Below are 245,000 nucleotides of genomic sequence, written 5' to 3'. Positions count from 1 at the left end.
TGAGTTTGCCCAACCAATCTACATGTATTTTGTGGACTTGGAGAAGGCATTTGATTGTGGTGGTCCGCTCCCTGTATGGTCCGTGTCAGCTTGGTCCGTATTGCTAGCAGTAAGTCAAAACCTGTTTCAAGTGAGGGTTGTACTGTGTCATGGCTGCTCTCTGTCACCAATTCTGTTCAGAAAATCTATGGATAGAATTTCTCGTCAGGGGGTTGAGCGTAGACGGTTTGGCGGCTGCAGTCTTAGGTCTCTGCTTTTTGCAGGTGATGTGATCCTTATTGCTTCATCTAACCAGAATCTTCAGCTCTCACTGGATCGGTTCGCAACCGAGTGTGAAGCGACTGGAATGAGAATCCGCACTTCCAAGTCCCGAGTCCATGGTTTTCGCCCTGAAAAGGGTGGAGTGCCATCTCTGGGTTAGGGAGGAGATCTTTATTTAAGTGGAGGAGTTCAAGTACCTCGGAGTCTTGTTCATGAGTGACGGAAGAGTGGATTGTGAGATCGACGAGTGGATCGGTGCGGCGTCTTCAGTGACCCTGTATCAGTCCATCGTGGTCTCAATTTACCGGTCGATCTACGTTCCCATCCTAAGCTATGTATGAGTTTTGGGTTATCACGGGTACATTTGGATGAAATGAGTTTCCTCTGTGGGTGGCGGTGCTCTCCCTTAGGGTGAGAGGCTCTGTCATTCAGGAGGAGCTCAAAGTAAAGCCGCTGCTCTTCCACATTGAGAGGAGTCCGATGAGGGGGTTTGGGCATTTGGTCAGAATGCCCCCTGGAAGCCTCCCTCGGGAGGTGTTTAGGGCACGTCTGACCGGTAGGAGGCCATGGGGAAGAGCCTGGGAACGCCTCAGGATCCCCGAGGAGGAGCTTTGACAAAGTGGTTGGGGAGAGGGAAGTCTGGGCTTCTCTTCTTTGGATGTTGCCCCCGTGACCTGACATCTGCTAAGCGAAATATGGATGGATTGATAGTAATGTGCCTCCCCGCTACTAGTTGGCGTAGCGAATGTCACAGTTAAACTCAAAAGATCCGACCAAACGTCTGGTCTTACCCGCTACTATTGGCTTATAGCTAGAGATGGACATAACTTAGTTTTTCTAACCATTAGAAGGAAGAAACTAAATTCGGAGGACAGTGCTGAGAAGAACTGGATGATATTCATTGAATTAAAAAAAAGAATCTTCAAAAACATGACACAGCGTGGTGCCAGCTAACTTGGTAAAGCAGGTGAAAGTTAGCACTGCTAGACTGCACCATACTGAAGCAGAAGAGTTGATAACGCCGGCTAAGGAAGTAGAAAACGTCTAAACGGCGGAATTGCAGCCATAAAAATTAAACATGAAATAACACCCTTCCTTTGGTACACAGGTGTCAAACTCAAGGCCCGGGGGCCAGCTCTGGCCCGCTTTATCATTCTATGTGGCCCACGAAAGCCTGGAAAAAATACTTATTTAATTTTTTTTTTACTAAATGCATTTGTTATTTCAATTTTGACAGAAAAAAATGCATATTTTAACGTTTAATATTATCTGATCATGCCAATTATGTTATTATTTGGTGTATTGCAAGACTATTTTAGTGAGATAAAAACAAATAGTTAAATATCTGCTTGTCACCTTTATTTATGATGTAAAGCAAGTAATACATAAAAAAAAAATCAAATAATCAAATGCATATGTATTTTGATTAATCATGATTCCTAGTGTGTCGCGTCCTTTGTGTCTTACTGTCTACCAGCAGCTCTTCGGACATGAGGCTGTCCTGGCGGTTCCCCAGCACAAAGGCCAGGAAGGAGAGGATGAGGGCGTCCATGATGCCCATGATAGCCAGGATGTAGGCCCAGCGCACCGAACAAGCGCCCAGCGTGTATTTGTCTGTCTGCTCCCCGCACATACGCTTCACCTCGTCGCTGTCCCAGCCGTCGGGGTATATCATGCAGCCCAGGATGAGACACGTTCCTGCAGCGGGAAGGAAAGATGGAAAACAATAAGTCCAGCTAGGTATGTTCAATAGGTTTTAATTTTAATATATATATATATATATATATATATATATATATATATATATATATATATATATATATATATATATATATATATATATATGTATATGTGTCTTGATTGGATTATCCAGAGAATAGTGCTCGATACCGTGGTAGAGCGCAATATGTAGGTGTGGGAAAAAATCACAAGACTACTTCATCTCTACAGAACTGTTTCATGAGGGGTTCCCTCAATCATCAGGAGATTTTAATGGAAGCATTCACATACAATGGTTTATATAGGGCACAGAGTGGGTGGGTACAAGCAGGCGTAGGGTGTGGTGATTGGCTCATGTGTTACCTAGGAGGTGTTTCCGTCTGTGGCGGCATGTTGAAATGATTTCACTGCGCTTGTTGAGGGATGATAGATCTGGATGATATATAATAAACAGTTTCTCTTTTAAGCATAGGTTGCATCTTTTATTACCACTGTTGTAAGGTGTGCTGGATGCAAGAATTTGCCATGTTATTGAATATTCAACATTATTGTCTTTGAGGTTCCAAATGTGTTTGCTGAGTTCTGTAGAATTCCGCAAAGTCTGGTTTCTAAAGGAGGCGTTGTGATTATTCCATCTTGTTTTGAACGCTCCTTCGGTTAATCCTACGTACGTGTCGGATGTGTTAATGTCCTTGCGTGTTACCTTTGCTTGGTAAACGACTGATGTCTGTAAGCACCTTCCGTTGAGAGGGCATATATATATATATGTGTGTGTGTGCTGTGTGTTAGCGGGCCTGGCTCGCAGGGTGTAGTGATGCGTCTAGTGCAGCATGCTAGAGAGACGTTGCATGTAGGGATGCATGTGACGCAAAGCTCCTGCCGCTGACCAACCCAGCTGGGTAAAGGAAGCCGAGTGCGTAAGCCTTCCGAGGTCAGTACAAAGCCTCTCCTTCACCAAGACCCCTCACCTTGCCTCCCCGTGGCAACACACGGTAACTGGAGTCTTGCGACTTCAGGCTAAAAGGTAGGGGATCGATCCGCTGCCTTGCGGGTAAGTCCAGGAAGACAAAGGCTAGGGGAGCACACCCTGAGAGAAAAGCACCGTGATGGAGGCACACGTAGGCGGGCCACGACAGACTGATGGTGCCGGCGGCCTCCTGCAGCTGTGAAGAGGTGCTGGTTGTCCTGGGTTTCCCCCTTGCCACTAGGCTCCATCTCTTTGTGGCGAAGATAGTGCGGCTGGGAACTGTGCACTCCCAGAGGCACTTAAAAAGTATCACCGCACAGGTCTCTGCTTCTGAACTTGTTGGATCCAGAACTGCAATTGGATTCTAAAGCAAAAAGTCTGACGGCGTCAGGATGTCTGATAACGGGGGCAGGTTAGAATGAACTGGGAGCCTCTAGTTAGATCCCTGCACGTCAGCGATTCAGGGCTATAATGGTCGCTATCAGCTGGGAATTGAGTGGCAGCTGATTTCGGCAGACCCCTGTATGACTGAGCAGCCCTATTTAGGAGCCACACTGCTCACCCCAAAGTTGGGGAAAGGCCTAGAAAAGGTGGCCTAAACATTGCCCACTCTTCACACCCTGGGTAGGATACCGCACCTACCGGGACATTCCACTACCGTGGTCGAAAAACAAAAAGTAAACAAGTTCCCCTGAAATTGGCTACATGGAACATTAGAACCCTCCTGGACAACAATCCGGACCGGCCGCAAAGAAGACTGCGCTTGTTGCTGCTGAGCTCAGACGTTATGGAATTGACATCGCCGCTTTGAGTGAGACCAGACTTCTGGATGAGGGATCCCTAAAAGAAGAAGGCCAGGGTTATACCTTTTTCTGGAAGGGTTACCCTACAGAAGGACCGCATCACCATGGTGTTGGTTTGGCAATAAAAAACAGCCTGCTACCCAGTTTCACTGAAACACCTACCGGCATAAGTGAAAGACTCATGTCTGTCCGTATCCCCCTGGCAAAACACCGCTACGCAACTCTTCTCAGTGCCTATGCGCCAACTCTACCATCCGAGAATGAGGCAAAGGACCGTTTCTACCAGGAACTAGATGAGGCTCTACAGCGCATCCCTAGCAGTGACAAAATCGTCCTGCTTGGTGATTTTAATGCCAGGGTGGGGAAAAACCACTATGGAAAGGATGATTGGGAAGCATGGTATCGGGAAGGTCAACAGCAATGGCATGAGGCTACTCAGTCTCTGTGCTGAGCCTGACCTGACAATCACCAACACAATCTTCCAACAGAAAAATAAACACAAGGCTTCCTGGATGCACCCACAATCCTAGCAATGGCATCTGCTGGATTACATCATCGTGAGACGCAAGGACACCAAGGACGTACATATCACCCGCGCAATGCGAGGTGCTGATTGCTGGACTGACCACCGCATGATTATCTCCAAGTTGCGAGCGTCAGTACGTCTCCCTGTTCGTCTCTGAAAAACTGGCAAGAAGCGATTGGTCTGTGCCAGACTTGAAGCAGACGAGGCCCGGAACAGCCTTCGATCCTCCATTGCAGGAAAGCTGCAGGAACTCGACCCCTTCCTGAGCCCTGAAGGCAATGTTGATGGCAATTGGACCAAGCTTAGCTCAAAGCTCTACGAGACTGCAGCCGAGACTATTGGCTACCGCCGTAGGAGGCATCAGGACTGGTTTGACGAAAACTCAGAATCCATCAGAACCATACTGAACACCATGCACAAGGCCCATAACTTAGCCCTGAACAACCCTACATCTGTCAGGCTAAAGCAGCACTGGAGAACATCAAGGAAGGAGGTACAGCATGTCCTACAAAAACTGAAAAATGACTGGTGGACTGACAAGGCTCAAGAAATCGAACATTTTGCAGTGAAGAACGACATGCGCAACTTCTATAATGCTGTGAAAACCATCCACGGCCCCAGGAACTCCTCTCACTCACCTGTGAAGTCGGCTGATGGTTTAACCCTCATAAAGGACCAGAAAGAAGTTGTGGACAGATGGGCGGAACACTTCCAGACACTTTTAAACCAACCTGCCACCTCTGATCTGGCAGTGCTGGATGAGCTGCCCCGCTACCCAACTATTGAAGAACTGGATCTTCTGCCAACCTTCTCTGAAGTCTGGGCTGCAATTAGGTCACTAAAGAACAACAAGACCCCTGGCCCGGATGGCATCCCTGCAGAGATCCTTAAACAGGGAGGCTATCTCTGTACCAGAGCAATTTTCCATTACATTGCTGATATATGGAACCGCGGAGCAGTCCCCCAACAATGGCGGGATGCAAATGTCGTAACCATATATAAAGGGAAGGGTGAGAAGTCTGTCTGTGGAAATAGTAGAGGAATATTCCTCCTATCTGCTGCTGGCAAGGTTCTTGCCAAAGTGATGCTGTCAAGACTCATACGAAGCATAACAGAACACCTGTTGCCTGAGTCTCAATGTGGCTTCAGGAAAAATCGCAGCACTGTGGACATGATTTTCAATACACGCCAGCTACAAGAGAAGTGTCAGGAGCATCATCAAGATCTGTACATGGCGTTTGTGGACCTATCAAAGGCCTTTGATACGGTCAACAGAGACTTGCTCTGGGCGGTCCTTCTCAGGGTTGGTTGCCCGCGGAAGTTTGTAAACATCCTGCAAAGTTTCCACGAGGGAATGATGGCTCAGGTAACAACAGGAGGACTGCAGTCTAGGCCTTTCATGGTATCCACAGGTGTCAGACAGGGTTGTGTACTTGCACCTGTGCTATTCAACATCTTCCTTATGAGTGTCACCTGGCTACTGCACAAAGAAGTTGAGGGAAGCAGTGGGGTGTTGGTGGATTACAGGTTGGATGGAAGCTTATTTAACATCAGAAGACTGCAGGCGGCTACCAAGGTTAAAACTGTGAACATTGTGGAGTTATAGTATGCTGATGATTGTGCCTTCGTGGCACATACATCAGAGGCTCTGCAGGCGACGCTAGCAGCTGCTGTGAAGGCCTATAGTAGACAGGGTCTCACTGTGAACACTGTAAAGACGGAAGTACTCTGCCAGTGGAACTCCCCTCCGCCAACTCGACCACCATCACCTGTCTTTAACATCGATGACAAGCCCCTAGCAATAGTCCCTGACTTCAAATGTCTTGGGAGCATCCTCTCCGAAAACTGCAGCATGGACAATGATGTTCAAAACCGAATAAGGTCTGCCTCAGCCTCTTTTGGTAGAAAGCGTAAGAGGGTGTATGTGAACAAAGACCTCAGCATACGTACCAAGGTGGCAGTCTACCAAGCCATCTGTGTCTCCACACTATTATATGGCTGTGAAGCTTGGACCCTGTATCGCCGCCACATCCAACAGCTGGAGAACTTTCACATCAAGTGTCTCCAGCGGATCCTTGGGCTGACATGGCGTGATCGTGTGCCACACACGGAAGTCCTTGGCAAAACTGGTGCCAGGAGCATGGAGGCCACTTTACTCAAGTACTAATTGCGGTGGCCTGTTGATAGACTTCCGCGACAACTACTGTATGGTCAACTTCATCATGGCCAGAGATCTGCTGGAGGCCAAAAGCGGAGATATAAGGACCAACTGAAAATAACTCTCAAGAGGTGTGGAATACAACACTCACAGCTGGAAAGCTCTGCCTCAGATCGCCCTATCTGGAGGCAACTTTGTCATGAAGGACTTCAACATTTTGAAGAGGAGAGAAGAGCAGCAATGGAAGGGAAACGCCAGAGGAGGAAGATGGGCCTTGCAGCCAAGACCACAACAAACACTATCTTCATATGCCCCCATTGCAATAGACCATGTGGCTCTCATATTGGACTTTTTAGTCACCTCAAAACCCACCAATAAAAGAAGTGGAAGTCATCATCGGATACGATGGACTACCATAAGTAAGCAAGTGTGTGTGCTCCAGCACCCCGAACGGGACAAGTGGTAGAAAATGGATGGATGGTGTGTGTGTGTGTGTGTGTATATATATACACTATATATATATATATATATATATACAAACCCTGTTTCCATGAGTTTGTTAATTGTGTTAGATGTAAATATAAACAGAATACAATGATTTGCAAATATTTTTCAACCTATATTCAATTGAATGCACTACAAAGACAAGATATTTGATGTTCAAACTCATAAATTAGATTTTTTTTAATTTTGCAAATAATAATTAACTTGGAATTTCATGGCTGCAACACGTTCCAAAGTAGTTGGGAATGGGCATGTTCACCACTGTGTTACATCACTTTGTCTTTTTACAACACTCAATAAACTTTTGGGAACTGAAGAAACTACAGTAATTGTTGAAGCTTTGAAAGTGGAATTCTTTCCCATTCTTGTTTTATGTAGAGCTTCAGTCATTCAACAGTCCGGGGTCTCATAATGCGCCACACATTTTCGATGGGACACAGGTCTGGACTGCAGGCGGGCAAGGAAAGTACCTGCACTCTTTATTTACGAAGCCACGCTGTTGTAACACGTGCTGAATGTGGTTTGGCATTGTCTTGCTGAAATAAGCAGGGGCGTCCATGAAAAAGACGGCGCTTGGATGGCGGCATGTGTTGTTCCAAAACCTGTATGTACCTTTCAGCATTAATGGTGCCTTTGCGGATGTGTAAGTTACCCATGCCTTGGGCACTAATGCACCCCCATACCATCCCAGATGCTGGCTTCTGAACTTTGCGTCGATAACAGTCTGGATGGTTCGCTTCCCCTTTGGTCCGGATGACACAATGTCGAATATTTCCAAAAACAATTTGAAATGTGAACTCATCAGACCACAGAACACTTTTCCACTTTGCACCAGTCCATCTTAGATGATTCCGGGCCCAGAGAAGCCGGCAGCGTTTCTGGATGTTGTTGATAAATGGCTTTCGCTTTGCATAGTAGAGCTTTAACTTGCACTTACAGATGTAGCGACGAACTGTATTTAGTGACAGTGGTTTTCTGAAGTGTTCCTGAGCCCATGTGGTGATATCCTTTAGAGACTGATGTCGGTTTTTGATACAGTGTCGTCTGAGGGATTGAAGGTCACGGTCATTCAATGTTGGTTTCCGGCCATGCCGCTGATGTGGAGTGATTTCTCCAGATTGTCTGAACCTTTTGATGATATTATGGACCGTAGATGTTGAAATCCCGAAATTTCTTGCAATTGCACTTTGAGAAACGTTGTTCTTAAACTGTTTGAATATTTGCTTAAGCAGTTGTGGACAAAGGGGTGTACCTCGCCCCATCCTTTCTTGTGAAAGACAGAGCATTTTTTAGGAAGCTTTTTTTATACCCAATCATGGCACCCACCTGTTCCCAATTAGCCTGCACACCTGTGGGATGTTCCAAATAAGTGTTTGATGAGCATTCCTCAACTTTATCAGTATTTATTGCCACCTTTCCCAACTTCTTTGTCACGTGTTGCTGGCATCAAATTCTAAAGTTAATGATTATTTGCACAAAAAAAAATGTTTATCAGTTTGAACGTCAAATATGTTGTCTTTGTAACATATTCAACTGAATATGGGTTGAAAATGATTTGCAAATCATTGTATTCTGTTTATATTTACATCTTAACACAATTTCCCAACTCATGGAAATGGGGTTTGTATATATATATACATATATACAGTCTGGCAAAAAAGTATTTAGTCAGCCACCGATTGTGCAAGTTCTCCCACTTAAAATGATGACAGAGGTCTGTAATTTTCATCATAGGTACACTTCAACTGTGAGAGACAGAATGTGAAAAAAATACATCCAGGAATTCACATTGTAGGAATTTTAAATAATTTATTTGTAAATTATGGTGGAAAATAAGTATTTGGTCAACCATTCAAAGCTCTCACTGATGGAAGGAGGTTTTGGCTCAAAATCTCACGATACATGGCCCCATTCATTCTTTCCTTAACACGGATCAATCGTCCTGTCCCCTTAGCAGAAAAACAGCCCCAAAGCATGATGTTTCCACCCGCATGCTTCACAGTAGGTGTGGTGTTCTTGGGATGCAACTCAGTATTCTTCTTCCTCCAAACACGAGGAGTTGAGTTTATACCAAAATGGATACATGGATGATACAGCAGAGGATTGGGAGAATGTCATGTGGTCAGATGAAACCAAAATAGAACTTTTTGGTACAAACTCAACCCGTCGTGTTTGGAGGAAGAAGAATACTGAGTTGCATCCCAAGAACACCACACCTACTGTGAAGCATGGGGGTGGAAACATCATGCTTTGGGGCTGTTTTTCTGCTAAGGGGACAGGACGATTGATCCGTGTTAAGGAAAGAATGAATGGGGCCATGTATCGTGAGATTTTGAGCCAAAACCTCCTTCCATCAGTGAGAGCTTTGAATGGTTGACCAAATACTTATTTTCCACCATAATTTACAAATAAATTCTTTAAAATTCCTACAATGTGAATTCCTTGATTTTTTTTCACATTCTGTCTCTCACAGTTGAAGTGTACCTATGATGAAAATTACAGACCTCTGTCATCATTTTAAGTGGGAGAACTTGCACAATCGCTGGCTGACTAAATACTTTTTTGTCCCACTGTATATATTTATATACATATTATATATATATTCAACTGCCACTATATACAATTTTAAGAGTATAATTTTCAATTACACATTTAAAACAATTTATAGTTATTGACCAAATGTCATTTATTATTTTGATTTAATTTAAATATGTAAGTGAATTATTACATTTATATTTTTTGTTTTAAATTTAGATACAATTTAAATAAATAATTCCCCAAAACACTTATCTAAATCCTTAATTTTTGTTTAAAAAACTATACCGTTCCAAGCTATGTTTCATTCATCCATCCATCCATTTTCTACCGTTTGTTCCCTTTTGGGGTCGCGGGGGGGCGCTGGCGCCTATCTCAGCTACAATCGGGCGGAAGGCGGGGTACACCCTGGACAAGTCGCCACCTCATTGCAGGGCCAACACAGATAGACAGACAACATTCACACTCACATTCACACACTAGGGCCAATTTAGTGTTGCCAATCAACCTATCCCCAGGTGCATGTCTTTGGAGGTGGGAGGGGCCTATCCCCAGGTGCATGTCTTTGGAGGTGGGAGGGGCTTATCCCCAGGTGCATGTCTTTGAAGGTGGGAGGAAGCCGGAGTACCCGGAGGGAACCCACGCATTCACGGGGAGAACATGCAAACTCCACACAGAAAGATCCCGAGCCTGGATTTGAACCCAGGACTGCAGGACCTTCGTATTGTGAGGCAGACGCACTAACCCCTCTCCCACCGTGAAGCCATGTTTCATTCAATTTATAGGATTTATTATGCTTGCTGACGTGGCGTCAAGGTAGTTTTTTTGGATGGATGCTTCAAGTAGGAGGAGTGCGCCATCAATCTGATTGATGCGGGAGTGAAATTTACGATGTAATCGCATCTAAAAGGAAGTTGTGTCTGCGTGGACTTACATTGATATTGTAAGTGCTGCATTCATCATTTAGAAAGAGACATGTTTTGATCAAACTCCAAGGTTAAACTTTTGTTAAAGAATTAAATATGTTTGAAATGATTGTCAAAATGTGAAATTTTATTTGTATATATGTTGTCTGTCTATCTGTGTTGGCCCTGCGATGAGGTGGCGACTTGTCCAGGGTGTAAACCGCCTTCCGCCCGATTGTAGCTGAGATAGGCACCACCGCCCCCCGCGACCCCAAAAGGGAATAAGCGGTAGAAATTGGATGGATACTTAAAATATAAATATGTACTACTACTGATGATGTAGAATTCAATGTAGAGCCCCATCACTTTAGTCTTATGCTGCCACCTAGTGGTGTGGATGATATTACAGTTTCTTACAGGAAGTTATTCATCAGTTTATTTTGGTTTTGTTCAACTCCCAAATTTCCCTTTTTCCAGTGTTCACTTGCATAATGTTTGTTTTGTTTTTTCTGCTTCCTTGCAAGCACACAGGAGAGGCGATTTTTAGCTCTTTTTTTGTTTGTTACAAGATTGATGCAGCCCTAAAAGTCTAATAAGTCATTAAACATCAACCTTTTTTTTAAAAAAAAACTGTTATTAATTGTACAGCTTGAATCGTAGTGAAAAACAGACCAAATAATAAGCATTTTTATGTTGTAGGAGGAGGTCTTCGCTCTTGTGATGGATGATGCCTCCTTCATCCTAACATTCTTAAAGGAAGCCTTCCTCACATGTGGGAGTGTGAAGATGGTGGGTAGGAGGAGGCGGTTGCCATGGCAACGGAGACAGATACTCTCTTATGTATGGCAATACATGCTTGAATGCAGCAGACATACAGAGGAAAAGGGAGAGCACGCTTGTCACATAGAGGATCTTTGACTAGCAGTAGGTGCATGAAAACAGCACAAGTAGTAGGTACTCAAAAACAGCAGCGTGCTCCTGATATTTAAAGGATCTTTGACGAGCAGTGGGGGCTTAAAAACCGCAGACATATGGAGGATATTTGACTACTCGTAGGTCTTATCTTACTGATAGGATGCAGTGTGTCTCCCATAACAATGTGACCTCGGACTACGTTAAGGTAACGTGTGGAGTTCCCCAGGGTTCGGTCCTTGGCCCTGCACTCTTCAGCATCTACATGCTGCCGCTAGGTGACATCATACGCAAATACGGTGTTAGCTTTCACTGTTATGCTGATGACACCCAACTCTACATGCCCCTAAAGCTGACCAACACGCCGGATTGTAGTCAGCTGGAGGCGTGTCTTAATGAAATTAAACAATGGATGTCCGCTAACGTTTTGCAACTCAACGCCAAAAAAACGGAAATGCTGATTATCGGTCCTGCTAGACACCGAACTCTATTTAATAATACAACTCTAACATTTGACAACCAAACAATTAAACAAGGCGACACGGTAAAGAATCTGGGTATTATCTTTGAGCCAACTCTCTCCTTTGAGGCACACATTAAAAGCGTTACTAAAACGGCCTTCTTTCATCTCCGCAATATCGCTAAAATTCGCTCCATTCTGTCCACTAAAGACGCTGAGATCATTATCCATGCGTTTGTTACGTCTCACCTCGACTACTGTAACGTATTATTTTCGGGTCTCCCCATGTCTAGCATTAAAAGATTACAGTTGGTACAAAATGCGGCTGCTAGACTTTTGACAAGAACAAGAAAGTTTGATCACATTACGCCTGTACTGTATATACCTTTATATACATATATACATACATATATACCTATACTGTATATACCTTTATATACATATATACATACATATATACCTATACTGTATATACCTTTATATACATATATACATACATATACACCTGTACTGGCTCACCTGCACTGGCTTCCTGTGCACTTAAGATGTGACTTTAAGGTTTTACTACTTACGTATATAATACTACACGGTCTAGCTCCATCCTATCTTGCCGATTGTATTGTACCATATGTCCCGGCAAGAAATCTGCGTTCAAAGGACTCCGGCTTATTAGTGATACCCAAAGCCCAAAAAAAGTCTGCGGGCTGTAGAGCTTTTTCATTTCGGGCTCCAGTACTCTGGAATGCCCTCCCGGTAACAGTTCGAGATGCCACCTCAGTAGAAGCATTTAAGTCTCACCTTAAAACTCATTTGTATGCTCTAGCCTTTAAATAGACTCCCTTTTTAGACCAGTTGATCTGCCGTTTCTTTTCTTTTTCTTCTATGTCCCACTCTCCCTTGTGGAGGGGGTCCGGTCCGACCCGGTGGCCATGTACTGCTCGCCTGTGTATCGGCTGGGGACATCTCTGCGCTGCTGATCAGCCTCCGCTTGGGATGGTTTCCTGCTGGCTCCGCTGTGAACGGGACTCTCGCTGCTGTGTTGGATCCGCTTTGGACTGGACTCTCGCGACTGTGTTGGATCCATTGTGGATTGAACTTTCACAGTATCATGTTAGACCCGCTCGACATCCATTGCTTTCCTCCTCTCCAAGGTTCTCATAGTCATTATTGTCACCGATGTCCCACTGGGTGTGAGTTTTCCTTGCCCTTATGTGGGCCTACCGAGGATGTCGTAGTGGTTTGTGCAGCCCTTTGAGACACTAGTGATTTAGGGCTATATAAGTAAACATTGATTTGTTGATTGATACTAAGCAACAGCAGACAAATATTATCTTTTGACTGTATAGGTATACTTAAAAACAGCAGAGTGCTCATGTTATATAAAGGATCTTTGACTAGCAGTGGGTGCTTAAAAACTGCAGACAAATGGAGGATATTTGACTACTCGTAGGTACTAAACATCAGCAAACACAAATGGTCTTTGACTGTATTGGTACAGTATACTTAAAAACAGCAGAGTGCTCCTGTTATATAAAGAATCTTTGACTAGCAGTAGGTACTGAGAAACCACGGCCTCAAAGGATCTTTGACTATATAGGTACGTATAAACAGCAATGCGTTCCTGTCATATAGATTACCTATGACTCGCAGTAAGTACCTAAAAACAGCGGACAGAGTGGATCATTGACTAGTAGGTTGTACTGCGAAACAACATAGTGCTCCTGTTGTATAGAGGATCTTTTACCAGTAGTAGAAACTTAAAACAGCATATATATGGAGAGGATCTTTGACTTTTGTAGTAGGTACTTAAAACAACAGTGTTCCTGTTATATATATTTATCTTTGACAAGCAGGAGGGGTTTGAAAAGAGGCTCTTTAACCAGTATTAGGTGCCTAAACAGCATTGTGTTCCTGTAATGTAGATGATCTTTGACTAGCAATACAATCTGCAAAACAGCACGAATATAGAGGATTTTTCACCCGTGGTTGCTACTTCAAAACGGTGGTGGTTCTGTTACGTAGAGGATTTTTGCCCAGCAGTACATGCTTAAAAACCACAGACATATAGAGCAGTGTTTTTCAACCACTGTGCCGCGGCACACTAGTGTGCCCTGAGATTGTCTAATTTCACCTATTTGGGTTAAAAATATTTTTTGCAAACCAGTAATTATAGTCTGCAAATGATGTGTTGTTGTTGAGTGTCGGTGCTATCCAGAGCTCTTCCATATCAGTAGGTGGCAGCCGGTAGCTAACTGCTTTGTAGATGTCGGAAACAGTGGGAGGCAGCATGCAGGTAAAAAGGCTTCTAATGCTTAAACCAAAAATAAACAAAAGTGGGTGCTCCTAAGAAAAGGCATTGAAGCTTAGGGAAGGCTATGCAGAACCCAACTAAAACTGAACAGGCTACACAAGTAAACAAATCGAGAATGCTGGACGACAGCAAAGACTTACTGTGGAGTAAATACGGCGTCCACAATGTACATCCGAACATGACATGACAATCAACAATGGATGAAAACAACTGAAATATTCTTGATTGCTAAAACAAAGTAGATGCGGGAAATATCGCTTAAAGGAAGACATGAAACTGCTACAGTGAAATACCAGCAAAAAAAAGAGAAAAAGTCACCAAAATAAGAGTGCAAGACAAGAAGTAAAACACTACACACAGGAAAACAGCAAAAAAGTGAAAATAAGTCATGATGTGATGTGACAGGTGGTGACAGTACACCAGGGACGTGCACATGATTATAGAGGGGCAGGGGCTCAAAGTCAGAAAAGGGCAGGACATTTTTTTTGGGGTCCTTTACACAATATGGAAATTAATTTAAAATTAAATTTGCTAATAGGAAGCTAACTACTTAGCTGTGTGTGATTGCCATTTCTTTTGTGTCAACAATAATTCACATTATCATAGGCTTGGAAGACATGAAAAGCAACAAAACACTGGTTTATTATTAGGCTATTTATTGTTAAAGATAAGCACTTTAATATTGAACATTGAACAGTGCAACATGAACTTTGAAAAAAATAATACTAATAAATACCCAAATTGAAAAAGCTTAAATGTGAAAATCTGTCCTTCTACCCTTAACTTGATGAAAACACCATCAAGTTGTAACTTATGGTCTTTCTCACTTAATGCTCAGACTAAACAACTGAAACGCAATACAACTTTATATCTAAACCTCTACTGTGAGAGAAATGTGATCCGCCGTAAACACAGTGCATTTCATTTTGAAAATTGACCCGATGTTTTATTTTGTATTTTGTACACTACTTCCTGTCCCGCACGATCCGCTCTGCTCTGTGCGGAATTGATGTGCCGTGCTCAATTGATGCGCCGTGCTCCGACGTCCGGCAAAAACAGAAGCTGACACATTGAATAATACAATAATACAGCGTTTTTCTGAAATGTTACTCATATTAGATGCTGAATAAGTGGACGGCGACTAGACCATAACTCACAGGTTCAAGTTGCTCCACTGTCACGTCTCCTCAGGCCGCAGTTGGCTCTCTCTCTCTCACTGACTCGCCCTCTCTGTCTCTCTCTGGCAGAAGCGCAGGCTCAAACAACCCAGCATTACAAGAAAACGTGGAGTTTTTGTAGCGCTGTTTTTTTGTTTTGTTTTGTTTTTTACATAACTAACAGGAATTTATTAATGTTGTTTAAAGACAACAATAAATAAAACACACACAGGCAGAGGGCACTTTTTAAGACGAGGCAAAAAAGGGCAGGGGCTCAAGCACCCATTGATTGATTGATTGATTGATTGATACTTTTATTAGTAGATTGCACAGTTCAGTACATATTCCGTACAATTGACCACTTAATTGGTAACACCCGAATAAGTTTTTCAACTTGTTTAAGTCGGGGTCCACGTTAATCAATTCATGTATTATTTTCGGGTCTCCCCATGTCTAGCATTAAAAGATTACAGTTGGTACAAAATGCGGCTGCTAGACTTTTGACAAGAACAAGAAAGTTTGATCATATTACGCCTGTACTGTATATACCTTTATATACATATATACATACATATATACCTGTACTGTATATACCTTTATATACATATATACATACATATATACCTGTACTGGCTCACCTGCACTGGCTTCCTGTGCACTTAAGATGTGACTTTAAGGTTTTACTATTTACGTATAAAATACTACACGGTCTAGCTCCATCCTATCTTGCCGATTGTATTGTACCATATGTCCCGGCAAGAAATCTGCGTTCAAAAGACTCCGGCTTATTAGTGATTCCTAGAGCTCAAAAAAAGTCTGCGGGCCATAGAGCGTTTTCCGTTCGGGCTCCAGTACTCTGGAATGCCCTCCCGGTAACAGTTCGAGATGCTACCTCAGTAGAAGCATTTAAGTCTCACCTTAAAACTCATCTGTATACTCTAGCCTTTAAATAGACCTCCTTTTTAGACCAGTTGATCCGCCGCTTCTTTTCTTTCTCCTATGTCCCCCCCTCCCTTGTGGAGGGGGTCCGGTCCGATGACCATGGATGAAGTACTGGCTGTCCAGAGTCGAGACCCAGGATGGACCGCTCGTCGGGACCCAGGATGGACCGCTCGCCTGTATCGGTTGGGGACATCTCTACGCTGCTGATCCGCTTGACATGGTTTCCTGTGGACGGGACTCTCGCTGCTGTCTTGGAGCCACTATGGATTGAACTTTCACAGTATCATGTTAGACCCGCTCGACATCCATTGCTTTCGGTCCCCTAGAGGGGGGGGGTTGCCCACATCTGAGGTCCTCTCCAAGGTTTCTCATAGTCAGCATTGTCACTGGCGTCCCACTGGATGTGAATTCTCCCTGCCCACTGGGTGTGAGTTTTCCTTGCCCTTTTGTGGGTTCTTCCGAGGATGTTGTAGTCGTAATGATTTGTGCAGTCCTTTGAGACATTTGTGATTTGGGGCTTTATAAATAAACATTGATTGATTGATTGATGTGTGCACGTGCCAGCAGTACACCTACTTTGAGACAAGAGCTATAGTCATGCATGCTTTCTTATGCTTTAAAGTCATATCCAACAACTGCGACAACCACATCTTACTGTTAAGTGAGTTTCAATTTTAAAAAATGTCTGCTTGTGGTGTGCCTCTGAATTTTTTCAACGCAAAAAATGTGCCTCGGCTCAAAAAAGGTTGAAAAACACTGATATAGAGGATCTTTAACTCGCGTTTTTGCTGAAAAACAGCAGAGCGCTCTTGTCATATAGAGGATCTTTGACTAGTGTTTTGCTGTAGGTTTTGTCACCCCCCCGCCCCCAATTCGAAGGAGAAAGTTTCCACATATACCTTACTTCATACTTGTTAGTGCTCAGTTGTGTGTCAAAAGCGAGGAAAAGAAGGTATGAAAAGAGGACACGTTAGAAGTTAGCGATGTGAAGTGCAGCAAACCCCCTCCCCCCCCGCCCCAAAATAAATAAATAAAAAAACTTGAAAGGGTGACGGTGAAGGAAACAAGGACACGCGTTGAAACATTCACAAGAATCCGCCATAGGGAGTCATTAAGGCCGACATTAAGCAACATGCTTTTTGCCTCGACAACTGTAACGTATTATTTTCGGGTCTCCCCATGTCTAGCATTAAAAGATTACAGTTGGTACAAAATGCGGCTGCTAGACTTTTGACAAGAACAAGAAAGTTTGATCACATTACGCCTGTACTGTATATACCTTTATATACATATATACATACATATATACCTGTACTGTATATACCTTTATATACATATATACATACATATATACCTATACTGTATATACCTTTATATACATATATACATACATATATACCTATACTGTATATACCTTTATATACATATATACATACATATATACCTATACTGTATATACCTTTATATACATATATACATACATGTATACCTATACTGTATATACCTTTATATACATATATACATACATATATACCTATACTGTATATACCTTTATATACATATATACATACATATATACCTATACTGTATATACCTTTATATACATATATACATACATATATACCTATACTGTATATACCTTTATATACATATATACATACATATATACCTGTACTGGCTCACCTGCACTGGCTTCCTGTGCACTTAAGATGTGACTTTAAGGTTTTACTACTTACGTATAAAATACTACACGGTCTAGCTCCATCTTATCTTGCCGATTGTATTGTACCATATGTCCCGGCAAGAAATCTGCGTTCAAAGGACTCCGGCTTATTAGTGATTCCCAAAGCCCAAAAAAAGTCTGCGGGCTATAGAGCATTTTCCGTTCGGGCTCCAGTACTCTGGAATGCCCTCCCGGTAACAGTTCGAGATGCCACCTCAGTAGAAGCATTTAAGTCTCACCTTAAAACTCATTTGTATACTCTAGCCTTTAAATAGACTCCCTTTTTAGACCAGTTGATCTGCCGTTTCTTTTCTTTTTCTTCTATGTCCAACTCTCCCTTGTGGAGGGGGTCCGGTCCGATCCGGTGGCCATGTACTGCTTGCCTGTGTATCGGCTGGGGACATCTCTGCGCTGCTGGTCCGCCTACGCTTGGGATGGTTTCCTGCTGGCTCCGCTGTGAACGGGACTCTCGCTGCTGTGTTGGATCCTCTTTGGACTGGACTCTCGCGACTGTGTTTGATCCATTGTGGATTGAACTTTCACAGTATCGTGTTAGACCCGCTCGACATCCATTGCTTTCCTCCTCTCTAAGGTTCTCATAGTCATCATTGTCACCGACGTCCCACTGGGTCATTATTGTCACCAATGTCCCACTGGGTGTGAGTTTTCCTACCGAGGATGTCGTGGTGGTTTGTACAGCCCTTTGAGACACTAGTGATTTAGGGCTATATAAGTAAACATTGATTGATTGATTGATACCCTTGTGAAAGAGATCTTGATCTCAATGGGTTTTTTATCTGGTTAAATAAAGGTTCTATTTATTTGCAGGGCTGCAGAAGTATTTTGGTGTCTTCAGCCAACAGAGGACGAGGACATTGGGTGAGAAAAATAATTGACATGGACAATAGTTTTCTTTGAAACTTATTATGAATGAATGAATGAAATAAGTTTATTTCGGTCATATAATCAATCAAATCAAATCAATCAACCATTGTGTGTGATCAGTTTTACCGTACTTGTTATATGTATACAATAATGCACATTTACACATAAAAGAAAAGAAAAAGAATGACCAAAAAAGGAATAGGCTGAAGCCAAAGCTTATATTTGCCTATCCTATACCTTCACAGAAAATTAGATTGCCTGGAACATCAACATAAAAAAATAAATAAATCAAAAATCAATGGGATGAAAGTAATTGTGACTATATTTTATAATTTTCAATTATTTCACCTTTCAATGTTTTCTTAAACCTTACCAAATAATTGCATGTCTTCAGCTCATCACTGAGCTTGTTCCACCATTTAACTCCTAAAACTGTAATACATTTATTATGCTTCAAATGCAGAATTTTGACACGTCACAGGTCCCTTGTGTGGAGGACAGAGCAGGCCGCCTGTTTAGTGACGGTCCCTTAGGATCTTAACCAACCAGCTGCTCTGCTTCTGCTGATTAGGGGCCTCATTAAGTTGCAGAGACCCCCAGAAAGACCTCGTTATTTCCCCGTCAAGACCCTGCTGTCAGGCAAGTGGACACACCATCATCATCATCATCATTTAATTTAAAGGGCACCTCAGTGGTACAACCATTAGACCTTATCCAAGTTTAAGTCTAAAAAATAAATACATAGAAAAAGATATAGGGGTCTACATATACTTATTTTTATTTCAAATGTTCAAATTACAGATGGATCAATCTTCACCACACCCTAAAGCAGTGGTTCTCAAATGGAGGTAAGCATTCCCCTGGGGGTACTTGAAGGTATGCCAAGGGGTATGTGAGATTTTTTTTAAATATTCTAAAAATAGCAACAATTCAAAAATCCTTTATAAATATATTTATTGAATAATACTTCAACAAAATATGAATGTAAGTTCATAAACTGTGAAGAAAAAAAATACAACAATGCAATATTCAGTGTCGACAGCTAGATTTTTTTGTGGACATGTTCCATAAATATTGATTTTAAAGATTTCTTTTTTGGGAAGAAATGTTTGGAATTAAGTTGATGAATCCAGATGGATCTCTATTACAATCCCCAAAGAGGGCACTTTAAGTTGATGATTACTTCTATGTGTAGAAATCTTTATTTATAATTGAATCACTTGTTTATTTTTCAACAAGTTTTTAGTTATTTTTATATGTTTTTTTTCCCAAATAGTTCAAGAAAGACCACTACAAATTAGCAATATTTTGCACTATTATACAATTTAATGAATCAGAAACTGATGACATAGTGCTGTATTTTATTTCTTTATCTCTTTTTTTCAACCAAAAATGCTTTACTCTGATTAGGGGGTACTTGAATTAAAAATGGAGGTAAGCGTACCCCTGGGGGTACTTGAAGGTATGCCAAGGGGTATGTGAGATTTTTTTTAAATATTCTAAAAATAGCAACAATTCAAAAATCCTTTATAAATATATTTATTGAATAATACTTCAACAAAATATGAATGTAAGTTCATAAACTGTGAAGAAAAAAAAAATACAACAATGCAATATTCAGTGTCGACAGCTAGATTTTTTTGTGCAAATGTTCCATAAATATTGATGTTAAAGATGTATTTTTTGTGAAGAAATGTTTGGAATTAAGTTGATGAATCCAGATGGATCTCTATTACAATCCCCAAAGAGGGCACTTTAAGTTGATGATTACTTCTATGTGTAGAAATGTTTATTTATAATTGAATCACTTGTTTATTTTTCAACAAGTTTTTAGTTATTTTTATGTTTTTTTTCCCAAATAGTTCAAGAAAGACCACTACAAATGAGCAATATTTTGCACTATTATACAATTTAATTAATCAGAAACTGATGACTTAGTGCTGTATTTTATTTCGTTATCTCTTTTTTTCAACCAAAAATGCTTTGCTCTGATTAGGGGGTACTTGAATTAAAAATGGAGGTAAGCGTACCCCTGGGGGTACTTGAAGGTATGCCAAGGGGTATGTGAGATTTTTTTTAAATATTCTAAAAATAGCAACAATTCAAAAATCCTTTATAAATATATTTATTGAATAATACTTCAACAAAATATGAATGTAAGTTCATAAACTGTGAAGAAAAAAAAATACAACAATGCAATATTCAGTGTCGACGGCTAGATTTTTTTGTGCAAATGTTCCATAAATATTGATGTCAAAGATGTATTTTTTTTGTGAAGAAATGTTTGGAATTAAGTTCATGAATCAAGATGGATCTCTATTACAATCCCCAAAGAGGGCACTTTAAGTTGATGATTACTTCTATGTGTAGAAATGTTTATTTATAATTAAATCACTTGTTTATTTTTCAACAAGTTTTTAGTTATTTTTACATGTTTTTTTTCCCCAAATAGTTCAAGAAAGACCACTACAAATGAGCAATATTTTGCACTGTTATACAATTTAATTAATCAGAAACTGATGACTTAGAGCTGTATTTTACTTCTTTATCTCTTTTTTTCAACCAAAAATGCTTTACTCTGATTAGGGGGTACTTGAATTAAAAATGGAGGTAAGCGTACCCCTGGGGGTACTTGAAGGTATGCCAAGGGGTATGTGAGATTTTTTTTAAATATTCTAAAAATAGCAACAATTCAAAAATCCTTTATAAATATATTTATTGAATAATACTTCAACAAAATATGAATGTAAGTTCATAAACTGTGAAGAAAAAAAAAATACAACAATGCAATATTCAGTGTCGACAGCTAGATTTTTTTGTGCAAATGTTCCATAAATATTGATGTTAAAGATGTATTTTTTGTGAAGAAATGTTTGGAATTAAGTTGATGAATCCAGATGGATCTCTATTACAATCCCCAAAGAGGGCACTTTAAGTTGATGATTACTTCTATGTGTAGAAATGTTTATTTATAATTGAATCACTTATTTTTCAACAAGTTTTTAGTTATTTTTACATGTTTTTTTTCCCCAAATAGTTCAAGAAAGACCACTACAAATGAGCAATATTTTGCACTGTTATACAATTTAATTAATCAGAAACTGATGACTTAGAGCTGTATTTTACTTCTTTATCTCTTTTTTTCAACCAAAAATGCTTTGCTCTGATTAGGGGGTACTTGAATTAAAAAGATGTTCACAGGGGGTACATCACTGAAAAAAGGTTGAGAACCACTGCCCTAAAAGATGAATTATGATCAATTCAAGTGAAATAATAATGTATTTTTATTGAAAATAATATTCTAACACAAGATAACAGCTGTAGTACAACTAATTATAATAACACATTTAATCAATATAAGATTCAGTTTTTTTCCATTGCTTAAAACGATTTTTAATATTAGTCATGGTAAAGTTTAGGGAAACATACTTCAAAAATGCATTAATCATTTTGTATATTTTATGTATTTATGTAGTTTGTCTGTATTAGAATACAGCTCCTTAATTAATTCATCAGGTATTTTTATTCATTTTTTTATTTATTCATTTTTGAAAAATGGGCAAAAGAGGTTTGACACTTAAGAATGTTATGATAGTTTATATTTGGCGTTATCTTAAATATGTCTTGGCAAAAATGAGTTGGTACGTTGAAAATTATTGACAATATGTTTTTAATGTGTATTTAATTAAAATGTTCCCAATGAAATGGAGATGGTATTTAAATGTTTTTGTAATTATTTCAAAAATATTTATATATTATTTTAAATATATTTGACTTTAAAATGTTACAAATGTCATAGTTTTGCTTTAATTAAAATGTTTATTTGCATCTAATTGTCGAATGTATCAAGTAATTTCAAAAATCATTTATTATCCATCCATCCATCCATCATCTTCCGCTTATCCGAGGTCGGGTCGCGGGGGCAACAGCCTAAGCAGGGAAACCCAGACTTCCCTCTCCCCAGCCACTTATTATAGTTTTTGTTATTTTATGTACTTCCAAAGACATGCACCTGGGGATAGGTTGATTGGCAACACTAAATTGGCCCTAGTGTGTGAATGTGAGTGTGAATGTTGTCTGTCTATCTGTGTTGGCCCTGCGATGAGGTGGCGACTTGTCCAGGGTATACCCCGCCTTCCGCCCGATTGTAGCTGAGATAGGCGCCAGCGCCCCCCGCGACCCCGAAAGGGAATAAGCGGTAGAAAATGGACGGATGGATGTTTATTTGGAAAAAATTGCGGTTTTGTTGTTCGAGGCTTCAACATTTTAAGATACATTAGTTTAGGACTTAACTATCAAAAATATTTCAGTGAGCCTCTCAATAAAAGGAAACGTTGAAATGAGAAGAAAAAACACTCTTGAATTTTTTTTTTCCCCAAAATTGGAAAATTTAAAATTTTGCACTTACATGATAGGCGACAGTCATATTAAGAGACAGAAGAAACGGCATAAACAGTAGTCAGTCCCAAATTGGGTTTATTTAAAGTCTCGGTTTGTGTCTCCACAGCCAAAGCGGTGTTTAAAAAAAACATCCATCCATCCATCAGTCATCTTCCGCTTATCCGAGGTCGGGTCGCGGGGGCAACAGCCTAAGCAGGGAAGCCTAGACTTCCCTCTCCCCAGCCACTTCGTCTAGCTCTTCCCGGGGGATCCCGAGGCGTTCCCAGGCCAGCCGGGAGACATAGTCTTCCCAACGTGTCCTGGGTCTTCCCCGTGGCCTCCTACCGGTTGGACGTGCCCTAAACACCTCCCTAGGGAGGCGTTCGGGTGGCATCCTGACCAGATGCCCAAACCACCTCATCTGGCTCCTCTCCATGTGGAGGAGCAGCGGCTTTACTTTGAGTTCCTCCCGGATGACAGAGCTTCTCACCCTATCTCTAAGGGAGGGACCTGGAAACTCATTTCGGCCGCTTGTACCCGTGATCTTATCCTTTCGGTCATGACCCAAAGCTCATGACCATAGGTGAGGATGGGAACGTAGATCGACCGGTAAATTGAGAGCTTTGCCTTCCGGCTCAGCTCCTTCTTCACCACAACGGATCGATACAACGTCCGCATTACTGAAGACGCCGCACCGATCCGCCTGTCGATCTCACCATCCACTCTTCCCCCACTCGTGAACAAGACTCCTAGGTACTTGAACTCCTCCACTTGGGGCAGGGTCTCCTCCCCAACCCGGAGATGGCATTCCACCCTTTTCCGGGCGAGAACCATGGACTCGGACTTGGAGGTGCTGATTCTCATTCCGGTCGCTTCACACTCGGCTGCGAACCGATCCAGTGAGAGCTGAAGATCCCGGCCAGATGAAGCCATCAGGACCACATCATCTGCAAAAAGCAGAGACCTAATCCCGTGGCCAGCAAACCGAATCCCCTCAACGCCTTGACTGCGCCTCGAAATTCTGTCCATCAAAGTTATGAACAGAATCGGTGACAAAAGACAGCCTTGGCGGAGTCCAACCCTCACTGGAAATGTGTTCGACTTACTGCCAGCAATGCGGACCAAGCTCTGACACTGATCATACAGGGAGTGGACCGCCACAATAAGACAGTCCGATACCCCATACTCTCTGAGCACTCCCCACAGGACTTCCCGAGGGACACGGTCGAATGCCTTCTCCAAGTCCACGAAGCACATGTAGACTGGTTGGGCAAACTCCCATGCACCCTCAAGAACCCTGCCGAGAGTATAGAGCTGGTCCACAGTTCCACGACCAGGACGAAAACCACACTGTTCCTCCTGAATCCGAGGTTCGACTATCCGGCGTAGCCTCCTCTCCAGTACACCTGAATAAACCTTACCGGGAATGCATTGTTCAAATAAACAATACAACAAAAACAAATTATGATTTCTCCATTCATCCATCCATTTTCTACCGCTTATTAGGGGGCGGCATGGCGTAGTGGGTACAGCGGCCGTGCCAGAAACCTGAGGGTTGCAGGTTCGCTTCCCACCTATTGACATCCAAATCGCTGCCGTTGTGTCCTTGGGCAGGACACTTCACCCTTGCCCCCGGTGCCGCTCACACCGGTGAATGAATGATGAATGAATGATTGGTGGTGGTCGGAGGGGCCGTAGGCGCAAACTGGCAGCCACGCTTCCGTCAGTCTACCCTAGGGCAGCTGTGGCTACAGATGTAGCTTACCACCACCAGGTGTGAATGAATGATGGGTTCCCACTTCTCTGTGAGCGCTTTGAGTATCTGACAATAGAAAAGCGCGATATAAATCTAATCCATTATTATTATTATTATTATTATTATTATTATTCCTTTTGGGGTGGCAGGGGGCGCTGATGCCTATCTCAGCTAAAATCGGGCGGAAGGCAGGTTACACCCTGGACAAGTCGCCACCTCATCGCAGGTATTATAATTTAGATTTCTTTAACGTAATAAATAGGGGGGAAAACTCAAAAAAGTGTTTGATTCTTGAGAATGTTATGATTTTGGTATATTTAACTTTATTTAAAATACTGTATCTTGTTGCATGGGGCTTCACGGTGGCAGAGGGGTTAGTGCGTCTGCCTCACAATACGAAGCTCCTGCAGTCCTGGGTTCAAATCCAGGCTCGGGATCTTCCTGTGTGGAGTTTGCATGTTCTCCCCGTGAATGCGTGGGTTCCCTCCAGGTACTCCGGCTTCCTCCCACTTCCAAAGACATGCACCTGGGGATAGGCCCCTCCCACCTCCAAAGACATGCACCTGGGGATAGGTTGATTGGCAACACTAAATGGGCCCTAGTGTGTGAATGTTGTCTGTCTATCTGTGTTGGCCCTGTGATGAGGTGGCGACTTGTCCAGGGTGTACCCCGCCTTCCGTCCGATTGTAGCTGAGATAGGCGCCAGAGCCCCCCGCGACCCCAAAAGGGAATAAGCGGTAGAAATGGATGGATGGATGGATCTTGTTGCATGCTCAATTTTAGCTGTTTTTTTTTATTTTTATAAATGGGTTTGTTTTTTTTAATCTACATTTATTGTGAAAGCTTACCTTTTGTCAGCTCTTTTTTTGTCAATACGCATTTGCTGTTGATAAACGCACCAACCTGCCACCTTTGCAACTAGCGCTCCCCACAGGACTGGAGTGGAACATCTCCCACATTTAGCACTGGCTTGTTTTTATTTTGAAGTAGTTTCCAGTTTAAACTCTCAGCAACAACGTTACTGCAATCTCAGCCCCAAATAAATTTGATAAAAATACATACTTTATCATTTCTGTGCATTTTAATTAACCAAAGCCATCATTTCTTTAGTGTGTCTTTGTTTACTGGCAGCATAGTTGTCGAACATCACCTCTGTATGTTATTTCCACTTCTGCCTCTGAGGTGTGAAAGTCGTCTGCGGCGCCGTTGTTAGATCCCCGCCCTGACGACGCCGCAATCCAAACCGCCGGTCCCGCGTGCAACCCTGAAAACATTCTAATGTGCTAACGGCTAAAGTGGCGCTTGTGCTGATGTTTAAAAATGGAATATAAAATCACGGCTCAGACAACTTGTGCAGTCCTAGAATCTAGGTTGTGTGTTCTATTTGCAGCATTTGTTCATTTTTATGTATATTTGGTTATTGACTAGTTTGGATGTCGGCTGCCATTCCGTGACCTCACTGTGAGCGTGCACGTTTCCTGTCAAATTGTTAGCGCACGTTAATGTCAACGACCTCCTCTGGCTAAACCTGATTTGCAGGCTGCTGGCGACCTCCATCTGCACCGTGTCGTCTTCCGCCCGCCCATAAAACATCCCCTTTGACGGACACCTCGTTTATTTGTCTCCTGGAAGCCATGTTTGTGTTGTTTATTGACTTGAGCTCAGCAACTTGTCAATGACAAAGCTAAGGAGAAGTCACAGATTGGTTACTGCGCCTTTAAATCCTCATTAGGGAAAGCAGGTGATCCACTTTAATCCTCAAAGTTGGTCTGTGGTCCTGATCCGAAGAGACCCGATGATTCCCTGCTGACTAAGCTGGATTTTAAATTGACTTCCGTCAACAATTTTCTCTTTTTTCTAAAGAATGAGTAGAATAGAATAAGCTTTTATTTTCATTGCACATTAGTTAAAGGCCTACTGAAACCCACTACTACCGACCATGCAGTCTGCTTCACAGTAGGTATGGTGTTCTTGGGATGCAACTCAGTATTCTTCTTCCTCCAAACACGACGAGTTGAGTTTATACCAAAATGGATACATGGATGATACAGCAGAGGATTGGGAGAATGTCATGTGGTCGGATGAAACCAAAATAGAACTTTTTGGTATAAACTCAACTCGTCGTGTTTGGAGGAAGAAGAATACTGAGTTGCATCCCAAGAACACCACACCTACTGTGAAGCATGGGGGTGGAAACATCATGCTTTGGGGCTGTTTTTCTGCTAAGGGGACAGGACGATTGATCCGTGTTAAGGAAAGAATGAATGGGGCCATGTATCGTGAGATTTTGAGCCAAAACCTCCTTCCATCCGTGAGAGCTTTGAATGGTTGACCAAATACTTATTTTCCACCATAATTTACAAATAAATTCTTTAAAATTCCTACAATGTGAATTCCTGGATTTTTTTTTCACATTCTGTCTCTCACAGTTGAAGTGTACCTATGATGAAAATTACAGACCTCTGTCATCATTTTAAGTGGGAGAACTTGCACAATCGGTGGCTGACTAAATACTTTTTTGCCCCACTGTATACATTCTATATAAATGTTTTTTCAAAGTATTTCCCTTAAATATATAACTTTATTCTCTTATTTAAATATTTTTTTAGCTTAAAAAAGAAAATCACTACACAGAAGTTTAAATTATGCAGTTTAAGTCTTGGGAAAAACATATTTTTTTCAGGTAAATATGTTTTTCACAATATGTAAATTGTAAAAAAAATGTTTTTTCTGAACTATTTCAGTGTGGCTTGAATACTCGATAGAAAATAACTACAACATGTCTCTAAAATCGATGCTGGAAAAGTGCTTGTTAATCACAACAATGACTTTCCGTTTAGGAGGACCAACGTGTAGCTTTATTTTATCCTTCTCCAAATTATTGCTGCTGACGTTCTCTTTTTTTCATGCATGTAAATAACACTGTCTTAATGGCTGTAATCTTGCAAATTCAGCAGTTATAGTCTCATATGCGAAGAAAATAGAGCTTTGAGAGCAAGTTTTTTTTTGTCTGAAGAAGTGGCAGACCGGGGTGGTGGTCCCTCTCTTTAAGAAGGGGGACCGGAGGGTGTGTTCCAACTATCGTGGGATCACACTCCTCAGCCTTCCCGGTAAGGTTTATTCAGGTGTACTGGAGAGGAGGCTACGTCGGATAATCGAAACACGGATTCAGGAGGAACAGTGTGGTTTTCGTCCTGGTCGTGGAACTGTGGACCAGCTCTATACTCTCGGCAGGGTTCTTGAGGGTGCATGGGAGTTTGCCCAACCAGTCTACATGTGCTTTGTGGACTTGGAGAAGGCATTCGACCGTGTCCCTCGGGAAGTCCTGTGGGGAGTGCTCAGAGAGTATGGGGTATCGGACTGTCTGATTGTGGCGGTCCACTTCCTGTATGATCAGTGCCAGAGCTTGGTCCGCATTGCCGGCAGTAAGTTGGTCACGTTTCCAGTGAGGGTTGGACTGCGCCAAGGCTGTCTTTTGTTACCGATTCTGTTCATAACTTTTATGGACAGAATTTCTAGGCGCAGTCAAGGCGTTGAGGGGATCCGGTTTGGTGGCCACGGGATTAGATCTCTGCTTTTTGCAGATGATGTGGTCCTGATGGCTTCATCTGGCTGGGATCTTCAGCTCTCACTGGATCGGTTCGCAGCCGAGTGTGAAGCGACCGGAATGAGAATCAGCACCTCCAAGTCCGAGTCCATGGTTCTCGCCTGGAAAAGGGTGGAGTGCCATCTCTGGGTTGGGGAGGAGACCCTGCCCCAAGTGGAGGAGTTCAAGTACCTAGGAGTCTTGTTCACGAGTGAGGGAAGAGTGGATCGTGAGATCGACAGGCGGATCGGTGCGGCGTCTTCAGTAATGCGGACGTTGTATCGATCCGTTGTGGTGAAGAAGGAGCTGAGCCGGAAGGCAAAGCTCTCAATTTACCGGTCGATCTACGTTCCCATCCTCACCTATGGTCATGAGCTTTGGGTCATGACCGAAAGGATAAGATCACGGGTACAAGCGTCCGAAATGAGTTTCCTCCGCCGTGTGGCGGGGCTCTCCCTTAGAGATAGGGTGAGAAGCTCTGCCATCCGGGAGGAGCTCAAAGTAAAGCCGCTGCTCCTCCACATCGAGAGGAGCCAGATGAGGTGGTTCGGGCATCTGGTCAGGATGCCACCCGAACGCCTCCCTAGGGAGGTGTTTAGGGCACGTCCAGCTGGTAGGAGGCCACGGGGAAGACCCAGGACACGTTGGGAAGACTATGTCTCCCGGCTGGCCTGGGAACGCCTCGGGATCCCCCGGGAAGAGCTAGACGAAGTGGCTGGGGAGAGGGAAGTCTGGGTTTCCCTGCTTAGGCTGCTGCCCCCGCGACCCGACCTCGGATAAGCGGAAGATGATGGATGGATGGATGGATGGAAGTGGTTCTCACAAGTTGTGTTCTCACACTTGATTCATGGAGATAAATAGATATATTTATTTATGTATATACTGTAGAGACTGGGTTCAAATCCAGGCTCGGGATCTTTCTGTGTGGAGTTTGCATGTTCTCCCCGTGAATGCGTGGGTTCACTCCGGGTACTCCGGCTTCCTCCCACTTCCAAAGACATGCACCTGGGGATAGGTTGATTGGCAACACTAAATTGGCCCTAGTGTGTGAATGTGAGTGTGAATGTTGTCTGTCTATCTGTGTTGGCCCTGCGATGAGGTGGCGACTTGTCCAGGGTGTACCCCGCCTTCCGCCCGATTGTAGCTGAGATAGGCGCCAGCGACCCCAAAAGGGAATAAGCGGTAGAAAATGGATGGATGGATGGATACTGTAGAGATTTATGGTGCTTGATAGAGGGAGTCCTCTACTGATTGAGCTATCAATCTGGTCCATTCTTCCACTATCTTTGATTAGAAAACAACAACAAATGCTATGATTTATTCTCTTTGTTTCTTTCTCTGATGGTTTCTTTTGTCAGGAAAATATTTATATAAAACAGATTGGATATCAAGACTTTTTTTTATCCAGTTCATAAAAAAAAATAATAATAATTAAGAGATTACACCAGCTTGAAGAAAACCTGTGAGAAAATGTGTTTTAGGTGGATATATAATAACTCGATGTTTTTACATAGTAAAAAGGCTCTTTTTAAGCGCATGGTACATAAATATTCTAACTGTATTACTCATCCATTTTTTGAAGAAAATGTGTTACAATCTGGATCAGATCTGGTTTGAAAATACTCAGGTTACATTTGACCAGATTTGATTACAAAAAAAAATATTTTTTAGGAAGGGATATTATGTGGCGTATCATTGCTTTTGGTGGGGTTTTTTTTTTAGATCGCAACTGGCAGAATGTTACTGTAAAACCAAAAATGCTACCTTTTTTCCATTTACCGTAATGCACTTCAAAACCAACCGTACAGTAAAAGCATTTGCAGTTCAGCAGCCAGAATCTTACTGTAAAAATATCAGGAGTATTGTTTTTGGATTTACAGTATTTTTGGTGTAAAAACGACTGTAAATTTTACGGTCTGTCAATTTAGTCGACATAAGTGTACCGTAAAAATAAAAGTGGGACTGGTTTTTCCTCTTGGCGGCTTAATTTACAGAATGGTCAAGCAGCTTGAGTGTATCATTAAGACGAGTGAGTGTAGAGTTTGAGCAGAAAATGCCGTATTGATGTACAGTTTTTAGGTGTTCCAGTCCTTCAAATACAGAGGTAGGAAATAGCTTTCATAGAATCATGAAAGAAGTGGTTATTAAAGATAATAAAGTCAGAGGAAAAAACGAAAGTATGCCAAAGGAAATTTCTCTTAAAAATCTCACTTTCATCATATTGTGGACTACAATCAGACCGCTTGTGTCTGCAGCGATCACTTTGTAAAATATTTGTTAGAACTTATGATTTGATTAAGAAACTTTGTGTGATGCAATCAAGTTTTTTCTGTACTATATTAGTAGGCTCGGGATCTTTCTGTGTGGAGTTTGCATGTTCTCCCCGTGAAAGCGTGGGTTCCCTCCGGGTACTCCGGCTTCCTCCCACCTCCAAAGACATGCACCTGGGGATAGGTTGATTGGCAACACTAAATTGGCCCTAGTGTGTGAATGTTGTCTGTCTATCTGTGTTGGTCCTGCGATGAGGTGGCGACTTGTCCAGGGTGTACCCCGCCTTCCGCCCGATTGTAGCTGAGATAGGCGCCAGCGCCCCCCGCGACCCCGAAAGGGAATAAGCGGTAGGAAATGGATGGATGGATGGATTAGTAGTGTTTGAGAGGAGAACTATACGTAAAGAAAAGACAACAAATCGCTTTAGTTTTTTTGTGTTATTTTGTGGTAGCTACACCTAAATATAGCTACAAAGAGTTGGTTGTGCAAAAAAACTAACGTCATGTTAAGTCCGAGTAATAAATATTTGCATTGATGGTCCAATCTAACGTGTATTTGTTGTTTTTTATAACAAAAACTAAAAGCTTAGTTGTTGTGCAGGAAAACCAAGTGCTTTAATCTACATGGATGACCACATTATAGCATCTTTGGTGATATTTGTTAGCATCAAAAAAATCTCAATAGTATTAATTAAAGGCCTACTAAAACCCACTACTAGCGACCACGCAGTCTGATAGTTTATATATCAATGATGAAATATTAACATTGCAACACATGTCAATACGGCCTTTTTAGTTTACTTAATTACAATTTTAAATTTCCCTCGGAGTTTCTTGTTGAAAACGTCGCGGAATGATGACGCGTGTTTGTGACGTTATTGGTTGGAGGGGACATATTAGCCCAGCACCACACACGGTTAAAAGTCGTCTCTTTTCATAGCATTATCACACAGTAATTTGGACATCTGTGTTGCTGAATCTTTTGCAATTTGTTCAATTAATAATGGAGACGTCAAAGAAGAATGCTGTTGGTGGAAAGCGGTGGATTGCAGCTGTCTTTAGCACCGAGACACAGCCGGTGTTTCTTTTTTTGTTGTGAAGCTTTAACACAGAGCGGTCAAGCGAACATGTTTCTTTACGTCAACCAGCATGTTTTTGGATGGGAAAATTGTGATATTAAGTCGGCTCTTACCGGAGACATCAGTGGATTACTGGACCTCCTCCTGCAGCAGCTGTCAAAAAAGGCAGCTTTGAGCTTGGCTCCTCCATGGCTTCCATCAAAGACACTGGCGTTAACGGCAGCCATCCGACTTTGAGGTATGACTTTACAATCTCACTAAAACACCATTAAAACAATAAGCAGATAAGCGATCTCCCAGAATTATCTTAATGAATGTGTCTAATTACATCTGAAACGCTCACACTGCTGCCGCCCGGAGCCGTCGCTTTTTCTTTTTTTTTTTTTTGGTGCTTCACTCTAACTTTCCTTATCCACAAATCTTTCATCCTCGCTCAAATTGTGATTTAAGGTCCAAGCTTACATCACACTCAATTTTTTACTGCATGCCTCTGGTAAGTGCCGGAGTGAGAAGAGGTTTTAAAATAATTAGCGCTTGCTTACTTTTACCGCATGCCTTTGGTAAGCGCAGGAGTGAGAAAAGGTTTTGAATTAGTTAGCGCCCCCGCGGCTATTCAAAGAAATACGGTAAGAGCTATTCAGTAGGATTTAAGGTCCAAGCTTATATCAAACTCATATTTTTACTGCATACCTTTGGTTAGTGCCGGAGTGAGAAGAGGTTTTAAAATAATTAGCGCATGCTTACTTTTACCGCATGCGTTTGGTAGGCGCAGTAGTGAGAAGAAGTTTTAAATTAGTTAGCGCCCCCGGAGCAATTCAAAGAAATACGGTAAGAGCTATTCAGTAGGATTTAAGGTCTGAGCTTACATCACACTCAAATTTTTACTGCATGCCTTTGGTAAGTGCCGGAGTGAGAAGAGGTTTTGAAATAATTAGCGCATGTTTACTTTTACCGCATGCCTTTCGTAAGCGCAGGAGTGAGAAGAGGTTTTAAATTAGTTAGCGCCCCGGCGGCAATTCAAGGAAATATGCTAAGAGCTATTCAGTAGGATTTAAGGTCCAAGCTTATATCAAACTCATATTTTTACTGCATACCTTTGGTAAGTGCCGGAGTGAGAAGAGGTTTTGAAATAATTAGCGCATGCTTACTTTTACCGCATGCCTTTGGTAAGGGCCGGAGTGAGAAGAGGTTTTAAAATAATTAGCGCGTGCTTACTTTTACCGCATGCGTTTGGTAAGCGCAGGAGTGAGAAGAAGTTTTAAATTAGTTAGCGCCCCCGCGGCAATTCAAAGAAATACGGTAAGAGCTATTCAGTAGGATTTAAGGTCCAAGCTTATATCAAACTCATATTTTTACTGCATGCCTTTGGTAAGTGCCGGAGTGAGAAGAGGTTTTAAAATAATTAGCGCATGCTTACTTTTACCGCATGCCTTTGGTAAGCGCAAGAGTGAGAAGAGATTTTAAATTAATTAGCGCCCCGGCGGCAATTCAAGGAAATACGGTAAGAGCTATTCAGTAGGATTTAAGGTCCAAGCTTATATCAATCTCATATTTTTACTGCATGCCTTTGGTAAGTGCCGGAGTGAGAAGAGGTTTTGAAATAATTAGCGCATGCTTACTTTTACCGCATGCCTTTGGTAAGCGCAGGAGTGAGAAGAGGTTTTAAATTAATTAGCGCCCCGGCGGCAATTCAAGGAAATACGGTAAGAGCTAATCAGTAGGATTTAAGGTCCGAGCTTACATCACACTCAAATTTTTAATGCATACCTTTGGTAAGTGCCGGAGTGAGAAGAGGTTTTAAAATAATTAGCGCATGCTTACTTTTACCGCATGCCTTTGGTAAGCGCAGGAGTGAGAAGAGGTTTTGAAATAATTAGCGCATGCTTACTTTTACCACATGCCTTTGGTAAGCGCAGGAGTGAGAAGAGGTTTTAAATTAATTTGCGCCCCGGCGGCAATTCAAGGAAATACGGTAAGAGCTATTCAGTAGGATTTAAGGTCCGAGCTTACATCACACTCAAATTTTTACTGCATACCTTTGGTAAGTGCCGGAGTGAGAAGAGGTTTTAAAATAATTAGCGCATGCTTACTTTTACCGCATGCCTTTGGTAAGCGCAGGAGTGAGAAGAGGTTTTAAATTAATTAGCGCCCCGGCGGCAATTCAAGGAAATACGGTAAGAGCTAATCAGTAGGATTTAAGGTCCGAGCTTACATCACACTCAAATTTTTAATGCATACCTTTGGTAAGTGCCGGAGTGAGAAGAGGTTTTGAAATAATTAGCGCATGCTTACTTTTACCGCATGCCTTTGGTAAGGGCAGGAGTGAGAAGAGGTTTTGAAATAATTAGCGCATGCTTACTTTTACCGCATGCCTTTGGTAAGCGCAGGAGTGAGAAGAGGTTTTATATTAATTAGCGCCCCGGCGGCAATTCAAGGAAATATGGTAAGAGCTATTCAGTAGGATTTAAGGTCCGAGCTTACATCACACTCAAATTTTTACTGCATGCCTTTGGTAAGTGCCGGAGTGAGAAGAGGTTTTGAAATAATTAGCGCATGCTTACTTTTACCGCATGCCTTTGGTAAGGGCCGGAGTGAGAAGAGGTTTTGAAATAATTAACGCATGCTTACTTTTACCGCATGCCTTTGGTAAGCGCAGGAGTGAGAAGAGGCTTTAAATTAATTAGCGCCCCGGCGGCCATTCAAGGAAATACGGTAACTGTTTCTTTGACAGTTAATTTACTGTGAAATACTAATAGAAAGCTATTCATTGCTGTGAAATGTTATATTTTGTACAATTTGATGTGTGCAAAAAATACTGTTATACAGTAAAAACCTGTTTGTTTTTTTTTACAGTGCATATATACAATCTGGATCGATTTGAAATTCTGATCACTAGATTAAATCTTTGTATTTTTTTTTTCTGAAGTGATCTATATCTGAGTGTGTGCCCGAAGTGGATCGTTGTGGGCTGAAGCCCCGCTCCATCCGCATCTTACCTGCAGCCAGCTGCATCCAGCCGCAGATCTTGTAGACGGTGCCGGTGCTGCAGAAGAAGAAGAGGGCGAAGCAGCCAATGCAGCTGAGCACCAGCGCCATGGACATGCCGATGAAGAAGGAGGCGGCCTTGAACGCACCGGACGGGATGCTGGAGAACTCTGCGAAGCTGCCCTGGCACGTCAGGTCCCGGGACAGGCCGCTGCCGATGCAGTAGTGGAAGAGGCCGAAGTAGCCGGCCTGCGGCGTGTCGGCGCCGTCTCCGATCCAGTAAGGCTGGATGAAGCACACCACGTTGACGATGGCGAAGAGGATGGTAAAGATGGCCCAAAGCACGCCGATGGCGCGGGAGTTGCGCACGTAGTTGGTCTGGTAGATCTTGGCTGCCTCCGAGGCGGGGAGCATGGTGCCAGTGCTCGGACCACCCGGGACCATCCTCCTCCTCCGGGCGGACTGAAGGTACTCGAACCCCGGGAGAGACGCTCGCATACACCGCCGCTGTTTTACACGCCTCCTTTTTTTTTTTTTTTTTTTTTTTTTTTTTTTAGTCCAGCATGACTTCCTTAGCTCTCCTCGCCGCCTGCGTGGACGCTGCGTCGTGCTTTCCTCTCATCTCTCGGCAGAGAAAAACTGTTTTGCAAAAATAAAACATATGCAAGCAACAGCGTGTGTTTGCAAGTAAAAAATAAAATTAAAAATGGCTCTCCAAGCAGAGTCCGGGGATGAGCACTGCCCACTGAAGACAGCCGTGGATAATTCAGGGCTAACCCACATCCCTTTTAATCCCCGTCTGACGTGGAGGATATTATACTGTGCGTGTGCGTGTGCGTGTGCGCGTGCGATACAGAAATAGATGTGAATATATTGCTCAAAATGCTCACATTTCACATAAACTAATACACAATGTCATTTATTGAAATGTATTAGATTTTACATGCTTTTTTCACACAGCAACGTCAGAATTGAATAATAACGCCTCGATTTTTCTAGGGATATTAAAGGAAATCCATCCATCCATCCATCCATCATCTTCCGCTTATCCGAGGTCGGGTCGCGGGGGCAGCAGCCTAAGCAGGGAAGCCCAGACTTCCCTATCTCCAGCCACTTCGTCTAGCTCTTCCCGGGGGATCCCGAGGCGTTCCCAGGCCAGCCGGGAGACATAGTCTTCCCAACGTGTCCTGGGTCTTCCCCGTGGCCTCCTACCAGCTGGACGTGCCCTAAACACCTCCCTAGGGAGGCGTTCGGGTGGCATCCTGACCAGATGCCCGAACCACTTCATCTGGCTCCTCTCGATGTGGAGGAGCAGCGGCTTTACGTTGAGCTCCTCCCGGATGGCAGAGCTTCTCACCCTATCTCTAAGGGAGAGACCCGCCACCCGGCGGAGGAAACTCATTTCGGCCGCTTGTACCCGTGATCTTATCCTTTCGGTCATGACCCAAAGCTCATGACCATAGGTGAGGATGGGAACGTAGATCGACCGGTAAATTGAGAGCTTTGCCTTCCGGCTCAGCTCCTTCTTCACCACAACGGATCGATACAACGTCCGCATTACTGAAGACGCCGCACCGATCCGCCTGTCGATCTCACGATCCACTCTTCCCCCACTCGTGAACAAGACTCCTAGGTACTTGAACTCCTCCACTTGGGGCAGGGTCTCCTCCCCAACCCGGAGATGGCACTCCACCCTTTTCCGGGCGAGAACCATGGACTCGGACTTGGAGGTGCTGATTCTCATTCCGGTCGCTTCACACTCGGCTGCGAACCGATCCAGTGAGAGCTGAAGATCCCGGCCAGATGAAGCCATCAGGACTACATCATCTGCAAAAAGCAGAGACCTAAGTATATTAGTTATTAAAGGAAATGAGATGTTCTTATTCAAACGGGGATAGCAGGTCCATTCTATGTGTCATACTTGATCATTTCGCGATATTGCCATATTTTTGCTGAAAGGATTTAGTAGAGAACATCCACGATAAAGTTCGCAACTTTCGGTGCTAAGAGAAATACCCTGCCTCTACCGGAAGTCGCAGACGATGACGTCCCATGTTTGATGGCTCCTCACATATTCGCATTGATTTTAATGGGAGCCTCCAACAAAAAGTGCTATTCGGAGCGAGAAATTGACAATTTCCCCATTAATTTGAGCGAGGATGAAAGATTCGTGTTTGAGGATATTGATAGCGACTTACTAGAAAAATAAAAAAAACGAGTTAAAAAAAAAAACGCGATCGCATTGGAACGGATTCCGATGTTTTCAAACACATTTACTTGGATAATTCTGGGAAATCCCTTATCTTTCTATTGTGTTGCTAGTGTTTTAGTGAATTTAATAGTACCTGATAGTCGGAGGGGTGTGACCACGAGTGTGTTGACGCCAATGTCTCAGGGGAGTCGACGGCAGCTTCATGGACGGCCCAAGCTCAGCTTTTCTCCAGTAAGAAGCGACTTTTTAACCACAAATTTCTCACCGAAACCTGCTGGTTGACATTTGGTCGGGATCCATGTTCTCTTGACCGCGCTCTGATCCATAGTAAATTTTCCCCTCTGTGAATTTTAAACAAGGAATCACCCTGTGTTTGTGTGGCTAAAGGCTAAAACTTCCCAACTCCATCTTTCTACTTTGACTTCTCCAATATTAATTTAACAAATTGCAAAAGATTCAACAACACAGATCTCCAAAATACTGTGTAATTATGCCGTTAAAGCAGACAACTTTTAGATGTGTGTGTGTGCGCAGCGCTCATACTTCCTAAAAACGCGTGACGTCTTGCGTACACGTCATCATTACACGACGTTTCCAAGACAAAACTCCGGGGAAATTTTAAATTGTAATTTAGCAAACTAAAAAAGCCGTATTGGCATGTGTTGCAATGTTAATATTTCATCATTGATATATAAACTATCAGACTGCGTGGTCGGTAGTAGTGGCTTTCAGTAGGCCTTTAAACAAGTGGTTCTCAACCTTTTTTCAGTGATGTACCCCCTGTGAAAATTTTTTTAATTCAAGTACCCCTTAATCCGAGCAAAGCATTTTTGGTTGAAAAAAAGACATAAAGAAGTAAAATACAGCACGATGTCATCAGTTTGTAATTTGTTAAATTGTACAACAGTGCAAAATATTGCTAATTTTTAGTGGTCTTTCTTGAAATATTTGGAAAAAAAGATATTAAAATAACTAAAAACTTCAAAATAAACAAGTGATTCAAGTATAAACAAATATTTCTACACATAGAAGTAATCATCAACTTAAAGGGCCCTCTTTGGGGATTGTAATAGAGATCCACCTGGATTCATGAACTTAATTCTAAAAATTTCTTCACAAAAAAGAATTTTTTAACATCGTCCAGGTTCAAACACTGATGACATCTATTAATCAGACTAGAAGCAATTAAGGAACCATGCAGAGATATAGTTGAATTTTGCTCATGAGGAAAACGCATGGCGCCGCACACTTAGTCACAGTCTCACCCTACGCTCTGAGGTTCTGCTCCCGCGTCCCTCTTTTTATTCAGAGTTACATAGAACTCTGAATAAAACAAAGATAACATCTGTGGCTGAGGCCACCCCTCAGACAAGAAGTTTTGTCCTTGCATAGATTAGAATTTTGATTGATTGATTGATTGATTGATTTATTGATACTTTTATTAGTAGATTGCACAGTACAGTACATATTCCGTACAATTGCCCACTAAATGCTAACACCCGAATAAGTTTTTCAACTTGTTTAAGTCGGGTTCCACGTTAATCAATTCATGGTACAAAAAGTCTAACTTCAGCACAATAGCTAATAACTAAAGCAACATATTTTAAGCATACTAAAGTTAGTGTGATAATATGTATACATATTTATTCTAACACATCAATATTTATGGAACATGTCCACAAAAAATCTAGCTGTCAACACTGAACATTGCATTGTTACATTTATTTTCACAGTTTATGAACTTAGATTCATATTTTGTTGAAGTATTATTCAATAAATATACTTACAAACGATTTTTGAATCGTTGCTATTTTTTAGAATATATATTTTTTTAAATCTCACGTACCCCTTGGCATACCTTCAAGTACCCCCAGGGGTACGTGTACCCCCATTTGAGAACAACTGTATTAAACCAAGAAGAAAACTTCATTACCCAGAATCCTCTACGAACGATGCTTCAATGTGATTGGTGCGTGACGTAAAGTGAAGAACACGCGAAATTCTTCTTCTGTTAACTTTTTGGCTAGCTTAATATTGTCTCCGATATTTGTCACTTAAACTTTTTTTTCCCGTACTGACTTAAATTAGCGCGTTTGTTCCAAATTCTATGTTGTCAGTACCTGTTTGGTTCGCTTTTGTACTGAACTTCCGGTGACGTTTTGCGTCGCTGTTCAAGTAGTTTAAACCTACATATTTAAAGGCCTACTGAAAGCCACTACTAGCGACCACGCAGTCTGATAGTTTATATATCAATGATGAAATATTACCATTGCAACACATGCCAATATGGCCTTTTTAGTTTACTAAATTGCAATTTTAAATTTCGCGCAAAGTATCCTGTTGAAAATGTCAGTATGATGTGATGTCTCGGTCTGTAGCGGACATTTTTTTCCAGCCCGATCCCAGCTATAAGTAGTCTGCTTTAATTGCATAATCACACAGTATTCTGGACATCTGTGTTGCTGAATCTTTTTCAATTTGTATAATTAATAATGGAGACGTCAAAGAAGAAAGATGTAGGTGGTAAGCGGTGTATTGCAGCTGCCTTTAGCAACACAAACAAAGTCGGTGTTTCCTTGTTTACATTCCTGAAGGTGAAGCTTTAATATGGAACAGAGCGGTCAAGCGAACATGGTTCCCGACCACATGTCAACCGGCAGGTTTCGGTGAGAAAATTGTGGTAATAAGTCGGCTCTTACCGTAGACATGAGCGGAGCTTGCGCCGTTCCTCCTGCAGCTGTCTAATACAGAACATTCTTTATTTAAAAAAAATGATTTTACATTCATTTTTCACACAACAGTAACATCAGAATTGAATAATAACACCTCCATTTTTCCACGGATATTAAACAAGCAGGAAAACTTCATTACCCAGGATGCTCTACAAACGATGCGTCATTGTGTTTGGCCGTGCGTGACGTAATGTGGAGAACACGCAAAACTCTTCCTTTGTTAACTTTATGGCTAGTTTAGAACTATAGAAAGAGAGCTATAGCATGTTAAATATGTATGTTTTTTTTTTTGCAAATATATTTTATTAGATTTTACGGTTAAAATTACATTAAACAGTCATACTTTGCTCACGCCAACCCTTCATACAGGCACACATCCACTCATACACACTCACATACACATTTGAGGAGAGAGGTGCACTCGAACTTTAACAACTCAAGGTTTACAGTATAGAAATTATAAGAAAAGATACCCAAATAATGTGTATATATATATATATATATGTATATATATATATGTGTGTATATATATGTATGTATATATATATATATATATATATATATATGTATATATATATATATATATGTATATATATATGTATACATATATATATGTATATATATGTATGTATATATATATATATATATATATATATGTATATATATATATATATATATATATATATATATATATATATATACACAATATTTGATTTTACTAAATCTCCTGACGATTGAGGGAACCCCTCATGAAACAGTTCTGTAGAGATGAAGTAGTCTTGTGATTTTTCCCACACATACATATTGCGCTCTACCACGGTATCAAGCACTATTCTCTGGATAATCCAGTTAAGACATATATATATATCTATATATATGTATGTGTATATATATATATATATATATATGTATATATATATTTATATATATGTATGTGTATATATATATATATATGTATATATATATATATATATGTATATATATATATATATTTATATATGTAGGTGTGGGAAAAATCACAAGACTACTGCATCTCTACAGAACTGTTTCATGAGGGGTTCCCTCAATCATCAGGAGATTTATATATATATACATATATATATATATATATATATGTATATATATATATATACATATATATATACATATGTATACATATATATATACATACATATATATATACATATATATACACACACACATATATATATATATATATATATATATATATATATATATGTGTAGCCGAGCTAAATGTTATTTTATTTTTAATTTTTGGTAATTTATTCACATCATTTTCTGTTGTGAACTTCCCCAAAAGTGTCTGTCATTGTAAATAGGTTCCGCTTTATTGTTTTCTATTGCATACCTTTTTGTTTCCCGGGGGGGTGATTTGGCGTTGCACCTGTATGACCAGCTTCAGTGAGCACTGACTCCTGCAGCTGTGGAGAGAGATACTGTGGACTGTATGTGACGCCCTTTTCTTTTTGTCCCTATGAAAAAGCTGGTGAATAAATCCTCCTCAACTCGAATCCTGTGTGTTCATCACGAAAAAAAGACATAACGCAGAACAGTGACTGTTACATATATATATATATATATATATATATATATATATATGTATATCTCCATCCATCCTGCTGCGGCTCACGATCAGCAGGCTATCCAGACCACAGCAAAATGGGTGAATATTCCTCGGGATTTCAGGGGTATCACCGTCTCCAAAGTTACGATACTCCCGTACACTAAAGTATTGTCCGATCATTACCTTATAAGTGACTTTAAGGTTTTACTACTTACGTATAAAATACTACACGGTCTAGCTCCATCCTATCTTGCCGATTGTATTGTACCATATGTCCCGGCAAGAAATCTGCGTTCAAAGGACTCCGGCTTATTAGTGATTCCCAAAGCCCAAAAAAAGTCTGCGGGCTATAGAGCGTTTTCCGTTCGGGCTCCAGTACTCTGGAATGCCCTCCCGGTAACAGTTCGAGATGCCACCTCAGTAGAAGCATTTAAGTCTCACCTTAAAACTCATTTGTATACTCTAGCCTTTAAATAGACTCCCTTTTTAGACCAGTTGATCTGCCGTTTCTTTTCTTTTTCTTCTATGTCCCACTCTCCCTTGTGGAGGGGGTCCGGTCCGATCCGGTGGCCATGTACTGCTTGCCTGTGTATCGGCTGGGGACATTTCTGCGCTGCTGATCCGCCTCCGCTTGGGATGGTTTCCTGCTGGCTCCGCTGTGAACGGGACTCTCGCTGCTGTGTTGGATCCGCTTTGGACTGGACTCTCGCGACTGTGTTGGATCCATTGTGGATTGAACTTTCACAGTATCATGTTAGACCCGCTCGACATCCATTGCTTTCCTCCTCTCTAAGGTTCTCATAGTCATCATTGTCACCGACGTCCCACTGGGTCATTATTGTCACCGATGTCCCACTGGGTGTGAGTTTTCCTTGCCCTTATGTGGGCCTACCGAGGATGTTGTGGTGGTTTGTTCAGCCCTTTGAGACACTAGTGATTTAGGGCTATATAAGTAAAGATTGATTGATTGATTGATTGATCAAGGATCCTCAGGAAGTGATCACAAGATTAAATATATATATTTAAGCAGTAAACAAGGCTTGGTGGGATAGTTGGGAAGCGAGCGCTTTAATGCTGTTGTTGCTGCGGCAGCCGGGCTATGAAATGGTCACATTTCACATTAACTTATACAGAACATTATTTATTAAAAAAAAAAAAAAGATTTTACATTTATTTTTCACACAGTAACGTCAGAATTGAATAATAACACCTCCATTTTTCTACGGATATTAAACCATCCATCCATACTACCGCGTATTCCTTTTGGGGTCATGGGGGGTGCTGGTGCCCATCTCAGCTACAATCGGGCGGAAGGCGGGGCGCACCCTGGACCAGTAAAAAAACTTCATTACCCAGGATGCTCTACAAACGATGCTTCATTGTGATTGGCCGTGCGTGACGTCTTATGGAGAACGCGCGAAACTCTTCCTCTGTTAACTTTTTGGCTAGTTTAGAACTTTCTCCGTTTTTTGGTCATTTAAAGATGTTTTTCCGTGCCGACTAATCTCCGGTTCCAGTACTTGTAAGGTTCGCTTTTGTACTGAACTTACGGTGAAGTTTTGCGTCGCTGTTCAAGTAGTTTAACACATGACGGCGAGCGAAAGCAAGCTTGAATGTTAAATGTGTAGGTTGAAGTAGCAAACAAAGCTTGGTGAGATAGTTGGGAAGCGGGCGCCTTCATGTCGTCGTTGCTGCGGCAGCCGGGCTATGAGGAGGAGAGGCTGCTAAGAGTAGCCGAGCAGCTGCCTTGCAGAGAGCTTCAAGCCGGGCTGCTCCTGTCGTTGATGGGGGAGGTGAGACATCCCGCATGCTAGCCTGTTAGCCTATGTATTTTGTATATGTCTAACAGCCAGTGTACCAGCGACCACAAATCTCCACGGAATGTTAAGTAATACGTTCTGAAACGTTAGGGCTCTTTAAAGCATCTGGAAGTGAGGTCTACACAAGGTCCGTGAATTGATTAACGTGGACCCCGACATAAACAAGTTAAAAAACGTATTCGGGTGTCAACATTTAGTGGTCAATTGTATGGAATATGTGCTGTGCTTTTACGGACAGAATTTCTAGGCGCAGTCAAGGCGTTGAGGGGTTCTGGTTTGGTGACCGCAGGATTAGGTCTCTGCTTTTTGCAGATGATGTGGTCCTGATGGCTTCATCTGACCGGGATCTTCAGCTCTCACTGGATCGGTTCGCAGCCGAGTGTGAAGCGACCGGAATGAGAATCAGCACCTCCAAGTCCGAGTCCATGGTTCTCGCCCGGAAAAGGGTGGACTGCCATCTCCAGGTTGGGGAGGAGACCCTGCCCCAAGTGGAGGAGTTCAAGTACCTAGGAGTCTTGTTCACGAGTGAGGGAAGAGTGGTTGGTGCGGCGTCTTCAGTAATGCGGACGTTGTACCGATCTGTTGTGGTGAAGAAGGAGCTGAGCCGGAAGGCAAAGCTCTCAATTTACCGGTCAATCTACGTTCCCATCCTCACCTATGGTCATGAGCTTTGGGTCATGACCTAAAGGATAAGATCACGGGTACAAGCGGCCGAAATGAGTTTCCTCCGCCGGGTGGCGGGTCTCTCCCTTAGAGATAGGGTGAGAAGCTCTGCCATCCGGGAGGAGCTCAAAGTAAAGCTACTGCTCCTCCACATCGAGAGGAGCCAGATGAGGTGGTTCAGGCATCTGGTCAGGATGCCACCCGAACGCCTCCCTAGGGAGGTGTTTAGGGCACGTCCAACCGGTAGGAGGCCACGGGGAAGACCCAGGACACGTTGGGAAGACTATGTCTCCCGGCTGGCCTGGGAACGCCTCGGGATCCCCCGGGAAGAGCTAGACGAAGTGGCTGAGGAAAGGGAAGTCTGGGTTTCCCTGCTTAGGCTGTTGCCCCCGCGACCCGACCTCGGATAAGCGGAAGAAGATGGATGGATGGATGGGTGTGCTGTGCTGTGCAATCTACCGTATTTTTCGGACTATAAATCCAATTTTTTTGTTCATAGTTTGGCCGGGGGTGCAACTTATACTCAGGAGTGACTTATGTGTGAAATTATTAACACGTTACCGTAAAATATCCATCCATCCATTTCTACCGCTTTTTCCCTTTGGAGTGGCGGGGGGCGCTGGTACCTATCTCAGCTACAGTCGGGCAGAAGGCGGAGTACACTCTGGACAGGTCGCCACCTCATCACAGGGCCAACACAGATAGACAAACAACATTCACACTCACATTCACACACAATGTTATTTAGCTCATTCACGTAAGAGACTAGACGTATAAATGTTCATGGGATTTAGCGATTAGGAGTGACAGATTGTTTGGTAAAGGTATAGCATGTTCTATATGTTATAGTTATTTGAATGACTCTTACCATAGTAAGTTTACGTTAACATACCAGGCACGTTCTCAGTTGGTTATTTATGCGTCGTATAACGTACACTTATTCAGCCTGTTGTCCACTATTCTTTATTTATTTTGAATTGCCTTTCAAATGTCTATTCTTGGTGTTGGGTTTTATCAAATACATTTCCCCAAAAAATGCGACTTATACTCCAGTGCGACTTATATATGTTTTTTTCCTTTTTTATTATGCATTTTCGGCAGGTGCGACTTATACTCCGAAAAATACGGTACTAATAAAAGTTTCAATCAATCAATCTTACTGCATGACCACATTAGCTGGCATTGTAACTGAGCTACTGCGTGGAACAATTTCCCTAGTGGATCATTAAAGTTTGTCTAAATGTAATCCGCTATATACACGCAGAAGGTGATTAACTATTAAAGATGCGCAACTGAGTTAATCTCCAGCAGGGATGTCCAAAGTGCAGCTATTTTTTAACATCCGACATTCTAAAAATACTATTTTAAAAATAAAAAAAACGATCAAAGACCAAACTGCTCGCTAGTTTGCTCGATTCAGTTTAAAGGCCTACTGAAATTAGATTTTCTTATTCAAACAGGGATAGCAGGTCGATTCTATGTGTCATACTTGATCATTTCGTGATATTGCCATATTTTTGCTGAAAGGATTTAGTAGAGAACATCGACGATAAAGTTAGCAACTTTTGGTCGCTTATAAAAAAAGCCTTGCCTTTACCGGAAGTAGCAGACGATGAGCGTGTGACGTCACGGGTTGTAGGGCTTCTCAAATTGTTTCTAATGTGAGCCTCCAGCAGCAAGAGCTATTTGGACCAAGAAAGCAACAATTTCCCCATTAATTTGAGCGAGGATGAAAGATTCGTGGATGAGGAAAGTTAGAGTGAAGCACAGAAAAAAAAGAAAAGGGGACGGCTCCAGGCGGCGGCAGTGGGACTGTTTCAGATATAATTAGACACATTTACTAGGATAATTCTGGAAGATCCCTTATCTGTTTATTGTTTTAACAGTGTTTTAGTGAGATTGTAAAGTCATACCTGAAAGTCGGATGGCTGCGGTAAACGCCTAATGTCTCTCAGAGAACCCAATGGAGGAGCCAAGATCACAGCTGCCTTTTTGAGCTGCAGGAGGAAGTCGCATAATCCACTGAAGTCTCCGGTAAGAGCCGACTTAATATCACAATTTTCCCATCCAAAAACTTGCTGGTTGACGTAGAGAAACGTGTTTGCTTGACCGCTCTGTGTTAAAGCTTCACAACAAACAAAGAAACACAGGCGGTGTTTTGGTGCTAAAGACAGCTGCAATCCACCGCTTTCCACCAACAGCATTATTCTTTATAGTCTCCATTATTAATTGAACAAATTGCAAAAGATTCAGCAACACAGATGTCCAAATTACTGTGTAATTATGCGATGAAAAGAGACGACTTTTAGCCGTGTGTGGTGCTGGGCTAATATGTCTGCTACAACCTGAGACGTCATCATACGCGTCAGCATTCCGCAACGTTTTCAACAAGAAATTCCGCGGGAAATTTAAAATTGTAATTTAATAAACTAAACCGGCCGTATTGTCATGTGTTGCAATGTTAAGATTTCATCATTGATATATAAACTATCAGACTGCGTGGTCGGTAGTAATGGGTTTCAGTTGGCCTTTAAGAGACTGTTCAAACTATAATACAAAAAATAACGGAAGAAATGAACAAATAAAAAAAAATGATTTTATAAATACAGACTATCTTTGAATCTCAGTAAAACTAAAATAATGCTATTTGGTAACAGTAGAAAAGAGCATCAGACACGAATACAAATAGACGGAGTAGATATTGAAAGGGTAAAAGAAACCAGATTTTTGGGAGTATTAATAGATGATAAAATGAACTGGAAATCTCATATACAAAACATACAACATATGTGGCAAAAAACATTTCAATAATGAATAAAGCAAATACTTCCTGGGCCAAAAATTACTTTATATTCTGTACTGCTCGCTAGTGTTACCATATCTGAGTTATTGTGCAGAAATATGGGGAAACAACTACAAATGTGCGCTACATTCGTTAACTGTGTTACAAAAAAGATCAAATAGAATAATACATAATGTTGGATATAGACAACATACAAACCCTTTATTTTTTGAGTCAAAAATATTAACGCTCGATGATTTGGTAAAATTGCAAACAGCTAAAATGATGTACAAAGCAAATTATAACCTGTTACCAAAGAATGTACAACAATTCTTCTCAACTAAAGAGGAGAAATATGACCTTAGAGGAAAATATAATTTAAAACATTTGTATGCACATACAAAACTTAAAACCTTTAGCATATCAGTATGTGGAATTAAATAATGGAATGGATTAAGTAAAGAAGTTAAACATTGTACTGACATGATCCAGTTTAAGAGGCTTTTCAAATTAATAGTGCTTACAAAGTACAAAGAAGAAGAATTACGAGAAACACTTTCAACCTTAATTGTAAATAAGATACTATTCATCTCAGTATGTTAATAATGACTTAATGACATATTACAAAACTTGTATTTCTCATTAACGGATGTCATTTTAATATAAAAGAGGTCAGTGGATGAATATATATAATTGTAGACGCTCTGACATGGGAAAGGGGTAGGATTAAATAAGCTTTGCTTCTTATTACTCCTTTTTGGACATGATGTGATGTAAAATGATGTGGGATTGTTTGATGTATTATGTTGTAAGTGTGTTCATGTTCGAAATAAAATAAGAAATAAAGAAAGAAACTACAAGTGTTCATAAAGTACACAGAACAAGAATTATGATAAACATCTTGATCCCTTTTTTCTCCGCCTTTTTTATTGAAACAAAGATCATTTATGTATTTAATATTTGTATATTTACTATGGTACTGAATCCATCCATCTTCTTGCGCTCATCCGAGGTCGGGTCACGGGGGCAGCAGCCTAAGCAGGGATGCCCAGACTTCCCTATTCCCAGCTACTTCGTCCAGCTATTTATTATTTATCTGTTCACTGTTCTTTTATAGTGAACAAGAACATTGGATAAAATTGTTATGGTATGAAAAGGGGTTGGATTAAATAAGCTCTGCTTCTTCCTACTCCTTTTTGGACGTGCTGTAATGAAACATCTGGAACTGTGTGATGCATGATATTGTATTGTATGCCTGTTCGAAATAAGATGAAACTGAACTGAACAAACAGGTAAAATGTAATGAGAAAAAGTTGCACTGTTGACTCTTAATAAGGCAAAGTTGACATCCAGGCTGACTTTTTTAAAGCTGTCATTGCTCATTAAATAATAATGAATCACAATCAATATTGTTTCTAATTCTTGACCAATTCAAAGCTTGAATTACTTCACATCAAATATTCCATATTAAATATATTTTGTGGACAATATTGCATAGTTTGTGAGTTTGTTGTTTAAAAAAACATGCATTTTCTTTGACAAAAAAGGAATACAAGAAAAAAGCATAAACAAATAATAAACATTTTTTGTAGATGATAGATTTGTAGTTAATCTAGAGCAGGAGTGGCGAACTCATTTTTGGTCAGGGGCCACATGGAGAAAGTATTTCCCCACATGGGCTAGACAAAATTATGGCATAATAATTTAAACATACAACTATGCCAACTACAGATTGTTTTCTTTGTTTTACCTCACCCCAAAATAGACCAAGTACATTCTGAAAATGTACAGATCACAAATAATCCTCTTGACAAAACACTTCAAGTTAGTTGAAAGTGGTGAGGAAAAAATAGGTGCAGTTTTAAGAACCCCATGAAGAACAAAATTAACTTAGACTTCATCTCAGTGTATCTACAATGCAAATAAATTTATAATGAAAGCCCATTTAAAATTGAGCAAAATAAAACCTATTCTATGTATCAACTACCTCATTTGTTATTTCCATTGTTCACTGCGTAGCTCAATTGGTAGAGCGGCCGTGCCAGCAACCTGAGGGTTCGATCCCCGCTTCTGCCATCCTAGTCACTGCTGTTGTCCTTGGGCAAGAAGACACTTCACCCACTTGCTCCCAATGCCACCCACACTGGTTTAAAAAAATGTAACTTAGATAATGGGTTTCACTATGTAAAGCGCTTTGAGTCACTAGAGAAAAAGCGTTATATAAATATAATTCACTTCACTTTCTTTAAATTTGCACAGAAGACAAACCTTTTCACAGAACTACATCAATGTGCAGTGTCTCATGAAGCGTTTCGAGTCAAGTTACCACTTGTTTATTTTTGTCCTGTTTGTTTTACGTTTGGTCAAGAAGGAAGAGTCACAGCCCCGGTTTACCGTGTACCTCTTGCGTTGTATACTTGCTCGCCACGGTATAAACTATTTGCTTTCCTGACAGAATTCCTATTGTGACATCCAGTGGACACATTTAGAACAGCAGTTTCATTGATTCAAAAATGCAGCTCAATTTTACACTTAGCAAACTCATCTTGTGGGCCTGATCCAGCCCGTGGGCTGCATGTTTGATGTACCAGATCTAAAGATTTAAGTGTTGAAAGTAAAAAAAAAAAAAGTGAATGACCTATTTTGAACACTTCAATGACCGGAGCCCTTTTGGATTCCCAGGAATTTTAGTGGAATTTTTTTTCTGTCATTGTTCAATAAATAATCCATCCATCCATTTTCTAATAATACATTTACAATATTGTTGGTGTGAATTAGTGGCCTATTTTAGGCTCCAATCACTTTATATCAAATATTACAGTTTGACAATTTCTGGGTGGAAAATGTTGTATATTTAGTTTTTTTGCCCTAACGAACAGGGTTTTCTTTGACAAAAGGGAATGTTTTTGTACTTAATATCAACATATAGACCTGAAGTTGATCTTGTGATTTAAGTGTTGAATAATATTATTAATAAAAATAATATGACCTATTTAAAAAAAAGAAATATATATATATATGACTGAGACCAAACTTGATGGTAGCCCTAAAGATAAAAAATGTATATCTATATATATTATATTGGTTTTAAACACAAAAATATCAAAATGTGCCCCATATGCTTTGACTTTTAATTATTTGGCCCTCAGTGGAAAAAGTTTGGACACCCTTGATTAACAGCACTGCATTTTCATTCATTATAAAACGTTTTCATGTACAATTGTTTAGTAGTAATATGGTTTAGTAGTTTTGTAATGTCTTCCAACAGCCACAGCAGTACAGCTTCCCTTCAATCTTCATCTACGGTCATCGAGCCTCAGGGAAGAGTCATGTTGTCAACGTTCTACTCAAGGAGCTCCAGGTAAAAGGGAATATCGAGTATGGGAATATGTAAACAGATGTAATCAAGCATCATTTTTTCACTCGTGCAGTTGCCTCACGCCACCATCAGCTGCGTTGAGTGCGTTTCCATCGCCCTGCTCTTCGAGCAAGTGCTGCTGACCTTTTTTGGGCGGGACGCTGCCGCCTCACTACCTCGTAGCCCATCGATGTCAGACTTTGTCCGTATCTACAAGCAGCATTGCTCCCTATCTGCCGCCACGCAGACGCATTACATAGTGAGTGCACATGTAGTGTCGGACAACAAGGTTAGTTGATGAGTCGCATTATTATGTTTGTGTGTTTTCAGGTGATAGAAAAAGCAGAGCTTCTGCGAGACATGGACGCTAATCTCCTCCCAGCTCTCCTGCGTCTTCAGGAACTGGTGAGCACAAGTTCAGGCCAAGGGACCATATTTGCTGACCCATGTGGAGTTATCTATAATGGGCGGGTCTGTCTATTTGCTTATTGCAATTCTCTCAAAATAAATGTTATGAATTATATTAAATCAAAATGTTTCAACTTAAAATCTGATAAAAACACCAAGGGCCTAATCACCTAGGGCACGTCCTATTAAATTGCGTGTTCTATTCGTGGAGGTGTTGCGGGTGATCTACGAAGACGATTGATAAGTGCAAAAGTGGTGCAGATCACCCTATTTAAATGTAGGGATGTCACTGTATTATGAATACTGCGATATTTTGGTTTAAAAGTCTTTACAATAATACCCCGACATATGAAACAAAAACTTGGTGAATTAAGTTTTCTTCTGGCGTTTTGGCATTGGCCGGAACAGTGCTGAAATAGCATTTTGGGGTGTTGAATGCTATAAGCAGGAAGTGAAGGGTGTTTGTACTCGCAGATAAAAGAGTTGGGGTTTTTTGGACATTAAATCCGTCCGTAACTTTTTGAGTTATGTTGCAAGCAAAACAGACAAACAAGCCAAGACCAAAAACATAACCTCTTTGGCGGAGGTAAGAAAGTCTGTTCTGCAAAGCGAAGTGCGCCACTTTCGTTTGAAGCGTTTCCAAGGCGACCCAGAGTCACCCCGTCGTGAAATTACCCCCAAAAAATTTTTCAGGGCGGGAAATAACAATAAACTAAAAAGCTACTTGATACATCCTCAGTCAGTTCATCTATTTTTTAACTGCTTGTCAGTCTATGTCGTGGGGGGCTGGAGTCTATTACAGCTATATTTGGACGGAAGACAGGGCTGGACAAATTGCCACCGCGTAAACCCCATCCATCCATCCATCCATCCATCCATCTTCAACCGCTTATTCCCTTCGGGGTCGCGCGGGGCGCTGGAACCTATCTCAGCGTAAACCATCACACTGAAAATATATTTGAAGCCAAATATCAGTTTGTTAGGTATTTACTGTACGTTACTAAAAGTTATATATTTCGGTAAGATTTCTGGCAAAATTTTCCAATGATATAAAAATTGTCCACTGTAGAGGACACTGCTTCTCATAATGTAAAAGTTGAAAGACACTAAACTGAACATTATTGTTTACACTTGGTTCACTGGATGTTTACATTGTTACTTTAAATACATCGACTGTGAGTTATTTTCTTAAATATTTGCTTGTAACAGTAATGTTCCTGCACAATTATTCGGACTTAAAAAGACTTTTTTCTAGTAAAAAATATGATTACAAAATTTTAACATTATATGTGTGTTCAATTACAGTAAGTGTGTTTATCCTAAACATTCCTGCCACTTTATTTTGCACACTAATGGCTTTTTCTTATGGCATATACCGCAATGACAACGTACTGTGGTCTTAATACTGTAATAATATCATACCGTGAGATTTTAAACTGTTTCACCCGATTGTAGCTGAGATAGGCTCCAGCGCCCCACCCGTGCCCCGAAGGGAATAAGCAGTAGAAAACGGATGTATAAACATCCTTATTCTAAAGAGGATTTTACACGTATACAGTATACCGGTTGTCATCATTGAGACAGTCATTTCCCCTCCACATGTTATGCTCCAACCTGGGGCATTATGTTAAGTTTTGAAACCTGAAACATACTTTTCTGGGCAATATAGAAGTGCTCCTGCAATGTGATCGACAACAGATCCCACTTTTTAGTGCACCGAAAGTCCACTCTGGATGACACTGGCACTATGCGCTAGAATGATGCAGGCGCACAAAAATGCATGTTGCAATTGTTTTCATATAGAAGATACATTCATTATTTTTGGTGTTTACTATCCCTAAATTCACATTTAAATCTGCATTCAAATATTCTGAATTAATGACGACATACACGCTAAAAAGTTTTTCGGCGCTATTTTGGTATTTTAAAAGACGCAATCCTCTGCGCATGTTTTGGAAATCAGTTTTCTATGCGCTGTCAAATATAATGTTTAGTAAACACAAACATTGAGTAGATGAAGCCCAAAATGTGTATCGGCCCATCTCAGGGGACAATTTCATATTAGCTCAAGGTTCTTAAAATGAAGACTATTCATTTGACTCGCAAGCTAAATTTAATTTATGCTAAAATCATGTTGACACTAACCCAACAACAGGGATTTGTAATGCTCATGTGTTAGGGTTACAAAACTGAGTGGGGGGAAAATACACAAATTAAGTCTATTTGGGATGTGAATAATATCACATTTGTGAATCACTTAAATGATTGATAGTCATTTCCAAGTCTAGGAAGCGAGGACATACTACAAAATACAACTTTTAGTGTTCAAAGTAGGGATGTTCGATATTTGCTTTCTTACCCATATGCCAATATTGCTCAACATTTCATATCTGATACTGATATCAACCAAATCTGATATTAACCAATACCGACATATGTAGCAGGTATTCCCTTTAAAACTAATATTAAAGTAATTTCGTGTAAAATGAACACAATATACTCTAATTATTATTCCACTATGACGGAATAAATAAAATACTATCTAATCTACTCTAATCTTTAACTGTGATACCAGTGCATGCATTTCACAAATAAACGCTGTTTGTGCAAAATAAGACAAATACTGCAATGTAATTTAAAAAAAAAAAAAAGTGCCATAATTATTTTCAACTTTTTATTTCAACAAATTATTCGTTCAAGACCAGAAATAATAATCAAATAAAATAACTAGTTCTACTATCAACTAGTAATAACTTACATTTTGTAATTTCTATAAGAACAAAGTAAAGTGCAATATATGAAACTAAGTACTAATATGATCATTGAAAATAAAAATTATATTACTTTTTTCGACACCTTCCTTTCTTTCTTTCACACATGAAGTGAACTAAATGTAAACATGTGAAAGTTTTAGTGTGAGTTAATGACTATTTTAGACATGGAAAACACATAGGACTAAAATAAGGTTTGTGTCTTCCTACTAGTTTTTAGACATGTTGAATTGAACAAGAAACTAATCATTTATACTATTTAATATAAACTGCTGTTAGAAATCCAACAATTTAGCATGTTTGTTTTTATGCTTCACTGATCAATTTATTCAGGCATGATTTGGTTCTGACATTGACACACGATAGATAGTTAACTGATAATGTGTGTCATACCTAGTTCAAGGTAGTTTTATTAAATTGAATTGTGTGTGTTAAATGTGCAATCGGATGGATTTGCAGGAAACTTTGCCATTAACAACATATTTTACTGTTACATTTATTGTGCATTAACACATTTTATTTCCTGGGGTTGCAAATGACACGGATTAGGAGAGAATGGCCCCAGATTCTAATTTAGAGGCAGTTCAGTTTTAGTCCCTCACGTGAGAATGTAGATGTTTTTCCCCTGCAGGTGGAGGACAACGTGAGCGTGGTCCTGCTCAGTGAGATCATGTGGGACACGTTCAGGCCGAGCACAGGCTGCTTCGAGCCTCTTCTGCTCCACTTCCCTGACTACAGCAAAAGTATTTTTACCCTCCTCCCAACACGTGTCACTTGCGAGATATTTTCTTTGTACCTGTGACATTGTTTTAACAAGTGGATTATGCAACCCAGCTGTTAATTTGTTCACATTGAAGGTGTGAATATCTGCTGTCTTTATTTTCTACTTGGGTATTTTTTTTTTTTAAGCTGAGCTGCACCAAATTTTGTCTCGTGACAAACACCCGTCCTATTCCGCTGACTTCTACTCTTCTTATGTCAACATCTTGCTGGGCGTCTTTTATGCTGTCTGTCGGGACCTCAGAGAGCTTCGCCACCTGGTAGGAGGAGCTTAAATGCCTCACAAACTTTTTCCTTAATGTCTGTCGCTTATTTTCTGTTTTCTTTTCAAACCAGGCTGCACTCAACTTTTCAAAGTTCTGCGAGCCTTTGGCCGAAGGCAACGGTAATTTATTTGTACTCAAACAGTCAAAAGATGTTCCGTGTGTGCGTGTGTCCTATTTGTGTTGCATTGTGTTGCCAGTGAAAGAGAGTGACACACACAAGCTTTGGCGAAACATTGAGCCTCACTTGAAAAAGGCAATGCAAACGGTCTACCTTCGTGAGGTGTCCAGGTGAGTGTAACCGTCACGCCCCTATCTTTGTCCTTCGTGTGTGTCCACTGTCATGTGTGTGTTTTTTAGCCTCCAGTGGGAAAACATGCAAGTGGAGACTGAAGCCGGGCCTGTGAGAGGTATGGCACACGCATTGTCATGTTTTGTATAAAAAGGCTGGAAGCTTTGGGCGATCACGTGACTTTTCCATCCCTGCTCTTCTCTCAGGCTTATCAGCGCACACACACGTCGAACTGCCTTTTTACTCCAAGTTCCTGCTGATCGCCGCCTACCTGGCGTCCTACAATCCCGCCCGCACCGACAAGCGTTTTTTCGTCAAGGTACGGAAGGTGGTGACAGCAAAAATTCTAAGCTGGTTAGGACGGGTTCTGATAGAACTGTCATCATTAGAGGTGCCAAAAATATATGAGTATAAATACTAAGATGCATGAGCTGAGCCAAAAATGTCAGAGGAAGAAATAAATGGAGGGCTATCACAGTATATCATATAGCAAGCCACAGCTACCATGCAAATAGCCACCTAGACATACCTGTCAACATTTGGATTTCACAATATGGGACATTTCCCTGGAAAATGGGTAAAAATAAGGGATTTTTATTACAAATAGCTGTTAAATCAGGAAAAAAAATATGAATAGAATACTTCATGTGTTACACTGCCCACAAGACCGTCAATTGTGACAGTCCGCTTCTCTCGTTATCTATTTTAATATAACCTTCTCAGTAGGGATGGGTCCCGTTCACATTTGAACCGATCCGGTACAAATTCCTAATACTCGGGAATCGATACAGGTACTCAACACTAACAATTTTCGGTACTTTAGTGTGTGTTAATATACTGTATATTTATTGTTTTTGATGATAACATTTCATTTTTTTATTAAAACATTTAAAAATGAGCTGAATAAGTGCTGTCCAGTTGTTAAATATTTATCATTTGCAAGTATGACGTAAGGTTGCAATTACAGTTGGAAATTCAAGACATTAGATGGTGCCGAAGTATGCAAACAAAGTACCTTAAAATGGCACCTTTAGATTTAATGTAAGTTGGTGGTATTTGGTCAGTGCCAAAAAAGTACTGGATTCAATACCCATCCCTACGTGTGAGGAACTCTGTAATATTGCATAAATGAAAATGAAAGCAATTCTGGGCTCCGTCACAGTGCTGGCTAATATAATTTCTCCCTCGATGTTACAGGAAGTGTGAGCTGCTGTTCTGTAGTTAAAGATGATGAAGTGTGCCATTCGTCAAGATATTTACACAAAGTTTGTTCATTTGATTGAATTACGTAAAATGCAACTCGCCGTGCAGAAGCCGCCCCCTCCGAGTGTTGCCGAGGCTTGTCGAGTAGACCCGATTCTCAACATCCAATTGCGGAATTTTTTTTTCTGGAGACCAGAATCCGAGGAAGCAGAAAAACGTGATTTCCGGGCAAAAATGGGAAGGTTGACAGGATTGCCCCCTAGAGCCTGGAAGCTGACTCACGATACTAAGCCTGCCCAAAAACTGAAATGGTCAAAGTTGAAAATTACCAGGAAATAAAATGACATTAGTTTGCTATTTGTAGATTGTGATGACACAGTAACTAATTTATTTGTTTATCTTTCAGCGTGCACAAAATTCTCACGGTATCGCCTTCTCCTTCCTGACAGCACCACGGCAAAATAAGAAAAACTAAAAACTTCCTGAAGAAGAATGAGAAGGTGATCATGCAGGCTCAGAAAAATCTCACTTCGCTGGTCACATGTGTGCATTGTTCTTGTCAGACAAACAAAACCTGATGTTGTTATCCATCTTAAGACCAGCAACCACCTGCTCGGACCCAAACCGTTTCCTCTGGACCGCCTGCTCGCCATTTTCTACAGCGTGGTGGACAGCAGGGTGGCGCCCACCGCTAGCATCTTCTCTCAGGTTGGCGGAGTCTTGACGTTTCAGCCCTGGCCGTAACCGCAGCAACCGTCTCATGTCATCATCTCATTTTTTTTCCTTTTAAGATCTCCTCTTTGGTGACGTTACAGCTGCTGACTCAAGTCAGTCATGACGACCAGCTGGACGCCCCCAAGTACAAATGTGCCGTGTCCTTGGATTTCATCTGCGCTATAGCCAGGTTTGTGTGTGTGCATGCAGAACCAAGGATACACAGGTGCCATAACTATGACAAATTCATGCAAACACTCACACAGAACACACTCTTCTTTCAGGACGGTGAACTTTGACATTGTCAAGTATCTCTATGACTTCATATGAGGCTCAATGATCCCTTCATGGACACTTGGTTTGGATTTAATAGTGACAAGTGTTTGTTGCTGCCACCTTGTGGTCATGGACTAATAAATCATTTAACGTGCTGAAAATATGAATTCATTGTTAAATTGGATTATGATCCAAAAGCCATTTTATATTGTCTGACTTAATGAAACTTGATAAAATGCACCTGTGGGACAAAGGATAAACATTTTCATGTCGCGACTTATCCTGCACCTGCCGTGCTTCGTGAGAATATAAGAATAATAAAAAAGTTAAGCTGCTTTAAAATGTAATTCTTGAGAGGATTTGACCTCTTTTTCTCCCCTCTCCCACCTTTCTCAAATACAGTCCATCTATTGTTTGACAGTTGCTGCGACGCATATTCAACATTTTATTATTCATCAACATTTTATTTTTCTATCTTTGAGCTTTTTAAACATTTTCAAACAATAACATTGTGAAATATCAATGCTACAGTAGTATTGGCCGCTGGATGAGACCAAGTTAATCAGAGTACACTTTTCAGTATCGTGTTCACTGATTGGCTAACCTTATGCAGCCTTATTACATTGGATTGAACAGAAAAATTGACTGTAAAGATGACACTGTGGGTGTTATTTCATGTCTAAAGGGCTCTCATAATTACCTGTTTATAAAATATATTTAGAAGGTCTTAAATAGTTATGCTATGCTCTAGTTATGACAATACTCCATTTGACTTATAATTATTACATCCTATTTTAGACATTCATTTAACAGTCAGGCTTGAAACCAATAAACAAGGATGAATGTAGGATTACTGTACGTTGTTTGATGGAGCTATCCACAGGAGATTGTGTTGCAGTTGTGAACGCAGCAGAAGATGGGAGAGTGGCCGTGCGCAACCTCAGGGTCCCTGGTTCAAACCCCACATAGTACCAACCTCGTCACGTCCGTTGTGTCCTTGAGCAAGACACTTCACCTTTGCTCCTGATGGGTGCTGGTTAGCGCTGTGCAAGGCAGCTCCCTCCATCAGTGTGTGAATGGGTGAATGTGGAAGTAGTGTCAAAGCGCTTTGAGTACCTTGAAGGTAGAAAAGCGCTATACAAGTACAACTCATTTATCTTTTGTTTATTTATATGTACAGATGAGTCTTCAAAGTGTGTTTCTTTTACTAAATTAGGGACTCTTGTCAAGGCTAGAACCAATAAGTCATGTTTACATTGTTTCTTATGGGGAACCGGGTATTTGTGCTGGTCTTCTAATCGTACAATCGTACTGGGTTGTCTGGAAGTTTTATAAATTGTTTTAATTATGTTAAATGTATTATATTTCAATAAATTATTGAACAGTTTCTTTCCCATTATTGTGTTGTAGTACAAAACAAGCATCAAGATAAATCTAAATTGGATTAATATTTAAAAAATCGCTTGTCTGTCTATGTTGGCCCTGACTTGTCCAGGGTGTACCTCGCCTCACGCCCGAATGCGATAGGCTCCAGCACCCCCGTGACCCCGAAAGGGACAAGCAGTATACCATGGATGGATGATGGTAAATGGGTTGTACTTGTATAGCGCTTTTCTACCCCTTTTTAAGGAGCCCAAAGCGCTTTGACAGTATTTACACATTCGCCCATTCACACACACATTCACACACTGATGGCGGGAGCTGCCATGCAAGGCGCTCACCAGGACCCATCAGGAGCAAGGGTGAAGTGTCTTGCCCAAGGACACAACGGACGTGACTAGGATGGTAGAAGGTGGGGATTGAACCAGTAACCCTCAAATTGCTGGCACAGCCACTCTACCAACTTTGCCACGCCGTCCCCCGATGGATGGATGGGTTTTCTAGTGCAGTGGTTCTCAACCTTTTTTCAGTGATGTACCCCCTGTGAAAATGTTTTTAATTCAAGTACCCCCTAATCAGAGCAAAGCATTTTTGGTTGAAAAAAAGAGATAAAGAAGTAAAATACAGCACTATGTCATCAGTTTTTGATTTATTGAATTGTATAACAGTGCAAAATATTGCTCATTTGCAGTGGTCTTTCTTGAACTATTTGGAAAAAAAGATATAAAATTAACTAAAAACTTATTGAAAAATAAACAAGTGATTCAATTATAAATAAAGATTTCTACACTTTGGAGTAATCATCAACTTAAAGTGCCCTCTTTGGGGATTGTAATAGAAATCCACGTGGATTCATGAACTAAATTCTAAACATTTCTTCACAAAAAAATAAATGTTTAACAGCAATATTTATGGAACATGTCCATAAAAAATCTAGCTGTCAACACTGAATATTGCATTGTATTTTTTTTCACAGTTTATGAAGTTACATTCATATTTTGTTGAAGTATTATTCAATAAATATATTTATAAAGGATTTTTTAATCCATTGCTTTCGGTCCCCTAGAGGGGGGGGTCCTCTCCAAGGTTCTCATAGTCATTATTGTCACCGACGTCCCACTGGGTGTGAGTTTTCCTTGCCCTTATGTGGGCCTACCGAGGATGTCGTAGTGGTTTGTGCAGCCCTTTGAGACACTAGTGATTTAGGGCTATATAAATGAACATTGATTGATTGATTGAATTGTTGCTATTTTTAGAATATTTAAAAAAAAACCTCACGTAACGCTTGGCATACCTTCAAGTACCCCCAAGGGTATGCGTACCCCCATTTGAGAACCACTGTTCTATCCATCCATCCATTTACTACCGCTTATTCCCTTTTGGGGTGGCGAGGGGCGCTGGCGCCTATCTCAGCTACAATCGGGCAGAAGGCGGGGTACACCCTGGACAAGTCGCCACCTCATCGCAGGGCCAACACAGATAGACAGCCAACATTCACACACTATTTTAGTGTTGCCAATCAACCTATCCCCAGGTGCATGTCTTTGGAGATGGGAGGAAGCCGGAGTACTGTTCTAGTGATCCGAATAACGGCTTTATATAATGGAGTTACTTTTTCTTGTAACAAGTGACCTAAAGACTTGTAAGTAGCTTACAATGCCATTAGCGAGACGTTTGATGTAACGTGGCAGCTACTCTTGATGTGGTTGACAAGACAGCGTCAGAAGCACAGCAAGTTCAATGCAGGAATATATTTTTACTATTGAAAGCAACAACCAGCACCACACTGAAATGAACTTGATATCAAATAGAAGGAGGCGACATTGCACGGCAAACGTGTAAGTACACACACATACTACTTCGAGGGAGTACTCAACATCTCAGTGACAAGCTTGCAATCCAACACTACCCATTTTGTGAAGGAGAATACAGCCATCAAAGCACATTCAATCTTATAAAGTCGCGCTGACACAATCCGATAGAAATATTTAAAACATGTCTCTGCCGCACATAGATAAGCTAATGCAGGGGTGGGCGTTACGTCGATCGCGATCGACTGGTCGATCTCGGAGGGTGTGTCAGTCGATCTCAAGCCAGGCATTAAAAAATAGACATAAAAATGAGCAATTATCAATCATACCAAGACTTCACTTTCGTCAGTTGTTTGACATTCTCGGCACCCGAGGATCTTGTGAGATGACGCTGGCTGCTGCGAGCTCATATTTAAGAAAAAAATCACTAACAGGGCGGACGCAGAGAAACACATTTTATTTCTAGAGACTCCGTACCTACTGTCAAAACTCTAAAGACCGACTGCACAGTTCCTGTCTTCACCATAAAAGACCTGTTTCATCCTGCCTGTGCTAACAAAATAAGAGTCTCAGAAAGCTAGCGTGCACAAGCTAGCAAGCTACGGAGTTTGATGCCAATGTATTTCTCCCCCGCCCTCAGCGACCGCTTTCTCACTTGCTTGCCCACCCGCACACTCACTGACGTCACTCACCTGCTGCCAGACATTAAAGGGCCACACACATATGCTACTCTCATAACAAAGTGTTTAAAAACGAGTATGCAAGTTGGACAAATGAGATGCCAAATCCAACCACTTTCATGTGGTATTGGACAGAAAGGAGGACTTTTTTTTTTTCCTCCATTTGAAAATGCGGACGTTATCAGCACCACTGTCTAATTCCAATCAATGCAAGTCATCAGAATCAAATACACCAACTTATATTCTTGTCTTCATGAAAGAAAGGAATCTATGTGTGTTAAACATGCTTGTATTATCATTAAACTCCATTAACTTGTTAACAAAAATGTCTCTTTCATAAATAAATAAATATAAATTATAAATAGGAATGAGGTAGATCTCCTCGACTTGGTCAATTGAAAAGTAGCTCACCTGCAGAAAAAGCGTGAGTGCCCCTGAGCTAATGCTACCATCTGGGCGCTATAGCGTCAACCGTCACTAAGCAACAGGCTCCTCCTTTAGAAGGCACATATTGGGCTCATGAACCATAGCAACTGCATTTATTAACTCGCGCTGACACGATCTGGTGGAAATATTTAACACCGATGCTCTCACTGCCCGCAGACTGCGAGTCTCAGCTAACAAACATAGATAAGCCAATGCCATTGTCACTTAGCAACAGGCTCCGCTTTTTAAAGGCACATACACACGGGGCTCATGAACCATAGCAACTGCATAAGCCTGGTATTTGAAGTTGGGTTTTTTTAGGTAACGCAATAACTACTTTCCATCCATCCATCCATTTTCTACCGCTCATTCCCTTTGGGGTCGCGGGGGTTGCTGATGCCTATCTCAGCTACAATCGGGCGGAAGGCGGGTGTATGATTGGACAAGTCGCCACCTCATCGCAGGGCCAACACAGATAGACAACATTCACACTCATATTCACACACTAGGGCCAATTTTTAGTGTTGCCAATCAATCTAATTAATTAGATTTATTTTAGAGCAATTCAGTTAGTAATTACTTTTTTGGCATAGCAAAGACTCACCAGTAACTATTACTACTGTTTAAGAGTATTTTCCAACCACTAATCGTTTCACATCAATAAAAAGGAATTGTGATAGGGGTTTGGGGGCCTGCAAATAAAATTATGCTTAGGACCCTGATTTGGCCAAGGCTGGCCCTGTCAATACTCTAGTTTATTGGGGGCCTAAATCTGAACCAATCAGAGCTGTTTAGTATCGTGGCCACAGATTGGCTTGGCATCAGGAAGCATTACTATTCAGATTCAGAATCGATTCTTTTTTTTTTTTTTTAAATCGATTTTTTTATTTATTTTTTTATCAATCCAACAAACCAATACACAGCAATGCCATAACAATGCAATCCAATTCCAAAACCAAAACCGAACCCGACCCAGCAACACTCAGAACTGCAATAAACAGAGCAATTGAGAGGAGACACAAACACGACACAAAACAAACCAAAAGTAGTGAAACAAAAATGAATATTATCAACAACAGTATCAATATTAGTTATAATTTCAGCATAGCAGTGATTAAAAATCCCTCATTGACATTATCATTAGACATTTATAAAAAAAAAAAAAGAACATTAGTGTCACAGTGGCTTACACTTGTATCACATCTCATAAGCTTGACAACACACTGTGTCCAATATTTTCACAAAGATAAAGTAAGTCATATTTTTGGTTCGTTTAATAGTTAAAACAAATTTACATTATTGCAATCAGTTGATAAAACATTGTCCTTTATAATTATAAAAGCTTTTTAAAAAAAAATCTACTACTCTGCTAGCATGTCAGCAGACTGGGGTAGATCCTGCTGAAATCCTATGTATCGAATGAATACAGAATCGTTTGAATCGAAAAAATATAGTTTTTGAATTGACAATCGCGTTGAATCGAAAAAAATCTATATATAATCGAATCGCGACCCCAAGAATCGATATTGAATCGAATCGTGGGACACCCAAAGATTCGCAGCCCTAATTACTATGTTACAAAGAAGTTTGTAAACGTTTTTTTTTTTTTTTTTTAATGCTCCAGCTTTTAAAAAATCCTAAATTTGTATTCAATCGTGAATTTCCCGCGGTCACGCCTGCGACCAATTCACCAGTAATGGTCAATGCTTTAAAAATGGGCTTTTTGATTGGCGCGTATGAGTGTGTCTCGGATCCTAAGCCCGACGACTAAAGTTACTCTATCATATTGTCATTTTCTTTTCACCTGAAAATGTACACACAACGAGTGATCATCTTTATTTTATTGTACAAACAAGCACTTCAAATCAAAAAAATGAAATCACGATGATTCTGTGTTGCATCCTCGCAACTTATTTAAACATGTTGGAAATTTACACATAAAAATATTTGTTTTAGATTTAGGTTATTCAAATATTAATTAACTTTTGATATGTATTATACAGTATGTGATAGTATAACTAATGGTGAAATTCCATCTCTAGTACCTTGGCAAGTTGATTTTAAAATGAAAACATTCACAATATTTACACGTACAATTCCAAGATTTAAGTATCAAAATGCTGTTGCAGACCCTCACTGCCATACATTGACCTTGTACATTACACAAATACATAAAACAGTTGATAAAATACATATTTCATAATAAAAACTTCAACTTTTTGAGAGGCTGTGCTCTAGGTTATTAAGCATTGTATATACAAGAAGTGAATCAGCATACTTTATTTTTCCTATTGAGTGGGCTATATTTCTCGAGTATTCTGCAATGATGCAACACAGTGGGCCATTTTTCAAATACTTGTAATGCTTTTTTTTTTAGATAACTTCCATCAATTTAAGTGTGGATTATTTGTCAGCGTTCATCTTGTGATACAGTAACCTAAATATGGCATAATCACTGAATAATACAAATAATTGTCCTAAACGCTGTGCCTTCTGTTGTGGATCATGGCCACGATGTGGGACAGGTCCAGACTTTTCATCATCACCTCCATGAAGTCGTTGTCTGTGCGAGCGCCTGCCACAAACTCCTCCAGGGAGAGTTCGCCTGTAGGATCGCAGGTGGCGGGCACACGTTAGTCCGCATTAAACCACATCTCAAAAGGCTAAAAATTATTAGCAATCACCATCGCCATTGATGTCGATCCTGTCAAACACGTTGTTTGTGAAGTCCTCTGCCGTCGTTTCCTGGTTTTCGTTGCCATTGATGGCGCGAATGGCCTAAGGCGACAAGATCATCATAATAATCATTAACAATATTCCTATTAAGTCCTAGGGGTATTTCCGGGAGAAGGTTCAACAACCTCTTGAGTCCAAACCTGAAGTCTGAGTTGATTTACCACAAGATGGGAAACTCAGAATAGCTGATCTTAGTTAATTTAAAGGCCTTCTGAAACCCACTACTACCGACTACGCAGTCTGATAGTTTATACATCAATGATGAAATATTAACATTGCAACACATGCCAATACGGCCTTTTTAGTTTACTAAATTGCAATTTTAAATTTCCCGCAAAGTGTCCTGTTGAAAACGTCGCGCTATGACGTCACGGGTTGTAGCTGACATGTTCTTCCAGCCCGATCCAAAGTATAAGTAGTCTGCTTTAATCGCACAATTACACAGTATTCTGGACATCTGTGTTGCTGAAAATTTTGCAATTTGTATAATTAATAATGAAGAAGTCAAAGTAGAAAGATGGAGGTGGGAAACGGTGTATTGCAGCTGCCTTTAGCAACACAAACACAGCCGGTGTTTCCTTGTTTAAAATTCCCGAAGGGGAAGCTTTACTATGGAACAGAGCGGTCAAGCGAACATGGTTCCTGATTACATGTCAACCGGCAGGTTTCGGTGAGAAAATTGTGGTAATAAGTCTGCTCTTACCGTAGTTATGAGCGGAGCTTGCGTCCTCCTGCAGCTGCGTGGCTTCCCTCAGAGACACTGGCGGTCAACACACCTGTGGCCACACCCCTCCGACTTTCAGGTACTATATAATCTCACTAAAACACTAGTAACACAATAAGCAGGGGATTTTCTAGAATTATCCTAGTAAATGTTTCTAATAACATCTGAATCGCTCCCACTGCCCTGTCTTTGTTTTCTTTCTAGTCCTTCACTCTCACTATCTTCATCCACGAATCTTTCTTCCTCGCTCAAATAAATGGGGGAATTGTCGCTTTCTAGGTCCGAATCGCTCTAGCTGCTGGTGGCTATGATTGTAAACAATGTGAGGAGCTCTACAACCAGTGACGTCACGCGCACATTGTCTGCTCGTTTTGGTTCAGGCAAGGCTTTTTTATTAGCAAACAAAAGTTGCAAACTTTATCGTCGATGTTCTCTACTACATCCTTTTAGCAAAAATATGGCAATATCGCGAAATGATCAAGTATGACACATAGAATGGACCTGCTATCCCCGTTTAAATAAGAAAATCTCATTTCAGGAGGCCTTTAAACAATCCTGTGTATGTTGACTCTGAGTTAAGATCACAACAATAAAAACATGATCAAAGAAGCGCAAATTCTATGGTTCACCATCTTTCCCTACCTTGCTGAAACTGAGTTAAGGTGGTTTTATGGTGAATATGACTATATTATTTTTTTTAGAAAGAAAAGTAAGACAGTAAAATAATATCAGACTGAAGTGAGAGATAATTACTGCCAAAGACAATGCATTAGTTTGAATATTTATATTTTGAATTATTGTTTTTATTTTGTTTAAATTAGGTGCATTTTAACAGAAGTAAGAGTAAGACATAATACGTCGAACACAAAACAAGAAACGAAGTTGTGCAAGAGAAAAAGGGAATTGTACGTTATTGAAAAGTACCTTAATGCAGTGGTTCTCAAATGGGGGTACGTGTACCCCTGGGGGTACTTGAAGGTATGCCAAGGGGTACGTCAGATATTTACAAAAATATTCTAAAAATAGCAACAATCCAAAAATCCTTTATAAATATATTTATTGAATAATACTTCAACAAAATATGAATGTAAGTTCATAAACTGTGAAAAGAAATGCAACAATGCAATATTCAGTGTTGACAGCTACATTTTTTGTGGACATGTTCCATAAAGATTTATTTTTTTGTGAAGAAATATTTAGAATTAAGTTCATGAATCCAGATGAAGTGTTGAATTGATGAATAGACACTTAATATTTATTTAATATCTCATCACATTTTCTTTTTAGTCAACAGGTAAAATGTGGAGGATTGATACAGAATAAAATAAAATTTTAATTTAGGTGGAAGCAGTTAAAAATAATATTTAATATCTAAATTGGCCCTAGTGTGTGAATGTGAGTGTGAATGTTGTCTGACTATCTGTGTTGGCCCTGCGATGAGGTGGTGACTTGTCCAGGGTGTACACCGCCTTCCGCCCGATTGTAGCTAAGATAGGCGCCAGCGCCCCTCGCGACCCCCCAAAAAAAGGGAATAAGCGGTAGGAAATGGATGAATGGATGGATGTTTTCAATTATATTTAATGAAAAATAAATATCCATCCATTTTCATCCATTCAAAAATGTCAGCTGTTGGCAGGCTACTTTGTTTATTGTGACTAATATAGCTCACATATCAATGATGAAATACCAAAAACAATCTATATATTTATTAAAACAAATATATGATTTAAACTGAATGTAATATACAGTACATCAAATCAAGTAATGGACAAAAACGGGTTTTTTCTTACAGGCTGTAACATATATTCTAGTTATATACGCAATAATAGGGACGGCGTGGCGCAGTGGAAGAGTGGCCGTGCGCAACCCGAGTGTCCCTGGTTCAAATCCCACCTAGTACCAACCTCGTCACGTCCGTTGTGTCCTGAGCAAGACACTTCACCCTTGCTCCTGATGGGTGCAGGTTGGCGCCTTGCATGGCAGCTCCCTCCATCAGTGTGTGAATGTGTGTGTGAATGGGTAAATGTGGAAGTAGTGTCAAAGCGCTTTGAGTACCTTGAAGGTAGAAAAGCGCTATACAAGTACAACCCATTAATAATGAATAACTAAATAATGTATATTTTTCTTTAGACCTTTTTTAATCCAGGAAAATACATTTAATATAAATATCTACAAATCACAGATTTTCTTAATTGACTAAAAATATATTATTTCCTTAGCAGTCAGTGTTTATTGATATCAATATATTAAATGATATGAAAAATAGGGCAGCACGGTGGCAGAGGAGTTAGTGCGTTTGCCTCACAATACGAAGGTCCTGAGTAGTCCTGGGTTCAATCCTGGGCTCGGAATCTTTCTGTGTGGAGTTTGCATGTTCTCCCCGTGACTGCGTGGGTTCCCTCCGGGTACTCCAGCTTCCTCCCACCTCCAAAGACATGCACCTGGGGATAGGTTGATTGGCAACACTAAACTGGCCCTAGTGTGTGAATGTGAGTGTGAATGTTGTCTGTTTATCTGTATTGGCCCTGTGATGAGGTGGCGACTTGTCCAGGGTGTACACCGCCTTCTGCCCAATTGTAGCTGAGATAGGCACCAGCGCCCCCCCGAAATAAGCGGCAGGAAATGGATGGATGGATATGAATAATATTGATATTATATTTTAACGTTTGCTGCTTACAAATGAACACACACGTTTATCGGAAAGGAAGAGACATGGAAAAAATCTCAGGTTCCTTCAAGATTTGGTTCACAGAGGAAGTTACCATGGTAACTGACTCAGAGTTTTACTTATCCCTCTATCTTGGAAGGGTAAATAAACCCTAAAATTCCCTCATGTCAGTCTTGACATACTCAAAGTTTTCAGTTAACCTGCTTTGTGGGAAAGTCAAACCTTTATGATGTTGAGCAGCTCATGGCGGTCTATGCAGCCGTTGCCGTCCACGTCGTAGAGCTTGAAGTACCAGCGCAGCTTGTGCTCCATCTTGCCGCGCATCACCAGGCTCAGCGCCGCCACGTACTCCATGAAGTCGATGTAGCCGTCCTATGGGGCACACAACTTTTGCATGGTCTCAGCCACTAGGGGTGTATTTTCACAGTACCTAGGATTGCTCGTGTAGGCCGTGATGCTTTATGTCCCCAACACCCCAACTCCTGCCTCCTTAGTTTTTTTACTACCACCTGATCACCCAGGCTGAAGGTGAAGCGTGTCAAGGAGAGCAAGGACTCTCCCTGCAAGCAACAGAGAGATAATCTGACATTTCAGATCATGCATTAAGATTACTGTCGTCCCGTTTCTAAATCGGGAACCTGCAGCCCCCGCCAGACAGACACATCCTGTGATGACCCTGTCTCTGACTAAGAGACGTCCTCCATAGAATTGAGCTGGAGGTCAGCGTTTCAGGAGATTATATTTACAGGCTCGGGGGTGTGGCGCCAAATTCTTGGCCTCAATCCTTAACCTAAACCCAACGTTGACCACGCATCATACAGTGGGGCAAAAAAGTATTTAGTCAGCCGCCGATTGTGCAAGTTCTTCCCACTTAAAATCATGACAGAGGTCTGTAATTTTCATCATAGGTACACTTCAACTGTGAGAGACAGAATGTGAAAAAAAAAATCCAGGAATTCACATTTTAGGAATTTTAAATATTTTTTTTGTTAATTATGGTGGAAAATAAGTATTCGGTCAGCCATTCAAAGCTCTCACTGATGGAAGGAGGTTTTGGCTCAAAATCTCACGATACATGGCCCCATTCATTCTTTCCTTAACATGGATCAATCGTCCTGTCCCCTTAGTAGAAAAACAGCCCCAAAGCATGATGTTTCCACCCCCATGCTTCACAGTAGGTATGGTGTTCTTGGGGTGCCTTGGCGTCACTATAGACAGCGATTTTAAACTAGACAAACAAGTCAATGGCGTTTTAAAATTGTGTTTTTATCACCCTCGTCTTTTAGTAAAGGTTAAACCGTTTTTTATCTTTTAACCTTTTTGAACAAGTCGTGCATGCTTTTATTTCAAGTGGCCTGGACTACTGCAATGCACTTTATGCTGGCATTAGCCAAAAAGCTCTCTCCCGGTTGCAGTTAGTCCAGAACGCGGCAGCACGACTTTTAACAGGGGCCAGGAAACGCCAGCATATAACCCCAATTCTTCAGAGTGTGCACTGGCTCCCTGTTCATTTTAGAATTGATTTTAAAACATTGCTGTTTGTTTTTAAATCTTTACATGGACTGGCACCTCAATATATCTCGGACCTTATCCAAATTTACATTTCTGCGCGCGCTCTGAGGTCCGAAAGCCAGCTCCAGCTCGTGGTGCCCAAGACCAGACTTAAGACCAGGGGAGACAGGGCCTTGTCTGTGGTCGGCCCTAAGCTCTGGAACTCTCTGCCCCTCCATGTTCAAACTGCTTCCACAGTGGAGTGTTTTAAGTCTCGTCTTAAGACCCACTTTTATTCTTTGGCTTTTAACACTACGTGAGTTGTGTGGTCCTCTGTGTGTTATACACTTTGATTTTTATTTTACTGTTTTAATTGATTTTACCCTTTAAAATAGTTTTAATCATATTTGTTTTTTTATTGTTTTTATTTATTTTTTTTTTTGTTTTATTCAGTCATTGGTGGAGCATAATATTGTTTTTAACATGGCTGTGCAGCAGTTTGGAAACGTTATTGTTGTTTGGATGTGCTATATAAATAAAGTGGATTGGATTGGATTCAACTCAGTATTCTTCTTCCTCCAAACACGACGAGTTGAGTTTATACCAAAATGGATACATGGATGATACAGCAGAGGATTGGGAGAATGTCATGTGGTCAGATGAAACCAAAATAGAACTTTTTGGTATAAACTCAACTCGCCGTGTTTGGAGAAAGAAGAATACTGAGTTGCATCCCAAGAACACCATACCTACTGTGAAGCATGGAGGTGGAAACATCATGCTTTGGGACTGTTTTTCTGCTAAGGGGACAGGACGATTGATCCGTGTTAAGGATCGTGAGATTTTGAGCCAAAACCTCCTTCCATCAGTGAGAGCTTTGAATGGTTGACCAAATACTTATTTTCCACCATAATTTACAAATAAATAAATTAAATACAACTTTTTTTTTCACATTCTGTCTCTCACAGTTGAAGTGTACCTATGATGAAAATTACAGACCTCTGTCATCATTTTAAGTGGGAGAACTTGCACAATCGGTGGCTGACTAAATACTTTTTTGCCCCACTGTATTTATTGCTTGCATGGAGTTAGTTGAAACCAGCTTTTTAAAACACATGTAAAAACTTTACTTAGGTTTGTGAATTTTTAAAGATGTAGTTATACCTCCTTACAAAAAAGCCAACAATTTTAATATAAAGTAGTCGTAATAACCCATTATTCACTTAAATATGTAAGGTTGAAATTAGCTAGTAAGACTCATAATTATGCATCGCTATTTTTATGATTACATTATTATTAGTGCAGTTCTGTGGGTCCAGTATCTCCCGGTCTTTAAAGTGACATCTCTATTTCTAACCGAATTCCAATTTCTTTGAACTTACCACAGTTATGTGCAATGAGATACAAACAGACATAACTTTCTCCTATGTTGCCACAAATACATTTATTATATTTATACTTTTCTTCTATCACCTCATCCGTGTTCTAAAATGCTGCTGATTACCGGTAACGTGAATGCCCAAAGGGGAGCTTTGATGACGTTATGACGTCTGCATCATGTAAAGCAGGGGTGCCCATTACGTCGATCGCGAGCTACCAGTCGACCGCGGGGGGTGTGTCAGTCGATCTCCAGCCAGGCTTTTAAAAAAAATAGACCTAAAAATGAGTGATCATCAATCTTCACCAAGACGTCACTTAAATGACATTCACGGTACCGGAGGGTCTTGTGAGATGACGCTGGCTGCTGCAAGATCATTATTATGAAAATATGACCGAGAGGAAGGCGAGAAACACTTTTTATTTCAACAGACTCTCGCGCCGTACCTTCCGTCAAAACTCTAAAGGCCGACTGCACATTTCCTATCTTCACAATAAAAGCCCTGCTTCATGCTGCCTGCGCTAACTAAATACAGAGTCTCGGAAAACTGGCGTGCACAAGCGATCCCTCAGAAAGCTGGCGTGCACATCACTTGTGCACGCCAGCTTTCCGAGACTCTTATTTTGTTAGCGCAGGCAGCATGAAGCAGGGCTTTTATTGTGAAGATAGGAAATGTGCAGTCGGCCTTTAGAGTTTTGACGGAAGGGACGGCGCGAAAGTCTGTTGAAATAAAGTGTTTCTCGCCTTCCTCTGTGTCATTTTTTCATAATAATGAACTGGCAGCAGCCAGCGTCCTCTCACAAGACCCTCGGGTGCCGTGAATGTCAATCAAGCAAGCTACGGAATTTGCCGCCAATGTTTTTCTTGTAAAGTGTATGGAAGCTGGATGAATTAGATGCCAAAAACCAACCACTTTCATGTGGTATTGTACAGAAAGGACAACTTTTTTTCTCCTCAATTTGAAAATGTGGGCGTTATCATCATTACTGTCTGATTCCAATCAATGCAAGTCATCAGAATCAGGTAATACACCAACTTATATTCTTGTCTTTGTGAAAGAAAGACATCTATATGTGTTACACATGCTTGTATTATCATTAAACACATTCAACTTGTTTACAAAAATGTCTCTTTCATAAATAAATAAATATAAATGATATATATAAATGAGGTAGATCCCCTCGAGTTGGTCAATTGAAAAGTAGCTCGCCTGCAGAAAAAGTGTGGGCACCCCTGATGTAAAGTGTTCAAATTTAGGTTTTCTGTTAGCCAGGTACAACAAACCATTTTGCATTTTTGATAGTTAGTCTTAGGGATTCCTCTTTGATTCGAGCAACCTTGTTATGGAACTGTCACTGATATATTTATTTTATAGAAACATTTATGATGTCCCTTTTTATTTATTTTTTTTGTGAATTACACATTTAAATAGCAGATTTTCAATCAATGCAATCAATCAATGTTTACTTATACAGACCTAAATCACGAGTGTCTCAAAGGGCTGCACAAGCCACAAAGACATCCCACATCAGGGCAAGAAAAAACTCAACCCAATGGGATAACAATTATCTTTTCAAACTTTACACAAGCCCAGGGGCTTGCATGTGCTTGGAGCCCCTGCAGTACGACATCCCTCCTAGCCACTTTTTGTCAATATGATGCAGGACAAACCTAATCATAAACATACAACTACTATCCGACGAAACAACGCCGTACTTCTGCACGGTTTATGTTTTCCTACTGTTAATATATTAGATGGAACTTTATTAATGTCCTGGGCATGAACAAATGAATGAATGACATTTTTTTGGCACATATTTAAGGTTTACAAGCACAATAAAACTGACTCTTGAATAGTTCAACTTGTCTAAAAGGAGTAGGAAGAAGCCAAATTTATTCGATCCAACCAACCCCCATCCCATAATAAGTAACTGAAAATGACACTATTAGCACCCTATATGTTGAGCACCATATGCTTATACTCTTTCTTAACATGGATTATATTAATCCAATGTTTAAATTCTGTAATTGATCCGTTCCATGATTTACTTCTACATACTAATATTCTAAATGCTTTCAGTGTTGTTTAATGCTTTGAAGTTGTGTTTCGCTACATTAGGGGTGTCAAACTCAAATACAGAGTGGGCCAAAATTTAGAACTGAACAAAGCCGCGGGCCAAGGTTGAACAAATTAACCTTTTAATAGGGACCCAAACAAGTTTTGCATTAAATATTGAACAAGCAAGGCTTATATAACTTTATAGTCACATACAAAATCGAGTTTCAAATTATAATAATAATGATTAAAAAATATCAATGGCATATCAGATAAAAATTTAAATAAAAATTGGGGGAGCGGGGTATGGTGATAGCGGGGATGTATATTGTAGCGTCCCGGAAGAGTTAGTGCTGCAATGGCTTCTGGGTATTTCTTCTGTTGAGTTTATGTTGTGCTACGGTGCGGATGTTCTCCCGAAATGTGTTTGTAATTCTTGTTTGGTGTGGCTTCACAGTGTGGCGCATATTTGTAAAAGTGTTAAAGTTGTTTATAAGGCCACCCTCAGTGTGACCCTTATTGGTGTTGATCAAGTATGGCTTGAATTCACTTGTGTGTGTTAAAGCCGCATATACTATGTGACAGGGCCGGCATGTTGTATGTATGGCGGAAAAGCGGACGTGACGACAGGCTGTAGAGGACGCTAAAGGCAGTGCCTTTAAGGCATGCCCCCGATATTGTTGTCCGGGTGGAAATCGGGAGAAATTCGGAAGAATGGTTGCCTCTGGAGATTTTCGGGAGGGGCACTGAACTTTGGGAGTCTCCCGAGAAAATCGTGAGGGTTGGCAAGTAAACGTATCAGCGGTGGATGCAGTGTTTCAGAGGCATCGCCGCTGTATAATACCGGCGGGCCAGCTCTAATCTTAATTTGATATTACCTCAAGGGCCAAATGAAATTACATGGCGGGCCAAATTTGGCCCGCGGGCCAGAGTTTGACACCCATGCGCTACATCATGCTTTAAAGTTTGCGGCATCACTCAAATTTTTAAAAGTATATTCCGTGTATTTTTGGCATAATTGAAGCTTTTTCAAACATAAAAATGGAAAAGAAATTACACTATTATCATACCAATACTAAACAGTAGCATCGTTATCCAAAATGTAAAAAACTAAGTTTACGGTAAAATTCTGGCAACTGAGCTGTCAGTTTTTAAACTTAAAATCTTTATTTTTTTTACAGTCCGTTATTGTAAACTGAAAGACAGTACCACTGTTAATTTTATGACAAAATTCTGGCGACTGAGTTTTTACTGTAAAACTCTACAGCCATTTTTACAGTGCATTACTGTAAATAGAAAAAAAATATTTTTACAGTAACATTTAGGGAAATTAGCTGCCAGTTTTGTTTTTTGCCCTTTAATCCTAAGGTTGTTTTAACAGTGCATTATAATCGATGATAAAAAGGTGCCACTGTCACGTTTACGGTTAAATCCTGGCAACTGTGCAGACTGTTTTTTAATCGTAAAATATGAGCTTTTTTTCTTTTTACAGTGCATTACTGTAAATAGAAAAATGGTTCTACTGTTATTTTCACAGGAAAATTCTGGTGACTTAGCTGTCAGTTTTTAAACTTAAAATTGTGTTTCTTACAGTACGTTATTGTAAACTGAAAAACAGTAAAACTTTGAAATTTTATGGCAAAATTCTGGCAACTGAGTTGCCAGTGATTGACCATAAAACTCTACAGCCATTTGTACAGTGTATTACTGTAAATAGAAAAAAGATATGTGTTTTTACACTAAAATTTTGGGAAACGAGCTGCCAGTTTGTTTGTTTTTGCCGTTTAATCATAAGGTTGTTTTTACAGTGCTTTTAGTGTCGATGATAAAAGTCACTGTCATTTTTACACTTAAATTCTGGCAACTGTGCAGCCAGTTTTTTAATCGTGAAATCTATGATCTTTTTACAGCGCATCATTGTAAATAGAAAGGTGCTTCTACTGTTATTTTCACAGTAAAATTCTATATCAGGGGTCACCAAACTTTTTGAAACCAAGAGCTACTTCTTGGGTACTGATTAATGCGAAGGGCTACCAGTTTGATACACACTTAAATAAATTGCCAGAAATAGCCAATTTGCTCAATTTACCTTCGATAAATAAATCTATATATATATTTAAAAAATGGGTATTTCTGTCTGTCATTCTGTTGTGCATTTTTTTTCCTTTCACGGAAGGTTTTTTGTAGAGAATAAATGATTAAAAAAACACTTAATTGAACGGTTTAAAAGAGGAGAAAACAGGAAAAAAATTAAAATTTAATTTTGAATCATAGTTTATGTTCAATTTCGACTCTTTAAAATTCAAAATTCAACCAAAAAAAAGAAGAGAAAAACTAGCTAATTCGAATCTTTTTTTTTTTTTAATTAAAAAAAGAATTTATGGAACATCATTAGTAATTTTTCCTGATTAAGATTAATTTTAGAATTTTTATGACATGTTTTAAATAGGTTAAAATCCAATCTGCACTTTGTTAGAATATAAAACAAATTGGACCAAGATATATTTCTAACAAAGACAAATCATTATTTCGTCTAGATTTTCCAGAACAAAAATTTTAAAAGAAATTCAAAAGACTTTGAAATAAGATTTAAATTTGATTCTACAGATGTTCTAGATTTGCCAGAATACTTTTTTTGAATTTTAATCATAATAAGTTTGAAGAAATAATTTGCAAATATTCTTTGTCGAAAAAACGGAAGCTAAAATGAAGAATTAAATTAAAATGTATTTATAATTCTTTACAATAAAAAAAAATACTTAAACATTGATTTAAATTGTCAGGAATGATGAGGAAGGAATTTAAAAGGTAAAAAGGTATATGTGTTTAAAAATCCTAAAATCATTTTTAAGGTCGTATTTTTTCTCTAAAATTGTCTTTCTGAAAATTATAAGAAGCGAAGTAAAACAATAAATTAATTTATTAAAACCAGTCAAAACCAAGTCTTTAAAATATTTTCTTGGATTTTCAAATTCTATTTGAGTTTTGTCTCTCTTAGAATTAAAAATGTCGATCAAAGCGAGACCAGCTTGCTCGTAAATAAATAAAATTTAAAAAATAGAGGCAGCTCACTGGTAAGTGCTGATATTTGAGCTATTTTTAGAACAGGCCAGCGGGCACCGCGTTGGTGACCCCTGTTCTAGAGACTGAGCCGCCATTTTTTCACCGTAAAAATCTACAACCATTTTTTACAGTGCATTGTCATGAGATGGCGACTTGTCCAGAGTGCACCCCGCCTACCGGCCGTGTGCAGCTGGGATAGGCTCCAGCACCTCACATGACCCCATAAGGGAAAAAGTGGCCGAAAATGGATGGATTACTGCAACTGGAAAAACTACCACTGTTATTTTTACATTGCTTTCGGTCCCCTAGAGAGGGGGGGTTGCCCACATCTGAGGTCCTCTCCAAGGTTTCTCATAGTTAGCATTGTCACTGGCGTCCCACTGGATGTGAATTCTCCCTGCCCACTGGGTGTGAGTTTTCCTTGCCCTTTTGTGGGTTCTTCCGAGGATGTTGTAGTCGTAATGGTTTGTGCAGTCCTTTGAGACATTTGTGATTTGGGGCTATATAAATAAACATTGATTGATTGATTGAGTGATACAGTAAAATCTGATTGTTCTATTTACAGTGCATTACTCTAAATGGAAAAACAGTGTACCAATGTCATTTGCATGGTAAAATTCTAGCTACTGAGCTATTTTTTTTTTTTGCCATTAGATCTGAGGTCGTTGTTTTTACAGTGGATTACAGTTAACAAAAAAAAAAAAAAAGAGTACCACTTTTATTTTTACAGTAACTTTTTGTCGACTGAGCTGCCAGTTTTTTGCAGCAAAATCAACTTTTTTTTTTAACAGTGTGAATAATCACTGCAAGGTTGCACTGCAGTCAAAACATGACTAAGCAAGCGTTAAAGTGCAAAAGAGTACCTTATTCATGTCGAAGGTACGGAACATCTGCTCGATGTAGGCGTTGGCCTCGGGGTCCAGCCCGCGCAGCCCAAAGAACTGCTTGAACTCATGCAGGGTGAGCTGACCCGACGGGCACTCAGTCATGAACTTCTTGTACCACAGGTGCATCTCCACCGCCTGCAGGTCGTCCACCGTGCTGCCTGTCGAGTTGCCCATGATGTCGCCGCCGACTCCCGTCTTGGTCTACTGCGAAGTGGTGCTTCACAGTCACACAACCGCGGGGCGTCACAGGGTGAAGAAGGGCAGGAACCGGCGGGGAGCTTTTGTAGTCCACCACGCCCACCACTGTGCCCTTCTTGGGTCTAATCCCTGGTTTTAATCCGGGCAGATGAGCGGTTTAATCATCCCATTACAAAGGATGCTCAAACTTCCTCTGCAGATATGCTGACTAACGGGACTCTCGCTGCTGTGTTGGATCCGCTTTGGACTGGACTCTCGCGACTGTGTTGGATCCATTGTGGATTGAACTTTCACAGTATCATGTTAGACCCGCTCGACATCCATTGCTTTCCTCCTCTCTAAGGTTCTCATAGTCATTATTGTCACCGATGTCCCACTGGGTGTGAGTTTTCCTTGCCCTTATGTGGGCCTACCGAGGATGTCGTGGTGGTTTGTGCAGCCCTTTGAGACACTAGTGATTTAGGGCTATATAAGTAAACATTGATTGATTGATTGATAACCACGACAGTGTGTTCATCCATCACGCGCAGCTTCAAAAACACAAACTTCTTCCGCAAAGATGACAACATTATTCGGCATGCGCTTTATTTAGAAACCACATAGTGAAATCAAGTCAATAATACACGGGCGGCTGGTGCGGATCAAGTGCAATATACAAGTCAGTCATGCATGCAAGGTATGTTCAAAAGAAAAAACAGTGCAGTTTTTGTCATCGCAAAACAGGATTGAACAAAAAAAAAGACACGCAAACAATCACGGTGAAAATAAAAACAGACTTATGTATGAAATATTGTGTAAAAAAAAAAATACAATGTCATGTATTACTAACAACTACAGTAGTAAGAAGTAATATAACACTAATGAACACTATTCACCTTGGAGAGTGGACTTCTAGCTATCTCCTTCAAACTGCGCTTCTGTCAAATACACCGTCAGCAGCTTCTCCACATTTTTATGGATAAATGGCCAGCCTTCAGATCAGTGGTTCTTAACCTGGGTTCGATCGAACCCTCGGGGTTCCGGTGAGTCGGCCTCAGGGGTTCGACGGACCCTCCGCCGCGGAGGTTGAGACACACCCGACTTATCGTGCAAATAAAAACTTCTCCATATCGGCGTATTATGGATACGGCCACAGCAGAAGTCACACTGATTTGCAGGTGTGTCATTTGTTGTGAGTTTATGCACTGTGTTGGTTTGGTTCTTTGAACAAGGTGATGTTTGCGCATGGCTCATTTTGTGCACCGGTGAAAAAAAAAACAACTTTGACTTGAATTAGAAAAAAATATATATATTTTTCACTAAAGAAGGGTTTGGTGAATGCACATATAAAACTGGTGGGGTTCGGTATCTCCAACAAAGTTAGGAACCACTGCTTTAGATATTATTTTAACATCCTTGGCAGGGGGTAAGACTACTCCTGTATGGTGCCGACTGGCAGCGCTATGCTCGAATTGCTTCGCCAAGTTGGCGACACAACCGGTTTTGGATGATTTATTTCTTTAATTCAATAAATATCATCCACCTCTTCTTCTCAGCACTGTCCTTCACACCCACTTCCTTCCTTCCATTACTTGGAAAAACAGAGGCATGCTTGTTTTTAGCTATAAGCTAATGGCAGGGATGCTTGTAACTCAAATGTTTGCATGTAACAATTAGCCGAGACACAGCTCTTGCTTCAAAACACTCATTAGGTGAGCAGGGGTGTCCAAAGTGCAGTCGGGGTGCCATTTGCGGCCCGTAGCTACATATTTAATGGCCCACAAAACAATCGTCAGCATTCTATTAGCATATTTTTTTTGTGTGCGCAAATTTTGCAGGTGTACATCTCAGCATTCAATGTTTTACTTGTCGAAGGACACCTACCTGTTCGAATGCTAATTTTAGTATGCAGGCTTTTTTTTTATTTTGTAGGTATACACCTCAGTCATACTTTGGTCTTTGATGCATGCTAATGCTAGCAGGCTAACATTTTAAATCTGTTTTAGGTACACATCTCAAGAGTAATATTTTTGTACTTGAAGCAGTCAGCATTTTAGCATGCTAACAATAGCATGTTAGATCAATCAATCAATCAATCTTTATTTATAGCTAATTTAGCAGTGTCAAATATTTTGACTTTTCAATAATGCTAACTGTAATCTCAAGAGTAATATTTTTGTACTTGAAGCAGTCAGCATTTTAGCATGCTAACAATAGCATGTTAGATCAATCAATCTTTATAGCTAATTTAGCAGTGTCAAATATTTAGACTTTTCAATAATGCTAACTGTAAACATAGTACTATTAGCATGTTAGCATAGTACTTTTAGCATGATAGCCTTTTTAGGTCATTTTGCTTATATATTTTTTTCTTACTTCACACTATCTGCCCGGTGAGCTAACTGTTAGCATTTCAGTTCGGCTTTGGCTATTTAGCGGTCTCACAAAATTTCTAGCAAAATTACCATTTTTTTAGTCCTTAAAAAAAAAAAAAAAGATATTGTACTGGTTTTGAAGCTGAAAACTTTCAAAATGACCCACGCATCCCTTCATTTGTCAGTGTGTGGCCCTCATTGTAAAACTTTTGGACCCCCCTGTGTTAAGAGTATAAAATGGCAAATGTTCAAAGTACAATATTTGAATGCCAATATATTATGAAGAAAAAAAATACATATATATTTATATACACAATATACATACACTTACACATATATATGAGACTTAAAATCCAAACCTTTAAATTGCAATTTGATTAGAAATTACACAGTTGTGTCTATATGAATGAACGCCTCCCTAGGGAGGTGTTTAGGGCACGTCCAACCGGTAGGAGGCCACGGGGAAGACCCAGGACACGTTGGGAAGACTACGTCTCCCAGCTGGCCTGGGAACGCCTCGGGATCCCCCGGGAAGATCTGGACGAAGTGGCTGGGGAGAGGAAAGTCTGGGCTTCCCTGCTTAGGCTGCTGCCCCCGTGACCTGACCTCGGATAAGCGGAAGAAGATGGATGTCTGAATGTGTTGGCCCTACGATGAGGTGGCGACTTGTCCATGGTGTACCACGCCATCCGCCCGTTTGTAGCTAAAAAGGCTGCAGTGACCCCGAACGGGACAAGTGGTAGAATATGGATGGATTACACATAAAAAAAACTACTCAGTGGCCTAGTGGTTAGAGTGTCCGCCCTGAGATCGATGGGAGTTCAAACCCCGGCCGAGTCATACCAAAGACTATGGAAAAAAAAAATGGGACCTGTTGCCTCCCTGCTTGGTACTCAGCATCAAGGGTTGGAATTGGGGGTTAAATCACCATAAATGATTCCCGGGCGCGACACCGCTTCTGCCCACTGCTCCCCTCACCTCCCAGGGGGTGATGAAGGGGATGGGTCAAATGCGGAGGATAAATTTCACCACACTTAGTGTGAGTGTGTGTGACAATCATTGGTACTTTAACTTAAATGTTTCGAAAACAATGCTGGTTAGTACATCACAGTATATTATAGCAGTTATACAGGAAGTGACGTCAGCACAATCTGATTGGCTGCTGAGTAAGAAGTAAAACAAACAAATGCTGTTGTTTTCGCAACAACGTAACAAAAGTTCAAAGGGTACATTTCAACACGAAATAAAGTCAGGCCTCGCTGGCTTACCCCAAACCTCCAAAACCAGCATTTCAAAGATTCAGTCCGGAGTCATCACGGCGGATGTCGGCCCACGCCCGTCCTCACGAAGCGGCGCAGGTGCCTGTGGAGGGCGTCAAAGGTGGACACCGTGCAGCGCGACAGCAGGGTCACCCACTTGACCGCGGTCGTCAAGCACTGCGCCATGTCACCCATGAAGGCCACACAGACCGTGACGTAACGGAAGAGCATTGCCAGGCTCCTCCCCAGCTGCCTGCAATGGTTGACAATCAAGTCGAGTCTCAGGTCGTGCATCGACATCCTTGAATTATTCTCCACCTGCGTGAGGGGGGGGGGATAGTACAATTTACCGTATTTCCTTGAATTGCCGCCGGGCATATAGTATGCGCCTGCCTTGAATTACTGCCAAGTCAAACTCGTTTCGCGCATGCTTAGTATTACCGCCGGGTCAAACTTGTGACGTCATGAGTGACACTTCCCCTGTCATCATTTTCAAAATAAAGGAGGCTGATTTCAATACTGGTAATTTGAAATCGCATAAAGGGAAGAAGATTAAGAGCGATTCAGTAGGATTTAAGGTAGAGCTATTGCTAAAAAGAACAGTAAGTAGCTATGTTATATTAATATACCGGTAACTGTGGAGAGGTGGAGCTGACAGTCCGACAGACAGGCAGGGCAAGCGGAGAGGAGGAGAGGAAGATCGACCTGGACTGAGGTTTTATTGAAAAATAAACAAAGTCAAACTGATAAAGCCATGTCCTTCCTTGGTACTCTGGGAGCTCCACAAACCACGTTAAACCCAGATTCCGATCTAACAAAGGTCTTAACTCATTCTCTTTCTATGCCACATCAATGTGGAATGCACTCCCAACAGGTGTAAAAGTAAGTTCATCTATATTCCTTCAAAACCGCTCTAAAACAACACCTCCAGGCAACTTCAACCCTTTACTAATACCCTCCTCCATTCACATCCCATCTCCCCGGATTATAAATAACCTAATGTAAATAATCAAATGTACTTCTAATGTATTTACTTGCTCTTATGCTATCTGAACTCACTATGTTCTCTGCTGGCTGTACATATCCTACTAAATAAGACCTACACTGTTTCAATGTCCACATTTCTCTGTTGATGCAATCTTTGATGACTGAAGTTCTGATAACAACCAAACCGCCTCATTCCACCCCCGGGTTGTAAATACCGTATTTCCTTGAATTGCCGCAGGGCATATAGTATGCGCCTGCCTTGAATTACTGCCGGGTCAGACTCGCTTCCCAAAATACTTAACGCATGCTTAGTATTACCGCCTGGTCAAACTCGTGATGTCACGAGTGACACTTCCCCTGTCATCATTTTCAAAATGGAGGAGGCAGATTTTAATACCGGTAATTTGAAATCGCATAAAGGGAAGAAGATTAAGAGCCATTCAGTAGGATTTAAGGTCCAAACTTACATCACACTCAAATTTTACTGCATACCTTTGGTAAGTGCCGGAGTGAGAAGAGGTTTTTTAAAAATTAGCGCATGCTTACTTTTACCGCATGCCTTTGATAAGCGCAGGAGTGAGAAGAGGTTTTAAATTAATTAGCGCCCCGGCGGCAATTCAAGGAAATACGGTAATGTAAATAATTCAATGTATGTACTATGATGATTAATCTGTGTGATGACTGTATTATGTTGATAGTATATATTTGTACCATGAATTGATTATCGTGGACCCCCACTTAAACAAGTTGAAAAACGTATTCGGGTGTTACCATTTAGTGGTCAATTGTACGGTTTTTGATTGATTGATTGATACTTTTATTAGTAGATTGCACAGTACAGTACATATTCCGTACAATTGACCACTAAATGGTAACACCCGAATAAGTTTTTCAACTTGTCCACGTTAATCAATTCATGGTACAAATATATACTATCAGCATAATACAGTCATCACACAAGTTAATCATCATAGTATATACATTGAATTATTTACATTATTTACAATCCGGGGGGTGGGATGAGGAGCTTTGGTTGATATCAGTACTTCAGTCATCAACAATTGCATCAACAGAGAAATGTGGACATTGAAACAGTGTAGGTCTTATTTAGTAGGATATGTACAGCCAGCAGAGAACATAGTGAGTTCACATAGCATAAGAACAAGTAAATACATTAGAAGTACATTTGAGTTGTTTATAATCCGGGGAGATGGGATGTGAATGGAGGAGGGTATTAGTAAAGTGTTGAAGTTGCCTGGAGGTGTTGTTTTAGAGCGGTTTTGAAGGAATATAGAGATGCACTTACTTTTACACCTGTTGGGAGTGCATTCCACATTGATGTGGCATAGAAAGAGAATGAGTTAAGACCTTTGTTAGATCGGAATCTGGGTTTAACGTGGTTTGTGGAGCTCCCCCTGGTGTTGTGGTTATGGCGGTCATTTACGTTAAGGAAGTAATTTGACATGTACTTCGGTATCAAGGAGGTGTAGTGGATTTTATAGACTAGGCTCAGTGCAAGTTGTTTTACTCTGTCCTCCACCCTGAGCCAGCCCACTTTGGAGAAGTGGGTTGGATTGAGGTGTGATCTGGGGTGGAGGTCTAAAAGTAACCGGATTATCTTATTCTGGGATGTTTGGAGTCTAGATTTGAGGGTTTTGGAGGTGCAAGCGTAATCGAAGAAGGGTTGAATGAGAGTTCCCGCTAGAATCCTCAAGGTGCTTTTGTTGACCAGAGAGGAGATTCTGTAGAGGAATCTCGTTCTTTGGTTGACCTTTTTGATCACCTTGGTTGCCATTTTATCACAGGAAAGATTAGCCTCTAGAATGGAACGGAATATGTACTGTACTGTGCAATCAATCAAAGAGGTTTTAAAATAATTAGCGCGTGCTTACTGTTACCGCATGCCTTTGGTAAGCGCAGGAGTGAGAAGAGGTTTTAAATTAATAAGCGCCCGGGCGGCAATTCAAGGAAATGCCGTATGTGTATTTTGTGTGACTCATCTTTGCGTTTTTTAACTGATGATCCCTTACGTGGAGCGAAGTCAAAGTGTGGGAGGTTGCAGACAGTCCCTTGCCGTTCTCGTCCAATCAGCTTAGTTTCCGGGAGCGTGTGGTGATGTGGCTCTGCTGCCTGGAATTCCATCCGAGGGAATATTAGCAGATAAAGAGAGCGCGAAGGTCCGGCGGGAAGCGCTCTTTCAGGTGAGTCGACGCCTCCCTTTCATAACACGTCGCCTCGCAGTGCACTGCACGAAGCAATAAAGGTCATTAAGAAGCCAAAGAAGGATTTCAAAGGCTCGCTCCCAACTGACGAGTGTTCGCTAGCTACTGAGCTAGTTAGTTAGCCTCCACACGGAAGCGACAGTAAACAAAAGATTCATAGTCCGCTCCATACTCGTCCCTCCGGCTCTTGGTGGTCCAACGTGTCCCCTGCCGACCCGGGGCGCTGGTGTCCAGCTGTTCGGAGGACTATGCGGTTTAATTTCGTAATAGACACCCAAGAATCGTCCCCGTTGATGACCGCGGTGACGCAGTCGCTGTGGACTTTTAACGACGGCGCTCGGGAAATGTCGGCAGTTTCCGTCGTGGTCCGGATTTTTTTTTTTTTTTTTTTTTTTTTTTTGCTTAGGGGTCGCAGTCAATGTCTTCCGAGAGGAAATGTGAAATTTAGGCAGACGGATTGATAGAAAAGTAAATGTATAGATAGATAGATAGATAGATAGTACTTTATTGATTCCTTCAGGAGAGTTCCTTCAGGAAAATTAAAATTCAAGCAGCAGTGTACAGAGTTGAGATCAATTAAAAAAAAAAAAAAAGTAAAAAGTAAATAATGGAGGTTTAAAAGGAAACAAAATAGAGAAATATTACAAAAAGAATAAAAACCATGGGAATAACAATATAACAGTAAAATAAGAATATAACAAGACAAAGTAGGCAGTAGTGACCATGTTATGAAAACGTATTGCACTGTTAATGTTTTGCATCCCATCCATCCATCCATTTTCTACCGCTTATTCCCTTTCGGGGTCACGGGGGGCGCTGGCGCCTATCCCAGCTACAATCGGGCGGAAGGCAGGGTACACCCTGGACAAGTCGCCACCTCATCGCAGGGCCAACACAGATAGACAGACAACATTCACACTCACATTCACATCCCCTGTCATCCTAATACCCCCGTCCCCCGTCCCAGAGAGGAGTTGTACAGTCTAATGGCGTGTGGGACAAAGGAGTTCTTGAGTCTATTAGTCCTGCACTTGGGATGAAGCAGTCTAGCACTGAACAGGCTCCTCTGGCTACTGATAACACTATGCAGAGGGTGACTGGCATCATCCAGGATGCTCACTAGTTTGTCAACAGTCCTCTTCTCTGCCACCGTCACCAGTGAGTCCAGTTTCATTCCGATTGTGGAACCGGCCCGCCTGATCAGTTTCTCAAGTCTGGAGCTGTCCTTCTTAGATGTACTGCCCCCCCAGCACACTACCATGTAGAACAGAACACTGGCAACCACAGACTGGTAGTACATCCACAGGAGTTTTCTACAAATGTTGAAGGAGTGCAGTCTCCTGAGGAAGTACAGCCTGCTCTGTCCTTTCTTGTACTGGTGGTCCGTGTTAACAGTCCAGTCCAGCTTATTGTCCACCCAAACCCCGAGGTACTTGAATGAGTCCACGGTCTGTACCTCAACTCCCTCGATCACAATTGGTTGTGACCGTGGACTCCACCTCCCAAAGTCAATGACCAGCTCCTTGGTCTTTGATGGATCGAGCTGCAAGACGTTCGTGTGGCACCAGACAACAAAGTCCCAAATGACCTTAGAATGGTGGTCACAACATTACATACACGTGCACGAATAGGACTCAATACATGTGTAGCTGATCAAAAGTTAGTGTATACTAAAAGCTTGTGTTTTTCTTCGTTTTATAACAATGTGAAGTGAATTTGTGAATTATATTTATTATTGGTGATAGGTTGATTGGCAATGCTAAATTGGCCCTAGTGTGTGATTGTTGACTGTTTGTCTGTGTTGGCCCTGCGATGAGGTGGAGACTTGTCCAGGGTGTACGCCGCCTTCTGCCCGATTGTAGCTGAGATAGGTGCCAGCGCTCCCCGCCACCCCAAAGGGGGAATAAGCGGTAGAAAATGGATGGATGGATAGTGCGTCTGCCTCACAATACGCTCCTATTTTGGTGGCTTTTTCTCTTTTTTTGGTATTTTCCTGTAGCAGTTCCATGTCTTCCTTTGAGTGATATTTCCTGCATCTACTTTGTTTTAGCAATCAAAAATATTTCAGTTGTTGCTATCCTTTGTGGAGGCATTGTTGAAATTGAAGTATTTTTATATATATATATATATATATATATATATATGTGTATATATATATATATATATATATATATATATATATATATATATATATATATATATATATATATATATGTATATGTAGGTGTGGGAAAAAATCACAAGACTACTTCATCTCTACAGATCTGTTTCATGAGGGGTTCCCTCAATCATCAGGAGATTTTAATGGAAGCATTCACATACAATGGTTTATATAGAGCACAGAGTGGGTGGGTACAAGCAGGCGTAGGGTGTGGTGATTGGCTCATGTGTTACCTAGGAGGTGTTTCCGTCTGTGGCGGCATGTTGAAATGATTTCACTGCGCTTGTTGAGGGATGATAGATCTGGATGATATATAATAAACAGTTTCTCTTTTAAGCATAAGTTGCATCTTTTATTACCACTGTTGTAAGGTGTGCTGGATGCAAGAATTTGCCATGTTATTGAATATTCAACATTATTGTCTTTGAGGTTCCAAATGTGTTTGCTGAGTTCGGTAGAATTCTTCAAAGTCTGGTTTCTGAAGGAGGCGTTGTGATTATTCCATCTTGTTTTGAACGCTCCTTCGGTTAATCCTACGTACGTGTCGGATGTGTTAATGTCCTTGCGTATTACCTTATATATATATATATATAGGGACGGCGTGGCGCAGTGGGAGAGTGGCCGTGCGCAACCCGAGGGGCCCTGGTTCAAATCCCACCTAATACCAACCTCGTTGTGTCCTGAGCAAGACACTTCACCATTGCTCCTGATGGGTGCTGGTTGGCGCCTTGCATGGCAACTCCCTCCATCAGTGTGTGAATGTGTGTGTGAATGGGTAAATGTGGAAGTAGTGTCAAAGCGCTTTGAGTACCTTGAAGGTAGAAAAGCGCTATACAAGTACAACCCATTTACCATTTTATATATATATATATGGGCTTCAAGGTGGCAGAGAGGTCAGTGCGTCTGTACTCCGGCTTCCTCCCACTTCCAAAGACATGCACCTGGGGATAGGTTGATTGGCAACACTAAATTGGCCCTAGTGTGTGAATGTGAGTGTGAATGTTGTCTTTATCTGTGTTGGCCCTGTGATGAGGTGTCGACTTGTCCAGGGTGTACTCCACATTCCGCCCGATTGTAGCTAAGATAGGCGCCAGCGCCTCCCGCAACCCCAAAAGGTAATAAGCGGTAGAAAATGGACGAATGGATTTATTAGGGCTGCGAATCTTTGGGATTCCCACGATTCGATTCAATGTCGATTCTTGGGGTCGCGATTCGATTATTTATCGATTTTCTTCGATTCAACGCGATTCTCGATTCAAAAGGATTCTCTATTCATTCAATACATAGGATTTCAGCAGGATCTACCCCAGTCTGCTGACATGCTAGTAGTATATTTTCTTAAAAAAGCTTTTATAATTATAAAGGACAGTGTTTTATCAACTGATTGCAATAACGTAAATTAGTTTTAACTATTAAACGAAACAAAAATACGACTTATTTTATCATTGTGAAAACATTGGACACAGTGTGTTGTCAAGTTTATGAGATGCGATGCAAGTGTAAGCCACTGTGACACTATTGTTTTATTTTTATTTTTATAAATGTCTAATGATAATGTCAATGAGGGATTTTTATTCACTGCTATGCTGAAATTATAACTAATATTGATACTGTTGTTGACAATTTTTGTTTCACTACTTTTGGTTTGTTCTGTGTCGTGTTTGTGTCTCCTCTCAATTGCTGTTTATTGCAGTTCTGAGTGTTGCTGGGTCAGGTTTGGTTTTGGAATTGGATTGCATTGTTATGGTATTGCTGTGTATTGGTCTGTTGGATTGATAAAAAAAAAATAAAAAGTCGAATTTTTAAAAAATGAGAATCGATTCTGAATCGCACAACGTGAGAGTCGCGATTCGTATTCGAATCGATTTTTTTCCCACAACCCTAATTAATAGCATGTATTTTTCTTCGTTTTATAACAATGTAAAGTGAATTTGTGAATTGTATTTATATAGCACTTTTTTCTGTAGTGACTCAAAGCGCTTTACATAGTGCAGGGTATCCGTGGATCCTTAAAAAGTCTTAAATTCATGTGTCTAAAATTAAGGGCTGAGCCGGAAGGCAAAGCTCTCAATTTACCGGTCGATCTACGTTCCCATCCTCACCTATGGTCATGAGCTTTGGGTCATGACCGAAAGGATAAGATCACGGGTACAAGCGGCCCAAATGAGTTTCCTCCGCCGGGTGGCGGGGCTCTCCCTTAGAGATAGGGTGAGAAGCTCTGCCATCCGGGAGGAACTCAAAGTAAAGCCGCTGCTCCTTCACATCGAGAGGAGCCAGATGAGGTGGTTCGGGCATCTGGTCAGGATGCCACCCGAACGCCTCCCTAGGGAGGTGTTTAGGGCACGTCCAGCTGGTAGGAGGCCACGGGGAAGACCCAGGACACGTTGGAAAGATTATGTCTCCCGGCTGGCCTGGGAACGCCTCGGGATCCCCCGGGAAGAGCTAGACGAAGTGGCTGGAGATAGGGAAGTCTGGGCTTCCCTGCTTAGGCTGCTGCCCCCGCGACCCGACCTCGGATAAGCGGAAGATGATGGATGGATGGATGGATGGATGGAAATTAAGGCCTTAAAAAGTATTACATTTATTAGAAATTCCTAAGATGGTCTTAAATTCTTTACTCAATGGTCTCAGATTGTCGGGCCATTTTTTTTTTCTTTTCGGGGCACGTCTTTGAGTAAAAGTTACGGCACGTCTTTGAGTAAAAAAGTGAGTGATTTCAGTGTCAGTCGCGCGTATAGTCAGGTCGCGCGCAGACTCCTTCCTTTCTTCCTCGCGTCCCGCCTTTCAGTCAGCATGGGGAAATGCAAGTTTTGCGAGTGTTGGCTGGAGGACAGCCGGTTTAAAAGCTGGCTCAAGCCTGTTGCCAATCCTGAGGAGACCAGGTGCATACTTTGTAAGAGGGATTTCAAACTTGGCACCATGGGAATTAGAGCGGTCGTATCGCACATGCAGTGCGGTAAGCATAAAATCGCGGCAGAGAGCCAAAAACAAACACCGGGCATCTCTCAGTTCTGAATGGGTCCAGCGCCAACGCACCCCCAGCTAGCAACAACTGCCGCTATTAGCACTGACCTGACACTAATCTTCGGCGGGACAGCAACATTAAAATCCGAGGTGATATGGATCTTGCACACTGTGGTGAAACATCAATCCTACACCTCAAATGACGGGATTGGCGATCTTTTTCGTGTGATGTTTCCTGATTCTCAGGTTGCTAATACATTTTCCTGCGGAAAGGATAAAACATCATATATTACGAGACACGGATTAGCACCTCACATCCAAAACCTGCTCTTCGACCAAGTCAACGGGTCTCGGTATGTGTTAATGAAATGTAATTTATTTTTGCCCTCACCTCGGTTATTATGTTTTTACTGGCGTTGGTGTTGGTTTGTTTGTTTTGGATGTCAACGTTTTTGGATCTCTCAAGATTTTTGATAAACTGTTTGGCAGAGTGGTGCTTATCAGTTTGTTTATTAATAAACATACAAAAAGTAACCGATTCTGTTCATAACTTTTATGGACAGAATTTCTAGGCGCAGTCAAGGCGTTGAGGGGTTCCGGTTTGGTAACCGCAGGATTAGGTCTCTGCTTTTTGCAGATGATGTGGTCCTGATGGCTTCATCTGACCGGGATCTTCAGCTCTCGCTGGATCGGTTCGCAGCCGAGTGTGAAACGACAGGAATGAGAATCAGCACCTCCAAGTCCGAGTCCATGGTTCTCGCCCAGAAAAGGGTGGAATGTCATCTCCGGGTTGGGGAGGAGACCCTGCCCCAAGTGGAGGAGTTCAAGTACCTAGGAGTCTTGTTCACAAGTGAGGGAAGAGTGGATCGTGAGATCGACAGGCGGATCGGTGCGGCGTCTTCAGTAATGCGGACGTTGTACCGATCCGTTGTGGTGAAGAAGGAGCTGAGCCGGAAGGCAAAGCTCTCAATTTACCGGTCGATCTACGTTCCCAACCTCACCTATGGTCATGAGCTTTGGGTCATGACCGAAAGGATAAGATCACGGGTACAAGCGGCCGAAATGAGTTTCCTCCACCGTGTGGCGGGGCTCTCCCTTAGAGATAGGGTGAGAAGCTCTGCCATCCGGGAGGAACTCAAAGTAAAGCCGCTGCTCCTTCACATCGAGAGGAGCCAGATGAGGTGGTTCGGGCATCTGGTCAGGATGCCACCCGAACGCCTCCCTAGGGAGGTGTTTAGGGCACGTCCAACCGGCAGGAGGCCACGGGGAAGACCCAGGACACGTTGGGAAGACTATGTCTCCCGGCTGGCCTGGGAACGCCTCGGGATCCCCCGGGAAGAGCTGGACGAAGTGGCTGGGGAGAGGGAAGTCTGGGTTTCCCTGCTTAGGCTGTTGCCCCCGCGACCCGACCTCGGATAAGCGGAAGATGATGGATGGATGGAAAGTAAACTTGACTGATTGTCATTGATGTTGTAGTACAGTGGGATCCCCAACCATCGCTTATATTTATAGATTTTTTCATTAATTTTTTCGGTCTTAAATTTAATTCAAGGTGGCATTAAAAAGGTCTTAAAAAGTCTTAAATTTGACTTGCTGAAACCTGCAGATACCTTGTAGTGACACCCAATATCTAATTTTTACATTTAAACCAGTGTGGCTGGCACTGGTCTTACAGTTAAAGTACCAATGATTGTCACACACACACTAGGTGTGGTGAAATGTGTCCTCTGCATTTGACCCATCCCCTTGATCACCCCCTGGGAAGCGAGGGGAGCAGTGGGCAGCAGCAGTGCCGCGCCCGGGAATCATTTATGGTGATTTAATCCCCAATTCCAACCCTTGATGCTGAGTGCCAAGCAGGGAGGCAATGGGTCCCATTTGTGTATAGTCTTCGGTATGACTCGGCCGGGGTTTGAACTCACGACCTACTGATCTCAGGGCGGACACCCTAACCACTATTGATTGATTGATTGATACTTTTATTAGTAGATTGCACAGTTCAGTACATATTCCGTACAATTGACCACTAAATGGTAACACCCCAATAAGTTTTTCAACTTGTTTAAGTCGGGGTCCACATTAATCAATTCACTAGGCCACTGAGTTGGTGTGAAGTGAATTATATTTATTAGGGCTGTGGGAAAAAATAGATTCGAATACGAATCGCGATTCAGAATCGATTCTCCTTTTTTTTTTTTTTTTAAATCGATTTTTATTATTTTTTATTTTTTTTATTTTTATCAATTCAACAAACCAACACACAGCAATACCATAACAATGCAATCCAATTCCAAAACATTTATTACATATGTCTTGCGTGTGTTTAGCTGTTGTGAAGCTGCTATCCCCTATTACCCTATATCCTACCATGTTTACATTTTGTAAAATACTTGACTAAATTAGAAGAAAGGACTAACCTTTTGTGCTTATTGGAGGACATTTACATGTCAACTGGCTGTCCAGCTTTGCACAAGTAAAAACATAGAGGACTGCTTGTATTGGAGATTTTACATGCTGTTGTTTTGTACCGATACCAGCCCGAGACACTCATAATTTAAAAGTAATGGTTGGACTAAATTATCAGTAATTTGATATGAAGTAGGGGTAGGATAAATAAGCTCTGCTTCTTCCTTGTCCTTTTCAGCGTAACCACGGGATGTTCCTTAATGTAACTTGTCAAGCATGTCAGAGACAAATGAACTCTACTATACCATCTATTGTAACCCTCAACTATCCTCTCCATTTTGTGCAGTGCCATCCTGATGTTCAGTCGCCTGGCCAATGTCCTCCAGGAGCTCTCTGGAGAAGAGGGCCAAGATGGAGACACACAGCAGGGCGAGTTCATGCCTCAGCCTCCCGCCGACGAGGGCCAAGCAGCACCTGCAGAGCCCGAGGCGCCCGAGGAGGCAATTGAGCGCCTGGCCCACCTTGAACAACTGGTGGTGCAGCTGAAGGAGCTCATCCGGGACAAGGACACCCAGCTGGTCCAGAAGGACACTGAGCTGGCTAGCAAAGATGTTCTGTTTAAGGTGTGCACAATATTCTGGGCAGCAAAACAGTCTATGGATAACTAAATGTTTCTTTTCTGGTTGTATGACAGAATGAAAGGGAGGCAAGTGATGCTCGCTTCAGTAAACTCAAACTTCAGGCCAAAGCTAAGATGGTTGCGCTCAATAAACAGATTGCTGATTTGAAGGGACAAGAAGGAGCAATAGTGAGTCTCAATCACAAGTCTAGGGGCCAAATGGAATTAATTATTCAGATTTTTCCAATTTTGTGTATGCCAGAGCCCCGACAGTTCTTTTTCCAGAGATGTGGCCGCAGACAGTGATGTACAAGAGCTCCAAAGCAAGCTTAGTGAGGAGGAGGCCAAAAGCAACAAGCTGCGAGAACAACTTCAGGATACAGAGAAGCTGTTGGCAGAGAAGGATGTCGCCCATGCCCAGCAGATGAAGCTCCTGCAGGGTGTGATATGCGAGAAGGACGTGCGTTTCCAGGAGCAGGTTCAGAAACATGAAGAAGAGCTGCTGGCAGCCTCGGTACAGTCACCTGATGGCGGCGAGCTCCAGCAGGTAAAAGATCAAACACATGCCTCGATGTTTTTTTTACACAAATCAAATAGTCCCCCAAGGAATTTGCGATGTTATTATTGCGCCAATTCATGACTATTCAACCAATCCCCGTGGATTATGCACGGCGTTGCAAATTTATCCAATGCCTGCAACTCAATGCACATTTTGGCTAATAGAATTTTTCTCTGAGCGGTACTCAAAACCCACACATCAATTGTCTAATTCAAACTGTTTGTTTGTGTTTTGACTCTAGTGTAGAAATACCAAACAACGTGTAAAAATACATCAAATATTGCTCAAACGGAACAATTGTAGTCCTCCCTTGTGCAAACCAAATCTGCATTTTTTATGCCTTCAGGTGACACAGATCAGATTTTAAACCTCTAAACGCTCCAAAGTGCTACCAATCTGATTTTTTTCGCATCAGATTCAGGCCACATCAGAAGGTAGTCCAAATCCAACTGGAACCTGATCTTTTCAAATTTGACTTCAGTCTAGGAAATGCGACCTATATGTGACCTTGCAATCATCTATAGGCAAGCTACGTCATTTGTGCGCGCAGAAAAGACGCGGCCCGCCAGCGGAAGTGGATACATCATCACAAAATCTGGTTTTGGAGAACACAATATTTTTTCCGCGCATCATTAGCACTGTAAAGTGATTGATTTTTAAAATCTGATTAATCACGGTTTATTATTTGCTGAACCAAATACCCCAATATTTGGGTACGAATGCAATTTGGTAGTCAGAATGTCATACAGGAACGTTTTTTAAAATGTTTTACTGAACTGAAAGCCATTGATTTGCTCAAATCATGGTGAAAATAAGTTTAGTAAAAATTAAGTGCACATTTTGAAAGTCTTTGCAGTTTGCAATATTCTTGTAAACAAGATACAGTTACTAATCGATATTGTAGTAAACAGACTCATAAACAACTTAACATAGTGTACCATTTACTCTTCCTTAGTTTAAACAGTTGTTGAAACCAACAAGTTTGTTTCTCTTTTTTCAGATGACAATGCTGATCTTTTTTTTTTTTGGTACAATGCGACCCCAGCTCGTTGTGATTACTTACAGATATCAATCAATCGAAGTTGACTTATATAGCCCTTAATAGCAAATGTCTCAAAAGGTTGCACAAGCCGCAACGATATCCTCAGCTCAGATGCCACATCAGGGCAAGAAAAATCTTAAACCAATGGGAAAAACGAGAAACGTGGGAAGGGACCGCAGATGTGGGGTTCCCCCTTGTATGATCGGTGTAATGGATGCCAAGTGGATATTGTTAATTAATGTGAGAGTCCAGTCCATAGTGGGGTCAGCAGGGGATCCTCTTGCATGCAGACATAGGGCACAGAGACGTCACCGACGATGCAAAAGGAGTGGGCACCCCTGGTCCCGACTTCGTGTGAAAGTCCAGTCCATTTAGAGGCCAGCAGTGGATCATCTTGCATGGAGACAAGTCAGCAGTGCAAAGATGTCACCAACTGATGCAGAGAGGAGTGGTGCATCCTGAGTCCTGACTTTGAACAGCTAGCGCAGCATCCGTGGAGGCTGATCCGTGGTCACCTTATAACGTCTCCACGCAGGAGTAGGGGTTAGAGCAGAAAAGAGAGACAGCAGATCAACTTGTCTAAAAATTAGTATATTTGAAGGCTAGAGTATACAAATGACTGTTAAGATGTCCAATGTTCTCCAGGAAGCAAAATAATTCACATTTAGTCTGTAGTTAAAGTTGATGCTCTTGTTTATGTAGTACAGTTGGTTTATCCTTGCTGTAATCGTGCCTCTTCAAGGTATTGTACGACAAATCAGCTGTGGTGATATGAATGGCATGTTTTTGCAGGACTTGGTCCTGTTATTGTCCTACAATGGGACATTTGACTTTTTATCATATTTTTTCCTCTTGATATATGTTACTTTACAGATCTTACTAGCGTGTCCGTCCATGAAGAAAAAAATTTTGACTGACTGTAAAGATGACTCGCTCTGTTGAGTTAATTCTACTGTTAAATAAATGCGCTCAGGTGCTGAGAGAAATATGGAGAGTCACTGTTTAAAGCGGGAGACTAAGAAAACAAACACACAAGGACATAGCAATTTATAGATGACGGAAAAATATTTAGACTTAATTTTCATTTATTGTTGGATTGATTGATTTACTGACTATCAGCTCAGGCCGAGTCAGCATTAAAAGTTTTTTTAAGGAGCAAGTGGCTGCCTCCACTACAGCGCACATAATATGCTGTTTCCTGTAAACACTTTTGACTGGCCAAGAGGAAAAGGTCGGCGATGCTCAACAATTCTGATTTACGAACATGTCTGTCACTCAAAAGTCGGTAACTGCAAAGAAAAAAAAAAACCTGACTCTTGCGGTTATTTATCGCACGAATTAAAACCTTGATGTCAATTCGATGTTGATTAATCATGCAGCCCTACTACTACTATATTTATATATATATATATATATATATATATATATATATACATATATATATATATATATATATATATATATATATATATAATACACACAATTGTTTTTATTTTCATGTAAAAGGCACTCATTTTTAGGTTTGGTGACTTTTATTTTGCAAAATAAAAGTAGTAGTGACTTCCTTGTCCATTCATCTACATAAGTTGGTCAACTTCTTTTGTTTTGACTTTATCAAACTGCGCATGCAATTCACGTCGAGGACCCACTGGGGCCTGTGCGCGCTTATACTGTAGTCTGATAAAGATCTTATTTTACTTGGGGGACGGTGTGGCCCAGTTGGTAAAGTTGCTGTGCCAGCAACCTGAGGGTTCCTGGTACGATCCCCACCTTCTACCATCCTAGTCATGTCCGTTGTGTCCTTGGGCAAGACACTTCACCCTTGCTCCTGATGGGTCCTGGTGAGCGCCTTGCATGGCAGCTCCCGCCATCAGTGTGTGTGTGAATGGTTGAATGTGGAAATACTGTCAAAGCACTTTGGGCTCCTTTAAAAAGGGGTAGAAAAGCGCTATACAAGTACAACCATTTACCTTTTTTTTTTTTTAGCTTCACCCTTGCTCCTGATGGGTCATGGTCTTGCATGGCAGCTCCTGCCATCAGTGTGTGAATGTGTGTGTGACCGGGTGAATGTGCAAATAGTGTCAAAGCGTTTTGAGTACCTTAAAGGTAGAAAAGTGCTATAAATGTACAACCCATTTATCATTTACCATTACTTATTATTTAAGCAGTCAGCTGGAAAAAAAATACATTTCTAGAAGTCTGATTTGGGCCATGTTGATTTGCAGTCTTACTTCCTGTTCCTGTTAACAGTGCTAAGCCTTCTGGTTAATGTAGCGTATAGATATTTAGCAACACACTGGCATCCTGACTTCCTAATTTACATGTGTTTGAATAACCTTTATTTATCCAGGCTAAGTCAATTAAGAACAGATTCACATTTGTAATGTTGACTGAGCAAAAAGGCAGCATTTACATGTTAGAGATGTTGAAGTTTGATGATAATCTCCTATCGTCTCATTTTCTAACAAAAATTAACGCTATAGATTGGTCTCAACAGTTCACTAATTAACTTAATGTGCGGGGGTAATTGTTTTGAAATATAAATTAATGTTGAAGACTTACATGAATGTTGAAGATGGACAAACGCTCAAGTGTAAAATATACACACAGAATGTCTGCAATTTTTGGATGACAGAGCAGACAGCAAAATAATAAGGAAGCATTTTGTGGTGTTTCTTTCTGTAATTATAATAAATGATTATGCCCAAAACTGGCCAAAATATGAACAAAGCCAAAAAAAGGTCAAAATTCCCCAGAGGAATGACTCAAAGGGGAGCCGGGCATCCCAAAACAATGTAGAAAAACAGGCCAAAATGTGAAAAAAGCCCCAAGTATGTGTTTTCCCTCCATCTAGTGTCTATGTTTAAGTTGTATGTGGTACAAAACGAGTAAGACATCAATACAGTATTTATTTCCAGATGTTGCTTTTTGAGGTTAAGATTACAATGAACACTTAAAATATTAAAAACAATTTCATAAAATCCCAAATTGATCCAATGTTCTAAAAAAAATGTTTGCATCAAAACATTTGGCCTGGACAATTAAAAAACATAAATCTGCAAAATCCGGGAGTGACTGATTAAACATGCTCTGAGACTGCTTTGCTTTTAACTGCTAATCATCTTCCCTGGTGCACTTCACAGGCTCTGCATGCAGCACAGCGCCGCTGTGAGGAGCTGGAAGAGTCCTTAAAATCCCGCTCGCAAGTGCTGGAAATGCTGCAGCAGGAAGTCAGCAGTGCAGATCAGCAAAAGCAGGTGCAGATTTGTCAAACTGCATTTTAATTATTTGAACTTATCCAGAAAGTGGCTTGAATAGAATTTGCTCATTTGCTCAGATTCTGACAGTTCAGTTCCGACAAATGGAGATGGAACTGGATGAGGCGGTCAAGTTGCGGGAGCAGCAGAAGCTGGAATGGACCCAACAGTCCAGCAAAGCCGATGCAGACCTCCACGAGGTGCTGAAGCAAGAGAAAGCTGAAGCTGCGGCAAGGCATGAGAGCGAGCTTGCCTCCCTCAGAGAGGCATATAACATGAGTCTGGAGAAGGAGAAGGCGGAGGTTGCTAGGTTGGAGGCGGAGATGGCTTTGATGAAAGAGGCTGTCCAAGCGTGCCAGGAAGCCTCAGAGAGAGAGACGGAAATAATTCGCCTTGAAAAAGAACTTACTTCCTCGAGAGAGGCTGAGTCTGATGTCATCCAGGCCAGTCAGAAAAGCCTGGAGGAGACAAAATTACAAGTAGACAAACTAGAGAGAGAGAGAGCTCTTCTTCAAGGGGAGCGGGAAAAGGATCAGAAGAAAATTGAGATTTTGGCAGAAGTTTGGAAACACCTGCAGCCTCTCATCCATGAAGAAGTACAACCGTTGGATGATGTTACAGACCTTTCTATGGTTGTGGACACTGTGCTGTCCATTGAGACACAAGTGAGCAGGTTGAAGGACGAACGGCGTGAGAGTGAGCAACGTTGTTCTGAGCTCACACATAGCCTGGTGGCTCTCCAGGGTGAGAGCTTCAATCCTATTAATAAACCATTCTTTACAAATGTCACTTTTTGTTTTATAAAAGTAATATTTTATTTCCAGAACAACTGGAACGAAGCGCCAGTGAGGAGAAGGAAGCTAGGATTCAGCAGCTGGAGCAGCCAAATGACCCGGTGAGTGCTCCTAAGTAGACAAAGCAGGTATTAGCTACAAAGTCAGACAAGACGTGAGAACAAGCTGGTCACAGGAAGAAGTGAGCTATCTAATCTCTTCTGTACTGAGCCACTCTCTAATCTGACATTCAGATCAATACACTGATGTTTACGTTGCCTCTAATTGGAAGACCTTCTAAAAATTGTTTATTTTTATTCTTTTTTTTTTTCCAGGCTCCTGAAATGGTTTCACAAGAGACTCAAGCAGAGGCTTCGTCTGAGGCTGAAAAAGGTACAGTGGTTTTTTTTATGTTTCAACTAAGTATGCCAAGTAAACATGTATTTAAACTTTGGATCATTGGTGTTTTTCACAGTGACCATCTTGTCACTAGAGCAACAGCTTTTAGAAAAAAACAACCAACTCATTGCCTTGCAAGAATCTCTCCGACTGGCCCAAGAATGCTCCACCAGCGATGTTCCAACAACTGAAAATATCATTGAGAGCAAAGATGACGTCGCTGAAAATAATGTTGCAACGCCTCATGACTCCCTGGAGGACACCCGAGAAGAAGAGACCACCTTGGTGGCTGAGGACACATCAATCCTCTCCGTTTCTGCTGACAACGAGAGCAGCCAGGAGTTTGTGGAACATCACGACTCCCCCGAGGAATCCAAAGGGACTCCCTCTGATGAGATGGTCACCAGCAACAGCAGCTGGACACTTTTAGAAGCTGTGAACCAGGATGGACGCCAAGAGTGGCCGTCTATTATGCAGGACTTTGGCCACATGCAATCTTGGGAGACCACAAGTATGGAGCAGGAAACTTCCACTACTTTAGTCACCTCTTCTTCCGTCATAATTCGAGAGACGGTTGAGGTTCACGAGACTCAGGAGGATGCTTCTACCACAGATGCTCCTTCAGGCCATGTCTTTGCTCAGGCGCTGACAGAGGAACTTCAGAAAAGGTACACTGAACTTTTAACTGAACTGAAAATCCTGAGGGAGCTGACTGCAGAGTCACAGGAGAAAATTAGGAGTCTGGAAGAAAAAACGCAAAAGCTTACCGCTGATAAGGAAGAAGTCCAGTCTCAGGCAAGTGTCTTTGCAGAGGAGCTCAAGTGTGCCAGAGAGGAAGTAATAAGTGTTTCCCAGCAAAGCAATGCTGAAATCGCCCTTCTAAAAGAACAAATTGACATTTTGAGTAATGACGGTAACGCCAAAGAGCAGATAATCCAGGCTCTACAGGCAGATGTGGAAGTGGCTCGCCAAGCCCTCTCTGAGCAGCAGAGTCAGGCCCACATGCTCGGGTCACAATTGGAGGAAAGAGAACTCCTATCCTCTGAGCTGGAAAGGAAACTTCAAGATATTGAGAGCAGCATGTTGAAACAATTGCAGAAATCAGCGCTTGATGACGACTCTTTGTCAAAAAAGGACTCTGAGATCTGTGAGCTGCAATTTCTCCTCAATCAGGAGCAGCAGCAGATGACAGAGCTTAATGACAGCATGTCTGCAAAACTTAACCAAGCAGATGAAGAGAAATTATTGGTCAACAGTGAAGTCAATAAACTGAGGGAGCAACTGGTGGAACTTCAGAAGTCAAGAGAAGAGACATCGTCTCAAGTGGATGAAGAACTATCGAGTTTACGTAAAGCCAAGGAGGACCTGGAAACTCAGTTGGTGAGTACCAGAAAGAAATTGCAGGTTGTGCTCGTGCAACGTAAAGATCTCATGAAGAAAGTCTCTGATATGGAGGTGGAGGTGAATAACTCAACTGAAAAAGAGGAAGTGTCTGAGACTGCTGCAAATATTCAAGACATTGAGAAGTTTTCAGCAAAGGACCTGGAGGCCAAACTGTTGGATCTAGAGCAAGCAGTGAAGTCCAAAGACCAAGTAATTGAGAGTCTGGAGTGCAAGATTAGCCAGCAGGCGCAGCTCCTTGCAGAAACATGTAACGAGCAAGCCGAAAGCCCAAATGAGTCTTGCACGTTGTCTGACAACAGCTTGTTACAATCCCAAGTGGCCTCTCTGGAAGCAGAGTGTGAAACACTGAAGAAAAAAGTCCTGGAGGCCCAAGAGTCTCGTAAAGAGAGCATCCGCAAAGCCAAGGAGAAAGACCGACACCATCGGGATCAGCTAAAGCAGCAGAATGAGGAATATGATGAACTCATAAAGCGTTTTGAGGAGCAGAGTGGTTACTGTGAGCTTCTTCTCAATAAACTAAGGGACCTACAAGATAAAAGTAATGCACAGAAAGAGGAGCAGCCAGAACAAGAGAGCAAGAATTTGGTTACAAGTTTAGAAAAAGGAGCAGCTAATGATTGGGTCCAAGAGGATTGGGTGGATTTTGCAGGATCTGAGACAGATTCAGCGCAACCGCTATCTGGTGATCAGCAACCATCTGAGCAGCCAAAGGTCATGTCTCCTCAATCAGAGGTGACCTTAAAAGCGTTACGAGAAGAGATCCAGATTGTGCGAATTGAAAACTCTGAGCTTGAGAATAAACTTCAAGAAGCACAGACTACTTTGTCTCAGAAGGAGGCGGATCTACAGGATGTTGGCAAGGAGCTGAGAGCCCTATGTGAAAAAGAAAGACAGATCGAAGTACTCTCTGAAGAAATAAATGCCCTCAGAGAGAAGTACCAGCAAGCGGAGTCCTGTGCTGAGGCCTTGAAAGCAGAAATGGAAACTGTTGCTACGGAAGCATCTTCACAATCTGCAAGCCAAATTACAGCACTTCAAGCCGAAGTGGAGGATTTTAAAAATTTCCTTAATGACAAGAACACAGAGCTTGCAGCACTTAGCCAGCAGATTCATGAGCAGAAGGCTCTCATACACTCAATGCAGGACACAGTGGACCACAAAGATCAACTAATAGCCTCCTTAGAGGGTGAGCTTAAGGCTGAACAGGAGAAGAGCAAAAAGGTAGAAGTTGAGGACGAGAAGGACAATGAAGCCAAGATCCAGCAATTTCAGCGGAAACTTCAGGCGGCGTTGATCTCTCGCAAGGAGGTGCTCAAAGAGAACAAAACCCAGAAAGAACAGCTTGCCTCAAGTGAAACCCTCATTGCTGACCTTCAACAGAAGATGCAGGTGGCAGAGGATGAGCTGGAGAAACTCCGAGCGGAACGCACAAAGCTGATTGACGAGGTTGACCGCATGTTGCTAGAAAATCAAAGCCTGGGCTCTTCTTGTGAGAGTCTCAAACTAACTATGGAAGCCATCGCGAGCGAGAAAGATGCATATGTAAGAGAAGGCGAGTTGGCCAAAGACGAGGCAGCCAAGATGTGCAGCGAATGGGAGGAGAAGGTCAGCAGCATGAAGGAAGAGTATGAAACCCTACTCCACTCCTACGAGAACGTGAGCGACGAGGCGGAGCGTGTGAGGCGAGTCCTGGAGGCCGCCAGACAGGAGAGAAAGGAACTGGCAGCGAAGGTCAGGTCCAACGAGGCCGCCAGGCAAGAAGCCGAAAGACAGGCAGAGGATGCGCAAAAGGAAGTGGAGTCAGTGAAAGACAAAATGAGGAAGTTTGTCAAAGCAAAGCAGCAGAAAATCCTGGAGCTGGAGGAGGAGACCGAAAGACTTCGAGAGGGGAAAGAAAAAACACAACTAGAGGGTGGAGATCAAACCAAAGAGTTTGAAAGACTTCAGGATGAGTTACATACTTTAAAAGCTGAGTTGGACGCTACAGTGACAGAACGAGACGACTTAGCACAAGAGGTTGAACAACTGAGGGAACGACTTGGCCAAATCGAGAGAAAAGACAGTGATCCTGTTTGTGCTGCCAAAGTTGTGGAACAGCTTCAGCATTCAGATCACATAGTAACACAGATGGAAATCATTGAGTCCAAAGAAACATGCACTAATGTGGATGGTCCAGATAATCGAATAAGTTCAAAATTAACACCAAATGCTGAACCTTTAGAGGAACAAAAAGTTATATTAGAGGGCAAAATTAGAGAGGTGGAGGCAACTTTTCAGTCAGAGAGGGAACTCTGGAAAAAACAAGAGGCGGAACTCAAAGTTGGACTAGCCTCTCTTGAGCAAGATCTCCAAGAGAGCAATGAGAAGGCCAGTCTGATGACGTCCCTGGAAAACTGCCTGCACGAGAGTAAAGAGAGAGAAAGTTGTCTGATTGAGGAAAGCTCAAAACGAGAGGCACAGTTCAAGGACCTCCTCAAGAACCTTGAAAGTGAAAAGGACAACTTGGAGGAGCGACTGATGAACCAGTTGGCTCAACTCAATGGGAGCATTGCAGGTTACCAACAGGAGGCAGCAGACAACCGGGAACTCCTTGCTGAACTTAGGCAGGAGGTGGAAAGGTTGGAGAGGGAACGGTGTGATCTTGAAGCTGAAGTCCGAACCCAGACGGACAGAGCGACTCGACTGGAGGAGGACATGAGGCAAGCCCAGAGGCAGAGAGCTGAAGCCGAAGCAGAAACGGGGAAACAAAGGGAGCTGGAGCAACAGCTGCGGTCCGCTCAGAGGATCAGAGAAGGCAGCCAGAGCCGAGCCCGTCAGCTGGAGGAACTCTTGAGGGAGAAGCAGCTGGAGGTGCGCCAGCTTCAGAAGGACTCCATCCAGTACCAAGAAAGGATCAGCGAGCTGGGAAGGGAAGTTAAGGGACTGCAACTAGGCCATAGTGAGCTCAGCAAAAACCTAGAACAGTCTCAAGAGGCGATCTCCAAAACTAAGGATGACCTAAAAAGATCTGAAGAAGAGTTGGCGAGCTGTAATTCAGACTTAAGCGAGGCCAAGGGACAGTTCAAACAGGTCATGCTTGAGAAAACGAGTTTGGAACAGAGTGTCCAACAGAAGGAAGCGCTGTTGAAAGCCGAGGCAGAGCAAACCCTAGACTCTGTGAGATTTAGGCTTGGTGCAGAGCTAAAGGAAATGGAGCTCAGACTGGAGGAGGCCTACAATGACAGAGAGAAGGAAGAAGAAGCCACGCTGGAGGCCAAAGAGGCAGCAGTGGCAGCTGACAGGCAAGCCCAGGAGAATCAAGCCCGTCTGGACGAATCACTCGCCCGGCTCGCTGCCTTCTCGCGCTGCATGTCGTCATTGCAGGACGACCGGGACAGAGTGCTGGATGAGGCCCGTCAGTGGGAGACTCGCTTTAACAATGCTCTGCATGGCAAGGAGGCTGAGGTACGGAATGCTGAAACCAGGGCCAAGGAGCTGGCGGACATTCTCCAGAAGGAATCTTCTCTAAAGGCAGAAATCCAGCTCTCGGTTGACAGGTAATCTTCCATTCATGATGTCAAGATCAGTGTATCCATTGATACTTAAAATTAATTGATTTTGCAGATTACAGAAAGCCAACGAAGAGTTGCAGCTGAAACTGGAAAAGACTGAAAAGAACCTAAATGAGAGCCGAGCGGAAGTGGAAAAGCAGCGTGCCGAGCTCTTGCAAACCACAGCTCAGTTGCAGTCTGCGGAAAGTCAAACCCAGCTGCTGAGGGAGGAGTTGGACAGCCACAACCAGAGAGCCAGTGCTTTGGAGGAGGCCGTGGCTAAACTGCAGGAGGAAGTTGGCCGTGCCAGGATAGAGCTGAGGGAGAGAGAGACGGACGAAAGGCGTCTATGTCTCACCTTAGAACAATTTGAGGCCGACCTGCATGCCTCAAAGGCCTTGACGGAGAGTCTGCAGGCTGAGTTGCGTGAGAAGGAGCAGAGGGAAATGGAGATGCTGGATGAAAAAGAGCAAGCTATTGTACAGGTAAGAAAATGAAGTATGTGCCTTCTGAGGGTTCTTGTGCACCTAATAACACTCTAACCCTGTAGGCTTCAGAGGAGGCACGAAAGGAGGGTGATGGCAGGGCGCGGGAGGCCGAGGAGGAGCTAGAGAAGAGACGGTGTGAACTACGAGATGTGGAGGAAAATTTGCGAAGGACCAAGGAGGAGGGAGACACTTGCAGAGCCAAACTGGAGTCCTTTACAAAGGCCATGGGCTCTTTGCAAGATGACAGAGACAGGGTCCTCAACATGTACAAGCAGCTGGAGGAGAAACACCTGCAGATCATGATGGACAAAGATGGTTTGATCCAGGAGGCAGCAAGTGAGAGCAACAGCCTCAAGGAGGAGCTGCGTTCTCTGCTGGTCCAGAGAGACGATCTTTACGCAGAGAAGGGCAAACTGTCTGCTCAGCTCCACGGGTATCGAGATGAACTCCAGCAAGTTCTCAGCATGAAGGACTCCCAGCACAAACAGCTTGCAGCGGCACAGCGACAGCGCATCTCATCCCTTGAAAAGGAGCGTGATAATTTGGAGAACACGCTGAGGAACATTGGCAAGGTGGAAGCTGCCAAAAAAGAGCAGGAGATGCCATTACAAGCGGTAAATGCCCCAGGAGCTGAAGTTGAGAAGCTGAAGGAGCAGTTGTTGGTTGCTAGAGAGCAAGCGCAAGCCCTGGAGGAGAAGCTTCTTGAGGAGAGGCAGGAACACAAGACAAATACTAAAGAACTGTCTGAGCTGCGTTGGGAGGGAGGTGTGATGCGTACCGAGTCCGAGAGCGCTCAGGAGAGGGTGGCCGAGCTGGCCAGCGACCTACTAGCCGTCGAGCAGAAGCTCCGAGAGGAGAAGGAGGCTGTGACCCAGTTGAGGGCAGAGAACCAATCATTTGGTAAGGCCATGGCATCGCTTCAGGACAGCAGGGATCAGGCGGAAAAAAAAGCCAGAGAGCTCAGTTTCAAGCTGGACGAGGTGAGAAAAGCTGGAAGCCCCGTCGGCTCTGCTGGAGAAGTGTGGAGCCTGAAGAACGCCCTGCAAGCTCTGCAGAATGACCGCGAGAGACTGGTGAGTCACTCTTCTGTGAAAGTCCTAGTGGCCGTTAAGGATATTTCAGCTGGACAACATTAAGTACACCTGCAGCGTTATATTTTAAATTCAAACGTACATACAGATAAAATATTGTACATTGTTTGACTTCTTTGCTCAATCCATTCCATGACTTAACTCCACATGCTGATATGCTAAAGGTGTTGTATGTGCATACAAATGGGTTAAGTTAAATTTACTCTAAGGTTATATTTCTCCTCTCATGCCGCAAAGAATAATTGTTGTACATTTTTGCCTTGTGCGTGATTTTAGCTGTTTGCAAATGCACCAAATGATTGAATTTAAATTTTTTCGGATTCCGTTAATACATTATGTATTATGCTAACTGACTTTTTTTGTTACACGGTTAGTGAATAAGGCCTACTTTTGTAGTTATATTTCTACGCAAATGTGGAAACTGTAGCAAGCAGTAGAGAATATTGAGTGATTTCTGGTATAAAACATATTTTGCTTTAATCAGAATCACCTTATTTTTTATATTTTTCTATAATAGTTCCAGTTCATTTTATCATCATCAAATTTTATTTATTTTGCCCTGTCAATGTTTACTCCATCTATTTGTATTTGTGTTCTTTCCTACTGCTGCCGAAAATAATTTATATTATTTAGATTCCATGGTAGTCTGTATTTGTCAAACCACCTCTTTAATTTATTCATTTCTTCTATTATTAGTTTTAACTCCAGAGTGAACAAAATGCTGTTGTATGGTGTGAAAATAGTATATACTATTTAAATGCCTTGTAACTTTACAATTGCGTTTTATTTGGAGATTGAACAATTTTGGTCTCAGTAATGATCCCTGAAGTACGGCCTAGCTTCATGGATTGCTTCCTAAGGTGGGGCAAAAAAGTATTTAGTCAGCCACCGATTGTGCAAGTTCTCCCACTTAAAATCTATTTTGGTTTCATCTGACCACATGACATTCTCCCAATCCTCTGCTGTATCATCCATGTATCCATTTTGGTATAAACTCAACTCGTTTGAAGGAAGAAGAATACTGAGTTGCATCCCAAGAACATCATACCTACTGTGAAGCATGCGGGTGGAAACATCATGCTTTGGGGCTGTTTTTCTGCTAAGGGGACAGGACGATCGATCCGTGTTAAGGAAAGAATGAATGGGGCCATGTATCGTGAGATTTTGAGCCAAAACCTCCTTCCATCAGTGAGAGCTTTGAATGGTTGACCAAATACTTATTTTCCACCATAATTTACAAATACATTTTTTTAAATTCCTACAGTGTGAACTCCTGGATTTTTTTTTCACATTCTGTCCCTCACAGTTGAAGTGTACCTATGATGAAAATTACAGACCTCTGTCATCATTTTAAGTGGGAGAACTTGCACAATCGGTGGCTGACTAAATACTTTTTTGCCCCACTGTATTTTTCAAGTAGCTTCTTACCCAGTTCAAGACCAGCCCACTGATGCCATACCGTTCTAATTTGTAAATTAGCCATACCGTTAAGGGCAGAATTTGTGATGACTTTTGAGAAGAATAACAATATTTCTGTTCTCTGGCAGCTGGAGCAACTTCAAACACAGACTTTAGAGCTGCAGACACACAAGTCGGAGCTGGTTCGTCTGGGAGCAGGAGAGCTAATCAAAGTCAGCCAGGAACTGTTTGAGGAGAAGAATAAGAACCAAGACATGGTGGGCGTCATCAAGCAGTTGGAGAACATGGCAGAGGTGGACAAGCAGGAAATAGAAACGCTCAGGTGAGACATTCAACACAAATATGCTAGAATAATGTATTATGGTGGTCACGATTAATGTTCCCCCTAACATGAAAAATCATGTGTCTGTGCAAACGCTTAAACTCCCTCAGCATTCAGTGGACCACACGTGAGCAACACCGACGTGCACACTGGCCATACCAGCAGCACATCTTTCCAAACATGGCATAACAAGTTAACTGTCACATGACCGCAGTCATTTCCATTAAAATGTTTTTTTAATGCAGGTAATTTGGCCCATTTGCAATTATGACTGTAACAAAATAATCTTGTTTTTCATCAGCCATGTACTAGTAATATATGTATGGGTGGAGGTCCTTCTTTAGAAAGAAGACATTTAGTTCCCCTTAAAACATTCACAATTTGAACAATGAGATGTGTGCTGTAGCATTACAGTCATGACAGTGTTTATCAGTATTTCCATAATCTAGTAAGAGAATTTCATGATTAACATCCATAAATTACCTTCTTAATAAATGACACACATCTGATTGGGGAGTGTGGGTCTACAGTACATATTTCACCATATTAAAACATTTACCTCTCAACTATGATGCACTGTTTGCTATAAGCTAACTAGCAAAACAGTGCATGCGTGCGATTTTTTTGGTGTGATTGTAAGTGACAATAAATGGTATTGCTCAAAGTGATCAATGAACCCCTTGACAGACGTTGACTGAACAGTATTGACAAACATTGTTTTATGTGTCGTAGCCGCTTGTCACCTGTCTATCAGTTGCAATGCAAAATCGTAAAGCTGTGTTTCCATTTTGCAGTGCACCACTGCACAATATCAGCCGCCACACCTAAAAATTAGGGTTTATAGCGTGAAAACCAAGTAAATAAATTAAAGGTATTGTAGCGTCCCGAAGATGACTCACTATCTCAGAAGCTTTCTTTATCTTTTATTGCCAATCTTATGCTAACAATGGGCCCAATTCCAACATTTCCTCCGTGTACAGACTTCTTTCTCAACACTTACTCATTCTCCGCCAACACGGTGTGTTCAAGACAAAGAGAAAAATTAACATTCTAACACACGAACATCAATCAATCAATCAATGTTTATTTATATAGCCCCAAATCACAAATGTCTCAAAGGACTGCACAAATCATTACGACTACAACATCCTCGGAAGAACCCACAAAAGGGCAAGGAAAACTCACACCCAGTGGGCAGGGAGAATTCACATCCAGTGGGACGCCAGTGACAATGCTGACTATGAGAAACCTTGGAGAGGACCTCAGATGTGGGCAACCCCCCCCCCTCTAGGGGACCGAAAGCAATGGATGTCGAGCGGGTCCAACATGATACTGTGAAAGTTCAATCCATAGTGGCTCCAAGACAGCAGCGAGAGTCCCGTCCACAGGAAACCATCACAAGCGGATCAGCAGCGTAGAGATGTCCCCAACCGATACAGGCGAGCGGTCCATCCTGGGTCCCGACGAGCGGTCCATCCTGGGTCTCGACTCTGGACAGCCAGTACTTCATCCATGGTCATCGGACCGGACCCCCTCCACAAGGGAGGGGGGGACATAGGAGAAAGAAAAGAAGCGGCAGATCAACTGGTCTAAAAAGGAGGTCTACTCAAAGGCTAGAGTATACAGATGAGTTTTAAGATGAGACTTAAATGCTTCTACTGCTTCTACATACACATTTAACACCGGTAGGTAGTTACAGTATGAATAGAATTACATGTGTATAATTTATTATTTGTGCACTATTTACTAGTGCTGGACCGAAAATTTGTCCACCCAAAAAAATACGTACTCTGATCAACGAAATAGCGCTGACGAAACCGGATGCCTAGATGATGTAAGCTATACGCAGAGGTTTGCCTTGATCGGAGGCAGCATGTCCGCGCTGTGGACGTACTTAAACATATACGAGATATAACCGCGGACAGCGATTTTCGAGTCTAAGATGACACTGGTGGTTTCTAAGGAGAGAAAGGGTTGTAGCAGCCCAAAGCAAGTGTGACATCATGGGGCGACAAAAGAGACTAAACATGAATACAGTGTATAACAACATCAGAAATAGATGTAGTTTTATGATAATTATTTTAGACATAGAAAGACTGACTAAAAAGATTTGTGAAAATATTTTTTCAACAAAGTAAGCAGCAACATTTTTCAAACAATTTAAAAAAAAAAAAATATGTTGGTAATAGGGCTGCAAATTTTTGGGTGTCCCACTATTCGATTCAATATCGATTCTTGGGTCGCGATTTGATTATAAATGGATTTTTTTGATTCAACGCGATTCTCGGTTCAAAAACGTTATTCTTCAGGTTCAAAATGATTCTGTATTCATTCAATACATAGGATTTCAGCAGGATCTACCCCAGTCTGCTGACATGCTAGCAGAGTAGTAGATTTTTAAAAAAAAGCTTTTATAATTGTAAAGGACAATGTTTTATCAACTGATTGCAAAAATTTAAATTTGTTTTAACTATTAAAAGATCGAAAATATGACTTATTTTATCTTTGTGAAAACATTGGACACAGTGTGTTGTCCAGCTTATGAGATGCGATGCAAGTGTAAGCCACTGTGACACTATTGTTCTTTTTTATTATTTTTATAAATGTCTAATGATAATGTCAATGAGGGATTTTTAATTACTGCTATGCTGAAATTATAATTAATATTGATACTGTTGTTGATAATATTCATATTTATTTTACTACTTTTGGTTTGTTCTGTGTCGTGTTTGTGTCTCCTCAATTGTTCTGTTTATTGCAGTTCTGAGTGTTGCTGGGTCAGGTTTGGTTTTGGAATTGGATCGCATTGTTATGGTATTGCTGTGTAGTGGTTTGTTGGATTGATTAAAAAAAATAAAAATGTGATCGATTTAAAAAAAAAAAAGAAGAGAGAATTGATTCTGAATCGCACAACGTGAGAGTCGCGATTCAAATTTGAATTGATTTTTCCCACACCCCTAGTTGGTACCAATAATAGATTTATTTTAAATGTATGCCTTTTTTTGCCTTTTTAAAGAAAATATATGCATCATGGCTTCACGGTGGCAGAGGGGTTAGTGCGTCTGCCTCACAATACGAAGTTCCTGCAGTCCTGGGTTCAAATCCAGGCTCGGGATCTTTCTGTGTGGAGTTTGCATGTTCTCCCCGTGAATGCGTGGGTTCCCTCCGGGTACTCCGGCTTCCTCCCACTTCCAAAGACATGCACCTGGGGATAGGTTGATTGGCAACACTAAAAATTGGCCCTAGTGTGTGAATGTGAGTGTGAATGTTGTCTGTCTATCTGTGTTGGCCCTGCGATGAGGTGGCGACTTGTCCAGGGTGTACCCTGCCTTCCGCCCGATTGTAGCTGAGATAGGCGCCAGCGACCCCAAAAAAGGGAATAAGCGGTAGAAAATGGATGGATATATGCATCATAGCAAATGAAATATTGAGCACACCCCCGAGCCACGCCCCCACCGCCACAGGTATCTTTGCAATTTAGGGGAAGCCCTGCACCGAATAAATGATGTTTATTTTGTTTAGAGTTTTGGTTGGATTTTATTGTTTGTGCGGCATAGATTTTCTGTGGGCAGAGGAGGCGAAAGCAGTGCGCAATTAGAGGGAACATTATTCCGTATTTTTGTTTTCTTCTTCTAGACTGGAGCGTGTGGACTGGCTGGCCCAAGCCGAGCAACTTAAGCAGCAGACGCTCAGTGCGCTCTCAGAACGCGATCAGCAGCTGCGTCAGCTCGCCGCCATGTTAGAGGAGGCCCGTGCACACACGCCCAAACTCAAACCGGAACTCTACCAGAGAGAGGCATGTCTAAATATGACATCTAATGCGAAACCTGTCTTGTACTGTATATTTTGAACCCAAATTCCAACCTTTCATGTGGTGCTTCAAAAGGCCTCACAGGAAGTAGACAGCGCTCCTGGAGCTCCTCAGGAGAGGCTTAGCCGGCAGGACGTGCATGCTTCCCGGTCCGACATCTCAGAAATGCAGCAGAGGTACCATCCGGGTCGAGAGAAGGACCTTGCGTGATTTCAACAGGCTGATATCGACTTATTTGTTTGACATGTGTGCCATCAGGCTGGAGGAGGAGACGCAGCGGAGGCTGGCTGCAGAGGAGCAGCTGATTGAGGCGCAGGATCGACTCAGGCGGTATAAACAAGATGAGGAGGTGGTGTCGAAACAAAGGCTGTAATGTCGTGCGCGCTCATGTTTTGTTTTCATTTGGTCGCAGCCAAGCTAAATGGGAGGATCCCTCCGACACGACCGTGTTAATCGAGCCGCCGGAGGGAAGCGTCAGCCGAGTAAGTGTCCTCCGCCTCCATTCTCCCACATGTGACTCTCCACTTTTAAACCCTCTTTCCCGCCGCAGACACGTAGAGGCGGCACCGGCTTGCTCCGGGCGCTGCGTGCGGGCGTGTGCTGGCGACGGCGGACGCGGCTGCTGTTGGGCATCTACCTGCTGAGTGTGCACGTGCTGCTGCTGCTGTGCGTGGGCGGCTTCCTGTGAGCGGCGCGGCGACGGCACCTTGCATTACGGAGGGTTTCGCACACAAACATTGCACTTTACAGGACTTACACAGCACGCTTGGCAATTCATTAGGAATAAACTGGCAAGTGTAAACGTTCTAACGTTTTACTGTTTGACATGTGCACGATGTTAGGGGCTGTCATAAAGGGACAAGGTTTGTAAAAGAATATATACATATTTATACATCAAGTGGTTAGAGGTTTACTTCCTTTTGTGATCACATGCACAAAAACAGAGGGTTTTGCAATTATTCCTTCAACATTCCCCTCATGCAAATAACATGATTATATTTATGCTTCCTCCTCTTCATCAATGCATCTGTCACCACAGAATAATTGCATATGAAACGAGCTGCTCACAATAATTACCCAATCATAAACTGTTACTGCGATTCAGCCTAATTTATTGTTCATCTTTCTTCCTTCTTCAAATTCACCATAAATTAGACTTTAACTGTATATATAACCATTGTAAAGGGCTGCAAAGACAGAATATTTAAATAAAGTGCAAGTGGTTTATAGTCTAATTGCTTCTCATTTTACTTCCCTTCAAAAACAGCACATTGAAATGTATTTCAGAGTTTGAATAAGATGGTCTTTTCGCAGGAGCTTAAGTCTGGGTTTTGATATAGTTGGGATTTGCTCTTTTCTGTTCATTTCACCTCACTTGTAATGTAAGCAAGATTTTTGTTGTGGTCTCATTTTGGTCTGGAATATTATATATTCATTGTTATTATTAGACTCCTGAAGGGCCCCACCCCATATTTATCCCAACATCACCTATACACACTGGGTATGGTTACATGCACTAAAAAACGCATTGACTTAATTTGATTAAAACTAGCCTTTTAAAACACATGTTAAAACCTTAATGATGTTTTTACATGCAGCATGAAATGTCTCCCAATATTTCATATTGAAATTAATAAGGCTTTTGACTTTTTCAAAATGGGATTAACGAATCTAGACGATGTGATTGCAAACCAGTTTTATCTTAAATGTAAACACTCCCATCATCGATTATTGCCTTCATCATGTGTCAGTCTTCCTAATGTGATCAACTGGAAGCACAGTAAATGGTGAACTCCATGATCACGATATTTACAAGTTTATGTCTTAGATTTATTAATGAGTTGGCAACATTAGTCACTATAGGCTCCCTAAAATATACTGAAACCCACTTAATTGTTTGGTATTGAAGCTGAGTTTTGGGGTCATTAGTAAAGTTATTATTTTTGGTGTATTTACTGGGGGTTTACCCTCCTCTGTCTTTAAAAAGTAATGATGTTTTACTACTTACGTATAAAATACTACACGGTCTAGCTCCATCCTATCTTGCCGATTGTATTGTACCATATGTCCCGGCAAGAAATCTGCGTTCAAAGGACTCCGGCTTATTAGTGATCCCCAAAGCCCAAAAAAAGTCTGCGGGCTGTAGAGCTTTTTAATTTCGGGCTCCAGTACTCTGGAATGCCCTCCCGGTAACAGTTCGAGATGCCACCTCAGTAGAAGCATTTAAGTCTCACCTTAAAACTCATTTGTATACTCTAGCCTTTAAATAGACTCCCTTTTTAGACCAGTTGATCTGCCGTTTCTTTTCTTTTTCTTCTATGTCCCACTCTCCTTTGTGGAGGGAGTCCGGTCCGATCCGGTGGCCATGTACTGCTCGCCGGTGTATCAGCTGGGGACATCTCTGCGGTGCTGATCAGACTCCGCTTGGGATGGTTTCCTGCTGGCTCCGCTGTGAACGGGACTCTCGCTGCTGTGTTGGATCCGCTTTGGACTGGACTCTCGCGACTGTGTTGGATCCATTATGGATTGATCTTTCACAGTATCATGTTCTCATAGTCATCATTGTCACCGACGTCCCATGGGCCTACCGAGGATGTCGTAGTGGTTTGTGCAGCCCTTTGAGACACTAGTGATTTAGGGCTATATAAGTAAACATTGATTGATTGATTGATTGATGTTTTGAGCTTTTATCAAGGTTTCTACAAGGCACCACCGTTATGTGCAATGCGATGCATAAGTGAAACTTAAACATTGTCCGATGCTGCCACAAATAGATTTGTCCTATTCTATCACCTCGTCCTGTTTTCCAAAAGTTGGCGCTGTGTGCGAATATAGTACAGGCCAAAAGTTTGGACACACCTTCTCATTTTCATGTGTTTTCTTTATTTTCATGACTATTACATTGTCACTGAAGGCATCAAATCTATGACACCGCATTGTCACTGAAGGCATCAAATCTATGACATTAAAGTGAAAACATTTCAGGTGACTACCTCTTGAAGCTCATCGAGAGAATGCCAAAAGTGTGCAAAGCAGTAATCAGAGCAAAGGGTGGCTATTTTGAAGAAACTACAATATAACATGTTTTCAGTTATTTTACCTTTTTTTTGTTTAGTTCTTTCATAGTTTTGAAGTAGTTTTGATGCCTTCAGTGACAATCGTCAATGAAAATAGTCTTGAAATTAAAGAACACGCATTTAATGAGAAGGTGTGTCCAAATTTTTGGCCTGCACTGTGCATGTGAGATTTGATGACGTGTACGTTATGTGAACCGTGAAGTGTTTCATTGTGGATTTGCTGCCACCTAAAAGGCCTTTTGAAACCCACTACTACCCACCATGCAGTCTGATAGTTTACATATCAATGATGAAATATTAACATTGCAACACATACCAATACGGTCGGTTTTGTTTACTAATTTGCAATTTTAAATTTTGCACGGAAGTATCATGCTAAAACGTCGCGGTATGATGACGCGTGCGCGTGACGTCACGCATTGTAGAGAACATTTTGTTCCAGCACCAATCACAGCTATAAGTCGTCTCTTTTCATTGCATAATTCCACAGTAATGTGGACATCTGTGTTGCTGAATCTTTTGCAATTTGTTCAATGAATAATGGAGACGTCAAAGAAGAAAGCTGTAGGTGGGAAGCGGTGTATTGCGGCCGCCTTTAGAAACACAAACACAGCCGGTGTTTCATTGTTTACATTCCCGAAAGATGACGGTGAAGCTTTACTATGGAACAGATCAGTCAAGCGAACACGGTTGGATTGGACCACACACACAAAGTACAGTGTTATGCAGCGATCATTTCGAAAGATCGTGTTTCGAAGAGGGTCCCTTGCAAAGGGCAGAGATGGGCATCGCCACCACCCGTCGACTGGTGCTGAAGAAAGGTGCGGGGGCCGACCTTCATGTTGTACAGGTACGACCATATAATCTTACTAAAACACTAGTAACACAATGAGCAGATTAGGGATTTTCCAGAATTATCCCAGTAAATTTGTCTAATAACATCTGAATCGCTCCCACTGTATAGTCTATTTTTTTTCTTCTTCTTCTTTTTTTTCCCTTAGTCTTTCACTCTCACTTTCCTCATCCACGAATCTTTCATCCTCGCTCAAATTAATGGGGAAGTTGTCGCTTTCTCGGTGCGAATCGCTCTCGCTGCTGGTGGCCATGATTGTAAACAATGTTCAGATGTGAGGAGCTCCACAACCCGTGACGTCACGCGCACATCGTCTGCTACTTCCGGTACAGGCAAGGCTTTTTTATCAGCAACAAAAGTTGCGAACTTTATCCTCGATGTTCTCTACTAAATCCTTTCAGCAAAAATATGGCAATATCGCGAAATGATCAAGTATGACACATAGAATGGACCTGCTATCCCCGTTTGAATATTAACATCTCATTTCAGTAGGCCTTGAATGAATGAACATTTTTTGTAACACCACACATTATGTACTGCTTGCCTGTGTATCGGCTGGGGACATCTCTGCGATGCTGATCCGCCTCCGCTTGGGATGGTTTCCTGCTGGCTCCGCTGTGAACGGGACTCTCGCTGCTGTGTTGGATCCGCTTTGGACTGGACTCTCGCGACTGTGTTGGATCCATTGTGGATTGAACTTTCACAGTATCATGTTAGACCCGCTCGACATCCATTGCTTTCCTCCTCTCCAAGGTTCTCATAGTCATCATTGTCACCGATGTCCCACTGGGTGTGAGTTTTCCTTGCCCTTATGTGGGCCCACCGAGGATGTCGTGGTGGTTTGTGCAGCCCTTTGAGACACTAGTGATTTAGGGCTATATAAGTAAACATTGATTGATTGATTGATTATATTATGGCGTTACACATTCCTAATTTGACTCTTAAACAAAATAAAAATTATTGAATTTAGGGCCCATCACTGTTTTTATCTGAACTTAGATGTCCTCGTAACTGACAAATTTAAATAAATAAGACATATTTAAATGTATACAAAGCCCAGGCTGTGACCATGTGCCTGACAGTAAGACAATTAAACGTTATTTATTTGCTATTAAAATACACACTCTTCTGCCCTCAAGTGTTGAAACACAGTATTACAACTGCCGAACATTCTGGCAAGTTTTAAGTAAAAGGAGTGTCTTTGTTGACAAATGTCTTCCCTTAATAATATAAATTAATTTCCACGATTTTATTAGAATAGCTAGATTTGCTCAAAAAGTTTTCGATGTCCGACTGAACATGAATGCAGCATTTCCAAGCCCAAGTTGTTCCCTTTTAAATGCGTCATTTCATGAAATATAATGTAACCTTCTTTTCTTTGTTAAAGACTTTGCTTTAAAGATTTTTGCCATTTTTTTTTTTTACCGCTCGTACACGCTTCCTGGATGCTCGTTCACGCGTTGTTTTTTTCTTCTTTTTTTTTAACCATTTGTGCTGTAACATCTCGTCAGACACGGAAATATATTTGCAAGGACGAACTGAAAGGTAGGTGAATTTCTCTTGAAAGTACTTTGACGTATTTTGTTTTGCAACATTTGATGACTGTGGAAATGGCTGATAAAGATGTGCAGGGCGAACTTTTAATTTGTATAACTTAATGTGGACATCAGCAGCGAACATTCATTGCTTATTTTGCTATTCAGCCAATAACGGAAGTCTAATACAATTCCAATTCTATTAGTAGCTTCATATTTTTGTATTTGGAAGAATGTATATTTAATTTTGTTCATACACATCTAAAGTGAAGTGAATTATATTTATATAGCGCTTTTCTCAAGTGACTCAAAGCGCTTTACATAGTGAAACCCAATATCTAAGTTACATTTAAAAGCAGTGTGGGTGGAACTGGGAGCAGGTGGGTAAAGTGTCTTGCCCAAGGACACAACGGCAGTGACTAGGTTGGGGGAAGCGGGGAATTGAACCTGCAACCCTCAAGTTGCTGGCAGAGTTGCTGTTGTTCCCAAAATCTTCACTTTCCTTATAATAAAGTTGTGAAGTGAATTATATTTTATATAGCGCTTTTCTCTAGTGACTCAAAGCGCTTTACATACCCAATATCTAAGTTACATTTAAAGCAGTGTGGGTGGCACTGGGAGCAGGTGGGTAAAGTGTCTTGCCCATGGACACAACGGCAGTGACTAGGTTGGGGGAAGCGGGGAATTGAACCTGCAACCCTCAAGTTGCTGGCAGAGTTGCTGTTGTTCCCAAAATCTTCACTTTCCTTATAATAAAGTTGTGAAGTGAAGTGAATTATATTTTATATAGCGCTTTTCTCTAGTGACTCAAAGCGCTTTACATACCCAATATCTGAGTTACATTTAAACCAGTGTGGGTGGCACTGGGAGCAGGTGGGTAAAGTGTCTTGCCCATGGACACAACGGCAGTGACTAGGTTGGGGGAAGCGGGGAATTGAACCTGCAACCCTCAAGTTGCTGGCAGAGTTGCTGTTGTTCCCAAAATCTTCACTTTCCTTATAATAAAGTTGTGAAGTGAAGTGAATTATATTTTATATAGCGCTTTTCTCTAGTGACTCAAAGCGCTTTACATACCCAATATCTAAGTTACATTTAAAGCAGTGTGGGTGGCACTGGGAGCAGGTGGGTAAAGTGTCTTGCCCAAGGACACAACGGCAGTGACTAGGTTGGGGGAAGCGGGGAATTGAACCTGCAACCCTCAAGTTGCTGGCAGAGTTGCTGTTGTTCCCAAAATCTTCACTTTCCTTATAATAAAGTTGTGAAGTGAAGTGAATTATATTTTATATAGCGCTTTTCTCTAGTGACTCAAAGCGCTTTACATAGTGAAACCCAATATCTAAGTTACATTTAAACCAGTGTGGGTGGCACTGGGAGCAGGTGGGTAAAGTGTCTTGCCCAAGGACACAACAGCAGTGACTAGGATGGTACAATTTTAGGGAAATGAAACTTGTAGAGGCTTTTTCCAACTATGGAAATATGAATCAGTCACTGTCATGCTCTTTTTGTGTGTGTTTAATCCCGGAGATGTGGAAGTCTGTGGTGGGCCACAACGTGAGCATGAAGGTGCAGGCAGAAGGTGACGACTGGGAGACAGACCCGGACTTTGAGGTAGTACATCTTGACTTCCTGCAATGTGTGTCAAGGTCTATAGGGTTGACGCAACCTCTTCCTGTTTCAGAATGATGTGTCGGAGCAGGAGCAGAGATGGGGGGCCAAGACTATCGAGGGCTCCGGCCGCAAAGAGCACATCAGGTAAAAAAGGAGAGGTGCTGACTTGTGTCCACTTGTTGATGGCGGTCTGTGTCCGCCAAACCGTGCAGAAGCAGGAAGAGGAAGTGAGAGCTCAGCAACTTCTCTCCGAATAATGACAGCAGTGTTTTATTGTACTCTAAAAGGAACACTGCACTATTCAACTGGCGGCCCAGGGGCCGGGTTCAACCTGGGCATGGCCCCTGAGTCTAGTTCAAAACTTGGAAAACAAACATTTTTGCAGCAAATTCCTACCAACACTAGAGCAGGGGTCACCAACCTTTTTGAAAGCAAGAGCTACTTCTTGGGTACTGATTAATGCGAAGGGCTACCAGTTTGATACACACTTCAATAAATTGCCGGAAATAGAGATATCAATCAATCAATCAATGTTTATTTATATAGCCCCAAATCACAAATGTCTCAAAGGACTGCACAAATCATTACGACTACAACATCCTCGGAAGAACCCACAAAAGGGCAAGGAAAACTCACACCCAGTGGGCAGGGAGAATTCACATCCAGTGGGACGCCAGTGACAATGCTGACTATGAGAAACCTTGGAGAGGACCTCAGATGTGGGCAACCCCCCCCCTCTAGGGGACCGAAAGCAATGGATGTCGAGCGGGTCTAACATGATACTGTGAAAGTTCAATCCATAGTGGCTCCAAGACAGCAGCGAGAGTCCCGTCCACAGGAAACCATCTCAAGCGGATCAGCAGCGTAGAGATGTCCCCAACCGATACAGGCGAGCGGTCCATCCTGGGTCCCGACGAGCGGTCCATCCTGGGTCTCGACTCTGGACAGCCAGTACTTCATCCATGGTCATCGGACCGGACCCCCTCCACAAGGGAGGGGGGCACATAGGAGAAAGAAAAGAAGCGGCAGATCAACTGGTCTAAAAAGGAGGTCTATTTAAAGGCTAGAGTATACAGATGAGTTTTAAGGTGAGACTTAAATGCTTCTACTGAGGTAGCATCTCGAACTGTTACCGGGAGGGCATTCCAGAGTACTGGAGCCCGAACGGAAAACGCTCTATAGCCCGCAGACTTTTTTGAGCTCTAGGAATCACTAATAAGCCGGAGTCTTTTGAACACAGATTTCTTGCCGGGACATATGGTACAATACAAGATGGAGCTAGACCGTGTAGTATTTTATACGTAAGTAGTAAAACCTTAAAGTCACATCTTAAGTGCACAGGAAGCCAGTGCAGGTGAGCCAGTATAGGTATATATGTATGTATATATGTATATAAAGGTATATACAGTACAGGTATATATGTATGTATATATGTATATAAAGGTATATACAGTACAGGTATATATGTATGTATATATGTATATAAAGGTATATACAGTACAGGTGTAATATGATCAAACTTTCTTGTTCTTGTCAAAAGTCTAGCAGCCGCATTTTGTACCAACTGTAATCTTTTAATGCTAGACATGGGGAGACCCGAAAATAATACGTTACAGTAGTCGAGGCGAGACGTAACAAACGCATGGATAATGATCTCAGCGTCTTTAGTGGACAAAATGGAGCGAATTTTTGCGATATTACGGAGATGAAAGAAGGCCGTTTTAGTAACGCTTTTAATGTGTGACTCAAAGGAGAGAGTTGGGTCGAAGATAATACCCAGATTTTTTACAGAGTCACCTTGTTTTATTATTTGGTTGTCAAATGTTAAAGCTGTATTGTTAAATAGAGGGTGAGAAGCTCTGCCATCCGGGAGGAACTCAAAGTAAAGCCGCTGCTCCTCCACATCGAGAGGAGCCAGATGAGGTGGTTCGGGCATCTGATCAGGATGCCACCCGAACGCCTCCCTAGGGAGGTGTTTAGGGAACGTCCAGCTGGTAGGAGGCCACGGGGAAGACCCAGGACACGTTGGGAAGACTATGTCTCCCGGCTGGCCTGGGAACGCCTCGGGATCCCCCGGGAAGAGCTAGACGAAGTGGCTGGGGAGAGGGAAGTCTGGGTTTCCCTGCTTGGGCTGCTGCCCCCGCGACCCGACCTCGGATAAGCGGAAGATGACGGATGGATATATTTATCTTTGTGGAAACACTGATCATCTTAATGATTTATCACAATAAATATACATAGAAACAGATAAATATGCAACACTTTATTTTTGTTAAAATTGAACATTTTCAAATGATCACTTCCAAGACAGTCTTGTGAAATCACAATATCTCATTTTAACTGGCTAGCCACTAACATTTTTTTAAAAATCATGAATTACTTTGCACCATGTTTGTACAAATAATAACTCATGTAACATACAAAAGTCATCTCTCAAATTTTTACATAAATCATGTACACTTTGAACTGAACACCAAATCTGTTATGTTTCTTTGTCAGTTAGTTAGTTAACTAGTGTGTTCAATCAATCAATCAATCAATCAATGTTTATATTTATATAGCCCTAAATCACAAATGTCTCAAAGGACTGTACAAACCACTACGACTACGACATCCTCGGAAGAACCCACATAAGGGCAAGGAAAACTCCCACCCAGTGGGACGCCAGTGACAATGATGACTATGCGAAACCTTGGAGAGGACCCCCCCCCTAGGGGACCGAAAGCAATGGATGTCGAGCGGGTCTAACATGATACTGTGAAAGTTCAATCCATAGTGGCTCCAACACAGCCGCGAGAGTTCAGTTCAAAGCGGATCCAAGACAGCAGCGAGAGTCCCGTCCGCAGGCAACCATCCCAAGCGGAGTCGGATCAGCATTGTAGAGATGTCCCCCAACCGATACACAGGCGAGCGGTCCATCCTGGGTCTCGACTCTGGACAGCCAGTACTTCATCCATGGTCACAAGGGAGGGGGGGGCAGAGGAGAAAAAGAAAAGAAGCAGCAGATCAACTGGTCTAAAAAGGAGGTATATTTAAAGGCTAGAGTATACAAATGAGTTTTAAGGTGAGATTTAAATGCTTCTACTGAGGTAGCATCTCCAACTGTTACCTGTACAGTGTTGTACTCTGGTGTGTAACTTGACACTGCAACTCTGAGTGAGTCTTGCAGATGTGCATCAGTGAGGCCTGTTCTGTGTTTGTTCTTGATGAAGTTCATGTCAGAAAAGGCAGATTTACAAAGATAAGTTGAACCAAACAGGCTTGCAACCTTCATAGCTGCTGCGCATACACCAACAGTACTTTTCTGTGTCAACAAGGCACCAAAAGTTTGGTACAGCCTGGTGGGCTTTAAATTTTGAATTGACAGGAAAGAAGAGGATGGAATTTAAAAGGTAAAAAGGTATATGTGTTTAAAAATCCTAAAATCATTTTTAAGGTTGTATTTTTTCTCTAAAATTGTCTTTCTGAAAGTTATAAGAAGCAAAGTAAAAAAAATAAATGAATTTATGTAAACAAGTGAAGACCGAGTCTTTAAAATATTTTCTTGGATTTTCAAATTCTATTTGAGTTTTGTCTCTCTTAGAATTTAAAATGTCGTGCAAAGCGAGACCAGCTTGCTTGTAAAAAAACCAAAATTGATAAAATAGAGGTAGCTCACTGGTAAGTGCTGCTATTTGAGCAGCCTCAATCGTCCTGTCCCCTTAGCAGAAAAACAGCCCCAAAGCATGATGTTTCCACCTCCATGCTTCACAGTAGGTATGGTGTTCTTGGGATGCAACTCAGTATTCTTCTTCCTCCAAACTCGACGAGTTGAGTTTATACCAAAAAGTTCTATTTTGGTTTCATCTGACCACATGACATTCTCCCAATCCTCTGCTGTATCATCCATGTATCCATTTTGGTATAAACTCAACTCGTCGTGTCTGGAGGAAGAAGAATACTGAGTTGCATCCCAAGAACACCATACCTACTGTGAAGCATGGGGGTGGAAACATCATGCTTTGGGGCTGTTTTTCTGCTAAGGGGACAGGACGATTGATCCGTGTTAAGGAAAGAATGAATGGGGCCATGTATCGTGAGATTTTGAGCCAAAACCTCCTTCCATCAGTGAGAGCTTTGAATGGTTGACCAAATACTTATTTTCCACCATAATTTATAAATAAATTCTTTAAAATTCCTGCAATGTGAATTCCTGGATGTTTTTTTCACATTCTGTCTCTTAAAGTTGAAGTGTACCTATGATGAAAATTACAGACCTCTGTCATCATTTTAAGTGGGAGACGGCGTGGCGCAGTGGGAGAGTGGCCGTGCGCAACCCGAGGGTCACGGGTTCAAATCCCACCTAGAACCAACCTCGTCACGTCCGTTGTGTCCTGAGCAAGACACTTCACCCTTGCTCCTGATGGGTGCTGGTTAGCGCCTTGCATGGCAGCTCCCTCCATCAGTGTGTGAATGTGTGTGTGAATGGGTAAATGTGGAAGTAGTGTCAAAGCGCTTTGAGTACCTTGAAGGTAGAAAAGCGCTATACAAGTACAACCCATTTATCATTTATTTATTTATAACTTGCACAATCGGTGGCTGACTAAATACTTTTTTGCCCCACTGTAAATGTACTTTCCATTGAATTCTGAAATTAATTCATAGACATTTATAAGTGACATAAGGTTATTTATTACCCCAAACAGCAGATAAAGGACACTCTTACGGTTTCCAGGGGCATTTTTAAATGCTTTTTGGTGCCCAAAAATGAAGATATGAGGCTAGTAAAATCCATTCCAATTCATATTAGAATCTTTCTGTATCGACCTGTAATTGCAAAAGGGCCACATTAAACGTTCATATTTCATTTACTGTCCAGTGTTGCAGAGCTCAGGCAGACGGTGGCCGCGGAGCACGAGAAGGTGAAGCATCAGGAGGAGACCCCCAAAGCGTCTTACGGCTATGGGGGAAGGTTTGGGGTAGAGAAAGACCGCATGGACAAGGTTCGATGGACCGTCAACTCGCTTGTTACAGTTAGAGTCAAGCTGTCTGACAGGACTGTGGATGTTTAGGTGGCCATGGGGCACGACTACGTGGCTCAGGTGGACAAGCACAGCTCCCAAAAAGACGCAGCCAGAGGCTTTGGAGGGAAATTTGGGGTTGAGAAAGACCGCGTGGACAAGGTATGAGGACATTATGTTTCCATAGTGATTTTGTGCTGCTTCCTGACAAATGAGAATGGTTTATCTCTGTGGTTGTTTCCTGAAAGCTTCATTAGAATCCGACCATAACCTTTTGAGTTATTTTACTAACTAACTAACGGACGGAATTAAAAGTAAAGTACCAATGATTGTCACACACACACAAGGTGTGGCAAAATTATTCTCTGCATTTGACCCCCTTGATCACCCCCGGGGAGGTGAGGGGAGCAGTGAGCAGCAGCGGTGGGAATCATTTTTGCTGATTTAACCCCTAATTCCAACCCTTGATGCTGAGTGCCAAGTAGGGAGGTAATAGGTCCCATTTTTATAGTCTTTGGTGTGACTCGGCCGGGGTTTGAACTCATTACTTACCGATCTCAGGGCAGACACTCCAACCACTAAGCTACTGAGTTAATTAGTTAAGCTCCTGGCAGAGGTAACGTCCCCTATTGCTCGTATTCCGTCACGTGACTTCTTCCCGGAAGTGAAAACCAGTGGTGGTCAACCAAGCCAAGATAATAGCAGACAAACTATCTGTGTACAAAAGAGGTTCAAATATTCCTTCAAAAAGCAGATACAAGGAAAACATTTAACTATGCAATGGAATAAATCCGGCGTCTTCAGTAATGCGGACGTTGTACCGGTCCGTTGTGGTGAAGAAGGAGCTGAGCCGGAAGGCAAAGCTCTCAATTTACCGGTCGATCTACGTTCCCATCCTCACCTATGGTCATGAGCTTTGGGTCATGACCGAAAGGATAAGATCACGGGTACAAGCGGCCGAAATGAGTTTCCTCCGCCGTGTGGCGGGTCTCTCCCTTAGAGATAGGGTGAGAAGCTCTGCCATCCGGGAGGAACTCAAAGTAAAGCCGCTGCTCCTTCACATCGAGAGGAGCCAGATGAGGTGGTTCGGGCATCTGGTCAGGATGCCACCCGAACGCCTCCCTAGGGAGGTGTTTAGGGCACGTCCAGCTGGTAGGAGGCCACGGGGAAGACCCAGGACACGTTGGGAAGACTATGTCTCCCGGCTGGCCTGGGAACGCCTCGGGATCCCCCGGGAAGAGCTAGACGAAGTGGCTGGGGAGAGGGAAGTCTGGGTTTCCCTGCTTAGGCTGCTACCCCCGCGACCCGACCTCGGATAAGCGGAAGATGATGGATGGATGGATGGATGGATGGATGGAATAAATCCCTCTAATCCATGGGTGTCAAATTTGGCCCACTGTGTAATTTAATTTGGCCCTTGAGGCAATATCAATTTAACATTTGAGCTGGCCCGCTGATATCATACAGCGACGGTGCCGCTGTAACACCGCATTCACCGCTAATACTCATACTTGCCAACCCTCCCAATTTCCCCGGGAGACTCCCAAAGTTCAGTGCCCCTCCCGAAAATCAACCATTCTCCCAAATTTCCCCCAAATTCCACCCCGACAACAATATTTGGGGGCTTGCCTTTACGGCACTCCCTTTAGCGTTCCCCACAACCTGTCATCACGTCTGCTTTTCCTCCGTACAAACAGCGTGCCGAACCCAGTCACATTAATATTTGCGGCTTTTACACACACACACACACACACACACACACACACACACACACACAAATGAATGCAAAGCATACTTGGTCAACAGCCATACAGGTCACACTGAGGGTGGCCGTATAAAAACAACTTTAACACTGTTACAAATATGCGCCACACTGTGCACCCACACCAAACAAGAATGACAAACACATTTTGGGAGAACAAATTGTATTTAATATACCATCCATCCATCCATTTTCTACCGCTTATTCCCTTTCGGGGTCGTGGGGGGCGCTGGCGCCTATCTCAGCTACAATCGGGCGGAAGGCAGGGTACACCCTGGACAAGTCGCCATCTCATCGCAGGGCTATTTAATATACCATTGATGATTTTTTGTTTGTTTTTTGAAAGTTGATTTTGCACTATTAAGTTAGCAAATTAGTGTAGCAAACTGAGCAGTGATGAACTTTTTATCCATGCACATTCTCTTGCTACTTCAAGGCTTCAGTGTTTGATTCATTTATTATTATTATTTTATTTTCAAATGTTTTATTAGCCTGTGGAAAAAAAACATTTTCATGTTTACCTCAGAACGCTGCAAACAGAAAAGAGGCATTCCATTTTTATTAAAATTGTATTTGATATGCCATTGATATTTTTTTTATTATTATTATTATTTGAAACTGGACTTTGCATGTCACTATAAAGTTATATAAGCCTTGCTTGCTCAATATTCAATGCAAAACTCATCTGCGTCCCTATTAAAGGTTAATTTGTTCAACTTTGGCGCGCGGCTTTGTTCAGTTTTAAATTTTGGCCCACTCTTTATTTGAGTTTGACGCCCCTGCTCTACTCGATCAAAAAACGATTTGTCGAGTAATATCAATGATTATACGTCAGTCCCCTTCCCAGACATATCGATCTATTGTGCTCCAGACGCCATTCCACACGACAAAACAGATGAAAACTTAGAAAAGCACTATTTAAGAAGCACTGCAATAAACCATATTAACCACAAAGCGAGGCATATCAATACAAAAATCGACAGTGGTGATATCATACTTGCCATCCTTTAGACCTCCGATTTCAGGGGGTGGGGGGCGTGGTTTGGGGCGGGGTGTGGTTAAGAGGGAAGGAGTATATTAACAGCTGTTTTGTGCGCTGTTGTGCACTGCACTCTCTAAAAGCCGTATATGTTATTGTCACATATGCATGATTGATTGATTGAAACTTTTATTAGTAGATTGCACAGTACAGTACATATTCCGTACAATTGACCACTAAATGGTAACACCCCAATAAGTTTTTCAACTTGTTTAAGTCGGGGTCCATGTTAATCAATTCATGGTACAAATATATACTATCAGCATAATACAGTCATCACACAAGTTAATCATCATAGTATATACATTGAATTATTTACATTATTTACAATCCAGGGGGTGGGATGAGGATCTTTGGTTGATATCAGAACTTCAGTCATCAACAATTGCATCAACAGAGAAATGTGGACATTGAAACAGTGTAGGTAAGTACAGCCAGCAGAGAACATAGTGAGTTCGAATAGCATAAGAAGAAGTATATACATTAGAAATACATTAGATTATTTCCATTAGGTTTTTTACACTCCGGGGAGATGGGATGTGAATGGAGGAGGGTATTAGTAAAGGGTTAAAGTTGCCTGTAGGTGTTGTGGTGCATGTACAGTAGATGGCAGTATTGTCCTGTTTAAGAGTGTCACAACATTGCTGTTTATGGCAGACAAACTGATTTACGGTAGACGAAACCGTGACTGCTGTTGTTGTGTGTTGTTACCGCGCTGGGAGGACGTTAATGAAACCGCCTAACAATAAACCCACATAAGAAACCAAGAACTCGCCCTCGATCATTCTACAGTTATAACGTCATTGGGCAGACACGCTGTTTATATTGTGGGAAAGCGGACGTGAAAACAGGCTGTCCTCACTCAGGTCCGCATGGAGCTGGAGGGGGCGTGGCCCGCAGCTCCGCCTGAATTTCGGGAGATTTTCGGGACAAAATTTGTCCCGCAAGGTTTTCGGGAGAGGCGCTGAATTTTGAGAGTCTCCCGGAAAATCCGGGAGGGTTGGCAAGTATGGGTGATACCCTATCAGTATATGGTCGGTATTGCAGTTATCAGATCAATATTTTTTATTGTGACAAAATACTCTTTTGGAAAATAAAAGAAAATAAGTTCCGGGACACAGGAGGACCAAAAAACTAAATATTCAAATCCGAGCCAATGGGGTTTTTTTGGCTTGTATTTAGTTATTTTTCACTATTGACTCTATTTTGCTCAAAATATTGTACGTAACAAAAGTACATAATTGGAATTACTGATATTGTTACATGGACATCCTGTGTTTTATTTATTTGGATATCAGAAATGGTTAGACCAATATTGCCCATGTAACTACTTCATGTTGGCTGGATTTTCCAAAACCGATCCAAAGAGAAGAATATGTGTTTAATACATTTCAACAGGAGTGTAGATATAACCATGTTACAACAGAAAATAATAAGATGTTACCAGTAAATTAGCAAGTAGATTATTAATAGTTTTTAGAAATGAATACACACAAGTAATGATGCAATATTTTACGTCAGCTGAGTTTAAAATTAATTCCTAAATGTGTCCATGCAGTCTGCTATGGGCTTTGAGTATAAAGGACAAGTCCAGCAGCATACGTCACAGAAAGGTGAGTCAAAAGAACGAAAAAAAAAAGAAAACCATACTTGTGTTGCGTCTGGTGTGTTGTCGTTCTGTGCACAGACTATTCCAAAGGCTTTGGGGGCAAATACGGCGTGGAGAAGGAAAAAGTGGACAAAGCTGCCCTGGGCTACGACTACAAAGGCCAAACAGAAAAGCATCAATCTCAAAAAGGTTAGTCGACTCACAGCTCATGTTTTCTCTCTCTTTTTTTAGGTTAGTCGACGCTGCTGCTCGACTAGGGCTCGACTCACAGCTCATGTTTTCTTTCTCTCTTTTTTTAGGTTAGTCTACGCTGCTGCTCGACTAGGGCTCGACTCACAGCTCATGTTTTCTTTCTCTCTTTTTTTAGGTTAGTCTACGCTGCTGCTCGACTAGGGCTCGACTCACAGCTCATGTTTTCTTTCTCTCTTTTTTTAGGTTAGTCTACGCTGCTGCTCGACTAGGGCTCGATTCACAGCTCATGTTTTCTCTCCCTTTTTTTAGGTTAGTCGACGCTGCTGCTCGGCTAGGGCTCGACTCACAGCTCATATTTTCTCCCTCTTTTTTTAGGTTAGTATACGCTGCTGCTCGACTAGGGCTGATTCACAGCTCATGTTTTCTCTCCCTTTTTTTAGGTTAGTCGACACTGCTGCTCGACTAGGGCTCGACTCACAGCTCATGTTTCCTTTCTCTCTTTTTTTAGGTTAGTCGACGCTGCTGCTCGACTAGGGCTCGACTCACAGCTCATGTTTTCTCCCTCTTTTTTTAGGTTAGTCGACGCTGCTGCTCGACTAGGGCTCGATTCACAGCTCATGTTTTCTCTCCCTTTTTTTAGGTTAGTCGACGCTGCTGCTCGACTAGGGCTCGACTCACAGCTCATGTTTTCTCCCTCTTTTTTTAGGTTAGTCTACGCTGCTGCTCGACTAGGGCTTGACTCACAGCTCATGTTTTCTCTCTCTTTTTTTAGGTTAGTCGACGCTGCTGCTCGACTAGGGCTCGACTCACAGCTCATGTTTTCTCCCTCTTTTTTTAGGTTAGTCTACGCTGCTGCTCGACTCACAGCTCATGTTTTCTCCCTCTTTTTTTTTAGGTTAGTCGATTCTGCTGCTCGACTAGGGCTCGACTCACAGCTCATGTTTTCTCCCTCTTTTTTTAGGTTAGTCGACGCTGCTGCTCGACAAGGGCTCGACTCACAGCTCATGTTTTCTCCCTCTTTTTTTAGGTTAGTCTACGCTGCTGCTCGACGAGGGCTCGACTCACAGCTCATGTTTTCTCCCTCTTTTTTTAGGTTAGTCGATGCTGCTGCTCGACTAGGGCTCGACTCACAGCTCATGTTTTCTCTGTGTTTTTTTAGGTTAGTCGACGCTGCTGCTCGACAGGGGCTCGACTCACAGCTCAGGTTTTCTCTCTTTTTTTATCGACCAGATTATTCCAAAGGGTTCGGGGGAAAATATGGCGTGGAGAAGGAAAAAGTGGACAAAGCTGCTCTGGGCTACGACTACAAAGGCCAAACGGAGAAGCATCAATCTCAGAAAGGCAAGGCGACGCTGCTGCTCGACTGCTGCTCGACTCACAGCTCATGTTTTCCCTCTCGTTTTTTATCTATCCAGATTATTCCAAAGGGTTCGGTGGCAAGTTTGGCGTGGAGAAGGAAAAAGTGGACAAAGCCGCTCTGGGCTACGACTACAAAGGCCAAACAGAGAAGCATCAATCTCAGAAAGGCGAGTCGACGCTGCTGCTCGACTGCGGCATGACTCCGAGCTCTCATTTCAACTCTCTTTATCATCAAAGCAGACTATTCCAAAGGTTTCGGAGGCAAATATGGCGTGGAGAAGGAGAAAGTGGACAAAGCCGCCGTGGGATACGACTATTTGGGCCGCACGGAAAAGCACCAGTCCCAAACAGGTAAGGAAAGATGCGCTGCGAGCATTTTGTTGCGCTTATTCCATACATCCCACTGATCCAGTGGACTTGTTTAGATTACTCAACAGGTTTTGGCGGTCGCTATGGTGTGCAGTCTGAGCGTATGGATAAGGTTAGTAAGGAGGATGTCAGAAATGAGTAACATTTTAATCAATCTGTAACTATGTAAATATTGTATTTGAAGAGTGCATCAGGCTTCTCCGACATGGACTCCCCTGCCTCTGCTTATGAGAAGACACAACCAATAGAAGCCTGTGAGCTCTTTATCACTTTATTATTATACCTAATATACCCAACTTTTCCAATTCATTCATCCTCCCTCCGTTATTGTGTTCTGGGCAGCCGGCGCCAACGCGGGGAAGCTTAAGGCTCGTTTCGAGAGCATGGCCAAGGCCTCCGACCAGGAGAACACACGCAGAGTCGAGGAGGAGAGAAGCAGGCGGAAGGACAGAGAAACCAGGGAGCGGGAGGAAGCCAAACGTGGACAGCAGGTGAGCCGCCATAGAGGCTTCCACTCAAGTCTCGGTGAAGAATGTCACTTCTTTGGTGTGAATGTTCGCTGCAGGTGCAGAAGAGCAGAGAGGCAGCAGAGTGTGAAATCCCACCAGAGGACGACTCGAACGTGCAAGAAGAAACACAACCACAGGTATACTATATTATGCTACTAAATGTATATACAGTAGGTTAAATCAGTGTTTCCTTAGAGCCCTGGGCCCATTGTTGGGCTACCAGCCCCCTTTCGAGGGCCATCAAAAGATATCTGTATCGGCCCACAGCGGTGCTCAATTGTATTACAGTTTTTCACCACTTATGGCAGTACTGACAATATCAAACAAACAGAAAAAGTCTGGAGCTAAAGTCATAGAGAAGTTTCTTAAGCGCAAAAATGACGACTGAGGCGGTGAAGCTGTATTTTTATTTGCACTTATATTCTATAAAAAAACACTTTAAGACCAATGTGTTGAACAAATATATCACTGTTGACTCAACATTGTAGTTAATACTATGATCAGTGTTAATTAAAAACGATATCATCATTAGCCGTTGTCAGCATGTTTCTGCCATTTGGCGTACTTTTCATGCTGGTTATTAGCCTACACCTTCCACGCTGGCTTGGTGCGGGTTGGAAGGGGTATTTTATATCAGAGATCCTTCTCCTAGACCAATGGTTCCCAAACTTTTGCAGGCTGGCGCCCCCTTGGCTCCCCAGTGAATTCCTAGCCCCCCCCCCCCCCCACCCCCCCAACCCAATTTAGTAAACCAATTGATTTTTTAGCAGTTTTAACTGTTTCAGCAACATAGAATGGTAAATAAACATTCCACCAGTAACCTTCATTGTCTCACACTTAATATTAATGGGATGGATGTGCTTGGTGCAGGGACATAAGCTTCTCAACATCAGGCTGGAACTCACTAAGAAGAAGTCGTAGATCCCCGCGGTCAGTAATTTTCAGTCGGTTTCTTTGCTTGGAAAGAAGCAAGGCGACTGCACTGAAGCCCCGTTCTACTAAATATGATGTTGGCGTGTGGTAACCGGACCCTGATGCGTCGTCCACTGACTCGTCCTGCTGCACGTGTTGTGTACAAATCGTCAAACAAACGTTCGAACTTCTGACTTCGACTTCGGACTGCCGCCCCCCTACCTCCCCCTTCTTCCTCACCGCCCCCCCAGATCTTTCCACCGCCCACTTTGGGAACCACTGTCCTAGACTAATTGCCTTACTGGGCTGTTGAACTTAGTCCGTCCTGTTTGTTGTCCGCGCCCCATTTACCCAGGGACCCGCTCAGCTTTAGGGCGCTGACCGCCCGCCAGTCACAAGAGAAGCTGCAAACGGTTATTTGTGTGTATTTTATAGACGTTAGTTGGGACTCACTAAACCCACACACAACCTCCCATCTCATGCCTGGATGTAGTTTAACGTCATACCCAGGAAACTATACGTGGGATATAAATAATAATGGAAGTATATTTGTTTGTATATATAGTATATAATTGGTGTAAAGGTTTAATATGTGTGCAAGGATATTTCACTTGCCTTTACTGTGTGTATAATTGAACTACGTTCATGTTGTGTATAATGTGTGTATTTATAATATGTTGTACAAAGGACATTTCTTAATTTGCGGAAGTTAATTTTGTTCTTGATATTGTTTATAGGGTTAGGCGCAATAAGTGTTCAACTTCAGCCTAAACCCTTTCGGTCTGCAACATTTTCATTTTCAATCTTTGAGTGTACGACTGTTTGTTTATTTTGTTGACCATAGACCGAAGAAAAATAATGAACTAAAAAAAATAGAAATAATAATTTACGGTTCAGTTAGCACTGCGTAATTGTATGGAATTTTTTTGTGCACCCCGCTTTCCGCCCGAATGCAGCTGAGATAGACTCCCGCGACCCAGAAAGGGACAAGCTGTCGACAACGGATGGACGGAGTCTCTTCTTTTGCAGTATATTTGATTAGTATTTGTTTTTGTTTACAGTCTGACATAAGCCTTCAATCAATCAATCAATCAATGTTTACTTATATAGCCCTAAATCACTAGTGTCTCAAAGGGCTGCACAAACCACTACGACATCCTCGGTAGGCCCACACAAGGGCAAGGAAAACTCACACCCAGTGGGACGTCGGTGACAATGATGACTATGAGAACATGATACTGTGATACTGATGATACTGATGACTATGAGAACATATGAGAACATGATACTGTGAAAGATCAATCCATAATGGATCCAACACAGTCGCGAGAGTCCAGTCCAAAGCGGATCCAACACAGCAGCGAGAGTCCCGTTCACAGCGGAGCCAGCAGGAAACCATCCCAAGCGGAGGCTGATCAGCAGCGCAGAGATGTCCCCAGCCGATACACAGGCGAGCAGTACATGGCCACCGGATCGGACCGGACTCCCTCCACAAAGGAGAGTGGGACATAGAAGAAAAAGAAAAGAAACGGCAGATCAACTGGTCTAAAAATGGAGTCTATTTAAAGGCTATAGTATACAAATGAGTTTTAAGGTGAGACTTAAATGCTTCTACTGAGGTAGCATCTCGAACTGTTACCGGGAGGGCATTCCAGAGTACTGGAGCCCGAAATGAAAAAGCTCTACAGCCCGCAGACTTTTTTTGGGCTTTGGGGATCACTAATAAGCCGGAGTCCTTTGAACGCAGATTTCTTGCCTTTGTGATCAACATATTGTTTGACAAGGTTGTAAACTGTAAGTAGGTTAGATATAATTATTAAAAAAGATTAAAATTAAGAGTAAGATTACGAATTCAGGGGCAGCACGGGTTAGAGCATGTGCTTCACAATACGAAGGTCCTGAGTTTAAGTTCCAAATAAGTGCTCGCTGCGAAATAAGTGCCCAAGCGTGTCGGGGCATATATTTAGCGCCTTAAGAGCGAAATATATGCCCACCCTATTGTATAAAGTGTGTATGGGACGGTTTGCGAAATAATTGCCCCTGTGGATTTGCTGATATTGTTAGCTAAAAGAAAAACCGTATCAAACCAAAGTTACTGTGATATATATTGTCTTAGGCTATTAAATATGGAGAAACAGCAGGATGAAACAAATAAAATCAGTAGTTTTAATTTTAGTGAGTTAAGCTTTTAAAAATAGTGGACAGTCTCTCTCTCGCTACACACACGTTGGTTTGACAATGACGCCGCCCTGCCAAAAAACTGCCCGGCCTACCTGTGGACTTATTTCGGCTGGGCACAAACTTGGCTTGACACCGGGCTCGGGATCTTTCTGTGTGGAGTTTGCATGTTCTCCCCGTGACTGCGTGGGTTCCCTCCGGGTACTCCGGCTTCCTCCCACTTCCAAAGACATGCACCTGAGGATAGGTTGATTGGCAACACTAAATGGTCCCTAGTGTGTGAATGTGAGTGTGAATCAATCAATCAATCAATGTTTACTTATATAGCCCTAAATCACTAGTGTCTCAAAGGGCTGCACAAACCACTACGACATCCTCGGTAGGCCCACATAAGGGCAAGGAAAACTCACACCCAGTGGGAGGTCGGTGACAATGATGACTATGAGAACCTTAGAGAGGAGGAAAGCAATGGATGTCGAGCGGGTCTAACATGATACTATGAAAGTTCGATCCATAATGGATCCAACACAGTCGCGAGAGTCCAGTCCAAAGCGGATCCAACACAGCAGCGAGAGTCCCGTTCACAGCGGAGCCAGCAGGAAACCATCCCAAGCGGAGGCGGATCAGCAGCGCAGAGATGTCCCCAGCCGATACACAGGCAAGCAGTACATGGCCACCGGATCGGACCGGACCCCCTCCACAAAGGAGAGTGGGACATAGAAGAAAAAGAAAAGAAACGGCAGATCAACTGGTCTAAAAAGGGAGTCTGTCTATCTGTGTTGGCCCTGTGATAAGGTGGCAACTTGTTCGGGGTGTACCCCGCCTTCCGCCCGATTGTAGCTGAGATAGGCGCCAGAACTCCCACGACCCCGAACGTGACAAGCGGTATGAAACGAATGGATGGATTACTAATTCAGTCTTAATATTTTAATTTGTTTTGGAAAAGTTGGGACTACACGGTGGAAGAGGGGTTAGTGCGTCTGCCTCACAATACGAAGGTCCTGAGTAGTCCTGGGTTCAATCCCGGGCTCTGGTCCTTTCTGTGTGGAGTTTGCATGTTCTCCCCGTGACTGCGTGGGTTCCCTCCGGGTACTCCGGCTTCCTCCCACTTCCAAAGACATGCACCTGGGGATAGGTTGATTGGCAACACTAAATTGGCCCTAGTGTGTGAATGTGAGTGTGAATGTTGTCTGTCTATCTGTGTTGGCCCTGTGATGAGGTGGAGACTTGTCCAGTGTGTACCCCGCCTTCCGCCCGATTATAGCTGAGATAGGCACCAGCGCCCCCCGCGACCCAAAAGGGAATAAGCGGTACAAAATGGATGGATGGATGATTCACTTGTAACCCACACTTCCAACACAAAGCGCAACCATTGCGCAGCACAACTAATTTTTAAATACCTGCTATGAGGTAGCGACTTGTCTAGGGTGTACCCCGCCTTCCGCCAGAATGCAGCTGAGATAGGCTCCAGCACCCCCCGCGACCCCAAAATCAATCAATCAATCAATCAATGTTTATTTATATAGCCCCAAATCACAAATGTCTCAAAGGACTGCACAAATCATTACGACTACAACATCCTCGGAAGAACCCACAAAAGGGCAAGGAAAACTCACACCCAGTGGGCAGGGAGAATTCACATCCAGTGGGACGCCAGTGACAATGCTGACTATGAGAAACCTTGGAGAGGACCTCAGATGTGTGCAACCCCCCCCCTCTAGGGGACCGAAAGCAATGGATGTCGAGCGGGTCTAACATGATACTGTGAAAGTTCAATCCATAGTGGCTCCAACACAGCCGCGAGAGTTCAGTTCAAGCGGATCCAAGACAGCAGCGAGAGTCCCGTCCACAGGAAACCATCTCAAGCGGATCAGCAGCGTAGAGATGTCCCCAACCGATACAGGCGAGCCGTCCATCCTGGGTCCCGACGAGCGGTCCATCCTGGGTCTCGACTCTGGACAGCCAGTACTTCATCCACGGTCATCGGACCGGACCCTCTCCACAAGGAAGGGGGGGACATAGGAGAAAGAAAAGAAGCGGCAGATCAACTGGTCTAAAAAGGGAGTCTATTTAAAGGCTAGAGTATACAAATGAGTTTTAAGGTGAGACTTAAATGCTTCTACTGAGGTGGCATCTCGAACTGTTACCGGGAGGGCATTCCAGAGTACTGGAGCCCGAACGGAAAACGCTCTATAGCCCGCAGACTTTTTTTGGGCTCTAGGAATCACTAATAAGCCGGAGTCTTTTGAACGCAGATTTCTTGCCGGGACATATGGTACAATACACTCGGCAAGATAGGCTGGAGCTAGACCGTGTAGTATTTTATACGTAAGTAGTAAAACCTTAAAGTCACATCTTAAAAGGGACAAGCGGTAGAAAAAGGATGGATGGATAAAAGCCCTTTTTAAAAGTGTTCATGTTTTGCAAAAAAAAAATCCAGATTTATGAGGAGCAGCCAGAATACGGCGATGAGCCTCCAGCTTTGCCCCCACGCTCGGACCATTTCCTGGATGAACTGCCGCCCCCTGTGGGACAGGAGGAGAACGACGTGTATGATGAACCCGCGGTGGAGGATGGAGGCGATGACTACAAGGAGTACATCGGCGACGACTACGAGGAAGTTGCCGCAGCGCCCCCTGTGGTGGAGGAAGTAGGCGACGAGTATGAGGAAGTTGCCACAGCGCCCCCTGTGGTGGAGGAAGTAGGCGACGAGTACGAGGAAGTTGCCACACTGCTGCCTCCTCCACCTTGGTCAGGTATGGCAACACAACATGCTGCTTGTCTTCACTTTCCACAGAAGTACTGCAGGACAGACGCCCCTTGCCAGATATTGCGGCTTTACCACGTTGCAGATTTTTTAAAAGCATATTCTACAATTTGTTAGTTCAAAACTAAACAATTTTAAAATGTTTTAATAAACTAAAGGTATTGTTACTACAGTAATAACCAATTAGAGGGCTGTTCAGTATTGTGGCCCCTGATTGGCTCAACCTCAGGAAGCATTACTATATTGGATTTTGAGTGTAAAAGTGACAAACGTGTTATTTCATGTTCAAAAAATTATTTAGAAGGTTGTAAAAAATGTTAAGCTGTAGCTATGAACATTTTTGATTTATAATTCCTACTTTGAAATAAATTGTTTACCAGGTCATGTTCAGAACCAATTGAGGGACAATTGTTTAAAAAAAAAACACCATTATAGTCAGCAAAAAAATTAAAAGTACATTTAAATGAGAAATGAATCGGATAAGTGAACATTTTATTTTGTTTATCATTTATTAAAGACTCTTGTTGCAAAAACAGCAAGAGGTGAAGTACCTCTTTGTTGAATTCAATAGTGTTTCTCTTTTTTTTATGTCCTGTCCAGCTACTCAGGCAAATCATTCTTAATGTAGATGCTCATATCCGCTGTAAAGATTTACTTTACAAAAGAGAAGTGTGGGATACTTCTCTTGTTGCCTTATTTGTGTTTGACTTTAGTAAATGGATTTACAAACCCCGTTTCCATATGAGTTGGGAAATTGTGTTAGATGTAAATATAAATGGAATACAATGTTTTGCAAATCCTTTTCAACCCATATTCAGTTGAATGCACTACAAAGACAAGATATTTGATGTTCAAACTCATAAACTTTATTTTTTTTTTGCAAATAATAATTAACTTAGAATTTCATGGCTGCAACACGTGCCAAAGTAGTTGGGAAAGGGCATGTTCACCACTGTGTTAATATTAGTAAGACAGAAATGCAATTATTGCACTAGGGCTTCTCGGTGGAAGAGGGGTTAGTGCGTCTGCCTCACAATACGAAGTTCCTGCAGTCCTGGGTTCAAATCCAGGCTCGGGATCTTTCTGTGTGGAGTTTGCATGTTCTCTCCATGAATGCGTGGGTTCCCTCCCACTTCCAAAGACATGCACCTGGGGATAGGTTGATTGGCAAATTGGCCCTAGTGTGTGAATGTGAGTGTGAATGTTGTCTATCTGTGTTGGCCCTGCGATGAGGTGGCGACTTGTCCAGGGTGTACCCCGCCTTCCGCCCGATTGTAGCTGAGATAGGCGCCAGCGCCCCCCGTGACCCCAAAAGGGAATAAGCGGTAGAAAATGGATGGATGGATTATTGCACTACAAATGGAGCAATATACCAAAAGAAATAGCACTACTGATTATGAATAAGAATTACTTCTATCAACATTACTATTGTCTCAAATCCAACAATACATACATTTTATGAAAACTTGAAATAAAAAAGAAAGCAAATAGAGGGGAACAAAGGGACGGCGTGGCGCAGTGGGAGAGTTGCCGTGGTGGTTCAAATCCCACCTCGTACCAACCTCGTCATGTCCGTTGTGTCCTGAGCAAGACACTTCACCCTTGCTCCTGATGGGTGCTGGTTAGCGCCTTGCATGGCAGCTCCCTCCATCAGTGTGTGAATGGGTAAATGTGGAAGTAGTGTCAAAGCGCTTTGAGTACCTTGAAGGTAGAAAAGCGCTATACAAGTACAACCCATTTATTTATTTATTTAAAGAGAAGCGAACTGTATCATTTTTGTAAATTGTTATAACTATAGGTTAAGCTTTGTCAGTGTGCTGGTTTTACCTAGTTTCACCTAGTGGAACGTGAATATGGTTGATAAAACGTGATTACATTCCTTGAGTGTATGTGTATTTATATATTTGTACAGTTTTTGATTGATTGATTGATACTTTTATTAGTAGATTGCACAGTACAGTACATATTCCGTACAATTGACCACTAAATGGTAACACCCGAATAAGTTTTTCAACTTGTTTAAGTCGGGGTCCACGTTAATCAATTCATGGTGAGTGTGTGTGTGGATGTATGTACTGGATTTGTGTATGTATATGGGTAAGTACCAATTTTTCATCTTCTCAAAGTGTGATTGCAACTTTCTTCAGCCCTACGGCGACGTCTGCGGTCAAATTACATTTAAAAAAAAAAAAAAAAAAATAGTTTTGGAGTGTACAATTAACTTGTGTTTTTAATATCACTACAGCAGGTGGCGTCCAAGCGAAAGCAATATACGACTATCAAGGAGGTATGTTACTTTTTGACTTATTTTCCTGTGCTCTTGCACGAACATATCTGCTCCCTTTTCGCAGAGGACACCGATGAGATTTCCTTCAACCCGAACGACGTGATCACCAACATCGAGATGATCGATGAGGGGTGGTGGAAAGGCTACTGCCACGGACGTACCGGCCTCTTTCCAGCAGCGTACGTTGAGCTGATGCAGTAAACTAAGCTACTTTTAGTCAGTCTTGAGTGGTGAGGTTCGTATGGCAACAGATTCAATAAGCCTGTGTTCCAGAGAGTTTATTTGAAGTCTGAGCTTTGTGTGGTTTAAATGGGAAATTAGAAACTCATCATATGAGGAAAACAAGTAGGCGTTTTATCCATCTTTGTTTGCTGATAAAAATATCAAAGTATACATGAGAACAATCAAGCCATTGGTCTGCTCACCTCTGTCCGTACATCTATAGCTGCTGTTCCACACAAATAAAGACAATAATATCCTTAGCATTGTTATCCTCATTGTGAGTCACTTGTCAGAGTCATCATGGATAAAATGTATTTACAGTGTCTGAGGGTGAAGGTTTGGGAGCAAAACAAACATCTTGTTTCACCAGGCAATGCCCTTCTTCTTCTTCTTGACCCGACACCCTTTCTTTTTCAGTCGCATGGCTTTCAGCTTCTTGGCCTGTCGCTGGTTCATCCACACAGGATACTGTCCATGCTCATTCAACATAGTCTTCTTGTTGCGCTTGCTGTCCACGTCCATTTTATGCTCTGCAAGGCAAATGGGGAATAAAAAACAAAATCCATGATAAAGATTCCAAAGGAAGGATGATGACAAGCCCCACTCACCACAATCGCCAGCTTCTGTCGTAACGTCAGCATCCCCCTTGATCTTTTCAGCCGGCACCACAGTGGCGATCTCCTCCAGGTCGGTCATGATGGCATCGCCTTTCTTGTCATTACTCAGGGCTTGTTTGAGGCGGACTAACTCCTTTGGGGCGTTTTTCTTCCTCTTCTCTGCTCGCATCTTCCTCTTTCGTTTGCTACGCAAGCTTTTGGCCATGTTTGTTGATGTTCTGTCTGGGAAGGCAAAAGAAACGTGCAAGTGACATCGCGGCTGGCTGGTTTTCCACAGTGGTCAGTCAAAGTGTTTCAAGCTTGAATCGTGAGTAGCGTCCAGACCACTCTTTTCAGAGTGCAACTGCATTTGCATTGTTTTCATCACCACTATTCCCCAATACTGATGAGATAGAACACACATCGTAATTTATCCAGCACATCGACATATTCGGATTAGACAAGCACTCGTGCCACAAAGCTCTGATAAAAATTGTCAAGTTTACACTTAACAAAACTACCCTGAAAACATCTATACTGAGTAAACACTTAGTTGTCATACAATTATCCGTGAGTCTGCCAAATATATTTTAAATTTATTTGCACATTTTTTAACTGAATCGCTGCCTTCGCACGTCACAAGTGGGGTCCGACCAATCGGATGGGATTGTGCTGAAAATTAAAATTTTCCTGAAGGAACTCTCCTGACGGAATGAATAAAGTACTATCTAATCAAATCAAGTTTTCCATCACTTACAACTAGGATTTTATGGTATACTGGTACTAATAAATTACAGCTGTACTAATGAAATAAAAATAGAACTATATAGGGGTGTAACGGTACACAAAAATTTCGGTTCGGTACGTACCTCGGTTTAGAGGTCATGGTTCGGTTTATTTTCGGTACAGTAAGAAATCAACAAAATATAAATTTTTTGGGTTATTTATTTACCAAATTTGTAAACAATGGCTTTATCCTTTTAACATTGGGAACACTATAATAATTCTGCCCACGTTAATCCACATTAAACTGCCTCAAGTTGTTGCTTTGATTAAATAAAAAGAAAAAACCTTTCTTCTACATATAAAAAGTGCAACATTAAACAGTTTCCATTGAAACTGTTTAATGTCAACTCATCATGCTTAATTTATTACAGCATTTGGGAAGCCTGTAGTTGACTTTTATTATGTAAATGTTGTATTTTTATCAACACGTGATAACAGGGATCCTGCTATTCAAAATTAGGCTGCTACATTATTAATGATTCATGTAACTATAGCTGAAAAATAGTACAATTGCAATAGGAGAGACTATTCATCCCTAAACACCATGGAGTTCAATGAAATAACAGACAGACGAGGCTTTGCTGCCCCTAAAACACGCACACGCACAAACACAGAAATATGAGCTAACGTTACGCTAAAAGCTAATTAGCTTTTATCTCAAGCCTATACTGTGAGCGAGCTGAGCTGCAGTTTAAGTTTCTAGAACGTCAACGGGTTCATAGTGATGTTTGTAATAGTTGTGACTGGGAAGTGTTTAGTATAGTTTGGGTAGAGTGCGCTCATCCCCTGCTAGACGAATAATTGCTCGACGCTAAAGCATTGACTACATCGCTCTGAAGTCTGAATACGCACTGCTGATTGGCTGTTACATCGCTCTGAATACGCACTGCTGATTGGCTTTGTATGTAACCAATCAGATGGTTGTGTGGGCGGGACAATGAGGCAGAGACAGAGGCAGAAAGCAGAGCATCTTGTGAAGACTTCTGCTTCCGAACTTGTTCGGTACGCCCGCGTGCCGAACCGAAACGGTTCGATACAAATACACGTACCGTTACACCCCTAGTACTATACTGATTTCGAAAAACAGTGGTGCCTTTTTTTTTTTTAAATTGACGTGTGTGCCGGGTGACAATCCTGGCATGTTAATCAACACGTGCACTCGCAGCACTTGCAAGCAGAAACTGTGTGAAGACAGAAGATAGAGAATGAAGTTTATTCATTGAACAAAGTCACAATCTTTGTTCAATGAATGTTCGGCAATTTGGCGTCCCCAAAGTAAGAACTGAACTGAGCAAGAAAGCATTCAGGTTTTCAGCACCGAAGGCTTGGAATAACCTACAATCGAATCTTCGACTTCAAACCCTTGTTAAATTAAATGAGTTGAAAGCTTTCGTGAAATGATCGCAGTCTACCTTTTCCGTATGCACATGTGTTATGTGAGCAAGTTTTTAATGTTGTAAATTTGATGTTTTGTGTTGTTTACTGTTTTGAATGTAACCTTGCTGCAGCCCTCTTGGCCAGGTCTCCCTTGGAAAAGATATCTTTGATCTTAATGGGACTTTACCTGGTCAAATAAAGGCTAAATAATAAAAATTTAAAAATTGACATATATTGGCATTTAAACACAACGATAAAGGTGGAACTTTAAATACTAAGCGCTGCTTTACAAAAAAAGTTATACAATTTTGAAAGACAGATTAAACAAAAACGGTCAGACCTAAAATCTTGAGCCTCGTTGACTTTGTTTTAAAGAGATTTAGACTTAGACTTCCTTTTTATTTGTCATTCAAATTTGAACTTTACAGTACAGATAAGAACGAAATTTCATTGCATTAGTTCATGGTAGTGCAAGATAAAAAAAACAATAAGATGCAGATATAAATAGATTACTGTACAGATAAATATATTGCACTTTTGCATATCCATCCACGTTTATGGATGTATGTTATATTGTCTTTATATTCTAGCAAATTAATCCATTTTTGGGTGGGGATTTAAGGGATTATTATGATGCTTTCAAGAGTCTTACGGCCTGAGGGAAGAAGCTGTTAGAGAATCTGGAGGTTCTGCTACGGAGGCTGCAGAACCTCTTTCTAGAGTCCAGCAGTGAAAACAGTCCTTGGTGGGGTGAGAGGAATCCCTGCAGATTTTCTGAGCATTTACCGTATATAAGTGCATTTTCACCGGGTTTAAAATTCACAACTAACTTAGTATTTATTGCAGGAAAATTTTAATTTTACTTAAATCACTGGAATTTTCTTTACACGACATGTCTCAAAGCTGTCAATATTGTACATTTTACACATCTACAGGGTCCACCATTATTTTTTCTTTCTCTATACCAGCCCTGGGCAAATTAAGGCTGTTACTGTGAAAGTGACCGCAGCTCTTTGGTCACTTTGATGTGGCTCAGCTGCATAATCAACAATCCCCACGATTATTTCGGGAGGTTTCCGGAGTTTGGTGCCTCTCCCGGGAACCACTCGTAGGCCGGTCTTCACCCGGTCTACAATATAGAGTGCGTGTCATGACGGCAATGCTTTTAACTTCCTTTTTAACATGTCGTCATGCCCGCTTTTACACAATACTATCTGCTTGTCGGCCGGTTGCCTGCTATACGCAGCTCTTGTCAAAAAACTTTAACAGTCTTACTAATATGCACCACACTGTGAACCCACACCATACAAGAATGACAAACACATTTCGGGAAAACATCCGCACTGTAAGACAACATAAACACAACAGTACAAATACCCAGAATCCCATGCATCCCTGACTCTTCCTGACTACATTATACACATGCTAACACCAAATTCCGCCCCCCCAACACCGACGCACGGAGGAGGGGAGGTGCTAAAACATAAATCTTTAACATCAATATTTATAGAACATGTCCACAAAAAAAATCGAGCTGTCAACACTGAATATTGCATTTCTATTCACAGTTTATGAACTTACATTCATATTTTGTTGAAGTATTATTCAATAACTATATTTATTAAGGATTTTTGATTTTTTTTTTTAGAATATTTAAAAAAAATCTCAGGTACCCCGAGGGATACCTTCAAGTACCCCCAGGGGTACGCGTACCCCCACTATACCAGTGGTTCTCAAATGGGGGTACGCGTACCCCTGGGGGTACTTGAAGGTATGCCAAGGGGTACGTGAGATTTTTTTGTAAATATTCTAAGAATAGCAACAATTCAAAAATCCTTTATAAATATATTTATTGAATAATACTTCCAGGAAATATGAATGTAAGTTCATAAACTGTGAAAAAGAAATGCAACAATGCAATATTCAGTGTTGACAGCTAGATTTTTTTGTGGACATGTTCCATAAATATTGATGTTAAAGATTTCTTTTTTTGTGAAGAAATGTTTAGAATTAAGTTCAAGAATCCAGATGGATCTCTACTACAATACCCAAGAGGGCACTTTAGGTTGATGATTACTTCTATGTGTAGAAATCTTTATTTATAATTGAATCACTTGTTTATTTTTCTAAAAGTTTTTAGTTATTTTTGTATCTTTCTTTCCAAATAGTTCAAGAAAGACCACTACAAATGAGCAATATTTTGCACTGTTATACGATTTAATAAACCAGAAACTGATGACATAGTGCTGTATTTTACTTCTTTATCTCTTTTTTTTCAACCAAAATGCTTTACTCTGATTAGGGGGTACTAGAAATAAAAAAATGTTCACAAGGGGTACATCACTGAAAAAAGGTTGAGAACCACTGTCCTATACCATAGTATGAAGGTGCAAAGTAGCATCAATTCTTTGGGTTAATGTTCCGACATGAAATTAATGCAATCACACTTGTTATTGCTAAGATAGTTACTTAGCAATTACTAATACAAAGTATGTAGTAGAGTTAAGTAGGACTCACATTAGCTTAGCTACACCTAGCTAACTCGATGGCTATTTAGGTTGCCACACTACTTTCAAACACTTGTTAAAACACACGCATGAAGTTATTAATGTTGTGATAGTAATGGTTCCCAAGCACACCCGGAATGTAAAGAAAGTCGCTTACAAAATAGGAGTTCTTTTTTGCTGCCGTAATCGCTTGGTGGACAGGAAGAAAAGAAAAGACACGTGTTTGCAAACGGCAGAGGAGCAGCAATGGACGCTGAACAAGCTTTGATATGATTGGCTGCATTAGAATTCTGAAGACTGCGAGCTCTGATTGGATGTTTTGCGTTTGGATACGTCGACCTCTGATTGGCTAGACGTCACAACCTGGAAGTTTTGGAAATCAACATGGAGTCGAGGGTCAGGAAATAAAACGTCCCGGCGTGTAAGGCAGCGCATTTAGTCACTATTTACTAATAAACGATGGAAGTTCGAAGCGAAAACTGAATTATATAGCACAAGTGGAAGTTTTATTTGAATAATTTTTATTTTTATTCTCGTAAAGTCATGGACAGCCCTGCTGCAAGTGGTAGTTTTGCGCCCGTCTTTAACTCGGCGCTCTCTCCTTTTCAAAACAAAATGTTCAACATGTTGGAGAAAGCCACAGAACAACTAATGTTACATAAAGACTTCCAGGCTGCCTTTCAAACATGCGACAGAGGCCTGGAGTGTCTTGTCGACCGGGGGAAAGAAGAGGACGCGAGGTGACATATCAACATTTATTTGACAGCAGCTTTTTTCACTCTTCCGTCAATTAATACTTCTTCTCAATTAGGGGCGATTTCAAGGCTGGCTTTTGTATCGTGGGGATCCAAGCTCTTGCTGAGCTGAATCAGTGGCGTGGTGTCTTGTCCTGGGTCCTTCAACGTTATCAGCATCAGGAGGAAATACCTGCTAAAATCTTGCAGATGTGGTGAGTGGGCTGCAAGTGAATCACGTTTTGTACTGTAGCGTCTTGACAATACAGCATTCCATTTAGGGCTGGGCGATATGGCCTTTTTTTAATATCTCGATATTTTCAGGTTATGTCACGATACACGATATATATCTCGATATTTTGCCTTAGCCTTGAATGAACACTTGATGCATAGAATCACAGCAGTATGATTAGATTAGATTAGATTAGATAGTACTTTATTTATTCCGTCAGGAGAGTTCCTTCATGAAAATTAAAATTTTCAGCACAAACCCATTCAAGTTTAGACAAACATTACAGGGAGACAGAACAGGATCGCTGACGGGTCTGCCGGCTTCCAGCGCCCCTTACAAAAAAGATGAGATGAAGGTAAACGGAGGGAGGTAAGGGGGGGAGAAAAAAATAGAAGATTAAAATAAAATTTAAAAAATCGGTCTTTGCCTGGGCCCTGGAGAGGAGGTGCAGACTGAGGCCAAGGGAAAAAAACAAATAAATAAAAAAAATAAAAAAAACAACTCATAACCATGGTACACATCCCTCTTCCATGTGTGTAAGAGGGAAACATCAAACATCAAAGAACACAGAGGACATTAAATACATTAAAGCAGCAGATACAAGCAGACACTTCTACATACAGCTATGGATAAAAAGTAAAATAAACATATCCACTGTGGTGGCCTCTGCGGTGTTCCACGCCATCGTCTGCTGGGGAGGAGGGAGCATGGTCAGAGACAGAAGCAGACCCAACAAAGCAACCAAGACAGCCGACTCCACTCTCGGCCAGTGTCCAGTCCGCATGGATGAGTGAGGATACGTCCAAGGTGACTGAGGTGTCCGACACCTGCTCAGCCAGTCAAGACACCGCAAAGCCTCTCCGTCCCAGCGCTCAGTGCTACCTCCGCAGCCCTGTCCCTTCATCCGCATCTCCTCCAGTACATCCAAACATACTCTGGTGTAGCAGACACCCAGCAGCTGTTCTCCATAGCCAAAAGGCTCCCGGGAGGCAGATCCAGAAGTCCACAATAAAAGCACCACAGAGGTCACGAAAGTGCCACCCCTTGTCACACAGTCCCAAAGGGTCCCGGACCAAAAGGCAAAAAAATATAATAAGACATGAAAACAACAGGGAAACACAAAAGGATGACACAAGAGCACAGAGCTCCTGCCTACAGCAGCCACTACAGCAGCGCCATCTTGGAAAAAAAAAAAAAAAGATTCTATGTGTCTACATTAAAACATTCTTGTTCAAACTACATTAATATATGCTCATTTTAGAGGCCTAATGAAATGAGATTTTCCTTTTTAAACGGGGATAGCAGGTCCATTCTATGTGTCATACTTGATCATTTCGCGATATTGCCATATTTTTGCTGAAAGGATTTAGGAGAGAACATCGGCGATAAAGTTCGCAACTTTTGGTCGCTAATAAAAAAGCCTTGCCTGTACCGGAAGTAGCGGACGATGTGCGTGTGACGTCACGGGTTGTGGAGCTCCTCACATCTTCACATTGTTTACAATCATAGCCACCAGCAGTGCGAGTGATTCTGACCGAGAAAGCGACAATTTTCCCATTAATTTGAGCGAGGATGAAAGATTTGTGGATGAGGAAAATGAGAGTGAAGGACTAGTGAAGTGAAGTGAAGTGAATTATATTTATATAGCGCTTTTTCTCAAATGACTCAAAGCGCTTTACATAGTGAAACCATATATCTAAGTTACATTCAAACCAGTGTGGGTGGCACTGGAAGCAGGTGGGTAAAGTGTCTTGCCCAAGGACACAACAGCAGTGACTAGGTTGGCAGAAGCGGGAATCGAACCTGCAACCCTCAAGTTGCTGGCACGGCCACTCTACCGACCGAGCTAAACCGCCGTAAAAAAGGAAAAAAAGGCGAGGGCAATGGGAGCGATTCAGATGTTATTAGACACATTTACTAGTATAATTCTGGAAAATCCCTTATCTGCTTAGTGTGTTACTAGTGTTTTAGTGAAATAATATGGTACCTGAAAGTCGGAGGGTTGTGGCCACGAGTGTGGCCACGAGTGTGGCGACCGCCTGTGTCTCTGAAGGAAGCCACGCAGCTGCAGTAGGACGCAAGCTCCGCTCATGTATACGGTAAGAGCCAACTTATGACAACATTTTCTCACCGAAACCTGCCGATTGACATGTGGTCGCGAACCATGTTCGCTTGACCGCTCTGTTCCATAGAAAAGCTTCACCTTCGGGAATGTAAACAAGGAAACACCGGCTGTGTTTGTGATTCTAAAGGCAGCATCAATAGACCGCTTCCCACCTACATCTTTCTACTTTGACTTCTTCATTATTAATTGAACAAATTGCAAAAGAGTCAGCAACACAGATGTCCAGAATACTGTGTAATTATGCGATTAAAGCAGACTACTTGTAGCTTAGATCGGGCTGGAATAAAAGGTCCGCTACAACCGGTGATGTCAAACGCACGCATCATCATACCGCGACGTTTTCAACAGGATACATCGCGCAAAATTTACAATTGCAATTTAGTAAACTAAAGCGGCCGTATTGGCATGTGTTGCAATGTTAGTTTATATATCAATGATGAAATATTATCAGACTGCGTGGTCGGTAGTAGTGGCTTTCAGTAGGCCTTTAAACTTTCATGCAGAGAGGGAAATCACAATAGGACTGGGTGATATGACCTTTTTTTAATATCTCGATATTTTTAGGTCATGTCACGATACACGATATATATCTCGATATTTTGCCTTAGCCTTGAATGAACACTTGATGCATATAATCACAGCAGTATGATGATTCTATGTGTCTACATTAAAACATTCTTGTTTAAAATACATTAATATATGCTCATTTTAAACTTTCATGCAGAGAGGGAAATCACAATAGGACTGGGTGATATAACCTTTTTTTAATATCTCAATATTTTTAGGTCATGTCACGATACACGATATTTATCTCGATATTTTGCCTTTGCCTTGAATGAACACTTGATGCATATAATCACAGCAGTATAATGATTCTATGTGTCTACATTAAAACATTCTTGTTCATACTGCATTTTTATATGCTCATTATAAACTTTCATGCAGAGAGGGAAATCACAACTAAGTCAACTTACCAAAACTGTATTTATTAAACAGTTATTAAGCAGTGACACAAACTTTCATGTCATTTCCAAAACAGAAAGCGCAAGATTGTCAGAGACATTTTAAAACAAGCTATGAGTGCACTTTTGTGCATGATGTCACTAAGGTGACATATCAAAACAACGCTAAATTAAAGTGCACTTTTTGTACAGAACGCCACTACAATAGTTCAAAACAAATAAAGTGCACTTTTGTGCATGATGTCACACAAGATATTTCAATAACTGTCAAATAAAAATGAGCTGCATGATTGGAAATCAAATAGTGTATGTCTTCGCTATGTGGTAGGTTCCTGCGGACGTTATCTCCTTCTGTTGTTGACTATTTTTTTCATACGGTGTTGATGTGGAAATAGTTGCCTCGGCATTTTGTCGGTGGGGCACCGAACGTAGATGTTGACATGCGGAGTTTCAAACACTCTCCATTGTACCATGAATTGATTAACGTGGACCCCGACTTAAACAAGTTGAAAAACTTATTGGGGTGTTACCATTTAGTGGTCAATTGTACGGAATATGTACTGTACTGTGCAATCTACTAATAAAAGTATCAATCAATCAATCAATCAAGCAGTTGACTTTTCAAATGATGCTACATATTAGCAGTAATGCTACTTTTTGTAGCAACGCTTTTGCCCCACACTTGACAAATTACGGTTGTCTGTCCGACATATTCCCGTGCTGTTTTTCTTGGGAATTATTTTTTCCTTCATTAGTTACTAGATTCGAACCTTCTTTTTCTCGTATTACCACTCGCACCGCACCGCTAGCACCAAAGCTAACGCTACCCATGCCGCTACCTCACTGCTCCGCGAGGGCGTATACGTATGTGACGAATGTAAGAAGGTGCACTTGTTTTAAATCTCTGTCAGAAGGAGAGACTAGAAAGAGTGGGAAATGCGTGTAGTGTAATGCCAGCAGTTAAAAGCAACTGCCTGAGAACGTATACTCGAATATCACGATTTAGTCATTTTCTATATCGCACAGAGACAAACCCGCGATATATCGAGTATATCAATGTATCGCCAAGCCCTAATTCCATTGTTGAGTTGAGTTGAGTTGAGTTTGAGTTTACTTGGAACATGAATGCATACAACATGATACACCATCATTTCCAGTTTCTCTATTCAACATGTTCGAAAAGGAGTCGGAAGAGGCAGAGCTTATTTAATCCTACCCCTTTTCATTTTTACATAGCAGTTGCTAGAACTTTTGTCCACTTTCTGTTCTCAATTTATTCACAATATACTAAATAAGTAATAACAATAAAAATCAATAAATAATAATTGGTGAAGAAAGTTATATTTCCTATGGTGAGATGAGTAAGATTATCTTGAAAATGAATGGATGGATGAAATAAATTCAGATTGTTTATCATGTTTATTCTTCTTTGTACTTTGTAAACACTTTAAGTTTGAAGAATTTCTTGAAGTGGATCATATTAGTACATTGTTTGATTTATTTGCTTAATCCATTCCATAATTTAATTCCACATACTGATATAATTGTTGTTAATTATTATTGTTAATTTTAGTATTTCTTATCTTTTTTTACCAGCGTCCTTCTCTACTCCCAAGTGGGTGAGCCGGCTATGATGCAAGAGACCACACGAGCGTGGTTACACTGCCCGTCCAACCGCAGCGTCTCAGGCTTTGGCCCGGTGGCCGAGCTCTACCTCCTGCGTGTCCTTTTGCCTCTCGGATGCACGGACCTGGCTCGAGAGTTTGTCGTCGGTGAGGTGGGAAGCGTCACGTTCACTGAAGAGCAAAAACGGACAGCGCTGGAAATCATAGAAGAAGAAATTGAACGTCAGAAACATGAGCCTGCTGTCAATGTAGATAGTAGTGGTTGTGACGTGCCCACGACAGAAGGTGAGGAATCAAGTTGAAAGATGGAACCTCAATCTACCAATTGGTTCTTGAACGAGGTTCGTAAAATAGAAAAGTTTGTCTATTTAATTTAATTTCTCCATAAGTAACAATGTAAACATGAATAAGTTTCAACCTCGACATAAGTCCATATATTAGTAAAGGTTTGTACACAATATGAAGCGCAATACAGTACTGTATATCAAACAAACATAACTAGTGGGTGATGGCTCAACTCTCTATTTAATACCAAGACCAAAATAACAGCGAAACTGTCTTCATGCACACACACACTTCGTCACTAGCCCTGTGGCGAACTCACAGTTTGAAATCTCAAAACTCCTTAATTTTAACAGCCATGTCGCTACAATGACTCAGAATGAAAAATAAAAGCCACTTTACCATTTCGGGTAATTTTCTTGCTACACAGCCTAAGAAAGGGGATTGGGATGGACAAGGCTGTGGATATTTCCTGACTGTTTCTAAGCACACTGGAGCTGGGTCTCAATTCAGGGGCTGCATCCTTCCAAGGACCCAGCCCAAAGTGTGGGTCCTGGCCAGAGTCCTTCAGCAGCAGCTGGAGCGATATGAATTGGAACTTTCTAGCCTATGGGACACTTCCTGGTTACGTCTGTTGTCCTGACCCTTACACGGGCTGCAAACTAAAGAAAATAATGTTTTGTGTTCTCTTGGTCCTTTACCTTATTTTAAAGGACGCCGTCGTTAGAGCCGAAGGATTTTGGAGATGGTTGTCATGGCGATGTCATGTGTTGACAAGCATTCTAAAGCTGTTATTCCTAATTATTAGTTGATGATGGATTTATGTTTATGCTTATGAATTCTTGTTGAAGTTGGACATGCAACTTTAAAAACATGCAGACAATCCAGAAGATGTCCTAGAAAAATTGCTCACGGTCCATCCATACAGCAACAACACCCAACCTTAATTCAGTAGTTACTTTATGTGATTCTAAGCGATTTAAATTGCTTGATTTATAGCCAGTAATAGTAAATATTGGGATAGCGTGATATTTTATCATGGCCCTGCGATGAGGTGGCGACTTGTCCAGGGTGTACCCCGCCTTCCGCCCGATTGTAGCTGAGATAGGCGCCAGCGCCCCCCGCGACCCCTAAAGGGAATAAGCGGTAGAAAAATGGATGGATGGATGGATCATATTTTATCATATAATTTTTTGCAATGAAGGCAGAGCAAATGAATCACACCAACATCAGTCTCAGCACTTGAGGTTTTAAATTTATATAATTTACAAAACTGATGATCATTTAATCACTACTTTGTTTTTAAATGATCATCCAAACTGATATGTACGTACGTGTTTTGTGTCATTTATGTTTGCTCTGTTGTTTTTCATTATTCTGCAGAGCAAAAAAAACAACAGAAAAGTTAAAAACAAGATCACAGTAATCATTGATAGAAGTAAACATTTTCAATTAACATGCAAATGTACATAAAAAACTGCAATAACTAATATCGGTACATTGATGTACGCATTTACAATACTTCATTATTTCGGCCACACATTTATAGAAAGTAATTACTTTATTATAATTTAAACCCAACATGAGACTAGACAATTTGTTTGATTTATGCAAATGTTTGTTTAATAAACATTATGCTCTTTTAAACTGCTCAACACAAAATGGTCAAATAGGCACCAACAACACTTTTTTACACACAGAAAACTTTCGTTAACTCGTCCTTTCCACGTTAACTTTGTCAGCTTTACTTTATAGTCATGTTCGTTTAAAGAACGGCATTACTGAGTGTTGTCTTGCTTTTTCACAGGTTCCTTTCTCCACAGACTGGAAGCCATGTTGAGACTTTCCTACAGGAGATTGATGTCTGGCTCCTTCTCTTTCCATAAACTTTTCTTGGCTGCTCTTCTTCTCTACATGCTGTTTTTACGCTTGGATCCAGGTGGGTTTCCTTGCTCCTCACTATAGGGATGGGTACTTTTCACGTTTGAATTAATATGGTACTAATTCCTGGTACCTTAGAATTGTTACCAGTAGCAATTTTCAGCACTTTTCTGTTTTCATGCAGTAATACATTTTCATTTGTTTAATAATAAATTAAAAAAAAAAATGTAACATTTAACATTGCGCTGATAATAACTGTGATGTCCAGTTCTTATATCTTTTTTTTTTGTACAATTCCAGCTCTCATTTTAAGGTATGCATTTATTTCAGTTTGACCTAGGTTTGTTGCCGGTAAGTTGAATGCGCCAATTTTGTCTTTTGAGTCCTACAAAGTGTTTCGTCTGTAAGTATTGTACTTATTACACACAGCAGCTGATTGTAACGTGCATCTTAAGCTATGTTCACACCGCAGGTTAATTAAGATTTTTTTTTTGCCCATATATGACTTGTATCTGATTTTTTTTCATCTCAATGCGAACAGTACAATTCCGATTTTTTTAAAACCTGACCCATTGATTACCAAATTTGGAGGCTTTGAAATTGCCATGTAAAACCGCTAATGCTAACCAATTGCTTGTACATGGCATATCCATCAATCCATCCATCATCTTCCGCTTATCCGAGGTCGGGTCGCGGGGGCAACAGCCTAAGCAGGGAAACCCAGACTTCCCTCTCCCCAGCCACTTCGTCTAGCTCTTCCCGGGGGATCCCGAGGCGTTCCCAGGCCAGCCGGGAGACATAGTCTTCCCAACGTGTCCTGGGTCTTCCCCGTGGCCTCCTACCGGTTGGACGTGCCCTAAACACCTCCCTAGGGAGGCGTTCGGGTGGCATCCTGACCAGATGCCCGAACCACCTCATCTGGCTCCTCTCGATGTGAAGGAGCAGCGGCTTTACTTTGAGTTCCTCCCGGATGGCAGAGCTTCTCACCCTATCTCTAAGGGAGAGACCCGCCACACGGCGGAGGAAACTAATTTCGGCCGCTTGTACCCGTGATCTTATCCTTTCGGTCATGACCCAAAGCTCATGACCATAGGTGAGGATGGGAACGTAGATCGACCGGTAAATTGAGAGCTTTGCCTTCCGGCTCAGCTCCTTCTTCACCCCAACGGACCGGTACAACGTCCGCATTACTGAAGACGCCGCACCGATCCGCCTGTCGATCTCACGATCCACTCTTCCCTCACTCGTGAACAAGACTCCTAGGTACTTGAACTCCTCCACTTGGGGCAGGGTCTCCTCCCCAACCCGGAGATGGCACTCCACCCTTTTCCGGGCGAGAACCATGGACTCGGACTTGGAGGTGCTGATTCTCATTCCGGTCGCTTCACACTCTGCTGCGAACCGATCCAGCGCCCCAAATTAGCGTCGAGCTAGCCCCTTACTTTTCAGCGGTTTCTCTCAGTCATTTGTTGGCTTGGAAAATTGCAAGATTATTTAGAGGCAGTCAAATACGCCTGTTTGCCCGCCAAGTGCTTGAATGGGTTCCGAGCCTGCTACTGGCCGTGATGATGCATGCAAAGGTATCAAAATATGGTACTGTTAATTTTTCAAAAATGATACAGATGGAATTCAGACTGCACCTATAAAAGTGCCGAATTCGGTACCCATCCCTATTATTTACATTTCAAAACTCTCTGTTAACGTCGGCATTAAACTCTTTCCATTGTTTTCAGCTCTTCCCTCATCCTTCATGTGGATTTCCAAACTTCATCAGCTGCTCAGAGAGTTGTGGAAAGCCACAGCGTCCTTGTATTATCAGCAGAGAGCTACAAAAGACTGACTTGCTGTTTCTTCTCGGGCAGTACGCGCCAACCTAATTCTTTAACTTATGAAAAGAATATTAAAATGAAGAATGGTAATGCAATATCTGTAATATCATCTTTTTATCTGGACACTGTTCGGCTTTAAATTCCAAGCCTTCCTTAAAAACAGCCAATTTTTATTTTCTCGTCGCAAAAACAACACAACTTCCATTTCAAGCAAACTTGCCCTCCAGTTGCTTTAAAAGACCCTTAGCGTCCAGATGACGTAAAATTTCACTAAAAAGTTCTAATCATGTATTTTTTGCTCTTGAAAATGAATCCGTCCATCCATCCATCCATTTTCTACCGCTTATTCCCTTTGGGGTCTCAGGGGCGCTGGTGCCTATCTCAGCTACAATCGGGCGGAAGGCGGTGTACACCCTGGACAAGTCGCCACCTCATCGCAGTTGAAAATGAATCTCCCAGTCATTTCTCATAATATCACTTTGTTGTTAATTAAAGTATAGCTAACTAACTGTTCTTGGAACGCCCCCTTTTCATTGCCAGACTTGATATGCCGCCCCCTCTCGGTGGGACATCATCTGCAGAACTAAAGCCCATTTTTACTACAGAGACAATGTGGTTAAAGGCATGTGAAATTATTCTTTTGATCACTTTTTTGCATCTTTTTGTGGCTCCGTTCCATAATTACATCAAAACTGATACGGTTAACATTATGGGGAAACATATGACTTTCCTTCCTACTCTTCTTTAGACACCATAGCCTGTGTTTCCTCATGCTCTTTCAGCATTTCCTCAAACAGCAAAGGACGCAAAATAAAATACTAGCGGCATGCCGTATTTTTCTTAAATTTTTTAGGTCTGCGCTTCGATCTCTGTTTTTCCGCAGGTTCCGACTCAGTCTTTCTTCCCTGGAGGATGCTCCTGATTTTCATGATGTTATTTAGCTTGAGAATTATATTTTTTTCCCATCCAAATTCCGACCAAAACCATTCTTTGAAGTTCGAATCAATAAAATGATTGCTGCAAATTACAATTCTCTCACTTGGTCTGTCCCATTTTGTGCGAGTCGCTTTGACTGAAGAGGTCCATACCTTTGTCACATTCCCAAATGTATGCAGGCTGACCCATGTTTTTAGTTTTATTGCCACACCCTGCAAGAATGCACTTGGGAGACATATTTGATAATTGTGTCAAATACTTTGCGAAAATATTGTGATTCAGGATGAAGATGCTATACCTAAATACCAGACAATATGAAATTGCCTCCAGTATTCTGACTTCAGCATACCCAATTTTAGCTCCAAAATGTACTGACATCTGTTAGAACACAAGCCTAAAATTACTACTGTCTATTTTGGGGGGAATTGTACTTTACATTTTAATGTCTAAAACCATGATATGAGTGACAATGTTGTTAATACAAGTGGGGCCCTTTAAGCAACTATTCAATAATAATCTTACATTTTTGAAAAAAAAAGCTTTACAGTTGGCCTTCACCGTGTTAAATATCCTCTCACTTGTTGCTGTCTTGTTTGTGACATTCCTAGACAGCAGCAGCAGCAAGCCAAAGCAGATGCGGCGTGGCGCTCCAGAGAGGAGGGGGTAGAGCGATGGAGAAAAGGTTAGCAGCAAAAAAAAAAAAGTGTTTTCAGCACTCTTCCAAAGATTGAAATCTAGCAGCAGTGTCATGTTTACTGGAGACCTTTAGGTGGTGTTGCAGACTTACTGGTGTTGCTTTTCTCTATCTGGGAGGGAGAATTCCTTCCATGGCATTCACTTCCCCGACATGGCTGACTTGTGTGATGAACAATACACTGCAGAACAATGCAAACATCTGCATTATTTGTAGTCTCATGGCAACATAGGGGAACAATTATATTACCTGCAGCCCCTTTTGGCACGCCGACGTTCCCTGGGGGCTTGCCAAACGTGGAGGTGGTTGGTGGGCGGGGGGAGTGTGTGAATTGGTTCCTGCGTGCTGCGCCTCTTCTGACAGAATGGAACACGTCTGCACGCAGCCACAGGCGGCGAGATGACTCAACGCGTGGCCTGCCGCCGCCGCCTGTATTGTGTATCTGGGTGGGGGGGCTCTCAAGGCCACATGTATACATCGTGTCGCCTTCAAGTTATGACATGCAAATTTAAAAAGATAAACTTGCTTGCAATTCCTAGTAATTCAGATGCAGGGCGATGCGTTTATCAACTTTAGATGCCAAAGAATAGAGTCACACCAGTGGGATTGGACACTTTTGTTCTTGCATTGCTGCATTTTTTTTAACGATATTCTGACAAAAATGTTTAAATGATCATTAGTTGATTAAAGTGAAGAGCGTGCCTCCCAGCATTAATACCACTAATAGTGTAATTGTCTTAATACAAGCAATTTACAATGTGCAGAATACAGTTTGAGTATCAAATGCCAAAAGTTAATCACTTGATTAATATTCAAACAATATCAATTATTTTCACAACCTAATATTGTAATATATATATACATATTCATCTTCTTCCGCTTATCAGAGGTCGAATAACTGGGGCAGCAGTCTAAGCAGCCCAGAAGCCCAGACTTCCCTCTCCCCAGCCACTTCGTCCAGCTCTTCCCAGGGAATCCCGAGGCGTTCCCAGGCCAGCCGGGAGACATAGTTTTCCCAAGGTGTCCTGGGTCTTCCCTGTTGCCTCATACCGGTCGGACGTGCCCTAAACACCTCCCTAGGGAGGCGTTCGGGTGGCATTCTGACCAGATGCCCGAACCACCTCATCTGGCTCCTCTCGATGTGAAGGAGCAGCGGCTTTACGTTGAGCTCCTCCCGGATGGCAGAGCTTCTCACCCTATGTCTAAGGGAGAGCCCCGCCACACGGTGGAGGAAACTCATTTCGGCCGCTTGTACCCGTGATCTTATCCTTTCGGTCATAACCCAAAGTTCATGACCATAGGTAAGGATGGGAACGTAGATCGACCGGTAAATTAAGAGCTTTTCCTTCCGGCTCAGCTCCTTCTTCACAACGGACCGATACAGCGTCCGGATTACTGAAGACGCTGCACCGATCCGCCTCTCTCTCTCTCTCTCTCTCTCTCTCTCTCTCTCTCTCTCTCTCTCTCTCTCTCTCTCTCTCTCTCTCTCTCTCTCTCTCTCTCTCTCTCTCTCTCTCTCTCTCTCTCTCTATATATATGTGTAGGTGTGGGAAAAATCACAAGACTACTTCATCTCTACAGAACTGTTTCATGAGGTGTTCCCTCAATCATCAGGAAAAAAAAAATCTCCTGATGATTGAGGGAACACCTCATGAAACAGTTCTGTAGAGATGAAGTAGTCTTGTGATTTTTCCCACACCTACATATTGCGCTCTACCACGGTATCGAGCACTATTCTCTGGATAATCCAATCAAGACATATATATATATATATATATATATATATATATATATATTTGATTTGCGTGTCTTAATGAAATTAAACAATGGATGTCCGCTAACTTTTTGCAACTCAACGCCAAAAAAACGGAAATGCTGATTATCGGTCCTGCTAGACACCGTACTCTATTTAATAATACAACTCTAACATTTGACAACCAAACAATTAAACAAGGCGACACGGTAAAGAATCTGGGTGTTATCTTCGACCCAACTCTCTCCTTTGAGGCACACATTAAAAGCGTTACTAAAACGGGATCTTCAGCTCTCGCTGGATCGGTTCGCAGCCGAGTGTGAAGCGACCGGAATGAGAATCAGCACCTCCAAGTCCGAGTCCATGGTTCTCGCCCGGAAAAGGGTGGAGTGCCATCTCCGGGTTGGGGAGGAGACCCTGCCCCAAGTGGAGGAGTTCAAGTACCTAGGAGTCTTGTTCACGAGTGAGGGAAGAGTGGATCGTGAGATCGACAGGCGGATCGGTGCGGCGTCTTCAGTAATGCGGACGTTGTACCGATCCGTTGTGGTGAAGAAGGAGCTGAGCCGGAAGGCAAAGCTCTCAATTTACCGGTCGATCTACGTTCCCATCCTCACCTATGGTCATGAGCTTTGGGTCATGACCGAAAGGATAAGATCACGGGTACAAGCGGCCGAAATGAGTTTCCTCCGCCGTGTGGCGGGGCTCTCCCTTAGAGATAGGGTGAGAAGCTCTGCCATCCGGGAGGAACTCAAAGTAAAGCCACTGCTCCTCCACATCGAGAGGAGCCAGATGAGTTGGTTCGGGCATCTGGTCAGGATGCCATCCGAACGCCTCCCTAGGAAGGTGTTTAGGGCACGTCCAACCGGTAGGAGGCCACGGGGAAGACCCAGGACACGTTGGGAAGACTATGTCTCCCGGCTGGCCTGGGAACGCCTCGGGATCCCCCGGGAAGAGCTAGACGAAGTGGCTGGGGAGAGGGAAGTCTGGGTTTCCCTGCTTAGGCTGTTGCCCCCGCGACCCGACCTCGGATAAGCGGAAGATGATGGATGGATGGATGGATAAAACGGCCTTCTTTCATCTCCGTAATATCGCTAAAATTCGCTCCATTCTGTCCACTAAAGACGCTGAGATCATTATCCATGCTTTGTTACGTCTCTCCTCGACTACTGTAACGTATTATTTTCGGGTCTCCCCATGTCTAGCATTAAAAGATTACAGTTGGTACAAAATGCGGCTGCTAGACTTTTGACAAGAACAAGAAAGTTTGATCACATTACGCCTGTACTGTATATACCTTTATATACATATATACATACATATATACCTGTACTGGCTCACCTGCACTGGCTTCCTGTGCACTTAAGATGTGACTTTAAGGTTTTACTACTTACGTATAAAATACTACACGGTCTAGCTCCATCCTATCTTGCCGATTGTATTGTACCATATGTCCCGGCAAGAAATCTGCGTTCAAAGGACTCCGGCTTATTAGTGATTCCCAAAGCCCAAAAAAAGTCTGCGGGCTATAGAGCTTTTTCCGTTCGGGCTCCAGTACTCTGGAATGCCCTCCCGGTAACAGTTCGAGATGCCACCTCAGTAGAAGCATTTAAGTCTCACCTTAAAACTCATTTGTATACTCTAGCCTTTAAATAGACTCCCTTTTTAGACCAGTTGATCTGCCGTTTCTTTTCTTTTTCTTCTATGTCCCACTCTCCCTTGTGGAAGGGGTCCGGTCCGATCCGGTGGCCATGTACTGCTTGCCTGTGTATCGGCTGGGGACATCTCTGCGCTGCTGATCCGCCTCCGCTTGGGATGGTTTCCTGCTGGCTCCGCTGTGAACGGGACTCTCGCTGCTGTGTTGGATCCGCTTTGGACTGGACTCTCGCGACTGTGTTGGATCCATTGTGGATTGATCTTTCACAGTATCATGTTAGACCCGCTCGACATCCATTGCTTTCCTCCTCTCCAAGGTTCTCATAGTCATCATTGTCACCGACGTCCCACTGGGTCATTATTGTCACCGACGTCCCACTGGGTGTGAGTTTTCCTTGCCCTTATGTGGGCCTACCGAGGATGTCGTGGTGGTTTGTGCAGCCCTTTGAGACACTAGTGATTTAGGGCTATATAAGTAATTATTGATTGATTGATTGATTGATTGATTACTCCTAACCCATTGGGATCAATATGATGTCAGTCCATCTTTTGCAGCTTATACACTTTGAACTGTTCTGGGAAGGCTGTCCACAAGGTTGCGTAGTGTGTTCATAGGAGTTTTCGACTATTCTTCCAAAAGCGCATCGGTGAGGTCACACACTTATGCTGGTCGAGAAGGGCTGGGTCTAAGTCTCCGTTGTAATTCATCCCAAAGGTGTTCTATCTGGTTCAGGCTCAGGACTTTGGGCAGGCCAGTCAAGTATATCCACACCAGACTCTGTCATCCATGTCTTTATGAACCTTGCTTTGTGCACTGGTGCACAGTCCTGTTGGAAGAGGAAGGGGCCATCTCCAAACTGTTCCCACAAGGTTGGGAGCATGGAATTGTCCAAAATGTTTTGGTATCCTGGAGCATTCAAAGTTCATTTCACTGGAACCAAGGAGCCAAGCCCAACTCCAAAAAACAACCGCACACCATAATTCCTCCTCCGCCAAATTTGTCATTCGGCACAATGCAGTCTGAAATGTTCTCCTGGCATCCTCCAAACCCGGACTCGTCCATCAGATTGCCAGATGGAAAAGCGTGATTCATCACTCCAGAGAATGTATCTCTACTGTTCTAGACACCACTGCATCCGACGCTTTGCATTGGACTTGGTGATGTATGTCTTCAATGCAGCTGCTCAGCCATGGAAACCCATTCAATGAAGTTCTCTACATACTGTACGTGGGCTAATTGGAATGTCACATGAAGTTTGGAGCTTTGTAGCAACTCTCTGTGCAGAAAGTCGGCGACCTCTTTGCACTATGTGCTTCAGCATCCGTGTATATATATGTGTATATATATATATATATATATATGTATATATATATATATGTATATATATATGTATATATATATATATGTATGTATGTATGTACACATAAGTATAGTATAATTAAAAATAACAAAATAATAATCATCAAACATTTTGATGAATTTGTAACATTCACAGCTGCTGATATTATAACTGCTAGACAGGTGACCCCCCCCCCCCGCCTGGCCAAGGTGCTTGTGTCATTGGTGCGATTGCCACTATAAATGAGTCAAGATACAATGGCCAACGCATGTGTGAAGTCTGGTGGAAAGTGTTGATGCGTGTTTAGTTTGTTACTAGGCGAGTATTGGAGAAAATTACATTTTTTTTGGCTTTTGGAGATCTTTGGTCTCCCTCGCTCTCCCGCGTCTCCCCTCGCTCTTGCGGCTGAGAGCCACTGAGAATTCCAGACATTTCACTCGCGTCATCAATAATGTTTTTGCCGCATGGGAAAATAAGTATTTTTATTTTTGTGTGTTGTTTGTGTTTTGAGGCTTTTTGATTTATCCCAAGCCTCCAAGCATTTAATGAAGTGATTGATAGGTGGCTGAACCTATTAGATAAGTTCCACTTGTCAAAACATGAGGTTATGCTTTTTAGCTATGCTTTAGCGTCCCCCTCCATCTGGGTTATTTAGTGACATGGATGTACGGAATAATGTGATCTGTGTCTTAAATTCCACAACCCTAAAAAGGAACAAATTGATGCTTTGTCTGCAGAAGGTTTTTCCCACTGTGAAACAAGCACCTCATCTCCGAGCTGTCCAGCAAATCTCTGCTATCCCACGGTTACATAATGAGCTTTCAAGTCGGAAATGGTTCTGTTTTTCTCTCAACACGCGCCTAGTGACCATGGCGATGTCTGTTTTTTTCTTTATACTTTCCATTTCATTTTCATAGACAAGCACTATCAAAAGTTATATCGGTTGACTTTCACGGTGCTTGCGTATGATCTTGGTGAGACTCATTTACATGGCGTGAGGGAATTTTAGCCATCATTTTAGCTGACGTGTGCCACGATTATTAATAAAGCAAGCCGACTTAAAAGAAAAACTGAAAAAACCTGGCAGCTCAGTCGCCAGAATTTTACTGTAAAATCAATCGTGGTAAAGTTTTTCTATTTACAGCAATGCATTGTAAAAACAGCAACCTTAGCTGTTACGGTAAAAAAATGGCATCTCAGTTGCCACAATTTTACTGTAAGGATAAAAGTCGTACTGTTTTCACATTCACACCATGTAAAAACGGTTTGTAGATTTTACGGTAATAAAAAATGGCAGCTCAGTCGCCAAGATTTTACAATAACGCACTGGAAAAACAACTGTAGATTTACGGTATAAAAATCTGGCAGCTCACTTGCCAGAATTTTGCTGGAAAAATACAAGTGGGATTTTTTTCCATGTCCAGTAATGCACTGTAAAAATAACTGTAGATTTTATGAGAATAAAAAGCCAATAGTCAAAAGAATGTTATTGTAAAAATTAAAGTGGTACCAGTTTTTCCATTTACAGTAATTCACTGTAAAAACAACCATGGATTTTACGCCTCCCGAAAATGTCAGCTAAATTGCCAGAATTTTACTGTAGATATAAAAGTAGTAAAGCTTTTACATTTACAGTAATGCACTGACAAAACAACCATCAAATAAAAGTGATACAATTTGTCCATGTACAGTAATGCACTGTAAAAAAAAAAAAAAGGTTGTAGTTTTTATGCTGAAAGAATAAAAGTGGGACTGTTTTTCCAGTTACAGTAATGCACTGTAAAACAATAAGAGATTTTTACAGTATGGTTGTCCCATTACCAATACTTTAGTACAGGTATACATTTTGATACTTTTGAAAATAAGGGAGACCACAGATAAATGGTAAATGGGTTATACTTATATAGTGCCTTACATTAAACATATGTTTCATAATACACTCAAAGAATGATTTTAGAAGATTAAAATAAAAATTGGCGTTAAACACACTTAGCTTTTGTTATTGCACACAAATAATAATTTTTGGGGTTGTGCTGAAAATTTTAATCCTTACCCCCCCGGGATTAATAAAGTATTTCTGATTCTGATTTTTATTAAATGTATTGCCTGCCATAATCTAGGATTCATATAGAATAGAATATCAGAATTTTTATATCAGAATTGTTAAATGCTCCATGATCGTGGCTGCCACTTTTGGTGTGTGCATTAAGAAAATTAAATGATTAGTAAATTCTGGTACTTAAAATAATACTATGGCGACAATTCCACAGAAAAGACATGTAGCCGGTAAAACACATATTGCTAAAGATAAAACACAAATTGTAGGAATTTGCGACAAAATTTAGTCATTTAATGTGCATTAGTTTACCTTATGTGGGCGGTTTGGACTGCGCAAATAATTGGCAACAAGCCAACCAGCTGTATGTGTACAACAGGGGTGCTCCCTGCTGCTCTTCAAACTCCCTGTGCAGATGCAAATGCTTGTTGTTTAAATGTTTAACTAAGTTTGAAGCAAAGATGGTAATAATTTGTCAGTTGCCACCATTGACGAGTCATGTTTTAAAGCACCGTTTTGTAGCTCTGTGTGTCCGTGTTTAAAGTGTCACATTTATCTGAAGTTTAGAAGCCCAAATACATTCATATTGCGCTTCACGCACACTCTTTATCAACCAGGAGAACTCCTCATGTTTTGTCATTTCCCTTTCCACATGGTTTCTGCTTGTATGCGCTCTGTGTGTGTGCGTGCTGACACACTCACAATCATGCGCTCTGTACGGCAGCATGCGGGTGGAAAAAAAAGTACCGGTATTTGTACAGGCAGTATAATTTTTGATCCATACAATGCGTACAGCCCTAATTTACGGTAAAAAGAAAAGGCAGCTTAATTGCCAGAATAAAAAAAAAAAATCACAGTTTTTCATTTTACAGTAATTTGTTGTAAAAACTACAGAAAAAACAAACAAACTGGCAGCTCAGTCATCGGAATTTTACCGGAAAAATATACAAACATTTTTGTACAGTGCAGTTGGCACAGTGTTTGACGTCAGGTTGAAAAAAAGCGCTGAGCAGGCAGTTAGCGGCTCTCCAGCCTTGAAGAACTAGTCCAAAAGCTTTCTCCCCCCCACCCCCACACTTGGATAATTCTATTCATGACATATAAAGTGCCTAGCCCTTGTCGTTACTCTTCAGTCCGCACCTTATCTGCTGCTTATCATCATGTTGCGGATGAGCGGCAGGCGTTTGAAGCCAGCAGACCGCTCAGGTTCCTGGGAAAGGACTTCTCCACTTCCTGTCACTGCTGCCATCTTTAATACCTTCCTGCGGTGGGAAACATGTTTTGTCATAAAAGCCATTATAAAAATCAAAACAAACATCATCTGGTTGCAACTTGTCGGCAGGGCCGACTCATCTGAACACGATCGTAACGCTTCTTTAATAAATTCCCCTGGCGTGCCTTCAATTCAAATCTCAGTTTATGGAGGAATGAACGGTATTGCACCTCCAGGCCAAACTGTGCCTTTCTCCTTCCAGCAGTGGCCGATTATCTCGCAGCAGAACTGTCGCTCATGTTTTAGGGGCGGAATGGCGTAGTGGGTAGAGCGGCCGGCCAGAAACCTGAGGGTTGCAGGTTTGCTTCCCACCTATTGACATCCCAAAAATCGCTGCCGTTGTGTCCTTGGGCAGGACTCTTCACCCTTTGCCCCCGGTGCCGCTGATGAATGAATGATAGGTGGTGGTCGGAGGGGCCGTAGGCGCAAACTGGCAGCCACGCTCCCATCAGTCTACCCCAGGGCAGCTGTGGCTACTGATGTAGCTTACCACCACCAGGTGTGAATGTATGTTGAGTCCCGCTTCTCTATGAGCGCTTTGAGTGTATAGAAAAGCGCGATATGAATTTAAGTTATTGTTTCGACATCAATTAGGGGCTTGTAAAGTCTCCAACTAGCCTTGGTGCTAAAGTGCTGTAGCCTGATCACCCCACAGTATGTAATGGAATCTTTGGGCACCTCACAATTCAATTATGAATACATTGTTGATGCATCTTCAATAAATCTATTTTTTATGTATATGACGTGCCTCCTTGTTGTTGTCGTTTTGGTTATCGTGACTTCTCAAACCACGGAATTCCCAAACACGTTGCCCTTGGTCAGTCACCGTAAGTGGCAAGTTCTAAAAGGTGTGACTTATCTAATCATTCATGTATGGTTTACAGTGTATGCAGGGTAAAATGGGACAAAATTACATTATTTTTTAATTACATCTTTTGAAATGTGTCAATTAGTTATAATTGGTAGCTGAGATAGGCGCCAGCGCCCCCCGCGACCCCAAAAGGGAATAAGCGGTAGGAAATGGATGGATGGATCCAATCCAATCCAATCCACTTTATTTATATAGCACATTTAAACAACAATAACGTTTCCAAAGTGCTGCACAGCCATGTTAAAAACAATTGTAAAAAAAATATATATATGAAACCAATAAAAACAAATATGATTAAAAAATATTTTAAAGGGTAAAATCAATTAAAACAGTAAAATATAAATCAAAGTGTATAAAAAACACAGAGGACAACAGAGGACCACACAACTCACGTAGTGTTAAAAGCCAAAGAATAAAACCAATAAAAACAATATAAAAACAAATATGATTAAAAACTATTTTAAAGGGTAAAATCAATTAAAACAGTAAAATAGAAATCAAAGTGTATAAAAAACACAGAGGACAACAGAGAACAGAGGACCACACAACTCACGTAGTGTTAAAAGCCAAAGAATAAAAGTGGGTCTTAAGACGAGACTTAAAACACTCCACTGTGGAAGCAGTTTGAACATGGAGGGGCAGAGTGTTCCAGAGCTTAGGGCCGACCACAGAGAAGGCCCTGTCTCCCCTGGTCTTAAGTCTGGTCTTGGGCACCACGAGCTGGAACTGGCTCTCGGACCTCAGAGCGCGCGCAGGGATGTAAATTTGGATGAGGTCCGAGATATATTGAGGTGCCAGTCCATGTAAAGATTTAAAAACAAACAGCAATGTTTTAAAATCAATTCTAAAATGAACAGGGAGCCAGTGCAAACTCTGAAGAATTGGGGTTCTATGCTGGCGTTTCCTGGCCCCTGTTAAAAGTCGTGCTGCCGCGTTCTGGACTAACTGCAACCGGGAGAGAGCTTTTTGGCTCATGCCAGCATAAAGTGCATTGCAGTAGTCCAGGCGACTTGAAATAAAAGCATGCAGGACTTGTTCAAAAAGGTTAAAAGATAAAAACGGTTTAACCTTTACTAAAAGACGAAGGTGATAAAAACACGATTTTAAAACTCCATTGACTTGTTTGTCTAGTTTAAAATCGCTGTCTATAGTGACACCAAGGCTGATGACTTAAATAAATACATACTTGAGTTATTAAACGTGTCATTAAAGGCCTACTGAAATGAGATTTTCTTATTTAAACGGGGAAAGAAGGTCCATTCTATGTGTCATAAGTGATCATTTCGCGATATTGCAATATTTTTGCTGAAAGGATTTAGTAGAGAACATCGCCTTGACTGTACCGGAAGTAAAAGCCGATGTGCGCGTGACGTCACCGGTGTGAGGGCTCCATGGTGTTCCAGACTACAGCAAACATTACCCTGCTTGCAAAGATTGTTATAAATCCATTAGAAGGAGACAGCCTGCCGTTTCCTTTAACTTGGACACACACATCTATACATTTGGCCACTCGATGCCAGTAATTTCTTGGAGTTATCCCGCCCCCGAGAAGCCTCTGTTTTGTTTTCCAATGTAGTAAAAATGTGTAGAATAAATATTACATTCCAATGTTTCTGTCAATGAAGATTTGCGTCAGCCTGCGACACATAGTCATAGTAGTGGTAGTAGGCTAATATTGACACTTGTATCATGTGTTGCCTTCATTATAAGACTTTTTCATAAGGCTTTTAATTGTTTGCAGCTACATAATTTTTGTTGTTGTGTTTTTGGTCCAATATGGCTTTTTCAACAGTTTGATTTGCCGACTGCTGCCCAAGATGTTTATTTAGATTTGGATTTGGATGGGGACTCCCTTTAGGAGTTTTGTGCATGGGAGCCCAGAATTTGGTGCTATACCGATATCCTTAGTCACCATGTTTTGAAAGACTTCCGAAGTGTTAGGCTTCAGACCAAAGCAATCATTGGACTAGATTCCTGTCAGCCTCGGCTGAGTTAGACGGATTAAATAAATTCATGAAGCGTTGACAGGCAGGTCCATGAAATTAATAAATTGTGACATATTTAATTAAATTGTGAAATAATACTTAATTATCATTAATAATTAATTTTCAATAATTAAATAAAAATATGAAATAAATAAATAGATTATTTTTTAAATCAATCAATCAAAGTTTATGTATATGCACAAGCCACTACCTACACCCCCTATTGATTCATACTGAATTAATTAAATGATTAAACAATTAGATTTACATTTACATTAAATAAATTCATGACAGATATAATAACACATTTATGTTTTTTTAAGTTTTGTTTGATTTATTAAATTTGACTGTCCATGGGAAATGGCTTTTGCTCTCGGGAAAAATCGGCTACCTTGACGAGGTGAGGATCCATAACCAAAGCTGTCCCTGCACAAAGGCTGTCTAATGCCAGGTAGTCGGCATTCCTGAAGCATTCCACTGCAGGGGGGGAGTTGCCGGGGATGAAATATGCCCGAAACAAAGCTTTACTCTCATTCACAGGGTTTAGGCTTCTGTGGGAAAGTCCTGACTGGACTGAGGTCGGAGGGCCTGAGGAATGCGAGGAGGATCTCTGTGTGTCCACGAGGGCCAAAGATGCGATGGAGGGAGGTCTTCTTCCTCTAGGAGAGACTGATAAAAGCTCTTTGATATATCTGTGCTGTTTGCACATGCTTGTCCTGCTGTGTTAGGATTCTTGCAGAGTGATGTCAGGTCGACTGGATGATCTGTATCTGCTGCATGTCTACATACGACACGCCATTTGAAATCTGCACAGCTTTTAGCTAGGATGTATGTTGGAATTTTCAAGTGTATATCTGGAAGACAATTCGGCAAAGTCATTGTGTTAGACCAGTGGTTCTTAACCGGAGTTCGATCGAACCCTAGGGGTTCGGTGAGTCGGCCTCAGGGGTTCGGCGGAGCCTCCGCCACTGAAGTATAGACACATCCGAATTATCGGGTAAATAAAAACTTCTCCCTGTCGGCGTATTATGGATACCTCCAAACAATGTTACCTCTAATTTTCCATCTGATTTGCAGGTTTTTTGATTGATTGATTGATTGAAACTTTTACTAGCAGATGGTGAAGGAAGGAGAATACATTTAATGAAACAGTATAGTTTACACAGTACAGTACATATTCTGTATAATTGACCACTAAATGGTAACATCCGAATAGGTTTTTCAACTTGTTTAAATCGGGGTCCACGTTAATTAATTCATGGTAATTAGAGATGCGCGGATAGACAATTGTATCATCCGCAACCGCATCACTAAAGTCGTCATCCACCCGCCATCCACCCGAACCAACATTTTATCAGAAGCGCAACTGACCGCCACCCGCCCGGTGTTATATATCCGGAGTCGGCGACCTTTGCCACTAAAAGAGCTAGTTTGACCCTTATCACTAAGTAAAGAACGTAAAGAGGGCCACCAACGTTCTCGCAAATATCCGATGGTGCCCATTCAGATAACGGGAATAAGGGCGTGCTGTGAAGCCATTGCCTTTGACACCTTCAACAACATGTACGAACCGTTTGCCAGTCCAGCAACATGTTGTATGCAGCTTCCGCAGATACACGTACAAGATTGAAGAGCATACTGGGTGATACAGAGTACACTAGTGGTTGTGATATAAACAATTTTAACACTCTTACTAATATGCGCCACGCTGTGAAGCCACACCAAACAAGAATGACAAACACATTTCGGGAGAACATCCTCACAGTAACACAACATAAACGCAACACAACAAATAGCCAGAATCCTTTGCATCCATGACACTTTTGAATATACTTTACACCCCCACGCCCCCAACCCCGCCCACCTTACCGACGCACGGGGGGGGGGGGTTGCTGCTAGTGGGGTGTATAATATAGTCAGGATTTGTCATGGATGCAAAGGATTCTGGGTATTTGTTGTGTTGCGTTTATGTTGTGTTACTGTGAGGATGTTCTCCCGAAATGTGTTTGTCATTCTTGTTTGGTGTGGCTTCACAGCGTGGCGCATATTAGTAAGAGTGTTAAAATTGTTTAGATCACAACCATTAGTGTACTCTGTATCACCCAGTATGCCTTGCAGTCGTGTGCGTGTGTCAGTGGAAGCCACACACAACACATTGCTGGACTTGCAAGTAGATTGTACATGTTGTTGAAGGCGTCAAAGGCAAAGGCTTCATAGCACGCCCTAATACTTATTAACTGGGTGACTGCCGGCAGACATACTTGAGAATATTTACGTCAACTAATGCCTTCTTCGCTTTGTGACACGGGTCCAAAATGGCTCTTTGAACGGTAAAACTTACCGATTTCTGAACCATGTATATCATATATTTCCAAATGGTTCAACCGCCACCCGCCCATATCTATTTAAAATCTATTTTTTCGTCATGTCACCCGCCCGACCCGTGGTTTATCCGCGGACTCCGCGGATGAGACCGCAAACCGCGCGTCTCTAATGGTAATGTGTGTAAGGTGTGTAATTTGTTGTGAAATCATGCACTGTGTTGGTTTTGTTCTATGAACAAGATGACGTTCACGCACGGTCAGAGGTGGGTAGTAACGCGCTATATTTACTCCGTTACATTTACTTGAGTAACTTTTGGGATAAATTGTACTTCTACGAGTAGTTTTTCTGCAACATACTTTTACTTTTACTTAAGTATATTTATAGAGAAGAAACGCTACTTTTACTCCGTTCCATTTATCTACATTCAGCTCGCTACTCGCTACTTTTTTTTATCGATCTATTAATGTTTGTTTTGGTTAATGACAGAGCTACAAAGTAGAAACTAATCATGCCTGCGTTTCACCAATCACATGCAGTCACTGGTGTCGTTGGACCAATCAAACAGAGCCAGGCGGTCACATGACCCGACTTAAACAAGTTGAAAAACGTATTGGGGTGTTACCATTTACCACGTATTGGGGTGTTACCAATTGTACGGAATATGTACTGTACTGTGCAATCTAATAGTAAAAGTTTCAATCAATCAATAAAAAGTGTAAAGGAAAAAAGACACTTTTTATTTCAACCGTACTTCCCGTCAAAAGCCTAAAGACTGATCGCACAGTTCCTGTCTTCACAATAAAAGTGCCACTCCATCGCGCCTGCGCTAACAAAATAAGAGTCTCCGAAAGCCAGAGCATATAAGCTAGCAAGCTATGTATTTTGCCGCCAATGTATTTCTTGTAAAGTGTATAAAAACGAATATGGAAGCTGGACAAATAAGATGCCAAAAACCAACGACTTTCATGTGGTATTAGACAGAAAGGAGGAACTTTTTTTCTCCTCTATTTGAAAACGTGGACGTCTGATTCCAATCAATGCAAGTCATCAGAATCAGGTAATACACCAACTTATATTCTTGTCTTCATGAAAGATAGGAATCTATATGTTAAACATGCATGTAAATTCATTAAAACACCTTCAACATGTCAACAAAAATATACTGTATATATAAATGTATGTACAGTATATATACAGTATATATATATATATATATATATATATATATGATGTGTGTGTATAAATGATATTTGTGTGTTTAAATGATATGTGTGTGTATGTATATGTATATATGAGGTAGATCACCTCGACTTGGTCATTTACTAAGTAATTGATAAACGTTGAAAAACTTATTGGGGTGTTACCATTTAGTGGTCAATTGTACAGAATATTTACTGAACAATCTACAAATACAAGTTTTAATCAATCAATCAATCAATCAAATCAATGAATGCCTACTGAGGCTATGGTGCTGTTAAGTTATTGTGGCTCAATGTGCCATTTTTTTGTTTTATTTTAATGTACTATTATTTGATATATATTATTGTTTTAGTTGCTTAAGAGATATTCCTGGCTCTGAATTTGCTCATTGCTATTTTTATGTTTTTGTGCATTATTTGTTGCCGTAATTAGGTTACTCATCAGTTACTCAGTACTTGAGTAGTTTTTTCACAACATACTTTTTACTTTTACTCAAGTAAATATTTGGGTGACTACTCCTTTCTTTTACTTGAGTAATAAATCTGTAAAGTAACAGTACTCTTACTTGAGTACAATTTCTGGCTACTCTACCCACCTCTGCGCACGGTTCATTTTGTGCACCAATAAAAAAAACCTAAGTTTTTCTTGAATTTGAAAAAAATATATATATTTTTTTTTCACTAAAGAAGGGTTCGGTGAATGCGCATATGAAACTGGTGGGGTTCGGTACCTCCAACAAGGTTAAGGACCACTGTGTTAGACGTTTGTGGGTTTCTTCTTCCCCTCCAAACGTTTATTCATTTTCCTTTGTGCACAGGGGACAGAAAATGGTATTTCCTAAAGTACACGCACAATGCCAGGGACATAGCACTTTAAATTGCTCTACTAAAAACGTTGATAAATCACTAAAATGCAGCATATGAATGGTCTCATTCATCCAGGTCATTGCAATCTTAGGGGATTCTATGGATCGCTACTGGACTGTTCGGTTTGTCTTAGAAGACGTTTCATCGCTCATCCAAGAAGGCTTCATCAGTTCATGCTCATAGACTTAGATTGGTCAGATCTAGTCCAGCGACTGATGCCAAAACCCTAAATATTTATGCCTAGGCAAGGATAGTTTCGTCGTATCAAAGTGAGAAAAACAACTGTTGAGATGGTAACTTGCTGCTGTTGGGATAAAGGAGCACGTGTGCGCAAAATAAATGGCCTGCGTATAAATTGTACACGATTAATGAGATAATTTTCTGTGATTTTTTTTTTTTCCCTTGAGTTAACTCATTATTCTTGACAGCCTAATTGAAAGTAATTGTTAAACTTACGTATAAAATACTACACGGTCTAGCTCCAGCCTATCGTGCCGATTGTATTGTACCATATGTCCCGGCAAGAAATCTGCGTTCAAAAGACTCCGGCTTATTAGTGATTCCTAGAGCTCAAAAAAAGTCTGCGGGCTATAGAGCGTTTTCCGTTCGGGCTCCAGTACTCTGGAATGCCCTCCCGGTAACAGTTCGAGATGCTACCTCAGTAGAAGCATTTAAGTCTCATCTTAAAACTCATCTGTATACTCTAGCCTTTAAATAGACCTCCTTTTTAGACCAGTTGATCTGCCGCTTCTTTTCTTTCTCCTATGTCCCCCCCTCCCTTGTGGAGGGGGTCCGGTCCGATGACCATGGATGAAGTACTGACTGTCCAGAGTCGAGACCCAGGATGGACCGCTCGTCGGGACCCAGGATGGACCGCTCGCCTGTATCGGTTGGGGACATCTCTACGCTGCTGATCCGCTTGAGATGGTTTCCTGTGGACGGGACTCTCACTGCTGTCTTGGAGCCACTATGGATTGAACTTTCACAGTATCATGTTAGACCCGCTCGACATCCGTTGCTTTCGGTCCCCTAGAGGGGGGGGGTTGCCCACATCTGAGGTCCTCTCCAAGGTTTCTCATAGTCAGCATTGTCACTGGCGTCCCACTGAATGTGAATTCTCCCTGCCCACTGGGTGTGAGTTTTCCTTGCCCTTTTGTGGGTTCTTCCGAGGATGTTGTAGTCGTAATGATTTGTGCAGTCCTTTGAGACATTTGTGATTTGGGGCTATATAAATAAACATTGATTGATTGATTGAAGTATCAGTAGTAGCTGTGCAATGTCTCGTTTCAATAGGTTCTGAAGGGACTGGCTAAGAAATTTCAAGTTTGCGACACGCGAGGAGGCGCGTGATTGGCTAGGGAGGTGTGTTTCTGGAGCAGACGACTTAACCTTTCATTTCCCGTCACGGTTCTGTCATCATGGCAGCGACACCTTGCTGACAGACTGAAACACTTTGTCACAATTGCAAGCATCAGGCGCACCAGTGGGTGGTAAATTGCTGCCTTCCCTTCTCATAAAGAGCTCCTGATAAATGAAGGATGGCGCTCCTGGTTTTCTCCACCGTGAAGATATCGAAATGACAAAGCGGCTTCAGCGTCAAAGCTGCCTTTTGTTTATACTGCGGGCTGTTGTCTCTGCCTATATATCATCATGTCCGGTCTATATGCAGCGCATGGTTTGCGGGGAGCACATGGAGACATGAGAGGAGATCAATGGCAGCCCGCAGGCTTTTTCTCACACTCTGATGTGGCGGAGCACTTCCTCCGCCTCCACAGGAAATGTACAGCCAGAGCGTGTGTGAATAAAATGTATGTCGCCGTTTGGAATTTTCGAACAATTTCCCTCCTCACGTTGTCGGCTGACTTGCAGCAAATAAGGGAGTGTTCTGAGAGCCGGAAGAAAGCAGCATGCGACCATGCAGGTATTTCTGCTCAGGGCGGTGCAAGGCCAGGCTAGGACCTGTAGGCCATGCTTCTCTCTTCAGTTCAACTCATGTTGCTGTGAGCCCTTTAAACTTTAGGCCTCGGTGACAAATAATTCTGAATGCTAATCTTCTGGAACCGTTTGGCTTCAGTCCCCCTAGGATTTTGCTGGCTTTTTTGCGATTGATTGTTACCTGAAATGCCTGAAAATGTGTCAGGTTTTTTTGCAATGTTTGGAGGCTTATTTTTTCAAGTATTATTGAATCAACTCGGGATTTCATAATTGGCAACACTAAATGGGCCCTAGTGTGTGAATGTAAGTGTGAATGTTGTCTGTCTGTCTGTGTTGGCCCTGCGATGAGGTGGGCACTTGTCCAGGGTGTACCCTGCCTTCCGCCCGATTGTAGCTGAGATAGGCGCCAGCGCCCCCCGCCACCCCGAAAGGGAATAAGCGGTAGAAAATGGATGGATGGATGGATGTTTTCAATTTTCCCTCTAACCTCACCCTTAGAAAGTACATGATTTCAACAAAAAATGGACAACAAATACTGTATTGATGTTTTAAAAGCACATACTCAGAGCTCAACTCCATCCATCCATTTTCTACCGCTTATTCCCTTTCGGGGTCACGGGGGGCGCTGGCGCCTATCTCAGCTACAATCGGGCAGAAGGCGGGGTACACCCTGGACAAGTCGCCACCTCATCGCAGGGCCAACACAGACAGACAGACAACATTCACACTCACATTCACACATTAGGGCCAATTTAGTGTTGCCAATCAACCTATCCCCAGGTGCATGTTTTTGGAAGTGGGAGGAAGCCGGAGTACCCGGAGGGAACCCACGCATTCACGGGGAGAACATGCAAACTCCACACAGAAAGATCCCGAGCCTGGATTTGAACCCAAGACTGCAGGAACTTCGTATTGTGAGGCAGACGCACTAACCCCTCTGCCACGGTGAAGCCCGAGCTCAACTCTACTGTTTTAATTAATTATAACTAATAATAGTAATAATTATAATTACAGAAAAAAACACCACAAAGGGCTTCTTTATTGCCCGCTGTCTGCTCTGTTGTTTACAAGTTGCAGACATTCTGTGTGTGTATTTTAGACTTAAAAAGTGTTATTATTTCATGTTCCAACACATTTACCACTGCACGCAGTGACGTGCAGTCAGGGGCGGCAGGTGTGGCGCGGCCTCACCTGCCATCATGGAAAGAAAAAAATGTAAAAAGAAAAAAAAAAATTATATTGTTATATGTATGCAGTGATTATACCACAAAGTTATTTTCAATTTAACTTCACCAGTTTTAAATTATTTTTTATTCAAAAATCGCTTAATTTTCACGTTTGCCGTTCAAATACTGAGAATTACCTGCGGTGAGTCACAGCCAGCTGAGACTCCCGTGGATTGCGCAATGACTCGGCTAACTGCTGTCTGCTGTGCAGTAAGACCGTATTGCTATATGAATTATATTTCCATAGTTTAGTTAGCTGAGGTATATAATGTACAGTGTATTTTGCCAACAACTGTATGTGTGTAACGTATTTCTTGTGCTGGGCAATCATAAAACGGCTGCTAAGACACACTTTGTGTGGCACCTGTTCTCCGGCCTCCTGGTGGTAGAGGGCGCTAGTGATCCCAGAGATCATTCTTGCACTACTCGGCCAGGCCTGGGGACATCTGAAGCCGGTATGTTTTAAAGTTTTCGTTTGCCTGCATATCGTAAAAACAACCGTCCAACATTTTACAACTAATTGTAAACTTATAGGTGCCGACCGTCAGGGCCGAGTTGCGACGAAAGAGTGTGACGATGTTGAGATATTAAAGGCCTACTGAAACCCACTACTACCCACCACGCAGTCTGATAGTTTATATATCAATGATGAAATATTAACACTGCAACACATGCCAATACGGGTTTTTTTGTTTACTAAATTACAATTTTAAATTTCCCGGGAGTTTCGTCTTGAAAACGTCGTGTAATGATGACGTGTACGCGTGACGTCACGGGTTTTTAGGAAGTATGATCGCTGCGCACACACACACAGCTAAATGTCGTCTGCTTTAACGGCATAAGTATACAGTTTTTTGGACATCTGTGTTGCTGAATCTTTTGCAATTTGTTCAATTAATATTGGAGAAGTCACAGTAGAAAGATGGAGTTGGGAAGCTTTAGCCTTTAGCCACACAAACACACGGTGATTCCTTGTTTAAAATTCCAGGAGGTGAAAATTTACTATGGATCACAGCGCGGTCAAGCCAACATGTATCCAGATTGAATGTCAACCAGCAGGTTTCGGTGAGAAAATTGTGTTTAAAAAGTCAGTTCTTACCGGATAAAAGCTGAGCTTGTGCCGTCCATAGCTGCCGTCGACTCCCCTGAGACACTGCGTGTCAACACCCGGCCGTGGAGACACCCTTCCGACTATCAAATAATATTCAACTCACTAAAATACTAGCAACACAATAGAAAGATAAGGGATTTCCCAGAATTATCCTAGTAAATGTGTTTAAAAACATTGGAATAAGTCCCAATGCTATCGCATTTTTTTTTTTCTTCTTCCTAGTCCGTCGCTATCAATATCCTCAAACACGAATCTTTCATCCTCGCTCAAATTGTCGTTTTCTCGGTCCGAATAACTGTTTTTTTATGTTAGTATTATCGCTAATAATGATAATAAGTGTAATTTATTTATACTATACTATACTAGCTAAAGTACCTGCTACATTAAGTTAAAGTACCATGATTGTCAAAAACACACTAGGTGTGGTAAAATTTGTCCTCTGCATTCGACCCATCCCCTTGTTCACCCCCTGGGAGGTGAGGGGAGCAGTGAGCAGCAGTAGCCGGGAATCATTTTTGGGGATTTAACCCCCAATTCCAACCATTGATGCTGAGTGCCAAGCAGGGAAGAATGCTGGTATGAGCTTTTAAACATAACCCGTTAACTGCTGCCAATCAAATGGTGAATAAGATACTCTATAGGGTTCATATGTTTATAAATCTGACTGTGATGAAGTCAGTGCCTCACCAGCCATGAACCTCACCGCACGTCACTGCCTGCACGTTAAGAGTACTTGTGAACTGTTGAGCGGGAACTATATCTAATTTGATGTAAAATTTTGTTGGTAAATGAGGGACAATGAGAAAATATCATCACACATCAACACATGTCATGTAAATGCTGCCTATTTGCTAGGTCAGCATTGCAAAAGAAAATAATTACCTTATTGTCCTACTCTAGATAAATAATCAATAAGCAATAAAGAGTTGATATGTCGTTACACTTTGTTGTATATATATATATATATATATATATATATATTATTGCTAATATATATATTATTGCTAAACATATAAGAATACTGTACAAACTGCAGGAACACCATATTTTCGAGGGTAATTGCCAATACACTGTTATATGGATGCGCACACAAACATACAGGGGAATAAGGGGAATAATAAATAAATAATAATAATGATAAATAAATAATAAAGCCTATTCAGTGGCCTTGTGGTTAAAGTGTCCGTCCTGAGATCGGTAGGTTGTGAGTTCAAACCGAGTCATACCAAAGACTATAAATATGAGACCCATTACTTCCGTGCTTGGCACTCAGCATCAAGGGTTGGAATTGGGGGTTAAACCACCAGAATGATTCCCGAGCGCGGCCACAGCTACTGCTCACTGCTCCTCCCTCACCTGCCATGGGGTGGAACTAGGGGATGGGTCAAACGCAGAGAGTAATTTCACCACACATAGTGTGTGTGACTATCAGTGGTACTTTTACTTGAACTTTAAATGTAGGTAAATCAGGTCAATCTTCCTGGTAAACTTGTGATGTTTCACAGGCTGAAATGAAGACTCCAGCAGGCCGCACTTGCTCCTCAGGCTGTAGTTTGGATACCCCTGCCGTAGATGATTACACCGTTGTTTGAGCGTCGCTCAGAGACCAATTAGATTACACTTATTGGCCAAAATGTGCGGAAGTTGCAGGCTTTGGATAAAGTTGCGAGGCCACGCATAATTTGTGGAGATTTGTTGAATTTGTGTGAATTGGCGCGATCCTGCTATTGGAAATAGCAGGATAGCCTGCATTTTGATATATTATTATACGCTGTGATGGACTAACCATAGTCCAGTAGTCCCAATAGTTTGCATAAACTAACCTTGTGTGTTCAATATATTGATTCTGATTCTGAAACATTTGTCACCAAGGGCCAAAGAAGGATGCGGGGGACCCCTTTGAGAGTTTTTTTTTTTTACATTTAGTAATAAAACTAAACATGTATTTATATAATATACTATTTACATTGGCTTCACGGTGGCAGAGGGGTTTGTGCGTCTGCCTCACAATACGAAGGTCCTGCAGTCCTGGGTTCAAATCCAGGCTCGGGATCTTTCTGTGTGGAGTTTGCATGTTCTCCCCGTGAATGCGTGGGTTCCCTCCGGGTACTCCGGCTTCCTCCCACTTCCAAAGACATGCACCTGGGGATAGGTTGATTGGCAACACTAAATGGTCCCTAGTGTGTGAATGTGAGTGTGAATGTTGTCTGTCTATCTGTGTTGGCCCTGCGATGAGGTGGCGACTTGTCCAGGGTGTACCCCGCCTTCCGCCCGATTGTAGCTGAGATAGGCGCCAGCGCCCCCCGCGACCCCAAAAGGGAATAAGCGGTAGAAAATGGATGGACTATTTACATTGGTACCGTGACAGAAAACTGCCCATTGTTACCATTAGAAATAATGCAAATTCAACCAAAATATGAACACAAAACACATATCAAGAATAATTTAAATTTAACATGCAATACATATAAATGATAAATGAAATGTATAAATGTTTTCATCACATTTACATCACTTGTATTGGAGACTCCTGTTGGCAATGAGCAGTGAGGGAGGAGTGGAAAACCACACAGATGCTGCATTTGTAAGTTTTTTTCTTAATTTCTACCGGGTTTTTCACTTTCTTTATCAAAGTGCTGACACTCGCAATTTTCTGTGGCCCCATGGTGGACAATTTTACAGTCGTAATCAACAAAGAAAGTACAGAGACTGGGTCACCTGCGTGTGAGATTCTTTGTGTGTGTACTGGATTTCCGTGGTATGTTACGCAGGCAAACAGACTAGTTTGCTGCGCACAATGTTTAGCTTATAATAACCAGTGCACACATCAGTGCAAAAATCTTTTTCTCTGGTTACTCTTTGCTGCAACAGTTCTAGTTAGACTTCAGTTGAAATGTACAATGCATTTATTCTTTTGTTGTTTCACATGGCTTCTCGTCTCTTCCTGCCTGAGCTTTGCTCCGTGTGTATCCTCGCTACGTTGATTTTAGAACTGTCTGTATTCCTTGATTAAGTTTCTTAAATAGTCCATCTTTGATGTGTGTCCATCGATTCAGAATCATCCACTTCCCATTTGTAACGCATCCAAGAATCCATTATTCCACTCTATAGTTGTTATATTATATTAGTATATGTTTACTTGTAAGGCTGGGCAATATGGACAAAAATATGTCTCAAGAAATTTTTACTCAAAAAATGATATTTGATATATTACCCGATACATTTTCCGGTGAAAGTATACATATAAAGATATTACTTTTTTTCCGAGATTCACTGAAATCGAAGTGAATGAGAACTTTTATTAACCCAGTTAGTCAAGGTGGGTATTAACAGCTCAGTAAGTAATCTGTTTAGGTAGAACAGAATTACACAACATATAGGGGTGTGGGAAAATATCGATTCGAATACGTTGTGCGATTCAGAATCGATTCTCTTTTTTTTTATATAAATTTTTAAATTTATTTTTTGTTTTATTTTATTTTTTCAATTTTTTTTTTTTTTAATAAATCCAAAAAACCACTACACAGCAATACCATAACAATGCAATCCAATTCCAAAACCAAACCTGACCCAGCAACACTCAGAACTGCAATAAACAGAACAATTGAGAGGAGACACAAACACGACACAGAACAAACCAAAAGTAGTGAAACAAAACTGAATAGTATCAACAACAGTATCAATATTAGTTATAATTTCAGCATAGCAGTAATTAAAAATCCCTCATTGACATTATCATTAGACATTTATAAAAATAAAAAATAAAACAATAGTGTCACAGTGGCTTACACTTGCATCGCATCTCATAAGCTTGACAACACACTGTGTCCAATGTTTTCACAAAGATAAAATAAGTCATATTTTTGGTTTGTTTAATAGTTAAAACAAATTTACATTATTGCAATCAGTTGATAAAACATTGTCCTTTACAATTATAAAAGCTTTTTTTTTTAAACTACTACTCTGCTAGCATGTCAGCAGACTTGGGTAGATCCATGAATTAGATTTACCATGAATTGATTAACGTGGACCCCGACTTAAACAAGTTGAAAAACTTATTGGGGTGTTACCATTTAGTGGTCAATTGTACGGAAAATGTACTGTACTGTGCAATCTACTAATAAAAGTATCAATCAATCAATCAATCAATCCTGCTGAAATACTATGCATTAAATGAATACAGAATCGTTTTGAATCGGAAAAATATCGTTTTTGAATCGAAATATCGTTTTTGAATCGATAATCGCGTTGAATCGAAAAAATCGATATATTATCGAATCGTGACCCCAAGAATCGATATTGAATGGAATCGTGGGGCACCCAAAGCTCGCAGCCCTAACAACATATATAAAATACAAAAATATCATTTCTACATAAAATAATTAAAATAGCTGTGCAAATAATACAAAATGTATCAAACTCAGATAAAAAAATATATTTTCACAAAGGCACTTTTTAATTCCCAGTCGACTATGTAATGGACTGTCACTCTTTACGGTTCTGGTCGGCGGCAAGTAAGTGACTTGACTTAATGGTTTAACTCTTATCTTACTGATAGGATGCAGTGTGTCTCCCATAACAATATAACCTCGGACTACGTTAAGGTAACGTGTGGAGTTCCCCAGGGTTCGGTCCTTGGCCCTGCACTCTTCAGCATCTACATGCTGCCGCTAGGTGACATCATACGCAAATATGGTGTTAGCTTTCACTGTTATGCTGATGACACCCAACTCTACATGCCCCTAAAGCTGACCAACACGCCGGATTGTTGTCAGCTGGAGGCGTGTCTTAATGAAATTAAACAATGGATGTCCGCTAACTTTTTGCAACTCAACGCCAAAAAAACGGAAATGCTGATTATCGGTCCTGCTAGACACCGACCTCTATTTAATGATACAACTCTAACATTTGACAACCAAACAATTAAACAAGGCGACACGGTAAAGAATCTGGGTGTTATCTTCGACCCAACTCTCTCCTTTGAGTCACACATTAAAAGCGTTACTAAAACGGCCTTCTTTCATCTCCGTAATATCGCTAAAATTCGCTCCATTCTGTCCACTAAAGACGCTGAGATCATTATCCATGCTTTGTTACGTCTTTCCTCGACTACTGTAACGTATTATTTTCGGGTCTCCCCATGTCTAGCATTAAAAGATTACAGTTGGTACAAAATGCGGCTGCTAGACTTTTGACAAGAACAAGAAAGTTTGATCATATTACGCCTGTACTGTATATACCTTTATATACATATATACATACATATATACCTGTACTGTATATACCTTTATATACATATATACATACATATATACCTGTACTGGCTCACCTGCACTGGCTTCCTGTGCACTTAAGATGTGACTTTAAGGTTTTACTACTTACGTATAAAATACTACACGGTCTAGCTCCTTCTTGTATTGTACCATATGTCCCGCCAAGAAATCTGCGTTCAAAGGACTCCGGCTTATTAGTGATTCCCAAAGCCCAAAAAAAGTCTGCGGGCTATAGAGCGTTTTCATTTCGGGCTCCAGTACTCTGGAATGCCCTTCCGGTAACAGTTCGAGATGCCACCTCAGTAGAAGCATTTAAGTCTCACCTTAAAACTCATTTGTATACTCTAGCCTTTAAATAGACTCCCTTTTTAGACCAGTTGATCTGCCGATTCTTTTTTTTTTTCTCCTGTGTCCCACTCTCCCTTGTGGAGGGGGTCCGGTCCGATCCGGTGGCCATGTACTGCTCGCCTGTGTATCGGCTGGGGACATCTCTGCGTTGCTGATCCGCCTCCGCTTGGGATGTTTTCCTGCTGGCTCCGCTGTGAACAGGACCCTCGCTGCTGTGTTGGATCCGCTTTGGACTGGACTCTCGCGACTATGTTGGATCCATTGTGGATTGAACTCTCACAGTATCATGTTAGACCCGCTTGACATCCATTGCTTTCCTCCTCTCTAAGGTTCTCATAGTCATCATTGTCACCGACGTCCCACTGGGTGTGAGTTTTCCTTGCCCTTATGTGGGCCTACCGAGGATGTCGTAGTGGTTTGTGCAGCCCTTTGAGACACTAGTGATTTAGGGCTATATAAGTAAACATTGATTGATTGAGTGATTCCCAAAGCCCAAAAAAAGTCTGCGGGCTATAGAGCGTTTTCATTTCGGGCTCCAGTACTCTGGAATGCCCTCCCGGTAACAGTTCGAGATGCCACCTCAGTAGAAGCATTTAAGTCTCACCTTAAAACTCATTTGTATACTCTAGCCTTTAAATAGAATCCCTTTTTAGACCAGTTGATCCGCCGATTCTTTTCTTTTTCTTCTATGTCCCACTCTCCCTTGTGGAGGGGGTCCGGTCCGATCCGGTGGCCATGTACTGCTCGCCTGTGTATCGGCTGGGGACATCTCTGCGTTGCTGATCCGCCTCCGCTTGGGATGGTTTCCTGCTGGCTCCGCTGTGAACGGGACTCTCGCTGCTGTGTTGGATCCGCTTTGGACTGGACTCTTGCGACTGTGTTGGATCCATTATGGATTGAACTTTCACAGTATCCTGTTAGACCCGCTCGACATCCATTGCTTTCCTCCTCTCCAAGGTTCTCATAGTCATCATTGTCACCGACGTCCCACTGGGTGTGAGTTTTCCTTTCCCTTATGTGGGCCTACCGAGGATGTCGTAGTGGTTCGTGTTGTGGTTTGTGCAGCCCTTTGAGACACTAGTGATTTATGGCTATATAAGTAAACATTGATTGATTGAATTGTGCGGCTATGATCTTCCTCATTTCGGCATACATTTTTGGCAGCATTTCTCCTGCGAAATATACCCGGCTTGGCAACTCCAGAACAGTTTTGATTTGGGCTTACATGGTAAACAACTAAAATTAATGTTTTATCCAGACGCATACATTTGTCCATATGTGGCCAAGTAGATGATTTGTGGGTTTACTGCACGTCATCTACATCGCTAAAAGCAAAATATAAAGAAGATAATTCCTCCTCCATTTTCCACTAGTTTTTTTAATATATAAATCACCCGCTTGAATATTCTTTCTTCTCTTCTATGACCATCTCGTCGTCATTTGTGATGTCTGTTGTGATTTCCCCTTCTGGTTCCTATGTTGCCTTTGAATGGCCTCATCTCAACCAACCGTGACTCGATAGTAAACAACCAACCAATCATGGATGTTCTTATGCGTGCAAGCACGTCTTGGAAGGAGGAAGTGGAATGTTGAGAGGGAATGGTAAGCGGTGCAGAATAAAATATAATAGAATATATCTTTATTGTCATTGTACAACGAAATTGCAAGCAAACTAAATTAGCGCAATTTCATTCCGACACATAAAAAAGAGAACAAGGAACACAACAAATACCGTATTTTTCGGTGACATGCGGTGAGGTTCATGGCTGGTGAGGCACTGACTTTATCACAGTCAGATTTATAAACATATGAACCCTAAAAAGTATCTTATTCACAATTTGATTGGCAGCAGTTAACGGGTTATGTTTAAAAGCTCATACCAGCATTCTTTACACATGCAAACTGTAGCACACAAAAAAGCACATTTAATAAAAAAAATGTTATTATGGTCTTACCTTTACTTATAAATGAAGTCCATGCGCCGCTCCTTCTGAACAAAAGCATCGATAATTGTTTATAGAAGTCTTCCTTATCTTTCTTCAGTTTTAAAAGTCTCTCTGTCTTGATGGAGATCACTGTCTGAAGCAAACCTTTAAGCTCCGGTGTTTGTCTCTCTTTAATTATTACCTCCTGCTTCCATTGAAAGTCCAGTTTAGAAAACTGTTTCATTTTAGATATGTTAAAAGTCCAGGGGAGAGGAAAAAATAAACGATTGCAGCCGCCGCACTTGACTTGCTAACTGTAGCCTGTGTTCACTTATTCTGCAGCCGAGTAATCGCAAGAATGATCCCTGGGATCACTAGCGCCCTCTACCACCAGGAGGCGGGAGAACAGGTGCCTCACACAGTGCGTCTTCGCAGCCGTTTTATGATTGCCCAGCACAAGAAATACGTTACACACATACAGTTGTTGACGAAATACACTGTACATTATATACCTCAGCTAACTAAACTATGGAAATTTATAATATAATTCATATAGCAATATGGTCTCACTGCACAGCAGCCAGCAGTTAGTCGAGTCATTGCGCAATCCATGGTCAAAGAAAATGTCAGCAATCGTCACATACACGTCAACCAATAAGAATTCGGCGGGGGAGGGTCATGGCAGAAGTGCATTGTGGGTCAAGGAATGCTAACTGTTATATGCTACTTCCGTAGCTCTTAAAATTGATCATTTCATCGTTGGCGGTAACTTATAAAAACTGAGAAGGGCTGAACAAAAATGTCACCGAAAAGGAAATCATGTACTGCAGATTACACAATATTAAATAATATTATTTATCTCATTCGCGGAAGAGACGAAGAACATGTCAGCAATCGTCACACACACGTCAACCAATAAGAATTGGGCGGAGGACGGTCATGGCAGAAGTGCATTGTGGGTCATGGAATGCTAACTGCTATATGCTATATGCTACTGCCGTAGCTATTAAAATGGATCATTTAATCGTTGGCGGTAATTTATAAAATCTGAGACGGGCACCGAAAAGGAAATCATGTACTGCAGATTACGAGATGGACGTAGTGAAAAATGCAGTAGAAAAAGACAAGAGGAAGCGGCGCATACCTTTGGAGTTGGCAGAGTTGTTTAGAAGCGACATCGAGGAAGAAGATTTCATCGGATTTATCGATTAGGAGTGACAGATTGTTTGGTAAACGTATAGCATGTTCTATTTGTTATAGTTATTTGAATGACTCTTACCATAATATGTTATGTTAACATACCAGGCACCTTCTCAGTTGGTTATTTATGCATCATATAACGTACACTTATTCAGCCTGTTGTTCACTATTATTTATTTATTTTAAATTGCCTTTCAAATGTCTATTCTTGGTGTTGGGTTTTATCACATAAATTTCCCCCCAAAATGCGACTTATACTCTTGTGCGACGTATATATGTTGTTTTCCTTCTTCATTATGCATTTTCGGCCGGTGCGACGTATACTCCGAGCTACTTACAGTATAATCCGAAAAATACGGTAAGCGGTGTTTGGTCATTTTAACGTGAAATAAATTGCGATAATTTCCTAATTCATATCTTGTTTAAGAATATATAAATATATCTTAAAAACTCGATATATATCGCCCAGCCCTAGTTACTAGTAATAATTAGTATCAACATTTCAGCTGTCTCTCTTTACATTTTGCATTTTTGCTCAATTTACCCCATTTTTGCTGTTTTTACTACGATGTTCCTCGTCGCAAAAGGGAGGAGCCACACTTTGGACAGCCCTGCAATCGTTCCTAATGAATTTCAATCTTCGACAGCATTTATTGTAATTCCTCTGGGAGCGATAATGCGTAGTTGATAACGAAGCAGCTTAGATGAGGAGAAACTTTATGAAGAAACAATACGATTCTTTTTAATCCGCCCTGCTTCTCGTTAAGGCCTCCTCTCATCTGCAGCCTGTTATGGTGGAGCAGGGCAATGACATCATACGAGTCTTACGGCGGCGACGACGGCGGCGGCAGCGGCGGCTGGTAATTGGCCCGCTCTCCTCCTCCTAGCGGCGCGGGCCAAACAGAACACACAAGTGGAGCCAGGCAATGCGAATCAGATGCACTGGGTTTTTCCAGAGCGGCTGGTGGGGGCCTCAGTGTGGGGACAGAGAGCCAAAGGGGGGCCTCGGAGAGGGGGACAGGGTTGTGCAGTGTTCACCCGTCCTACTGTAAAATTCAGAAATGAATAAGCAGCCTCAGTTCAAATGAAATGTGATATAATATGCCCCAAGCGAACCTGTTTGATGTCCTACAATCCATTCTTGTAGACGGCTGCATAACTGCGCCTTGTCTCTGCAAAAAAATTATTTCTTTACAAAAAGTAGGAGTTTTGTGAGAGTCTAAGACCATTCGGCACACACAATGTTCCATTTGGCCACAGGCACCCATTGTTTTCAAATTTAAATACTTTTTTTTGGAATGGCACACACGTGGCTCGCATAGTGCTGGCGCCATTCCAGAAAACAAGGAGATTTCGGACCTCGGAATTTTAAGAAGTGCACTGGAAAGCCACTTGAAGTTAGGAGGTTATGTTCTGCACGCGGTTGGATGGTCGACACGTGAAGTTAGTTGGTTTGAACATTGCACAAGCCAGACACTTGCCAGCAAGAAATTTGGGCTTAAACAAAGAAAACATTTAAAACAGAAAAAAATCGCAACCATAAATGTTTTTTGACAAACAAAAAAAATGTTCGAACAATAGTTTTAGTTACAAATCTTTTTTTGGTTGCAAAAGTTTTTTGGGGGGCTTGCACATTTTTGGGGGTTACAAATAGGGCTGCGAATCTTTGGGTGTCCCACGATTCGATTCAATATAGATTCTTGGGGTCACGATTCGATAATAAATTAATTTTTTTCAATTCAACGCGATTCTCCATTCAAAAACGATATTTTTCAGATTCAAAAGGATTCTGTATTCATTCAATACATAGGATTTCAGCAGGATCTACCCCAGTCTGCTGACATGCTAGCAGAGTAGTAGATTTTTTTAAAAAGCTTTTATAATTGTAAAGGACAATGTTTTATCAACTGATTGCAATAACGTAAATTTGTTTTAACTATTAAACGAACCAAAAATATGACTTATTTTATCTTTGTGAAAACATTGGACACAGTGTGTTGTCAAGCTTATGAGATGCGATGCAAGTGTAAGCCACTGTGAAACTATTGTTCTTTTTAATTACTTTTATAAATGTCTAATGATAATGTCAATGAGGGATTTTTAATCACTGCTATGCTGAAATTATAACTAATATTGTTACTGTTGTTGATAATATTCATTTTTGTTTACTACTTTTGGTTTGTTCTGTGTCGTGTTTGTGTCTCCTCAATTGCTCTGTTTATTGCAGTTCTGAGTGTTGCTGGGTCAGGTTTGGTTTTGGAATTGGATTGCATTGTTATGGTATTGCTGTGTAGTGGTTTGTTGAATTGATTAAAAAAAAAAAAAAAAAAAAAATCAATTCTGAATCGCACAACGTATTTGAATCGATTTTTTCCCACACCCTTAGTTACAAATATTTTTTTTTGTCGCAAATATTTTTTCAGTCTCAGCGTTTGGGTGTGACAGCTGACGACTTCCACCCTCAACACAATTGGAGGGAAAATATTGAAGACGCTGGGTGGGCATACCTTACCAATAAAAAGGCTTCTACCATAAGATTGACCCAAAAAAATGTTTTGCAAGCAAAAAAACATTTGTTACACCAAAAAATTTGCAACCAATAAAAAAAAAAAAACTTTTTGCTACCAAAATAAAGATTTGCGACCATAAATAGGATTTGTGACCCAAAAAACTATTTGTAACAAACACAGGCTTTGTAACCAAAAATCGATTTTATCCCCCAAAAATTGGCAATCCAAAAACATTGTGTAGCGAAAAATTAATTCAATTCAATCAATCAATCAATCAATCAATCAATTAATCAATCAAAGTTTATTTGTATAGCTCTTAATCACAGGTGTCTCAAAGGGCTGCACAAACCACAACGCAATCCTCTGCTTAGATCCCACAATTGCGACCAAAAAAACACAAGGAAGATTTACGACAAAAAAAAAGATTTGTAACCAAAAGAAATATTTGCAACCAAAATATTTGCATGTAAAACAAGTTTTGTAACCAAAAACACATATTTTCAACCCAAAAAACATGTTTTAATAAAAAAAAAAAAAAAATCTAATAAAAAATACAATTTGCAATATAAAAAAAGGTTAGCTTCAAAAAAATAATTTGCAACCAAATCCATTTTTTTGTTTAAGATCTTTTTATGCATAAAAAGACACTTATTTATTTCCATTGTTCCAGCACTATTTCTTTCCATAGCCATGTTTGAGTTGAAGTGTGCATCACTTTTAGGTCAGGGCACGTGGCGATCGTTCCGATTTCCTTGAACGCAGCGTCCGTGAGGATGATGCAAAGCTCTTGCGAGGCGTTGTAGTGAAAGTCCAAACACGTGTGACTAAAGTCCAGACACATCTGGACGTGAGATTAAAAAGTGCAGATTCAGCATTTGCCACATAGGAGAGGCTTCATTGGCTACAGTGGATCTGCAGATGAGGAGCGGTTCAGCCCCAGCCCAAACAGCCTCACAACGTCTTTATCTTCTTATGGCTCCGTCATGCTAGCGTGTTTGCCGCTATGCAAAAATACAGATGGTCTGATTGCGTCTCTGTTATCTGTGGGAAAAGACGTTGTTCCCAAGAGGGTGCAGTGCTCAACGTGTCGGCGCGTGCCCACAAGCATTGTCACTTCAATGGGTGTCACTTGGAGGAAAGGTGCGCTCTCAGTTCCTGCCAGTTGCAACTCAGCGTCTCTGGCCACCAAAACCGCTAAATAAGCACATTTAAAAAGAAAAACACAGTGATTGTTTGGAGAAGTTGTTTGACTCCAAGGCAGTGGGACTTGAAGCAGTTTAGCCTATCATGCATCATCGGCGTGGGTGTGGGTTGCACAACTTTATGGCAGCAGATCAGCGTTTGGTTCCCACGCTGCTACCGTCTGTCAACGGGTAGGCGCGAGCGATGTCACAAAAGAATCCAACCTGGCTGTCATAGTTCCCTCCAGGCTCTTCAGGTCCACATTTTATGATTTTGCAAATTCCAATTTAGGTTTTGTTGTTTTGTTGACAGGTAGCATTGGAGGAACACCATCCGGCAAAAAGTTGGAATACTACAAAACCTTGCTAAGCAACAGGAGTGACTAATATCAGGGAAAAAAATTATAAAAAAGTGTGATATTTTACATGAAAAATGTATATGTTCTAAGCATTTATAGCATTAGAATAAGTGCTAAGCATTTCCAAATGCATTCTGCTGGAACCGCAACTACATTCTTCCAATAACTTTCCACAGAGGACCTTCTGGTTGCTGCTTGACCGATCTAGAATGTGGAAAATGTACCCTGAAAAAGTGCTGCTTTGTTGTTGGCTGCGCTCAATGACGACAAGTTGTTTAGTATTATATAGGTGTCATTGTTCATCTTTGCTCCCGTTTTTAGCAACTCCAAAAAATTTTCCCAGCACACAAAAAATATATATATTTATATTTTTTTATATATAATGTATATATATATATTATTATATATTATATATAATATATATATATATATATATATATATATATATATATATATATATATATATATATATATATATATATATATATATATATATTTATATTTTTTTAAAAGGGTGGAGTGCCATCTCCGGGTTGGGGAGGAGACCCTGCCCCAAGTGGAGGAGTTCAAGTACCTAGGAATCTTGTTCACGAGTGGGGGAAGAGTGGATCGTGAGATCGACAGGCGGATATATATATATATATATATTTATATGTATGTGTATGTATATATATATAAATATGTATGTGTATATATATATATATATATGTGTATGTGTATATATGTATATGTATATATATATGTATGTATATATATATATATATATATATATATATATATATATATATATATATATATATACACACACACACACACACATTAGGTCAGGAAAAAACACAGGCTATTTCATCCCTACAAGCCTATATATATATATATATATATATATATATATATATATATATATATATATATATATATATATATATATATATATATATATATAGGCTTGTATATATATATATATGTATATATATATATATATATATATATATATATATATATATATATATATTATAAAATGAAGAGCAGGGAAACCTGCGTAACAGGCTTGTAGGGATGAAAAAGCCTGTGTTTTTTCTAGACCTAACGTATATTCTGCTTTATCTCGATATTGAGCACTGTTTAACAGATAAACCACAGAAACTTTGACTAAATATCCATCCATCCATCCATTTTCTACCGCTTGTCCCTTTATATATTATATATATATATATATTCCGAGCGCGATGATGTGACGTTATTGATGGGAAAATACATTTTTAGGCAATATGATTTGCCTGAGCGGCTAGGAGACACCAAGAGTAACAGGCGGTAGAAAATGGATGAGAAAGGACAGATTTAGAAAAATAATAATAAGAAAAAATACAAATAATTGATTGTATTTATTTTTTTTAACTTGGGACTTCCAGTTGGCCGTTTTTTGGACGCTGGCGGGCCGTAGTTTGGGGACCCCTGATTTATAGCATTAATAACAGTGCTAAGCATTTCCAAATGCATTGTGCTGGAATTGCAAAAAGTGGTGCGGTGTTGTTGACGACAAGTCTTTTAACTTTCAAGGTGTCATTGTTCAGCTTAGCTCCCATTTTTTTTTATGAACTATGTATAAAAAAAGGTGGCACACATTTCCCAGGACATGCATGATGTTAACGCAGAACCTGCACTGCGGGGAGGAAGTGATTACAGCAAAAGAAAAAGTGTTGTCACTTTTTTCCCTCGCTTGGACGATGCTTTCACATGTTTGTCTTCCTTATCGGCGCCATTAAAGATGCGCACTTTTCACAAGTTGGCAACGGTAGAATGACACGCATGGGGGAACCTTCCAGGCGTTGTGGGTCAGGCCGATAAACACCGCCCGGATATCCATCCATCCATTTTCTACCGCTTGTCCCGTTTGCTGGAGCCTATCTCAGCTACAATCGGGCGGAAGGCGGCGTACACCCTGGACAAGTCGCCACCTCATCGCAGAGCCAACAGATAGACAGCCAACATTCACACTCACATTCACACCCATCTATCCATCCTTTTCCTACCGCATATTCCCTTTGGGGTCGCGGGGGGCGCTGGTGCCTATCTCAGCTACAATCGGGCGGAAGGCGGCGTACACCCTGGACAAGTCGCCACCTCATCGCAGAGCCAACAGATAGACAGCCAACATTCACACTCACATTCACACCCATCTATCCATCCTTTTCCTACCGCATATTCCCTTTGGGGTCGCGGGGGGCGCTGGTGCCTATCTCAGCTACAATCGGGCGGAAGGCGGCGTACACTCTGGACAAGTCGCCACCTCATCGCAGAGCCAACAGATAGACAGCCAACATTCACACTCACATTCACACCCATCTATCCATCCTTTTCCTACCGCATATTCCCTTTGGGGTGGCGGGGGGCGCTGGTGCCTATCTCAGCTACAATCGGGCGGAAGGCGGCGTACACCCTGGACAAGTCGCCACCTCATCGCAGGGCCAACAGATAGACAGCCAACATTCACACTCACATTCACACCCATCTATCCATCCTTTTCCTACCGCATATTCCCTTTGGGGTCGCGGGGGGCGCTGGTGCCTATCTCAGCTACAATCGGGCGGAAGGCGGCGTACACGCTGGACAAGTCGCCACCTCATCGCAGGGCCCTCACATTCACACACTAGGGCCAATTTAGTGTTGCCAATCAACCTATCCCCAGGTGCATGATATGCGCAGCAAAATAAGAGCTGTCATGTCTTGATGTTGTATGGTTGAAATGCCTGTCTTTGTTCTCCTGCTAATGCTCAGCACCCCGTTGCATCATAAAAAGGCTCAAAGGAATCCACCAAGGCAAAGCCCGCAGTATATCATAGGTGTTCTATTTAATGCAATTGCTCCCCCCACCACTTATAAATAACAACCCTGCATCTTTTTTGAGAAAAGTAATTAAGTAGAAAGACCAGAAATAATCCATCCTTTCAAAGCCCTCATTACATTTGAGCACATGTGAATTCACAACATTGACATGTCGCGTCATGAAAAGGCGATCACACCTCTTTCCAGTTATCAAAGAGTAAACCACACCTTGCGTGATATGAAGAAAAAAACGGATAGACTTGAAATAATCCACAAGGTCAAAGCCCATGGTATGCTCGGTTATCTCACGAGCACAAGCATGTACTCAGCATGGACATTTTAGTGTAATGTGATCACTCCTCCTACCAGTTATTAATGATACCCGCCACCTTTCGGATGGGAAACAAAAAGAAATGACCAGAAAAAATCCACAAAGTCTAAGCCTTTAGTACTTTTTAAAATATACAACTGTATTTACGGCGGATACTGCCCTCCAAAATAGTTTCTCTCGTTCTGATGAAATAACATTAGAAGAATTGTTACAACGTGTAAATGGAATGAAACAAACAACATGTTTACTTAACCCACTTCCTGGGAAAATTATCAAGGAGTTCTTATTATTATTATTATTAGGTCCATCAGTGCTAAATATTATAAACTTATCACTTTCCTCCGGCACTGTTCCCTTAACATTCATAAAAGCGGTTATTCATCCTCTTCTTAAAAGACTTAACCTCGATCCTGACCTCATGGTAAACTACCGACCGGTGTCTCACCTTCCCTTTATTTCAAAAATCCTCAAAATTTTTTTTGCAGGCCAGCTAAATGAACACTTAGCATCCAACAATCTATGTGAAACCTTTCAATCCGGTTTCAGGGCAAATCACTCTACGGAGACAGCCCTCGCAAAAATGACTAATGATCTATTGCAAACGATGGATTCTGATGCGTCATCTATGTTGCTGCTCCTTGATCATAGCGCTGCTTTCTATACCGTCGATCATAATATTTTATTAGAGCGTATCAAAACACGAATTGGTATGTCAGACTTAGCCCTGTTTTGGTTTAACTCTTATCTTACTGACAGGATGCAGTGCGTCTCCCATAACAATGTGACCTCGGACTATGTTAAGGTAGAGTGTGGAGTTACCCAGGGTTCGGTCCTTGGCCCTGCACTCTTCAGCATCAACATGCTGCCGCTAGGTGACATCATACGCAAATACGGTGTTAGCTTTCACTGTTATGCTGACGACACCCAACTCTACATGCCCCTAAAGCTGACCAACACGCCGGATTGTAGTCAGCTGGAGGCGTGTCTTAATGAAATTAAACAATGGATGTCCGCTGACTTTTTGCAACTCAACGCCCAAAAAACGGAAATGCTGATTATCGGTCCTGTTAGACACAGACCTCTATTTAATAATACAACTTTAACATTTGACAACCAAACAATTAAACAAGGCGACTCAGTAAAGAATCTGGGTATTATCTTCGACCCAACTCTCTCCTTTGAGTCACACATTAAGAATGTTACTAAAACGGCCCTTGTTTCATCTCTGTAATATCGCTAAAATTCGCTCCATTTTGTCCACTAAAGACGCTGAGATCATTATCCATGCTTTTATGTCTTGTCTTGATTACTGTAACGTATTATTTTCGGGTCTCCCCATGTCTAGCATTAAAAGATTACAGTTGGTACAAAATGTGGCTGTTGGACTTTTGACAAGAACAAGAAAGTTTGATCATATTACGCCTTTACTGTATATACCTTTATATACATATATACATACATATATACCTGTACTGGCTCACCTGCACTGGCTTCCTGTGCACTTAAGATGTGACTTTAAGGTTTTACTACTTACGTATAAAATACTACACGGTCTAGTTCCATCCTATCTTGCCGATTGTATTGTACCGTATGTCCCGGCAAGAAATCTGCGTTCAAAGGACTCCGGCTTATTAGTGATTCCCAGAGCCCAAAAAACGTCTGCGGGCTATAGAGCGTTTTCCGTTCGGGCTCCAGTACTCTGGAATGCCCTCCCGGTAACAGTTCGAGATGCTACCTCAGTAGAAGCATTTAAGTCTCATCTTAAATCTCATTTGTATACTCTAGCCTTTGAATAGACCCCCTTTTTAGGCCAGTTGATCTGGCGTTTCTTTTCTTTTTCTCCTCTGTCCCACTCTCCCTTGTGGAGGGGGTCCAGTCCGGTGGCCATGGATGAAGTACTGGCTGTCCAGAGTTGGGACCCAGGCTGGACCGCTTGTCTGTGTATCGACTGGGGACATCTTTGCGCTGCTGATCCGCCTCCGCTTGGGATGGTTTCCTGCTGGCTCCACTTTGGACGGGACTCTCGCTACTATATTGGATCCACTTTGGATTGGACTCTCATGGTTATGTTAGATCCATTATGGATTGGACTTTTACAATATCATATTAGACACGCTCGACACCCATTGCTTTCGGTCCGATAGAAGGTGGGGTTGCCCACATATGCGGTCCTCTCCAAGGTTTCTCATAGTCATCATCGTCACTGTCACCGACGTCCCACTGGGGTGAGTTTTCCTTGCCCTTATGTGGGCCTACCGAGGATGTCGTTGTGGTTTGTGCAGCCCTTTGAGACTCTGGTGATTTAGGGCTGTATAAATAAACATTGATTGATTGGTTGATGAAATGTTCTTGTAATCAGACCATGTTTTCGGTATATTAGATGGAATTCTTACCTAAATAAATACCGAAAATATGGTCTGATTAGGCAGGTCGAAGAGGGGTTAGTTTGTCTGCCTCACGATATGAAGGTCTTGGGTTTGATCCTGCACTAGGGATCTTTCTGTGTGGAGTTTGCATGTTCTCCCCGTGAATGCGTGGGTTCCCTCCGGGTACTCCGGCTTCCTCCCACCTCCAAAGACATGCACCTGGGGATAGGTTGATTGGCAACACTAAATTGGCCCTAGTGTGTGAATGTGAGTGTGAATGTTGTCTGTCTATCTGTGTTAGCCCTGCGATGAGGTGGCACCGTGTCCAGGGTGTACCCCGCCTTCCGCCCGATTGTAGCTGAGATAGGCGCCAGCGCCCCCCGCGACCCCGAAAGGGAATAAGCGGTAGAAAATGGATGGATGGATGGAAATTGGCCCTAGTGTGTGAATGTGAGTGTGACTGTTGTCTGTCTATCTGTGTTGGCCCTGTGATGAGGTGGTGACTTGTCCAGGGTGTACCCCACCTTCTACCCGAATGCAGCTGAGATAGGCTCCAGCATCCCCCGCGACCCCACAAAGACAAGTGGTAAAAAATGGATGGATGGATGGTTTGATTACAAGAACATTTGAAAAAGTATATGAATAAGAAGACATAATGAACCTTTTTGAGCGAGTACATTTGTATGCTCAATATAGGTGTCATAATGTAATGTATTTGCTCCTGCTGCCAGGTATTATTGATACTTGCCACCTTTTTGGAATAGAAGTAAAAACAGAAGACTAGAAATCATCCATAAAGTTAAGCCTTTAGTATGATTGTTCACTCACGAGCATTTGCATTTGCTCAACGTATGTGTCACAAAGCATTGTGATCGCTTCTCTTGCCAGTTATTAATGATACTTGCCACCTTTTGGAACAGAAATCATTTAAAAAAAGACTAGAAATAATCCACAAAGTTTAAGCCTAAAGTATTCTCGCTAACTCACGAGCACTTTCATGTGCTCAACATAATGTAATGCTATCACTCCTGCTGCCAGTTGATATTGATACCCGCCACATTTCGGAACAGAAATAAGCTAGAGGCTAACGTATGCCACTCAATGAGCAGGGCGACACAAAAAAATTCAATGTAAAGTAGGGGCTTTTGATTCAGATTGATTAATTGAAACGTTTATTAGTAGATTGCACAGTTCAGTACATATTCCGTACAATTGATCACTAAATGGTAACACCCCAATAAGTTTTTCAACTTGTTTTAGTCGGGGTTCATGTTAATCAATTCATGGTAAATGATGTCCATACTACCGAGTGTAGTATCAGAATGTATAAACGATACTATAGTAAACCTAAATAATTTAAATGGGAGCCAATATTTGTTTTTATTTACTTATTGTGTGCACTAGTAAGGGACGGCGTGGCGCAGCGGAAGAGTGGCCGTGTGCAACCCGAGGGTCCCTGGTTCAATCCCCACCTAGTACCAACCTCGTCACGTCCGTTGTGTCCTGAGAAATACACTTCACCCTTGCTCCTGATGGGTGCTGGTTAGCGCCTTGCATGGCAGCTCCCTCCGTCAGTGTGTGAATGGGTAAATGTGGAAGTAGTGTCAAAGCGCTTTGAGTACCTCGAAGGTAGAAAAGCGCTATACAAGTACAACCCATTTATCATTTATCTATCGCTGGAATCTGCAAATATATATCTCAATATATAGATTTTAAACCCGATCTCTAATACAAACTATATCTTCAACATCCTCATCTATATTTTCTTATATGCCACCACCCCCTCCTGACATTTTTTTCCTTTCGCGCCTGTCGTGTGTTTATGTAAACAAAGTTAACAACTTGGAATGTAGTCATTTTTATTGACGCCACTTGAGTTATGAGGGAAGTCTTCTGGTGATAAATTTTGTGTCGAGACAACGCCCTTTTCTTCTTCTGTGGTTTAGTTTTTCCGTGTCTGCTTATGGCGCCACTTGTGGCGAGGCGTTGTATTACATCCTTAATTTTACCCACAACACCGTGCGGACGCCTTTCTTTTCTAGATTCGGCAGAAAAATGAAGCGTCCCATGTGGACAAGCCTCGATGCACCGCCCCTCGCCAGCGTGCGCCTCGGCCGAACGCCGTCATTGTGTCAGCGAGGTTGGGGAGAGCAGCTGCACCTTGAGGCCCTCGGCGACACCCGGCGTCGAGCAAACAGCCACATGTGTCAAAGCTCTCCTCCCACGCTCAACATTTCACACATTCCTCAAGAATGTTTGCCTTTTTTTTTTTTCTCCTTTTCCAGGTCAGCAGACTCCGCTCTGTGTGTCGTCGTCTTGTTCTAGCCGAAGCTCCATTCTTGTGCAACTTTTTTTGCGCCGTCATCAAGTTGGATCTTTTCTGGAAGGCGAGTATTTATGTCCTAACCATAAAGAGAGCCTCCCTGAGCTTTCATTTCCTCACCGACAGTGGGAATCCTGACCAAGCACTCCCGACTTCCAACCATAACATGAGCCCTAACGACTTCCTGTTAGCGGCCATTGCGTAAGCTTTGGAAACAAAGACATCTTAGGTTGTCAGGGGAGAAGTAACCCTACGCCCGTCCCCCCCACCCCACCCCCCAGACACCCTCCCCCAAATTTTCATGAGAATGGGGAACACTAAAAGGGGAGAAGTTCCATAGTCTTCATCCATTGTTGGCGACACTTTACGCTCTACAGTTGCATCAAATTCTACACAGTGGGGATTTGCATGTAAAGGAGGAACAATTTATCACAACAGCTTACATGTGCAGTCTTTTGTGATAAAACTGATTGATTGATACTTTTATTAGTAGATTGCACAGTTCAGTACATATTCCGTACAATTGAACACTAAATGGTAACACCCGAATAAGTTTTTCAACTTGTTTAAGTCGTGGTCCACGTTAATCAATTCATGGTAAGCCAATCAAATAGATAATTATCATCCTATTTTTCTTCTATGTCCCACTCTCCCCTGTGGAGGGGGTCCGGTCCGATCCGGTGGCCATGTACTGCTTGCCTGTGTATCGGCTGGGGACATCTCTGCGCTGCTGATCCGCCTCCGCTTGGGATGGTTTCCTGCTGGCTCCGCTGTGAACGGGACTCTCGCTGCTGTGTTGGATCCGCTTTGGACTGGACTCTCGCGACTGTGTTGGATCCATTGTGGATTAAATTTTCACAGTATCATGTTAGACCCGCTCGACATCCATTGCTTTCCTCCTCTCTAAGGTTCTCATAGTCATCATTGTCACCGATGTCCCACTGGGTGTGAGTTTTCCTTGCCCTTATGTGGGCCTACCGAGGATGTCGTGGTGGTTTGTGCAGCCCTTTGAGACACTAGTGATTTAGGGCTATATAAGTAAACATTGATTGATTGATTGATATTTTTACTACTACACTTTGAAAGTGTTCAACACACAACCATTTTTTTCTTTCCGAAAATTCACACATATCCCACATTTTTCGACCGATTCAAGCCATTCCACAGCAAAATACTCTTTATTTGTCAATTGCAAGCATACTCGTGTTAGCATAAGACTGGCATGCTAGCTTTTTTTGTGCTATTTTTGCGTTTGTACATTCATTTCAGAGTCGTATATTCCTGTACTTAGCACATGCTTACTGTATACTTTTTTCCCAAAGCTATTTATTAGCTATTTATGCATGTCATTTCTATATAGCCCTAAATCACAAGTGTCTCAAAGGACTGCACAAGCCACAACGACATCCGCGGTACAGAGCCCACATAAGGGCAAGGAAAAACTCACCCCAGTAGGACGTCGGTGACAATGAGTATGACAAAACCTTGGAGAGAACCGCATATGTGGGCAACTGTCCCGCCGCCCCTTTAGGAGTGACTGAAAGCAATGGATGTCGAGCGGGTCTAACATAATATTGTGAAAGTCCAGTCCATAGTGGATCCAACATAACAGTGAGAGTCCAGTCCATAGTGGATTCAACATAGTAGCCAGAGTCCCGTCCACAGACTTATCCCGAGCGGAGACAGGTCAGCAGCGCAGAGATGTCCCCTACCGATGCACAGGTCCCGACTCTGGACGGCCAGCACTTCATCCATGGCCACCGGACCTGTCCCCCCCCCAACCCCCCCCTCCAGAAGGGAGAGGGGGGCATAGGAGCAAAAAAAAGAAACGGCAGATCTACTGGTCTAAAAAGGGGGTCTATTTAAAGGCCAGAGTATACAAATGAGTTTTAAAATGGGACTTAAATGTTTCTACTGAAATTGCATATTACTGTATACTACTGTATATTGTAACGTCCGGGAAGCATTAGTGCTGCAAGGGGTTCTGGGTATTTGTTCTGTTGTGTTTATGTCGTGTTACGGTGCAGATGTTCTCTCGAAATGTGTTTGTCATTCTGAATTGGTGTGGGTTCACAGTGTGACGCATATCGGTAAAAGTGTTAAAGTTGTTTATACAGCCACCCTCAGTGTGACCTGTATGGCTGTTGACCAAGTATGTGCGCATTCACTTATGTGTGTCTGTAAAAGCCGCATATATTATGTGACTGGGCCAACACGCTGTTTGTTAGGAGAAAAAGCGGACATGATGACAAGTTGTACAGGACGCTTAAGGCAGTGTCTTTAAGGCACGCCCCAATATTGTTGTCTGGGTGGAAATAGGGAGAAATCCGGTAAATGGTTGCCCTGGGAGATTTTCGGGAGGGGCACTGAATCGGGAGTCTCCCGGAAAAATCGGGAGAGTTGGCAAGTATGCTATGGATAGCACTGGTATTTATGCTGCACCCACCAGAATTGAGAAGAAAAAGTGTTCGGTTGTTATGTTTCCGAACTGTGCCTGCCACACGGCAGTAAAACAGCTGTTCAAACAAAACAGAAGTCATCGTCACAGGCCCCTGGCAGCAGAAGAAAGCGCTCCATGTGGACCCCGACTTAAACAAGTTGAAAAACGTATTCGGGTGCTACCATTTAGTGGTCAATTGTACTGTAAAATTGAAACTTTTATTGTACCAATAAAAGTTTGGTACAATACTTATTGTACCAATAAAAGTTTCAATCAATCAAAATCCAATCTGCCAAGCAGACTCAGTAACTCCATGGTGACGTTTTGGTGATTTTGTGAATGTGACGGTTCGCTGGCATCGTGGTGCGGGTTCGTTCTCTCAATCATGCAGTCGGACTTGGACACAGCGTGAAAGTAAGAAATTATGATTTATTTATACTAAAAAACAGACTAAGAACAGAAAAACTGGTATTAGGCACAAAAGAAAAAATTAACAGAACTAGCATGGGAGCTAGAAAGAACTAAAATTGCTAGCATGTGAGCTAGAGAACAAACAAAGGATTAGCGCGGAGGCTATCAAGGACAAAATTAGTTTTACCACAGTCGGGAATCAGCGTTGTCACCTGTTGCATGGAACAGAAACTAGGAAGCGATGACGAGTCAACTGAAAAGGCAGGCTTAAATAAGGAGAGTAATTAAAAACAGGTGTGAGTTCGGAAACAAGAAGCAGGTGAAACTAATGCGTGACCAAAGCAACCGAACAAACAGGAACTAAGGAAGTCAAACACTAACAAGATGTGAACGCAGATTTCTTGCCGGGACATACGGTACAATACAATCGGCAAGATAGGATGGAGCTAGACCGTGTAGTATTTTATACGTAAGTAGTAAAACTTTAAAGTCACATCTTAAGTGCACAGGAAGCCAGTGCAGGTGAGCCAGTACAGGCGTAATGTGATCAAACTTTCTTGTTCTTGTCAAAAGTCTAGCAGCCGCATTTTGTACCAACTATTGTACCATATGTCCCGGCAAGAAATCTGCGTTCAAAGGACTCCGGCTTGTTAGTGATTCCCAAAGCCCAAAAAAAGTCTGCGGGCTATAGAGCGTTTTCCGTTCGGGCTCCAGTACTCTGGAATGCCCTCCCGGTAACAGTTCGAGATGCCACCTCAGTAGAAGCATTTAAGTCTCACCTTAAAACTCATTTGTATACTCTAGCCTTTAAATAGACTCCCTTTTTAGACCAGTTGATCTGCTGTTTCTTTTCTTTTTCTTCTATGTCCCACTCTCCCTTGTGGAGGGGGTCCGGTCCGATCCGGTGGCCATGAACTGCTTGCCTGTGTATCGGCTGGGGACATCTCTGCGCTGCTGATCCGCCTCCGCTTGGGATGGTTTCCTGCTGGCTCCGCTGTGAACGGGACTCTCGCTGCTGTGTTGGATCCGCTTTGAACTGAACTCTCGCGGCTGTGTTGGAGCCACTCTGGATTGAACTTTCACAGTATCATGTTAGACCCGCTCGACATCCATTGCTTTCCTCCTCTCCAAGGTTCTCATAGTCATTATTGTCACCGATGTCCCACTGGGTGTGAGTTTTCCTTGCCCTTATGTGGGCCTACCGAGGATGTCGTGGTGGTTTGTGCAGCCCTTTGAGACACTAGTGATTTAGGGCTATATAAGTAAACATTGATTGATTGATTGATAGAAAAACGGAACAAAACCAGAATATGACATGATCCGGGCAGCGGATCATGACAGTGAAATTGAAACAATACAAAAATAATGCCATTGCAAGGTACGAATACTAACACAGACATTTGTTAGATTACCCACACTGTTTCATAAACCGCAGGGTTCAATGTGTTGAAAAAAGGTATTGGCTTATAGTCCGGAAAATGTGGTATTTTTTGCACATATACACCTCAGAGTCATGCTGTTTGTATGCAGCAAGTATGCTAGCTTTTTGGGCAAATTTTGCAGGTATGCACCTCAGAGTCATATATTTTGGGACTCGACGCATGATCAGTGGTTGTATCCCAACATTAGCATGGTGCTATTTTTGCACCAGAGTCATACACTTAGGTACTTGGCGCATGCTAATTGTTGGCATGGTAATTTTATCATGTTAGCGTGCTAGCTTTTGTCGCTGTAGCTCTTGCAACTGTATGTGTCGTTGCATAAAAAAAAAAAGTAATCTTTTAGAACCGAGAGCAAAAATCTTTTGATGGCGGTGGCTTGTGCGCATCCTGTGGGTGGTTGCGGTGTCGTCATAGCAAAGCAGCGGTGCTGGAACTTTCTGCGGCGTCCCCCCCGGGGGAAGCGCCCTCGGCCCTGGGAAGCAGCGGCCTGCGATCGTGGCCGCTCGAGAAACACATCGGCACCGTGACCTTCGTTTTCTCACAGCTGTTTGAGTGGAAAGAATTGATGAGTTTCTTCCAGTATTGTCCCCGCCCCCTTCAGTGGTCGCAGTAGACTTGAAGCACGTGGGAACAACTTCTGGGGACGTTCGTTTCAACTCATGATATGGTCCTGAAAGCTCGTTAAATCATCGACACCTATTCGGCAGGGCTAGAAGTGTTTTTACTGATTAGTGTCTGTTTGTTCAACCAGATTTTTTTTTTTTTCCGCTGTGTTGCCCCTCTCACCCATCAGCGTCGGCCGATTTACGTGATGAAAAAGCACATGATCACCATCGCTGTTATAAATGGGTTGTACTTGTATAGCGCTTTTCTACCTTCAAGGTACTCAAAGCGCTTTGACACTACTTCCACATTTACCCATTCACACACACATTCACACACTGATGGAGGGAGCTGCCATGCAAGGCGCCAACCAGCACCCATCAGGAGCAAGGGTGAAGTGTCTTGCTCAGGACACAACGGACGTGACGAGGTTGGTACTAGGTGGGATTTGAACCAGTGACCCTCTGGTTGCGCATGGCCACTCTCCCACTGCGCCGCCCCTTTTATATTTATTTATCTATATATATATATATATATATATATATATATATATATATATATATATATATAAAAGGGCATTTCTGTCCGTCATTCCGTCATACACTCTCCTTTCCTCCCAGGGAAGGCCTTCCGTAGAGAACAAATCATGAAAAAAAAACACCCACTTGAACGGTCCGAAAGAGGAGAACACATGAAAAAAATGAGGTGGCGACTTGTCCAGGGTGTACGCCGCCTTCCGCCTGATTGTAGCTGGGATAGGCACTAGCGCCATCCGCAACCCCAAAAGGGAATAAGCGGTAGGAATGGATGGATGAAATTTTGAAAGATATTCTATCTTTAATCTCGACTCTTTATTATTCAAAATTCGACCGAAAAAAATGAAGAGAAAAACTAGCCAATTCGCATCTTCCTGAAAAAAAAAAAAAAAAAATAAATTATGGAACATCATTAGTAATCCTTCCCGATGAAGACCAACCCCAGAACCTGTTATTGCCTTTTATTGCCGATCTCAAACGCTGATCCTCTTTGGCTGAAACTTTTTTACTTTTAGTCTCCGGGCTGACGAGCTATCAACTAATTTTGTGTCTATACACAGTGTGAAGCAACTCCACTAAGGTATTAATAATCGCCTCAAGTACACTGCATTTCTTAGTTTTTAAGTATTATTATCATGTGAGGATGAGGCTCAACATTTTACACATCGAGAGCAAGCCTGGTGCGGGCATGCTAACAGCTAAGCTAACCGCTAAGATAGCTCATACTTGCCAACCTTGAGACCTCTGATTTTGGGAGATGGTGGGCGTGGTTAAGAGGGTAGTAGTATATTTAGGGACGGCGTGGCGCAGTGGGAGAGTGGCCGTGCGCAACCCGAGGGTCCCTGGTTCAAATCCCACCTAGTACCAACTTGGTCACGTCCGTTGTGTCCTGAGCAAGACACTTCACCCTTGCTCCTGATGGGTCCTGGTTGGCGCCTTGCATGGCAGCTCCCTCCATCAGTGTGTGAATGTGTGTGTGAATGGGTAAATGTGGAAGTAATGTCAAAGCGCTTTGAGTACCTTGAAGGTAGAAAAGCGCTATACAAGTACAACCCATTTATCATTTATTTATTTATATTTACAGCTAGAAAAGTGCAGATTGGATTTTAACCTATTTAAAACATGACATCAAAAATATATATTTATTGTGAGAAATCATTAAGATGATCAGTGTTTACACAAAGATAAATATCATTAATTATTAATAATAACATAGAGTTAAAGGTAAATTGGGCAAATTGACTGTTTCTGGCAATTTATTTAAGTGTGTATCAAACTGGTAGCCCTTCGCATTAATCAGTACCCAAGAAGCTCTTGGTTTCAAAAAGGTTGGTGACCCCTGCCGTAGATGTTACCGTAACATATGCATGTACAGTAGACGGAAGTATTGTGCTGTTTAAGAGTGTCACAACATTGCTGTTTACGGCAGACGAATTGCTTTACAGTAGACGAAAACGTGACTGCTGTTGTTGTGTGTTGTTACTGCGCTGGGAGGACGTTAATGAAACTGCCTAAAAATAAACCCACTTAAGAAAACAAAAACTCGTCCACGATCATTCTACAGTTATAACGTCATTGAGCAGGCTTGCTGTTTATATTGTGGGAAAGCGAACGTGAAAACAGACTGTCGACATGTCACTCAGCTCCGCCTTAATTTCGGAAGAAAATTTGTCCCGGGAGGTTTTTGGGAGAGGCGCTGAATTTCGGGAGTATTTTCCGGGAGGGTTGGCAAGTATGAGATAGCTTGAAACAACACCAAGTGTGTAAGTGGTCGCACGTTACAGCAAAATGTAAGAAGAAATTAACATGAAACGAATAAGTAGATTATTAGACTTAGAGAAAGGATAAAATAACAAAAAGTGGTGTGTCATCAACATTGTCAAAATCAGTACACAACACGTAAGAAGAGGGAGGAGTCATCCTTAAGATGCTGGTGTCGATACCATCGTCAGTAATGCTAATGACACAAATATGCATGACATCACACTTGGGGCCGTTTTGAAAGTATGACTTGTTTTAGTTGTATTGTAGAACATACAAAAGTTGCTTGGAGTGATGAATGAAGAATCCTTTCGAGCAGAAACATTACGGACAAAACAGGATATAGTTCCAGTTCATGGCACGAAACAGGAAGTACATTTTCAACCAGCAGCACCTGAAGTAAGCAAACTCGTCCAAAAGATGGCGCCACAATGCAAACAATAACACACTTTTCCAGTGTTTCTGTTGCTATTTTACGTGAAATATTTGTTGAATACAAAACATTATGGCCGTTAGCGAAGAAAAATCCATAAATTAGCCGCACAGTTTTATAAGCCGCAGAATTCTAAGCGTAGGAAAAAGTAGCGGCTTATAGTTTGGAAAATATAGTACTATAAAAAAAGTGCAGTATATATATATATATATATATATATATATATATACATATATACATGTATATATATATATACATATATATATATATATACATATATATATATATATACATATATACATGTATATATATATATATATATATATATATATATATATATATATATATATATATATATATATATATATGTGTGTGTGTGTGTGTGTGTGTGTGTGTGTGTGTGTGTGGGGGGGGGGGGAAATCACAAGGGTACTTCATCTCTACAGAACTGTTTCAGGAGGGGTTCCCTCAATCATCAAAAAAATAAATAAAAAAAATCTCCTGACAATTGAGGGAACCCCTCATGAAACAGTTCTGTAGAGATGAAGTAGTCTTGTGATTTTTTCCACAGACACATATATTGCGCTCTACCACGGTATCGAGCACTATTCTCTGGATAATCTAATTAATATACATATATATATATATATATATATATATATATATACACATACATATATATAAATATATATATACATATATATATATATACATATATATATATATATATATACACATACATATATATAGATATATATATATATATGTCTTAACTGGATTATCCAGAGAATAGTGCTTGATACCGTGGTAGAGCGCAATATGTATGTGTGGGAAAAATCACAAGACTACTTCATCTCTACAGAACTGTTTCATGAGGGGTTCCCTCAATTGTCAGGAGATTTTAATGGAAGCATTCACATACAATGGTTTATATGGGGCACAGATGACGTGTACGCAAGACATCACGGGTTTTTAGGAAATATGAGCGCTGCGCGCACACACACAGCTAAAAGTCGTCTGCTTTAACGGCATAATTACACAGTATTTTGGAGATCTGTGTTGCTGAATCTTTTGCAATTTGTTCAATTAATATTGGAGAAGTCACAGTAGAAAGATGGAGTTGGGAAGCTTTAGGTCTTTAGCCACACAAACACACGGTGATTCCTTGTTTAAAATTCCTGGAGGTGAAACATTACTATGGATCAGAGCGGTCAAGCGAACATGAATCACGGCGGAATGTCAACCAGCAGGTTTCGGTGAGAAAATTGTGGTTAAAAAGTTTGCTTCTTACCGGAGAAAAGCTGAACTTGTGCCGTCCATGAAGCTGCCGTCGACTCCCCTGAGACATTGGCGTCAAGACACCCGTGGAGACACACCTCCGACTATCAGGTACTGTTAAACTCACTAAAACGCTAGAAACACAGTAGAAAGATAAGGGATTTCCCAGAATTATCCTAGTAAATGTGTTTAAAAACATCAGAATCCGTCCCAATTGTTTGTTTTTTCTCTAGTCCGTCGCTATCAATATCCTCAAACACAAATCTTTCGTCCTCGCTCAAATTAATGGGGAAATTGTCGTTTTCTCGGTCCGAATAGCTCTTTTTGTTGGAGGCTCCCATTAAAATCAATGTCAATATGTGTCTGCGACTTCCGGTAGAGGCAGGGCTTTTCTCTTAACACCGAAAGTTGCGAACTTTATCGTGGATGTTCTCTACTAAATCCTTTCAGCAAAAATATGGCAATATCGCCAAATGATCAAGTATGACACATAGAATGGACCTGCTATCCCCGTTTAAATAAGAAAATCTCATTTCACTAGGCCTTCAATTTATCTGATCGGTATTGGTCCACTCAAGGATGTTCGGAATCGTCAGTGTAAAACCCTGATCAGAACATCAATCAATCAATCAATGTTTACTTATATAGCCCTAAATCACTAGTGTCTCAAAGGGCTGCACAAACCACCACGCAATCCTCGGTAGGCCCACATAAGGGCAAGGAAAACTCACACCCAGTGGGACATCGGTGACAATAATGATCCAGTGGGACGTCTGTGACAATAATGACTATGAGAACTTTGGAGAGGAGGAAAGCAATGGATGTCGAGCGGGTCTAACATGATACTGTGAAAGTTCAATCCACAATGGATCCAACACAGTCGCGAGAGTCCAGTCCAAAGCGGATCCAACTCAGCAGCGAGAGTCCCGTTCACAGCGGAGCCAGCAGGAAACCATCCCAAGCGGAGGCGGATGAGCAGCGCAGAGATGTCCCCAGCCGATACACAGGCAAGCAGTTCATGGCCACCGGACATAGAAGAAAAAGAAAAGAAACAGCAGATCAACTGGTCTAAAAAGGGAGTCTATCTAAAGGCTAGAGTATACAAATGAGTTTTAAGGTGAGACTTAAATGCTTCTACTGAGGTAGCATCTCGAACTGTTACCGGGAGGGCATTCCAGAGTACTGGAGCCTGAACGGAAAACGCTCTATAGCCCGCAGACTTTTTTTGGGCTTTGGGAATCACTAACAAGCCGGAGTCCTTTGAACGCAGATTTCTTGCCGGGACGTATGGTACATCCCTAGTGATAACGAAATTAAGTCATGCAGAAATGTGATATGGATGATAAAAAAGAATTAAGTGCCACCATGGACCCAATAACCCCCCCACCACCACACACACACACACACACACATACACAAAGAAACACACACACAATGTTGTCATACATTGCTATGCTAACTTGGCATTTCCTGGCGATAGGCTCGGTATGCTGGCGTGTTTGTCTTGCTCGGACCGCTCCTGCACATTCCGCAACATGCACGCTGGGATTTTTGCATCACCTGTTGACACCTTTTAGTCAGACACAACTTGTTGGGAGGCCGGGGACGCTTTATTCAGCAGTCAGGGGGTCTGACTGCTGAATCTAATCAAGCAATGAGGCGGATTACGTCTGCCTGTGCCTCGGCCCTCACAGAGGCCTCTTTATGCAGGGGGGGGGGGGGTGTTAGCACCAGGCTGCTCCCAGACAGTCGTGGCCCCCCTCCATCATACCCGAGCGTTTATAAGGAGTGTATCGCCTGGCCAGAGCCACTTTTCAAAGACAGAGGCCCCCCCACCTCCCCTTTACATTTCCTTTCCTTTCTCTCGGGAGGGAAATGTAAGCGTGCGGGAGTGGAAATGTTGCCGTGTGTGCGCATGAGGAAAGTTATTTGTGGAACAATGAGGCCCTTTGAATAAAAGGATTGGACATTTCGGGGTACAATAATGGCTCATCCCTTGGGGCGGACCGTTGAGACTCTGATGTATTTGGACCTGGAAACCTTGGCGCGCATGCATGGGTACATTTAAGTGGTACCAGGGCCCCAGTAACACATTCTGAGCCCCCATACATCAGACTCCTGAAGGGCCCCTCCCCCCCCATCCCACCCTAAACCCGAATGTCGCCGCCCCAAATACACACTTGCTATGATTAGTTGCACTGAAACAGAAAGTATTACATGGATTTACCTGAAACCAGTTTTTTAAAATCACTTGTAAAAAAAAAAAAACTAATTAGATTTTTGTTAATGCCATCTTTAAAATGTCAATGTGAATAAACCACCGAAATTAAAATAAAATAAAAAGGCGGTTTCAAACAAAAACCTCATTATTCTCGACTACTGTAACGTATTATTTTCGGGTCTCCCCATGTCTAGCATTAAAAGATTACAGTTGGTACAAAATGCGGCTGCTAGACTTTTGACAAGAACAAGAAAGTTTGATCACATTACGCCTGTACTGTATATACCTTTATATACATATATACATACATATATACCTATACTGTATATACCTTTATATACATATATACATACATATATACCTGTACTGGCTCACCTGCACTGGCTTCCTGTGCACTTAAGATGTGACTTTAAGGTTTTACTACTTACGTATAAAATACTACACGGTCTAGCTCCATCCTATCTTGCCGATTGTATCGTACCATATGTCCCGGCAAGAAATCTGCGTTCAAAGGAATCCAGCTTATTAGTGATTCCCAAAGCCCAAAAAAAGTCTGCGGGCTATAGAGCGTTTTCCGTTCGGGCTCCAGTACTCTGGAATGCCCTCCCGGTAACAGTTCGAGATGCCACCTCAGTAGAAGCATTTAAGTCTCACCTTAAAACTCATTTGTATACTCTAGCCTTTAAATAGACTCCCTTTTTAGACCAGTTGATCTGCCGTTTCTTTTCTTTTTCTTCTATGTCCCACTCTCCCTTGTGGAGGGGGTCCGGTCCGATCCGGTGGCCATGTACTGCTTGCCTGTGTATCGGCTGGGGACATCTCTGTGCTGCTGATCCGCCTCCGCTTGGGATGGTTTCCTGCTGGCTCCGCTGTGAACGGGACTCTCGCCGCTGTGTTGGATCCGCTTTGGACTGGACTCTCGCGAATGTGTTGGATCCATTGTGGATTGAACTTTCACAGTGTCGTGTTGGACCCGCTCGACATCCATTGCTTTCCTCCTCTCTAAGGTTCTCATAGTCATTGTTGTCGCCGGCGTCCCACTGGGTGTGAGTTTTCCTTGCCCTTATGTGGGCCTACCGAGGATGTCGTGGTGGTTTGTGCAGCCCTTTGAGACACTAGTGATTTAGGGCTATATAAGTAAACATTGATTGATTGATTGATATTCATTTCATTATGATTATAAATGGGGCAGCACGGTGGCACAGTGCTTCCCAAAGGTCCTGGGTTCGATCCTGGGCTCGGGATCTTTCTGTGTACAGTTTGCATGTTCTCCCCGTGACTGCGTGGGTTCCCTCTGGGTGCCCCGGCTTCCTCCCACCTCCAAAGACATGCACCTGGGGATAGGTTAAATAAATGATAAACGGGTTGTACTTGTATAGCGCTTTTAGGGGTCGGCGTGGCGAAGTTGGTTGAGTGTCTCTGCCAGCAATCTGAGGGTTGCTGGTTCAATCCCCACCTTCCACCATCTTAGTCACGTCCGTTGTGTCCTCGGGCAAGACACTTCACCCTTGCTCCTGATGGGTCCTGGTGAGCGCCGTGCATGGCAGCTCCCTCCATCAGTGTGTGAATGTGTGTGTGAATGGGAGAATGTGGAAATACTGTCAAAGCGCTTTGGGCTCCTTAAAAAGGGGTAGAAAAGCGCTATACCATTTTCTACCTTCAAGGTACTCAAAGCGCTTTGACACTACTTCCACATTTACCCATTCACACACACATTCACACACTGATGGAGGGAGCTGCCATGCAAGGCGCTAACCAGCACCCATCAGGAGCAAGGGTGAAGTGTCTTGCTCAGGACACAATGGACGTGACGAGGTTGGTAGTAGGTGGGGATTGAACCAGGGACCCTCGGGTTGCGCACGGCCACTCTACCACTGCGCCACGCCGTCCCAAGTTGATTGGCAACACTAAATGGTCCCTAGTGTGTGAATGTGAGTGTGAATGTTGTCTGTCTATCTGTGTTGGCCCTGCGATGAGGTGGCGACTTGTCCAGTGTGTACACCGCCCTCCGCCCGAATGCAAGTGAGATATGCTTCAGCACCCCCCGCGACCTCGAAAGGGACAAGCAGTAGAAGATGGATTAATGCATGATTAAAAATGTGTCAAGTTTTCGTTTACTTCGGTGTAAAGTAGAGATTAGCTGACTCATGCATAATTAATATGAATCATAATAATACAGCACTATTATTAGGATTTTATCATTATTAGTGCATCTCCTGGAATTTAAGTCTCCCCCAGTCTTTAAAAACTAGAGACGCCTCTATTTCCAACTTTAATCAAGGGTCCTTGAAAACACCACCGTTATGTGCAATGAGCTGCAAAAGTGAAACTTGTACACAACCTTCTCTTATGCAGCCTTAGATATATTATTTATATTTTTACTTTTCCTGTATCATCCACAAATGCTGCTGATGAATGCTTGAAAGTGAGTTTTGGCGATGTCATGACATCTGTGTTGAGTCTTTGAAGCGAGGTTTGCGCTATTCAGCTGGAATGAACCATTTTGCATTTTTGATAAGGAGTGTAGTTAGTCGACTAGTAGTACTAGTCGGTTGGTAGAGCGGCCGTGCCAGCACCTTGAGGGTTCCAGGCAGGGGCGTCACCAGACATATTTCACTGGGGCACGTGCCCCACTGTTGATCTGCAGTGCCCCAGTAAAAATTTCACCAATAAAAAAAAAAATGCTTCAGAGTTTTAAATCTACATAAAATAGACAACAGCGCACATACTACTTAGTATGGTCATTGATTGCTACTGTATTCACTCCACCAATGAGCACATGGCTAATTAATATGGTAATTTATTCAAGTGTGGATCGAGACTTCCTTTGAGAGAGAGAGAGGGAGAGAGAGAGAGAGAGGATGCGAATCACTGCCGAGGTAGGTGACGTTAGCCAACAACAATTTGTTAATTAAATTATTTTGATTTCGATTTGACTCAAACTGTAACTCCTAGATGGATTTAAGAAAGTTATTCGCCCGCAGCAGAGAAGAAGCAGCAGGAATGAGAGATGTAAGTGAAGTCCTCGCTAGCTAGGCAACATCATTGTCTTAAGTTGATGCTAAGTTAGCTAACGTTATTCCTTGTATCAAGACAAACATATTCATTTGCTGTACGAGCTGTCGGGGGAGTTTCCGATGAACATGAAACATAATGTTGGTTATTGTCTGCTGGTTCTGCATCAATGATGATTTGGAGTCAGCATGTGTGAGTTGAATGCTTCTCAAATGGTTTATCTTCAGGAAGAAAAACATTTTTCCATATCATCAAGTCGTGAGCCAAATTTTTAAATCATTCAAGTTTATTTCACAGAAAAATAGCACAGCAGACTTGTCTTGTTAATCGGTGTGACTTTGACTAAAATAATCTTGTTTTGTCACCAGAAAAATGGCTTCAGCTAAAGCATCTGCTTTTGTTTCCAGAAAAAATAGTAACATTTCTGTATTTGTTTTCAGAAAGATGGCTGAAAATATCGGGTTTTGTTGCCCCATTTAGATTTAAAAAAAATACATTTCCACGTCTGTCCTGAGTCCTCCTCCAACTCGTTAGTCGGTTTGCCTTTTGCTAAAATACTCACTAATAGTCACTAGAAAAAAGGCTAAAAATATCTGGTTTTGTTGCCACAATTAGATTTTTTTCCTCCCTAAAGTTTTTTTTTTTCATGCACACATCTGACTGCGACTCACTGAAAATGACACACAATCCACTTTTATGTCACGACCCAGCAGTTGGGAACCACTGGTCAACTGTATAACAGTTACTGTAATATTTCCATGTCTGTCCAGAGTGATTGACCACTTTGCAAAAATGAAAAGGAGACGTCACAGTTTACTTCTCAGAAAATGATTCCCTGAACAGACACACAACAGTTGTTCATTTATTCTACTACTGTGGCTTTATTGTTTTTTGTATATTTTATAGTTTTGTGTATCTGAAATAGAATTCGCCACATTGCCATAAATGGAATTTAAATAATATAAAAGAACCCAGAGATGTAGGGGTGCTTTATTTTTTGTTTTACTTTTGTAGATGTTAAATTTGCAGATGATTACTGCAATAAATATTTCAAAAAGATTCATTGCTATTCCTTTTTGCTTTTACCAGTAGCTGTTTAGAAGTCTGGAGTAAAAAAGTGCACAAGTAGGTCAAATGCATTAGTTAATTTCAGGTGGTTAATCAAAGATCCATACAACATAATCTGATATGATTTCATAGTTTAAAGCACTATTTATGTATTTTTTATGATAAATAAATGCTAAAAAATGTTTTTGCTTGCACGCTTTGCACGCTCACATGAAGTATTTGTGCCCCAGGTGTGCCCCAGTACGGTATTAGGTCTAGTGACGCCCCTGGTTCCAGGATCGATCCCCGCTTCCGCCATCCTAGTCACTGCCGTTGTGTCCTTGGGCAAGACACTTTACCCACCTGCTCCCAGTGCCACCCACACTGGTTTAAATGTAACTTAGATATTGGGTTTCACTATGTAAAGCGCTTTGAGTCACTAGAGAAAAAGTGCTATATAAAAAATTATTCACTTCACTTCACTACTAGTCAGAGTAGTTTCAATGAACACACCTTTTACTTTCACTTGAGTATTTTGTGAAGAAGAAAACTACATTTTACACAGTGAGTTTCATTGCAATCGCTACATGTATTTATATCGCCATCATATTTATTTCTAATCCCTTGATTAGTGCTTGCAAAGAGGTTTGCTTTTTACAGAGACTTATTTACTACGGACCGGACACTGTCGCATGACTACTTTTTACCGATGAAATGCAGCCCTCAGAAAAAAAGCATTTACATCATCATCTGTGTCAGTAGAAAAGTTCACATTTAAGCCTGCAAGAATTCAACATCCAACTATTGAAAAGATGTCATAAGTTACGGATGTTTTTCTAAAAGTTTTTGCTGCATATTATGGTCACATTAGTCCTGTTATAACGGCATTTTTGACTGTAAAATGTGCATCTTTTATAGTACATAATGTAGTCGGGTCTCCCTCTCGCAAACACACACTCACACACACATTCTTGTATTTGTTACCTTCTTGAGACCTCTAAAAATGCCTACCTCAAGTTAATTATTTTTTACAGTATGGTAAATGGTAAATGGGTTTTACTTGTATAGCGCTTTTCTACCCCTTTTTAAGGAGCCCAAAGCGCTTTGACAGTATTTCCACATTCACCCATTCACACACACATTCACACACTGACGGTGGGAGCTGCCATGCAAGGTCGCTCACTAGGACCCATCAGGAGCAAGGGTGAAGTGTCTTGCCCAAGGACACAACGTACGTGACTAGGATGGTAGAAGGTGGGGATTGAACCAGTAACCCTTAGATTGCTGGTACAGCCACTCTACCAACTTCAGTATGTTTATATATATATATATATATATATATATATATATATATATATATATATATGTATATGTGTATATATGTATATGTATGTATATATATGTATGTATATATGTATATGTGTATATATGTATATGTATATATATGTATATATATATGTATATGTATATATATATGTATCTGTATATATATATGTATCTATATATGTATGTATATATATATGTATGTGTATATATATGTATGTACATATATGTATATATGAATATATATATATACATATATGTATATATGAATATATATATATATATATATATATATATATATATATATATATATATACATATATATATACATGTTTTTTTTATTTTGGCCAAAGGGGGCGCATTTCAATTTCTTACACACACATATTACATATGTTGGCCAGAGGGGTAGCACTTCAAATTTTAACACACTTGTCATTTCATATGTTGACCAGAGGGGTAGCACTTTTAAAACCGACACACAGTCAATTTGAAAAATCCGTCCTTTTTGGGACCACCCTAATTTCAATAGATTTCACCACAAGGGCTGCAAATGAGACATTCTCTATTAGTTGCAATGGTTTTCCGTATTGGGACCATGATTTCGATCCTAACTTGTTCACCGCTCCTCACATGGAAGGTACTTTTCTTTGTTGATGTCTCAAGAAGGGTAGAAATACAAGAACATACACACACACACACACACAAACAAACTGTTTTTAGCGCAGTAACATAAAAAATAGTTACTTAATAAATTAGAAAATACTCACAAGTTACTCAGTTAGTACGTGAGTAGCCTTTTCACTGAATACTTACCTGTACTTAAGTAATTATTTTGATAACTACTTTTTACATTTACTTGAGTCACACAGTTCATCTGGAAAATATTCACAGCACTTCCCTTTTTCCACATTCTGTTATGTTACTGTCTCATTCCAAAGTGTTATAAATTATTTTATGTCCTCAAATTTCTTCACACAATACCTCATAATGAAAATATGAAAAATATATATATATATATTTGCAAATATTTACAAAATATAAAACAAAAAAAATATGTGTATAAGTACTTACAGAATTTGTTCAATACTTTATTGAGATGAGCAGCTTAAAGGAAAAACCTTAGAAGTCTGCTCTCCAAGGTAAATGCTGTCCATTATTATTATATTACTTCATGAAACTACTGTATTTATTTGCTGAACTTTATATTGTATTGTTTTTCATAAAATATTTCTTATTGGAAATATTGTTAGTTACTTTTAAAATACACGTGACATGCTAAAATTGTGCTGTTTTGCTCGGGCCAAGAACCGAAGAAATAGAGTTTTTTGAGGTACAAGCTGCGTCACAAAACCCATTAAACTCGTATCTCGAGGTAACTGTACTTTTGCATTCATTCCTAGCTCCACCCCTTAGGTTATGTTCATACCCCAAGTCAAGGTAGCAACAATCAGTGTGTGTCCATGCACTAAGTTAGTCCGATTTCTCAAATAGCTCGGATCTAAGGCTCCTTCTACAGTAAGCCGGCTAATATTATCCCGGGTGTATCCCACCTTTTTGATTGATTGATTAAAACTTTTATTAGTAGATTGCACAGTACAGTACATATTCCGTACAATTGACCACTAAATGGTAACACCCGAATAAGTTTTTCAACTTGTTTAAGTCGGGGTCCACGTTAATCAATTCATGGTAACCTAACCTTATCCTTGTCAACACCAGAGGTGGGTAGAGTAGCCAGAAATTGTACTCAAGTAAGAGCACTGTTACTTTAGAGATGTTACTTTAGAGATTTATTACTCAAGTAAAAGTAAGGAGTAGTCACCCAAATATTTACTTGAGTAAAAGTAAAAAGTATGTTGTGAAAAAAACTACTCAAGTACTGAGTAACTGATGAGTAACCTGATTACGGCAACAAATAATGCACGAAAACATAAAAATAGCAATGAGCAAATTCAGAGCCAGGAATATCTCTTAAGCAACTAAAACAATAATATATATTAAATAATAGTACATTAAAATAAAATAAGAAAAACGGCACATTGAGCCACAATAACTTAACAGCACCATAGCCTCAGTAGGCATTCATTGATTTGATTGATTGATTAAAACTTGTATTGGTAGATTGTACAGTACAGTACATATTCCGTACAATTGACCACTAAATGGTAACACCCCAATAAGTTTTTCAACGTTAATCAATTACTTAATAAATGACCAAGTCGAGGTGATCTTCCTCATATACATACACACACACATCATTTATACACACACGTATCATATATATATATATATACATTTATATATACAGTATATAATTTATATTTATTTATTTTGCCATTTTTGTTCACATGTTGAAGGTGTTTTAAAGAATATACAAGCATGTTTAACATATAGATTCCTATCTTTCATGAAGACAAAAATATAAGTTGGTGTATTACCTGATTCTGATGACTTGCATTGATTGGAATCAGACGTCCACGTTTTCAAATGGAGGAGAAAAAAAGTTCCTCTTTTCTGTCTAATACCACATGAAAGTCGTTGGTTTTTGGCATCTTATCTGTCCAGCTTCCATATTCGTTTTTAAACACTTTACAAGAAATACATTGGCGGCAAAATCCGTCGCTTGCTAGCTTATATGCTCTGGCTTTCGGAGACTCTTATTTTGTTAGCGCAGGCGCGATGGAGCGGCACTTTTATTGTGAAGACAGGAACTGTGCGATCAGTCTTTAGGCTTTTGACGGGAAGTACGGTTGAAATAAAAAGTGTCTTTTTTCCTTTACACTTTTGATTGATTGATTGAAACTTTTATTATTAGATTGCACAGTACAGTACATATTCCGTACAATTGACCACTAAATGGTAACACTCGAATACGTTTTTCAACTTGTTTAAGTTGGGTCATGTGACCGCCTGGCTCTGTTTGATTGGTCCAACGTCACCAGTGACTGCATGTGATTGGTGAAACGCAGGCATGATTAGATTTTACTTTGAAGCTCTGTCATTAACCAAAACAAACATTAATAGATCGATAAAAAAAAAGTAGCAAGTAGCGAGTTGAATGTAGATAAATGGAACGGAGTAAAAGTAGCATTTCTTCTCTATAAATATACTCAAGTAAAAACTACTCGTAGAAGTACAATTCATCCCAAAAGTTACTCAAGTAAATGTAACGGAGTTACTACCCACCTCTGGTCAACACACACACACAATGCCACCGTTTAAGACCCCCTCCCCTTCGTCTGCCGGCGCGCCGCGACCTAATATGCATGCGCGGAAAATGCGCACATTATGTTGCTTTGTGTGTAAGTTCTTAAACTAAATTTAACATATCTGAACAGTATGCAGTGTTGTGGTATTTAAATGAACTGAAATGCAGAGTGCTGTGGGGCCCTATTGTAGTGAATTACACATTAGCCATCATAAATCAATCAAAACTTTAATGGACATGTGAAAGTAAACAACTTGTTTGCGAGCTTTGTATACTCTGGACCAAGACGTTGAGTAATTGCTCGACATACATGGCAGACAATAACTGATACAGTCTGCTTTGCCAGTCCAAATGCGTTCACTGTTTTCTGTGGTCTTCCCTTGTCGGCCAGGTAATACAAAGCACACGCTACCTTTTTCATCACATCCATGGAAGCCTGCATTCTCGTTGTCTCTTCTTCGACAAATGGACAAAGTTTTTCGGTATGTCAACAAAAACACCTTGAGGATTCTAGCGGGAACTCTCATTCAACCCTTCTTCGATTACGCTTGCACCTCCTGGTACCCCAGCACCTCCAAAACCCTCAAATCTAGACTCCAAACATCCCAGAATAAGCTAATCCGGTTACTTTTAGACCTCCACCCCAGATCACACCTCAATCCAACCCACTTCTCAAAAGTGGTCTGGCTCAGGGTGGAGGACAGAGTAAAACAACTTGCACTGAGCCTAGTCTATAAAATCCGCTACACCTCCTTGATACCGAAGTACATGTCAAACTACTTCCTTAACGTAAATGACCGCCATAACCACAACACCAGGGGGAGCTCCACAAACCACGTTAAACCCAGATTTCGATCTAACAAAGGTCTTAACTCATTCTCTTTCTATGCCACATCAATGTGGAATGCACTCCCAACAGGTATAAAAGTAAGTGCATCTCTATATTCCTTCAAAACCGCTCTAAAACAACACCTCCAGGCAACTTCAACACTTTACTAATACCCTCCTCCATTCACATCCCATCTCCCCGGATTATAAACAACTCAAATGTACTTCTAATGTATATACTTGTTCTTATGCTATGTGAACTCACTATGTTCTCTGCTGGCTGTACATATCCTACTAAATAAGACCTACACTGTTTCAATGTCCACATTTCTCTGTTGATGCAATTGTTGATGACTGAAGTTCTGATACGGACCACCATACGGCGCCTCAGGAAGGGGAAGCAGTGCACTATCAACACCGTGTATGGTGCGGATGGTGTTTTGCTGACTTCGACTGCGGATGTTGTGGATCGGTGGAGGGAATACTTCGAAGACCTCCTCAATCCCACCAACACGTCTTTCTTTGAGGAAGCGGTGCCTGGGGAATCTGTAGTGGACTCTCCTATTTCTGGGGCTGAGGTCGCTGAGGTAGTTAAAAAGCTCCTCGGCGGCAAGGCCCCGGGGGTGGATGAGATCCGCCCGGAGTTCCTTAAGGCTCTGGATGCTGTAGGGCTGTCTTGGTTGACAAGACTCTGCAGCATCGCGTGGACATCGGGGGCGGTACCTCTGGATTGGCAGACCGGGGTGGTGGTCCCTCTCTTTAAGAAGGGGGACCGGAGGGTGTGTTCCAACTATCGTGGGATCACACTCCTCAGCCTTCCCGGTAAGGTTTATTCAGGTGTACTGGAGAGGAGGCTTCGCCGGATAGTCGAACCTCAGATTCAGGAGGAACAGTGTGGTTTTCGTCCTGGTCGTGGAACTGTGGACCAGCTCTATACTCTCGGCAGGGTTCTTGAGGGTGCATGGGAGTTTGCCCAACCAGTCTACATGTGCTTTGTGGACTTGGAGAAGGCATTCGACCGTGTCCCTCGGGAAGTCCTGTGGGGAGTGCTCAGAGAGTATGGGGTATCGGAATGTCTTATTGTGGCAGTCCGCTCCCTGTATGATCAGTGTCAGAGCTTGGTCCGCATTGCCGACAGTAAGTCGGACACGTTTCCAGTGAAGGTTGGACTCCGCCAAGGCTGTCCTTTGTCACCGATTCTGTTCATAACTTTTATGGACAGAATTTCTAGGCGCAGTCAAGGCGTTGAGGGGTTCCGGTTTGGTGGCCACGGGATTAGGTCTCTGCTTTTTGCAGATGATGTAGTCCTGATGGCTTCATCTGGCCGGGATCTTCAGCTCTCACTGGATCGGTTCGCAGCCGAGTGTGAAGCGACCGGAATGAGAATCAGCACCTCCAAGTCCGAGTCCATGGTTCTCGCCCGGAAAAGGGTGGAGTGCCATCTCCGGGTTGGGGAGGAGACCCTGCCCCAAGTGGAGGAGTTCAAGTACCTAGGAGTCTTGTTCACGAGTGGGGGAAGAGTGGATCGTGAGATCGACAGGCGGATCGGTGCGGCGTCTTCAGTAATGCGGACGTTGTATCGATCCGTTGTGGTGGAGAAGGAGCTGAGCCGGAAGGCAAAGCTCTCAATTTACCGGTCGATCTACGTTCCCATCCTCACCTATGGTCATGAGCTTTGGGTCATGACCGAAAGGATAAGATCACGGGTACAAGCGGCCGAAATGAGTTTCCTCCGCCGGGTGGCGGGGCTCTCCCTTAGAGATAGGGTGAGAAGCTCTGCCATCCGGGAGGAACTCAACGTAAAGCCGCTGCTCCTCCACATCGAGAGGAGCCAGATGAGGTGGTTCGGGCATCTGGTCAGGATGCCACCCGAACGCCTCCCTAGGGAGGTGTTTAGGGCACGTCCAGCTGGTAGGAGGCCACGGGGAAGACCCAGGACACGTTGGAAAGACTATGTCTCCCGGCTGGCCTGGGAACGCCTCGGGATCCCCCGGGAAGAGCTAGACGAAGTGGCTGGAGATAGGGAAGTCTGGGCTTCCCTGCTTAGGCTGCTGCCCCCGCGACCCGACCTCGGATAAGCGGAAGATGATGGATGGATGGATGGATGGATGAAGTTCTGATATCAACCAAAGCTCCTCATTGTAAATAATGTAAATAATTCAATGTATATACTATGATGATTGACTTGTGTGATGACTGTATTATGCTGATAGTATATATTTGTACGATGAATTGATTAACGTGGACCCCGACTTAAACAAGTTGAAAAACTTATTCGGGTGTTACCATTTAGTGGTCAATTGTACGGAATATGTACTGTACTGTGCAATCTACTAATAAAAGTATCAATCAAACAATCAATCAATGTAGAATCCCAGCTGACCTGAACATTCAAAAGATCTCTTGCCATTGCTCTAGCACAACACACTCGTTGACAAACATATCTCACCGGGCTGCCGTTCTTCCAGGCCTTATCTAAAACCGTCGCTTAACATTGCTATGTTGCCGTCTGAGAAGTGTTGTGTCTGAAATAGCTCCAATCGCGCGTTTCCTTCTATTCATGTGTTATTTCCACAAGCGCCTGTACATGAAGAAGAATGACAAACACAGGAATTTCTGGATGACTCGTACGAAACCAGTTGTTATGAAACTGGCTCTTCTTTCTGACGTCACTTCCTGTGTGGGGCACGGTCGTTCTGATGTCACTTCCTCTCCAAACTCAGTTTGTAAACGATCAATGAGTCCATACAAAGATAAGATTCAAGATTCAATAAATATACGGCGCACTTACCCGTCTAAAGAACTTATCCACGGAGGGGAACCTTAAAGACCTACTGAAATGAGATTTTCTTATTTAAACGGGGATAGCAGGTCCATTCTATGTGTCATACTTGATCATTTTGCGAAATTGCCATATTTTTGCTGAAAGGATTTAGTAGAGAACATCCACGATAAAGTTCGCAACTGTAGAAAAGCCCTGCCTCTACCGGAAGTCACAGACGATGACGTTTGATTGATTGATTGAAACTTTTATTAGTAGATTGCACAGTACAGTACATATTCCGTACAATTGACCACTAAATGGTAACACCCGAATAAGTTTTTCAACTTGTTTAAGTCGGGGTCCACGTTAATCAATTCATGGTACAAATATATACTATCAGCATAATACAGTCATCACACAAGTTAATCATCATAGTATGTACATTGAATTATTTACATTATTTAGAATCCGGGGGGTGGGATGAGGAGCTTTGGTTGATATCAGAACTTCAGTCATCAACAATTGCATCAACAGAGAAATGTGGACATTGAAACAGTGTAGGTCTTATTTAGTAGGATATGTACAGCCAGCAGAGAACATAGTGAGTTTAGATAGCATAAGAACAAGTAAATACATTAGAAGTACATTTGAGTTATTTATAATCCGGGGAGATGGGATGTGAATGGAGGAGGGTATTAGTAAAGGGTTGAAGTTGCCTGGAGGTGTTGTTTTAGAGCTGTTTTGAAGGAATATAGAGATGCACTTACTTTTACACCTGTTGGGAGTGCATTCCACATTGATGTGGCATAGAAAGACAATGAGTTAAGACCTTTGTTAGATCGAAATCTGGGTTTAACGTGGTTTGTGGAGCTCCCCCTGGTGTTGTGGTTATGGCGGTCATTTACGTTAAGGAAGTAGTTTGACATGTACTTAGGTATCAGGGAGGTGTAGCGGATTTTATAGACTAGGCTCAGTGCAAGTTGTTTTACTCTGTCCTCCACCCTGAGCCAGCCCACTTTGGAGAAGTGGGTTGGATTGAGGTGTGATCTGGGGTGGAGGTCTAAAAGTAACGTCACATGTTGATGGCTCCTCATATAGTCACATTGATTTTAATGGGAGCCTCTAACAAAATCAGCTATTCAGAACGAGAAAACGACAATTTTCCCATTAATTTGATCGAGGATGAAAGATTCGTGTTTGAGGATTATTGATAACGACGGACTAGAAAAAAAAAAATAGTAAAAAAAAAATTGCATTGAAACGGATTCATATGTTTTTAGAAACATTTACTAGGATAATTCTGGGAAATCCCTTTTCTTTCTATTGTGTTGCTAGTGTTTTAGTGAGTTTAACTGTACCTGATAGTCGGAAGTGTACGTCCACGGCCGGGTGTTGACGCGCAGTGTCTTGGGGAAGTCGACGGCAGCTGTATGGACGGCACAAGCTCAGCTGATATCCGCTAAGAGGCGACTTTTTAACCACAATTTTTTCACCCAAACCTGCTGGTTGACATGTAGTCGGGATTTATGTCCGCTGTGATCCATACTAAAGTTTCAACTCCGTGAATTTTAAACAAGGAATCACCGTGTGTTTGTGTGGCTAAAGGCTAAAGCTTCCCAACTCCGTCTTTCTACTTTGACTTCTCCAATATTAATTGAACACATTGCAAAAGATTCAGCAACACAGATGTACAAAATACTGTGTAATTATGCCGTTAAAGCAGACGACTTTTAGCGCTCATATTTATAACAGCCCGTGTCGTCACGTGTACACGTCATCATTCCGCAACATTTTCAAGAAAAAAGTCCCAGGAAATTTAAAATTGTAATTTAGTAGACCAAAAAGGCCGTATTGGCTTGTGTTGCAATGTTAATATTTCATCATTGATATATAAACTATCAGACTGCGTGGTGGGTAGTAGTCAATCAATCAATGTTTACTTATATAGCCCTAAATCACTAGTGTCTCAAAGGGCTGCACAAACCACTACAACATCCTCGGTAGGCCCACATAAGGGCAAGGAAAACTCACACCCAGTGGGACGTCGGTGACAATAATGACTATGAGAAACCTTAGAGAGGACGAAAGCAATGGATGTCGAGCGGGTCTAACATGATACTGTGAAAGTTCAATCCACAATGGATCCAACACAGTCGCGAGAGTCCAGTCCAAAGCGGATCCAACACAGCAGCGAGAGTCCCGTTCACAGCGGAGCCAGCAGGAAACCATCCCAAGCGGAGGCGGATCAGCATCGCAGAGATGTCCCCAGCCGATACACAGGCAAGCAGTACATGGCCACCGGATCGGACCGGACCCCCTCCACAAGGGAGAGTGGGACATAGAAGAAAAAGAAAAGAAACGGCAGATCAACTGGTCTAAAAAGGGAGTCTATTTAAAGGCTAGAGTACACAAATGAGTTTTAAGGTGAGACTTAAATGCTTCTACTGAGGTTTCAGTAAGCCTTTAAACGATGGTTTAGTGTGGCTGACACGGGGCTGAGGCTAAATAATTATTAGATTAAGGTGTTATCTAGCTAATTGTAGACAGGGCCTAAATAAGTATCCAACAGCCCATGGAAACACCTTAATCTGATCATGTCTGGTTTTTGAAAAGTCGGACTAACACACCTGTATTACGCGATTGGAAACCGGATCTCTCAAGGGGGATTGTGCGCCAGAGAGAACCCTTCGTATCGCGCATGCTCCAGTCTTAATGCGCGGGACACAACTCGAAAAACAGATACCTTTCAATAAAAACATAGCAACAATTGTGATGAAGAGGAGACTGTTTACTTGCTTCACAAATGATAAGAACAGAACATTTTCAAGTGCATCGATGGTAGAAAAAAAGAAACAGGGATTTATTTAAGAAGTAGCTAAAGAAATGTAAAATACCGTCTTAATTAGGACTTTCGAGCCCAATACCAATGAGATGAAAGATAATGAAGCAGGTATAACAAATGTGAAAAAGAAATTAGACACAAACCTTTTCACGCTGCATTTGTCCCCAAACCAATATTCAAACTGCGTGTATTGTTACAGTGGCCCAAAATATTATATCCATCCATCCATTTTCTACCGCTGATTCCCTTTCGGGGTCGCGGGGGGCGCTGGCGCCTATCTCAGCTACAATCGGGCGGAAGGCGGGGTACACCCTGGACAAGTCGCCACCTCATCGCAGGGCCAACACAGATAGACAGACAAAATTCACACTCACATTCACACACTAGGGCCAATTTAGTGTTGCCAATCAACCTATCCCCAGGTGCATGTCTTTGGAAGTGGGAGGAAGCCGGAGTACCCGGAGGGAACCCACGCATTCACGGGGAGAACATGCAAACTCCACACAGAAAGATCCCGAGCCTGGATTTGAACCCAGGACTGCAGGACCTTCGTATTGTGAGGCAGACGCACTAACCCCTCTGCCACTGTGAAGCCCATATATATATATATATATATATATATATCCATCCATCCATCCATCCATCCATCATCTTCCGCTTATCCGAGGTCGGGTCGCGGGGGCAACAGCCTAAGCAGGGAAGCCCAGACTTCCCTATCTCCAGCCACTTCGTCTAGCTCTTCCCGGGGGATCCCGAGGCGTTCCCAGGCCAGCCGGGAGACATAGTCTTCCCAACGTGTCCTGGGTCTTCCCCGTGGCCTCCTACCAGCTGGACGTGCCCTAAACACCTCCCTAGGGAGGCGTTCGGGTGGCATCCTGACCAGATGCCCGAACCACCTCATCTGGCTCCTCTCGATGTGGAGGAGCAGCGGCTTTACGTTGAGTTCCTCCCGGATGACAGAGCTTCTCACCCTATCTCTAAGGGAGAGACCCGCCACACGGCGGAGGAAACTCATTTCGGCCGCTTGTACCCGTGATCTTATCCTTTCGGTCATGACCCAAAGCTCATGACCATAGGTGAGGATGGGAACGTAGATCGACCGGTAAATTGAGAGCTTTGCCTTCCGGCTCAGCTCCTTCTTCACCACAACGGATCGATGCAACGTCCGCATTACTGAAGACGCCGCACCGATCCGCCTGTCGATCTCACGATCCACTCTTCCCTCACTCGTGAACAAGACTCCTAGGTACTTGAACTCCTCCACTTGGGGCAGGGTCTCCTCCCCAACCCGGAGATGGCACTCCACCCTTTTCCGAGCGAGAACCATGGACTCGGACTTGGAGGTGCTGATTCTCATTCCGGTCGCTTCACACTCGGCTGCGAACCGATCCAGCGAGAGCTGAAGATCCTGGCCAGATGAAACCATGAATTGATTAACGTGAACCCCAACTTAAACAAGTTGAAAAACGTATTCGGGTGTTACCATTTAGTGGGCAATTGTACGGAATATGTACTGAACTGTGCAATCTACTATTTCCAAGCACGTTGATGTCACGTTATCGATGGGAAAATGCATGTCACCGAGAGTAACAAGCGGTAGAAAATGGATGTCACCGAGAGCAAGAAGCGGTAGAAAATGGATTAGAAAGGACAAATTAAAAAAACACAAATAAAAATAAAATATACATTTTTTTTAACTTGGGACTTCCCGCGGGCTGTATTTAGGACGCTGCCTCCCCTGCTACAGCGTATCCCTCTGAGAACCAGCGTCCTCTACAGTAGACATTTGTTGTTGTTTTTTAATCTTTTTTGTCTATTTCTTTAGGGAAACAAAATGTCTCCAAGGAGGATATTATCATTGTAACCAGAAGAATGTCAACAAAAGCAAATTTTAGGGGGAAAAACAGACAACTCCAACTCGTTTGACTGGAGGTCACTTTTGTGTCCAGCTGCAGGCCCTCTTCTGTTAAACATCCTGTCCTCCATGAATTGTCACTCTCCACTTCCGGGGCCACACCTTCTTATCGGCCTCGGCCAATCAGCTTTCTCCAGCACACACAGCTGCCACACGAGCGCCTCCGCCAGAAACCCCCCCCTACCCCCCTACCCCCCTCCCTCCCTTCCTTCCTTTCTTAATCTCTGACCACACACACTTGTGACAGGCAGCTCCCCCAACATCTGTGAGTCGGGTAGCGGAACAAGACCACCCCCGCCCCCAACCTTCCCGACCCCCCTCAGCCGGATTACATAACAAGTCCAGACGCGCTGTGGACATCTAATCCGCTCATCCAAGCGGACAAGACGTTAGGATATGATGTCAGCCATTTCAAATCAGCATATGGTGTTAATGACATCATCCCCCTGTCTCATAGAAGTATTATGATAAATGATACATGGGTTGTACTTGTATAGCGCTTTTCTACCTTCAAGGTACTCAAAGCGCTTTGACACTACTTCCACATTTACCCATTCACACACACATTCACACACTGATGGAGGGAGCTGCCATGCAAGGCGCTAACCTGCACCCATCAGGAGCAAGGGTGAAGTGTCTTGCTCAGGACACAACGGACGTGACGAGGTTGGTACTAGGTGGGGATTTGAACCAGGGACCCTCGGGTTGCGCACGGCCGCTCTCCCACTGCGCCACGCCGTCCCTGTTGGGAGTGTTTTGTTCAAAATCTGCAGCCTACGGTGTAAAAGTGCCGGAACACACTAGTTTGTGTGTCTGTAGCTTTATTGCTAATGAGCTGTTTTTCTTTGCAATAGAGGCTTTACTGTGCACTTTATCCACTTTTTACATATTTAACTGTAAAACACATAATAGATGTCAAATACAACAATGTATACCACCAGGGACGTCCCTGGATAAATTTGGGCCCAAAGCAGAATTTTATTCTGAGCTGCCCCAGTAAACGCCCTCTTGTAGCAATAGGGATGCACAATATCTCGTTTTTTAAAGGCCTACTGAAATTAAATGTTCTTATCTAAACGGGGATAGCAGGTCCGTTCTATGTGTCATACTTGATCATTTTGCGATATTGCCATATTTTTGCTGAAAGGATTTAGTAGAGAACATCCACGATAAAGTTCACAACTTTTGGTCGCTAATAAAAAAGCCTTGCCTGTACCGGAAGTAGCAGACGATGTGCGCGTGACGTCACGGGTTGTGGAGCTCTTCACATCCTCACATTGTTTACAATCATGGCCACCAGCAACGAGAGTGATTCGGACCGAGAAAGCGACGATTCCCCCCATTCATTTGAGCGTGGCTGAAGGATTCGTGGATGAGGATAGTGAGAGTGAAAGACTAGAAGAAAAAAAAGCGAGGGCAGTGGGAGCGATTCAGATATTATTACACACATTTACTAGGATATATCCATCCATCCATCCATTTTCTACCGCTTATTCCCTTTCGGGGTCGCGGGGGGCGCTGGCGCCTATCTCAGCTACAATCGGGCGGAAGGCGGGGTACACCCTGGACAAGTCGCCACCTCATCACAGGGCCAACACAGATAGACAGACAACATTCACACTCACATTCACACACTAGGGCCAATTTAGTGTTGCCAATCAACCTATCAATCAATCAATCAATGTTTATTTATATAGCCCCAAATCACAAATGTCTCAAAGGACTGCACAAATCATTACGACTACAACATCCTCGGAAGAACCCACAAAAGGGCAAGGAAAACTCACACCCAGTGGGCAGGGAGAATTCACATTCAGTGGGACGCCAGCGACAATGCTGACTATGAGAAACCTTGGAGAGGACCTCAGATGTGGGCAACCCCCCCCCTCTAGGGGACCGAAAGCAATGGATGTCGAGCGACATCCATTGACATCGACATGCACCTATCCCCAGGTGCATGTCTTTGGAAGTGGGAGGAAGCCGTTTACTAGGATAATTATGGAAAATCCCTTCTCCGCTTATTGTGTTACTAGTGTTTTAGTGAGATTATATGGTACCTGAAAGTTGGAAGGGTGTGGCCACGGGTGTGGTGACCGCCAGTGTCTCCGGTGGGAGGAGGTAAGAGAGTCCGCAGCTGTAGGAGGACGCAAACTCCGCTCATGTCTACGGTAAGAGCTGACTTATTACCACAATTTTCTCACCGGAACCTGCCGGTTGACATGTGGTCGGGAACTATGTTCGCTTGACCGCTCTGTTCCATAGTAAAACTTCACCTTCGGGAATGTCAACAAGGAAACACCGGCTGTGTTTGTGTTGCTAAAGGCAGCTGCAATACACCGCTTCCCACCTACATATTTCTTCTTTGACTTCTCCATTATTAATTGAACGAATTGTAAAAGATTCAGCAACACAGATGTCCAGAATACTGTGTAACAATGCGTTTAAAGCAGACGACTTCTAGCCGTTAGAGGTGCTGGGAGAACATGTCCGCTACAACCGGTGACGTCACGCGCAGGCGTCATCATATCACAATTTTTTCAACAGGATACTTTGCGGGAAATTTAAAATTGCAATTTAGTAAACTAAAAAGGCCGTATTGGCATGTGTTGCAATGTTAATATTTCATCATTGATATATAAACTATCAGACTGCGTGGTGGGTAGTAGTGGGTTTCAGTAGGCCTTTAATGGGTTGTACTTGTATAGCGCTTTTCTACCTTCAAGGTACTCAAAGCGCTTTGACACTACTTCCACATTTACCCATTCACACACACATTCACACACTGATGGAGGGAGCTGCCATGCAAGGCGCCAACCAGCACCCATCAGGAGCAAGGGTGAAGTGTCTTGCTCAGGACACAACGGACGTGACGAGGTTGGTACTAGGTGGGAATTGAACCAGGGACGCTCGGGTTGCGCACGGCCACTCTCCCACTGCGCCATGCCGTCCCTAAGATGGATTACTTATTTAATTTTTTTTTTTTAATTATTATTAAGATTTAAGTGTAGTTTGTGCACACCTGGACGTTAGGAAGCGTCAAATGAAGATTAATTGGTCAAGGTGTACTTGTGGATTTGTCCTGACAATTGCTAGCATCTTCAACAGTGGTCGTCCAGCTTTATCACCTTCATGATCAAATCTGGAAAATCCATCCATCCATTTGCTACCGCTTATTCCCTTTTGGGGTCGCGGGGGGCGCTGGCGCCTATCTCAGCTACAATCGGGCGGAAGGCGGGGTACACCCTGGACAAGTCGCCACCTCATCGCAGGGCCAACACAGATAGACAGACAACATTCACACACTAGGGCCAATTTAGTGTTGCCAATCAACCTATCCCCAGGTGCATGTCTTTGGAAGTGGGAGGAAGCCGGAGTACCCGGAGGGAACCCACGCATTCATGGAGAGAACATGCAAACTCCACACAGAAAGATCCCGAGCCTGGATTTGAACCCAGGACTGCAGGACCTTCGTATTGTGAGGCAGACGCACTAACCCCTCTGCCACTGGAAAACTTTTTGCTAATTTTCAAACACCCTATCAAGTGATAAGCTTTTCTTTGCGGCATGGTGTTAGGGCAGTGGTTCTTAACCTGGGTTGGATCGAAGCCTAAGGGTTCGGTGAGTCGGCCTCGGGGGTTCGGCAGAGGTCAAAACACACCCGACTCATCGTCTTAATAAAAACTTCTCCCTATCGGCGTATTACGGATACAACAACAGCAGAAGTCACACTGATTTGCAGGTGTGGAATTTGTTGTGAGTTTATGCAGTCTAGTGTGAGTTTAGTGTCTGTTTTGTTCTTTGAACAAGGTGATTTTCTTGCACGGTTCATTTTGTGACTAGTAAAACCTATCTATTATTAACTTTCCGGAATGGACTTGTGTTATCTTCAACTTGAATTTGAGTTGTCAGTGACTTTGTGGCCACAATAATTCATGAAGTTAAGCTCATGGCGCAGTAAATTGAATGATCCGGACACTATAGTTCTTTGATACTTGTTTTTCTTGGCACATATGGTGTTTTAGACTGCAATATTGTTTAATTAAGGACACTTAATGCATATGTCGAGCTTGTGTGCTATTGTGTGCTGAGCTGTGGTGTAGCTGCTAGCTTCAAGTAGCCTCTATCCTAATTTGTTTACCTTTTGTAAATGACTTGACTAAAATAGAAGAAAAGACCCAACAATGTGTGCTTATTCCAAATCTATCAATCAATCAATCAATCAATCAATGTTTACTTATATAGCCCTAAATCACTAGTGTCTCAAAGGGCTGCACAAACCACCACGACATCCTCGGTAGGCCCACATAAGGGCAAGGAAAACTCACACCCAGTGGGACGTCGGTGACAATAATGACTATGAGAACCTTGGAGAGGAGGAAAGCAATGGATGTCGAGCGGGTCTAACATGATACTGTGAAAGTTCAATCCACAATGGATCCAACACAGTCGCGAGAGTCCAGTCCAAAGCGGATCCAACACAGCAGCGAGAGTCCCGTTCACAGCGGAGCCAGCAGGAAACCATCCCAAGCGGAGGCGGATCAGCAGCGCAGAGATGTCCCCAGCCGATACACAGGCAAGCAGTACAGACCGGACCCCCTCCACAGGGGAGAGTGGGACATAGAAGAAAAAGAAAAGAAACAGCAGATCAACTGGTCTAAAAAGGGAGTCTATTTAAAGGCTAGAGTATACAAATGAGTTTTAAGGTGAGACTTAAATGCTTCTACTGAGGTGGCATCTCGAACTGTTACCGGGAGGGCATTCCAGAGTACTGGAGCCCGAACGGAAAACGCTCTATAGCCCGCAGACGTTTTTTGGGTTTTGGGAATCACTAACAAGCCGAAGTCCTTTGAACGCAGATTTCTTGCCGGGACATATGGTACAATACAATCGGCAAGATAGGATGGAGCTAGACCGTGTAGTATTTTATACGTAAGTAGTAAAACCTTAAAGTCACATCTTAAGTGCACAGGAAGCCAAATCTAAATTGATTCATAATTTTCAAAAATCGATGAAAAAAAACCAAATAATTCCATAAGATTACATTTTTTAAAATACGCAACCAGAAGAAACTTTTCCAACCTGTAACATGTTTTGAAAAATTTCCATTATAATTATTATACCAAACATTACATTGTGAGAATTACAGATGCCTGGTAATGGCTTTTTTGCCGATATTCCGATATTGTCCAACTCTTAATTACCGATTCCGATATCCACCGATACCGATAGATACAGTCGTGGAATTAACACATTATTATGCCTCATTTTGTTGTGATGCACGGCTGGATGCATTAAACAATGTACCAGGTTTTTCCAAAATAAATCAACTCAAATTATGGAAAAAAATGCCAACATGGCACTGCCATATTTATTATTGAAGTCATAAAGTGCATTATTTTTTTTTAACATGCCTCAAAACAGCAACTTGAATTTGGGACATGCTCTCCCTGAGAGAGCATGAGGAGGTTGAGATGGGCGGGGGTAGGGGGTAGCAATGGGTGCATATTGTAGCGTCCTGGAAGAGTTGGTGCTACAAGGGTTCTGGGTATTTTTTCTGTTGTGTTTATGTTGTGTTACGGTGTGGATGTTCTCCCGAAATGTGATTGTCATTCTTCTTTGGTGTGGGTTCACAGTGGCGCATATTTTTAACAGTGTTAAAGTTGTTTATAAGGCCACCCTCAGTGTGACCTGTATGGGTGTAGACCAAGTATGCATTGCATTCACTTGTGTGTGTGTGAAAAGCCGTAGATATGTGATTGGGCCGGCACGCAAAGACAGCGCCTTTATGTTTTATTGCCGCTCTGTACTTCTCCCTACATCCGTGTACCACTCCATGCAGCGGCGTTTTAAAAAGTCATACATTTTACTTTTTGAAACCGATACCAATAATTTCCGATATTACATTTTAAAGCATTTATTGGCCAATAATATCGGCAGTCCGATATTATCAGACATCTTTAGTGAGAATCTGTTTGAATCAAGAATTGTCATGAATCAAGAATCGATTCTGCTTGGAATCGTCACCCCAGGAATCGTATCGTATCGTTAAGGTGCCCAAAGATTTACACCTGTAATAACTGATGTCAATAACAGATCGGGGCACCCCTAGTTGTCTGAGCTATTTTCTAATGGCATCGGATTTGGACTTAGACTTAGGCAAACTTTATTGATCCACAAGTTTTTTTATTTATCGGTGTGGCTGTCCTTTGTCACCGATTCTGTTCATAACTTTTATGGACAGAATTTCTAGGCGCAGTCAAGGCGTTGAGGGGTTCCGGTTTGGTGGCCACGGGATTAGGTCTCTGCTTTTTGCAGATGATGTGGTCCTGATGGCTTCATCTGACCGGGATCTTCAGCTCTCACTGGATCGGTTCGCAGCCGAGTGTGAAGCGACCGGAATGAGAATCAGCACCTCCAAGTCCGAGTCCATGGTTCTCGCCCGGAAAAGGGTGGAATGCCATCTCCGGGTTGGGGAGGAGACCCTGCCCCAGGTGGAGGAGTTCAAGTACCTAGGAGTCTTGTTCACGAGTGGGGGAAGAGTGGATCGTGAGATCGACAGGCGGATCGGTGCGGCGTCTTCAGTAATGCGGACGTTGTATCGATCCGTTGTGGTGAAGAAGGAGCTGAGCCGGAAGGCAAAGCTCTCAATTTACCGGTCGATCTACGTTCCCATCCTCACCTATGGTCATGAGCTTTGGGTCATGACCGAAAGGATATATCACGGGTACAAGCGGCCGAAATGAGTTTCCTCTCCCTTAGAGATAGGGTGAGAAACTCTGCCATCCGGGAAGAACTCAACGTAAAGCCGCTGCTCCTCCACATCGAGAGGAGCCAGATGAGGTGGTTCGGGCATCTGGTCAGGATGCCACCCGAACGCCTCCCTAGGGAGGTGTTTAGGGCACGTCCAACCGGTAGGAGGCCACGGGGAAGACCCAGGACACGTTGGGAAGACTATGTCTCCCGGCTGGCCTGGGAACGCCTCGGGATCCCCCGGGAAGAGCTAGACGAAGTGGCTGGGGAGAGGGAAGTCTGGGCTTCCCTGCTTAGGCTGCTGCCCCCGCGACCCGACCTCGGATAAGCGGAAGATGATGGATGGATGGATGGATGGACGGTGTGGCATCACGATTCCGATAATTATGGTGCACCCCCGTGTCACTTTAAGGAGTGACACAGGAGGACACAAACGTTCGTAAGCTACAGTGCTAACATTACACTCACATTTTGACTGCACCATCACGCCAGCTTAACCCATTTTCTGAGTGCTGCCACTTCAGTAGCGCTTTGCTTTAAGATGTGCGGTGAAGCCAGCACTTCAAAACTCAAAAGTGTTACAAAAAAACAAGTGAGGGAGATGGTTGATTCCTCTCACGCTTAGTGTTCATAAGCACCCTTTAGAGATGCACATTACTCTACATCAGGGGTCACCAACCTTTTTGAAACCAAGAGCTACTTCTTGGGTACTGATTCATGCGAAGGGCTACCAGTTTGATACACACTTTAAAAAATTGCCTTTTTGAAACCAAGAGCTACTTCTTGTGTACTGATTCATGCGAAGGGCTACCAGTTTGATACACACTTTAACAAATTGCCAGAAATAACCAATTTGCTCAATTTACCTTTAATAAATAAATCTATATATACAGTGTATTTTTTAAAAATTGGTATTTCTGTCTGTCATTCCGTCGTACATTTTTTTTCCTTTTACGGAAGGTTTTTTGTGGAGAATCAATGAAGAAAAAAACACTTAATTGAACGGTTTAAAAGAGGAGAAAACAGGAAAAAGAATGAAAATAAAATTTTGAAGCATAACGGGACTCTCGCTGCTGTGTTGGATCCGCTTTGGACTGGACTCTCGCGACTGTGTTGGATCCATTGTGGATTGAACTTTCACAGTATCATGTTAGACCCGCTCGACATCCATTGCTTTCCTCCTCTCCAAGGTTTCTCATAGTCATCATTGTCACCGACGTCCCACTGGGTGTGAGTTTTCCTTGCCCTTATGTGGGCCTACCGAGGATGTCGTGGTGGTTTGTGCAGCCCTTTGAGACACTAGTGATTTAGGGCTATATAAGTAAACATTGATTGATTGATTGATAGTTTATCTTCAATGTCGACTCTTTAAAATTCAAAATTTAACAGAAAAAAAAAGAGAAAAACTACCTAATTTGAATCTTTTTGAAAAAATTAAAAAAAGAATTTATGAAACATCATTAGTCATATTTCCTGATTAAGATTAATTTTAGAATTTTGATGACATGTTTTAAATAGGTTAAAATCCAATCTGCATTTTGTTAGAAATATATAACAAATTGGACCAGGCTATATTTCTATCAAAGACAAATCATTATTTCTTCTAGATTTTCCAGAACAGAAATTTTAAAAGAAATTCAAAAGACTTTGAAATAAGATTTAAATTTGATTCTAAAGATTTTCTAGATTTGCCAGAATATTTTTATTTTATTTTAATCATAATAGGTTTGAAGAAATATTTCACAAATATTCTTCATAGAAAAAACAGAAGCTAAAATGAAGAATCAAATTAAAATGTATTTATTATTCTTTAATAAATAAATAAATGGGTTGTACTTGTATAGCGCTTTTCTACCTTCAAGGTACTCAAAGCGCTTTGACACTACTTCCACATTTACCCATTCACACACACATTCACACACTGATGGAGGGAGCTGCCATGCAAGGCGCCAACCAGCACCCATCAGGAGCAAGGGTGAAGTGTCTTGCTCAGGACACAACGGACGTGACGAGGTTGGTTCTAGGTGGGATTTGAACCAGGGACCCTCGGGTTGCGCACGGCCACTCTCCCACTGCGCCACGCCGTCCCTTTACAATAAAGAAATTAAAAAAAACTTGAACATTGATTTAAATTGTCAGGAGAGAAGAGGAACGAATTTAAAAGGTCAAAAGGTATATGTTTTAAAAAATACTAAAATCATTTTTAAGGTTGTATTTTTTCTCTAAAATTGTCTATGAAAGTTATAAGAAGCAAAGTAAAAAAATAAATGAATGTATTTAAACAAGTGAAGACCAAGTCTTTAAAATATTTTCTTGGATGTTCAAATTCTATTTGAGTTTTGTCTCTCAGAATTAAAAATGTCGATCAAAGCGAGACCAGCTTGCTAGTATCAATCAATCAATCAATCAATGTTTATTTATATAGCCCCAAATCACAAATGTCTCAAAGGACTGCACAAATCATTACGACTACAACATCCTCGGAAGAACCCACAAAAGGGCAAGGAAAACTCACACCCAGTGGGCAGGGAGAATTCACATTCAGTGGGACGCCAGCGACAATGCTGACTATGAGAAACCTTGGAGAGGACCTCAGATGTGGGCAACCCCCCCCCTCTAGGGGACCGAAAGCAATGGATGTCGAGCGGGTCTAACATGATACTGTGAAAGTTCAATCCATAGTGGCTCCAAGACAGCAGTGAGAGTCCCGTCCACAGGAAACCATCTCAAGCGGATCAGCAGCGTAGAGATGTCCCCAACCGATACAGGCGAGCGGTCCATCCTGGGTCCCGACGAGCGGTCCATCCTGGGTCTCGACTCTGGACAGTCAGTACTTCATCCATGGTCATCGGACCGGACCCCCTCCACAAGGGAGGGGGGGACATAGGAGAAAGAAAAGAAGCGGCAGATCAACTGGTCTAAAAAGGAGGTCTATTTAAAGGCTAGAGTATACAGATGAGTTTTAAGATGAGACTTAAATGCTTCTACTTAAATAAATACATTTCAAAAAATAGAGGCAGCTCACTGGTAAGTGCTGCTATTTGAGCTATTTTTAGAACAGGGCAGCGGGCTACTCATCTGGTCCTTACGGGCTACTTGGTGCCCGCGGGCACCGCGTTGGTGACCCCTGCTCTATATCCTTCTTCCGTAATTGGTAACATTTAGGAAAAGAAGCTGGCCTGCATAGTAGTCAAGGTTCTTTACAACGTCGGTGGGGCATTCTGTCGTAAATGCCTGAAAAAGTGATTTTATTGCTTTCCCTCCCCTGCTCCCGCTAGTTTTTTAGAATGTTCATGGACGCAAGCTGCCGGACGTCAGACTTGCATACGCACGACATGGAGTCGACGTGGGGGTGTAGTAGGCAGTGACCCTGGGTGGCGGAGTGTGCAAAAGAAAACCCTCTTGTGTTCTAAAAGCCAGACCAAAGTCCAGGCCCGGATGTTGCTATCTGTCCCCTTATTGTCCCCCCCCCCCCCCCTTCGTCCAAATGCTGGCATTTTACTCTGAATGATGGCTTTTCAAATAGCCAAAACATTCCAGAGACACAGTGTGGGAAACACCCTCTTGCCCGTTTGACCATGATGCTTCATTTTTTTTGCAGGCCGGCTGCGTACGTGAGGACGCCTGATTGCCATCGAGTGATTAATGAGAAGAGTGAAGGCGGCGCTTTACACACCGAAAAAGTGCCTGGTAGAGGAAATGGGACTTCTCATGGAAAGCACCGCCATTCCCACTCTTCCTCCCGGTGAGTGACTCCACGCTGCAGATAGCGCGCCAGGAATAGCGTCTCTCAGCATGTGACATTTATATCGTCTACAATTCATGTTTGGGCTGTAATCAGCGCATGTGAACGCGGCAAGAGTATGCGACCATGTGACACACACAGGCCACTTTATCCCCTCCTCACTCCGCCATCACTCGGCAGGAGGCGGAGCGCTTGCCGCCGTTGATGCCGCAGCATTCCAGCCATAGCGTCCCCGCTACTGTCCCAGTAACAGCACAGCCTGTAATCATGCTGGATTAGGTTTCAAACCAATTTAGCGTATAAAAAGGGGGCTTTTTTTAATCCTCCACCAGCCCAGCTTTGCGTCTTCTTGTGAAGCTCCTCCCCCTGTGTGCAAGCGTTTCATCTGATTGGCCGACTTGCATTTGAAGCACTTTTTATCTTACACGCCTATAGTAACCTTTCACTTAAAGGACCCATAATGTCCAGATGACTAACATTTCACTCACAAGTTCACTTAGTGTTGTTTGTCCCTGAAAGTAAATCTGGCAGTAATTAGTTTTGAGTAATGTGTAGATCATAACTATCTGTACTTGGAAGGCCCACTTTCCACCGCCCCCCTCTTGGTGTGACATCATCTGCAGAACTCGAGCCCGTTTCTCCACACAGACAGTGTGGATAAAGGCATGCAAAACATTATTTTCATCACTTAATTAGCCCTGCGATGAGGTGGCGACTTGTCCAGGGTGTACCCCGCCTTCCGCCCGATTGTAGCTGAGATAGGCACCAGCGACCCCAAAGGGAATGAGCTTGAAAATGGATGGATGGATAATTACATGTTTCATGATGTCCATGATTACTTCAATGTGATTAACATTTTGAGCAAAAATAAATGTCAACATTATTGCAATTTTCTGACATCTTGTGAAAAACATCAGTAGAAGAGGACACAAAATACAATATTTTTTGGGGTCTTTTTCTCTATCTCTGCTTTTTCACAGGTTCTGACTCAATGGTACAAAATGCGGCTGCTAGACTTTTGACAAGAACAAGAAAGTTTGATCACATTACGCCTGTACTGTATATACCTTTATATACATATATACATACATATATACCTGTACTGGCTCACCTGCACTGGCTTCCTGTGCACTTAAGATGTGACTTTAAGGTTTTACTACTTACGTATAAAATACTACACGGTCTAGCTCCATCCTATCTTGCCGATTGTATTGTACCATATGTCCCGGCAAGAAATCTGCGTTCAAAGGACTCCGGCTTGTTAGTGATTCCCAAAGCCCAAAAAAAGTCTGCGGGCTATAGAGCGTTTTCCGTTCGGGCTCCAGTACTCTGGAATGCCCTCCCGGTAACAGTTCGAGATGCCACCTCAGTAGAAGCATTTAAGTCTCATCTTAAAACTCATTTGTATACTCTAGCCTTTAAATAGACTCCCTTTTTAGACCAGTTGATCTGCTGTTTCTTTTCTTTTTCTTCTATGTCCCACTCTCCCCTGTGGAGGGGGTCCGGTCCGATCCGGTGGCCATGTACTGCTTGCCTGTGTATCGGCTGGGGACATCTCTGCGCTGCTGATCCGCCTCCGCTTGGGATGGTTTCCTGCTGGCTCCGCTGTGAACGGGACTCTCGCTGCGGAGTTGGACCCGCTTTGGACTGGACTCTCGCGACTGTGTTGGATCCATTGTGGATTGAACTTTCACAGTATCATGTTAGACCCGCTCGACATCCATTGCTTTCCTCCTCTCCAAGGTTCTCATAGTCATTATTGTCACCGACGTCCCACTGGGTGTGAGTTTTCCTTGCCCTTATGTGGGCCTACCGAGGATGTCGTGGTGGTTTGTGCAGCCCTTTGAGACACTAGTGATTTAGGGCTATATAAGTAAACATTGATTGATTGATTGAATCTTTCTTCCCTTTAGAGTTCTCCTGATTTTCGTGATCGCATTTAGCTTGAGCCTTTTTCATGTTTTGCTTACAAACGCCGACCAAAACTATTCTTCTTTAAAGTTAGAATTATTAGGATTCTCCCCTTTAGGAGGGCATAGTCTTTCCACATCCTTGTATTTTATGGATTTTAAAAATGAAGAGAGGTGACTAGATATGAAATTTAACAATTTATGCCAACAGTGTGTGAATGTGTGTGTGAATGGGTAAATGTGGAAGTAGTGTCAAAGAGTACCTTGATGGTAGAAAAGCGCTATACAAGTACAACCCATTTATCATTTATTATTATTTATTTAACAAAATTGGAGTCAGTACAAACAACGGGAGGTCAAAGCAGTCTCTCTGATGGCTGCCTGTCTTCCCAGGCTTTTTGTCTGCTCGGCTTTCTCTACAGGCCCATGTGTGTGTGTGTGAGTGCATAGATAAAAACACAGGGTGTATAAATTGTGTTTATTTTCTTGTAGCAGAATGAGGCGTTCTCTTTGTGCCAAAAAGGAGGGAAAATATTTCCCTAAAAGAATTCGTAAGTAAGGAAACATAAAACAAGATTTCAAAAAATAATTAATAGTACCAAAAGTGTCCCGATACAAATTTTTCACTTCTAATATGATACTGATACTAATCTGATACAATGTCAGAAATCAGAAATATACTAATATTGTGGTGTGTAAGTGTAAACATTTGTTCAAGTGAAATGTGTCAAACAGAACAATGGCAGCTAGGAAAAAGACTAATCAATCAATCAATCAATGTTTACTTATATAGCCCTAAATCACTAGTGTCTCAAAGGGCTGCACAAACCACTACGACATCCTCGGTAGGCCCACATAAGGGCAAGGAAAACTCACACCCAGTGGGACGTCGGTGACAATGATGACTATGAGAACATGGTACTGTGATACTGATGATACTGATAACTATGAGAACATGTGAAAGATCAACACAGTCGAGAGAGTCCAGTCCAAAGCGGATCCAACACAGCAGCGAGAGTCCCGTTCACAGCGGAGCCAGCAGGAAACCATCCCAAGCGGAGGCTGATCAGCAGCGCAGAGATGTCCCCAGCCGATACACAGGCGAGCAGTACATGGCCACCGGATCGGACCGGACTCCCTCCACAAAGGAGAGTGGGACGTAGAAGAAAAAAAAAAGAAACGGCAGATCAACTGGTCTAAAAAGGGAGTCTATTTAAAGGCTATTAATTGGCTGGGATAGACTTTTGCTGTATTTAAATGGAAGTGGAGTGGTAATAGTTTTTTGTTTATACCAAGTGGCCACAATAATATAATTAAGCTCATGACGCAGTAAGTTGAACGATGCAAACACGTTTGTTACTGGATACATTCTAATACGCTTTCGTCTTGGAGACTTTGTATTAGGGCTGGGCGATATGGCCTTTTTTTAATATCTTCATATTTTCAGGCCATATCGCGATATACGATATACATTACGATATTTTGCCTTGGCTTTGAATGAACACTTGATGCATATAATCACAGCAGTATGATGATTCTATGTGTCTACATTAAAACATTCTTCTTCATACTGCATTCATATATGCTACTTTTAAACTTTCATGCAGAGAAGGAAATCACAACTAAGTCAATTGACCAAAAGTGTATTTATTAAAGTTATTAAGCAATGGCACAAACATTCAAGTCATTTCCAAAACATAAACTGCAAGATTGTCAGAGACATTTTAAGTGTCAAATAAAAATGAGCTGCATAATAGGAAATCAAATAGTATTCGTCCTTCACTATGTGGTATGTTACTACGGACGTTATGAAATTCTCTTCATTCTCTAGCAGGTGACTTTTCAAATGATGCTACATATTAGCAGTAGTGCTACTTTTTATAGCAACGCTTTTGCCCCACACTTGACAAATTACGGTTGTCCATCCATCCATCATCTTCCGCTTATCCGGGGTCGGGTCGCGGGGGCAACAGCCTAAGCAGGGAAACCCAGACTTCCCTCTCCCCAGCTACTTCGTCTAGCTCTTCCCGGGGGATCCTGAGGCGTTCCCAGGCCAGCCGGGAGACATAGTCTTCCCAATGTGTCCTGGGTCTTCCCCGTGGCCTCCTACCAGCTGGACGTGCCCTAAACACCTCCCTAGGGAGGCGTTCGGGTGGCATCCTGACCAGATGCCCGAACCACCTCATCTGGCTCCTCTCGATGTGAAGGAGCAGCGGCTTTACTTTGAGTTCCTCCCGGATGGCAGAGCTTCTCACCCTATCTCTAAGGGAGAGCCCCGCCACACGGCGGAGGAAACTCATTTCGGCCGCTTGTACCCGTGATCTTATCCTTTCGGTCATGACCCAAAGCTCATGACCATAGGTGAGGATGGGAACGTAGATCGGCCGGTAAATTAAGAGCTTTGCCTTCCGGCTCAGCTCCTTCTTCACCACAACGGATCGGTACAACGTCCGCATTACTGAAGACGCCGCACCGATCCGCCTGTCGATCTCACGATCCACTCTTCCAAACGGTTGTCTGTTCGACATATTCCCACTTGAAGCCAAATCACCGCCAGACGATGGAAACCCCCTGCTGTTTTTATTGGGAATTAAGTCTTCCTTCATTTGTTACCAGATCCGCACCTTCTTTGTCCCGTATTACCACTCGTACGGCTAGCTAACATGGCCCAGTCTGCTACCTCTTTGCTGGGCGAGGGCGTATACGTATGTGATGTATGACGTGACAGTATGTGACGTGTTTAAGTTTGTGCGCCTGCTTGTCTGTGGGAAGGAGAGAGAGGAAAGAGCGAGAAGAGCCTGTAGTGTAATGCCCGCAGCTAAAACCAACTGCGTGAGAACGTATCCTCGAATATTACGATATAGTCCAGTACTCTGGAATGCCCTCCCGGTAACAGTTCGAGATGCTACCTCAGTAGAAGCATTTAAGTCTCATCTTAAAACTCATCTGTATACTCTAGCCTTTAAATAGACCTCCTTTTTAGACCAGTTGATCTGCCGCTTCTTTTCTTTCTCCTATGTCCCCCCCTCCCTTGTGGAGGGGGTCCGGTCCGATGACCATGGATGAAGTACTGTCTGTCCAGAGTCGAGACCCAGGATGGACCGCTCCTCGGGACCCAGGATGGACCGCTCGCCTGTATCGGTTGGGGACATCTCTACGCTGCTGATCCGCTTGAGATGGTTTCCTGTGGACGGGATTCTCGCTGCTGTGTTGGAGCCACTATGGATTGAACTTTCACAGTATCATGTTAGACCCGCTCGACATCCATTGCTTTCGGTCCCCTAGAGGGGGGGGGTTGCCCACATCTGAGGTCCTCTCCAAGGTTTCTCATAGTCAGCATTGTCACTGGCGTCCCACTGGATGTGAATTCTCCCTGCCCACTGGGTGTGAGTTTTCCTTGCCCTTTTGTGGGTTCTTCCGAGGATGTTGTAGTCGTAATGATTTGTGCAGTCCTTTGAGACATTTGTGATTTGGGGCTATATAAATAAACATTGATTGATTGATGATTGATATATCGCACAGAGACAAACCCGCGATATATCGCCCAGCCCTACTTTTTATGTGTAAGTAATATGCAGCAGTAATTGTTTGATATTTGTTTATAGACCAATTTGCTATTTTAGACCGCACTATTGTTCAATGAAGGTGCTAATGTGTGCTTAGCTGTTGTGTAGCTGCTAGCTCCTGGTAGCCTATGTATAACCTACCATGTTTACCTTTTTGTAAATGACTAGACTAAAATACAAGAAAAGACCAACCAGTGTACTTATTTATAGACAATTAAATGTTAACTGGCTGTCCGACTCTGTCTTGAAGTTAATGTCAGACATTTTACATGAAATGTGTTTTTTTTGGGGGGGGGGGGGCTGATATCAGACCGATATTAATGTCGAATCGGAACACAGACAAGCAGTACACAAACTATGTAGTTCAACTGTCGGTAGTTATTTTGGCTACTCAATTCTGCAAATGTAAATCCTGATGTTCTTGCTTATAATTGAGGTGGCGAATATCTGGGATGTTTTTTTTCACACGCACGCACGCACGTACGCACACACACACACACACACACACACTCGCACTGTCAAGATTCAAATTGCCAGGTAAAAAGTGTGTGCAAAATTTGAACTGCTTTCGCTTCATTAGAAAAGAACTGTCTTGTCAAGCTGCTCTGTTGTATTTACACGCAACGACATTCTCAAATCTCATGCTTGCAAACTTCACCCACATCCCTAATGCCAGTCATATACCTGTACAACCAGGCAATTAAGGTATTCGACAGAAAGGTTTGAATGATTGATTGATTGATTGTTTGATTGAGAAGTTTATTGAAATCTTAAAGAATTGAATCCATTTATTGCTTTAAAAAGGCAAAAGGATTGTTTCCATTGTGGTCTATTCAGTATTCATCACATTTGATACATTCAATAATAAAATATATATAACCTGTAACATCCATCCATCCATCCATCCATCCATCCATCCATCATCTTCCGCTTATCCGAGGTCGGGTCGCGGGGGCAGCAGCCTAAGCAGGGAAGCCCAGACTTTCCTATCTCCAGCCACTTAGTCTAGCTCTTCCCGGGGGATCCCGAGGCGTTCCCAGGCCAGCCGGGAGACATAGTCTTCCCAACGTGTCCTGGGTCTTCCCCGTGGCCTCCTACCAGCTGGACGTGCCCTAAACACCTCCCTAGGGAGGCGTTCGGGTGGCATCCTGACCAGATGCCCGAACCACCTCATCTGGCTCCTCTCGATGTGGAGGAGCAGCGGCTTTACGTTGAGTTCCTCCCGGATGACAGAGCTTCTCACCCTATCTCTAAGGGAGAGACCCGCCACCCGGCGGAGGAAACTCATTTCGGCCGCTTGTACCCGTGATCTTATCCTTTCGGTCATGACCCAAAGCTCATGACCATAGGTGAGGATGGGAACGTAGATCGACCGGTAAATTGAGAGCTTTGCCTTCCGGCTCAGCTCCTTCTTCACCACAACGGATCGATACAACGTCCGCATTACTGAAGACGCCGCACCGATCCGCCTGTCGATCTCACCATCCACTCTTCCCCCACTCGTGAACAAGACTCCTAGGTACTTGAACTCCTCCACTTGGGGCAGGGTCTCCTCCCCAACCCGGAGATGGCACTCCACCCTTTTCCGGGCGAGAACCATGGACTCGGACTTGGAGGTGCTGATTCTCATTCCGGTCGCTTCACACTCGGCTGCGAACCGATCCAGTGAGAGCTGAAGATCCCGGCCAGATGAAGCCATCAGGACCACATCATCTGCAAAAAGCAGAGACCTAATCCCGTGGCCACCAAACCGGAACCCCTCAACGCCTTGACTGCGCCTAGAAATTCTGTCCATAAAAGTTATGAACAGAATCGGTGACAAAGGACAGCCTTGGCGGAGTCCAACCCTCACTGGAAACGTGTCCGACTTACTGCCAGCAATGCGGACCAAGTTCTGACACTGATCATACAGGGAGCGGACCGCCACAATAAGACAGTCCGATACCCCATACTCTCTGAGCACTCCCCACAGGACTTCCCGAGGGACACGGTCGAATGCCTTCTCCAAGTCCACAAATCACATGTAGACTGGTTGGGCAAACTCCCATGCACCCTCAAGAACCCTGCCGAGAGTATAGAGCTGGTCCACAGTTCCACGACCAGGACGAAAACCACACTGTTCCTCCTGAATCCGAGGTTCGACTATCCGGCGAAGCCTCCTCTCCAGTACACCTGAATAAACCTTACCGGGAAAGCTGAAGGCTGTAACATGTATATAAGAAATTAGGTTAAAAAAATTGATAAATTATTTACATATACACAGTATATATGTCAGGTGATTTGAAAAATGCAAACACATTTGTTACTGGATACATTCTAATACGCTTCCGTCTTAGAGACTTTGTATGTGTAAGTAATATGCCGCAATAATTGTTTGATACTTGTTTATATTGGACAATTTTCCCTTTCAGACCACACTATTGTCCAATGAAGGGCACCTCTATACATCTGGCTTGTGTGCTATTGTGTGCTTAGCTGTTGTGTAGCTGCTAGCCCATAGTAGTCTATGTATAGCCTACCATGTTTTACCTTTTTGTAAATGGAAAATATTTCCCTAACAGAATCGTTAAAATGATTTCTGCAAATTGGTTCATCCAATTAACTGAAGAGGTTTATACTTTCCTTATTTTTCCATCATTTACAAGTGTATGCTGGCTGACCCAGTGACCCCTTCTTTAATTGTATTGCTTTAACCTGCAACAATACATTAGATTAGATTAGATTAGATCAGATAGTACTTTATTTATTCCGTCAGGAGAGTTCCTTCAGGAAAATTACAATTTTCAGCACAATCCCATTCAAGATCAGACAAACTTTACAGGGAGACAGAACAGGATCGCTGACGGGTCTGCCGGCTTCCAGCGCCCCTTACAAAAAAAGATGAGATACAGGTAAACGGGGGGGGGGGGGATAGAAGATTAAAATAAAATAAAAAAAATCGGTCTTTAGCCTGGGCCCTGGAGAGGGGGTGCAGACTGAGGCCAAGGGAAAAAAACAACAACTCATAGCCATAGTACACATCCCTCTTACGTAAGAGGGAAACATCAAACATCAAAGAACACAGAGGACATTAAAGACATTAAAGCAGCAGATACAACGAGACACTTCTACATACAGCTATGAATAAAAAGTAAAAGAAACATATCCACTGTGGTGGCCTCTGCGGTGTTCCACGCCATCGTCCGCTGGGGTGGAGGGAGCATGGCCAGAGACAGGAGCAGACCCAACAAAGCAACCAAGACAGCCGACTCCACTCTCGGCCAGTGTCCAGTCCGCATGGATGAGCGAGGATACGTCCAAGGTGACTGAGGTGTCCGACACCTGCTCACCCAGCCAAGACACCGCGAAGCCTCTCCGTCCCAGCGCTCAGTGCTAGCTTCGCAGCCCTGTCCCCTCATCCGCATTTCCTCCAGTCCCTCCAAAGCGACTCCGGTGTGGCAGACACCCAGCAGCTGGTCTCCATGGCCAAAAGGCTCCCGGAAGGCAGATCCAGAAGTCCACAAAAAAAGCACCACAGAGGTCACGAAAGTGCCACCCCTTGTCACACAGTCCCAAAGGGTCCCGGACCAAAAGGCAAAAAAATATAATAAGACATGAAAACAAGAGACAAACACACAAAAGGATGACACAAGAGCACAGAGCTCCTGCCTACAGCAGCCACTACAGCAGCGCCATCTTGGGAAAAAAAAAATGGCAGACATGATTGTTGTTCCTTCAAACTCCACTCGAAAATATTGTAATTCAGTGATGAAGATGCTACCAAAACATATATGCAATATGAAATTACTTCCAGTCTTCTGTAGGTAACGTCAGCAGGCTGATGGAGGACTGCCCACATTTTGGAGCTAAATGTGGGTGTTCCAAAATGTGCCTTTAAACCAGAACGTGCATATCCAGGACTTTAAAGACAATCTGACCTCATTTCCGGTGTCGGGCGTGGTCCTTATGACATCACTTCCGCTCCGAACTCAGTTTGTATACGATCAATGAGTCCATACAGAGCTAAGAGTCGGAGATTCAAGAAATAGACGGCGCACTTACCCGTGTAAAAAAATATCCAAGGAGGGGAGGGAACCTTAAACGATGGGTTAGTGTGGCTGACACAGGGTTTAGGCTAAATAGTTATTCGTTTAAGGCCATGTCTATACTAAGTTGTTTAAACCCTTAAATGAATAATTGTTTAGCCTTAGCCCCGTTTCAAACTAAACTTGCATTTAAGGTCCCCCTCCTCGGACAATTATTTACATGGCGAAGTGCGCCGTGTATTTCTTTGATCTCCGGCCCTTAGCTTTGTGTGGACTCATTGATCGTTTACAAACTGAGTTCAGAGAGGAAGTGACCCCAGAAAGACCGTGCCCACACAGAAAGTGACAGAAAGAATGCGCCACAGCCAGCTTCATAATAATGCGGTTTCGTAACTCTGAGCTAACCACTTGAAATACGGAAGCAAGTCATCTAGACATGCTGTGTTTCTCCTTCCTCTACATCAGGGGTAACAAACTCAAATACAGAGTGGGCCAAAATTTAAAACTGAACAAGGTTGAACAAATTAACCTTTTAATAGGGCCTAAACAAGTTTTGCAATGAATATTGAACAAGCAAGGCTTAAATAGGGCAGCACGGTGGAACAGGAAATAGTGCATCTGCCTCACAATACGAAGGTCCGGAGTAATCCTGGGTTCAATCCCGGGTTCGGGATCCTTTTGTGCGGAGTTTGCATGTTCTACCCGTGACTGCGTGGGTTCCCTCTGGGTACTCGGGCATCCTCCCATGGAACAGGCAGAGCTTATATAACGTAATAGTGCAAAATCAACTTTCAAAAAACCAACAGAAAACATCAGTGGTATATTAAATAAAATGTAATTAAAACAATTAATGCCTCTTTTCTATTTGCAGCCTTCTGAGGTAAATGTCAACATTAACTTTTTCTACAGGCTAATAAATTCGAAAATAAAATAAACATTAGGTGGGCGGAGTTTGGTGGTAGCAGGGGGTGTATATTGTAGCATTCCGGAAGAGTTAGTCCTGCAAGGGGTTTTGGGTATTTGTTCTGTTGTGTTTATGTTGTGTTACGGTGCGGGTGTTCTCCCAAAATGTGTTTTGTCATTCTTGTTTGGTGTGGGTTCACAGTGTGGCGCATATTTGTAACAATGTTAAAGTTGTTTATACGGCCACCCTCAGTGTGACCTGTATGCCTGTTGACCAAGTATGTTTGTGTGAAAGCCGCATATATCATGTGACTTGGCCAGCACGCTGTTTATATGGAGGAAAAGAGGACGTGACGGCATGTTGTAGAGGACAGTGCCTTTGAGGCACGCTCCCAATATTGTTGTCCGGGTGGAAATTGGGGGAATGGTTGCCCAAGGAGATTTTCGGGAAGGGCACTAAACTTCGGGAGTCTCCTGGGAAAATTGGGAGGGTTGGCAAGTATAAGTATTAGCGGTGAATGTGGTGTTGCCGGCGGGCCAGCTCTAATGTTAATTTGATATTGCCTCGAGGGCCAAATTAAATTAAACAGCGGGCCGAAGCCCGCGGACCAGAGTTTGACACCCATGCTCTACATGTACAGGCGCTTGTGGAAATCACACATGAATACCTAAAGAGAAAGCGATTGCAGATATTTCGGATACGACACTCCTCAAACGGCAAGATTACTTTCCAATGTCCACGTCAGCTGTGATTCTACTTAGCAAAAAACATAGTTTATTTGTCAAAGGAGAGTCAATGAGAATGCGAGTTCCCGTGGATGTGATAAAAAAGGTAGCGTGTGCTTTGTTTAACATGGCCGTCGAGGGAAGGCGAAATACGGAAAACATCGAATGCATTTGGACTGGCAAAGCAGACTGTATCAGTTATTGTCCGCCATGTATGTCGCGGCCTCAACGTCGAGGTCCAGAGTGTATAGTCACCAAAAACGAATGGACAATGAAGGTGAAGGCAAAAGAGTGAGGAGTACCAGATATCTAGATCCCTAGTTTGATTGATGTAAAATGTTCTTTATCACAGTTTACGTGTCTAATAAAGATTTGATTAATTTATGATGGCTTAGGTGTGATTCACTACAATATGGCCCCACAGCACACTGGATTCCAGTTAATTCAAATACCACAACACTGGATATTGTTCAGATAAGTTAACCTTAAGAACTTGCACACAAAGCAACACTGGAGGTGACTATGACGTGCGCATTTTCCGCACGTGTCCTAGGTTTCGTTGCGTGGGTGTGGGCAGGGGGTCTTAATTGTTATGTGTCATACTTGCCAACGCTGAGACCTCCGATTTCGGGAGGTGGGGGGTGGGTGAGCGTTGGGCAGGGCGGGGTGCGGTTGGGGGCGTGGTTAAGAGGGGAGGTGTATATTTACCCCTAGATTCACCAAGTCAAGTATTTATTATATATATATATATATATATATATATATATATATATACACACATATATATATATATATATATATACACACACACATATATATATATATATATATATATATATATATATATATATATATATATATATATATATATATACTTGACTTTCAGTGAATTGTATCTAGCTATATATATTTTATTATATATATGGGCTTCACGGTGGAAGAGGGGTTAGTGCGTCTGCCTCACAATAAGAAGTTCCTGCAGTCCTGGGTTCAAATCCAGGCTCGGGATCTTTCTGAATGCGTGGGTTCCCTCCGGGTACTCCGGCTTCCTCCCACTTCCAAAGACATGCACCTGGGGATAGGTTGATTGGCAACACTAAATTGGCCCTAGTGTTTGAATCTGAGTGTGAATGTTGTCTGTCTATCTGTGTTGGCCCTGCGATGAGGTGGCAACTTGTCCAGGGTGTACCCCGCCTTCCGCCCGATTGTAGCTGAAATAGGCGCCAGCGCCCCCCGCGACCCCAAAAGGGAATAAGCGGTAGAAAATGGATGGATGGATATATATATATATATATATATATATATATATATATATATATATATATATATATATATATAAATAAAAGAAATACTTGAATTTCAGTGTTCATTTATTTACACATTTACACACACGTAACACTCATCTACTCATTGTTGGGTTAAGGGTTGAATTGTCCATCCTTGTTTTTCTAACCATATGCATGTACAGTGGATGGCAGCATTGTCCTGTTTTAGAGTGTCACAACATTGCTGTTTACGGCAGACAAACTGTTTTACGGTAGACGAAAACGGACTGCTGTTGTTGTGTGTTGTTTTACCGCGCTGGGAGGACGTTAACGAAACTGCCTAACAATAAACCCACATAAGAAACCAAGGACTCGCCCTCGATCATTCTACAGTTATAACGTCATTGGGCAGACATGCTCTTTATACACCTCACTCAGGTCCGCATGGACCTGGAGGGTGCGTGGCCTCCAGCTCCGCCTGAATTTCGGTAGATTTTCGGTAGAAAATTTGTCCCAGGAGGTTTTCGGGAGAGGCGTTGAATTCCGGGAGTGTCCCGGAAAAACAGGGAGGGTTGGCAAGTATGCTATGTGTGCACAATGATAAGATTAGGTGGGATTTACCCTGGATAACCTCGTGTAAACAGGGCCTATATGTAAACAGGGCCAGAATCTGTTTTTCTTAACTGAAGTCGCGGTTCACCAGTTGAATAGCCTAAAT

At 42.1% G+C, this 245,000-nt stretch overlaps 7 protein-coding genes and 2 long non-coding RNA genes across 14 annotated transcripts in view; 4 read left to right on the top strand and 5 right to left on the bottom strand.

Moving 5' to 3' along the window:
• Window positions 1-35,617, bottom strand: part of lhfpl3 (LHFPL tetraspan subfamily member 3) — a 37,466-nt gene extending 1,849 nt beyond the window's left edge. For both annotated transcript variants that reach the window (XM_061911976.1, XM_061911977.1), the window contains exons 1-2: window positions 34,836-35,617; window positions 1,729-1,959 (exon numbers count right to left, since the gene is read on the bottom strand). In XM_061911976.1, the coding sequence (XP_061767960.1) occupies window positions 1,729-1,959; window positions 34,836-35,322 (718 nt within the window). In that variant the 5' untranslated portion in view covers window positions 35,323-35,617. The remainder of the gene's footprint in view (window positions 1-1,728; window positions 1,960-34,835) is intronic.
• A 7,113-nt stretch (window positions 35,618-42,730) lies between these two features.
• orc5 (origin recognition complex, subunit 5) lies at window positions 42,731-56,844 on the top strand. The gene is made up of 14 exons (XM_061911967.1): window positions 42,731-43,146; window positions 49,887-49,979; window positions 50,050-50,235; window positions 50,307-50,381; window positions 53,787-53,898; window positions 54,065-54,195; window positions 54,272-54,320; window positions 54,399-54,489; window positions 54,559-54,608; window positions 54,697-54,809; window positions 56,143-56,193; window positions 56,291-56,401; window positions 56,485-56,597; window positions 56,692-56,844. The coding sequence occupies exons 1-14, from the start codon at window positions 43,033-43,035 to the stop codon at window positions 56,735-56,737; spliced, it is 1,335 nt and encodes a 444-aa protein (XP_061767951.1). The 5' UTR covers window positions 42,731-43,032; the 3' UTR covers window positions 56,738-56,844.
• A 5,957-nt stretch (window positions 56,845-62,801) lies between these two features.
• On the bottom strand, window positions 62,802-76,247 carry guca1aa (guanylate cyclase activator 1Aa). The gene is made up of 4 exons (XM_061911965.1): window positions 75,960-76,247; window positions 67,331-67,480; window positions 63,665-63,758; window positions 62,802-63,585 (listed from the first exon to the last, which is right to left on the bottom strand). The coding sequence occupies exons 1-4, from the start codon at window positions 76,155-76,157 to the stop codon at window positions 63,458-63,460; spliced, it is 570 nt and encodes a 189-aa protein (XP_061767949.1). The 5' UTR covers window positions 76,158-76,247; the 3' UTR covers window positions 62,802-63,457.
• A 502-nt stretch (window positions 76,248-76,749) lies between these two features.
• On the bottom strand, window positions 76,750-83,360 carry LOC133559972 (uncharacterized). Its single transcript, XR_009808359.1, has 2 exons — window positions 82,812-83,360; window positions 76,750-80,112 (listed from the first exon to the last, which is right to left on the bottom strand). It is a non-coding gene; the product is annotated as an uncharacterized LOC133559972 (long non-coding RNA).
• Window positions 82,831-110,483, top strand: golgb1 (golgin B1). The gene is made up of 17 exons (XM_061911957.1): window positions 82,831-82,982; window positions 90,881-91,157; window positions 91,229-91,342; window positions 91,416-91,700; window positions 95,898-96,011; window positions 96,092-96,755; window positions 96,836-96,906; window positions 97,120-97,177; window positions 97,260-102,123; window positions 102,191-102,602; window positions 102,668-103,678; window positions 105,244-105,437; window positions 109,074-109,233; window positions 109,324-109,424; window positions 109,507-109,578; window positions 109,661-109,730; window positions 109,799-110,483. Exons 2-17 carry the CDS (start codon window positions 90,891-90,893, stop codon window positions 109,934-109,936), a joined length of 8,595 nt encoding a protein of 2,864 aa, XP_061767941.1. The 5' UTR covers window positions 82,831-82,982; window positions 90,881-90,890; the 3' UTR covers window positions 109,937-110,483.
• Window positions 110,484-114,572: 4,089 nt separating this feature from the next.
• Window positions 114,573-137,365, top strand: hcls1 (hematopoietic cell-specific Lyn substrate 1). 3 transcript variants are annotated; one of them, XM_061911959.1, is made up of 17 exons: window positions 114,573-114,723; window positions 116,238-116,321; window positions 116,392-116,465; window positions 121,180-121,303; window positions 121,373-121,483; window positions 125,681-125,735; window positions 125,810-125,920; window positions 127,154-127,264; window positions 127,339-127,449; window positions 127,523-127,633; window positions 127,708-127,763; window positions 127,836-127,905; window positions 127,994-128,142; window positions 128,217-128,297; window positions 133,691-134,006; window positions 136,266-136,304; window positions 136,369-137,365. In XM_061911959.1, the coding sequence occupies exons 2-17, from the start codon at window positions 116,238-116,240 to the stop codon at window positions 136,503-136,505; spliced, it is 1,740 nt and encodes a 579-aa protein (XP_061767943.1). In that variant the 5' UTR covers window positions 114,573-114,723; the 3' UTR covers window positions 136,506-137,365. The 3 variants fall into 3 exon arrangements, with proteins under 3 accessions (XP_061767943.1, XP_061767944.1, XP_061767942.1); XM_061911958.1 differs by having other exon boundaries at window positions 114,574-114,723; window positions 136,263-136,304; XM_061911960.1 differs by lacking the exon at window positions 127,154-127,264 and having other exon boundaries at window positions 136,263-136,304.
• llph (LLP homolog, long-term synaptic facilitation factor) lies at window positions 136,567-142,094 on the bottom strand. Its single transcript, XM_061911966.1, has 3 exons — window positions 141,950-142,094; window positions 137,135-137,365; window positions 136,567-137,056 (listed from the first exon to the last, which is right to left on the bottom strand). The coding sequence occupies exons 2-3, from the start codon at window positions 137,346-137,348 to the stop codon at window positions 136,890-136,892; spliced, it is 381 nt and encodes a 126-aa protein (XP_061767950.1). The 5' UTR covers window positions 137,349-137,365; window positions 141,950-142,094; the 3' UTR covers window positions 136,567-136,889.
• Window positions 142,095-142,140: 46 nt separating this feature from the next.
• pex26 (peroxisomal biogenesis factor 26) lies at window positions 142,141-231,890 on the top strand. 2 transcript variants are annotated; one of them, XM_061911962.1, is made up of 6 exons: window positions 142,141-142,532; window positions 142,604-142,741; window positions 147,442-147,755; window positions 149,560-149,691; window positions 153,007-153,080; window positions 231,744-231,890. In XM_061911962.1, the coding sequence occupies exons 1-5, from the start codon at window positions 142,336-142,338 to the stop codon at window positions 153,063-153,065; spliced, it is 840 nt and encodes a 279-aa protein (XP_061767946.1). In that variant the 5' UTR covers window positions 142,141-142,335; the 3' UTR covers window positions 153,066-153,080; window positions 231,744-231,890. The 2 variants fall into 2 exon arrangements, with proteins under 2 accessions (XP_061767946.1, XP_061767945.1); XM_061911961.1 differs by lacking the exons at window positions 153,007-153,080; window positions 231,744-231,890 and adding an exon at window positions 151,367-152,497.
• Window positions 150,289-161,214, bottom strand: LOC133559973 (uncharacterized). Of its 2 annotated transcripts, none has more exons than XR_009808360.1 (4): window positions 161,035-161,214; window positions 153,342-153,578; window positions 153,186-153,273; window positions 150,289-153,045 (listed from the first exon to the last, which is right to left on the bottom strand). It is a non-coding gene; the product is annotated as an uncharacterized LOC133559973 (long non-coding RNA). The 2 variants fall into 2 exon arrangements; XR_009808361.1 differs by lacking the exon at window positions 161,035-161,214 and adding an exon at window positions 153,955-154,285.
• Window positions 231,891-245,000: the final 13,110 nt, after the last annotated feature.

Source organism: Nerophis ophidion, linkage group LG10 (assembly GCF_033978795.1).
Source record: "Nerophis ophidion isolate RoL-2023_Sa linkage group LG10, RoL_Noph_v1.0, whole genome shotgun sequence".
Classification (NCBI taxonomy): domain Eukaryota; kingdom Metazoa; phylum Chordata; class Actinopteri; order Syngnathiformes; family Syngnathidae; genus Nerophis; species Nerophis ophidion.
The sequence above is the reverse complement of the archived record's forward strand: the minus strand, read 5'-3'. Positions and strand labels throughout refer to the sequence as shown.

Excerpts from the sequence above, each read along its gene's own strand:
- orc5 (XM_061911967.1), top strand. The coding sequence starts at position 43,033 with ATGTCGTCGTTGCTGCGGCAGCCGGGCTATGAGGAGGAGAGGCTGCTA. Across the intron at positions 50,382-53,786 it reads TCCTGCGTCTTCAGGAACTG|GTGGAGGACAACGTGAGCGT; the intron begins GTGAGCACAAGT and ends TTTCCCCTGCAG. Across the intron at positions 54,609-54,696 it reads TGAAGCCGGGCCTGTGAGAG|GCTTATCAGCGCACACACAC; the intron begins GTATGGCACACG and ends CTCTTCTCTCAG.
- guca1aa (XM_061911965.1), bottom strand. The coding sequence starts at position 76,157 with ATGGGCAACTCGACAGGCAGCACGGTGGACGACCTGCAGGCGGTGGAG. Across the intron at positions 67,481-75,959 it reads GTACCTTCGACATGAATAAG|GACGGCTACATCGACTTCAT; the intron begins GTACTCTTTTGC and ends TGTGCCCCATAG. Across the intron at positions 63,759-67,330 it reads AGCTGCTCAACATCATAAAG|GCCATTCGCGCCATCAATGG; the intron begins GTTTGACTTTCC and ends TTGTCGCCTTAG.
- golgb1 (XM_061911957.1), top strand. The coding sequence starts at position 90,891 with ATGTTCAGTCGCCTGGCCAATGTCCTCCAGGAGCTCTCTGGAGAAGAG. Across the intron at positions 109,425-109,506 it reads ATCTCAGAAATGCAGCAGAG|GCTGGAGGAGGAGACGCAGC; the intron begins GTACCATCCGGG and ends GTGTGCCATCAG. Across the intron at positions 109,731-109,798 it reads CGGAGGGAAGCGTCAGCCGA|ACACGTAGAGGCGGCACCGG; the intron begins GTAAGTGTCCTC and ends TTCCCGCCGCAG.
- hcls1 (XM_061911958.1), top strand. The coding sequence starts at position 116,238 with ATGTGGAAGTCTGTGGTGGGCCACAACGTGAGCATGAAGGTGCAGGCA. Across the intron at positions 127,450-127,522 it reads GAAGCATCAATCTCAGAAAG|ACTATTCCAAAGGTTTCGGA; the intron begins GCGAGTCGACGC and ends TCATCAAAGCAG. Across the intron at positions 127,764-127,835 it reads AGTCTGAGCGTATGGATAAG|AGTGCATCAGGCTTCTCCGA; the intron begins GTTAGTAAGGAG and ends TTGTATTTGAAG.
- llph (XM_061911966.1), bottom strand. The coding sequence starts at position 137,348 with ATGGCCAAAAGCTTGCGTAGCAAACGAAAGAGGAAGATGCGAGCAGAG. Across the intron at positions 137,057-137,134 it reads GACAGAAGCTGGCGATTGTG|AGCATAAAATGGACGTGGAC; the intron begins GTGAGTGGGGCT and ends TTTGCCTTGCAG.
- pex26 (XM_061911961.1), top strand. The coding sequence starts at position 142,336 with ATGGACAGCCCTGCTGCAAGTGGTAGTTTTGCGCCCGTCTTTAACTCG. Across the intron at positions 147,756-149,559 it reads TGACGTGCCCACGACAGAAG|GTTCCTTTCTCCACAGACTG; the intron begins GTGAGGAATCAA and ends GCTTTTTCACAG. Across the intron at positions 149,692-151,366 it reads GTTTTTACGCTTGGATCCAG|CTCTTCCCTCATCCTTCATG; the intron begins GTGGGTTTCCTT and ends CATTGTTTTCAG.